General features: G+C 35.9%; 1 protein-coding gene across 1 annotated transcript; it reads left to right on the forward strand.

Annotated features, from left to right (window-relative positions):
- Nucleotides 1-29238: 29238 nt before the first annotated feature.
- On the forward strand, nucleotides 29239-163615 carry PRR32 (proline rich 32). The gene is given in 7 exon segments (XM_066357876.1): nucleotides 29239-29469; nucleotides 29614-29732; nucleotides 162763-162857; nucleotides 162860-163079; nucleotides 163224-163351; nucleotides 163354-163521; nucleotides 163524-163615. Coding segments are annotated over 7 exon segments (1053 nt in total).
- The last annotated feature ends 124743 nt before the right edge of the window (nucleotides 163616-288358 follow it).

Consider the following 288358-nt stretch of genomic DNA (forward strand, 5'->3'; position numbering starts at 1 on the left):
TTACTATTTTTTTTCCTTTTGCTGACTTTGAGTTGCCTTTTTTCTTGATTTTCTGATTCTTTCATATGTAATGTTTGGTTGTTTATCTGAAATCTCTCCTGTTTTTTTTATATAAGCTTGTAATGATTTAAATTTCCCTCTAATTACTGTTTTTACTGAATCCCAGAAGTTTTGATATGCTGTATTATCATACTTATTTCTGTCTATATATCATTTGGTCTTATTTATTTCTTCTTTGACCCAGTCATTTTTTAAACTTCTAAGAACAGATCTTAACCAAAAGTCTGAAAAGAAATAACCCAGTAATTATTTTAGATGTTGTTCAATTTTCACATTTTTGTGGATGTCTTGATTTCATTTGTGCAGTTAAATTCTTATTGCAAAGCCTTATGATTAGAGAATATGCTTTGTATAATTTCATTTGTTTTAAATTTGTTGAGGTTATTTTTATGAATCAACATGTGAGTTATCCTTCAGTATGTTTCATACACACTGGGAAAAAATGCATAATTCAATGTTTTGGAATAAAATGTACTGTATAAGTTTATTATGTCCATTTAGCATAGTGTGTCATTAAAAGCCTATGCTTAATACTTTTTGTTTGAACAATCTATCTAAAGCTGTCAATATTGTGTTGAATCACCTAGTATAATTGTGTGTTTGTTTCTATTTTTAGATCAGTTACTAGATGTCTTATATATCTTGGTGCCACCTGATTTGGTGAATATATATTACAAAGTGTGATGTCTTTTTGATATAGTGTTCCCTCTATTATTCAGAAATGTCCACCTTTGTCACTTCTTAGCTATTTTGTCTTAAAGTCACTATTGTCAAATTTTAGTATGGCTACACATTTTTTTTTTTTTTTTTTTTTTTTTAGGTACTGTACTATTTGCTTGGGGAATCATTTTCTAACCTTTCACTTTAAGTCTACATTTGTTCTTGCATGTTAGATGTATCTTTTTTTGATGCAATCTGCTATCTGTGCCTTTTTATTGATAAATTCAATCCATTTACATTTAGGCTAATTATTGATGCCTGAAGATTTCCCACAGACATTTTATGTTTTGTTTTCTGGCAGTTCTGTGTCTTGTTTGGTTCTTCTCTTTTGTGTTTTTGTCATTTATTATTGTTTTATTAAATATAGTATTCCATATTTCTTTCCCTTATTTCTTCCTTTTTAAGCTGTGTCTTTCAGTGTTGGGTTTATTATGAATAGATGCCATTAGATTATTAAGAAAAAAAATTCATATGTACAAAATTCTTTGTCTTATGAGTGCGAGTACTTTTGCACTCTATCTTCCTTTGCTACTGCATATTTTACCTTCTCCCCTTTTATATTTTTATTGTCACAGATTATCATTGTTTCTATTGTGACCTTTTTGGAGCTTTTACTTATATTATTTATTTGCTTTGTACTTTGTATCTGATCAAATAACACTCCTGAGTATTTCCTACAGTGGAGATTTTCTGGCTATAAATTTCCTCAGTTTCTGTATGTCTGTAATAGATTTAATGTCTCATATTTGAAGGATAATGTTGATGTATACTGTATAGTATTCTTGGCTGTAATTTCTTTCAGTACTTTGAATGTTTGGGTTCACTCTCTTCTGGCTTGTAGAGTTTCTAAGAAGTCCTATGATAATGTAATTGGCCTTCCTTTATATGTTATGCTCTTCTTTTCCTTAGTTGTCTTGAGAATTCTTTCTTTGTCATTGATTTTTGACAACTTGATTACAATGTGCCTTGGAGAAGTACTGTTTGGGTTGAGGTGGCTCAGTATTCTGTTTGCTTCTTGGATTTGAGGCTCTAACTCCTTTCATAGGCTTGGAAAATTCTCATCAACTATTTCTTTGAACAGTCTCCCTATTCCCTTTTCTTCTCTTCTCCTTCTAATATACCCATAATTCCTATATTGTTCTTTCTGATGTAGTCAGACAATTCTCACAGTGCTTTATCTTTTTTTTTTAAATTTCTGAGTCTCTCTCTCTTCTTCTCTGTGTAACATCTTTAGTTGCCTGTCTTTAGTATCACTGAATCCCTTTCCTATATAGCCTGTTCTATTAGTTAAACTTGCTAGCTTGGGAGTGACGTCACGGAAATGGCGCCGTGAGCAGCACGTCCGACAGATCTCCCCAAAATCTCAACAAATTTATCAACTAGAAACAGAAAAATATATCCTCGGAGCATCCCGGAGTTCCACACACACACTGAAAGCGAAAGGACTGTTGCCGAGGAGGGAATACGCCTGTGGTGAGTCAACCCACATGTGCAGCTGCCTGCGCCGTGGTCCGGAGAGTCCTGGCCACCAGCGTGCACTAAGAAGCTGCGCGCGCGCCCCGTGCCGTGGTCCGGGGAGTCCGGGGAGTCCCGGCTGCCGGCGTGCACTAAGAAGCCGCGCTCGCGCCCCGTGCTGCGGTCCAGGGAGTCCCGGCCACCGGTGTGCACTGAGAAGCCGCATGCACGCCCCTGTGCAGCAGTCTGGGAGGGGCGCCAAACCTGTCTTTCCTAGACAGGAGATTCTCTCCATGGGCGGGGCACCTCACCCAGCCATTCAAGCTAACAATCAAGCATTGGGGGAGGGGCGCGCAGGCTGCCTGAAATACTCTCTGGAGCACAGCTGTGGATCCAATCACTGAAATTAGCTTAACCCACGAAATCTGCGCACCCACGGGGCTCTAATTGATAAGATCTCTCTCAGTTCAGCGATCCAAGAAAAGAGGCATAATATTTTTCAGTGCCGTTCACTAAAGGGGCAGGGGCAACTTCTGATTGACAGAGCCTCCATATTCAGGGATATACCTAACAAGAGGGACTTGGCAGATATTAAGATCTATACAGCAAGCAGCGAATAGTGCATCTTCTTCCCAGCCAAAACAGGCTACAAATTGTGTAACGCCTGGGTTGAGTGGTCCAACTGAATGGTAGGCGCTGAACAGTCACCTTGAAAACAATTGACTCCCACCCTCGCCTGATTACGCTGGAGGCTCTGACTGCCAGAGCCTTACCCAGAGCCTTGCGCTGAGTGAGGATAGAGTGGGGATTTCCCAGATCTTTGAGCCTCTTACTCCCCAGACAGAAGCAGTGGCAGCCTCATAGCTGGATCACCAGGCTGCTAATTCAGGAAGCGGAGACTAGGGGAGAGACCCCAGGAAAGCAAACTCTCTCATTGTTGGACTCTGCAAACGCCATCAAGCCTTGACTACCAGCGAGACTAAAGCCAATTATATGACATTGCCATAGAATCCCATCAACTTCAAATCCCTACCTAAGCATGACACAGGGGCAGAACCTGGGGTAGAGATTCACCGACCAGGAAGAGGGAGAGAAAAGAAAAAGGAAGAAGTTAACCTCTCAAAATCAAGAAAAATCCACAGACTTTATAACTTGTTCCACTAATTCTTTGTTGTTGTTGTTTCTTTCTTCTTTCTTATTGCCTTTATTATTATTTGTACTTCCTCCACCTCGGTCCTTTTATTCTCTGCCCATCTTATGCTACCCTTTTCTTGAACTATACTACCCATGAGTGTTACATTTTATTTCTTTTCTTCATCCTTACTATCCTTTAGGGTTACACTCCAAAACCCTTAACTCTCACTCTCTCCCCTTTTGTTTTCTTTTTGTTTTTTTTTCCCTTTCCTTTTTTTCTTCCTTCATTTCTGTATTTTTCTTATTTTTTCCTTTCTACTTGTTTCTTCTTTTCTCCTTTTACTTTTCCTCCCAGTTAATCCTCAATCATGAACAAATTATTTAATTTGGGACTCAAGTTTTTTTATTTTTTGTTTGTTGTTGTTTGTTCTTTTTATTTTCATTTCTGCTTTTGTTCTTGGTTTTCCTTTATTTGTTTGTTTTTGTGGCATTTTGGGTACTTTTTACATTGCTCTTTAACTCACTAGCATTCCTCCCAACCCAAAGTCTCCATTGTATTTAATCTTCGCTCCACTTAATACAACAGATTTTTACTTATTATTATTATTTTTTCTTCTTTAAATATTATTTTTTCTCTCCTTTTTTCTGTTTCCCTCTTATCCCTCTCATTATATCTCTTAGTCGACCATCACTTACAAGCAAATCATTTTATGCTTGTCTAAGATATTCTCCCTTTTTTTTTTTTTTTGCATTTAGTAGATTCCTACTCCCTTTTTTGCCCCTTGAACTCTTCACCCCAAATCAGGCCCTCCGTTATAGGCAGTTTTTGTTCCATTTAGCATAATATAATTCAAAGGTCATCACGATATTTCCCTAAAGAGGTGAGAGGAGGGGAGGAGAAGAAAGAAAAAAGGGGGAAATAATAAATTATTACTTTTTTTGTGTGTGGAGTGTTTTTCCCTTTATTTTTCTTTTCTTTTTTTTCTGCTTTTTATTCTTTCTTAGTTCTAATTAACACTGTCAACAAGACCACCTTCAGATGCCAATAAGAAAAAGAAAATAGAATATTATGGATACAAAAGATAGAGAGGTAACACAAATAGATGTGGAAAAATCTATGGAGAAAAGATTTAACATATTGGAAGCGTTGGAGCCAAATGACAGAGAATTTAAAATAGAAATCTTAAAAATACTCAGAGATATACAAGAAAACTCAGAAAGGCAATTTAGGGAAATCAGAAAAAAACTCAACAATCACAAAGAATATATTACCAAGGAAATTGAAACTATAAAAACAAATCAAACAGAAATGAAAAACTCAATTCACGACCTGAAAAAACGAAATAACAAGATTAACTAATAGAACAGACCAGATAGAAGATAGGATTAGTGAAATAGAAGACAAGCAACTTGAGGCACAACAGAGAGAAGAAGAAAGAGACTCAAAAATAATAAAAAATGAGAAAGCCCTACAGGAATTTTCTGACTCCATCAGAAAAAATAACATAAGAATAATAGGTATATCAGAGGGAGAATAGAAAGAAAATGGAATGGAGAATATACTCAAACAAATAATAGATGAGAACTTCCCAAGCCTGTGGAAAGAACTAAAGCCTCAATTTCAAGAAGCAAACAGAACACAGAGTTTTCTTAACCCCAACAAACCCACTCCAAGGCACATCATAATGAAGATGACACAAACCAATGACAAAGAAAAAATTCTCAAGGCAGCCAGGGAAAAGAAAAATACAACATATAAAGTAAGACCTATTAGATTATCATCAGATTTCTCAGCAGGATCTCTACAAGCTAGAAGAGAGTGGACCCCAATATTCAAAGCCCTGAAAGAGAGAAACTTTCAGCCAAGAATACTATACTCATCAAAGCTATCCTTCAAGTATGAAGGAGATATAAAAACATTCACAAATACAGAAAAGATGAGAGAACTTATCATCAGAAAGCCCCCACTCCAGGAAATACTAAAGGTGGTTTTCCAACCAGATTCAAAGAACAAAAAAAAAGAAAACCACAAGTAACAGCTCCACCAAGAAAACAATAAAACCAAACTTAAACTATGACAACAAAAGAAAAAAAAAGGGGAGAAAAGATGAAGATTAACAGTATCAAAGGACGATGAAGCGCAGAAATACTCATAAGAAAGGGTACTACAATGAATATAGTAGGTACCCTTTTCATTACTTAATGGTAACCACCCTTGAAAAAAACACCACAAAATCACTTGACTTAAAAAAGGTAGCAACAGAAGAAAGATGTATGGAATACAAACAAACAAAAACAAAGGATAGAAAAACAAAAGAGAAGAATCAAACAAGATACAGAACTAACAGAAAGCAATTTATAAAATGGCAATAGGGAACCCACAAGTGTCAATAATTACACTAAATGTAAATGGATTAAATTTACCAATAAAAAGACACAGAGAAGCAGAATGGATTAAAAAAGAAAATCCAACTGTATGCTGCCTACAAGAAACTCATCTAAGCAACAAGGATAAAAACAAATTCAAAGTGAAAGGCTGGAAAACAATACTGCAAGCAAACAACACCCCCCAAAAAAAGCAGGTATAGCTATACTCATATCTGATAATGCTGACTACAATACAGAAAAAGTACTCACAGACAAAAATGGTCATTTCATAATGATTAAGGGGACACTGAATCAAGAAGACATAACAATCCTTAATATATATGCACCAAACCAAGGAGCACCAAAATATATAAGACAGCTACTTATTGAACTTAAAACAAAAACTGACAAAAATACAATCATACTTGGAGAACTCAATACATCGCTGACGGCTCTAGATTGGTCATCCAAACAGAGAATCAATAAAGATATAGTGGCCTTAAACGAAATACTAGAACACCTGGATATGATAGACATCTACAGGACACTTCATCCCAAAGTGACAGACTATACATTTTTCTCTAGTGTACATGGAACATTCTCAAGAATTGACCATATGTTGGGCCACAAAGACAATATCAGCAAATTTAGAAAAATTGAAATTGTACCAAGCATATTCTCTGATCATAAAGCCTTGAAACTAGAATTCAACTGTAAAAAAGGGGGAAAAACCCACAAAAATATGGAAACTAAACAACATACTTCTAAAAAATGAATGGGTCAAAGAAGAAATAAGCGCCGAGATCAAAAGATATATAGAGACAAATGAAAATGAAAATACGACATATCAGAATCTCTGGGATGCAGCAAAAGCAGTAATAAGAGGAAAGTTCATATCACTTCAGGTCTATATGAACAAACAAGAGAACCAAAGTAAACCACTAAACTTCACACCTTAAGGAGATAGAAAAAGAAGAACAAAGACAACCCAAAACCAGCCGAAGAAAGGAGATAATAAAAATCAGAGCAGAAATAAACAAAATAGAGAACAGAAAAACTATAGAAAAAATCAATAAAACAAGGAGCTGCTTCTTTGAAAAGATCAACAAAATCGACAAACCCTTGGCAAGACTCACCAAGGAAAAAAGACACAGGACTCAAATAAATAAATTTCAAAATGAAAGAGGAGAAATCACCACAGACATCATAGATATACAAAGAATTATTGTAGAATACTATGAAAAACTATATGCCACCAAATACAACAATCTAGAAGAAATGGATAAATTCCTAGAACAATACAACCTTCCTAAACTGAGTCATGAAGAAGCAGAAAGACTAAACAGACTAATCAGCAGGGAAGAAATAGAGAAAACTATTAAAAACCTCCACAAAAATTAAAGTCCAGGCCCAGACGGTTATGCTAGTGAATTCTATCAAATATTCAAGGAAGACTTGGTTCCTATTCTACTCAAAGTCTTCCAAAAAGTTGAAGAAGAAGCAATACTTCCAAATACATTTTATGAGGCCAACATAACCCTCATACCAAAACCAGGCAAGGATGGCACAAAGAAAGAAAACTACAGACCAATATCTCTAATGAATACAGATGCTAAAATACTAAACAAAATACTGGCAAATCGAATACAAGATATTAAAAAAATAATACATCATGATCAAGTGGGATTCATCCCAGAATCTCAAGGATGGTTCAACATACGTAAAACGGTTAACGTAATACACCATATCAACAAAACAAAGAACAAAAACCACATGATCTTATCAATACACGCAGAAAAGGCTTTTGATAAAATACAACACAATTTTATGTTTAAGACTCTCAACAAAATGGGTATAGAAGGAAAATATCTCAACATGATAAAGGCCATATATGATAAACCATCAGCCAACATCATACTAAATGGCGTAAAACTGAGGACTTTCCACCTTAAATCAGGAACACGACAGGGTTGTCCACTCTCTCCACTCTTATTTAACGTGGTGCTAGAAGTTCTGGCCAGAGCAATCAGACAAGACAAAGAAATAAAAGGCATCCATATTGGAAAAGAAGAAGTAAAGGTATCACTTTTTGCAGATGATATGATCCTATACATCGAAAACCCAAAAGACTCCACAAAAAGATTACTAGAAACAATAAAACAATACAGTAAGGCTGCAGGATACAAAATTAACATACAGAAGTCAATAGCCTTTCTATATGCCAACAATGAAATATTAGAAAACGAACTCAAAAAAATAATCCCCTTCACGATTGCAACAAAAAAATAAAATACCTAGGAATAAACATAACAAAGAATGTAAAGGACCTATATAATGAAAACTACAAGGCATTGCTAAGAGAAATAGAAAAAGACACAATGAGATGGAAAAATATTCCTTGTTCTTGGATAGGAAGAATAAATATAATTAAAATGGCCATATTACCCAAAGTAATATATAAATTTAATGTAATTCCCATCAAAATTCCTATGACATTTTTTAAAGAAATGGAACAAAAAATCATAAGATTTATATGGATTTATAAAAAACCCCGAATAGCCAAAGCAATTCTAAGGAAAAAGAATGAAGCTGGGGGCATTACAATACCTGACTTTAAACTATATTATAGGGCCACAATAATCAAAACTGTATGGTATTTGCAGAAAAATAGACACTCAGACCAATGGAACAGAATAGAAAGCCCAGAAATAAAACCACATATATATGGTCAAATAATCTTTGATAAAGGGGCCAACAACACACAATGGAGAAAAGAAAGCCTCTTCAACAAATGGTGTTGGGAAAACTGGAAAGCCACATGAAAAAGAATGAAACTCGACTACAGCCTTTCCCCGTGTACTAAAATTAATTCAAAATGGATCAAAGACCTAAATATAAGATCTGAAACAATAAAGTACATAGAAGAAGACATAGGTACTAAACTTATGGACCTGGGTTTTAAAAAACATTTTATGAACTTGACTCCAATGGCAAGAGAAGTGAAGGCAAAGATAAATGAATGGGACTACATCAGAATAAAAAGTTTTTGCTCAGCAAGAGAAACTGATATCAAAATAAACAGACAGCCAACTAAATGGGAACGGATATTTACAAACGACAGCTCAGATAAGGGCCTAATATCCAAAATTTACAGAGAACTCATAAAACTCAACAACAAACAAACAAACAATCCAATAAAAAAATGGGAAGAGGACATGAACAGACACTTCTCCCAGGAAGAAATACAAATGGCCAACAGATATATGAAAAGATGCTCATCTTCATTAGTTATTAGAGAAATGCAAATCAAAACTACAATGAGATACCACCTCACCCCTGTTAGATTAGCTATTATCAACAAGACGGGTTGGAGAGGCTGTGGAGAAAAAGGAACCCTCATACACTGTTGGTGGGAATGTAAAGTAGTACAACCATTATGGAGGAAAGTATGGTGGTTCCTCAAAAAACTGCAAATAGAACGACCTTATGACCCAGCAATCCCTCTACTGGGTATATACCCCAAAACCTCAGAATCCTTGATACGTAAAGACACATGTAGCCCCATGTTCATTGCAGCACTGTTCACAGTGGCCAAGACATGGAAACAACCAAAAAACCCTTCAATAGAAGACTGGATAAAGAAGATGTGGCACATATACACTATGGAATACTACTCAGCCATAAGAAATGATGACATCAGATCATTTACAGCAAAATGGTGGGATCTTGATAACATACGGAGTGAAATAGGTAAATCAGAAAAAAACAAGAACTACATGATTCCATACATTGGTGGAACATAAAAACGAGACTAAGAGACATGGACAAGAGAGTGGTGGTTACCAGGGTTGGGGGAGGGAGGACGCAGGAGGGAGGGAGGGAGAGATTTAGGGGGAGGGGGAGGGGCACAGATAAATCTAGACAGAGGGTGACGGAGGACAATCTGACTCTGGGTGAGGGGTATGCAACGTAATTTAATGACAAGGTAACCTAGACATGTTTTCTTTGAATATATGTACCCTGAATTATTAATGTCATCCCATTAACATTAATAAAAACTTATAAAAAAAAACTTGCTAGCTTGGTTTTCAGTTCATGTATTGGCTTTTTTATCTCTGTTTAGTTCTGTTTTCAAGTTTCAATCTCCCTCTTAAAATACAGATATTGTTCATTAATTTGTTTTTTGATCTTATTAAATTCCTGATCAGCCTGACCAGGTGGTGGCTCAGTGGATAGATCATCAGACTGGGATGAAGAAGGACCCAGGTTCGAGACCCAGAGGTCACCAGCTTGAGCTTAGGCTCATCTGATTTGCGCAAAGCTTACCAGCTGGTACCCAAGGTCGCTGGCTTGAGCAAGGGGTTACTCAGTCTGTTGAAGGCCCATGGTCAAGGCACATATGAGAAAGCAATCAATGAACAACTAAGGTGTCGCAATGAAAAACTGATGATTGATGCTACTCATCTCTCTCCGTTCTTGTCTGTCTGTCCTTATCTATCGCTCTCTCTGACTTTCTCTCTGTATCATTAAAAAAATAAAAAATCCTGATCAGTGTTTTCTCCCATCTCATTGAGTATTTTCTAAACTTCAAATTTGAATTCTCTATTGTTTAACTCAAAAATTTCCATGTGATTAAGATTATTTTTTGGATATTTTTCAACATCCTTCTGAACTACATCTCTTCCATGTGTAGCCATTGTATTTAATTTCTTCTGCATTGATGGTATTTGAGACTTGTATTGTCATGAAATCTAACAAAAAGTAAAATAATTAAAAATAAATATAAAAATACAATAATAATAGATAAACTTTAAAAATAATGAAAAATTATAATAAAAAACAAAAAGACATCAAAGAGGAAGAAATTTAAAAAGTGGAAAAAACAAAACAAAACACCCAAAGAATTAGAACAAAATATATAAAAATTTAAAAAAATGAAATTTAAAAGAACAAAAGAAATTTTAGTTTTGAGAACTCTTTTCTTAGAGTAGGTGGCATTATGCTACAAGTTTTAGCTTGTGAAATTCCTGGGCTGACCTCTGCTGAGATGTTGCTTCAACAATAATGTAGGTGTGACTGCGGTAGAAAAGATGGGTGAGATGTGTTGTGAGCACTTCCAGCATTAGCAATGGCAATCTTTGCCTCCAGGACCTTCTTCCCAAGTCTCTACAGACCAAGTTATCCTCCTGTTCCCCAGGGGAGACAGTGGCTCTGCAACACTAGCTGTGGTGTATTCCTCTGACATTTTTTGTACCCTGCAAGGTGAGGAAGGTTAAATCTGGGGGCCTGGGGGACACATTTTAATTTTTCTCAGTCTCTGTGCTGAGTTCAGGCTGCTGGCAGACCATGGGAACACTGGCTGTGACATCTCTTTCTGTCTAAACTTTGTTTTAGCATCTTCACCTCTGTCCCTCAATCTCTCTGCTCCTCCAGGCAAGAGAAACAGTCATTCCAGGCTTCTCCTCTCTCAGTGGCCCTGGCCGACACCATCTCTGACAGTTGGGGCCTCTTTCCTCTCTGGAGCACATCATGAGTACAACCGTGCATCTGTCTTATCCTGCACCCTCTGTCTCAATCCTTCCCACCTTTAGTCTATTAACTGCATGGATCTTTCATTCAAAACTACGAGCCCAGCTGGAGTTCTTTCACTTTATTATAGCTGTTTAATTTGTTGAAATTTCAAGGGGAGAGATTAAGAGTATCTCTAACACCACTATTGCTCTTATATCATTGTATTTTAAAATTTTTAATTACATTTCACTTTCAATATTATTTTGTACTGGTCTTAGGTATATGCAATAGAGATTAGATCATCATATACTTTAAAGAATGTTCCCCCTGATATTTCTGGTACTCACCTGGCACCATACATATTTATTGCACTGCCATTGACTATATTCCCTATGCAGCCCATTACATCCTCTTAACTATTCTGTAAATAACAGTTTGTACTTCTTAATTTCCTCACCCCTTTCACCTAGTCCACAGGTCGGGAACCTTTTTGGCTTAGAGAGCCATGAACACCACATATTTTAAGATGTAATTCCATGAGAGCCATACAATATGTTTAACACTAAATACAAGTAAATGTGTGTATTTTATGTAAGACCAACACTTTTAAAGTACATTAAGTATCTGAATTCTTTTTAATAACATTATTATGCTGTTGCTAACTAATGATGCATAAAGTACTTCTACCATTAATGCAACTTCTGGTGCTTCATAGTTTTGCTGATGGCTTTGTAGTCTAGTAGATACATGGTGAGGTTAAGCTTCATGCAGGCATTGAGACTTCCATTATTAAACATGATTGCAGGTTGGTCTTAATATTCTTTAGATATGAGAAGGACTGCTCACATGCATACATAGAGCCAAACATTGTCAGTACAGCAATAATCACATGCTGCAGTGTGTGGTATGTGATGGGAAGCACATTCCAAGTTTTGACAATCAGCTAGTCTGTGGGTTGAAGTTTTTTTTTATTTCTCCCCACTTGTGTTTGCTCACCAACTTTGCTTGCTGTCATGCAAGTCTTTCCAAATCTTCATTCAGTGACTTGAACTTATTCACCCACATGTCTTAGGCCTTCAGGTCAGCAGCTTGTAGCTCAAAATCTCTAATGGAGACACCAGGGATGTAACTCAGGTCAGCGCTGTCCACTGCACACTCCTGTGGATGGGTGATGAACTTAAAAAGATGACTGTGCTCACAAAATTCTCCAAAGCATTCTTTGAATGACTGCAGGAGATTATATGTGAAGCCCACTAGCTGCTGGAGATGAAGATGTTGAGCAGGGTCACTTGCTGTGCATGCATTTTTAAACTCTTCCAATTTTTTAAAATGTGTTGTAAATGACTTGTTTCAATGTCGGTGATGAAGAGTTTCAGCTTGTTTTCAAATGCAAACACTGCTTGTTGAAGGGATAACACTGTATTTCCAATGCCTTGCATTTTCACATTGAGCTGGTTCAGATGTTCAGTCATGTCTATGAGATAGTAGAACTTCAGTAGCCTCTCAGTGTTAGCTAATTTAGGATGCTCAACATTTTTCATTTCTAGAAAAGTCTGGATTTTTTTCAGACAAGCCACGAAATGGCTGAGCACCTTCCCTCTTGACAACCAATGCACATTGCTGTGCAGAAGCAGACCAGGATAATTATTCCCAACTTTATCCAGCAGTGCTTTAAACTGATGATCATTTAAAGCTCACGCAACAGGCTTTTGAAGATGGCAACAGAGTAGGCGGATGCACAGACGCCCAGCTCTCAACACCAAACTGGAATACAAATCAATTCAGGAAAAATCAACATGAAAAACCAACACTGAACTGCAAGAAAAGCTCTCAAAAACCAAGGAGCAAAGAGGAAGCCACAATAATCCTGGTAAGGAGTGCCTGAATCTCCTCTGCTTACAGGAACGGAAGGGGGGGGGGTGAGGCTGAGAGCCCAGAGAGGATTTCACAGAGGAAAAAGAGCAGAAACTACTGCTCAAAGCCACTTATCTGGCGACCAGGGAGCAAGGTGGGTTGAAAAGACCAGCTTATCTCCCAAGTGGAAAGGACAAGGAGAGGGACAGACTGTGAGGGGCTAAGGTATGCAAGAAACAAAATAAAAAATCTGACTCATTCGTGCTGGAGGCGGCCATAGCTGGGGGAGGGACTGAACATTTCACAAAACAGCTGAAGTGCTTCCGGATCAGAGATCTCCAGACATCTATCCAGCTCCAATCAGTGCAGCAAGACACAGCTGAAAACAAGAAGTGGGGAGGAGGGGCAGTAACTCAGGTCTCCATGGAGATCTGAGATACACCTCCCCCTACTGAAGCTGAGAAAAAACCCTGCCCCCAGTGAGATTAGTTGGTGGAAGAGACCTTCAGCGTCTCAGGTTACACCCACAGCATTCCTGGTTACAGTTTCAAGGAAGCCCCCTGCTGAGATCAGTTAACAAGACTATCACCTGTTAAGAAAACAAACAAATCAAGACTTCAAAGCTGCCCAAATCCGAAAGTGGATTACAAATAATAGCTGATACCAACCCAAGAAGAACTAGAAATAACACAACTGAAAACTGGAGGCAGACAACACCAAGCCTAGACTCAACCAACTCTACAAATAAAACACCATTATGAGAAAACAAAGGAGTGCAACCCAAATGAAACCACAAGAGACACCTTTGAGAGATGAGCTGAGTGATATGGAAATAATCAAACTTCCAGATGCGGAGTTCAAAATAATGATTGTAAGGATGCTTACAGATCTTAGAACAACAATGGAGGGGCAGTTTGAAAACCTAAATAAAGAAATAGCAAGTATAAAAATGGATATTGAAATATTAAAAAAGAATCAGTCAGAGATGAAAAATACAATATCAGAAATAAAGACCACAATGGAAGGAATTAAAAACAGGATGGATACAGCTGAGGATCGAATCAGCGAGTTGGAGGACAACTGGAATGAAGGAATGAAAGCAGAGAAGAAAAGAGAAAAGAGACTCAAAAAGTCAGAGGAAACACTTAGAGAGCTCTGTGACAACATGAAGAGAAATAACATCCACATCATAGGGGTTCCTGAAGAAGAAGAAAAAGAACAAGGGATAGAGACTTTGTTCAATCATATCATAACTGAAAACTTCCCTAAATTAATGCAAGAGAAACTCTCACAAGTCTAAGAAGCACAGAGAACTCCATTAAAGAGAAACCCAAAGAAACCTACACCAAGACACATCATAATTAAAATACCAAAGCTAAGTGATAAAGAGAAAATATTAAAAGCTGCAAGAGAAAAAAAAGTTATCACCTACAAAGGAGCCCCCATAAGGATGACATCCAACTTCTCAACAGAAACACTTGAGGCCAGAAGGGAATGGCAAGAAATATTCAAAGCAATGCAGAACAAGAAACTACAACCAAGACTACTTTGTCCAGCAAGGCTATATGTTTAAAATCAAAGGAGAAATAAAAAGCTTCCCAGACAAAAAACAACTCAAGGAATTCATTACAACCAAACCAATGCTGCAGGAAATGTTAAGGGACCTGTTGTAAACAGATCAAAGTGGGAAAAAATAGAGCAAAAAAGGAATACAGCTTTAAAGAATAAAATGGCAACAAATAACTACATATCAATAATAAACTTAAATGTAAATGGATTAAATGACCCAATCAAAAGATAAAGGGTAGCTGCGTGGATAAGAAAACAGGACCCGTACATATGCTGTCTAAAAGAGACACACCTTAAAACAAAAGATACACATAAATTGAAGGTAAAAGGATTTTAAAAAAAACATTTCATGCAAATGGAAATGAAAAAAAAAAGCTGGGGAAGCATTACTTATATCAGACAAATTGGACTTTAAAACAAAGGATATAGTAATAGATAAAGAAGGCCACTACATAATGATAAAGGGAGTAATCCAACAGGAAGATATAACTATTATAAATATCTATGCACCTAATATAGGAGCACCTAAATATATAAAGCAGACTTTGATGGATTTAAAGGGTGAGATCAACAGCAATACTATAATAGTAGGGGATTTCAATACCCCACTAACATCACTAGATAGATCCTCAAGAAAGAAAATTAACAAAGAAACAGCAGACTTATTGGAAACACTAGATCAACTCGATTTAATAGATATCTTCAGATCCTTTCACCGTAAAGCAGCAGAATATACATTCTTTTCAAGTGCTCATGGTACAGTCTCTAGGATAGACCACATGTTAGGGCACAAAAGTGCTCTCAACAAATTTAAGAAGACTGAAATCATATCAAGCACTTTCTCCAATCACAACGGCATGAAACTAGAAATGAATCACAGCAGAAAAGCTCAAAAATTCTCAAACACATAGAAACTAATAGCAGGGTGTTAAATAATGAATGGATTAAGAATGAGATCAAAGAAGAAATAAAAAAAATTCCTAGAAATGAATGACAATGAGCATACAACAACTCAAAATTTATGGGACACAGCGAAAGCAGTGCTGAGAAGGAAGTTCATAGCAGTACAGGCACACTTTCAGAAGCTAGAAAAAGCTCAAATAAACAACTTAACGCTGCATCTAAAAGAATTAGAAAAAGAACAGCAAGTAAAGCCCAAATGTAGTAGAAGGAAGGAAATAATAAAGATCAGAGCAGAAATAAATGACATAGAGGCTAAAGAAACAATGCAAAGGATCAATGAAACTAGGAGCTGGTTCTTTGAAAAGGTAAACAAGATTGATGAACCTTTAAGTAGACTCACCAAGAAAAAGAGAGAGAGGACTCAAATAAATAAAATTAGAAATGAGAGAGGAGAAATAACAACTGACACAACAGAAATACAAAATATTGTAAGAAAATACTATGAAGAACTGTATGCCAAAAAACTAGACAACCTAGATGAAATGGACAAATTCCTTGAAACATACAATCTTCCAAAAATCAATCTGGAAGAATCAGAAAACCTAAACAGACTGATTACAACAAAGGAGATCGAAACAGTTATCAAAATCTCCCAACAAAGAAAAGTCCAGGGCCCGATGGCTTCACAACGGAATTCTACCAAATATTCAAAGAAGAACTAACTCCTATCCTTCTCAAACTATTTCAAAAAATTCAAGAGGAAGGAAGACTTCCAAGCTCCTTTTATGAGGCGAGCATAATTCTGATTCCAAAACCAGGCAAAGACAACACAAAGAAAGAAAATTATAGGCCAATAACTCTGATGAATATAGATGCTAAAATCCTCAACAAAATATTAGCAAACCGGATCCAACAATATATGGAAAAAATCATACACCATGATCAAGTGGGATTTATTCTGGGGAGGCAAGGCTGGTACAATATTTGTAAATCAATCAATGTGATTCATCACATAAACAAAAAGAAGGAGAAAAACCATATGATAATTTCAATAAATGCAGAAAAAGCATTTGATAAAATCCAGCACCCATTTATGATCAAAACTCTCATCAAAGTGGGACTACAGGGAACATACCTCAACATGATAAAAGCCATCTATGAGAAACCCACAGCCAACATCATACTCAATGGGAAAAAATTAAAAGCAATACCCTTAAGATCAGGAACGAGGCAGGGGTGCCCCCTTTCACCACTCTTATTTAACATAGTCCTGGAAGTCCTAGCCACAGCAATCAGACAAGAAGAAGAAATAAAAGGCATTCAAGTTGGAAAAGAAGAAGTAAAACTATCATTATTTGCAGATGATATGATATTGTATATAGAAAACCCTAAAGTCTCAGTCAAAAAACTACTGGACCTGATAAATAAATTCAGCAAAGTGGCAGGATATAAAATCAATACTCAGAAATCGGAAGCATTTTTATACACCAACAATGAACAGTCAGAAAGAGAAATTAAGGAAACAATCCCCTTCACAATTACAACCAAAAAAATAAAGTACCTAGGAGTAAACTTAACCAAGGAGACTAAAGACTTGTACTCGGAAAATTACAAAGCATTGATAAAAGAAATCAAGGAAGATACAGACAAGTGGAATCATATACCGTGCTCATGGTTAGGAAGAATAAGCATCATTAAAATGTCTATATTACCCAAAGCAATCTATAAATTCAATGCAATACCAATTAAAATACCAATGACATACTTCAAAGATATAGAACACATATTCCAAAAATTTATATGGAACCAAAAGAGGACACGAATAGCCTCAGCAATCTTAAAAAAGAAGAATAAAGTGGGAGGTATCACACTTTCTGATATCAAGTTATACTACAAGGCCGTTGTACTCAAAACAGCCTGGTACTGGCATAAGAACAGGCATGTAGATCAATGGAACAGAACAGAGAACCCAGAAATAAACCCACAGTTCTATGGACAACTGATATTTGACAAAGGAGGTAAGGAAATACAATGGAGTAAAGACAACCTCTTTAACAAATGGTGTTGGGAAAATTGGACAGCTACCTGCAAAAAAATGAAACTAGATCACCAGCTTACACCACTCACAAAAATAAACTCAAAATGGATAAAAGACTTAAATGTAGGCCGTGAAACCATAAGCATCTTAGAAGAAAACATAGGCAGTAAGCTCTCGGACATCTCTCAGAGCAATATATTTGCTGATTTATCTCCACGGGGAAGTGAGATAAAAGACAGGATAAACAAATGGGACTATATCAAACTAAAAAGCTTTTGCACAGCTAAAGACAACAAGAACAGAATAAAAAGACAAACTACACAATGGGAGAACATATTTGACAATACGTCTGATAAGGGGTTAATAACCAAAATTTATAAAGAACTTGTAAAACTCAACACCAGGAAGACAAACAACCCAATCCAAAAATGGGCAAAAGAGATGAATAGACACTTCTCCAAAGAGGACATACAGATGGCCAATAGGCATATGAAAAAATGCTCAACATCACTAATCATTAGATAAATGCAAATTAAAACCACAATGAGCTATCACCTCACACAAGTCAGAATGGCGCTTATCAACAAAACAACACAGAATAAGTGCTGGCGAGGATGTGGAGAAAAGGGAACCCTCCTGCACTGCTGGTGGGAATGCAGACTGGTGCAGCCACTGTGGAAAACAGTATGGAGATTCCTCAAAAATCTGAAAATCGAACTGCCTTTTGACCCAGCCATCCCACTTTTAGGAATATACCCCAAGGACACCATAGAACAGCTCGAAAAGGAGAAATGCACCCGCATGTTTGTGGCAGCATTGTTCACAATAGTGAAGATCTGGAAACAGCCCAAGTGTCTGTCAGAGGACGAGTGGATTAAAAAGCTTTGGTACATATATACTATGGAATACTACTCAGCCATAAGAAATGATGACATCGGATCATTTACAATAACATGGATGGACCTTGACAACATTATACGGAGTGAAATAAGTAAATCAGAAAAAAAAAAAAAAAAAAAAAAAAAAAAAAAAAAAAAAAAAAAAAAAAAAAACTAAGATGAATCCATACATAGAAGGGACATAAAAATGAGACTCAGAGACATGAACAAGAATGTAATGGCAATGGGGGCGGGAGGTTGGGGGAGGAGGGAGGGGGTGAAGAAGGAAAGAGGGGTTAGGGGAGGGGAGGGGCACAAAGAAAACCAGATAGAAGGTGATAGAAGACAATTTAACTTTGGGGGAGGGGTATACAGCACAATCAAATGTCAAAATAATCTAGAGATATTTTCTCTCAACATATGTTCCCTGATTTATCAATGTCACTGCATTAAATTTAATAAAGAAAAATAAATAAATAAAAAAAATAAAATAAAGCTCACGCAACAATAAAGTTGACCATCGGAATGACCAGCGACATCACCTCACCAAGCTGCTCACCACACATCTGAGCACAAAGTGCCTCCTGATGTAGGATGCAGAGAAAATTTAGGATTAGTCTCTTCATGTTCATGAAGAAGTGCTATGAATCCTCTGTTTTTCCCAACCATGCAAGAAGCACCATCAGTACACACCAAAATAAGTTTATCCATCAGATTTTTTCTTTAGCGAACTCAATGGAAGTCTTGAATAAATCCTCTCTTCTTATTGTCTCTTTTATAAGCAAAACAGCAAGACTTTCCTCACATAGTGTGTCACTGACATCATACCTTGCAATCACGCTGAACTGGAATAAATGGCTTACATTTGTTGACTCATCCAAAGTGAGAGAAAAGAATGGTGCTGCATTTATGTCCTTCACTTGTGTTGCCTCAATTTGATTTGCCATCATCATGGTACGATTGTGAACAGTTCTTGCTGACAGAAGCATGTCTTTTATTAGTTTGATTATCTTGTCTTTATCTGAAAAGTTATCCAAAAGTTTATTGGCAACATCAAGCATGAATGTTTTGGCATACTCCGCATCTGTGTATGGCTTTCTGTTTTTCACAATTGCTAAAGCAGCAGTAAAGCTAGCCGAATTCCAGTCACCTTGTTGGGTCCAAACATGGAGTTGCTGCTGACTAGCTTGCACTCTGCAAAGTAGCTCTTGACATGCTTTCTTTCTGCTGTCCCCCGCTGGATATTTCAATGCAGATGTAGTATGGTGTGTGTCAAAGTGCTGCTTTCTATTTGATCGTTTCATCGATGCAATTTTTTCATTGCTTATTAGAGACACTGCAGAACCTGCTCTCTCCACAAAGGTGAATTTCTCTCTCCACTCCTGCTGAAAAGTGCGATACTCCTTTTTTTTTCTTTTAGCCATCTTCTTTGTCAAAAGGGTTTCTGCAATTAGCTAGCTGACTATTTAATTAAAAGGAGGAAGTTTACTTCTTGGCCTCACAACAAACCGTGTACATAACGCATTATCCAATAAAAATTTGGTGTTGTCCCAGAGGACAGCTGTGATTGGCTCCAGCCACCCACAACCATGAACATGAGTGGTAGGAAATGAATGGATTGTAATACATGAGAATGTTTTATAATTTTAATGTCATTATTTTTTTTCTTAAAGATTTGTCTGTGAGCCAGATGCAGCCATCAAAAGAGCCACATTTGTCTTGTGAGCCATAGGTTCCCAACCCCTGACCTAGTCACTCAATCCCCCTTTCATCTGGCAACAACAAGTCTGTTCTCTGTGTCAATGACTTTGTTTCAATTTTGTTTGTTTATTTATGTTCTTTAAATTTCACATATAAATGAAATAATAGAGAATGTGTCTATTTCTGACAGTTATTTCACTGAGCCTAATATTCTACTTCCATTGTAAATTATTGATAAAAGCTTTTGGGCAATGCATGGATTCACTTCTAGGGACTGCCTAGATGTGGCTTACCTCCAGACTTCTGAGGGAGGGAGAAAGATGGTATTTATCATCTCTAGGTCACCTCTAGACCTAAGGGCTTTAGGGAAAGAATTTTTTCTGAATATATTTATTTAACCCTAGACCTCAAGATGCCTTTGATTCAGACCATTAATGAAAATCAATTTGAGATATCGATACTGAAAACTGATTTCATTTTTTTCATATTCTGATAAATCTTTAATGTGTTCCATATCACTTATCTTAAAAAATAAAAACAAATAAAAAATTAATAACAACACAAAAAATGACCCTTTCTCCTAGTACCATCTATTCCAGCTTTGTTCCCGGGTGACTTTAGAGAAAATTCTATCTTGAGGTATGGAATCTTTGTACCATTAGTACAACGTAAACCTTAGTATAGTGGGCATTAATTGTCTTTAATTATTCTATATCTGAATTTCCATATAGTGCAGAGCATTTAGTGCCATAATAATAAAATACATTATAATAGTGGTTTATTAAAGTACTGCACTCATTCTTAACTTCTGGGAATCACTTGGAAGTCTAACATTGCCTGTAAATTATTCCAACCTTATGATAGAGTTTGAAGGTGCAATGGGACCCTAAATAGGAAGTAAAATATATCTTTCAAATTAATGCCCATTAAGTCCTGGGGATTTATTCCTACTCTCTTCTTCTTGAATTATGATAAAGTTTAAATAGCCAATTTATTTATCATACTCATGGTAAACTATTTTTAAAATTAATAAATTAATATTTCATATTTCAATGTTAAAATAATTACAGTTTTATCTTAATGTATTTCAGCAGATAATGAAAGTAAAGGAATATGAGGCTGATTATTATTAATCCTCAGGTGTCAAAAAACTATTGCCTTGAATGTTATAGATTTTAGAGGAAGATTGATTTTTTTAAATCCAAGGCTAAACTCTATCTCCCTATAGCCTATTACCATATGTCCCAGAAAATTAAGTAATAAGGTTTGCCAAGTACAATGGAGGTGATGAAAGAGGAATGTCAGATATATTACCTAGGTGAGAGAGATAACTTTTAGTAACAATCCAGTATTTCCAACAATTGCCTGTATTGTATGCCACGATATTTTATTTATTTATGCAGATACACACAGTAGATATTAAAACCTTATTAAAAGGAGAAGAAATCCATGTAAATAAACACACTAAATTCAGCAGATTGGAAATTCAGAATAAGGTCTTCCTTTGGAACCTGATTCTTCAGTATGTAACAATTGTCTATAATCTTCCAAAAACCTGATCATTGGCTGTGTCACCTTCCCAATGGCTGAACTATCCTTTGAAAGAAGTAGTATCTATAGTATGTCAATCCAAGTTTGATCCAGCTTCACAGGAAAGCTGCTACAGTCTGGTATCTCTTTTAAAAACACTGTAGACAGTAAATTATTGAGGCAAAATAACCTCTTTTTCAGGCAACTAATGTCTTTGAATAAAGGGGATTGTAAAAGAATCTATTAATAAAAAGTGAACTCAAATTTATCACCTTGCATTACCTTGCAAGTGTTAGACCACACTTTGATTTGATTTCTCTCTCAGTGTGGTGTTTCTAAGAACTGTAAGCCTCTGCCTTAATCCAGAATATCACTATGCCACACTTTTGTTATATCTTACCTTCTATCTATCCAATCTAACTGATTCTTCTCTTTATGGTTAGTGCAATGTCAGCTCAATAAGGAACTAATACCCTTTGTAGTTAATAGCAAAGATAAGATATTCAAGAAACAATTGAGATATCCAATGTCCTGCATTCTCTCTGCCACGACCCCCAAGCTAACTTGATCTTCACTGTATATACCTAAAAACCAATCGCACATTAATTTTTTTTGCTCCTTCTTGTATTGTTATTGTTATAAAGCAGGCGTCCCCAAACTACAGCCCCACAGGCTGCATGTGGCCCCCTGAGGCCACTTATCTGGCCCCCCGCCGCACTTCCGGAAGGGGCACCTCTTTCATTGGTGGTCAGTGAGAGGAGCACTGTATGTGGCGGCCCTCCAATGGTTTGAGGTACAGTGAACTGACTCCCTGTTTAAAAAGTTTGGGGATCCCTGTTATAAAGTATACTAATTCTGTCTTACACTTAGCAAGAAAAGCTGGCCTTAAAGCTCTCAGATAATGACTTAAGTATCCTCAGAATGAGTAAGCTCACAAAAATAAACATGAGGAGATGAAAGTAATAATTATATTGTGAATAAGCATTATATTTTAATCACTCTGTTACAAATATTTTATGTACTACCCTATTTTTCCATGTATAAGACACTCCCATGTGTAAGACACACCTTAATATTGGGGCCCAAAATTTGAAAAATAATATATTACATGAAGTTATTGAACTCAAGTTCATAGAACTTCTCATCCATATGAAAAAGTGAGAAATGCAAATAAAAAAAATCTACAACCACTGTATAAAACACACTCAGTTTTTTAAAAATTTTTATATATTTTTAATTAATTTTAATTTATTGTGTTAACTTGGATTCAAGCATCCCACTAAATATAACACACTCACCCCCAACCCTGTGTCCCTATTTATACTCCTTTTTGCCCCCTCCCCCTAACTCCTTCCTCCCTTTCCTCTGGGATTTGCTGTCCTGTTATCTGTATCTCTGTGTTATGTATAAAAATTCACTAATCCCTTCATCTTCTCTGATCCCAACCCCTCAATGCCATTCTCTCTGACAGCTGTCCCTCTGCTCCCTGTGATCCCACCTCTGCCTCTATTTTATTCCTCAATTTACTTTTTTCTTTAGATTTCACATATAAGTAAGATCATATAATATTTGTCTTTCTCTGCCTGATTTACTTTACTAGCATAATAGTCTCCAGGTCCATCCATGACATCAGAAAAGGTAAGATTTCCTTCTTTCTCATGACAATGTAGTATTCCATTGTGTATATATATCACAGCTTTTTAATCCACTTGTCCACTGAGGGACAAGTGGGCTGTTTCTAGATCTTGGCTATTGTAAACAATGCTGCAGTAAACATGGGGGTGCATATCTTCTTTTGAATCAGTGATTTGGTATTCTTAGGATATATTCCTAATAGTGGGATAGCTGAGTCAAAAGGTAGTTCCATTTTTAATTTTTTGAGGAAGGTCCATACTGTTTTCCACAGTGGCTGCCCAAGTCAGCATTCCCACCTGCAGTGCAGAAGGGTTCTTTTTTCTCCAGACACTTGCCAGCACTTATTGTGTGCTGATTTATTGATGAGTGTCATTCTGACAGGTGTGAAGTGGTAACTCATTGTGGTTTGAATTTGCATTTCTCTGATAATTAGTGATGTTGAACCTTTTTTTCATGCTCCTTTTGGCACAAGTTCTCTTTAGAGAAGTGTCTGATCAGTTCTTTTGCCCATTTTTAATCGCATTGTTTACTTTACTCGTATTGAGTTTTAGAAGTTCTTTATAAACTGTTTATTAACCCCTTGTATGGCCAGGGGCCACTACTGTGGCCATTCACATGCAGGATCTTATTGAATTCGGGCAGATGGTAAAAAAATGGTGGAGTCGGAGGATGGTGGTCCATTCTGTTTATTGTTGTTTCATCAAGACAGGGAAGCCATGGCCCTGGCCAGTTGGCTCAGTGGTAGAGCGTAGGCCTGGCGTGCAGGGGTCCCGGGTTCGATTCCCAGCCAGGGCACACAGGAGAAGTGCCCATCTGCTTCTCCGCCCCTACCCCTCTCCTTCCTCTCTGTCTCTCTCTTCCCCTCCCGCAGCTGAGGCTCCATTGGAGCAGAGATGGCCCGGGCGCTGGGGATGGCTCCTTGGCCTCTGCCCCAGGCGCTAGAGTGGCTCTGGTCACAGCAGAGCGATGCTCCAGAGGGGCAGAGCATCGACCCCTGGTAGGCAGAGCGTCGCCCCCTGGTGGGCGTGCCAGGTGGATCCAGGAAAAGCAGGAAACCTGCTTTTCCCATGAAGGGCAAAGAATCAGGGAGGCCTCTGCAATTCTGATAGCAGAAACCAAGAGAGAGCAAGAGCCCCTGGTCTGCTTCATTTTATAGTGTAGAAAATTAAAGTCTGTAAGCCAATATGCAAATAAGGAAGTCTGATACAAAGCCACTTATCTGGGGAATAAATGGGATCCTCATAAGAGTGCACCACCCCTTATCATGCAACAGTCAAGGGTGTGGGGAAAAACTTAGTTTTGAGAAGACCTTAGTATGAGAAGGGAGGAAAAGGCTTAGTCTTAAAACTAGTCCTTAGGCTAAAATGACTTTGCCAGCTTACAGCCTGTCTCCCACACCAAACATATACATCATATTTACAAACTTATTATACCAACATCCCTTATCAGACATATTGGCGAATATGTTTTTCCATTGTGTGGGTTGTCTTTTTATTTTGTTCATGGTGTCTTTTTCTCTACAAAAAGTTTTTAGTTTGATATAGCCCCATTTGTTTATTTTGTCCTTATTTCACTTGCTTGTGGAGATATATTCAGCAAAAATACTGCTATGAGAGTTGCCTGAGAGTATACTGCCTATGTTTTCTTCCAAGATGTTTATGGTTTTGTAACTTACATTTAAGTCTTTTATCCATTTTGAGTTTATTTTTTCTGAATGATGTAAGTTGGTGGTATTGTTTCATTTTTTGCATGTACCTGTCCAATTTTCCCAACACCATTTATTAAAGAGACTCTTTTTCCATCGTATGCTCTTACCTCCTTTGTCAAATATCAATTGACCATAAAGAAGTGGGTTTATTTCTGGGTTCTCTGTTCTGTTCCATTGAACTGTATGCCTGATCTTATCCCATACCATGCTGTTTTGATTACAATGGCTTTGTAGTATAACTTGATATCAGGAAGTGTGATATATCCCACTTTATTTTTTTTTCAAGATTGCTGAGTCTATTCATGACTTTTTTTAGTTCCATCTAAAATTTTGAAATATTTCTTCTATATCTTTGAAGTATGCCATTGGTATTTTGATAAGAATTGCTTAAATTTATAGATTGTTTTGGGTAATATAGACATTTTAATGATGTTTATTTTTTTTATTCATGAACACAGTATATGCTTTCACTTGTTTGTATCTTCCTTGATTTCTTTTATCAATGTTTATATTTTTCCTAGTACAAGTCTTTGACCTCCAAGGTTAAATTTACTCCTAGGTACTTTATTTCTTTGCTGCAATAGGAAAGAAGATTGTTCCTTTAATTTTCTTTTCAGGCAGTTGATTGTTGGTGTATAAAAGTGTCACTGATTTCTGAATACTGATTTTATATCTTGCCACCTTGCTGAATTCATGTATAAGGGTTAGTTGTTTTTTTACTGAGACTTTAGGGTTTCCTATGTACAATATCATGTCATCAGCAAATAATGATAGTTTTATTATTCTTTTCCAATTTGGATGCCTTTTATTCTTCTCATTGTCTGATTGCTGTGGCTAAGACTTCCAGAACTCTGTTGAATAAGAGTGGTGAAAGGGCGCACCCCTGCCTTGTTCCTGATCTTAAGGGGATTGTTTTAGTTTTTCCTCATTGAGTATGATGTTGGCTGTTGGTTTGTCATAGATGGCCTTTATTACGTTGAGGTATGTTCCTTGTATTCCCACTTTCTTGAGAGTTTTGATCATAAAGGGGTGCTAGATTTTATCAAATGCTTTTTCTGCATCTATTGATATAATGACATGATTTTTATCCTTCCTTTTGTTTATGTGATGAATCACATTGATTGATTTACAAATATTGTACCAACCTTGCCTCAGCAGAATAAATCCCACTTGATCTTGATGTATGATTTTTTTAATATATTGCTGGATTCAATTTGCTAATATTTGTTGATAATTTTAGCATTTAAATTTATCAGGGGTACTGGTGCATAGTTTTCTTTCTTTGTCCTGTCTTTAACTAGTTTTGGAGTGAGGATAATGCTTACCTCATAAAAAAGCTTGGAAGTTCTTCCCTTCTGTTGATTTTTTTTGAAATAGCTTGAAAAAGATAGGTGTTCTTTAGATATTTGGTAAAATTCATTTGTGAAGCCATCCGGTATGGGACTTTGTTGGCTGGGAGTTTTTTGAGAACTGCTTCAATTTCATTTGTTGTAATTGGTCTGTTTAGGTTTTCTGATTCTTCCAGATTGAATTTTGGAAGATTGTATATTTCTCAGAATTTATCCATTTCACCTAGGTTGTCCAATTTTTTGGCATATAGATCTGCATAATATTTTCTTACAATGCTTTGTATTTCTGTGATGTCAGTTGTTACTTCTCCACTTTCATTTCTAATTTTATTTATTTGAGTTCTCTCTCTTTTTGTCTTGATGAATCTGGTTAAAAGTTTGTCAATCTTTTTCACCTTTTCAAAGAACCAGATCTTGGTTTCATTGATTTTTTTTGTATTTTTTTTAGCCTTTATGTCATTTATTTCCACTCTGATCTTTATTATTTCCTTTCTTCTATTTCCTCTGGGCTTTATTTTTTGTTCCTTTTTTAGTTCTTTTAGATGCAGGATTAAGTTGTTTATTTGAGCTTTCTTTTGCTTCTAAAAGTATGCCTGTAATGCTATAAACTTCCCTCTCAGGACAGCTATTGCTGTGTTCCATAAATTTTGAGTTGTTGTATGTTCATTTTCATTTCTTTCAAGGATATTTTTTATTTCTTCCTTGATCTCGTTGTCAACCCATTTATTATTTAATGACATGCTATTTAGTTTCTAAGTGTTTAAATATTTTTCAGGGTTTTTTTTATTGTCATTGATTTCTAACATGTGCTCTATCCTAGAGAATGTATGAGGAACACTTGAAAAGAATGTAAATTCAACTGCTTTGGGATAAAATGTTCTGAAAATGTCAATTAAATCCAGTTGATCTAGTGTGTCATTTAAGGCCGCTGTTTCTTTGTTAATTTTCTTTCTGGAGGATCTATCCATTGACATTAGTGGGATATTAAAATCCCATACTATTATAGTATGGCTATTGATCTCGCCCTTTATGTCCATTAAAATCAGCTTCATATATTCAGATGCTCCTATATTTGGCATATAAATATTTACAATGGTTATGTCATACTGTTTGATTGCATCTTTGCCATTATGTAGTGGCCTTCTCTATCCCTCACTAACACCTTTGTTTTAAAGGCTATTTTGTCAGATATAAGCATAGTTACCCCCACTTTTTTTCTCTTTTACTTTTGCATGAAATACTTTTTTTCATCCTTCACTTTCAGTCCATGTGTATCTTTTGTTCTGAGGTAGATCTCTTGTACACAGCATGTGTACAGGTCCTGTTTTCTTATCCATGCAGCTAATTTATGCCTTTTGATTGGATCATTTAATTCAGTTACATTTATGGTTATTATTGACATATACTTATTTATTGCCATTTTATTCTTTAAATCTATATTCATTTTTTTCTGGATTTATATTATTTTTTTCTTTGCTCTTTTTACAACAGGCTCTTTAACATTTCTTGCAGTACTGGTTTGGTTGTAATGAATTCCTTAAGTCTTTTTTCTTTGTCTGGGAAACATTTTATTTCTCCTTCAATTTTAAATAATAGCATTTCTGGATAAAGTGGTCTTCTTTGTAGGTTCTTCTTTTGCATCACTTTGAATATTTCTTACCGATTGCTTCTGGCCTCAAGTCTTTCTGTTGAGAAGTTGGATGTTATCTTTGTGGGGGCTCTTCTGTAGGTAATTAACTGCTTTTTTCTTGCAGCTTTTAGTATTCATTTTTGGCTCATAACTTTTAAATTTAATTATGATGTGACTTGGTGTAGGTCCTTGGTTTCCTCTTTAATGGGACTCTCTGTGCTTCTTGAATTTGTGTGACTCTTCATCAATTAAGAAAATTTCCATCTATGATTTCTTCAACAGTTTCTGTATCCCTTGCTTATTCCCTTCTCCTTCAGGAACCCCTATGATGCAGATGTTGTTTCTCTTCATGTTGTAACAGAGCTCTCTTAGAGTTTCCTCCATCTTTTTGAGCCTCTTTTCATTTTGCTGCTCTGCTTCCATGCTTTCATTTATCTTGTCCTCTAAATAACTGATTAGATCTTCTGCTTCATCCAGCCTGCTGTTGATTCCTTCTAATGCAGTCTTCATTTCTGATATTGTATTTGTCATTTCTGACTGGTTATTTTTTTATGACTTCAATGTCCTTTTTGATGATTGCTATCTCTGTATTTAGGTCCTTATTGTGTCCTTCCTTTGTTGCTCTAAGATTGTTGAGCATCCTAAAAATCATTATTTGAAACTCTGCATCTGGTAGTTTGATTACTTTCACTTCATTTTGATCTTTTCTGGGGATTTTTGTTGTTGATTCATTTGGGTCACATTTCTTTGTTTACTCATTTTGTTTACATACAGACTCCTCTTTTGGGTGTGTTACTTGTGTAGCTTGTTGTGTCTAAGGTTGGTGTTCCTTGCTAGCAGCTACAAGGTGTTTTGTTTCTAGATTTTCCTAGGTTGGCATCAACTGTTGTTTGTAACCTACATTGGGCTACTTGTCTTCAGCTACTTCTCTTTCTGCAGTTTGTATCTGCATTTTCAATGTCTGGGTATTGTGAGAGGGGAAAACCTATGTAGAGGGATCTGCTTCCTCCTACTTAGAGCTGACAGCAGCTCCATAAAAGCCCCAAGCTCCATAATATTGGCCTCCACTTTTCAGCTGCTCCACCTCCTCTTGCACCTGCCTGGTTTTCCCAGAGTCATTTGTAGAAAGACTGTAGTGTGGGCCCATATTAATCTCACCCAACCAACCCCTCTACAGGTTGAAAACTTGATGTGATATGGCAGCTGAAGTTGGGAACACAATGGTAGTAAGACCCCTTACTTCAGGGTCTCTTGAGCAGTGGTTCAGTATAAGGAATATTGCACCTCCTCCAGAGCCTAATCCCTCAGCCACTGCTGGATACTCAAATTTTATTTCTCCCCAACAAGGTGAGCAGCAGGTTCAGAATCAAGTGGATCTGACAGTCTTTTCTGCAAAAGTTCTTCAGCTGGCGGAACTCTGGTCTCAGGTAGGAAGACTGAGAGAATCCTCTCCTGGGGCTGACTGTGCCCCCAGAAAGTAGCTAAGCTCCCAACAAGATCCAACAATAGGCTCACAGGGACTCACACTTTGAATGCCCTAAGCCTCTGTCCCTTACCCCTTTGGGGTGTAGTCCAGCAGGATAGGATATCCAACACCCAGGTCAGATGACTGTGAAGCTCCACCCTATCCAATGCACATGAGCTGCTATGCCAATGCTAATCACAGAGAGCAGAACTCACCTCAACTTGGGTAGGTGTGAGGAGCCCTTCCTTAGTATACCACTCTAGCATGGGTTGTTATGTCCTGAACCAATGCTCTTTGCAGTTGGCCAGTGGATGTGCAGGTCCTGGACATCTCTTGCAGGAAGCCAGCACAGACCAGTGGGAGACACTGTCTTTGACTGGCCCTCAGCAATCTTCTTTGTCTCCAAGCAATCCAGAGTTTGTGGCTACCTGTACTGGGCTGAGGTACACATGGAAATACCAGTTGCACACCTAGGCTTTTACCAACTCTGAGCCTGTTGGATGGTCTACTTAAAAAGCCAAGTTTTCCTGAGTACTGCTTCCTGAAGCCTCTCTTTGCAGGCTCCTTCTTTTGTTCAAATGCTAAATAAACTTCTACTAGACTCTAGAGCCTGCAGCAATTTAGGGATTAGGAAGGGTGGTGGGTGTATCTTTGCCTCTTGTCCCCAGGTGTAATTCTGTCCAGACTTTTTTCACAGAGCTCAGTAGTGTGTGGCCCCAGGAGTCCTGTATATGTGGCCTCTGAGACCCAGAGGTGTGGTCTGCCTTCTCTCTGAACAGTTTCAACTGAGTCTCCCATGAGGTGGAATCACCAGTCTTAGAGTCCAGAGAGTGTGTGAGTAAAGCTCTGATCTCAACATCAGAAAGCTGAGTCATTGATGCTCCTCCTGATTCCTGGCTTCTCAGAACAACCCATTACCATGATAGGGTAAGAGAGACTCCTAAAAGTAGAGCAGTTGCTATTCCTCAGACTGGTGTCACACAGAGGGGATGCTCTACCCAAGAAAGTTGGGGACTTCAGTATTGGAGAATGACTCAGCACAGGGATTCCAGTGGCCATCCCCTACAGTGTCTCTCCCTGGGTATCTAAATTTATACTCTCCTCATGCAACTCCAGTTCTCTCAGCCCTGCCTCAACCAGAGTCCTGGGTAAGTGGCTCTGAATGAGATTTTCTGTGAGGACCCTTTAAGAGGGAGTTTGTGTCTCAGAAAGCTCATTATCTTTCTCACAAACAGAAACCTGGGTCTTTTCACCGCCAAATGCTGTATTCCCGTTTCTTCTAGGCTCTGGGGCTCTAGACTGGGGTTCCAGGCCTGGGGCTCAGCACCCACACCTCTCAGGGAGACCCTCTCTGCACTGAAAGTCCCTTCAGACTCTCAGCTGTCGCTTGCTCCTGGGAGTGGGGCAGCCCTTTCCATCTCTGCTCTTCCTACCAGTCTTAGTGTGGCATCTTCTGTGATCCTTGGTTATAAACTCTTCTTTCTTTAATTCCAAGTTGGTTTTTCAAGATGATTGTTCTTAAATTAAATTCTAATCCAATTTGGTCCTGGGAGGTGGCAGTTGGAACATCCACCTACTCCATGGCCATCTTGGAGTCTCAAGAGGCACCCAGTTTGTAGACACTAAATTTTTCTCAAAAAATTGTATCTTATACATGGGAAAATATGGTATTTTCCATTTAATGCACATAAAAAAGTTACCATTGAGTTATTATAACCCTTCTTATTTTATTTTATTATTTTATTTTATTTTATTTTATTTTATTTTATTATTTTATTTTATTTTATTTTATTTTATTTTATTTTATTTTATTTTATTTTATTTTATTTTATTTTATTTTATTTTTCTGTATTTTTCTGAAGCCGGAAACAGGGAGAGACAGTCAGACAGACTCCCGCATGCGCCCGACCGGGATCCACCCGGCACGTCCGCCAGGGGGTGATGCTCTGCCCACCAGGGGGCGATGCTCTACCCCTCCGGGGCGTCGCTCTGTTGCGACCAGAGCCACTCTAGCGCTTGGGGCAGAGGCCGAGGAGCCATCCCCAGTGCCCGGGCCATCTTTGCTCCAGTGGAGCCTCGGCTGTGGAAGGGGAAGAGAGAGACAGAGCGGAAGGAGAGGAGGAGGGGTGGAGAAGCAGATGGGCACTTCTCCTGTGTGCCCTGGCCGGGAATCGAACCCGGGACTTCTGTATGCCAGGCTGACGCTCTACCACTGAGCCAATCGGCCAGGGCCACCCTTCTTATTTTAAAGGAGAGTAAACATGTCTAGAAATAAAAATTATTTTCCCAAATCACCAGCCAGAAAATTTTGGTCAAGATTGGAGCAAAAGTAAGTTCAAACCTGTAAAGCTTTCCACTTTACCACCTTGCATATCTCACCACCTACCTTATAGTAGCTTTTCTAATACTTCTAGAAATAAAAAACCACCAACAGATCAAAATCACATGGACAACAAATTGAGATCAGATGTGAAAAATAGTTTTAACCCTCTGTCTGTGGTGACTATCTGTCCAGATAGAAATAATTTTTAATTTAAACAGTATTTTATACATTACCTATTACATAGTTAGAATATTTTATCAATCAAGCTGTATACTTCCCAGATTATCTCCTAATCTAGAGATATTATAAAAAGCTAAGATCACATCTGCTCAGTTTTCTTAATTTAAAAATGTAATTACTCCTGTACCCCTTATCTTACCTTAAAACAAAATGGTAAATCATAGGACTCATTTTTTTTTTCTTTTTTTAAATTTTTATTTATTTATTTATTTTTACAGGGACAGAGAGAGAGTCAGAGAGAGGGATAGATAGGGACAGACAGACAGGAACGGAGAGAGATGAGAAGCATCAATCATCAGTTTTTCGTTGGGACTCCTTAGTTGTTCATTGATTGCTTTCTCATATGTGCCTTGACCGTGGGCCTTCAGCAGACCGAGCAGTAACCCCTTGCTCGAGCCAGCGACCTTGGGTCCAAGCTGGTGAGCTTTTTTTGGCTCAAGCCAGATGAGCCCGCGCTCAAGCTGGCAACCTCGGGGTCTCGAACCTGGGTCCTTCCACATCCCAGTCTGACGCTCTATTCACTGCGCCACCACCTGGTCAGGCATAGGACTCATTTTTAAAAATGAGAAAAAACAGTGTATATCAAGAGTTTCTTGTTATGATTAAAATTTTATTATTTATGATGCTAGTTAAGAAAAACACATTTTTTTTTGTGGTTGGATTAGGGCAATGTTAAAGAGAAGAGATCAGTAAGTAGTGCTTTGAGGTGCTTACATTTTTATTCTGTTAGAACATTTGTGATAGATTTTAATTTGGTTTAATATTGAGTCAGTCTCCATTAGAATATGTGTCAATTTGTTAAACAAGACTACTTATCTTAAAATGTGAAAACTATTTCTTTGTGAAAACTATTTCTCTTGCCAATAAGGATGTTCATCCAACTTACCACTTAGGGGTTTTTGCTTTTTGAGTAGCATATTCTTCCAATTTGCAATGAGGCCTAAGATTCTGTCATTATGAAATAACTCTACTGAAGAATTGTTATTGTAATGCAATATTATTGGAGTAATTAATACATGAACCCACTGCTTATATGAATAATCTTTATACACTTTATAGAATTAATTTCTAATCAACTAATTCCCAGATCTTATGTTCTATTATAGGTGGGGAGGACAGGGAAGGTTTACAGGATTAGAAGATTCTGATGGGAGTTTAAAGCAGGTGAAGTTTATAGATCTGGGAAAGGTGCTTAATTAAGAAGGCCAGGATTGAGGGTAGGGTTGGGTAAGAAGACAAATACTGAAAAATAAGATAGGGTGACAAAAAATACCCACCTACATCCTAGTTATTAAAGTAGAACCTTGGGAATAGTTATCACAGGATCCAACTGTGCCTCAGAAGGAAGAAGAGCTGCCTTGTAGCTGGAAATAATTCCATCTAAGTTGCTTCTATAACTCCAGGAAATGAAAACACATAATAGTAAGTCTGAATAAAAATGTATGTCTGAAAATGAAGATGAAAAACAGCTATGCTCTTTTTCACAACAATCATTAGACTTTACAGACAGATGGGAACTGCGATGGAATGATGGTCAATCAAATATACTATTAGCTCTGGCAGATTGTAAATATTGTCTGACTTCTGAAACTTGCATGAAAATCAACCTGATAGAAATGTTACAGACATTAAATAAATGATAATGTATATTTGGAAAAAGTATTTAACTTTATTCTCCTCCAAATTTTTCCTTATTTTCCTTAGATTACTTCCAGTAAGTCTGTTTTCTTTAAGCTGTGAAAAAAAATGAATCCTTTAAAAGGGAAATACATAAAATATGATTTTAGAGTAAAATAAATATTTTCTCTTTATCCAGCTACCGGTTGCAAAGTTCAGATGTAATGCTGATAGCAAACTTATCTTTTAATTCATTTTAAGTTTTAACAGGACTGTATTTTATTTATTTGCTTTGAAAAAGATAAATATCTATGGTAAGAAAAATGCAAGTGAATCACTTATGTTGTGTAATTAGTTTAAGTGACTATCTTTTTCAAGCTTGTTTGAAGAAGAGTCTTTCAGATTGCATCCCAACACCACCATTCCCAATCTCCCACCTATTACTGGCACACATGTTTTCATGTAAGGCCATGACAACTTTGAAATGCTTTAAAATACTTTCTGCATCTGGCAGCTAATAAGTGTGAATTAGATTCAGAAAAGTGTTGTGTTACTGAAGATTAGTATCACTGAATGTAGTGTTTGGTCGGTTAAAACTGCAGGTGTCTGAGTAAGTAGTTGCAGCATGATATTTTTTAAGCCAAAGAGAATGAGTTGTCTTTAATTATACTTATGAGTAACTTTGATTTATTTTTTATGTATTATAGAAAAGAATACCTTCTTACTTCATGTTCTGTGGCATGGTGACATATGACACTATAGGGTACTTTTTCTAGAAGCTGTTGTATTATATATGGAAGTGTAAGATGAAAAAAGAATTACTCTGTGCCATAAATTAAATATGGAATATTTGAATGCATAGGATGGTGCTTTTGAAAAATTGTGATACCATTTTACTCCATATGCCATGTGATTCCAAATTCTAAAACAGATAGTGATTTGTGAGCAATGTGCTTCCTTTGCCCAAACAGGTACCTCTTTATTTGTGTAGGCTTTTTCTGACCATGTTCTTGCGAATGAAATGTTCCAAGTACATCTTTGTCTCCTGATTTGCTGTGCTAAATCAGCACTCTCTGGGCACAGAGATTTCTTGAGTATTTCTTCAAAATATTACACACTGGAGGAAACACTTTCACAAAGGCTGATTCAGCAAGTGGAGCAAGAGAAGAAGTGAGAGATTTATAAGATCCTTGTAATGCTGGAAAGAGAAGATGATTATACAATTTAGCTTATGTGGGCTGAGAGTCCAGAGACTGAACCTCAGTCTCTTCATTATGTTTAAAATTACCATTTACTCTGCTTCTCAAAGCACAGATATTCCATCACTGTTGCATTTACATGATACTTTACACATTTCAAAACATTTGTTTATTTGTTATTTTATTTTTTTTCTTCTTTACATAATGCTTGGGTATGCAAGTTAGGTATAGTTAACCAAATCTGACAAACAAAGAAAATAATGCAGGGTGAGATTAAATAATTTGTGTAAGATCACATATTTAAGTGATTGGCAGAGTTGAGACTAAAAGACTATAGTATAGGTTGCTTGATATCCATACTATAAATTTTTAAATGTATATGTTGGCTACATGATTACATATATAAATTCCATGTAGAGATAAAAGTAGAAGTAGAGGTAAAATAGTGATGGAAATACAAAGATGGATAGATAGATTACAGAGATAGATAGATCGATGATAGATAATAGATAGAAGATAGATAGATAGATAGATAGATAGATAGATAGATAGATGATAGATAGATAGATAGATAGATAGATAGATAGATAGATAGATAGATAGATAGATAGACAGACACTATATGGTAAGGATTGTGCAAGGTTCTTTAGTTACTTTGATAATTAAGTCAGCCTCTTTCCTTAAGGCAGAGTGAAAAATAACAGATTAAATCTTATGCCTTTTGTTGACTAATATGTGAGGAAAAGTCTGATTTAAATATTTAAATGTAGCCATTAGTTGCTGCTGTGATACCAACTTATTTCTAGAGCTACTTGAAAGGTTTCATTATCTATTCTAATTTTTAGTAGTGGATTTTTTTTACTAAAAATAAAGAGCTATGTTTCAAGAGTTACTGAGCACTTGGGTATACGAAATCAGATTCTCTTTTAACATTTCTCACATATAGCACAGTCAAGAATGGTAAGTCATATGAGAATCCAATTAATTCAACTTTACCACCAACAAGTAAATAATCTTCCATTCCAAACTTTTTTCTTAATTTCACAAGTGAAATTTTAATCTTTTTATATTGAGTTTTCTTAAAGCATAGCATATGCCTGTAACAAACTAAGAAAACTAGTATGTTATTCACAAAATCTAACTGGAGAAAACTGAAATCTATTCTTTCAATCACTAAAAGGTTTTTGAGTACCAATGATGAGTCAGGAACTCTACTATGGCTCAGGGCCCTGCCCTCCTGGGAGAAGACAGACATTGGTAATTGCACAAACATTGTAACTATCCCAAGTGCTGTGATAAAAGTTAATATATGCTATTTGAATTTATATTAGGTATATTTGACATAGTCATGGTAGTCAGGGAAAATTTCCTTGAAGAGATATCTGTTAGAACAAGAGCTGAGGAATAAGAGCTAAATAGATAGAAAATTTGGGGTAGATATTTCAGGCAGAATGCAAAGCATGTATGATGATGACACAGGAGGACACTTTCCAGACTGGATTAATAGCCCTTAGCCTGGGTTGAGAAACCGATGGAATAGCAATTCAGTAAAAAAAAATATATATATATATATGTATATATATATATATATGTATATGTATATATATATATGTATATATGTATATATATACACACATATATATATATATATATATATATATATATATATATTTGAGTAAAGATCAGAGGAATTTATGTAGATGCTCCCAATCTTCTTTTTAGGGTCTCGAACCAAGAGATCTCAGCATTCCAATCTTCTTTTTAACAATGTTCATCTTATAACAACCTCTTTCTCTAAGGGCTATATATCCAATTACCCCTTTTAATAATTTATCCCATTGGCCCAAGAATCATCTTTAATTCAATTGCATATGTGGGAACATAAAATGTGGGTTTACCCATGTAATCTTAATCTATTTAGCCACTGGGCACCATCTTTGTGTACTGGTATGTGAAAGGTATTTTTTCTTTAATTAAGACAGAAGATGGTATATATTTTTTGGGAAATAGCAAAATGTTTTATTTTATTTTAGAAAAAACTGTACATTCCATCTAGAAAGCAACAAAAGATAGTTATCATACAACAAAACTAGACCTACACTAAATGTCACAGACTTTTATGTCATCAACACAGTTTATTTATTTTTTTCACAGAGACAGAGAGAGGGCTAGACAGGGACAGACAGACAGGAACGGAGAGAGATGAGAAGCATCAATCATTAGTTTTTTGTTGCGACACCTTAGTTGTTCATTGATTGCTTTCTCATATGTGCCTTGACTGGGGTGCTACAGCAGACTGAGTAACTCCTTGCTCAAGCCAGCGACATTGGGTTTAAGCTGGTGAGCCTTGCTCAAACCAGATGAGCCCGCACTCAAGCTGGTGACCTCGGGGTCTTGAACCTGAGTCCTCTGCATTCCAGTCTGACACTCTATCCACTACAACACCGTCTGATCAGGATCATCAAAGCAATTTAAAAGATCAGTTTGATGTTTGACAGAGTTAATAGATATTGCTATGTTTTGTGATGACATGCTGAGGTGGCAGTTTACTCCTCTTTGAGCCTATGCAGCAGTCTCAGTAGATGAGTAAAATCAAATGAAAAAAAATGATAAGATACTAACAATGAAAGCTTCACTGAGGATCTAAAAAAAAAAAAATAAGTGGATAACAGTCTCTACTAATGCATAACAATGTATTGAAAAGACTGATATAAGAAAGCCTTGACTTCCCCTATCAGTACAGCTAGCCTTTCCAGATGGCCTTGCCTGTTTTCTTTAATTCAAATGCTACAGCCTTCACAGATCATTTACACTTTAGTTATTAAGCCTTACTTATTATTTATCACTTGAGTATCTTCTTTCCCCAGGGAGATTGTAAAGTCCTTGAGGATAGAACATATGCCTTCCTTCTATTCTCTTTGTTGTCTCAGGTATTTTTCTTAATTCTATCTGTACACAAGAAAGTTGGTGAATACTATCATGTGCTAGTTGAAGAAATATAAATCGTATTGAAGACTACCCAACTGAATTGGCCAAAGTTAAATATCTAATAAATGGTTAAAGCCTATATTTGTACTTGGTCTGCCTGACATGTTAGTTCCGAAGTCAAACAAATCCAGACTGGAGTTCTTGGCTCCATTATGTATTTAGTTGTATAAATGTGGGGAAAACAGAACTCATTAATTTGGTGTACATTGTAAACAAGGCACTATACGAAATTCCTATTCTCATTTTCATTATCTTTTAACTACATTCTTATGCATTCAGTAGAAATTGTTTCCCACTTATTTTTAAATCCTCATTGTTACTTTCACTGTTAGTCTCTTTCAATTTTATTCATTTGATTTAATCACATAACTTCTCCTTACTATTCTATCATAGCTATGAGATTTCTTATTTGTACTTTTTTTCTGAAGATGTCGTGGTCACTTAGAATAGTGCTATTATTATTTCTGTATCTCAGAAGAGTATATCAAGATACAGAAAAGTTAAGTAATCTGCCCAGGGTCACACTGTTAGGGAACAGCATAACTGAGATACAAACCCAGTGGGTTTTACTCCACACTCATCAATGTGGGAGATGATGCCTCCTTAATTGATTACAACATTAAATGAACACATGTCAAATTAGAAACTCCTGGCCCCTGAAATTGTATAAAAATTTTACTTTCTGCATATGTATATTTTTCCATGAAATTTTCTGTCATCAAATTCTCAAAGTTGCTTATGACTCCAAAAAATGTAAAAGAATACCTATTAGAATGGAGTGTAGAGGAGAATGAAGACATATAGTCGTGTAGCACATGTTCCCTGTGTTGCAAGAGCTTGTGATTCACCTGCAAAACTAAAATAGTCAAAGAGGTAAATACAGTATTTTATGTAAGATATGTTCACTTCTAAACAAGTGGTTTAGAAGAGGGAGAGATAATTCTGGCTGAGGCAATAAGAAAATACATTACAGAAAAAAGTGGATTTGAGTTCTGGCTTAAAATATGGGTAAGATTTTGAGAGATAATACATGCCTTGAGGGATGCAGAGGTAGGAAACAAGGTATGAGCAAAGAAAATGTCACCCTCTGATGTTGATACAGTTTGTGAAACATCCATAATTTCTCCTTACATTATCAGCATAGCTGTGAACGCTCCTGTTTACACTGGTATTGTGTTGATGTCCTGGTGACTTTGGAAGGTTTGGAAGAAAGTCTTGCAGAGCACCTTTTTAAACTAGTGGTGTTCACAACCTTGCATTCAAGCATCCCAAAGCCAAATTGAAATTAAATCCATTTGACCCTTAAAAATTACATTTGTAATAAGGGGAACTAAAGACCGTAACATGAATATAGCACAGTGAAACAGAAATCAAATTAAGAGGCTGTCCTGAAGACTTTTAAGTTGAGTAGGACCTTTTATGCATTGGATGTTGTTAAATCATTCAGTTCATTTCACAGTGACTTCCTTTTAACACAGTCTAGGATAAAACGTACTTCATTGCTCCTGTGCATAATTAACATCCTTCTGTAGTCTTCATCAGATAAGTCATCTCTGAATATAAAACAATTGTATTTTTCTTGAATTTTATCATTAAATGAATCCTCATATCATATATGGGGAAAAATCAGAGAGGAGTGTCTGAAAAAACTACTGTAAATGTTGTACTTTAACGAACTTAATCTTACCACACACCATTCATTCATTCATTCATTTATTCATGCATACATCCCTTCCTCCATCCATTACACAAATAAGTAGCTTTTTGATCTTTTCCTCCAGTTGCCCCAGTACCTATTGCTATTAGGCACTGTGCTAGGCACTGGGTATATGAAGATGGAAAAGGTAGTTTCCATTGTTAAGTTGTTCACAATGAAGTGGAAAAAGCTGGCATATAAGCAAATTACAGTGTAATTTACAGTGTAATAGATGGGCTTTAAAAGTAGGGTTTTCATTTGTAAAGGGTACAAGTGTTGTAATTTAAAAAAAAATTATTAAGAAGAAAAATCACCTGACCAGGCAGTGACACAGTGAATAGAGCATCGGACTGGGAAGCAGAAGACCCAGGTTAAAGACCCCGAGGTCACCAGCTTGAGCTCAGGCTCATCTGGCTTGACCAAAAAACTTACCAGTTTGGACCCAAGGTTGCTGGCTGGAACAAGGAGTTACTCAGTCTACTGAAGGCCCATGGTCAAGGCACATATGAGAAAGCAATCAATGAACAACTAAGGTGCCGCAACAAAAAAACTGATGATTGACACTTCTCATCTCTCTCTGTTCCTGTCTGTCTGTCCCTATCTATCCCTCTCCCTGACTCTCTCACTGTCTCTGAAAAGAAAAGAAGAAGAAAAATCATGCAATAAAATAAATCCAGACAGTAAAAGGAAAAACAATAAAAAATGGCACTACCACCCCAAACATTTAGTTCCCTTACACAAAGGCAAACATCATTCACAGTTTCTTATATTTCTTTCTAAATTTTTACATATATGCATATGCACACACATTATGTCCATTCATCTGCATCTTGCTTTTTTCACTTAGAATATCTTGGTGATTCTTCCATGTCTGTACCTACTCTTCACTCACTTTAATAACTAAGTGGCCTTTCATTGTGTGAATATAAGCCACATTTACTAAACAAGTCTCTTCTCATGCACATTTTGTTGGTTTTCAGGTGGTTACTATTACAAAACAAAGAAGAGTGTAATATGCCTCACCAGTGGTGTTGCAGTGGATAGAGTGTTGACCTGGAATACTGAGGTCCCAGGTTCAAACTCGAAGGTCACTGGTTTGAGTATGGTTCATCTGGCTTGAGCACAGCCTCACCAGTTTGAGTGCTGGATCACTGGCTCAGGCATGAAATCATAGATATGATCCCATGGGCTCTGGTTTAAGCCCAAAGGTTGCTGGCTTCATCCAAAGGTCACTGGCTTGAGCAAGGGATCATTGGCTCGGCCGAGCTTCACTCTCCTCCCATCAAAGCACATATGAGCTAACAATCAATGAACAACTAAGGTGCCAGAACTAGGAGTTGATGCTTCTCATCTATCTGCCTTCCTGTTTGTCTGTATGTCTCATTCATCTCATTCTGTCTCTCTCTCTCTCTCATATATATATATATATATATATATATATATATATATATATATATATATATCACTGATCTTTTAATATATATATATCACTGATCTTTTATATATATATATATATATATATATCACTGATCTTTTAATATATATATATCACTGATCTTTTATATATATATATATATATATATATATATATATATATATATATATATATATATATATATATATAAAAGAATAGTGTAGGCCTGACCTGTGGTGGTGCAGTGGATAAAGTGTCGACCTGGAAATGCTGAGGTCGCCAGTTCAAAACCCTGGGCTTGCCTGGTCAAGGCACATATGGGAGTTGATGCTTCTTGCTCTTCCCCCTTCTCTCTCTCTCTCCCCTCTCTATAATGAATAAATAAAATCTTAACAAAATATAAAAAATTTAAAAAAAAAGAATAGTGTAATACAAAGCTTTGTGCAATACATTCCTAGTGGTGGAAGTGTATCACAATCTATATAATTATTTGTACAAACGTTTCCCAATTGCCTTTCAAAAATATGGTTTGTTTCCATTTTATTGTACTATTAGGGAAGTCTAGAAGTGGTAGCAGCTAATTCTTCTGGAAGACAAAAACAGATTTTTCAAAGGAGGGGAATTTGAGTAGGGTATTAGGAATGAGTTCAGCAGGGGGAAAATATGCACATGAACATTCTAGGTACAGAGAATGAAATTGACACTTGAAAGAACATAATGTTTATGTTCAGAGAAAGTGGACAAGTTCCCTATAAAGTTTCACTGTTCTAAAATACCCTGAACTCCACCTATTCTTCCCTCCTTTCTTCTCCAAAAGCCCTGATAAGCACTGATCTTTTTACTATTTCCAGTTTTTGTTTTCCAGAAGGTCATATAGTAAGCAGTTAGAATCAAATGGTACATAGCCTTTTAAAATTGTCATCTTTCACTTAGCAATATGCATTTAAATTTCTTCCATTTTTTTTGGATAGCTCATTTCTAACTAATGTTAAATATACTGTTCACAAAAATTAGGGGATCAGGGAAATTGCAGATACTACAGTACTTTTAGTCTTTGGTATAGTGCATTTTCACCAATGAAATAAAAGTTGGTTTTGCATTATACTGAGTGAAATAAGTAAATCAGAAAAAACTAAGAACTATATGATTCCATACATAGGTGGGACATAAAAATGAGACTCAGGGACATGGACAAGAGTGTGGTGGTTACTGGGGGTGGGGAGGGGAGGGGAAGGGAGAGGGAGAGGAGGGGCACAAAGAAAACCAGATAGAAGGTGATGGAAGACTATATGACTTTGGGTGATGGTTATGCAACATAATCAAATGTAAAAATGATCTGGAGATGTTTTCTCTGAACCTATGTACCCTGATTGATCAATGTCGCCCTGTTAAAATTAATAAAAAAAAAGTTGGTTTTGCATCTCACTTGTATAATTGAACATTCTTTGACTTGTTGTTAGTTTTTCTGATGTTCTTGTTTAATAAAAAACCCCAATGTTTCTTTTTTTTATTGCTTCATATTCGCTTTGAAATATCCCCTAATTTTTGTGAGCAGTATAGTATTCCTTTTTATGGACATACTGCAGATTATTTATTCATTCACCTAGTAAGACATCTTAGTTCATTCTCTGTTTCATCCACTATAATTAAAACTCTTATAAACTCTGTGTGGAGTTTTGTTGTGTGGACATACGTTTTCAACTTCTTTTGGTTAATATCATGAAACATGATTGTTAGGCCCTATGGTAAAAGTATGCATCAGTTTGTTAGAAACTTTCTAACTGTCTTCCAGAAGTGGCTGTATCATTTCATTTTCCCACCAGCAATAAGTGGGAGTTCTTATTGCTCTCTACCTTTACCAGCAATTGGTATTTTAGTTTTGTAGTGGTATCTCACAGTTGCTTTAATTTGCATTTCCCTGATAATATAAAATATGGAACATTTTTTCATATAATTGTTCGTCATTTTTAAATCTGGTTTCGTGAGTTATCTGTTAAAGTCTTTGCCAATTCTAAAATTGGATTGTTAGATTTCTTACTTTAACAGTTTTTTCTATATTTTGGATAACAGTATCATATGAGTCTTTTGCAAATACATATTTTCTTCTAGTCCATGGCTTGTCTTCTATTTTTACTATGATTGTCCTTTCCAAATTATCAGTTATTTTTTTAATGCATTGTGCTTTTGGTATTATATTTTAAAAGTCATTACCAAACCCAAGGTCATCTATATTTTCTATTACATTATCTTCTGGATTTTTATAGCTCTTTATTTTACAACAAAGTTAATAATTTATTTTTCATTAATTCTTATAAAAGACATAAGGTTCGTCATTAGATTCATTCTGCTCTCTCTTTCTTTCCCCTGCATGTAGCTGTAGAGTTGTGCCAGCACCTTTATTGAAATTTTTTCTTTATATTTTAATATTTCTTCTGCTATTTCCTTTTAAATTTTTTTAGTTTTCTATAAACACAATTATACTTTGAGGCAATAATGTTATTTGGTATCTTTTTTTAACTTTGTTATTTTTTTAATCTTATTTAAAAAAATTAAATTTAACAGGGTGACATTGATTAGTAAGAGTACATAATTTTCAGTAAACATTTCTATATCATTTGAACTGTTCATTATGTTGTATGCCCATCACCCAAAGTCAAATCATTTTTCATCACCTTATATTTACTCTTTTTATACCTTCCCTCCACCACTTCCCAAATCCCCCTCTTCTATGTCCCCTTGCCCTTTGTAACCACTTCACTTTTATCTATGTCCATGAGACTCACTTTTATGTCCCACCTATGTGTGAAATCATACAGTTCTTAGCTTATTCTGATTTACTTATTTCACTCAGTATAATGTTATCAAGGTCCACCCATGTTGTTGTAAATGATCCGATGTCATCATTTCTTATGGCTGAGTGGTATTCCATAGAATATATGTACCACATCTTCTTTATCCAATCTTCTATTGAAGGGCTCTTGGTTGTTTCCATGTCTTGGCCACTGTGAATAATGCTGCGATGAACATGGGAATGCATGTGTCTTTAGGAACCAATGTTTTCTAGTTTTTAGGTTAGATAACAAGTACAGGGATTCCTGGGCCATATCATAGATTTATTCCTAATTTTTTTTGAGGAACCACCATACTTTCTTCCATAACAGTGGTACTAGTTTGCATTTCCATGAGCAGTGAATGAGGGTTCCTTTTTCTCCACAGTGTTTCCAACACTTGTTATTACCTGTTTTGTTGATAATAGCCAATTAAAATTTGGTGATATCTCATTGCAGCCTTGATTTGCAATTTTCTAATAGCTAGTGAAGATGAGCATCTTTTCATATATCTGTTGGCCATATGTACTTTGTCTTGGGAGAAGTGCCTGTTCATATCCTCTTCTCAGTTTTTTATTGGACTGTTTGCTTGTTTGTTGCTGAGTTTTGTAAGTTCTTTGTATTAACCCCTTATCGGAGCTGTTTGAAAATATCATCTCGCATTTAGTTAGCTGTGTGTTTGTTTTGATGTCAGTTTTCTTTGCTGTGAAGAAGCTTTATAGGTTGATATAGTCTCACTTATTGTTGACTTTACTTCCCTTGCTTTTGGGGTTAAATTCATAAATTGTTCTTATGAACAAGGTCCATGAGTTTAGTACATATGCTTATGCTTTCTTTTGTGTAATTAATAGTTTCAAATCTTATATTTAGGTCTTTGATCAATTTTGAATTAATTTTTGTGCAGAGGGACAAACTTTAGTCAAGTTTCATTTTTTTTTCAAGTAGTTTTCCCATTTTTTCAGCACCATTTATTGAAGACGCTTTCTTTTCTCCATTGTGTTTTGGGGTCTTTTGTCAAGGATGACATATATATATATATATATATATATATATATATATATATATATATATATATATATATATATATATATATATATATATATATATATGGCTTTATTTCTGGGTTATCAATTCTGTTCCATTCATCTGTATACCTCTTTGTCTGCCAATACTCTGCTGGTTTGATTATTGTGTCTCAACAGTATAGTATTATTTGAAATCAAGTAGTGTGATATCTCTAGTTTCATTCTTTTTTCTCAGGATTGCTTTGGCTGTTTGGGGGTTTTTATGGTTCCATACAAAGCTGGTAATTTTTTGTTCTATTTCTTTAAAAAAAGACTTTGGGATTTTGATGGGAATTGCATAAAATTTGTATATTGCTTTGGGTAATATGGCCATTTTAACTATGTTGATAATTCCAATCAATAAACATGAAATATTTTTCAATTTTATTATTTATTTTTCCAATAAGTTCTGTAGTTTACAGTATATATGGGAGGACTTCCACATCATTTGTTAAGTTTATTCTAGGTATATTATTTATTTTTTTGTTGTTGCAATTGTAAAAATAATTGGTTTTTTTAGTTCATTTTCTGAAGTTGCAACAATTGGTATATAGAAAAGCAGTAGACTTTTGTATATTCATTTTGTATCCTGCGACTTTACTGTATTGTTTTATTGTTTCTCACAGTTTTTTGCTGCAATCTTTGGAGTTTTCTATATACAGGACCATGTCATCTGCAAAAGATGATACCTTTACTTCTTCTTTCCCAATATGGATGCCTTTTATTTTTTTCTCTGGCTAAAAATTTCAGAACTATGTTCAATAAGAGTGGATAAAGCAGGCAGCCTTGTATTGTTCATGATTTTAATGGAAAAGCCTTCATTTTTTTAACATTTAGTATGATATTAGCTGATAGTTTGTCATATGTGGCCTTTATTACGATAAGGTACTTTTAATCTGATTTTATTGAGTCTTTTATACATAAATGGATGTTGAATCTTATTAAAGGTCTTTTCTATATCCATTAATAAGATCATTTGTTTTTTGTTCTTTGTTTTGTTCATGTGGTATATTTCATTGATTGATTTCCCTATGTTATACCATTTTTGTGCTCCTGGCATTCCCACTTGACTGTGATGTATTATTTTTAATGTGTAATTGTATTTGATTTACTAGTATTTTGTTTAAGATAATTGCATCTGTATTCATTAAAGACAGTGGTGTGTAGTTTTTTTGTGTGTGTGTGTTGTCCTTGCCAGGCTTTGCTATGAGGGTTATTTATGTTAGCCTCATAAAATGTGTTGTGAAGTATTGCTTCTTTTTATATTTTTGGGAAGACTTTGAGAAGGATACCAAATTATCTTTGAATGTTTGGTAGAATTTTCTAGGGTGTCCATCTGGTCCTGGACTTTTGTTTTTGGGGAAGTTTTTAATAGTTGTTTTAATTTCCTCCCTGTTTATAGATTTATTTTTGTTTTCCAATTCTTCCTGACTCAGTCTAGGAAAATTGCATAGTTCTAGCAATTTATCCATTTCCTCTACCTTGTTGAATTTGGAGGCATTTGTTTTTCATAATATTATACTATTGTCCCTTCTATATCTATGATGTCTGTGGTAATTACTCCTCTTTCATTTCTGATTTTGATTATATAAGTCCTTATTCTTTTTTTCTTAGTGCATCTAGCAAGTGGTATTTCAATTTTATTGATCTTTTCAAAGAACTAGCACTTTGTTGTATTAATTATTTCTATAGTCATTTTGTCCTCTATTTCATTTACTTCTTCTCTAATTATTACTGTTTCCTTTCTTCTGCTAACTTTGAGTTGCTTTAGTTCTTCTTTTTGTAGTTCCTTAAGATGTGCTTTTAGGTTGTTTACTTGGGATCTCTCTTGTTTCATGATATAAGCCTGTAATGCTATAAATTTCCCTCCTCTTACTACTTTCACTGCATCCCAGAAATTCTGATATGTTGTTTTGTTATTGTCATTTGCCTGTGTATATCTTTTGATCTCTGCTTTTATTTCTCCTTTAAGTCAGTCATTTTTTAGAAGTATGTTGTTTAATTTCCACATTTTTGTAGATTTTTAACTGTCGTTTTACAATTGAATTTTAATTCAAAACCTTATGTTTAGAAAATATTCTAGGTATAATTTCAATCTTCCTGAATTAGTTGATGCCAGTTTTGTGGTCCAACATATGGTCTATCTTTGGGAATGTTCCATGCATACTGGAGAAGAATGTATAATCTAACATTTTGAGGTAAAATGTCTCGTAAGTGTCTATAATGTCCATTCTGTCCAGTGTGTAGTTTAAGGCCAATATTTCTTTACTGATTTTCTGTTTGCATGATCTATATAAAGCCCTAAATGGTGTGTTGACATCCTAGAATGATTGTGTTTTTGTTTGCTTCTATGTTTAGATCAGTTAATAGATGTGTCTGGATTCTTTCACTTAGCATAATAATTTAAAAGTTTATTCATATTGTAGTTTGTATTTTTGGTACTTCCTTAGTTTTTCTTGCCAAATACTACTTGATTGTATGAATATTCTATCTTTTAAATTATTCATCAGTTGATGGAAATTTGGGTTGTTTCTACATTTTGGACTTCTTTGAATAACATTGTTATAAATCATTATTGTACACATTTTTGTGTGTATATATGTCTTCAGTTCTCTCAGATGTAGAGTTAAGTTATGTGACAATACTATATTTAACTTTTTGAGGAACTGTTAAACTGTTTTCCAAATCATCTGTGCCATAGGTTTTCTAAAAAGCTTTTTAAGTTAGAAAAGTACCTTTCCATTTCTTGTTTGCTAATTTTAACACACAAATATACAGTGTACAGAAATGTGTTGCAGAATTGGGCACCTGAAACCTGAATAATCATGTTAAGTAGTGCCACCTTAATAAATTCAATTTAAAAAATAAATGAATAGTTTGACCAGGTGGTGGCACAGTGAATAGAGCATCAGACTGGGATGCAGAGGACCCAGGTTTGAGATCCCAAGGTCACCATCTTGAGTGCAGGTTTATCTGGTTTGAGCAAAGCTCACAAGCTTGAACCTAAGGTCGCTGCTGGCTTGAGCAAGGGGTTACTTGGTCTGCTGTAGCCCTACAGTCAAGGCACATATGAGAAAGCAATCAATGAACAACTAAAGTGCCACCAAGAAAAATTGATGCTTCTCATCTCTGTCCTTTCCTGTCTGTCTGTCCCTATCTGTCCCTCTCTCTAACTCTCTCTGTCTCTGTAAATAAAAAATAATAAATAAATAAAAATAAATGAATAAAATAAAATATGAATGGATGTTAAATTTCACAAAGTTTTCCTGCATTTATTAAGTTAATCATATGTTCTTCAATTTGTAAATGTAGTAAATTACATTAGTGAATTTTTAAAATGTTGACTCAAACTATTATTCTCACAAAATAAATGCAACTAGGCTTAATGATTTGACTTATTTATACATGTCTGAAATTAATGCATTAATAACTTTTGAAATTTTTGCATTATGTTAATGAATAAAGACTTTATTTTTGGAGTAGTTCCTCCTTCTCTAAAGTTGAGAATATCCAATTTTTTGAATGTTTGATTAAACATACTCATAAAACTCCCTGGATTCAGTGATTTTTCTGTATTAAGATTTTCAAATACTGAGTTCATTCCATTAATATTTGTATAAGAAAATAAGATGTTTCATTTTTTCTTGCATCACTTTCAGTAATTTTACTTTTTTCTATTTCACTCATGTTTTTAAAATTATTAGGATAATGTTGTTCATGATATTCTCTAATTATCTTTTTATATCTGTTGCATTCATAGTTACACTTTTTTATTTTCTAATGATATAAAGCTAGTTATAAATTTTAGTTTTTAACATGTATCCAGGTAAAACTATATCTTGGACTGTAGGTATTTTTGAAATTGAAGAAGTGGGTTACAGGAGGTCTAATATGACCTTGTTTTCTTCTAATTCCAAAAATAAATCATGGATGTGTTACAAAAAGAAGTGATATGAAAATACATGATTTGAAAAGTTAGCCTCTTATTCTCTTAACAGTGTAATCACTGTTAACACTTTGGAATACATTCTTTCCAAATATTATGTTTTTTTTATAAAAATGATAGCATATTAAATTCACTCTTTGAATACCTTAATTTTTAATTAATATATGATAAGCATATTTTTTATGCTTCAAATACTGAAATTTAACAGTATTTGTGATAGGTTATGTTTTATAAGATCAAGATATTTTATTTCCACCATAACTATTATGTCTTGAATAGCAGCTTGTAGTCACCTCTTTCTTAGATCTCCTCTAATATTTTCTTATAATTTAATCCTCTTACAATCTAACACTTGATTGTATGCTATCTTTTATTTTATTTATAACATTGATGTCTTACTTTTTCATATGAACCAGTCTTACTTTCTTAATAAGACTAAGGTTTCATTCTTGTATCCCACCATCACAATAACAGCTCAGTAGATGCTCACCTATTTGCTACCTTTTAAATCTAGGATTCTTGAATACAGCAAGTAATAGCATAAAATTATATGCATATTAAGTTCTCCTTAACTAGCCAGAAAATGTTTTTTTTTCTCTGTTCTTGAAGAAAGAAATTCTGTTGTGCTCACATTCTGCACAACCACGAGCATGTTGTCCAGTCTCCATAAATGTTAAACAAGAACAGCTGAGATATGTTAAGAAATACCCTGTAGTTCATTTCATCTGCAGAAGTCAATAGTTATTCTAACCAAGGCTTTATCTGGCCTAAAGTTGATTTTTATAAAGGGATTTATTTGTTCATCTGTCCCCTCATTTTAGGAAAAAAAAATTGTTCACAAGCAAGAGTGGTACCAGGGGCAGAAATTGTTCAATATTCCTAAAAATTTTATTTGTTCATTATTAAATAGAATTATTCTTATGCCAAATTAAGAAAAGAACAACTTTTCAATAGTTGATGAGTTTTCTCAGTACATTATCATTTACTTGTGTTAGCCAACATTATATACATGTTGGTAACTACTACTTGCATCTTTTGACGTCCTTTGGAAGCTGGAAACACTTTCCCTTCTGTACTTCAGAAAATAGCTTCAGGCATGAAGTATCTTGTTGTAAAGTTTTCTCTGTGTGACTTCCCTGTATATGCTACACTAAACTTTAAGTGTTTTATTAATGCCCTTGTGATTTCCTTTTCTTGCAAAGCACTGTGTAATAGAATTTCTCTGCTACTGGTGAAAGGCAAATACATTCTGCCTGAAGAATTAGATTCTGAATGTGTAATTTTCTTAACAGGAATGCTCAATGCATCTATGGTTCCTTCTCCAGTGATGTACACAGGCTTCTAACAAGATTGGGTCCAGTTAGTTCTTGCTGAAGTATAGAGATAATGTCATAAGAAAAGGATTTAAAATTTGGCATAGACAGTAGCTTCCATGGTCAGCTGTGTGTTCTTATATTTCTAGAGAAATGGTTTGAAATTCCTCAAAGAGAACATTGTTTAGAATAAATGTCTATACACAATAAGTCTTAAATTCTTTTGACCTAGCTAAATCATTAACATAGTAAGATTACAAACTGAGTCTTAATATCTGATACCCTCCAGGTCAGTGCATTTCCATCAAGCATTTTCAATCTTATTCTATAATTATAATGCATATTAAAAGAAGAACATACACTGTTCTACACAGCACCTGCTCCCTTTAAATTTTAGAACCACATCAAATGAGCCAGCAAGACTTGCACTGGTAGTCTTCTTGTGGGGAAATGTGGAGAGAAAAATGCACCCATTGCTGACATAAATGGGATATAAATCCTTTTAGTTTGACAATACATAAAACATATTAAAAATCTAGAATATAAAAAAGTGTTCAACATGACTAATTATAAGGGAAATACAAATTAGAAAACACAATGAAACATCACCTCACACCTGCCAGAATGGCTATCATTAATAAATCAATGAACAACAAACAAGTGTTGGTGAGAATACAGAGAAAAGGAAACACTCGTGCACTGTTGGTAAGAATGCAGACTGATGCAGCCACTATGGAAAGCAGTATGGAGTTACCTCAAAAATTAAAAATAGAACTACTTTATGACCTAGAATTTCCATTTCTGAATATTTATTCAAAGACATCCTTACAGTAATTTAAAATATATATGCACCCTTATGTTCATTGCAGTGTTATTTACAATAGCCAAATATTATATATAAGCAACCTAAGTTCCTAACAATAGATGAGTATATTAAAAAGTGGTTATATATACATATATAAAATAGATTATTGGCCATAAAAAAGAATAAAATCTTAGTATTTGTGACAACATGGATTGACCTAAAGGGTATTATATTAGTTAAAATAATTCAGACAGAGAAGGAGAAATAACACATTGTTTCCTTTATATAAAAAAATCTAAAGAACAAAATAAACAACCAAACAAAATCATAAATACAGAGAACAGTCTGATGATTGCCAGAGGAGAGGGGAGTTGGGGGACTGGGTGAATAAGGTGAAGGGATTATGTACAAATTGGTAGTAACAAAATCGTCATGGGGATGTAAAGTTTAGCATAGGGAATATAGTCAAAGATATTGTAATAAATATGTATGATGCCATTAAGGTACTGGAATCACCAGAGGGAACACTTTGTTAAGTATGTTTTTCTAAGTAGTATGTTATACACCTGAAACTAATATAAAATAATACTCAATGTCAACTGCTACTGAAGAATCAAAAAATTAAGAATAAAAAAATATAATTTGTACTATAAAAATAGCTGGCAAAAGTTAATTCATTCAATTTTTTATGTTTTCTAAGATTTATATTTATTCTTTTCAAAAACATAAACTCTGGCATAATGCTTACTCTATCAAATGGGAGAGTTAAGTTAATGTTGACTTTTGGTTAAGCATGGCATATTAAATCTATTAAAAGAATGAAAATGAAATAAAAATTATAAGATTGAAACTATGGAAGGTAAAAAATAAAAGAGAGATGAAAATGACATGGGAGAGTAGTAATAGAACTTAGAAAGCTAAAAGTTAAGTTTCTGAGAAGAATAAAGAAACAAGATAGAGAATAACAATGAAACAAATACATTTTTTGTGGTGAGAAATTACAACTGCCATGTAGCTCTGAAAGTCTAGGTGTGGGCAGGTTTAAAAAATAAAACAAAACAAATTAAACAAACAAGAAGAGAGAGAGAGAAAAACAACAACAAAAGAAATGTCTGACAAGACTCTCTGACATGTAAAGAACACTTACTTCTCCAGATCCATTCCTTATTCTTACATAAAATAGTAGGGAAACCTACCATTTTAAGTCAGGGATTCTGGACCTACGGATCATTTGGATAGCTAAGAATAAAGATGTTATAGATGAAAGTGGGATAATATCTGGAAATCTACATCTTGAGTGATGGAATGCACTCAGCCCTTTCTCTATACTTCATGAGTACTGGCAAACAAGAGTAAAATTCCAGGAAAAGGATTAGTGGAGGGATGTTTGCTTGTGCTTGTTGATTGGGTCTGGAAAGAAAATACAAATGCAGAGATAACAATCAACTTTTCAGTACCTTACTTCTAAATAAGAAAAACTTCTAAAATGAAAACTTCTAAATGAAAAAGAAATAAAAATTAAAAAAGAGGGAAACTGAGATAGTACAGGGGGCCAAATAGTAGTTGTCACTGTCATCATCATAATGCACAGAACAGTAACAACAAAACTCAATAGAATGATTGGAAGAAAATGTTGATGAAACTGCATAGAAATTAGATAAAACCTCAGATCTTGGAAACAATAGAAAGAAAAGAAAACAAAACAATTCAGGAGGTCCTACTTCATTATAAGAGAGTTTCCATAAAGCCTAAAAAGTAATCACAAGGGTGGAAATTTTAATAAAATGATAAAATTTATTTTCCTATAAGTGAAGGACATGAATTGCCACAATAAAGGTGCCAACCAAACAAAATGAATGAAAGAAAACTTACACCAAAGTACATTACTGTGAAATTTCAGAGAACTAAAGCAATAAGAAGATCCTGAAAGCTTCCCTAGAGAAAACAAAACAAACAAACAGAAAAACAAATAAAGAAAGAGGCATACAAAAGATTTGAAATAATACATTTTTTCAACAGAAACAGTGGGAGATAAATAAAATTAGAGTAATATTTTCAAAATCCAAAAGAAAAATCATTTTAACCTAAAATTATATCCAGTTAAAGCATCAAACAAATGCAAATGTGATGCCTAAGATGATCTTAAGTTGATGGTTAAGAGAATTCTTCATATGCCAAACTAAGAAGTCAAGAGATAATATTCAAAACTAAAAAGTAAGAAATGTAAGTATAAGCATGTTAATTAGAAATAAGATAAGTACCAAAAATATATCTAAAAGTATTGAAGGAATTAGTCTGGGTTGCTTCTTGAAGTTAGAGATGAAGTGTAGTAGACTACTGTTTTTCTTTATTGACTTTTAAAATTGTAGTCGTGTGTTATTTATAAAAAAGTAAAAACTACATAGAAAGGTAATATGATGACTTCAAAGGGGATTTATTTTTTAGCTTCAACATCAATGTATCCCAGTCTTAAGGTAACTATAAGATTGATATAAAGAAGCTCGGCACCTTTTATTAATATAAACCTTTTGAGAATAATTCAGCATGGTTTTTTTTAGCACTTTACTATCTAAAGGGAGACTTTTAAGCTAGTTAAATATCAGTGATATAGAAAGCTCCTAAATAATTTTGAGTTGCAAAAGTTTAAGTACTGGATTTTAGCTTCACAAATGTCCCTTTGAGAAATCTTCCTATTGTGTCTCCCACAAAAACTCTTACTTTTAGTTGGCCCAAGTAGATAGGTGAAAACTCTATCAATGAACATTTCTTACTACTATTCCTATGAAAGACACTATTCCATTAAAATATTAAAACTGGCTCTGATTAAAACCTTACACAAAGAGTGGAGCTGGGATCTCTAATGTTATATTTTTTGTAGTCTTCATGTAAAGCCTATGGGAAGAGATACTATAAAAAAACAGCCTGGAGCTAGGAAACTCTGGCATCCTTTTGAGATGAATGTAACACTCCCATAGCCATTGTAACAATACTGTTTTTGTAATGTTTTAGCAGAAAATGTACTTGACAAAACATACGCTATGGCATCACACCAAACCCTGGATTAAATCACAGTGTAGTCACTAAAAAAGACTGTGTTGTTGGATAAATTACTTAACCTAAATTTTAGTTTCATCTGTATAATGGAGGAAGGAATAGTATCTACATTACAGAGTTACTGAAAGGATTAAATAATATAATACAGTAAAGGTACTCAATATGCTACATTACATATTAAAGTTTCTTCAGTGTTGATTATTAGTTCCTTCTTATAATTACTCCAGCTTAAAATTTATTCTTATTAGTTATCAACTTACTATGGTTTATTTAGCTTCTAGTCAAGAGAGGGATGCTATTTCCTAAATACATATTTCTTCCCTTTAAAAGGTTTGGGACATGGAAACAACCAAAAAGCCCATCAATAGATGACTGGATAAAGAAGATGTGGCACATATACACTATGGAATACTACTCAGCCATAAGAAATGATGACATCGGATCATTTACAGCAAAATGGTGGGATCTTGATAACATTATACGAAGTGAAATAAGTAAATCAGAAAAAAACAGGAACTGCATTATTCCATACGTAGGTGGGACATAAAAGTGAAACTAAGAGACATTGATAAGAGTGTGGTGGTTACGGGAGGAGGGGGGAAAGGGAGAGGAAAAGGGGGAGGGGGAGGGGCACAAAGAAAACTAGATAGAAGGTGACAGAGGACAATCTGACTTTGGGTGATGGGTATGCAACATAATTGAACGACAAGATAACCTGGACTTGTTATCTTTGAATATATGTATCCTGATTTATTGATGTCGCCCCATTAAAAAAATAAAATTATTTAAAATAATAAAAAAAAGATTTGGGAAATGCTGCTAATACTATTTTGTATTTAAAGAGCCCCTTTTCAATAGAAGATATTGGAGGACAATACAGTGACTAACATTCTCAAGTTTTTAACATTACCAAAGACCATATAGGTGAATACTTTAAAACAGGGGTCTCAAACTCGCGGCCCACGGGCCGCATGCGGCCCGCCGAACAATTTTGTGCGGCCCACAGACTAATCAAAATATTTGAACTTCGTGGATTAGTCTGTGGAGACCCCTGCTTTAAAACATATAACAACAGTTGTTCAGCACATATTGTCATGCATCCATTATTAACAAGAACCCAAAATGTGAGTTTTAGGAAGTACTGCCTTTGGCTGTAGCTCTTGGATCTAAATTTGGTCTAGTTTTAAAGTAGGTCTTAGTAGCTGAAATCCTTCAAGTGAGGGTCACTCCATCAAGTCCCTCTTACTCTACAAATGTAAAATATTTTTAAATAATTGTGTCAAGAGTTGGTACGCTTTTTAAAAATATTTTTGAAAACAGTATAGATGAAATATACTAGCCATGCATTTATAAAATCTTCCTCTCATTCAATTACAATGTTACATTCTTTCCCATTATAGCCAGTGACACTTGGATGTTTTCTTCTACTTTATGACCTTCTCTGATGCTTTTAATCTTTCTTTCTCCTTTCTCTTGTACTTGAAATTTTTAGTTGGAAATATCTCTTATGATGCAATTCATTATCTATTTATTGGGCACATACATGGTATCTGGTCCTGTTGGTAGTGAAACAACAACAGGTGTTAGATCAGGGGAGTCAGACTGATCTTTGGTCCAGCAACCACAGTACTTGAGTTTTGGCTAAGAATTTAGAGGCAAGTCTCAAAATATAAAAGAAAGTTTATTTAGAAAGTCACAGAGGTAGAAGAAATGGGTTCAGGAAACAAGTTATAGAAGCAAAAAAAGGGCCCTCAGTTTACAAGAAGGAGAGAGACAAAGAAAATGTACCCGGGGAGAGGGGGTAAAGGAAAAGATTGGGGAAAGTCGTGGGTGTGCTGTATAGAGAAAACCAAACTGGGTCCTCCATCTTGAGGGTATTTATCTGGAGGTCTCACGGGGAGAACCCCAAAGAAAATTCATCAGCTATTCAGGTGTCTTCTTTCAGGGTTGTGCTCTTTAATGATTAGTTGCACCAGGGCAGAGAGTCATTAGTCACTTGCCTGCTTTTGCTGCTTTTCTGGGCCTAAAGGTGAAATACAATTTAGCTCTAGATTTATTTGATGTGGGTCAGAACTTTATTGTCCTGGGGGTTTAATGCTTAAGGGCTCTTCTTTGGTCCCCTTAATTTTTCTCCTTTTAAGGGGTCTAACTCACATGACTAGCAATATGTATGTCAGGGGAGCAAATATCAGAGGAGGTTCCAAATCGCATGACCAGTGATAGGCCATGGAAGGAAATGTTACCCTGTTGGAGAGGTCCTTGTTTTCCCAGTTTTTCCCATTGCTAGGCAGCTAGGTCTTTCTGCCTTATTGATCTTCTGTATATGGCACATTTTCCTTGCTCTGCTCATGTCTGTCTAACTGCCTAACACAGACCCATATTAAATGACAAAAAAAAGAGTTGTCCTTAAAGGACCTACACACACACACAGACACACACACACAGAGAGAGAGAGAGAGAGAGAGAGAGAGAGAGAGAAATGACTTAGAAACACTGCTACTGGTTGGATCCTAGAAAAAGTTTGTCTATAAGTATGCACAAAAATGCCTGACCAGGTGATGTGCAGTGGATAGAGCATCGGACTGGGATGCGGAGGACCCAGGTTCGAGACCTGAGGTCGCCAGCTTGAGCACAGGCTCATCTGGTTTGAGCAAAGCTCACCAGCTTGGACCCAAGTTCGCTGGCTCAAGCAAGGGTTTACTGGTCTGCTAAAGGCCCACGGTCAAGGCACATGTGGGAGAGCAATTGATGAACAGTTATGGTATCACAATGAAAAACTAATGATTGATGCTTCTCACCTCTCTCCGTTCCTGTCTGTCTGTCCCTATCTATTCCTCTCTCTCTCTCTCTCTCTCTGTCAATGTAAAAAAAAAAAAAAGTATGCACAAAAGTATATAAGATCATGATAATAATAGTAGTTTATAGTATGTGATCAATACATTTTAGCTGTTATTCCTTTGTGGTATAATTATATTCTTTAGTTACTATTATCTATTTTTTAGATTTAATGTGGTTTTCTTTTTTTTAGATTACTCTTTTCATCACTCTTTAAATTTGTTAAGATTATAAACTCCAAAGGAATTTACTCCAATGTAACTCTGCACAACCGTACATATAGTGGTCTTCTGATACTAAGTCCTCAAACAATGCTACTGTGGCTTACTCTGAAGAAATTTTTAAATATATCTCCCTGCCTATGGTATATTTATATCCTGGGACTCTTCTTTTGCTATTTTTTTCTCCATCTTAATCTTGTTAGAGTTAGAAGAGTAAGTGACCATATATATGGAACATATGAGGGTCTCAAAAAGGTGTCTCTTTCTCATATACTGTTTCTTTGACTTTCCTAACATTTTTTTGTTCACATAGAAATATTATACCCATTATTTAAATTATCACAAAATAGGTTCTCATTACATGAATAAAAAAAATTGAAGTTCAGAAATTTAAATGGCTTTTTCAAGACCATTCAGTTAGTAAATTATAATATTAATGAGAAGCTATAGGAACTTACCACTTCTTTATATCAATTAACTAAAGGTTTCATTACATTTTGTTTCACTTAAAATTACAGAAGCAATTGATGACATTGACTGAGGACTTACTGCACATTAAATTTTATTATAAACGACTTGGATTTCTGTTTTCTGTAAAATTTACAGCTAGCTTTTCAGGGATGCTAAATATGAACCAGAAACTTGAGTATAAATGTGTATGAATTCATATATAAAGGCAGAATAAGGCCGCCCTACTGCACTCTTCCTGATATTAATGTTAATATCAAGTAGAGTCGGATTTAACAATGAGCACACTGGGCACATGACCTGGCCTCAACTTATGAAGAGCCCTGCAAAACTCCAACTTTACACTTTTTCTAATGTAAGGGGCCTAACATTTTCTTCTGCACCCGGGGCCTCAACTGACCTTAATCTGCCTCTGATGTCAAGACTAGGGTAGTTAGATTACTACTACATTGAGACTTTCTTCTTGGTGACTGAGATGAGCTTTTTTTTCCCTATACTTTTTTTCTGAATATGATGTCATTTTTTAACACCTCCTCCTAATTTATTTCTTTATTTCATTTTTCAGGCCAATATTATTTGGTCTACTGCATTAAATTTCTCATATTTTCTCCAAAAGAAAAAAAAGGTAAGGAAGGGAAACAGAAAAGGGGTAAAGGACTAGGTCTCAAGGATTAAAATCTTTATACTCCATTTTTTATTTCAAATTCAGAAGGGCAGTAGAAAAGACTTAGCTTGGTTTTTCCATTAAGGATAAAACACAGCAGAAAGACAACTCCTCAAAATATCTCTAATTTAGGGTAAATTCACACTAAACTAATTTGAGTCCTGGAAAAGTCAGAAGATTTCATTTTCTCATCAGGCCTCCAGTTTTCTCTGGGACAGTAGAATAATTCATATTAACGTTGATAGTTTCATTCTTTCAATCTGTTCAACAGAAAAAAATACTGTCCAGCTATCTCTTTTATAGAGATGTGTAAAAATTGATCAGCAGTTCTCTTAGTTGACCCTACACAAGCCACTGAGATAGTATTCATTTTATAGAGCTTAAAAGTAACGGGGACTTTAAAAAGAATCAAATCAAACACTTCATAAGAGATATTTCTTGACAGCAGAATATCAGTGAAGACAGCAAGGTAACAGCCTCTTGGCCTGTATATTAGCACCACCCAAAGTTATCTAAAGAAGAGTGTCTCAATGAAATTAGGTTCTTTAGGAAGGTGACATAATTTGAAAATTCTAGAAGTGGAGGAAAAAAGGGTGGGCTAGTAGTAATTAGAGAAAAGAATTTATCCTGTTTGATGGTTAAGTGGCAGGCTTTCTTTTAGCTCAGCATATATAAGAAAGTCTTTTTGATCATAATAGGATCTCAAAATATCTCATGTTAAAGTTGTGCCTTTGCCCTGAAGCACTTATTTTACGTTAAGTAGTTCAAAGATTAGCTATAGCTTATTAGACATTATTTTGGTAAGGGAAGCAGGTCAATGGACTTTCATTTAAAATATTTCATTGAACAATTGTCCAAGGATCCCAATGAACTGAGCTGTATAATTATATTAGTAGAAGTTCACAGAAACATAAAAGACACCAAGAAATTAGAATTTGTAACATTTAGGGTAACCATAAACAAAAAAAGTGAAACTGCCCTTTATATCACAGAATTAGAGAACTAACCACAGCCTAGTTATTTTTCTTTTTATTCAGTGAGAAGAGGGGAGGCAGAGAGACAGACTACCATATGCACCACAACCGGGATCCACCTGTCAAACTCACTAGGGGGTGATGATCAGCCCATCTGGGTCAGTGCTCTATTGCTCAGCAACTGAACTCTTAGCACCTAAGGTGGAGGCTATGGAGCTATCCTTAGCATCCAGGGCCATCTTGCTTCAATAGAGCCATGGCTGCAGAAAAGGAAAAGAAAGAGAGAAAAGTGAGAGGGGAGGGGTGAAGGACCAGATGAGCACTTCTCCTGTGTGCCCTGGCTGGGAATCAAACCTGGGACATCCATACACCGGGCCAATGCTCTACCACTGAGGCAACTGACCAGGGCCACACTCTAATTTCTATAGTATGAAAGTAAAAGCGACAAAAAAGAAAATCCACATACCATCTACCTCATCATTAGATTCTTACTAAGATCTTGACTTTCTTTCTTAGTGCCTTTCTAAATGCCTTCTGATCTATCCTCAACACCATTTTGTATACTCAAAGAGGAACTGTAACTCAGAGTTCAATAGTTATATTTAATGTTTTTAAGAAGCTGAGACTTCTTTATCAATAATAATTATCATGGAAAAATGGAAACCAGCCATGCACTGAAGGAAACTGAGTGACAGTATAAATAAGGAGACATATTTTGGCCTTTGAACTGCTTTGAATCAGTGTTTTATTACTTCTCTCTTTCTCTTTCTCTCTCTTCCTCTTTCCCTCTGTTTTGGCCTCAGTCTCACCTTCTGTAAAACAAAAAGAATTAATTAGATGTTCTTTAAGGCCTCTCCCAGATATAAAGTTCTGTGATACAATGTCTTCTTTAAAAAATAAATAGCAGAGGGCAGGCTGTTGTACAAGCAAGATTCAGGAAAAGTGACAAATCTTAAAAATAAAACAAACACCAAAAAGTGTATACATCGATAAGAAACCACAATAAGAGTGACGGCAGAGAAATGGTGCCATGAGGATAGCTCCCAATACCTCCTAAAATTTCAACAAGTTCTACAACCAGTGACAGAAAAATCTATCCTTGGAGCATGCGGATGTCCCACGCACTAAACACGAAGGTATGATCAAGCAAAAAATTGACTAAATATATAATCAACCCTGTAGGAAATAAGAAGGAGAATGGAACACTGCCTTTCTCACTAACCTGAGCAAGGACTGCTTTCACTTGGAACTGAGAGGCAGTGGGGGCAGAGAGCATGGAGGGCACTGGGCTGGGGCACAAATGTCCAAGCTGAGGAAAGAGTGTGCCCTCGGCCACTCACCTCACACGAGCTAACACCCGTGCTGGACCCTGGCAAAGGCTGGTGAGCGGTGGCCTCCATTACCCCCGATATCCTGGTCAGTGAGTGCAGATAGTGTGCAAGAAGTTCCACCTAGCACCCAGGGAGTGGGCACCCGTGTTCCGGACAGAGGGGCAGGGTCAGAGGCCTCTGCGTGGGCTGGGACCAGAGTCTTGGTGTGGTCCCTGCACCCCCAACAGCATGCAGGGAGTGCGCAAAATCGAACTTCCCCATGCCTAAACTTCTCCAGGTGGGTGGGGCACCTCACTCAGCCATTCAGTCTAACATCCCCAGGAAGAAAAAATATGGAAGTGCTAAGGGGAGGGGTGTGCAAGCACCTTGCAGTCTGTCTCTGGAGCAGATCTGCAGATCCAATCACTGAAATTACCTTAACCCACAGTCTGCTCACCTCCCAACTGACTTACGCAGCTCTAATTGACAAGGTCTCTCTCAGATCAGCAATATGAGACTAGAGACATGATATTTTTTAGTGCCTCTTGCTATGCACATAGGGGTGGGGGCAAATTCCTGCCAGCCGATACAGGGTGAAAAACACATTCCTATGGAACAAACCTCAGAGAACACTGCAGAAGTTAGGACAGGCAGTAGGCTTTTTAACAAAGAAGAAGCCTGCACAAAAGAGTCCCACGGAATGCTAAGGCAAATTTAACTAGATATACCTGGGGAACTGAACAGAAGTCAACACGCCCCTCCATACCTACCTAAGCTGGTGGCTCTGATTGGCAGAGCTTTCATATTCAGGGCTGTGCACTAAAAAGAGGGACTTGGCAGCTTTTAAGACCTCCTGTTCTGCAAGCAGCGACTAGGGCATCTTCTTCCCAGCCAAAACAGGTTACAAAGTGCAAAAAGCCTTGGAAGAGTGGTCCCACAGAGTGATGAGGCATACTAGACATACCGGGAGGCTCATAGAAAGGCACCTTGAGAGCAATTTGTTCCCAGCCATGCCTGATTACGCTGGCAGCTCTGACTGACAGTGCCTTACCCAGAGCCCTGTGCTGAGTGGGGATAGAGGTGGGATTTGCCAGCTCTTTGAGCATCTTACTCTCCAGGCAGAGGCAGCAGCTGCCTCATAGCTGGATCATTAGGCTGCTAATTCAGGAGGGAGAAACGAGAAAAGAGGCACCGGGAAAACAAACTTTCCCATTGTTGGAGCCTGCAAGTGCTAACAAGCCCTGACTACCAACAAGACTGAAGCCTAATATTTGACATCACTATAGAGACTCATCAACTGCAAATCTCTACCTAAGCATGCCACAGGGGCAGGGCCTGGGATGCAGAGCCACCAACTAGGAAGAGGGAGAGGAAAGAAAAAGGAAGAAAATAACCTCTCAAAATAAAAAAAATCCAGACTTTATAACTTTTTTCACTTTTTTTTGTATCTTTCATCTTCTTGTCTTTATTTTTTTTTCTGCCACCTTGGTCCTTTTATTCTCTGCCTGTCTTATTCTTTTCTCTTCATCTTAAACTACATTACCCATAAGTGTTACATTTCCCATTTTTTTCTTTATTATTTATTTATTTATTTATTTATTTTTTTGTATTTTTCTGAAGCTGGAAACGGGGAGAGACAGTCAGACAGACTCCCGCATGCGCCCGACCAGGATCCACCCGGCACGCCCACCAGGGGCGATGCTCTGCCCACCAGGGGGCGATGCTCTGCCCCTCCGGGGGGTCGCTCTGCCGCGACCAGAGCCACTCGAGCGCCTGGGGCAGAGGCCAAGGAGCCATCTCCAGCGCCCGGGCCATCTTTGCTCCAATGGAGCCTTGGCTGCGGGAGGGGAAGAGAAGAGACAGAGAGGAAGGAGAGTGGGAGAGGTGGAGAAGCAAATGGGCACTTCTCCTATGTGCCCTGGCTGGGAATCGAACCCTGGTCCCCCGCACGCCAGGCCGACACTCTACCGCTGAGCCAACCGGCCAGGGCCCATTTTTTTCTTTTCTTCTTCCTTTCTCTCTATGAGGATTACACTCCAAAATCCTTAACTCTCTCTTCTTTTTTTCTTTTTTCTTTTTTCCCTTTTTCTTTTTTCTCCCTCTCAATTAGGTTCTTCTTTTCTCCTTTACTTTCCCTCTCATTTGATTCTCACTCATGAACAAATTATTTTATTTGGGACTCATTTTTTTTTTTTACAGAGACAGAGAGAGAGTCAGAGAGAGGGATAGACAGGAACAGACAGGAATGGAGAGAGATGAGAAGCGTCAATCATCAGTTTTTTGTTGTGACACTTTAGTTGTTCATTGACTGCTTTCTCATATGTGCCCTGACCACGGGCCTTCAGCAGACTGAGCAACCCCTAGCTCAAGCCAGTGACCTTGGGCTCAAGCTGGTGAGCTTTCCTCAAACCAGATGAGCCCACACTCAAGCTGGTGACCTCGGGGTCTCGAACCTGGGTCTTCCATATCCCAGTTCAATGCTCTATCTACTGCGCCACTGCCTGGTCAGGCAGGACTCAGATTTTTTCTTGGTGACATTTTGTGTGCTTTTTACTTCACTTTTTAACTCATTAGCGTTCCCCCCAACCATGGCATACCATTCTATCTAGTTTTTATGCCACTTAACACAATAATATTTTTTCTTGTTTCCCTCTTATACCTTTCATTATATCTGTCAGTCAACCATCGTTTACAAGCAAATCATTTAATTCTTGATCCAATTTTTTTTTCATTTTGTGGATCCCTACCTTCTTTTTTGCCACATTATCACTTCTCCCCAACTCAGGCCCTCCATTAAAGGTAGTTTTTGTTCCATTTAGCACAATATAATTCATAGTTTTTTATGGCATTTTCTGAAAGAAGAAGAGAAAAAAGAAAAAAAAAAGAAATAGTATTTTTTTTTATTTTTTACTTTTTATTAATTCTCATTAGTGTTATTAACAAAACCACCCGCAGATGCCATAAAAAAAAAGGAAATCAAATATCATGGATACAAAAGTCAGAGATATAGCACAGATAGATGAGGTAAATCTGTGGAGAAAAAAATTTAATAGATTGGAAAACTTGGAGTTAAAAGACAGAGAATTTAAAATAGAAATCCTAAAAATACTCAGAGATATACAAGAAAACAAAGAAAGGCAATTTAGGGAGCTCAAAAAACAATTCAATGAACTCAAAGAATATATTAGCAAGAAAACTGAAACTATGAAAACAAATCAAACAGAGATGAAAAACTCAATTCACGAACTGAAAAACAAGGTAACAAGCTTAGCTAATAAAACAGGCAAGTAGAAGATAGGATTAGTGACATAGAAGTCAAGCAACTTGAGGCAAAACAGAGAGAAGAGTGAGACTCAAAAATTAAAAAAAAATGAGAAAGCCCTACAGGAATTGTCTGACTCCATCAAAAAGACTAACATAAGAATAATAGGTATATCAGCCTGACCTCTAGTGATAATGCATCAACCTGAAACATTGAGGTTGCAGGTTCAAAACCCTGGGCTTGACTGGTCAAGGCACATATGGAAGTTGATGCTTTCTGCTCCTATCCATTTTCTCTCTCTATCTCTATATCTATCTCCTCTCTAAAATGAATAAGTAAATAAAAAAAATTTTTAAAGGAATAATAGGTATATCAGAAAGAGAAGAGAGAGAAAATGGAATGGAGAACATATTCAAACAAATAATAGACGAGAACTTCCCAAACTTGTGGAAAGAACTAAAGCCTCAAATTCAAGAAGCAAACAAAACACTGAGTTTTCTTAACCCCAACAAACCTACTCCAAGGCACATCATAATGAAATTGGCACAAACCAACAACAAAGAAAAAATTCTCAAGGCAGCCAGGAAAAGAATACAACATATACAGGAAGGCCTATTAGATTATCATCAGATTTCTCAGAAGAAAGTCTACAAGCTAGAAGAGAGTGGACCCCAATATTTAAAGTTCTGAAGGAGAGGAACTTCCAGCCAAGAATACGATACCGATCAAAGCTATCCTTCAAATGCAAAGGAGAAATAAAAACACTCACAGATATGGAAAAGATGAGGAAATATATCATCAGAAAACACCCACTTCAGGAAATACTACAGGGGGTTTACAACCAGATACAAAGAACAAAACAAAACAAAACCACAAGTAAAAGCTCCACCAAAAACACAATAAAATCAAATTTAAACTGTGACAACAAAAACAAAAAAAAGGAGGAGAGGATGGAGATTAACAGTAGCAAAGGATGATGGAGTGCAGAAGCACTCATAAGATAGTGTACTACAATGAGCATGGTAGGTACCTTTTTCATTACTTAATGGTAACCACCCATGAAAAAACCACCACAGAAACACATGACATAAAAAAGATAGTAACAGAGGAAAGAAGTATAAATTATAACCAAACAAAAACAAACTATAGAAAAATAAAAGAGAAGAATCAAACAAGATACAAAACTAACAGAAAGCAATTTATAAAATGGCAATAGGGAACCCTCAAGTGTCAATAATTACACTAAATGTAAATGGATTAAACTCACCAATAAAAAGACACAGAGTAGCAGAATGGATTAAAAAAATCCAAATGTATGCTGCCTACAAGAAACACATCTAAGCAACAAGGATAAAAACAAATTCAAAGTGAAAGGCTGGGAAACAATGCTCCAAGGAAATAACATAAAAAAAAACAGGTGTAGCAATACTCATATCTAATAATGCTGACTACAAGATAGCAAAAGTAATCAGAGACAAAAATGGTCATTTCATAATGATTAAGGGGACACTGAATCAAGAAGACATAACAATTCTTAATATATATGCTCCAAACCAAGGAGCAGCAAAATATGTAAGATATCTACTGATTGACCTAAAAACAAAAACTGACAAAAATACAGTCATCCTTGGAGACCTCAATACACTGCTGACGGCTCTAGATCATTCATCCAAACAAAAAACCAATAAAGAAATATTGGCCTTAAATGAAACACTAGAGCAATTAGATATGGCAGACATCTACAGGACATTTCATCCCAAAGTGACAGAGAATACATTTTTCTCTAGTGTATATGGAACATTCTCATGAATTGATCATATGCTGGGCCATAAAAATAACATCAGCAAGTTCAGAAAAATTGAAATTGTAGCAAGCATATTTTCTGATCATAAAGCATTAAAACTAGAATTCAACTGAAAATAAAAAGAAGTAAAAAAAAAAACCCATAAAATGTGGAAACTAAACAACATACTTTTAAAAAATGAGTGGGTCAAGGAAGAAATAAGCACAGAGATCAGAAGATACATACAGACAAATGAAAATGACAATACAACATATCAGAATTTCTGGGATTCAACAAAAGCAGTAGTAAGAGGGAAGTTCATATCACTTCAGGCCTATATGAACAAACAAGAGAGAGCCCAAGTATACCACTTAACTTCATACCTTAAGGAACTAGAAAAAGAAGAACAAAGACAACCCAAAACCAGCTGAAGAAAGGAAATAATAAAAATCAGAGCAGAATTAAATGAAATAGAAAACAGAAAAACTGTAGAAAAAATTAATAAAAGAAGGAGCTGGTTCTTTGAAAAGATCAACAAAATTGACAAACCTTTGGCAAGAATCACCAATGAAAAAAGAGAAAGGACTAATATAAACAAAATCCAAAATGAAAGAGAAGAAATCACCATAGATATCATAGATATACAAAGATTTATTGTAGAATACTATGAAAAACTATATGCCACCAAATTCAAAAATCTAGAAGAAATAGATAAATTCCTAGAACAATTAACCTTCCTAGACTGAGTCATGAAGAAGCAGAAAACCTAAACAGACCAATTAGCAGGAAGGAAATAGAAAAGACTATTAAAAGCCTCCACAAAAATAAAAGTTTAGGCCCAGACAGTTATACTAGTGAATTCTATCAAACATTCAAAAAAGACTTGGTTCCTATTCTACTCAAAGTCTTCCAAAAAATTGAAGAAGAAGCAATACTTCCAAACACATTTTATGAGGCCAACATAACCCTCATACTGAAACCTGGCAAGGACAGCACAGAGAAAGAAAACTAAAGACTAATATCTCTAATGAATACAGATGCTAAAATACTGAACAAAATACTAGCAAATCTAATACAACAACATATTATAAAAAATAATACATCATGATCAAGTGGGATTAACCCAGAATCTCCAGGATGGTTCAACATACATAAAACGGTTAATGTAATACACCATATAAACAAAACAAAGAACAAAAACCACATGATCTTATCAATAGATGCAGAAAAGGTGTTTGTTAAAATACAATACAACTTTATGTTTAAATCACTCAACTAAATGGGTATAGAAGAAAAATATCTCAACATGATAAAGGCCATTTATGATAAACCACAGCTAACATCATATTAAATGGCATAAAACTGAAGACTTTTCCCCTTAAATCAGGAACAAGACGAGGTTGTCCACTCTCTCCACTCTTATTTAACGTGGTGCTAGAAGTTCTAGCCCAAGAAATCATACAAGATAAGGAAATAAAAGCATCCACATTGTAAAAAAGAAGCAAAGGTTTCACTTTTTGCAAATGATATGCTCCTATACATCGAAAATCCCAAAGACTTCACAAAAAGATTACTAGAAACAATAAACCAATACAGAAAGGTCGCAGGATACAAAATTAATATACAAAAGTCCATAGCTTTTCTATATGCCAACAACAAGACATTAGGAAATGAACTCAAAAAAATAATCCCCTTCCTGATTGCATCAAAAAAAAAATACCTAGAAATAAACATAACAAAGAATGCAAAGGACCTATATAATGAAAACTATAAAGCATTGTTAAGGGAAATCAAAAAGATACAATGAAATGGAAAATATTCCTTGTTCTCGGATAGGAAGAATAATCAAAATGACCATATTACCCAAAGCAATATACAAATTTAATGCAATTCCCATCAAAATTGCAATGACATTTTTTAAAGAAATGGAACAAAAAATTATCAGATTTATATAGAACTATAAAAAACCTCGAATAGCCAAAGCAATCCTCAGAAAAAAGAACGAAGCTTGGGGTATTATAATACCTGACTTCAAATTATATTATAAAGCCACGACAATGAAAACAGCACGGTATTGGCAGAAAACTGGACACTCAGACCAATGGAACAGAGTAGGAAGTCCAGAAACAAAACTACATATATATGGTCAAATAATTTTTGATAAAGGGGTCAACAACACACAATGGAGGAAAGAAAGCCTCTTCAACAAATGGTGCTGGGAAAACTGGAAAGCCACATGCAAAATAGTGAAACTCGACTACAGTTTGTCCCCTTGTACTAAAATTAATTCAAAATGGATCAAAGACTTAAATATAAGACCTGAATCAATAAAGTACATAGCAGAAGACATAGGTTCTAAACTCATGGACCTTGGTTTTAAAGAGCATTTTATGAATTTGACTCCAAAGGGAAGGGAAATGAAGGCAAAAATAAATGAATAGGACTACATCAGACTAAAAAGTTTTTGCTCAGCAAGAGAAACTGACAATGAAATAAACACACAGCCAACTAAATGGGAAATGATATTTTCAAACAAAAGCTCAGATAAGGGCCTAATATCCAAAATATACGAAGAACTCATAAAACTCAACAACAAACAAACAATTCAATAAAAAAATGGGAAGAGGACATGAACAGACACTTCTTCCAGGAAGAAATACAAATGGCCAACAGATATATGAAAAGATGCTTATCTTCATTAGTTATCAGATAAATGCAAATCAAAACTACAATGAGATACCACCTCACATCTGTTAGATTAGCTATTATCAATAAGGCAGTTAATAGCAAGTGTTGGAAAGGCTGTGGAGAAAAAGGAACCCTCATCCACTGTTGGTGGGAATGTAAAGTAATACAATCATTGTGGAAGAAAGTATGGTTGTTCCTCAAAAAACTGAAAATGGAGCTACTATATGAACCAGAAATCCCTCTACTGGGTATATAACCCCGAAACTCAGAGATATTGATATGTAAAGACACATGTAGCCCCATGTTCATTGCAGCATTGTTCACAGTGGCCAAGACATGGAAAAAACCAAAAAGCCCTTCAATAGATGACTGGATAATGAAGTTGTGGTACATATATACTATGGAATGCTACTCAGCCATAAGAAATGATGACATCGGATCATTTACAACAACATGGATGAATTTTGATAACATTATACAGAGTGAAATAAGTAAATCAGAAAAAAAACTAAGAACTGCATGATTTTATACATGCATGGGACATAAAAACTAGACTAAGAGACATAGACAAGAGTGTGGTGGTTATGGAGGGGGGAGGGAAGGAGAGGGGGAGGGACACATAGAAAACTAGATAGAAGGTGACAGAGGAAAATCTGACTTTGGGTGATGGGCATGCAACATAATTGAATGACAAGATAACCTGGACATGTTTTCTTTGAACATATGTACCCTGATTTATTAATGTCACCCCATTAAAATTAATAAAAATTTATATAAAAAGAAAGCACAATTAAATGACATTTCATGGTGAAATTAGATAATCAAAAGCAATAGAATAAGTACTATGATGCTACTAATATTTTAAAAGTAACCTTCTATTGCTATACACACTAAGAGGCACTACAGATTGCTGTATTGTTGCCAGTTGATAACTGGGAATCATAATTAATGGGAAGAGTTAGAGCAGTTGAGCAAAGCAAGATGAGGATTCAAAGGCCATACACACAAAAAGGAAAAGAATATGTATTTAAATAGAAGAAATAGTTGGGTACTTAAGAGTTTCTGGCTTACTAAGTCTGGGTGTTTGCTGAGCTTGGCACTATGGTCTTGAACAGAAGAGAATTTTTTTAATTTAGAAAATTAAATTTAACAGGGTGACATTGATCAACAAGAGTACATAGGTTTCAGTTGAATGTTTCTGCAATATTTAAACTGTTGATTATGTTGTGTACCCATCACCCAAAGTCAAATCATTTTGCTTCGTTATATATTTGTCCCTCTTTATTCCGTTTCCCCCAATCCTTCCACATATTTCCCTCCCCCTTCTAACCACTTCACCATTATCTTTGTCCATGAGTCTCAGTTTTATATCCCACCTATGTGTGAAATCATATAGTTATTAGCTTTTTCTGATTTACTTATTTCACTCAATATAATGTAGTCAAGGTCCATCCATATTGTCATAAATGATACTATGTTATCATTTCTTATGGTTGAATAGTATTTTGTTCTATATGTGCACCATATCTTCTTTATCCAATCCTCTATCGAGGGGCACTTTGGTTGTTTCCATGACTTGGCCACAGTAAATAACGCTGTGTTGAACATGGGGATGCATGTGTCTTCACATATTAATGTTTTTGCGTTTTAGGGTCAGATACCCAGTAGAAGAATTACTGGGTCACATGGTAATTCTATTCTTAATTTTTTGAGGAACCACCATACTTTCTTCTATAATGGTTGTACTAATTCGCATTCCCACCAGCAGTGAATGAGGGTTCCTTTTTCTCCACAGCCTCTGAACACTTGTTGTTCCCTGTCTGTTGATAATAACCAATCTAATAGGTATGAAATGTTGTTATCTCATTGTAGTTTTGATACACATTTTGTGAACAGCTAGTGAAGATCAGCATTTTTTCATATATCTGTTGGTTATTTGTATGTCCTCTTAGGAGAAGTGTATGTTCAGGTCCTCTCCCCATTTTTTAATTGGAATGTTTACTTTTTTGATGCTGAGCTTTGTAAGTTCCTTATATATTTTGGATGCTAACCCTTTAATGGAGCAGTTATTTGCAAACATCATCTTCTGTTTAATTGGCTATTTCTTTTGTTGTCCGTTTTTTTTTGCTGTGCAGAAACTTTTTAGTTTGATGTAGTCCAATTCATTTATTTTTGCCTTTACTTCCCTTGCCTTGGGGGTCAAATTCATAAATTGTTCTCTATGGCCAAAGTCTATGAGTTTATTTCCTATTTTTTTGTATTTCATTGTTTCAAATTTTATATTTAGGTCATTGATCCATTTTTTATTAACTTTTATGCAGGGGAACAAACTGCAGTCAAATTTCATTCTTTTGCATATATCTTTCCAATTTTTCCATCACCATATATTGAAAAGGTTTTTTTTTCCATTGTGTGCTTTTGGTTCCTTTATCAAAGATCATCTGTATAAACATATACGTGGTTTTATTTCTGGACTCTTGATTCTGTTCCATTGATCTGTATCTCTGTTTTTCTTCAAATACCATGCTGGTTTGATTATATCCTGGCTCTGTAGCATAATTTGAAGTAAAATAATATGATACCTCTAGCTTCATTCTTTTTCTTCAGAATTGCTTTGGCTTTTCAGGGATTTATATAGTTTCATACAAACCTGGTGATTTTTTTTCCTATTTCTTCAAAAAATAACTTTGGGATTTTGATGGGTATTACATTAAATTTGTATACTGCTTTGGGTAATATGGCCATTTTAACTATGTTGATTCTTTCAATCCATGAACATGAAATATTTTTTTCCATTTAATTGTGTCTTTTTCAATTTCTTTCAATAATGTTTTGTAGTTTTCAGTATATAGGCCTTTCACATCTTTTGTTAAACTTATTTCTAGGTATTTGTTATTGTTGCAATTATAAAATAAATTATTTTTTTCATCATTCTTTTAAGTTTCATCATTGTTGTATAGGAACACAATAGACTTTGGTATATTGATTTTGTATCCTGCGACTTTTCTATATTGTTTTTTATTTGTTTCTAATAGAATTCTGGTGAAATCTTTGTGGTTTTCTATATACAGGATAATATCATGTGCAAAAAGTGACATCTTTACTTTATCTTTCCCAATATGGATGCTTTTATTTATTTTTCTTGCCTGATTGATCTGGTCTCAACCTTCCAGAATTATGTTGAATAACAGTGGAAAGAGTTGGCAGCATTTTCTTGTTTCTGATTTTAGAGGAAATGCCTCCATTTTTTCACCATTTAGTATGATATCAGCTGATATTTTGTCATATATGGTCTTCATTATCTTGAGGTACTTTCATTCTATTCCAATTTTATTGAGTGTTTTAAACATAAAGGGATGTTGTATCTTATTTAATTCCTTCTCTGCATCTATTCATAGGATCATATCATTACTCTCTTTGCTTTGTTGATGTGGTGTATTACTTGATCAACTTCCATATGTTGGACCATCCTTTTGCCCCTGGAAAGAATCCCAGTTGATTTTGATGTATTATTTTTTAATGTGTTGTTGTATTTGATTTGCTACTATTTTCTTTAGGATTTTTATATATGCAATCATTAGAAATATTGGTCTATAGTTTTTCTTTGTTTTTTTTTTTTTTTTTGTTGTTGTTGTTTTGTTTTATTTTCTGTGTTGTCCTTGCCAGGTTTTGGTATAAGGGCTATATTGGCCTCATAAAATTTCTTCTCATAAAATTTCTTCTTCTATTTTTTGGAAGACTTTGAAAAGGATAGGTACAAAATTATATTTGAATGTTTGGTAGAATTCACTACTGTGGTCATCTGGTCTTGGATGTTTATTCTGGAAGAGGTTTTTAATAGTTGGCAGAAAAGACTTTTAAGGCAAACATTTTAAAAATATATACTCAGATGTCCCAGGTTTGATTCCCAGTCAGGGCACACAGGAGAAGTACCCATCTGTTTCTCCACCCCTGCCCATCTTGCTTCTCTCTCTTTCTTTTTCTTTCTTTCCCTTCTCCAACCATGGCTCAATCAGATCGAGTTTGCCCTGGGTGCTGAAAATGTGTGACAGCCTGGCCTCTGCCTCAGGAGCTAAGAAGGACTTCGGATGCTGAGTAGTTGAGCAAATTCCTAGTTCTTAAGAACATCACCCCCCAGTTAGCTTGTCAGGTGGATCTCGGTTGTGGTGCCTGTGGGAGTCTGTCTCTCTGCCTCCGCTCCTGTCACTGAATAAAAATAAATAAATAAATAAATAAATACTCACTGCATGCACTAACTGGTTCAGTTAAGGCAGGTCTCTTACTAAGTCAAGTAGAGTGTAAAAACAAAAATTAAAAATAAAAAGAACAACATGGGCCTGCCCTTTGTTTTTCCATGATGGGATATATTAATTTGTTTTAGCTTTTAGCTGTAAAACAATTGAGTCATATAGTATCAGGAAGTAGAGCTAGATTACATACAAATTGTGTGTTGAAAGAAGCCAGGTCAGCATGATGATTGTCATGATTTAAGTTTTGGGCCACAAGTTCTTTGAATCTAGAGGTTATATCTTATTTGTCTTTTCATCACCCCATAGTCTTTTACAGAGCATCTATTATAGCTTTGTAAACTGCAGGCACTAAAGACCTCATATTAATCAATAAAGAAGCACTTATATTTTTAGGATTCAAAACAAGTAACAAATTTGGCTATTGCATACTTTGCTGAGTTTTAGTGACTATATAAGAATGGTTTATAATTACTATGTTAAGAGTCCAAAAGCATGTTGCCATACTTAAGAACCTTTGGAAGGTTTGTTGACTATTTTAAATACTCTCAAATAAATTCAGTTTATAAAATTAATTTGCTTAGAATATATTTGTTCTACATAGGTAGTAAAGAAAAGGTACACATAACCTATGTGTGAGTTAGTAATAACTGAAATGAAAGATATTTGGATTTTTGAGATTTTATAAATATCTTGTACCAAGTCTTTCATGTTGAAGGAAGGTTTATCATGACTGGTAAAGACAACCTCATGTGTACAGCCTTTCAACTCCCACATCACCACATAAGAATAGCTTTGGGCCTGGAACGCTTCCTCACCAAGAGACAGAGTCTTCACAGCATCTGCTGGGTTTATCACGTTCTTTGGAAATATTCTTCCCTGATTAATACTCAGTAATTATTATGTGGTGGGAAGATGGTGGTTTGTTGAATTGTACACTTGAAAACTGTTTTGGGAGACAAAGTCATCCCAATAAATTAAATAATATTAAAAGTAAACTCAATGATTATTATTATTATTTTTTTACTTAAGCAAGTACTTCAGAGGCTTTAAGGCATACTCCCATGTGGACAAGTCCTGCCTGGGGTGAGGATGATGGAGACGCAAAGACCCGACTCCGGGGACCAGGTTCAGTGATGCAGATCTACTTTATTCAGGAAATAAACTAGCTTATATACATGGGTTCACCCAATAGTATGTTACAGTGTGTCCTTCATAGCCAATGGCTGAAAAGATCAGGGAGCTGTGTGGTTGGTGCTGAGTCACTTCCTTATAGTGGGCGAGCTTCCTTCTTGGGTGTGCCTTGGAGGGGTTCAGTTGCTAGAGTGTTCTCACAGCATTGCATCAACCATAGTTGTTAAGAATGCACTCTGTGCTCCACCCACACTCCCAGTTTCCAGTATTCAAGACTCTATGGGGAGAGAGAGAGGAGTCCTTCAGCTGAGGCATGAGAGTGGTATGAATATCCCAATTGCTTTGCTGCCCAGGGCCATGTGCTAGCCATGAGAGGCTGGCATCCACTATTGGAGCTGATCTTGCTCTTTCTCTTTTCTAGATAAGTAAAAATTTTCTCCTTCCAGTGCTTGACTGTGATATGTTTTCCTTGGTGACTCTGATACCAAGATGTACCAAGATGGTAAGCAGAAGTGTTTGGACTTCTATATCTGGTGGTTGGTATTGGGATGATTTTTCCTAATCCTTCATGTAGTTGAGGTCCTTTTCTGGCATTGGTTACCAATGCATGGTGTTCTTATCAACAATTTTAGTGATAATGAGATAATACTGATACAAATTATAATGGTAATCATAAGGATTTCAAAAGTCAAATACTACTGTATAAAAACTTCTTCCAAAAAAATATCAGTTTCTTAAGGATACATGTAAATGTGAACTAAAAACTGTATTGTTAAAATTTTAGTTAAAATGTGTAATAATTGATTATAAAAAATGAGAATAACTATATCTACAGTGCAGAAAGAAAGTATGAAATTGACAGTCTTAATGCTTGAAATTTTAAACTTGGACAGCCAGCCATGAGGCATAATTTTTTACCTCTCTTCTTAAATGATGGTGAAGTCCTTTCCATATCAAATTGGCTGCCTTGCATATTTCCTTCAGGTTCAATATTAATGCTCTCAGAAAGACCCACTGTTTAGACAGACCCATGGAGTCACTGGATTGGAGCCAATTTACCCTTGCCAAAACTAAGCACCTAGTTATAATTTCAGAACATGTATTAAATATTTCATTCTCTAGAAAAATATCAGAAGGACTTGTTATTTTAATATCCAAATGTATAACATGATCATATTCTATTTCCTTTTTATTAATTTACAGATGCATTAGAAAGTTATTAGTTAAGAAAGTTAGAGTTTTATGCAATATTCTCCTTATCCATTCCTTTTCCATTGACACATGAATCCTTTTGGATTGTAAATTAATAAAACTACCAACAATTAATGTAATAAATTTAACTTTTGTTGAAAACTTATATGGAAATGCTTATTTGTGACATTAATGAAGAAAAATTACAAAAATGCTTACAATAATAACATAATTATTTAGGACCTATGGTAAGATGAAAAAGAATGGAATTTTTGGAGGGCTTTAATATTATTTCAGCAACTTTAAAGGTATTTTTCAAATATCTTCAATGGCTATCCCCACATTTCTATAAATGACTGTTAATTTCATATCTCTTTATGCAGAGCATTGATGGGGATTGGTAAGATTAGAAGAGATGTGGATGTAGGGATAAATAGTATTATAGGCAGAAGGGCATTCTATTATGACTAAATTAAATATATCAATATAATATGCATTTATAAAAATCACACATTTTTCCATGGATCTCATAGACAATCTTCATATGAAATAGTGTCAATCCCTGGCTGGATAGCTTGGTTGGTTAGATCATCATCCTTATACACAAAGATTTCCAGTTGGATCCCGGTCAAGGCACATAAAGGAACAGATTGATGTTTCTGTCTCCCTCTCCCTTCCTCTTTTTCTAAAATTAATAAATAAATATATTTTAATAAGCTAGTGTCTGAGACTGCTACTGCTCATTTTAGGGTGATTCTACGGAAGCTAGCTTGCATACAGTCACATGACCCATCTGAACAGGATTTGATGGGGGATAATAAAACAACTCATAGGCAAATATTCATTTCAAAGCCACCTGAATTGGCAGCACATTTTGTCTCACAAATATAAAGATATACTTCCAATTAACACAACAAAGTCCTGATATCCATTAGAAAGTACTTTTGAAATATTTAGATTTTGAGGACTTGGTTCTGATCATTTGAAAGGCAAGGGAATAGTGTCACATTAATTTCCACCTAGATAGGGGGTTTGTTTTTTCTGCTCATTTGAAATCAGATCCAAAAGCAATACATAGTTTAAATTCTCTCTTGATATAGACCAGAATGGTTAGTAAGTCTGTAAACAAATAGGTTCTTCTATAGAAGGGCTATGATTCATGGGTTTTTTATTACCAGGTTAAAATCTTTTCACTTTTAGTTTCTATGAAACTGCTTCTTAGACTGGAGCTAACAAGAAGCAATTACAAACAGTGGCAGTTATGACACTATCTTAAAATAAAAATTAGCATAAATGCAGCTTCAGCTGTGATTCAAACATACAGAAGAACAGTCAACCTTTATAATCATTTAACCATTCCTCTCTTAGTTTACCTTGGAAAATCAAACTTCTGTGAAAAATTATGTTTCACATTTCCCTTAAAAATCATATTTTATATGAGCATGCAATCAACTTTGTTGCTGTTAGCAGTATAGCTGGCAGTAAAGTTAGACAACCAAATGCAAAAGGTGATCATAGAAGCTTAGCTGATCATACCTCAAAATTTTAGTCTCAAAATGTATTCTCAAAATAGTTATGCATAGGGCTACATACAATGAAAGTTTCATGTTTACATGATGTTTACTTATTAAAAATAGATATCCTGTACAAAATTCATCCGTAGATACTTACCATAGAGATGGTTCTAGTTGTGCTGCCAGATAAATAAATATACAAATTCTCCTCTTCTATTTAGAAAGACCTTGATGGGGAAAATAAATATCATGTGAGATTTGTATCCCCAGCTGGATACACTCAAAATATATGATGTAGCATAGCTATATCTACACTGTGTTAGTAAATTGATATATTTTTACTAAGTTATAAATTTAAGTTAAATTCTTCCAACTGTTTTTACAAATCTTATCATTGAAAATTTTGAGGGGGGAAGTAAGATACTGAACTGGTCATTTCAGTACATGAAAATAATTAGTGTAGATGGTCAGAATGCTAAGATAATATAGAATTCAACAATTATTGACATCAAAATAGCTTAAAATCTTGGGTGTTATAATTACCTCTTTGGCAATATCATGCACATTCCTAATACATAAAACTAGATGCACCAATAGGCTAAGAGATCTCAGTTTTGTATTCTACTGCTTTTTAAATCTAGATGCTAGCCAATAGAATATGTCATGCTAACTCAGAGTTAGAAATTAGACCTGTTCTTAGTCCATGGTATCATATTTTACTAGCAAAATGTTTTTATGTGCTTTTTCTCATCCTACTTTAAATATTATAACATTATATTTCTCACAGGGCGGCACCTGCAGCCCTTTCCTTGATATACATGATTCCATTCTTAATTCCATTTTATGACAGCTTAGATCTGAAAAGAAATCTATTGTTCCCCTGTCAGACTTAGAAAAGACTTATGTGTCCAAGTGTATACTTACTGGTCTATACCAAAGAGATGTTTGTGTCTACAGGAAACCAATACATTGAATGACTAAGTCTGTTCCATAAATTCAGAAATATTTAATAAAATTATCCAATTTAATAGTTTAGGGTTACAATAGTGAAAATTAGTTTTTTTTCTGAAATAAGTTTCACAAAATGTTTTATAGATATAGTATACATGAAAGCAAAATATTATACTTTTATTTCATATTTTTTTAGTTAACATAACATTCACCTTCTTTTAAACAAACTAATTTTAAAGTAGTTTTAAGTTTACAACAAAATTGAAAGTTACAAAAATTTTTATATACTCTTTACCCCCATATGTACAGAGTTTTTATTTTTATTTTTTTACTAGTAACATTACTTACTGAAATAAACATTTTTTAATAAGGGTGACACATCCTAATCACTCAATGTTCATAGTTTACTTTAAAGTTCACTCTTGGCATTTTACTTCCTATGGGATTGGACAAAAGTATGATATGTATCCATCATTAATGTGTCATAAAGAACATTTCACTGCTCCAAAAATCCTCTGTGCTCTGCCTATTCTTCCCCTAGCCCCAAACCATGACAATAATTAATATTTTATTATTTCCATAGTTTTACTTTATTTATAATGTGATTTTGTTGAAATTAGAGAGTATATAGCCTTTTAAAATTAGCTTTCTTTACCACTTACTTATAATGCAGTTAAAGTTTCTCCATGCTTTTGTGACTTGATAGTTTATTTCTTTTTAGTGTTGAATAATATTTGTCTAGATTTACCACATTTATTTATTCATTCACTTACTGAAGGACATTCTTGTTGTTTCCAAACTTTAGATAATATAAATAAAGCTACCATAAACATTTGCGTGCAGGTTTTTGTGTGAACATAAGTTTTCAACTCCTTTGGGTAAATACCAAGGTGCATGACTGATGAATCTCGTGGTAAGTGTATGTTCAGTAACCACCAAACTGCTCCATCTCACTTATCCAGAGTCCCTATTGGTTTTCACAGCCAGAAGTTATAGGGACATCTCTTCCCAGCACTAGAAGATTGGGATAGATGACCTGGTGTGGGGTTGGGAACCCCTTATTCTTCAAGAGAAATTGCTGCAGTGGAGACATCCTTCCCAAATCTTTTTAGTAGTTTTATTTATACAGTCAATTTTAACAAGGTGACATTGGTCAACTAGAGCACGCAAATTTAGAGGAAACATTTCCAGATCATTTTGACATGTGATAATATTGTATATCTATCACGCAAAGTCAATTCGTCCTCCGTCACCCTTCATTTGGTTTTCTTTATGCCCCTCCCCTCCCACCACCCCCTTCGTCTTCTTTTTTCCCCTTCCCCTGGTGACCACTACACACTCTTATCTATGTCCATGAGTCTCAGTTTTGTTCCCATCTTATATATGGAATCATACAGTTCTTAGTTTTTTTCTGATTTACTTATTTCACTCATCCCTCCCAATTTTTTTTTTCTTTTTTTTTTTCTTCATTTTTCTGAAGCTGGAAACAGGGAGAGACAGTCAGACAGACTCCCGCATGCGCCCGACCGGGATCCACCCGGCACGCCCACCAGGGGCAACGCTCTGCCCACCAGGGGGTGATGCTCTGCCCATCCTGGGCGTCACCATGTTGCGACCAGAGCACTCTAGCGCCTGAGGCAGAGGCCACAGAGCCATCCCCAGCGCCCGGGCCATCTTTGCTCCAATGGAGCCTTGGCTGTGGGAGGGGAAGAGAGAGACAGAGAGGAAAGTGCGGCGGAGGGGTGGAGAAGCAAATGGGCGCTTCTCCTGTGTGCCCTGGCCAGGAATCAAACCCGGGTCCTCCGCACGCTAGGCCGACGCTCTATCGCTGAGCCAACCGGCCAGGGCTTCCTCCCAATTTTTAACTGCCATATGTGTGTGGGGGACCAGCCAGCTTGTATATCAGTTCCTCTTATTTGTTTTGAAGTGGCTTCTTCTTTATATCCTTACTTATAGGCATTATGTTCAGTTAGATTTCAGGTGTTTCTGAATGATGGCTGTTCTATAGTTTACTTGTAATTTTAATGTGATTGTGGTAGGATGTGAGAACCATGTTTACCTATGCTGCCATCTTGACTGGAATCTTAATAGCCTTGTGTGCATGTCCGTGTGTGTGTACCAAGTTCTAGTTGCTTTATTATCTCATTTAATTAATTAAATAACTCTAGAAGCCAGGTATTGATGTACCAACTTGAACTATGAACTTGAACTATGTTGTGTACTTGAAATTAATATGAGCATAATAATACTGTATGCTAACTATACTTAAAAAATAAAATGAAAAACCTTAAGACTTAGTCTAAAATCATACAGCCAGTCAATAGAAAATCCAGGATGCAAAGTAAAATATATCTAGCTTCTACATTATCTTTTTAAAGTAGGTGTAGAATGAGATTTAGAGTTGAGGTTTAAGGATGAATAGGAGTTAATTAAATAGTCAAGGAATAAGTAACTGGACACAGAAATCAATAGCAGTAAAGGCACATGAGATGAACTGAATGGCATAATTCAGAGAGTGAGTAGGCCCTTATTGTTATAATATTAAAAGAGAAAAGAAAAAAAACATCAAACTATCTTTCAAAGATGTTGTCCAACTTTATTTACTCAGCAATGTAGGAGATTTTCTGTTACTCCACATACTTTTCAGCTTTTGGTGTTGTCAGTGTTCTGGATTTTGACCATTCTAATATAGTTGTGTAGTGATATTTGTTTTTTTTTAATTTGCACTTCCCTGGTGACATATGTTTACTTGCCATTTGAATATCCTGTTTGGTGAGGTGTAAAACTCTTCGAACCATTTTGTAGTCAGGTTTTTTATTTTCTTATTGTTAAACTTTAAGGTTTTTTTTTTTTTTGGAGTTTTTTTATCTTTGGATAAAAGTCCTATATCAGATTTGTCTTTTGCAAATATTTTCTCCCAATCTTTGGCTTCTATTTGAGTTATATTGTCTTTCAGAGAACAAAAATTTTTAATTGTAATGAAGTCATGCTTACCAGTTATTTATTTAATTCTTTGTGACAGAGATAGAGAGACAGATAGGGACAGACAGACAGGAAGGAAGAGATGAGAATCATCAATTCCTTATTGAGGCACCTTAGTTGTTCATTGATTGCTTTCTTTTATCTGCCTTTATGGGGGGGGGGCTACAGCAGGACAAGTGATCCCTTGCTCAAGCCAGTGACCTTGGACTCACTAGCAACCATGGGGTCAGGTCTATAATCCCACACTCAAGCTAACAAACCTGCATTCAAGCTGGTGAGCCTGTGCTCAAGCCAGTGACCTCAGGGTGTTGAAACTGGGTCCTCTGCATCCCAATCTGATGCTCCATCCAATGTACCACCACCTGGTCAGGCCCAGTTATTTTTTTGATGGATTGCTTCTTTGATGTTATATCTAAAGAGGCATCACCATGACCAAGGTCATCTATTAGGTTTTCTCCAGTGTTATCTTCAAGCAGTTTTATAGATTTGTGTTTTACATCCAGGTCTATGATTCATTTTGAGTTAAGTTTTTTGAAGATTATAAGATCTGCATTTGGATTGATTTTTTTGCAAGTAGCTGTTCACTTGTTTCAGAACTGTTTGTTATGGAATGTTATGGTAACATTCACCTTTTTGGGGGGTAATTTAGATGTAACTTCAGTGTTAGCAGCTGAAATTGGCACTGCATTTTGTTACTTTAGATAAAAACTGCATTCTTAGTTTCTTTTTATTATAAATAAATAAATAATACAATTAATACAAGATCCTCAGAGCTACTTACATAATTATTGCCTTTAAAAACAGAAAAAGTACCATATAATATGTAACACAGCTTGAAACAAAATCATAAAACAATTTTCAGACTACTCCACAGAAAAACAAAATAGCATACATTTTGTGCAACTTGTTTTCTTTAAGAGTTTATAATAACTAAACTAGCACCAATCAAATCAAGGAACTCACTCTAGTTACTGAAAGAGTCAATATATCTAGTTTGAATTAGCAAAAGGAAATGAGGTGTTCTTCAGTTATATTGATATTGTTTTAAAATATTAATTTCTTTATTTTGTTTAATTTATGGAAAAACAATTTCAGTACATAAATAAGAATCTAAAAACTCTGAGCATGCATATATACCACTTACTATTTTAATCAAATAACACATATGACCAACTTAATCTGATATATATTTAATAGCATGCATGAATTGTTTGCTGCAAGTTACATTATAATTAGTTAGCATATATAATTCTAATTAACTGATATTATTTTTACATATGTATATATATATCTTACACTTGTCTTTTTATCAGTTCCCTTTCTATCCCTTCCCTTTTGTTTTTCTTTCTCTGACACATATACATACACATACAAACAAAAACACATGCACTCAAACACACATACATTTTTTGTCTCACTTTTAGATCTCCCATTTTTCAAGCAATTGCATCAACATATGAATTTCATAGACAGTGAGTTAAAGACAGTAAAGAGAAATGGCAGGGATTTATATTAAAACAGATTACATAGTTAGAAAGCTGTAGAAGATATAAGAAACAGGAATCAGAGTGAGGTACATTTGGGTAGACAGTTAATGTTGAAAGGTCTTGATACATAGGTAGACAATGAAATGTGGCAGCCAGAAGTGGGGCTTCAAATTGAAGTCTATAACAAAATCCCTAATTAATGCACAGAAGTAATTGGAGGGAGATAGGGCAACATGGGTAGTCTAAAGTCTGGAGAGGGCCTATGTTCTTACTCAGTCGATAAGAGATCAAAAGAAAAAGTTGAAGGGATTCAGCAAAGGAAAATACTCATAAGCACAGACAGCAGTATGGGAATTAGGAAAAGGAGGTGGGGAGAGGTAAAAGAGGGTAAATGGTGATGGAAGGAGACTTGACTTGGAGTACTGAACACACAATACAATATACTGATGATGAATTTTAGAACTGTATACCTGAAACCTGGTTGATTTTATTAACCAATGTCACCCCAATAAATTCAATATTTTTTTTAAATAAAGGGCTTCAGTTCCAGGTAATATTGGCATCACGACTTCAGAAGTAATAGTTGAAAACTTCATCAGAACTTATGCCTTATACCAGAAGCAAACCAGGGTGATTCTTCTAAATATAAATCAGGACATTTCTTGCTTGATACTTTAGTGGTTTTTTACCAGACTTAGAATGAAATCTAAACTCTCTGCATGGTTTAAAAGGCTTTATTTGGCTTACCTTGGCTTGCTCCACCCTTCCACATCTTTTTGATATTTTTTGGAACATGCCAAACTCACTTTCATCTCTGGGGTTTTGTACTTTCTATGCTCTTAGCCTATGTCCACAGCTCATTTCTTTTTGTTTGTTTGGTTTTTTAACAAGGAAAGCAACAGTTTATTGGCCATGTAGAACTATGCTCATGGATGCTGGAGCTAACAACTCATTCATGAGAATTAGTGCTCCGATTACCTCTCCTCAAATGTCACCACCTCAGAGCTGTCTTCTCTGAGAACCCAATCTAAAAGAGCAACTCATCACACTCAGACCACTTATCATTTTTTATTTTTCTTTCAACATGACATAGTTGAATATATTTCATATTTTTTTGCCCCCATTATGATATTAGTTACATAAAGGCAGAACTTTCTATTATATAACTGTTGTATCACTAGCACCAGAGTTAAAATTACTGCTACAATACTAACAAAATTTAAGCTTCAGAGAGCTCATTTACATAAGTCCATTTGAAAGCCCTGTATTTAATTTTATATTTATAATTTCTGTAGTCTTTTTTGCAAAGTAGGCCTATCAATATTGTGTAAGCTTCCTATTTGGCTAAACCTCTGCTTAGTATACATTTTGTCTATAAAGTCATGGTGCACTTTTGACTGGTCACAGGAAAGCAACACAAGACGATAGAAATGTGAAATCTGCACCAAATAAAAGGAAAACCCTCTCAGTTTCTGTGAGATGATGTGGCAGCATGTGCGCATGTGCAGATGATGACATAACACTGTGTATACAGCGGAGCAGCCCATGGCCATGTCAGTAGAGATGTGGACGGTACAGAGGAAAATTCAGTGTGTTCTGTGGCTCCGTAAATTCGAATCCGTGACCAAAGTGCAACGTGAATATTGGCGCATTTATAATGAACCGCCACCACATAGGAATAACATTACTCGATGGGATAAGCAGTTGAAGGAAACCAGCAATTTGGTGGAGAAACCCCGTTCTGGTAAGCCATCAGTCAGTGACAAGTCTGTAGAGGCTATACGGAATAGCTACCTAAGGAGCCCTAAAAAATTTGTGTGCAGCCCTGGCTGGTTTGCTCAGTGGTACAGTATCAGCCTGGCGTGCAGGAGTCCCGGGTTTGATTTCCGGCCAGGGCACACAGGAGAAGCGCCCATCTGCTTCTCCACCCTTTCCCCTCTCCTTCCTCTCTGTCTCTCTCTTCCCCTCCCTCAGCCAAGGCTCCATTGGAGCAAAGTTGGCCCGTGCACTGAGGATAGCTCCATGGCCTCTGCCTCAGGTGCTAGAATGGCTCTGGTCACAACAGAGCGACGCCTTGGATGGGCAGAGCATCGCCCCCTGGTGAGCGTGCCGGGTTGATCCCGGTCGGGCGCATGCGGGAGTCTGTCTGACTGCCTCCCCGTTTCTGGCTTCAGAAAAAAAAAATCTGTGCATGAACCCCCATCGAACTGCACTAAATAGGTATGAAACTGGGAGTGTTTTCCTTTTATTTGGTGCAGATTTCACATTTCTTTCGTCTTTTGTTGCTTTCCTGTGACCGGTCAAAAGTGCACCATGACTTTACAGACACACTCTATATTGCCCAGCACTTCATAAGCCCTCAATTTAAAATATATATATATATATATATATATATATATATATATATATATATATTTGAATAAAAATATTTAAATAAAGGAATACCTTAAATAACTTAAAATAAAACATTTGTTCTTTCTTTCACAACAAGTTTTAATAAGGGTTGGGCTTGGTTAAAAGATATAAAGACATTGGGTTTTCATTCAAGATATATTAGTAGAGTTTTTCTGAAGGATATAAAAAAGATACTATAAAAAGATGCAATAGGTTCTAAAGGTAAACTTTGCTTCCTTTATAATGTTTTTCTAGTGTTGGGATACTAAATTAGTCCAGACTCATATATTATTATTTACACATTTAATAAATAGTACTTCAGTTATAATTTCCTTCTTTGTGACACAGCTTACTTTGTCTTATATTTTCTATGATATGTTCTATCATTTTAGTATCCATACTTTAAGGATATCACTGAGGCATGATTTTTTCCTCACTACACTGGGTTATTTCTTTCTTTTCCCTATAATCTTTCACAGTCCTCAGGATTTTAAGAAAGTTTATGGATTAAACTCATATTCTTCCATAAAGTAGCTCTAGACCAATAGAAAAATAGATGTACACTGTATGCACAACTAATAAATACTGTTAAATATGTATGCACGCACATATAAAATATACATAATATATTTGTGTGAGGAAAGATTTTACAAGAAAGCATTAGAATTTATTTTCAGTTGTTAATAGTAGGTTTTCCATAGGATAATCCAGCTCTTCCTGAGTCATTAATAAGCAATTCATAAAAATGAGCTGTTAATAAAAGAAAGAGCTTAGTTAAATAATACATTATACTTTAAATAATGATAAAAATTAGTTACAATGGAAATTATCTATGAATTGATCACTCTCAATTTATAGAAGTCCATCTGCCTTGGTTTTTAATCTACTCAAATTGGTTTTTGGCCAGTAGCACTGCCTGAGGCAAATTTATATCAACCTGACAAAAAGCAATAGTCTTGCTTCAGAGGTTCTCATTGCTTAAAGCTACAATACTTTTTTAAAAACTCCAAGGTGTTATAATGAAAAATATACCAATTGCTTAACTTGTCAAGTGAAAGCAGTTATTGCCAAACATTATTTCCCTTAAATAGCTAAATTCTCATTGCTGTTGTGTGATTGAATTTATAGAGAAAGTATAATTAAAGTGTTAATTTTACTTCTGGGAGGAAAACTTCTTCAAAGGATCTCTGAAACCCGCTGAATCTGTTCACTTTCTGAGGAAATGTACATATTTTTTATTCACAGTTACAGAGAAACATGTGAAAATACATTTAACATGCAGATTTTTTATGGTGATTTGAGAAGAGGGTGAAAGACTATCCAGAAATGATAATTTGACGTTAGTAAAGAATGGAGATTGAAATTGTAGTTAAAGATAACTTTTTAGTGATTTATTTCTTATTTTATCCTTCCCTTGCCCCTCCTTTTTCTTCAATAATTACAGAATGCAATTAGTAGTATAAAGATTATAGAAATATTTAGGCACTGTAGGTTAACATCACAATAATTTAGGACAATTTCAAGCTTCTTACTACTATGTCAAATTAAGAAATTCTCTGTTAACAAAAAAGTTCATAAAGCAAAATTATCCTATTTTCCCCCAATTTCAACACACACACACACACACACACACACACACACACATAGAGTCAGACTCAGGACATATCTTATGGTAAAAGAATGTTTTTTATCTTCTATGAAAAGAAATAAAAATAACTTCTTCAAAAACTAAAATTCAAGAATCAGTTTTGCTCTGCTGTGTTTGTGCAAACAAGTTGTTTTTTTATGGAAAGCTTTTTATTTTAATTAAATAACAGGCTGGACCCACTGCAAATAATTGTGTTGTTAATCTCACTATACTACTTTGAACTGAACGTGGAAAAAAAAAAACAACTGGTCAGTGTTAATCAATCGCCTTGAGGAACAGAAAGCTCTTTTGACAGAGCTGGATAATGGATGAAGCATAAAATGAGATAATTGGGAGATGATTGTCCTGCAGGGTGCTAAATTAATAATTACAATTTAAAAGTTCTCTTATGTCCTAATATTATCTTTTGTAGAAACACACACTCTGTCTTTACTTGACTGCATCAATGTATGTTTTTACAAACTGATAATGTTCTGTTTTCCTGCAACCTTAATAGAAGTTAAAAAAAAAGTATTTAAATAATGCTATGTGGTTACTTACACTTTTTCTTCATGTGAATAGTATTGCATAGTCATTCAAAGATAGCACTTTGTTCAGAAAATTGAAGCCTTTCGTGTATGCATGACCTCAGAGTGGATCTGGAAAAAATGATTTGAATACTTTTTTGTCCCAAAATTTTAAATATTCCTTTCTTCAGGATAATGTCTTACAAATCCAAAATTATCAAGTGAAGTCTATACCTTAAAATGTTAGAAAAATCATGGGCAGAAAAATAATTTTGCACAGATGCTTTATAGCAAGTCATGATGCGACATCTACAACTATTTTCTTTCAAGAGACTCAAAGCATTTTGTTGAGATCGTTTTGTGCTCTTTCATATGGTCATGGCATCAGCCCTTAACACGTAACAATAAGGGAGCAACTAATGTATTGTATTATGATATTTATTTATAGTTTATAAAAACATTTTTTACAACAATCTTTTGAAGTAGATAAAGCTACTTTTCTCACCTCCATTGCCGATGTACAGTTGAGACAATTGAGGCTTGGTAAGTAAGTAGCAAAAACAGAATTTGAATTAAGTCTTCTGAATCTAGAACTAATGTTTATTATCTTATACAACAGTAATAATTAATACTATAAAGAGACAAAGAAGGAAGAGAGGGGTTAAACCATAATACTGGTGCCCATTCTGCTTTGCATATCAGTCATAGGTGTATTTATTAGCCTTATTTCTTTCACAAGTTTTATAGTGCTAATGATGCATATAATGATGCCCAGCAGAGTGCTGGGGCTGTAGAGATTATATAGAATGTTCATTTTAATTTAAATATCCAAATCTGCATCTTGCTGCCAAGACATATCCTCCTATTTGTCAATAAGCCTTTAACAGTTCTTTCAAAGTGGGTTTTTCATGGCCAAATATTTATTGGAGGAAAAAAAGAAATATTCTAAGAATCAATGCTCAGACAGAAATAGGAACCCTCAGAAATTTCATAACACATCAGTGCTGAAAAATTTGTTTCAAAAAATTTGTTTTAAAGATTAAATGTTATTTAAATTTTATTGCTTATTTTTGTATATCGAGGATTTTTTAACTTTTTTATTTAGAAATTTAATTTAATGGGATGACATTGATTAATAAGAGCACATAGGTTTCAGGTAAACATTTCAATAGCATTTAAAGGGTTGATTTCATTGAATGCCCATTACCCAAAGTCAAAACATTTCCTTCCCTTCCAAACCCTCCCACGTTAACCAATTCATTTTCATCCATGTCCGTGAGTATATATTTTATGTCCCAACTATGAGTGAGATCATATAATTCTTAAATTTTTCTGATTTATTTATTTCACTCAGTGTAATGTTCTCAAGGTCCATCCATATTGTCATAAAAAGCAAAATGTCATCATTTCTTTTGGCTGAGTAGTATTCTATTGTATATATGCACCACATCTTCTTTATCTGATCCTGTATTGAGCGACACTTTGGTTGTTTCCATGTCTTGGTCATCATGCATAATGCTGTAATGAACATGGTGGTGCATATGTCTTTGCATACCAGTGTTGTCAAGTTTTGCAGGTAGATACTCAGTAGAGGGATAGATATGTCATATGGGAGCTTTATTCTTAATTTTTTGAGGAACTGCCATATTAACTTTAATAATGGCTGTACCAGTTTACATTCCCACCAGCAGTGAATTAGGGTTCCTTTTACTTTGCAGCCTCTCCAACATTTGTTATTACCTGTCTTGTTGATAATAGCCAATCAAATTGGTATGAGGTGGTATCTTATTATTGTTTTGATTTGCATTTCTTTAATTGCTAGCAAAGATGAGCATCTTTTCATATATCTATTTATTGTTTGTATGTCTTCAGGAGAGAAGTGCTCATTTATTTTTCTCTTCCCATTTTAAATTTGATTGCTTATTGCTAGGCTTTGTGAATTCTTTATATATTTTGGATATTAATTCCTTGTCAAAGCTGTTTTTTTGTGAATATCAACTCCCATTTGGTTGGCTATTTTTTTGTTTTGTTGTTGGTTTCTTTTGCTGTACAGAAGCTTTTTAGTATAATATAGTCCAATTAATTTATTTTTGCCTCTACTTCCTCAAATTCATAAAATATTCTCAATGGCCAAGGTCCATAAATTTAGTATCTCTGTTTTTGTCTATGTAATTTGTTTTTTTTTGATCTTACATTTAAATCTTTAATCCATTTTGAATTAATTTTGTGAAGAGGGACAAACTAGTCAAGTTTTATTCTTCTGCATGTGGCTTACCAATTTTCCCTACACCATTTTATGAAGACATTTTCTTTTCTCCATTGTGGGCTTTGGCTCTTTTGTCAAGAATTATTTCTCCATATATATGTGGTTTTACCTCTGGGATCTTGATTCTGTTCCATTGGTCTGTATGTCTGGGTTATTTTTATTTTCCAATGCCATGCTGTTTTGATTATTGTGACTCTGTAGTATAATTTGAAGACAGGTAATGTGATACCCTCAGCTTCATTCTCTTTTCTTAGGATTGTTTTGGCCATTCAGGGTCTTTTACAGTTCCATACAAATCTGTGGAGTTTTGGTTCTATTTCTTTAAACAGTGACCTTGGGATTTTAATAAGAATTGCATGTAATCTGTATATTTTTGGCCAATTTGACCATTTTGGATATGTTGATTTTTTTTTTTTTTGATTCATGAACATGGAATATTTTCTCATTTCATCGTGTCTTTTAATTTTTTTCAATAATGTTTAGTTTTAAGTATATAGGTCCTTCACATCCTTTGTTAAAATCATTCTTAGGTCATATCTCCCCATGTATGAAACACTCCCATGTATAAGATGGACCTTAATTTTGGGACCTGAAATTTAAAAAAAAAATGTATTATATAAAGTTATTGAACTCAAGTTTTATTCATCATAAAATTCATACAACCCCTCATCAATGTCAAACCTTCCATCCATTAGCTTGTTCTCATCTGTGTCTGATAATGAATCACTGTCTTCATATATTGCCTTGTTCTCAGTTCCATCAAAGGCATTTGAAATGTCATATTTCTTTTTTTCAATTTTTTTTTATAAATTTTTATTAATGTTAATGGGATGACATTAATAATTCAGGGTACATATATTCAAAGAAAACATGTCTAGGTTATCTTGTCATTAAATTATGTTGCATACCCCTCGCCCAGAGTCAGATTGTCCTCCATCACCCTCTATCTAGTTTTCTCTGTGCCTCTCCCCCTCCCCCTAAATCTCTCCCTCCCTCCCTCCTGCGTCCTCCCTCCCCCCACCCCTGGTAACCACCACACTCTTGTCCATGTCTCTTAGTCTCGTTTTTATGTTCCACCAATGTATGGAATCATGTAGTTCTTGTTTTTTTCTGATTTACTTATTTCACTCCGTATAATGTTATCAAGATCCCACCATTTTGCTATAAATGTTCTAATGACATCATTTCTTATGGCTGAGTAGTATTCCATAGTGTATATGTGCCACATCTTCTTTATCCAATCTTCTATTGAAGGGCTTTTTGGTTGTTTCCATGTCTTGGCCACTGTGAACAGTGCTGCTATGAACATGGGGCTACATGTGTCTTTACGTATCAATGATTCTGAGGTTTTCGGGTATATACCCAGTAGAGGGATTGCTGGGTCATAAGGTAGTTCTATTTGCAGTTTTATGAGGAACCACCATACTTTCCTCCATAGTGGTTGTACTACTTTACATTCCCACCAACAGTGTATGAGGGTTCCTTTTTCTCCACAGCCTCTCCAACATTTGTTATTACCCGTCTTGTTGATAATAGCTAATCTAACAGGGGTGAGGTGGTATCTCATTGTAGTTTTGATTTGCATTTCTCTAATAACTAATGAAGCTGAGCATCTTTTCATATATCTGTTGGCCATTTGTATTTCTTCCTGGGAGAAGTGTCTGTTCATGTCCTCTTCCCATTTTTTTATTGGATTGTTTGTTTGTTTGTTGTTGAGTTTTATGAGTTCTTTGTAAATTTTGGATATTAGGCCCTTATCTGAGCTGTCGTTTGAAAATATCATTTCCCATTTAGTTGGCTGTCTGTTTATTTTGATATCAGTTTCTCTTGCTGAGCAAAAACTTTTAATTCTGATGTAGTCCCATTCATTTATCTTTGCCTTCACTTCTTTTGCCATTGGAGTCAAGTTCATAAAATGTTCTTTAAAACCCAGATCCATGAGTTTAGTACCTATGTCTTCTTCTATGTACTTTATTGTTTCAGATCTTATATTTAGGTCTTTGATCCATTTTGAATTAATTTTAGTACACGGGGACAGGCTATAGTCGAGTTTAATTCTTTTGCATGTGACTTTCCAGTTTTCCCAACACCATTTGTTGAAGAGGCTTTCTTTTCTCCATTTTGTGTTGTTGGCCCCTTTATCAAAGATTATTTGACCATATATATGTGGTTTTATTTCTGGGCTTTCTATTCTGTTCCATTGGTCTGAGTGTCTATTTTTCTGCCAATACCATGCAGTTTTGATTATTGTGGCCCTATAATATAGTTTAAAGTCAGGTATTGTAATGCCCCCAGCTTCATTCTTTTTCCTTAGGATTGCTTTGGCTATTCGGGGTTTTTTATAGTTCCATATAAATCTGATGATTTTTTGTTCCATTTCTTTAAAAAATGTCATAGGAATTTTGATGGGAATTGGAAATGTCATATTTCTTAAATGACTTGACAACTATCTCAATCTTGATATTATCTCAGGATCTTTTCACCCAGGTACAAACTTCTACAGTTGGTTTCTTCATTCTTCCTGCTGGTGTCAAATTGTCCCCAGAAGACTTCATCCATTGGTTCCATTTGTCTCTCATGGCAGCTTTAAGGGTTTGTTAATGCTGACATCATGTGGTTGGAGCTGAGATGTCAAGCCTCCAGGTATGATGGCAAGTTCTGTTTCTTGCTCTGCAGAAATCTTCTTTGTGTTTTTTTGTTATGTGTGCCCTGAATTGATCAAGAACCAATATGATAGGTTTGTGTAAGAGCCCACCTGGTCTCCTTCTCCAAACTTTCTCAAACCAGATCTTCATCTCATCCTGATCCTTCCAACCCTTTCATGAATGTGGACAATTACTCCTCAAGGAATGTCTTCTTTTGGCATTGTTTTCCATTTGAAAATCAGCATAGGAAGCAGCTTGGGCTCCATCAGCAGAACAAGCTAGAACAACTGTATAATGGCTCTTTTCATGTCCAGTTGTCTTCATAGTTACAATTTTCACCCACTTCTTATTAATAGTTCTGTTACTTGGAACATCAAATTAAATGGGACTTTAGGGACTTTATCCATATTTGCAATCTATCCCAACTCAAACTGATGAGTCTTCCGACATTGAATGACAAAACAATGAAATTCAAGGACCGTCTGCTCATAGCTTTCAGGCTTTTGGGCAAGTCTGGTGCGTGTATGAATGCTTAGTCCATTCCTTTTCATGAACCTGAAACACCAATTGTGTTCTCCTTTGAAATCAGTAACTTCTTTTTCATCAGCAATTCTTTTTGCCTCACGTTTAACCATATTTTGGACACAGGAATTCCAATTGCCCTTTGCTCTTCAATTTATATCTTCAATTTCCTCTCTAAATCAGGACATTTTTATGACTTGCTTCTCATGGCCTTCTTCTGCTGTGGCATTTTCAGTAGCATTTCTTTGTCCTGTAGCCAGTCTCAAATTTCTCAGTAGGAGGAAGACCAAACTTATGTTCAGCAGCACAATTTCTATTCACTTTTGCAAACTGGATCACTTTTAACTTGAATTCAGCACTGTATGAAAATCTTTCCTGAGATATTTCTGGGCAGAATGTGGCAAAACATAACCTACTGTAATATACCAGTAACCAAGTTCGAAACAATGAACATGAAGACAACAAGTGCAAAAAAAAAGCGGGAAATGCAAATAATAAGTCAGCAACAATGAGCGTGAAAACAAGTGTCAAAAATCAGGAAATGCAATTAAAACGATCTACCACCACTGTATAAGATGCACTCAGTTTGTAGACTCCAAATTAAAAAAAAACTGTGTCTTATACATGGGTAAATAAGTTTTGCTCTTTTGTTGTTGTTGCAGTTGTGAAAGGATATGTTTTTTTTTCCTATTTTTTATGTCTTTATTCAATTTTTAAAGAGGAGTGAGAGAGAGGGAGGAAGAGAGAGAGAGAGAAAAGAGAGGAGCAGGAAGCATCAATTCCCAAATGTGTCTTGACCAGGTAAGCCCAGGGTTTTGAACCAAAGACCTCCATGTTCCAGGTCATCTCTTCATCCCATTGCGTCACCACAGATCACGTAGCTTGTTATTTTTTAATTAATTTTCTGAAATTTAATTACTTGCATACAAAAAAAGAAGATTTTTTACATTGATTTTGTACCCTGCAAGTTTACTGCATTTGTCTAATATTCCTAATAATTTTTCAGTGGTGTCTTTGAGATTTTCTATATATAGGACCATGCCATCTTCAAAAGTAATACATATACTACATCTTTCCCAATATGAATACCTCTTACTTCTTTCTCTTATCTATCTGATTGCTCTAGTTAAGACTTCCAGTACTGCCTGACAGGGCACTAGTTCAGCAGATAAAGTGTCTAACTGTGACATGGAGGACCCAGGTTCAAAACCCCGAGGTTGCCAGCTTAAACATGGGCTCATCTGGCTTGAGCACAGGCTCACCAGCTTGAGCATGGGGTCACTGCCTTGAGCGTGGATTACAGACATGAACCCATGGTCACAAGCTTGAGCCCAAGGTCACTGGCTTGAGCAAAGGGTCACTCACTCTGCTGTAGCCCCCCAGTCAAGGCACATATGAGAAAGAAATCTATGAACACCTAAGGTGCTACAACGAAGAACTGATGCTTCTCATCTCTCTCCTTTCCTGTCTGTCTGTCCCTATATCTGCCCCTCTCTCTAACTCTGTTTTTTTTTTTTTAATTACTTCCAGTGCTATGGACTCTGGCCAGTTGCTCACTGGAGAGAACAGTAACCTGGCTTGTGGATGTCCTGGGTTCAGTCCTGGTCAGTGCACACGTGAGAAGCAACCATCTGCTTCTCTTCCTCTCTCTCTCCTACTACTCTTCCTATTTTCCTCTTACAGTTAGTGACTTGATTTGTTAGAGCATTGGTCCTGATTTCTGATAGCTTGCTTGGTCCCAGCATTGGCCTCGGGTGCTGAAGATAGCTTAGTTGGCTCCAGCATCAGCCGAAGACAAACAATGGTTGCCTGGTGAATTCCAGTCGGGGCGATTGTGGGAGTCTGTGTCTATCTCCCCTCCTCTGACTTAATAAAAAAAATCCTTCCAGTATTATGTTGAATGGTCAGCTTTTTCTTGTTCCTGACATGAGAGGAAAAGCCTTTTGTTTTTCAGCATTTAGTATGATATTGGGTGACTGTCTGTTGTGTAGGGCCTTTGTTATGTTGAAGTACTTTCATTTATATCCATTTTATTGAGTGTTTTAAACATAAATGTATGTTGTATTTTATCAAATGCTTTTTCTGCAGCTACTGATAGGGACCATATGATTTTTGTCTATTGTTTGTTATGTCTTACACTAAGCAATTTGTATATGCTAAAACATCCTTGTGTTCCTGTAAAGAATCCCATTTGATCATGAAATATTATTTTTAATATATTATTGTATTGTTTGTTAATATTTTGTTTAAAATAATTGCATCTGTATTTATTAAAGATAATCGTCTATAGTTTTCTTTTTCTGTGTCATACTAGCCAGGTTTTGGAATCGGGACTACATTGGCCAAATCACATATATTAAGCAGTATGTTCTCTTGTATGATGTTTTGGAAGACATTAAGAAGGATAGGTACCAAATCTTGTTTGAATGTTTGGTAGGATTCATTAATGTAGTCATCTGGTCCTGGACTTTATTTTGGGAGAATTTGTGTGTGTGTGTGTGTGTGTGTGTGTGTGTGTGTGTGTGTGTGACAGAGAAAGAGAGAGGGACAGATAGGGACAAACAGACAGGAAGGGAGAGAGATGAGAAGCATCAATTCTTTGTTGCACAACTTAGTTATTCATTGATTGTTTTCTCATATGTGCCTTGACCGGGGGCCTTCAGCAGACCAAGTGATCCCTTGCTCAAGCCAGGGTCCTTGTGCTCAAACCACCAGATGAGCCCGTGCTCAAGCTGTCAATCATGGCATTTTGAACCTGGGTCCTCTGCATCCCAGTCAGACGGTCTATCCACTGTGCCACCAGCTGGTCAGACTATTTTGGGACAAGTTTTTGATAACTGTTTTTATTTCCTCCCTGCTTTGGGTCTATTAGCTTTATTACTTCTTCATGATTCAGTCTAGAAATATTGTATAGTTCTAGGAATTTATTCATTTCCTCTAGGTTGTTGAATCTTTTGGCATGTAATCTTTTATGGTATTTTACTAGGATCCTTTTTATATCTTTGATATCTGTGATAATTTCTCATCTTTCATTTCTGATTTTGTTCATATGAGTTCTTGCTCTTTTTTTTTAGTGGTCTGACGGAGGTTTTTCAATTTTACTGATCTTTTCAAAGAATCAGATTTTTGTTGTATTAATTTTTCCTATATTTTTTGTTCTTTAATTTGGTTCTACTTTAATTTTTATTATTTTTTTTTCTTTTGCTGATTTTGAGTTGCTTGTTCATCTTTTTCTAGTTCTTTAAGATGTAATATTAGGTTGTTTATTTTGGATCTCTCTTGTCTCTTGATGTAAGCCTGTAATGATATAAACTTCCTTTATATTACAGTTTTTGCTGCATCCCAGAAGTTTTGGTATTTTGTGTTGATATTCTTGTTTGCCTGTATATGGCTTGGATCTCTGTTTTTATATATTCTTTGACCCAGTCATTTTTTTAGAACCATGTTGTTTAATATCCACATTTTTGTGTATTTATTTACTTTCTTTTTGCAGTTGAATTGCAATTTCAAAGCCTTAAGGTGAAAGAATATGCTTGGTATAATTACAATCTTCTTGAATTTGTTGAGGTTACTTTTGTGGACCAACATATGGTCTATCCTTGAAAATGTTTCATGCACACTGGAAAAGAATATATATTCTGATATTCTGTGATGAAATGTCCTGTAAATGTCTTATGATCATTTGGTCCAGTGTGTCATTTAAGGTTGATATTTTTTTATTGGTTTTCTGTTTGGATGATCTATTTAAAGCCATCAATGGTGTCTTGAGTTCTCTAATTATTATTGTGGTTTTGTCTGTTTTTATTTTTAGATTTGTTAATACATGTCTTATATACTTTGGTGCTCCCTGATTTGGTGCATACTATTAAGAAGTGTTATGTCTTTTATATAGTTATCATTTTATCATTATGAAATGTCCACATTTGTTTCTTGTTACTATTTATATCTTGAAGTCAGTATTGTCAGATATTAGTATGTCTATATCTGCTTTTCTTTTTGCACTATTTTCTTGAGAGAATCATTTCCCAACCTTTCACTTTGAGTCTACTTTTGTCCTTGTAGCTTAGACATTTCTCCTGAAGGCAGCATATGGTTGGGTTTTGCTTTTTATCCAATCTGCTACTCTGTGCCTCTTTATTGGTGAGTTCAGTCCATTTACATTTATGGTAAATGTTGGTGCATAGGAGTTTTCTACAGTCATTTTATGTTTTTTTATTTGGTAGCTCTGTGTCTCTTTTGCTTCTTTTCCTATATGTCTCAGTTCATTGTTTTTGTTTGGTGTTATTCTATATTTCTTTCTTCTTTACCCTTTCTTAATTTTTTAAAAATTATTTTTATTTTAAGTGAGAGGAGGGGGATAGTGAGACAGACATCCACATGAGCTCCGACTGGGATCCACCTGGCTACCCCTGTCTTGCACCAATGCTCAAATCAACTGAGCTAATTTGAGTACCTTAGACAGATACACTTGGACTAAGCAAGCTATCCTCAGTGCTCTTGGCCAACACTCAAACTAATCAAGCCTCTATCTGTGAGTGGGGAGGAGGAAAAGAAAGGGGAGAAGGAGGGAGAGGGAAGCAGATATTCACTTTTTCTGTGTCCCCTGACTGGGAATCAAACCTGGAATATCCCTATGCTAGGCTGATGCTATGGGGACAACTAGCCAGAATGTTTTTTTGTTTTTTAAAACTATGTGCTTCAGTATTGATTATTCTGTGGGAAGTTACTTGTAGGTTAGTAAAAAAAAAAAACATATATACAAGAGTCCTTTGCCTTTTGAGTGCTTCTGTACTCACTTTACTAATGCAGATTTTTATTCTCTTTCTTTTTATGTTTTTGTTGTCACAGGTTACCCTTATTTATATTTTAACCTGTTGGAGCTTTTATGTGTAGTTTTGTTTTATTCTCTGTATCTGGTAGAATAACAGCCTTGAATACTTCCTGAAGTGGGAGTTTTCTGGTAATAAATTCTCTCAGCTGCTGTATGTCTGGAAAAGTTTTTATTTCTCCTTAATATTTGAAGGATCACTTTAATGTATATAGCATTCTTGGCTGGTATTTCTTTCTTTGAGTACTTGGAATGTCTGGGTCTACCCTCTTTTAGCCTATGGAGTTCACACTGAGAAATCTGAGGACAACCTGATGGATCTTCCTTTTTGTTGCCTACTTCTTTTCTTTAGCTGCCTTATAGATTCTTTATTTGCTATTGATTTTTGGCAGTTTTAATACAATGTGCCTTGGAGAAGGTCTGTTTTGGTTGATGTAACTAAGCATTCTGTTTGCTTCCTGAATTCAAGGATCTAACTTTATACATAGACTATGGAAGTTCTCATCAGTTAACTATTTGAATAGGTTTTCCCTCTTTTCTTCTGATGTACCTTTTATTCTATATTGCTCTTTCTGATGGAGTCAGACAATTCTCATTTTTAAAGAAGTGTTTCAGTTTCTCTCTTCTTTCCTCTATATCATCTAGAGTTGCCTGTCTTTGATGTCACTGATTAGCCCCTCTATCTGGCATGTTCTATTAGCTAAAGTAGTTAGCTCATTCTTAAATGAATGTATTGAGTGTTCCATCTCTGTTACTCATTTTTTTTCTGAGTTCCTTAAATTGCTTATCACTGTGTTGCAGCATCTTATTGAATATATTCAGAACTTAAAGGTTGAATTCCCTATTATTTGACTCCAAGGTATCCATGTGATTGTGATTGCTTTCTGGAGACTTTCATTTTCTTTCTGAACTGCATTTCTTTCTTTGGTGATGATGGTTTTGTTTTCTTCTTTTCTTCTGTTTTGATGGCATTTGACGGTGTCATTGCTAAGAAATCAAACAAAAACAACACCAAAAAAATAAAAATTAAAAATAAATTAAAATAAGAATAAATTGAAAATGAAATAGAAAAGAAAAAATAAAAACAGTATTCAAAAATAAAGCAATAACAACAAAAAGAAATAACATAAAAAGAATCCAAACAAATAGAAAACGGAGAAATTTTTCTATTATTTTCAGAAGATGGTACTGGACTAAAAATTTTAGCTCATTGAAATCCCCAGTACAACCTACACTGGGAAGCTGCTGTAGGAATGATGGAGGTAGGGCTGTAGTCACCATGATGAGTGAGACATGCTGTGAAACTTATGGCTGTTGCTTTGGCAATCTCAGGTCTCTGGGTGCTTTTCCCTGCATTCCAAAAGACCATGGGAACAGACACTGAACACCTCTGTTCTTCAGAGGAGAGAGTGGCCCTATAGAACCAGTGGTGGCGTATTGTCTTTGCTACTTTCCTTACCTCTGAGGGGAGGGAGGCAGGATCTGGGAGGCTGAGGGACCCCACTTTTAAAATCTCTTTGTCCAAAGTGTGGGTTCCCAGCAGACCATGGGAACATAGGCAGCAACCTCTCCCTCTGTTACTGTTTGAGTTCAGTGTATTTCCAGATACCCCCCAATCTCTTCACTTTTTCCAGCAGAAGATAACCCAGAAAGTCTGGGTCTCCCCTTTCTCCAGAGTCCCACTGTGTGCTGCTTATTCTGTGCCCTCTGTTTTTCCCCTTACCATTTTTAGTTGATTCAATACATAGATCTTTCAGGCAAGCCTGTGAGCCCAACTGGGGTTATTTCATTAAGTTATAGTTGTTCAATTTGTTGAAATTTCAAGGGGAGAGGTTAAGGGTATCTCTTACGCTGCTATTACTCTGAAACAATCTCTCAAATTTTATTACTTTTAAGGTAAACATGTGGAATTTAAAAAAAAAAAAGTTAATGAATCCAGGCAGAGTTTTAAGACACTTATTTAATATTAAGGTTGATACTTAGCACATACTCTAATACTGTTCTTTTTACTAATAAATAAAATAAGGTCCAACTTGACTAGGTAGTGCAGTGGATAGAGTGTCAGTTTGAGATGCAGAAGACCCAGATTCAAAACCTGATATCACTGGCTTGAGCACAGGCTTATCCAGCTAGAGCATATGCTCACCAGCTTGAGCAGGAGGTCACTGGCTTGAGCATGGGATCATAGATATGACCCCATGGTCACTGGCTTGAGCCCAACGTCACTAGCTTCAACAAAGTGTTACTCACTCTGCTGTAGCCCCCCAGTCAAGGCACATATGAGAAATCAATCAATGAATAAGGCACCACTACAAATAATTGATGCTTCTTAACTCTCTACCTTTCTGCCTGTCTGTCCCTGTCTGTCCCTATCTGTCTTTCTATCTCTATCACACACACAAAAAGAAAGAAAATAAGGTCCAGAGGACCTGTGACTTGGCAAAGTTTCCACAGTTAGTAGTAAGAGTTACAAATAAAATTCTATTTTCTTGTGTATCAACTAAATCACTTTCCATCAGAACTCCTAAATTTTTCACCACTTCCCTGTAAAAATATAGCTTTAAATAAAATATACATTAATTTTTACTACTGTCATAACTATAGTTGCATAAAAATGACTACCTAAAATGATTTCTAAATCTTATGTTTAATAATATGAATTCATGGAGAGAGAGATGTCAGCAGAGTAGGCGGATGCACAGATGACCAGCTCTCACCACCAAACTGGAATACAAACCAATTTAAGAAAAATCAGCATGAAAAACCAACTCTGAACTGGAAGAACAGCTCTCAAAAACCAAGGAGCAAAGAAGAAGCCACAACAATCCTGATAGGGAGCGCCTGAATCTCCTCTGCTTACAGGAATGGGGGGGGGTGAGGCTGAGAGCCCAGATGGGATCTCATACAGGGAAAAGAGCAGAAATTACTGCTCACAGCCACTTGCCTGGTGACCAGGGAGCGAGGTGTGTTGAAAAGACCAGCTTATCTCCCAAGTAGAAAGGACAGGGAGAGAGACAGACCGTGAGGGCCTAAGGAATGCAGGAGATGAACAAAAAAAGTTGACTCATCCATGCTGGAGGCGGCCATAGCTGGGGGAGGGACTGAACCTTTCACAAAACAGAGCTGAAGTGCTTCCGGAACAGAGATCTCCGGACATCTATCCAGCTCCAATCAGCGCAACAAGATAGAGCTGAAAAAAAGAAGTGGGGAGGAGGGGCAGTAACTCAGGTCTCCATGGAGATCTGAGATACACCTCCCCCTACTGAAGCTGAGAAAACACTCTGCCCCCAGTGAGATAAGCTGGCTAAAGAGGACTTCAGAGTCTCAGGTTATACCCATCGCATTCCTGGATACAGTTTCAAGGAAGCCCCCTGCTGAGATCAGTAAACAAGACTATCACTGTTAAGAAAACAAACAAATCAAGACTTCAAAGCTGCCCAAATCCGAAAGTGGATTACAGATAATAGCTGATAGCTGATACCAACCAGAGAAGACATAGAAATAACACAACTGAAAACTGGAGGCAGACAACACCAAGCCTAGACTCAACCAACTCTACAAATAAAACACCCAAATACAGATGATGAGAAGACAAAGAAGTGCAATCCAAATGGAACCACAAGTGACACCTTCAGGAGATGAACTGAGTGATATGGAAATAATCAAACCTCCAGATACAGAGTTCAAAATAATGATTGTAAGAATGTTTAGGGATCTTAGAACAACAATGGATGGTCACTATGAACACCTAAATAAAGAAATAGCAAGTATAAAAAAGAATCAGTCAGAGATGAAAAATACAATATCAGAAATAAAGACCACAATGGAAGGAATTAAAAACAGGATAGATAGAGCAGAGGATTGAATCAGTGAGTTAGAGGACAACTGGAATGAAGGCATGAAAGCAGAAAAGAAAAAAGAAAAGAGACTCAAAAAGTCAGAGGAAATTCTTAGAGAGCTCTGTGACAACATGAAGAGAAATAACATCCACATCATAGGGGTTCCTGAAGAAGAAGAAAAGGAACAAGGGATAGAGACTTTGTTCAATCATATCATAACTGAAAACTTCCCTAAATTAATGCAAGAGAAACTCTCACAAGTCCAAGAAGCACAGAGGACTCCATTAAAGAGAAACCCAAAGAAACCTACACCAAGACACATCATAATTAAAATACCAAAGCTAAGCAATAAAGAGAAAATATTAAAAGCTGCAAGAAAAAAAAAAGTTATCACCTACAAAGGAGCCCCCATAAGGATGACATCCAACTTCTCAACAGAAACACTTGAGGCCAGAAGGGAATGGCAAGAAATATTCAAAGCAATTCAGAACAAGAAACTACAACCAAGACTACCTTATCCAGCAAAGCTATCATTTAAAATCGAAGGAGAAATAAAAAGCTTCCCAGACGAAAAACAACTCAAGGAATTAATTAAAGCCAAACCAATGCTGCAGGAAATGTTAAGGAGCCTGTGGTAAACAGATCAAACTGAAAAAAGAATATAGCAAAAAAGGAATACACCTTTAAAGAAGAAAATGGCAATAAACAACTACATATCAATAATAACCTTAAATGTAAATGGATTAAATGATCCAATCAAAAGACATACGGTAGCTGCATGGATAAGAAAACAGGACCCATACATATGTTGTCTACAAGAGACACGCCTTAGAACAAAAGACAGACATAGATTGAAGGTAAAAGGATGGAAAAAAAACATTTCATGCAAATGGAAATGAAAAAAAAGCTGGGGTAGCAATACTTATATCGGACAAATTGGACTTTAAAACAAAGGATATAGTAAGAGATAAAGAAGGCCACTACATAATGATAAAGGGAGTAATCCAACAGGAAGATATAACTATTATAAATATCTATGCACCTAATATAGGAGCACCCAAATATATAAAGCAGACTTTGATGGATTTAAAGGGTGAGATCAACAGCAATACTATAATAATAGGGGATTTCAATACCCAAATAACTAGATAGATCCTCAAGAAAGAAAATTAACAAAGAAACAGCAGACTTATTGGAAACACTAGATCAACTCGATTTAATAGATATCTTCAGATCCTTTCACCCTAAAGCAGCAGAATATACATTCTTTTCAAGTGCTCATGGTACATTCTCTAGGATAGACCACATGTTAGGGCACAAAAGTGCTCTCAACAAATTTAAGAAGACTGAAATCATATCAAGCACTTTCTCCAATCACAACGGCATGAAACTAGAAATGAATCACAACAGAAAAGCTCAAACATTCTCAAACACATGGAAACTAAATAGCAGGTTGTTAAATAATGAATGGATTAAGAATGAGATCAAAGAAGAAATAAAAAAATTCCTAGAAACGAATGACAATGAGCATACAACAACTCAAAATTTATCGGACACAGTGAAAGCAGTGCTGAGAGGGAAGTTCATAGCAGTACAGGCACACTTTCAGAAGCTAGGAAAAGCTCAAATAAACAACTTAACGCTGCATCTAAAAGAATTAGAAAAAGAACAGCAAGTAAAGCCCAAATGTAGTAGAAGGAAAGAAATAATAAAGATCAGAGCAGAAATAAATGACATAGAGGCTAAAGAAAAAATACAGAGGATCAATGAAACTAGGAGCTGGTTCTTTGAAAAGGTAAACAAGACTGATGAACCTTTAACTAGACTCACCAAGAAAAAGAGAGAGAGGACTCAAATAAATAAAATTAGAAATGAGAGAGGAGAAATAACAACTGACACAACAGAAATACAAAATATTGTAAGAAAATACTATGAGGAACTGTATGCCAAAAAACTAGACAACCTAGATGAAATGGAAAAATTTCTTGGAACATACAATCTTCCAAAAATCAATCTGGAAGAATCAGAAAACCTAAATAGACCGATTACAACAAATGAGATTGAAACAGTTATCAAAAAACTCCCAACAAAGAAAAGTCCAGGGCCTGATGACTTCACAACGGAATTCTACCAAATATTCAAAGAAGAACTAACTCCTATCCTTCTCAAACTATTTCAAAAAATTCAAGAGGAAGGAAGACTTCCAAGCTCCTTTTATGAGGCGAGCATAATTCTCATAATTCTGATTCCAAAACCAGGCAAAGACAACACAAAGAAAGAAAATTATAGACCAATATCTCTGATGAATATAGATGCTAAAATCCCAAACAAAATATTAGCAAACCGGATCCAACAATATACGGAAAAAATCATACACCATGATCAAGTGGGATTTATTCTGGGGAGGCAAGGCTGGTACAATATTTGTAAATCAATCAATGTGATTCATCACATAAACAAAAAGAAAGAGAAAAACCATATGATAATTTCAATAGATGCAAAAAAAGCATTTGATAAAATCGAGCACCCATTCATGATTAAAACTCTCAGCAATGCAGGAATATAGGGAACATACCTCAACATGATAAAAGCCATCTATGAGAAACCCACAGTCAACATCATACTCAATGGGAAAAAATTAAAAGCAATCCCCTTAAGATCAGGAACAAGGCAGGGGTGCCCCCTTTCACCACATTTATTTAACATGGTCCTGGAAATCCTAGCAACAGCAATCAGACAAGAAGAAAAAATAAAAGGCATTCAAGTTGGAAAAGAAGAAGTAAAACTATCATTATTTGCAGATAATATGATATTGTATATAGAAAACCCTAAAGTGTCAGTCAAGAAGCTACTAGACCTGATAAATGAATTCAGCAAAGTGGCAGGATATAAAATCAATACTCAGAAATCAGAGGCATTTTTATACACCAACAATGAACAGTCAGAAAGAGAAATTAAGGAAACAATCCCCTTCACAATTACAACCAAAAAAATAAAGTACCTAGGAATAAACTTAACCAAGGAGACTAAAGACTTGTACTCAGAAAATTACAAAGCATTGATAAAAGAAATCAAGGAAGATACAAACAAGTTGAAGCATATACCGTGCTCATGGTTAGAAAGAATAAACATCATTAAAATGTCTATATTACCCAAAGCAATCTATAAATTCAATCCAATATCAATTAAAATACCAATGACATACTTCAAAGATATAGACCACATATTCCAAAAATTTATATGAAACCAAAAGAGAACAGGAATAGCCTCAGCAATCTTAAAAAAGAAGAATAAAGTGGGAGGTTTCACACTTCCTGATATCAAGTTATACTACAAGGCCATTGTACTCAAAACAGCCTAGTACTGGCATAAGAACAGGCATATAGATCAATGGAAAAGAACAGAGAACCCAGAAATAAACCCACAGTTCTATGGACAACTGATATTTGACAAAGGAGGCAAGGAAATACAATGGAGTAAAGACAGCCTCTTTAACAAATGGTGTTGGGAAAATTGGACAGCTACCTTAAAAAAATGAAACTAGTCCACCAATTTACACCACTCACAAAAATAAACTCAAAATGGATAAAAAAATTAAATGTAGGCCGTGAAACCACAAGCATCTTAGAAGAAAACATAGGCAGTAAGCTCTCGGACATCTCTCGGAGCAATATATTTGCTGATTTATCTCCACGGGGAAGTGAAATAAAAGACAGGATAAACAAATGGGACTATATCAAACTAAAAAGCTTTTGCACAGCTAAAGACAACAAGAACAGAATAAAAAGACAAACTACACAATGGGAGAACATATTTGACAATACGTCTGATAAGGGGTTAATAACCAAAATTCATAAAGAACTTGTAAATCTCAAACCAGGAAGACAAACAATCCAATCCAAAAATGGGCAAAAGAGATGAATAGACACTTTTCCAAGGAGGACATACAGATGGCCAATAGGCATATGAAAAAATGCTCAACATCACTAATCATCAGGGAAATGCAAATTAAAACCATAATGAGATATCACCTCACACCAGTCACAATGGCACTCATCAACAAAACAACACAGAATAAGTGCTGGCGAGGATGTGGAGAAAAGGGAACCCTCCTGCACTGCTGGTGGGAATGCAGACTGGAGCAGCCACTGTGGAAAACAGTATGGAGATTCCTCAAAAATCTGAAAATCGAACTGCCTTTTGACCCAGCTATCCCACTTTTAGGAATATAACTCAAGGACACCATAAAACGGCTCCAAAAGGAGAAATGCACCCCCATGTTTGTGGCAGCATTCTTCACAATAGCGAAGATCTGGAAACAGCCCAAGTGTCCGTCAGAGGACGAGTGGATTAAAAAGCTTTGGTACATATATACTATGGAATACTACTCAGCCATAAGAAATGATGACACCTCATCATTTACAATAACATGAATGGACCTGGATAACATTATACGGAGTGAAGTAAGTAAATCAGAAAAAAAACTAAGAACTATATGAATCCATATATAGAAGGGACATAAAAGTGAGACTCAGAGACATGAACAAGAATGTGATGGCAACAGGGGTGGGGGTGGGGGAGGGCGGATGGTGTGAAGAAGGAGAGAGGGGTTGGGGGAGGGGAGGGGCACAAAGAAAACCAGATAGAAGAAAGTGACGGAAGACAATTTACCTTTGGGGGAGGGGTATATAGCACAATCAAGTATCAAAATAATCTAGAGATGTTTTCTCTCAACATATGTACTTTGATTTATCAATGTCACTGCATTAAATTTAATAAATAAGTTTTAAAAAAATAATATGAATTCAGTGTTTTTCTTTTGTAAAATAGCATTATTGCTATCACCAATTGCATTATTTCCTAATTCTGTATCGTTTTTTGTTTATTTTTTAATATCAAAACTTTATGGTTTTATTTACCATATTTTTTATTATCAAAACACATCAATATTAGCTATTCCTCAATAATTATATAAATAGAAACCTTGTGTACAAAAAAACCTATAAACTAAACAATGAAGACTGTTACCTTTTTTTTAAGATGAAATGTTCAACTTTAAAGGAAGATCACACCTTCTGATTGTGTAGAACACTTTTATAGTTTTTTTAATTTTTAAAATTTTTATTTATTGATTTAAGCCAGGGAGATAGTGAGAGAGTGACAGGAATATCAATCTGTTCTTGTTTGGACCCTGAATGGGAATTGAACCAGCAACCTCTCTGCTTCAGGACAATGCTTTAATCAACAGGGCTGTTTAATAAGACCTGAAACAATAAAGTACATAGAAGAAGACATAGGTACTAAACTCATGGACCTGGGCTTTAAAGAACATTTTATGAATTTGACTCCACAGGCAAGAGAAGTGAAAGCAAAAATTAATGAATGGGACTACATCAGACTAAGAAGATTTTGCTCAGCAAGAGAAACTGATAACAAGATAAACAGACAGCCACCTAATTGGGAAATGATATTTTTAAACACCTGCTCAGATAAGGGCCTAATATCCAAAATATACAAAGAACTCATAAAATTCAACAACAAAAAAACAAACAATCCAATAAAAAAATGGGAAGAGGATATGAACAGACACTTCTCCCAGGAAGAAATACAAATGCCCAACAGATATATGAAAAGATGCTCATCTTCTTTAGTTATTAGAGAAATGCAAATCAAAACTGCAATGAGATACCACCTCACACCTCTTAGATTAGCTATTATTAACAAGACAGGTAATAGCAAATGTTGGAGAGGTTGTGGAGAAAAAGGAACCCTTATTCACTGTTGGTGGGAATGTAAAGTAGTACAACCATTATGGAAGAAAGTATGGTGGTTCCTCAAAAAACTGCAAATAGAACTACCTTATGACCCAGCAATCCCTCTACTGGGTATATACCCCAAAAACTCAGAAACATTGACTCATAAAGACACATGCAGCCCCATGTTCATTGCAGCATTTTTCACAGTGGCCAGGACATGGAAATGGAAACAACCAAAAATCCCGTCAATAGATGACTGGATAAAGAAGATGTGGCACATATACACTATGGAATACTATTCAGCCATAAGAAATGATGACATCGGGCCCTGGCCGTTTGGCTCAGGGGTAGAGCGTCACCCTGGCGTGCGGGGGACCCGAGTTCGATTTTCGGCCAGGGCACATAGGAGAAGCGCCCATTTGCTTCTCCACCTCCCCCTCCTTCCTCTCTGTCTCTCTCTTCCCCTCCCGCAGCCAAGGCTCCATTGGAGCAAAGATGGCCCGGGTGCTGGGGATGGCTCCTTGGCCTCTGCCCCAGGCGCTAGAGTGGCTCTGGTCGCGGCAGAGCGACGCCCCGGAGGGGCAGAGCATCGCCCCCTGGTGGACAGAGAGTCACCCCTGGTGGGCGTGCTGGGTGGATCCCGGTCGGGTGCATGCGGGATTCTGTCTGACTGTCTCTCCCCATTTCCAGCTTCAGAAAAATACAAAAAAAAAAAAAAAAAAAAAAGAAATGATGACATCGGATCATTTATAGCAAAATGGTGGGATCTTGACAACATTATACTGAGTGAAATAAGTAAATCAGAAAAAAACAGGAACTGCATTATTCCATACGTAGATGGGACATAAAAGTGAGACCAAGAGACATTGATAAGAGTGTGGTGGTTATGGGGGGAGAGGGGAGAGGGAGAGGGAAGGGGGAGGGGCACAAAGAGAACTAGATAGAGGGTGACAGAGGACAATCTGACTTTGGGTGATGGGTATGCAACATAATTGAACGACAAGAGAACCTGGACATGTTATCTTTGAATATATGTATCTTGATTTACTGATGTCACCCCATTAAAAATAAATAAATAAATATAATTAAAAAAAAAAACAAAACAGGGCTGTTTAACCAGGGCATTTTAATTTTTTTTTAGAGAAGCATCACTGTATCCTATAAATCAAAGATAATTTACCTTACCGTGTATCTCATAAAAATGTACCTGATCAGGCAGTGTCTCAGTTGATAGAGTGTTGATCTGTCATGTGAAGGACTCAGGTTCAAAACCCTGAGGTCATCGCTTGAGCATGGGCTCATCTGGCTTGAGCAAGGCTCACCAGCTTTAGCCCAAGGTCACTGGCTTGAGCAAGGGGTCACTCGGTCTGCTGTAGCCCCTGGTCAAGACACATATGAGAAATCAATGACAACTAAGTCGCCGCAATAAAGAATTGATGCTTCTCATCTATTTCCCTTCCTGCCTGTCTGTCCCTATCTGTCCCTCTCTCTGTCTCTGTCTCTGTCACAAAAAAACCCCCAAAAATATTTTATGTGGTAAATACAAAGAACAAAAAAAAATGCTGCTTACACATTACATTTGTTCATAAGTTACAAAACATAAACTTTACAGTTTTAGATGCTTACTATTTGATATGATGTATCTAATATTACAAATGTTCCTTCAAGTTCATGTTTCTATTCCCCTTTTATGTAATTTTCTCATTTTTATTGTAAGATTTTTTCTAACCAATCTCAGTGTTTTTTATTTCTCTCCTAATTATGAATTCTGCTCTCAAATTTATCTAAAGCCCAGTTTTCAAGATACTAATTTTAACTGTTCCTCAATACGTAATATTGAATGCCTCTACAATCTGCCCCCATTTGTCCTACCTCAGTTTTTCTCCTACTTGATCATTATAAAGCACAGTGCATTTCCAACACTCTCCGGGGGAGGGTGACCTTATCCACAAATAGGGAGCATTGGCTTCCTGGATATTCCTAAAGCAGTGGGGACCTCAGGCTATTTCAGGTAGCTAACAGAAAACTTTAAATACCATATTGCACTCATATGTAGTATCTAATGAATAAAATGATCTAACCAGTAAAATAGAGATAGATTTATAAATGACAGCAGACTAACAGCTTGGGGGAGGAGGGGCAGGGGTAAAGTAAAAAAGGACAAAATAAAAAAGAAACTTATGGACAAGAACAATAGTGTAGTAATTGCCAGAACAGGGGGAGATGGAGGAGGGTACAGGGGCAGAAATAATGATGGGTGAATACTTGACTTGAGAGGCTAAATACAATATGCTATATAGAGACATGTTGTACAATGGACACGTAAAACTTGTATAATTATGCTAACTAGTATCACCTAAATAAATTCCATTTAAAAAAGAGTATTGGAAGGAAAAGTTTGAGGAGAATATTTTCTCAACATGGAGGTAAAGATGCATTACATTCAAAGAGTTTCAAGTACCTAGGGTTTGTAAGGGCAGAATCTTTCTCTCCTTCAGTATTTGTATAGTTAAATTGGTTGTTGAAATGGTGCTGTCTCTTTTGAACATCTCACAAATTCTAGGATATTGTTATTCATTTAATTAATACATGTTAAAAGCTTATACTCTACCAGGTAATACATAAAACAGAATTTTAAAAATTATTGTTTATACAATAAATGCAGGTTTTGATGGGGTAATAAGAAGTTGAAGCTAAAGTGCAAAAAAAAAATAAGACTGTTTATATTATCAAATGTCCTACTTTGGCTAAATTATATTCTTATTTAAATAGTTCTTTTCTCAAATTCTTGGCACTTATTGCTATAGTTATGTGCACTTGTCATACAATTATTTTGTTCCTCCAGGTAGATTGCAAGGTCTTTGAAGGCAAGGACTATGCTTGTTATAAATGTTCTGAAACTTCTAATTACTCTTTTCGATGGATTTGAAATGTCTAAGAATTCATTAAAAATGAGAGTTTAGTATTTGGTTGCACATGCTTCCAAATGCATCTCAACATAAAGGTAGAAAGAGTGTTTCTTCCTGAGACTCTTGTGTTCAGTTTTCTCAAGTGACTACTGTGGAAGCTAAAAAAGAAAAGAAACCAAAAACAACAATATAAGAAAACTTTTTCACCCACATTCTAAATTCTTCTCGCTGGGTTAATATTACAAATAACAGAGACAGATTAACAAGAATAAATAAAATTTTAATATATGCTTAAGGAAAATTCTGATAAGCATGAAAATTCCGAAGACAGAAAGGTAAAGTTGAATATACATATACCATTTTGGACAAAGGAGGAAGAGGGTGGTTGGGGACCGGTGATGGGATTTCAAAAGAAGTAGGCAATTTACAGGTAGTTGAGGAAAAGCAGCACATACATGGCACATAAATTGTTGCTAGGCAACCCAGAATCAGTGAAACATAGGGGTTGTATAATTAACACTCTCCTATTTGGGACCTTCTTATCTATCATACTTAATTCAAATTAGACTAACACTAACATTCTAAAATTTTCTTACTGCAGTAAGCCTTTCTGTGTAAAATTCTTAGGCAAGAAAGGGGAAGGGTTAAAGGTTCTTTCTGAGTCTTTTGTTTCTTAACAAGCAGCTTAAAATCAATATTTCAAAAGGCAGCTTTAGGGTTTTGGTGCCCTTCACTATGATGCACCTTCTGGACACTACTTTTCAACTGAATAGGATTATATACAACTGTCCCTCAACATGTAGTTTATAGCTATTTGAATTCATGCTTTCCAGATCAGCCTTCTCCTTGTTCTCTAACTCCTACTAAGATGGAAAGTACTATGAACAGTTTACTCTCCCTTCATTTTTTTCTCATTACAAGTTTTATATAGATATTTGTGGTTTGTTTTGTGTTTAATGAGGGTGTTTACAAATCCATCATGGTTATATGTGCTTTATCACAAATTATATACTTATAATTAGAATATTTCAATTTTCGACTAAAGGAAACCTCAAGATGCCCTGTTTTCTGTTATACACCTCACTTAGCTGGCCCTAAGAGCAATGGCGTTGGAAGGTGGTAACAAAGTTTTTATCCCTGCAAGTCAGAAGATTTAGCTGAAGAAAAAAAAAGTCTTTACTGTAAAATCACTGGTAATAATTGCAATGCACCTTACTAAGAAAGAACATATCTTCTATCCTTTTAAGGAAATAAAATATTTTTCACCTAGTTTTAATTTAACAACTTCCTGTTACAGCTATGGCACTTTAAATGACAAATTCTGCCCTTCAGTTTTCATATAGGATAGAGGGATTTAGCACTTAGGACATTTGTAACTCAACCAAATATTAGTGATAAATATTTTATATTTCAGATAATATACTTATTGAACTCATGGATGTTCATATAAACTGTGCCATTTTTCATTTGTGTATGGATTTTATTTTCAATTGAAAATTCTGAAACCTCTCTTCTTCCTTTTCTCTCCTGTCTTTTCCCCTCACTCTGGCAGCTTTTTAGTGAAGGTGCACATCTGTTGCCATAAACACACAAATTAGCACATCAATATTTCTGATGAAAAAAAAATCAGTGCAATAAGAGACTTTTGAAAGCAAGCCAGTTTGTCAGTAAATTATAAGCTTCATTACCATAAAACTCTAACAAATAGAACCCACAACTCATTAACTGAAAGCACAATATGACTGCTGCAATATTCATCTCCCCAAAGAGTGCTTATTCATAGCAAAAAAAAAAAAAGATAAAAGTTTTGTTTAGAGCTGCCACTAATGACAGCATTAACTTTATTTATTAAAGAATGTCTAAGTATTTTGCAAAATGTACATTTTACTTCCTCCCCCTCTTTTTTTTCCTTATTAAGCAGAGTGGCAGGTTATACAGTATAAGAGTTATATGATACCTAACTTCACTCCACTTTAACATCATTCTAATTATGCTCTACTAAGGATGGAGAACATTTTTTTGAGTGTGGATGAAAAAAGGGCCACATGCTGAACCTTACAAACTCAGGGAAAACCTGTATGGTGGCCTTACAAACTCAAAGACCTAAAGTCACCACCACACAGGATGGTCTGAACGTAAAACTTTCTAACTAAAACCAGTTTATAATGCATAGTTAGGTTCTAGGGTGGTATTTTTTTCTAACAAAGTTCAATCCTTACCTTAAAGTAGCCTGTCTGTTGTCTTTTGCATCTACCACAACTTACTTCATAACAAGTAGGTAATCTTCTTTACCTGCCTACTCAGGGCAGGTGTATGTCCGGGTGCCATGGCCATGTATATTCTCACTGAATTCAGGCAGATAGAAAAGGAACTGTGGAGCTGGAGGATGGTGAGCCATTCCAATTTATTGGAGGCTCACAAAGACAGGCAAGCCAAAAGAAGAGAAAGAAAAAAAAATGCAAAGGGGAAGAAAAAACCTGGTTTTCGCTGTGGAGTGCAACGGATGGGGAAACCAACTGCACCTCTCAGTGACGGGCGTGATCTCATCCCATCCCCCCTGAGAGAAAGCACTCATACCCTTACAGTAGTGCTGTCACGTGCTCCTGCACTAATTGATCAAAGTGCTTGCAGCTGGTAAACCTATGTGCAAGCCTAACAGCTATTTTCCCCACAGAGGCATCCCAGCAGAGTGGGAACCAACAAACATACTCAGAGTTGTTGTTATCATGTTAATTATTAACTATCTTATTCCTGCCTATGTAAAAGAAATTTAAGTACATACATTTTTACTTCTATGCAGTCCCAGAGACCCCCGGCCCCACACTGCTTTGCTTTCTCCCGCCTCCTCAAACTATCACCAATCAATTTCATGTAACCCTTTAAGTATTTCCCTATTGATTCTGATGTATAAAATAAGTGCTGAAACCAGATTTTCTAAAGTATTTTCTCAATTTGTTGAGACTTTGCTTCCTGGCAAGAAAAAGTAGGATAATGAACAGATGAAACAAGATTGGGAAACAAATGTTGCTAATTGTTGAGGATAGGTGACAAGTATTGAGAGTTCTCTATACTATTCTCTTTACCTATACGAATGCCTAAAACTTTTTATAATATACATTTGAATCAGTGAAAATGTATTTTAAAACATATTAAGTCAAGAGAACTAACTTTCCTTTTGTCTGTTTTCTATTATGTAAGAAAAACAGAAAAAAGTTGAGGGGAGAAACAGCATTGTGGAAGGAAAAGACATTTGTATATCCTGTCACAGGAGTTGAATCCTGAAGGCTCCAGCCATTAGCTCTATGACCTTGTGCAAATCTTTGAGCTTATTTCTGAATTTGTAAAATGGGCATTATTATTCATACATCACAGAGTTGTTATGAGGATTAAGTAGAATAAATTTTGTGAGTGTGGACCAAGTACACAAGGGTTTCATAAATGCTGTCTTTACTTTGAAGTAAGATTGCTAGAACTGGCAAAATTAAAAAAATAATAAAATGAAATATTCGGTGTAATTATAATTTTAGACAAAATAATAATTTTTAATATAACTATGTACTCTGAAATATTCAAAGCAGAAATAGGCCAATTTACCTGAAAATCAAAAATAACTGGGTGTCCTGTATTTGAACTGGTAACCGTACTGGAAAGAAATACTTTAGTAAGTAAAATGGAATACAAACCCTTGTCGTTAACAAGCATAATGTACTTCTTTTTTTTTTTTTTCTTTTTTTTTTTTTAATAATTTTATTTTTTTTAATGGGGTGACATCAATAAATCAGGATATATATATTCAAACATAACAAGTCCAGGTTATCTTGTCGTTCAATTATGTTGCATACCCACCACCCAAAGTCAGATTGTCCTCTGTCACCTTCTATCTTGTTTTCTTTGTGCCCCTCCCCACCCCCTATCCCTCTCCCATTCCCCCCTCCCCCCCGTAACCACCACACTCTTATCAATGTCTCTTAGTTTCACTATTATGTCCCACCAACGTATGGAATAATACAGTTCCTGTTTTTTTCTGATTTACATGATACAAAGCGAAATAAGTAAAGCATAATGTACTTCTAATAAGAATTTTAGCTGTACTATTAGGGTTAGCTCTTAATTGAAGATTGGCATTGAAAGAACAAAGGAGAGTATGAAATATTTTTAGTAAAGTGATAATAGTTCCAGGAATATAAGCAATTTCAAATCTCCAAGGGCTAAATATTGCTTGAGATTATCCATAAATTAAGGATAGAAGGAAAAGGAAGAAGCATTTAGAAACCTGGGGTTCCAAAGAAGTTACAACATAAGAAGTTTCTGACTCAGGGGAAAGAAGACCAATGCATTCACATTAAATTCATTCTCTCTTACTTGTCTATGTCTCTGGCTGTCTGTCTCTCACAAACATACACATAGTTTTAATTTCTCTGTTTCTTCTATTATTCATTTGTTCATCATTTCTTTAATATGATATTTGATTTTTTAAATTCATTGTACTAGAAATGTCTATTGCTATTCCTATTGTCTTGAAATTTTAGCAATGATTGCAAATTATTTTCTTTAATTTTTTATCTTTCTCTTATAGTTGACATTTGATATTATATTAGTTCAAGGTGGTTAGACATAGTGGTTAGACATTTATGTAACTTACAGAATGATCCTCCCCAGTAAGTTTAGTATCTATCTGACACTATATGTTGTTATTATAATATTATTGACTATATTTTCTTCATATTCTATAACTATTTCATAAATATTAATTTTTAATTTTTAATTAATTCACCTTGTTACAGCAGAATGGAATACCAGAAGCCAAACAATACACAAAGAGGTAGAGAGCCAGTTTATTATGCTGGCAGGTTCAAAGAAGTTAATTCTCCAAAGTCTGAGCCCTGGCTGGCAGGCTTTGGGGCCTTTTATAGCCTTGGCTGATGGGAGAAGTAAGTAAGGTTACAAAGTGATACTGGAATTAGCAAGTAGAGTGGAACAATTACAGATGAAGCATTTTGCTTTGTAATCATGGAGTCATAGCCATATCATTCCCCCCTTTGATGCCCTATCTCTAAACTCTATAAGGCATCATCATTATATGTGGGGTCCATGGAATGCTGGTCTGAATGCCTATGCCCAAGGGGAAGATATTCCTACTGATTGTGTTATGATGGCAAAGATATGGTTTTAATAGAGACAGTCAATATTTCTAGCATTGTAGTGTCAGCACTTATCCTGAAAGTAATAGATAGGCAAGGAAAAGCAAGAGTCTTTCTACTAGAGTCCAGTCTCTTGGGGCTGTTTCTGCTAGCCCAATTCCTGCAAGCAGAGCAAGAAATCTGATGATGGCAAAGTGGGCAGGAGGGCAGGCAGTCATTCATTTCAACTCTGTGTTCTCTTGGCTATTTTTTTTTAATGATACCTGTCATAACTTTGAAGGATCCCTCTGGGTAGTCCAGATCTCTGGCAGGTCCTTGATGTTGGCTCTCTTGAGTCAGGTATAGTGAATCCATGGTGCCATATCTGAAAATTTAATGGAAGTCAGAGTAGCCTAAAAAACTATATGAGAACCTGTTCAAACAGTTTGGAGAGGTTCTTTTTTCCAATCCTTAACCCGTACTAAGTACTCAGGTTGATAGAGGTAGGTCCAGTTTCCTAGTGGAATTGGGGTCCTTTCTAAAATATTTTGTGCTATTTCATGGAATATTTTTCCTAGGATCTGGAGTTGGGTCGAGAAGCCTAATTCTGTTACCTGTCAGGGGTCTCCATTTAGCTTATTAATGATAGATGGGGTCTTCCATATAAAATCTTAAAGGGGAGTATCCTGTGGGTCCAGGAGTGCATTGTACCAGTAACAAGGTGAGGGGTAGCATGTCTACCCATGGGAGGCTTGTCTCCTGGCAGAACTAAGCTAGGGTAGTCTCTAAGGTTTGATTCATGTGTTCAACTTTTCCTGAGCTCTGAGGCTGATATGCAGCATGTAGCTTCCAGATGATTTTTAATACTTTTGTTATTGCCTTAACAATGTTTGACATGAAGGCAGGCCTATGCCCAAGCTGATGGAGTGGTGGAGTCCATATTGTGGTATTATTTCTCTCAGGAAGACTTTTACTGCTTCTTGCGCATTTTCAGTGCTGGTGAGAAACACCTCGACCCATTTTGAGTGGGTATATACTAAGACAAGTAAGTACTTACAACCCCAGCATGGTTTTATTTGGGTAAAGTTAATTTCTATGTCTTTGAACGAGGTTGTTCCCGTGAACTGAATTCCTGGGACTGGCCTAAAGTTTTGTGCTGTATTGTTCTTTGCAAAAATTGTACAGCAGGCACTGATTCAGGCACATAGCATTGGAAATCTGGCTGCATAATAGTATCGGAAAAGCGCCTGTTCTAAAGTAGTCTTACCCCAGTGGGTTAGCTCATGATACTATTTTGTTATGTAGTAGGCCAATTCCTTGGGGATAAAGAGTCATTGATCTGGAAACTGCCACAATCCTTGAGCAGTTTTTGTGTACCCTTCATTTTTGCCTATTAATCCTCCTCTGATGTGTAATTTGGTTCTTTCGGAAGATCTGACACAAGTAGAATGTTGGCAGTCTGTCCTGGACCAGAGGTTATACCAGGCTATTAGGTGGCTCTTTTTGCTGCTTGGTCAGTGAACAGTTTTCCAAGCTTATTGGGTCAGTTCCTTTTTGATGTCTTTTACAGTGAATGACTGCTACTCTTTTGGGTTTCCAGACTGCTTCCAGTAGTTGAAAAATTTCTTCATTGTTTTTTATTTCTTTACATTCGGCCATGAGTAGTCCTCTTTCCTTATAAATTTCCCCATGCATATATAGGATTGTGAAGGCATATTTTGAGTCAGTGAAGATGTTGATCTTCTTCCCCTGTGAATATTGTAGTCCTTGGATTAGCACCCATAGTTCTGCTCTTTGAGTGAACCATCCCTGTGGTAATGCATACACCTCAATGACCTGATTCTGGGTGGTCACTGCATGTGGGACTTTCACATGAATGTTCTGGCCTAAGGTGAGTTTGTCAGCGTCTCTAATTAACATCACCAAGGTAGCTAGTGCCCGGAGGCAAGGGGGCCACCCAATGGCCATTGGGTCAGGCTACTTAGATAGGCCACCAATCTCTGCCATGGTCTGACAGTCTGGATGAAGACCCCTAGTGCAACATGATCCTTTTCACAGATGAAAAGATTGAATTCGAGATTCACATTTGGCAGTCCTAGTTCTGAAGCACTAGTGAGTAACCTCTTTATTTCCCAATATGATTTTTCCTGCCTTTCACCCCAGTCCAGTGGTTTCTCTTTTGGCCTGCTGAATGCTTCATATAGGGATTTCATCTTTCCTGAGAACTCAGGGATCCAGATGCGGCAGAACCCTGCTTCTCTGCGGAACTCTTGGGGCTTCCTTTTGTTGTTGGGTCTAGGGATTGAGCAGATGGTTTGCTTCCTCTTGGGTCCTTTGGTGATGATGAACTCAAGATATCGGACCCGTGGCTAATATATTTGGACCTTTTTCCATGACATCTTGTATCCTGTGTCAGTTAACAACTAGTAGGATTTTCATTCTTCTCCAGCAACCTTGTCAGGAGTCGCTGGCTTGGAGGAGATTATCTATATAGTTTAGAAGGACAGAATTTACCTTTTCCCCATGATGGTTAAGGGTTGATAATATAAGACAGACTGTCACAATTGGCATTTGCCAACTGTATTTAGTTTCTGGGTTCCTCGGGTCTCTTGTAGAGGCATCTGGTAGGCAGATGTCTGCTGGGTTGACCGCAGGTATTGTTCAATAGGATCCAGGTCTGGCTTATCAAGCTCAGGCTCATGCAGTGGGGAGACTGATAGTGGTGGACTCTCCAGCAAGGTAGCTGGTGCCTGCAAGGTGGTTGGGCCATGGGGTGGAGATAGGGGATCTTCTTCTTGGTAAATGGGTTTTTTTACCTGGATCCCCCTGGGGACTGAGTTTGGCCCACAAGGATTCTACTCTGTCCCTTTTTATTAACGCAGAATTGAACCCACGGGAGTAGAGTCTGTGCTATTTGTAACCAAGAATCTATGTAAGGGAACTGATATCAGTGACCAGGATTTCCCATCACTACTGAGTAGACTTCCCTGACTATTGACAAATCCAGGGTCCCTTTAGAGGGCCACCTGACTTGAAAGGTGGGCCACTCAAGTTCACTGAGGTTGCGGTGTTTTCCAGGGGTCAGCTTCATGCTATAGTAGTTGGAAAACCCCTTTTTAAAATTCCTAATCATGCAGCCCAAGATGGAGGGTTTGAACTGGCTAGAACATATTTCTAGTCTAAATATGTCCTTCTGATAATGCCTCCCTGAGTCCAATTGGGTCCAGTTACTGTCCGGGCATGGGGGCCTTCAGGAAGGAAGTCCTACGAAAAATGTCAGGTTGACCTTTTATAGCCTTGGCTGATGGAAGAAGCAAGCAAGGTTACAAAAGTGATACTGGAATTAGCAAACAGAGAAGAACAGTTACAGGTGAAGCATTTTGCTTTGTCATCATGGATTGACAACCATATCAATCTTTTTCAGCCAGACCCCCCAAAAGCTTAGCCTTAGTAATATAAAATTGAGAGACTGCAGTCCTCAGTAAACAATGTCCAAAACAAACATGGATTCAAGATTTTTCTTATCCAATAAAGTAGTATGATCTCAAGTAAAACTAATGCAAATATTTCTTCTTTCCCTGTGTAGTGTTACTGTTTCTCAAGGGGCATAGTTTAATAATTCAGTCCTTATGTACATCAAATGAAATCCATATATGTCTGAATTTTAAGTTGGAATTTTAAAAGAGCAAATCAACACACGGCTATCTTATTTTTCCCCCCAACTCTTTAATTTACCCTTGCTCCCATTTGCTTTAGGATTTACATATCTCTGACATACTTTTCTTTTTTTTATTATAATTTTATTTTTTTAATGGGGCGACATCAATAAATCAGGACACATATATTCAAAGATCAACAAGTTCAGGTTATCTTGTCTTTCAATTATGTTGCATACCCATCACCCAAAGTCAGATTGTCCTCTGTCACCGCTATCTAGTTCTCTTTGTGCCCCTCCCCCTCCCCCTTTCCCTCTCCCTTTCCCCCCTCCCCCCATAACCACCACACTCTTATCAAAGTCTCTTAGTTTCACTTTTATGTCCCACCTACGTATGGAATAATGCAGTTCCTGTTTTTTTCTGATTTACTTATTTCACTTCATATAATGTTATCAAGATCCCATCATTTTGCTGTAAATGATCCGATGTCATCATTTCTTATGGCTGAGTAGTATTCCATAGTGTATATGTGCCACATCTTCTTTATCCAGTCATCTATTGATGGGCTTTTTGGTTGTTTCCATGTCCTGGCCACTGTGAACAATGCTGCAATGAACATGGGGCTGCATGTGTCTTTACGAGTCAATGTTTCTGAGTTTTTGGGATATATACCCAGTAGAGGGATGCTGGGTCATAAGGTAGTTCTATTTTCAGTTTTTTGAGGAACTACCATACTTTCTTCCATAATGGTTGTACTACTTTACATTCCCACCAACAGTGTATGAGGGTTCCTTTTTCTCCACAGCCTCTCCAACATTTGCTATTACCTGTCTTGTTAATAATAGCTAATCTAAGAGGTGTGAGGTGATATCTCATTGCAGTTTTGATTTGCATTTCTCTAATAACTAAAGAAGATGAGCATCTTTTCATATATCTGTTGGCCATTTGTACTTCCTCCTGGGAGAAGTGTCTGTTCATGTCCTCTTCCCATTTTTTTATTGGATTGTTTGTTTGTTTGTTGTTGAGTTTTATGAGTTCTTTGTATATTTTGGATATTAGGCCCTTATCTGAGCTGTTGTTTGAAAATATCATTTAGTTGGCTTTCTGTTTATTTTGTTATCAGTTTCTCTTGCTGAGCAAAAACTTCTTAGTCTGATGTAGTCCCATTCATTAATTTTTGCCTTCACTTCTCTTACCTGTGGAGTCAAATTCATAAAATGCTCTTTAAAACCCAGGTCCATGAGTTGAGTACCTATGTCTTCTTCTATGTACTTAATTGTTTCAGGTCTTATGTTTAGATCTTTGACCCATTTTGAGTTAATTTTAGTACCAGGGGACAAACTGTAGTCCAGTTTCATTCTTTTGCATGTGGCTTTCCAGTTTTCCCAGCACCATTTATTGAAGAGGCTTTCTTTTCTCCATTGTGTGTTGTTGGCCCCTTTATCAAAAATTATTTGACTATATATATGTGGTTTTATTTCTGGACTTTCTATTCTGTTCCATTGGTCTGAGTGTCTATTTTTCTGCCAATACCATGCTGTTTTGATTGTCGTGGCCCTATAATATAGTTTGAAGTCAGGTATTGTAATGACCCCAGCTTCATTCTTTTTCTTTAGGATTGCTTTGGCTATTCGGGGTTTTTTATAGATTCATATAAATCTGATAATTTTTTGCTCTATTTCTTTAAAAAATGTTATTGGAATTTTGATGGGAATTGCATTAAATTTTTATATTGCTTTGGGTAATATAGCCATCTTGATTATATTTATTCTTCCTAACCAAGAACAAGGAATATTCTTCCATCTCATTATATCTTTCTCGATTTCTCTTAACAATGGTTTATAGATTTCATTATATAAGTCCTTTACATTCTTTGTTATGTTTATTCCTAAGTATTTTATTTTTTTTGTTGCAATTGTGAAGGGGATTATTCTTTTGAGTTCGTTCTCAGTTGTTTCATTCTTGGCATATAGAAAGGCTATTGACTTCTGTATGTTAATTTTGTATCCTGTGACCTTACTGTATTGGCTTATTGTTTTTAGTAGTCTTTTTGTGGATTCTTTGGGGTTTTCGATGTATAGGATCATATCATCTGCAAAAAGTGATACCTTTACTTCTTCTTTTCCGATATGGATATCTTTTATTTCTTTGTCTTGTCTGATTGCTCTGGCTAGAACCTCTAGTTCCACATTAAATAAGAGTGGAGAGAGTGGACAACCCTGTCTTATTCCTGATTTAAGGGGGAAAGCCTTCATTTTCGTGCCATTTAATATGATGTTAGCTGATGGTTTATCATATATGGCCTTTATCATGTTGAGATATTTTCCTTCTATACTCATTTTGTTGAGAGTCTTAAACATAAAATTGTGTTGTATTTTATTGAAAGACTTTTCTGCATCTATTGATAAGATCATGTGGTTTTTGTTGTTTGTTTTGTTGATATGGTGTATTACATTAACCGTTTTACGTATGTTGAACCATCCTTGAGATTCTGGGTTGAATCCCACTTGATCATGATGTATTTTTTTTTAATATGTTGTTGTATTCGATTTGCTAGTATTTTGTTTAGTATTTTAGCATCTGTATTCATTAGAGATATTGGTCTGTAGTTTTCTTTTTTTGTGCCATTCTTGCCTGGTTTTGGTATGAGAGTTATGTTGGCCTCATTAATTGTGCTTGGAAGTATTGCTTCTTCTTCAATTTTTTGGAAGACTTTCAGTAGAATAGGAACCATGTCTTCTTTGAATGTTTGATAAAATTTGCTGGTATAGCCGTCAGGGCCTAGACTTTTATTTTTGGGGAGGTTTTTAATGGTTTTTTCTATTTCTTCTCTACTAATAGGTCTGTTTAGGCTTTCTGCTTCTTCTTGACTCAGTCTAGGAAGGTTGTATTGTTCTAGGAATTTATCCATTTCTTCTAGATCGTTGAATTCAGTGGCTTAAAGTTTTTCATAGTATTCTACAATAATTCTTTGTATATCTACGGTGTCCGTGGTGATTTCTCCTCCTTCATTTTGGATTTTGTTTATATGAGTTCTTTCTCTTTTTTCCTTGGTAAGTCTTGCCAAGCGTTTGTCAATTTTGTTGATCTTTTCAAAGAACCAGCTCTTTGTTCTATTAATTTTTTCTATAGTTTTACTGTTCTCTATTTCATTTATTTCTGCTCTGATTTTTATTATCTCCTTTCTTCGGCTGGTTTTGGGTTGTCTTTGTTCTTCTTTTTCTAGTTCCTTAAGGTGTGAAGTTAAGTGGTTCACTTGGGCTCTCTCTTGTTTGTTCATATATGTCTGAAGTGATATGAACTTCCCTCTTATCACTGCTTTTGCTGCAGCCCATAGATTCTGATATGTCGTATTGTCATTTTCATTAGTCTGTATATATCTTTTGATCTCTGCACTTATTTCTTCTTTGACCCATTCATTTTTTAAAAGTATGTTGTTTAGTTTCCACATTTTTGTGGGATTTTTTTCCTCCTTTTTGCAGTTGAATTCTAGTTTCAAGGCTTTATGATCAGAAAATATGCTTGGTACAAATTCAATTTTTCTGAATTTGCTGATGTTGTTTTTGTGGCCCAACATATGGTCATTTCTTGATAATGATCCATGTACACTGGAGAAAAATGTATACTCAGTCATTTTGGAATGAAATGTCCTGTCGATGTCTATCATATCGAGGTGCTCTAGTGTTTTGTTTAGGGCCACTTTAGCTTTGTTGATTCTCTGTTTGGATGACCGATCTAGAGCCATCAGCAGTGTATTGAGGTCTCCAGGTATGATTGTATTTTTGTCAGTTTTTGTTTTAAGGTCAATAAGTAGCTGTCTTATATATTTTGGTGCTCCTTGGTTTGGTGCATATATATTAAAAATTGTTATGTCTTCTTGATTCAGTGTCCCCTTAGCCATTATGAAATGGCCATTTTTGTCTCTGAGTACTTTTGTTGTCTTGTAGTCAGCATTATCAGATATGAGTATTGCTACACCTGCTTTTTTTTGGATGTTATTTGCTTGGAGTATTGTTTTCCAGCCTTTCACTTTGAATTTATTTTTATCCTTGTTACTTAGATGAGTTTCCTGTAGGTAGCATACATTTGATTTTCTTTTTTAATCCATTCTGCTACTCTGTGTCTTTTTATTGGTGAGTTTAATCCGTTTACATTTAGTGTAATTATTGACACTTGTGAGTTCCCTATTGCCATTTTGTATCTTGCTTTCTGTTAGTTTTGTGTCTTGTTTGATCCTTCTCTTTCGTTTTTCTCTCTTTTGTTTTTATTTGGTTGTATTCCATACATCTTTCCTCTGTTGCTATCTTTTTTATCTCATGTGCTTCTGTGGTGGTTTTTTCAATGGTGGTTACCTTGAAGTAATGAAAAGGGTTCCTACCCTGTTCATTGTAGCACACTATTTTGTGAGTACTTTTGCACTCCATCGTCCTTTGCTACTGTTAATCTCCATCTTCTCCCCCCCTTTCTTTTTATTGTTGTCACAGTTTAAATTTGGTTTTATTGTGTTCTTCTTGGAGCTTTTACTTGTGGCTTTATTTATTTTTTTGTTCTTTGTATCTGATTGGAGAACCCCCTTTAGTAATTCCTGGAGTGGGGGTTTTCTGATGATAAATTCCCTCATCTTTTCTGTATCTGTGAATGTTTTTATTTCTCCTGCACATTTGAAGGATAGCTTTGATGTGTATAGTATTCGTGGCTGAAAGTTCCTCTCTTTCAGGACTTTAAATATTGGGGTCCACTCTCTTCTAGCTTGTAGAGTTTCTGCTGAGAAATCTGATGATAATCCAATGGGCCTTCCTTTATATGTTGTATTCTTCTTTTCCCTGGCTGCCTTGAGAATTTTTTCTTTGCCATTGGTTTGTGCCAATTTCATTATGATCACACGGCTATCTTAAATCAAGAAATTCATGTTCATGAGCGGATATAGAAATAAAAAAACAATTATAAATTGAATTGTTATTATTAAGTACTGCTGTGTATAATTTGAGCTTGCCTCAAATTAAACTCCAGACACAAGCTTTCTCTTCGCTGTACTCTTTTTTTTGTTTCATATTATAATAGATGATTCTTCTTATATTCTGCTTTTATTGTTTTTTGGGGGGGAGCAAAGCATATATATAAATTCTATTTTTCTTTTGTTGTTATACTTCAGAAGTACGTAATGGGATGTTTAACAAAAAATGCACGATGTGTGACCAAAAACTGACTTAGAAATAACAAATAATGCTTTATTTCTTCTCTTGTATACTCAGATAATATCTAGTACAAAGAATTCCATTCTTTAAACCAAACCCAGACTAGAGTGAGACAGATGAGGTGTGTAGAGTACAAATTCAAGGACATACTCATTCTTAGTGAAAGTTTTACATTTTTGTGACCATAAGAGCAAATACTTTTTTAAAGTTTTCAATCAAATTACATCACATCACCCTCATCCAGGTTCTGTTTTTGAGTGTCAACATGTCTATAATAGCACATGTATATTTAAAAATACACTATCTGGGGGAAAGAAAAAGATTTCTTATAAAATTTTTAAGTAGAGTGCTTCAAAGAACTTTGGTTGAATAAGGCAGTTTTTCTCTAGCAGTTGCACAGTCATTCCTAAACATCTGATCAACTTTGCCATCTGCTTTCATCTTCTTCATATAAGACTATTTCCTGATTGCTACCTCCTTGTACAGATCATGCTTTAAGGCATGATAGGGAAAATGCTAGCTTTCTTGATGGCATTATATAAAGTCTTTATATAATAAAATAAAATTATAGTAATAGTACAATTCTGTTATGATTTTAGAAATAGTTTGAGGCTGTCAAAAGAATGTGTGTACCTCTTGTGTAGGAAAATCACAGAAGTAAAGCACCAGTTCCATAACATTGCATCAAGACCACATAACCATTAGCATGGCTTGCCTCTACTTATGGTTAGCTTGATCTCCAGGCTGAGGTAGTGTTGTCCAGGTTTCTCTACTACATAAGCACTCTTTTCCCCTTTTGCACAGTACTCTAGAAAGAAAGTCACTGTGTTCACTCACATTTAATGAGTGGAGAGTTATGTTACTCCTCCCTTTGGGTAGAGTAGCTTTATAAAATATTTGAAATTCTTATGCAAGAAGAGTTGTCTTTAGTCCCTTTTTTAATTTATTTATTCAATATTGTATTTATATTATCATAAAATTATGTATATTTAATTTACATGTTGGGTCTTACTCCAGTATCACTTTAATTAATGTGTTGTTCAAACTTTCCAAATTTTGCCATTGTTATCTCTTTCAGTTGACTACTATGTCTCTTTGGTATATTGCCATCATTACGGGGTTTTTTTAATTTTCTTTTCAACACTTCCTTTCTTTCTGGAAGTATAAGGTGCTCCAGTTTCAAATTTTGTATTTCCTGTCCCAGCTTTGACTCACCTGTTTCTCAAAGGGCCCTGGTTCCCTTACTGGATAATGGTATTAATTTTTTTTGATACTATGTTTCTGCATTGCTACTGGGATGTTGTTGCTTCTTTGCCTTCATGGCTGACAAAGCAAGGGAATATATATGTGTATATTAATCAATGTGTATACATATATCTAAAAATATTTCTGTATGTAGTCATCTATATCTATGGCTAAACAAGAGATTGTACTGATGTCTCTTACTTTAATTCATTACTGTATGCATCATTCTGGCTTTCTCCCTTTGTTTAACTGTAAATTTCTACAATAATAATGACAATTCCGGCTTCTGTCATTCCCCATCTGTTTACTTAATTGTTCAATCAAATAGCTAATGCAAACCACCAATGGAAAAAAAACTTTATTAACTGGAGAATAGTGTTTCCGTGAAACTCTTTCTGCCTGTAGTCTAAGACTGCACTTATTTCTAAAATTAATTAGGTCTGCAACTTATTCCCCCACATCCTTCAGTAAGGTTGTTTTATGTATGTTTAATAGACTTAGCTAGTTTTGTCACATTCTGTATTTCATTTTGGGATTTTCCTGACCTCCTCACAGATGTTTTTAAGTTTGTATCCATTAAGATCAATTCGTTGTACTCTGAAGTTTGGTGGGTTTCAATAGAATAGTGTCAGGAATCCACACTTACAGGATTATATCCAATAAGTTTTCTTTTTTAAATTTTTTTATTTATTCATTTTAGAGAGGAGAAAGAAAGAGAGAGAGAGAGAGAGAGAGAGAGAGAGAGAGAGAGAGAAAGGGGATAGGAGCAGGAAATATCAACTCCCATATGTGCCTTGACCAGACAAGTGCAGACTTTTGAACCGGTGATCTCAGTGGCTCAGGTCGATGCTTTATCCACTGCGACACCACAGGTCAGGCCTCCAAAAAGTTTTCTATCTTCGGATGCCCTCTGGGTCCTCCTTCAATAGTGGAAAGAAAGGTCATTGAGCTAAAATCTGCCCAGCTTACATGCCTCTGCTGTGAGGAAACAGGGACACTGGAAGGTAGGCTTCCCCCTCGCTCCTCTAAGGGAGGGTTCAGTCTCTTCCAGCCCTGCTCCAGCCACCTATGACCTAACCTTGCCCAGAAGGCTGGGGTTTGGCACTGAAGGCTGAAGGTGCCCAGGGCCGTCGGCCCCATCTACGACACTGTGGACGAGCCTGGGGTGTTTCTTATGAGAAGCAGGTAAACTGATCTCATTTGCACAAGGGCCACTTAACTTGTTTTGCCTGAATAGTCAGGTTTTTTATTCTTCCCTCAAAGATCTCTGTTGTGGGTGTTGATAGTCCTATTTTCTGCTGCTTTGCTTAATATATGGTGTTTCCTTTAGCCCTCTTACCTCAATGCCCCACTCATATTTCAGGCTGGGACCTACTCCTAATTTAGAGCTCTCTTTCCTCCTTTTGCCAACTTGTATTATGAATTTACCTTTGCCACCCAGCTTAGTGTATCCCAAGATTCTCTTTACCATGCCACAGTCACAGAGCTCCAGGGAAAAGCAACCTGGTCTCAACTCACCAGGCAGAGGAGAACAGAAGCTCCATGTCCATGCATGCTGCAGATGGCTTTTTCCAGTCTACCTGAATCATTGCCAGCTAGAAGCAGCGGTCATTGGGACTTGGACATGAGCTGCAAAGTATAGAATGGTGACAACAATTCCAGTGCCATGCAGACTTTTCCTGTGGGGAACTTTCCTGGACTCCTGCTCCCTGTGACAGCTCCTAACAGACTGAACTGTGGTTGGGTTGCATTTTTCAGGGATTTGGCATGGTGATGGGGCCAACTTGGACTTGGTGAACATGTTAAGGACACTACTCTTTTATGGATTCTTGCTGTATTTGCCAAGAGTTTGCTTAAAGGCTTTTAATCACTGTAAAAAAATAGAGGACTGGATGAAGAAGATGGGGCACATATACACCATGGCATACTATTCAGCTAGGAGAAATGATGACATCGGATCACTTACAGCGGAATGGTGGAGTCTTGGTAGCATTGTGCGGGGTGAAATAAGCGAATCAGAAAAAAAAACAGGAACTGCAGGATTCCATACATTGGTGGGACATAAAAGCGAGACTAAGAGGCATTGACAGGAGTGTGGTGGTTATGGGGGGTGGGGGAGGGAAGGAGGGAGAGGGGGAGGGGGAGGGGTACAGACAGAACTGGATGGAGGGTGGCGGAGGACGATCTCTCTTCGGGTGGTGGGTTTGCAACAGAACTAAATGACAAGATAACCTGGAAATGTTTTCTTTGAACATATGTACCCTGATTTATTGATGTCACCCCATTAAAATAAAAATTTATTTATAAAAAAGAAAAAAAATAAAAATAAAAAAAATAAAAAAAATTTTTTCTATCTTCAACAATTCTCTGTGTTTCACAGATTTAAAATTCCACATCTCCCTGCAATCCTCTGGTAATCATTGATTTTTACTGCCCCTAGTTTTTCTTCTTGCAAAATCTCATATAATTAGATTCATATAGTATGTAACCTTTTTCAGACTGGTTTCTTTACCTTATAAACATGCATTTATAGTTTCTTTATGTCTTTTCTATGGCTTACTAGTTCATTTCTTTTATTGCCTCAAAATATTCCATGTATGGATGGACCAAGTTTATTCATTCAGTTATTGAAGGACACCTTGGTTACTTCCAGTTTTGGTAATTATAAACAAAGCTTTATAAATATTGACTTGCTGGTTTTTGTGTGGACATAAGTTTTCAAGTCAGTTGGGTAAATAACTAAGAATATGACTGCTGTATCATATGCTAAGACTATGCTCAGTTTTATAAAAAACTGTAAATTGTCTTCAAAATGATTGTACTATTTGTATTCTCACCAATAATGAATGAGATCTTCCATTATTTTACATTCTTGATGGCAAATATAAATTTTGTATCATGTCAAACATCTTTTTAGTAGATATTTTTTTCCTGATTTTTTAAATTCATATTTTCTATCACACAGAATTTATTTCTTGAGGATTGGGGCCATCTAGGTGTGTCACATGTGTCATTTCTTCTTGTACCTCAATGCTCTAATGTGTCTTCACAATATCCATAGATGTTGATAGCAGTTCCTCTCAAATCTGCAATAAGGAAGACTACATTTTTATTTTAGAAGTTGTATGGATGCCACATAATAGTTACATTTTAGTAGTTTTTTTATATTTATTTATTTTAGAGAGGAGAGGGAGAGACAGAGAGAGGAGAGACAGAGAGAGAGAAAGGGGGAGGAGCTGGAAGCATCAACTCCCATATGTGCCTTGACCAGGCAAGCCCAGGGTTTCGAACCGGCAACCTCAGCATTTCCAGGTCAACGCTTTATCCACTGCGCCACCACAGGTCAGGCCCATTTTAGTAGTTTTTGATTGATAAAGTATATAAATTCCAAGATCTATTCACTAACACTTTCAAGTGAATTAGTATTATCTTACTCACATCATGTGTATGTGTTTAAAAAGTTATACACATCCTTGTAAAGCATGGCATTTATTCAGTGTGCACCTAATGGCTAGGAAGCATACAGTTTCTCAGACTCTACAATAACACCTTGTCTCCCATCAGAAATAGTGAACCTGGGTTTGAAACCTACAAGCTAAGAAATCTTGCTGTGGAAACCCCATATTTGCAACAAACTAGCTCCCTTTCCACACAGTTTCATTAATAGGAGGCAACTTACACTGGTCTTGCTTCCTATTTGTAATCATACCCATATTCATGTAATATCAGCTTCACAAGAACAGGGACTTCATCAGACTTTTCCATCATCCCAGTGTTAGGACAAATTGCTGACTCATAAACTTTCTTCAATAATATTTGATAGATATTAGTAAATCTGTAAAAAGGCCATGCCTAAGTATGTCTCCAAACAAGGAATTCTCTTTACATTAACTCTTCAAATCTGGCAACTCTGTAAACACTAACGAATTACCATGAAAAATCTTTCTTCTGATAACATAAGCATGTCTATGTCAACAAGGGAATACATATTACCCAAGGTAATAGAATATTCCATTTCAGGTGTACCTATCTTTCTGACTATTTGTTTTCTGAGTTTGGATAGGGTGAGTGCAGATAAGTAGAGATCAAATACAGAGAGTGCCTATATTTGGAAGTATAGTGCAATGATGGCAAGAGTGCTTATTTTACTATCAAACTTAAGAAATAATAGGGAAAATATAGAACATCATTTTCTTTAAAACAAGTACTCTTCCAAAAGCTATATTATGAATCAGAGAACTTTCTCCCTAAATGATGTAGCAAATATGTTGAATAATTATTCTTTGCCAGCCACAGTGCTAAGGATTTTAAATGCATTATTTCATTTAATTCTTATAACAACCCTATAAGTTCAACAATATTATTACACTTATTTTACAGATGAAGTAACAAGTTCATGGGAGACCAATTACATATTGAAGGCCACACAGGTAATTCATGAACCATTACTCTTTACCACGGTGTTCAAACACATGCTGAATAAAAATTTTAATAACTTCCTACTTCGGTACATTAAAACATTTCTACTCTTAGTTTTAGCTCACCAAAATATTGATTACAACTGCCATTTCTCTGATTTATTTATGTGTGTCCTTGTGTTTTACTTGCCTCTTTAAAGGAAAAATCAATAAGTAGCATTAAAAATAACTTTACAAAAAATTATTTTATTTAAAGTCACATCTAGAATTCATAATTAGTCAAACTAAACTCTGTAAACTCCATAATATCAAGTGGAATTCCATTATAAACAAAATATTAGTAGGTCAGTAATTGGGAAAAAGTAGGTGGTTGTAAATTAATTTTTTAATAATATTTGTCATCAATTTTGACTTTCTGTTTTTGTTAGGTCACCCTTTTTAATTCAGTGACTTTTTTAGAGTTATTTTAAGTTCCAGAGTAAACCAAAACATAATAACAACAGAATAAACATTTGAGGAGTTTAGCCTGTAACCTTCAACCAGACCTTTATTTTTTTGTCTCCTCCATAATTTTCAGAATAATTAGGCATTTGACATTTTCTCATTGAGTAGGGCCTGCTTTCCTTTGTGCTTCTTCTTATTATCCTCTCTTTTTCTTCTAAGTCCTACTTGAATTTACAAAAACCAAAGATTGTGTTTTTGTATGTGTATTTATAGGTGCATATTTTGAACAAACAGGTTGAAACAAGGCAAAAAATTTTACACTGAATATTATTTTCAATCTCAGTAGTTCATTTCTTTGTTTTGTTCTTATACTTAAGTATGAGTTATTAAGAGGTCAGTGGTGCCTGACCAGGCGGTGGCACAGTGGATAGAGCATCGGACTGGGATGTGGAGAATCCAGGTTCAAAACCCCAAGGTCACCAGCTTGAGTGTGGGCTCATTGGGTTTGAGCAAGGCTCACCAGCTTGAGCCCAAGGTATCTGGCTCGAGCAAGGGGTCACTCGGTCTACTGTAGCTCCCTGATCAAGATACATATGAGAAAATAATCAATGAACAACGAAGAATTAATGCTTCTCATCTCTCATCTCTCTCCTTTCCTGTCTGTCTCCTCTCTGACTCTCTTTCTCTGCCACACACACAAAAAAAATTGGTCAGTGGCATGATTTGCCAAATAAATTTCGATATGTGTGTGTGGAGGTGAGAAACTTTTGAGACTGTGGTAAAAAGTTTGTATTAAGCAAAAATACCAGTACATTTTTGTTCCCTTACTTGCAAGCATGGAGGGTCTTTATCAACACAATTTGTAAATCTGAAGAATTTCAGTACAACCCAAGTAGTGATATACCTCACATAATTTCACATTTCCTAAAAAGGTTTTAGGATGTTTAGTATTTAGTTCAATAGCAATTTTAGCATAATCTCCTCTAGCAAGTTTTACTTTATAGACATTAGAAGTTTGTTTTTGTTTGTTTTTTTGTTTTGTTTTGTTTTTTTTGCATTAGTACTTTTGGGTTCCAAAACCAAACAACCAGTGGGGAAGTATTTTTTTTTTATTTCAGAAAGTCAGAGAGAGGAATAGACATGGACAGACAGACAGGAATGGAAAGAGATGAGAAGCATCAATTATCAGTTTTTCATTGCAACACCTTAGTTGTTCATTGATTGCTTTCTCATATGTGCCTTGACCGTGGGCCTTCAGAAGACTGAGTGACCCCTTGCTCGAGTCATAGACCTTGGGTCCAGGCTGGTGAGCTTTTTGCTCAAACTAGATGAGCCTGTGCTCAAGCTGGCGACCTCGGGGTCTCGAACCTGGGTCCTTCTGCATCCCAGTCGGACACTATCTACTGCGCCACTGCCTGGTCAGGCAGTGGTGAAGTATTTAACTTAAGATCTGTGCCTTTTAAATATTTGACAGATGTATGGAATTCATTTTGCTTATCTTAATGCACATATTACACTCAAAAGGATGACACACAGGGGCATGTTTACTTAATTCATTTTCTTTGCATCTTTACATTTTAAAGAATCTATAGCAGCAGTTTTCTTTTCATTGAAATTTCTTCACTGTGTTGGTGACATATTCCACAGTGTTGTCAGGTAATTGACAATAAATAAATTTATACTGAAACCACATTATAGTTGCTAAAATATTTGTTAATTTGGTACAGTATTTTTTTATTTAAAAAAAAAGTTGAGTCGGTTGGCTCAGGGGTAGAGCGTCGGCCTGGCATGCAAGGGGTCCCGGGTTCAATTCCCAGCCAGAGCACACAGGAGAAGCGCCCATCTGCTTCTCCTCCCCTCCCCCTCTCCTTCCTCTCTGTCTCTTTCTTCCCCTACCACAGCGAGGCTCCATTGGAGCAAAGATGGCCCAGGTGCTGGGGATGGCTCCTTGGCCTCTGCCCCAGGCACTAGAGTGGCTCTGGTCGCAACAGAGCGACGCCCAGGAGGGGCAGAGCATCGGCCCCTGGTGGGCAAAGCGTCGCCCCCTGGTGGGCGTGCCGGGTGGATCCCGGTCGGGCGCATGCAGGAGTCTGCCTGACTGTCTCTCCCTGTTTCCAGCTTCGGAAAAATACAAAAAAAAAAAAAAAAAGTTGAGTAACATCAACTGTGAAATCACCTAAGTTATAGGAAAAAAAAACTTTTCAGATGTATCACATCTTAGTTTAGGTTTAGAAGGTAGTGGAATTGAAAGTGTAGCTTCTTTTAAGAAACAATAAGATGAGTGATACAATGAATACTGAGAACTGTATATTGGTGATTCTAAATATCTTCCCTGTGAATGATCCAAAGCATAAGACTCAACAAATTTAATTAGGTTTTGCTATGTAAAGTTGTGATTTGTTGAAATATTGTAATCCTCTTACTAAATATAATTTGAAATTTAATTTGGTGACAAGCAGTAAATATTGAAAAGCAATCTGAGCTTTTATCAAATCCATCTGGTATGCACCTTTATGGATTTTTTTTTATATTTGTATAATTAAAATTTCTTTCCCCTGCTGTATTCTCCAGTGCAGTATAGCCACGTTAAAATTTCCTTGGAAATACAAGGTGGAGAAGGCAGAAAATCAAAATTGACGTTATTTTAATGTAATAGAAACCAAACAATTGTGAAATGGAATACACAGTAAACACATAGAAATGGTATTCTTACAACTGGTAGCCAAAGACCCTTAAGAAACTCTTTCAGCTTGACCTGTTGTGGCTCAGTGAATAAAGCATCACCTTGGAACACTGAGGTCACTGGTTCAAAACCCTGGACTTGCCTGGTCAAGGCACATATGGGAGCTGATGCTTCCTGCTCCTCCCTCTTTCTCTCTCTCTCTCTCTCTCCCCCTCTCTAAAATGAACAAATAAAGTATTTAAAAATAAAAAAACAACTCTTTCAGGAATCTCCACATCAGAGTGAAAAGGAACCAAATATAGTAATAAAGGTAATTTTTTTCTCCAGTATAATAATAAAGTCAGATGAATTTAGCAAAAACAAATCTATGGCTTTCATTTACTGTTGTTTTAATAAAAGGGATCATCCTGAGGAGAATTTAGAGCAAATTGCAAGCCATTTTCAGCACCGAATTAAAAAAAAAGACATTGTTCCTTCTTTAAAGCAGTTGGAAAGCTCTCAGTAGTCATACAGAGCTCTGGGTACAAGCAATCCAGCAACTGAACATTCCATATGTAATGTAAGCTGAAGCTCCCAGAGAGTACTTCAGTTTCAGCACATGACCTTCAGTCCAAAATAATCTGCCAGTTAAAAACACATAAAGCAGAACCCACCCCTCAAAATGAAAAGAAAGCAAACAAACAAAAATTCCCTTAGGAGTATAAAACTGAGGGGGCTAAACAGAGTAAAAACAAAGGGAAAAACTGGTTTTGAAGCCAGCCTTTGGCAGCAATTTTCTATATGGTTTCATCCAAAGGATAGACATAGAAAAGGGTTTATGACAGTTATCTGAGTTAATTCTGCTCGAAAAAAAACAGTTCAGTATTAATTTCTAAAACCCTCCAGCAAATGTTTCAGCTTGTTTTAGGCCTGGATACTTCAAATCTTTGAGATAATATTTTTTTGTTTTAAAATAATGTTGTTCGGTAAAATTATTTTTTATTTTTAAGAAATTAAGCAATATAGAAAGACACAAGTAGAAATATGTAAACCCTCAGAGATTTTCTCTGTAATCAATTTTAGAAATAGACTTTAGAGTACTTTTTTCTTATTCAAATCCTCCAAAGTAAAACCAGTTCTACCTCTTCCAAGAAACCTTCTGACATTAGGCTGCTGACCATCTTTAGTTTTGATTAAGTTTTAAGAAAACTAATTGTACATATTCTACAATTAGAAATTAATTTGATGATTTATTTTTTCTAATAGAAATCTTCAAGCTTATTACAAAATTTATTATGAGAATCATAGGACATAGACTACTCAAAACAATTTTGGGGAAAAAAAACACTTGAAGGACTCACATTTCTGCATTCAAGACTTAATATAATGTCACAGTATTCAATAGAGTGAGGATTTAGCAAAACAATTTCATAAATCAGTGGTACAGGTATTAGCAAAATTATCTATGTTTTCTATACTAATAAAACAAGATAATCTACAAATATAAACTTAAGTCAGAACATATTTTTATCTCATTGATAGTAGCTTGCAGAATATTGATAATATATGAGACATTTTAGAAGTCAGTAATTATTGACTTTTCTTATACTACACTTTTCTATCCTAAGAATTTATAGAGGAGGCAAACAGAAATATAAATATTTTAAACAGGTTTGAGATTTCCTTAAGATTTTGGAGCAATTTCATTAATAGATTCCCCTTTTTAAACTATGGTGAATGAAACATAAGTTCTAAAAATTTTGGTCTAGGACCACTTTCTACATTTAAAAATTTCAGGACTCCAAAGAATTTTATTACTTTGTTTTAGTTTGGTTTGATTTGGGTGGGTTATATCTATCAATATTTTCTATATTAGAAATTAAAACTGAGAAATTTTTAAAGCACAGAAATATATAAGCAAGTATTCGATTAATCATTAAAGTGATAACATTACATATCATGTACTCTATGGAAAAATTTATCGTACACTAATGAGAAATGAGAGTGAAAAAAGCAAATAGTATCTTCATATAATAGTAAAAATATTTTGACCTTGCAGTCTTACCAAAAGGATCTTGGAGACCTCAGCTTTTCCAACACTGCACTTTCAGAATTAGTATTCTAGATGAATTGAAATCAACACCACTATTCAAAAATAACTTGATTACTTGTAGGTTTTTCAAACAGAAAGGAACTGGAAGCATCAATTATTGTCAAATAATTTTATGTTCTAGTGCACCAGTATCAAATCAATGCATTAGATCTAAAAACTATCCACTAGAACAGTGGTAGTCAACCTGGTCCCTACCACCCACTAGTGAGTGTTCCAGCTTTCATGGTGTGTGGTAACGGAGCAACCAAAGTATAAATAAAAATATAGATTTAACTATAATGAGTTGTTTTATAAAGATTTATTCTGCCAAACTTAGTGAAAATCCTACATAAAGTACTTGGTAAGTAATTATTATTATATGCTTAACTTGCTGTAACTCTGCTTTACAAGTTTTATAAAGTAAAGTTACTTCCCTACTTTATAAATCACCATTACTGTGGAACCGGTGGGTAGTTAGAAAATTTTACTACTAACAGAGATACAAAAGTGGGCAGTAGGTATAAAAGGTTGACTACCCCTGCACTAGAAGAATGGATTGGTCTCCAAAAGGCTAATCTTCAAGATCATATGATTATCTAGTCAGTGTTTCCCTCTTGTAATCTGTAAAGCACTCCATCAGAATCAAGAAGTATTTAAACCGCAGATAATTAGGCCCCACTATAGATCAATTAAATCAGAATCACGGAAATGAAGCCCAGGAATCTGCTATTTTAGTAAAATCCCCAAATAAACTTGTTTTTCAATAAAATTTTGGAACCACAGACATAAATAAGTCACATGAAATAGAACAATAGCATATACTCTGATTTGATCATATACAGAATAACCCAGTGCCTCTGGAAGAGCTGATGATGACTTTGGTTCAGATATTATCATAAGGCTGTTGAGACTTTGATACCTCAATGAGTTTTTTGCCATTATCCTCTAGTAATCTTCTAAGAAGTACTTTCTCATTTCCTGGCCCTCCACACTCTAATCTTTTCTTCTGATGAACTGTTCTCTAAATAAACACACAAACCAATTTATTACTCTAAGAATTAGAAGTACAAGATCTGAAATACTTGAAAAATAAAGGCAAATAAATAGATGACTTCACAGCACTTGTAATTATCCAGAACTTTTGAACAAACACTTTTGTCAGCAGCATAGGCATACAGCATAATGCAGACAAGAATTAAGAATGATCTCTCTGGATGAGCTTTATTATTATTTTAATTTTGAGTATCATCAGCAAATTTTCCTGCCTGCTGAATTACAGTCAGTCTATAAAAGTGTTACATTTTCCCCAGCAAGCTATTTATTTGATCACTTGAAAGTAGTGTATGTGGGAAGTGGGGTGCCTGGAGTAGGAATTTATTTTCTCTAAAGTAACAAATCGTTCAGAGAAATCAATCAAATCTTCACTATCTGAAACCAAGCAACTTTTCTATCTAATTTTTCATTCTAATCATTAAAGGGATATTCAGTGATTCCTGCTGTGAAACACAAGATTCTGAAGCTCAATTAAATATACTGTATAACCAAATACAATAATGCAGATTCCTTATTCTAACACAGTTATTGCATTAAATACAATAGGTAAGATTTATGTAGCACCAATTGAAAAGTTTCAAGTATTTTGTATCATGTTTTTTTTTAAATATTGTAGTTAATCTTCCCCATCTTAATGATGCAAAAATGAAAAAGGGCCTTACATATATGCAAAATAGGTGACCACCTATGTAAAGCTAGTAGCTGCAGCCACCATCACAGCTACTTGCCCCTGAAGTTTCACATTTGATTTGGACAGATGGTAATGAAATATCAGAGCTAAGAACTGGTGGGCCATTACCTTTAATCCTATCTTGTACCTGGCAGGCAAGAAATATACACAGTGGGAAAACACTTCCCTTTCCATTCATGGTTCCCAAAGCCACTGACTCATCTGAGTATTCCTAGAATCAAAGGTTTCTACCTCACCAACCTTATTCACCTCTGTTCCCCATCTCCTTCTCTCTGCACAAACTGCATAAACTGGCTTCTCCTTCAGCACTCTGCCATCTTGGCTGCCTCTCCTCTGCAATGCTGATGGTAGGAACTGAGTGAGCCCCTAGTCTGCCTTATTTTATACTGTAGAAATTAAAGTGTTTAAGCCAATATGCAAATGAGAAAGTCTCTGATACAAAGCCACTTATCTGAAACGTAAATGGGATTCCTCATAAGAATGCACTACCCCACATCATGCAACAGTGAAGGGTATGGGGAAAACTTAGTGTTGAAAAGATCTTAATACTAAAAGGGTAAGAAAGGCTTCATCTTAAAACTAAGCCTTAGACTATAAGGACCTTGCCAACTTACAGCCTGTCTCCCACACCCAATGCAAACTAAAAGCGAGCAAACATATACATCATATTTACAAATTTATTTGACCTACAACCTACATACTGTTATTTAAATGTGCCTAACAGTATTCTTGCCCTTGAAATATCACCCAGTTATATTAGCTTAACATATGTAAAATAATTTACAGGTTGCAAAGCACTTTCACACAATTAACATCTTAATTTTCTCAACAACCTTGAAATACTTGAAACTTATCATCACCCCCTTTGATATATAAGTTGAGTCAACTATGTATAAGGAAATGGATTATATATATACATATATAATTTTTTGACAGAGACAGAGAGAGTCAGAGAGAGGGACAAATAGACAGGAAAGGAGAGAGATGAGAAGCATCAATTCTTCATTGCAACATCTTAGTTGTTCATTGATTGCTTTCTCATATGTGCATTGACTGGCAGGCTACAGCAGAGTGAGTGACCCCTTGCTCAAGCCAGTGACTTTGGGCTTCAAGCCAGTGACTCCAAGCTCAAGCTGGCAACCTCGGGGTTTCAAACCTGGGTCCTCCGTGTCCCAGTTTAATGCTCTATCCACTGTGCCACTGCCTAATCAGGTAGAAATGGATTATATTTTTAACTACCTAGTTTGTAACAGTCTCTTTTTATATATGATTAAACATAACTCTCCCTACAGTTCCACATTACTAATGAGGAGAGTGAAGTTCAGAGAAGTTAAGAAACCTGCCCAAATTCACAAAGCCAGTAAGTAGTAAAGCTGAGAATTGAGCGTAAGATCTGTGTTCCTCTAATTCCAGAACCAATGCTCTTAACTTGGCACTTGTGATTTTTAATAAAGTTTGTTAAAATGTTTTCAACATGAATTCACAGTGTCTTAATTATATAGAAGAAGAAACTAAAACATAAAAGTTTTGTTATTTAAACCAAGTTTTTAGAAAATTAAGTATGTCTTTGATTCCTTCTGACATTATATATATATATATAATATTGGGCAAATAAGTTTGTAAAATTTATGTTTTTTGAGTTTGCTCACTTTTATTGTTAAAAATGGCCACTGTCCACTTGAATGGCACTGCTCAGGTGAAACTGCTAATTACCTTCCTGCTTGGGAAGGACCATTGTTATGTTAATGTGTGCTGGAGGAGAAGTTTTGTGCCAAAAAGTTTTAAGGAGAGAAAGAGAGAAGAACAAGCCATTTTTGCAGAGTGGGAAGTCAAGATGGCAGGGTGCTGAAGGAGAAGCCAGTTTGTGCAGAGAGGAGAAGGGAGAAAGGTGTGCAGATGGGGAACAAGAGGTGACAGACTGGTGGGGGCCTTTATTCTAGAAAAAAACTGGAAGATTCTCCTGGTTGTGGAACCGAAGAATGTGTGAGTGGCCTTGGGAGCTATAAATGAAAGGGAAGTGTTTTCCCTTAGTGTGTGTTTTACTCACCAGCTTGTGTGAGGCTAGAATAAAGGAATGGCCCACCAGATTTTGGCTCCATTGTTTCTTTATTGTCTGCCTGAATCTAATGAAAACCTGCAAATGAATGGCGGCCACACAGACACAACTACTGGCCATACACATACACACACACACATATTATATATATATATATATATATATATATATATATATATATATATATATATATATATATATATATATATATATATTCATACATAAACATATGACACCATTATAAAATTATGGTATAATGGGCTACTGTAAACTAACTTTTTCATTATCTCTCTTCATTTTACTTGTTAGTCTATGTTCATATCTTAATTCATAATATGTACCAATATGAACATAAAATACATTAGTTTTATTTGATTTTTAAAACTAATATGTTTCCCTAGTATAGGGAAAGCAGAAATATTAACTTCTGATGTTAGATTGACTGTGTCTGTATACTGTCTGCCATTTACTACTAGCAGTGGGACCTCAGAAAAAAACTACTAACTTCTCCAACTCTATCACCATTATTTATATAATAAGTATAATAATATTAACTGATTAGCCAGTTTTCTGAGAAAATTAAATAACAGAAAATATACTAGAAAATCATTTTAAAGAGTAATTAATAGCTTACTTGGACAACTCAATCCTCCACATCATTTTACCCAACATGTGCATGTTAAGATGTTAATTGTGTGAAAGTGCTTTGCAACCGTAAATTATTTTACCCAACAAACACACACAATTAAATCTACCAATATGTTCTCTCAGTTGTTCCAATATTGGAAGCTAGATGACCTAAACATTATTATAGGCTCAGTCCCATCTTAGTGCCATGGGAATATGAGAAACCCTGTATCTGCAGCTCAAGAGCTCAACATCAATTTAATCTTAATATGGGTACTACTGAGCACATATTAAAATTAGTTCACTAGTAAAGGTTCCTTAGTGCTGTTCTATGGCTATATACTATTTTCTCTGTGACCAACCTTGGTTGCTTCATGACAAGATTTTAGTCCTCACCATCTTGCTGGAATACAGTCATCCTTTGCCATATTGCAATTCACTTTTTGTGGTCTCACTGTATCGCAGATTTTAAAATTTTATATATCTAGTTTTGTGTCACAGATTTTTTGCTATATCACGATTTTTCAGTATATAGGTATTTTTATATACATATTTTAATTATTTTTGCAATAAAATAAGCATCTTCTAGAGTGTAGAAAGTGTTTAAGAGCATAAGAAGTATTTATCAGAGTGTGGGAAAAGTTAGTAACAGTGTGGGAAAGGCTTATAAAAGTGCGGGTGGGTTTATAAAGCCTTAAAATATACATAAATAATAAAATACATATAATGTCACTACTTCACTTATTTTTGCCCATTTCTGGGGGTTCTAGAACCTAATCCCTGTGATAGATGAGGAACAAATGTACCAACAAATCTTTACTCACTTGCTGCATCACTGCATGGGCAGGTTTTCAGGGACGCATTGAAACTTAGATAATTTCTTCATTCCAGAAATATCTTAGGATGAATGTCAATGAGTCCATGCATTAAATAAATTAAATTTGAATCTGGTACACATGTTTTTATCTGAGCCACATATGTGACTCACCTGAAACTATAGTCAGGAAGTTACATAATTATCTGGAAGAAATATGAGTTCTGATTTTAGATTGGCTGTGTCTGAATATTGTCAAGGTTTGCTATCAAAGAGGGGCACAAAGAAAACCAGATAAAAGGTGATGGAAGACAATTTGACTTTCGGTGAGGGGTATGCAACATAATTAAATGTCAAAATAACCTGGAGATGTTTTCTCTGAATATATGTACCCTGATTGATCTATGTCACCACATTAAGATTAATAAAAAAAAAAAAAGTTGTGTCTTTGCCTTGAAACACATATTTTACTCTAAGTGTTTCAAAGATTAGCTGTAGCTTATTAGAAATTCTTTGGGTAAGGGAGCCAGGTCTCTGGACTTTCATTTGAAAATATTTCATTGAACAATTTTCCAAGGATCGCACTGCACAACTTGAGCTGTGTAATTATATTACTAGCATTTTATAAAAACATGAAAGACACTGTGAAAATTAGAATTAGTAATATTTAGAGTAACAATAAACAAAAGAGGTTGAAAATGTCCTTTACATCACAGAATTACAGAACTAACCACAACTTAATTTTTTTCCTTTTTATTCAGTGAGAGGAAAGGAAGCAGAGAGACAGACTCCCACATAAGCCCTGACCGGAATCCACCCGGCAAGCCCACTAGGGAGCAATTATCTTCCTATCTGGAGCATTGCTCCATTTTTCAGCAACCAAGCCCTTCTTAGCACCTAAGGTGGAGGCCATGAAGCCATGCTCAGCATCTGGGGCCAACTCGATCCAATCAAGCCATGGCTGTGGGAGGGGAAGTGAGAGACAGAGAGAAGTGAGAGGAGGAGGGGTGTAAAAGTAGATGGGCAATTCCCCTGTGTGCCCTGAGCAGGAATCAAACCTGGAACTTCTACACACTGGGCCAATGCTCTACCACTGAGCCAACCAGATAGGGCCAGTGTATTATAAATATTAGAAAACAAAGTATACTAGATGTCTGACACAGAGTGAGTGGTAAGAAATCTTTGTGGGTTTTTTTCCCTTCTTTCTTTCATCTCATTTGGCTTCTCCCACTGTTACTTTATTTTCAGTTCTGACCCTCAGGAAATAAATAAATATCAGAATGACATGTTTAAAAGTAACTTCTAATTAATACAAGGGGAAATGATCAGTTTTGGAGTAATTGCAATAAATTTATTGGTTTAAAACATAAATTTTTGAAAAGAACTTGAGAAAAGCAATAATAGTTTATTGAACTTTATGCATATAGCTCAAATAGTGAGGCATATATTGTCATTTGCTTTTCCATACTGGTGGTGAAATAACCACAGCCACCTGTTCATTTTCATCATCATAATTTACCAAATAAAGTTTGCAAAGCATCTGTGGCAGAGAAGACAGGAATACTGCCTATAGTTGTGCAAATGAATAATGCTGTCTGGCCCATTCTGGTATGATATCATGGTTTCATTATTCTCATGCTTTTTATTCTTTTAATATTTAATTTTTTATATTTAAATTTTCTTTTTTTCCATAATGGTTGTACTACTTTACATTCCCACCAACAGTGTATGAGGGTTCCTTTTTCTCCACAGCCTCTCCAACATTTGCTATTATCTGTCTTGCTAATAATATCTAATCGAACAGGTGTGAGGTGGTATCTCATTGCAGTTTTGATTTGCATTTCTCTAATAGCTAAAGAAGATGAGCATCTTTTCATATATCTGTTGGCCATTTGTATTTCTTCCTGGGAGAAGTGTCTGTTCATATCCTCTTCCCATTTTTTTATTGGATTGTTTGTTTGTTTGTTGCTGAGTTTTATGAGTTCTTTGTATATTTTGGATATTAGGCCCTTATCTGAGCTGTTGTTTGAAAATATCATTTCCCATTTAGTTGGCTTTCTGTTTATTTTGTTATCAGTTTCTCTTGCTGAACAAAAACTTCTTAGTCTGATGTAGTCCCATTCATTAATTTTTGCCTTCACTTCTCTTGCCTGTGGAGTCAAATTCATAAAATGCTCTTTAAAACCCAGGTCCATGAGTTGAGTACCTATGTCTTCTTCTATGTACTTAATTGTTTCAGGTCTTATGTTTAGATCTTTGATCCATTTTGAGTTAGTTTTTGTACAGGGGAACAAACTGTAGTCCAGTTTCATTCTTTTGCATGTGGCTTTCCAGTTTTCCCAGCACCATTTATTAAAGAGGCTTTCTTTTCTCCATTGTGGAAGAAAGTATGGTGGTTCCTCAAAAAACTGAAAATAGAACTACCTTATGACCCAGCAATCCCTCTACTCGGTATATACCCCAAAAACTCAGAAACATTGACTCGTAAAGACACATGCAGCCCCATGTTCATTGCAGCATTGTTCACAGTGGCCAGGACATGGAAACAACCAAAAAACCCGTCAATAGATGACTGGATAAAGAAGATGTGGCACATATACACTATGGAATACTACTCAGCCATAAGAAATGATGACATCGGAACATTTACAGCAAAATGGTGGGATCTTGATAACATGATACGAAGCGAAATAAGTAAATCAGAAAAAAACAGGAACTGCATTATTCCATATGTAGGTGGGACATAAAAGTGAAACTAAGAGACATTGATAAGAGTGTGGTGGTTACAGGGGGGAGGGGGGAATGGGAGAGGGAAAGGGGGAGGGGGAGGTGCACAAAGAGAACTAGATAGAAGGTGACAGAGGACAATCTGACTTTGGGTGATGGGTCTGCAACATAATTGAACGACAAGATAACCTGGACTTGTTATCTTTGAATATATGTATCCTGATTTATTGATGTCACCCCATTAAAAAAATAAAATTATTATAAAAATAAATAAATAAATTTTCTTTTTTAATTTTGTATTAAATCTATTGGGGTCATATTGGTCAAATTATATAAATTTCAGGTGTATAATTCTAGAATACATCAATGTATATTGTATTGCATTTTTACCACCTCAAATGGTAAAGTTTCCTTCCATCACTATTAATCCTCCCTTTATTCTCTTCTACTTCCCCCAGTACTGTTGTAATCCTTGTACTATTGTCTGTGAGTTTGTTTTCTCTTTGTTTAATCCCTTCACCTTTTTCATGCAGCCCTCCAACCTCCACTTCCTCTGAAAGCTGTCTTCCTATTCTTTGGATATATGAGACAGTTTTTACTTTGTTAGATTATTTTGTTCATTAGATTCTACATATAAGTGAAATCATATGATAGTTGTCTTTCTCTGAAAGGCTTATTCCACTTAGTGTAATAATCTCTAGGTCCATTCATGCTGTTGCAAATGATAAGAATTTCTTTTTTTATGGCTGAGATGTATTCCATTGTGTTGCAAAAGATAAGAATTTCTTCTTTTTATGGTTGAAACATATTCCATTGTGTAAACATACCATATCTTTTTTATCCACTCATTTTCTGATGGGCTATTCATTCAAATTCATGTTTTGAGTTTCTTTGGATATATTCCAAGAAGTGGAACTGTTGAGTCATAATGCAGTTCCATTTTTAATTTTTTGAGGTAACTCTATAATGTTTTCCAAAGTGGCTGCACCAATCTGCATTCCCACCAACAGTGCACAAGGGTCCCCTTTCCTCTCCATTCTCTCCAGCTTTTTTGTTGATTTATTGATAGCTGTTCTAACAGGTGTGAGGTGATACCTCATTATTGTTTTAATTTGCACTTCTATGATGATTAGAAACAACGAGCATCTTTTCCTATGCCCTCTGACCATTCTTTTTTTTTTATTCAGTGAGAGGAGGGGTGGCAGAGATAGACTCCCAAATATGCCCTGACTGGAACCACCTGGCAAACCCACTAGGGGTTGATGCTCTGCCCATCTAGGGCATTATTCTGTTTTCTCACCAACCAAACTCTTCTTACAGCCTGAGACAGAGGCCATGGGGCCATCCTCAGTGCTTTGGGACAACTCGCTCCAATCAAGCTATGGATGCAAGAGGGGAAAAGAGAAAGATAGAGAAGCAAGGGTGGGAGGAAGGAGAAGCAGATGGGCACTTTACGTATGTACCCTGACAGGGCATCAAACCCGGGACATCCACATGCCAAGCTGATGCTCTACCACTGACCCAACCAGCCAAGGCAACCTAAAACATTCTATAAATTCAATTTAATTCCTATCAAGATTTCAGTGGCATATTTCATAGAACTATAACAACTCTTCCAGAAATTTATAGAAAACCAAAAAGACCCTGAATATTAACAGCAATCTTGAGAAAGAAGGACAAAATTGGAGTGATCACACCACCTGATATCAAACTATATTTCATAGCCATAGTAATCAAAACAACATGGTACTAGTATAAAAACAGACATATAGATCTATAGAACAGGATAGGAATTCTAGAAATAAATCCACACATTTATATTCAATTCATATTTGATAAAAGGGGCAGAAAGAACACTCAATGGGCTAAAAATAGTTTATTAAATAAATGGTGTTGAGAAAATGAAAAAGAAACATGCAAAAAAATTAAACTGGATCACCTTCTTACACCCCACACAAGAATAAATTTAAAATGGATTAAATGTTAGACTCAAAACAATAAAAATTTTTAAAAAAATCAAAGGCTGTAAAATCTCAGACATTTTTCATAGCAATATTTTTTATGTTATATCACTTTGGGCAAAAGAAAATATAAAGAAATGACTTATTTCACTTAGCATAACAATGACAAAAGTGAACTGAGGAATGGAATAAAGACAAAGGCAGGGGCACAGGGATCAGAGGGACAGCTGTCAGGGAAGAGAGATGAGGGAAGAGGATCAGATAAGGTGAAAGGATTAGTGAAATTATAAATATATAACACATAGATACAGATAACAGGACAGCAAATCCCAGAGGGAAGGGAGAAGGGAGTTACAGGGAGAAGAAAGTGGATGTAATGGGGAATACCAGAGTGAGGGGGTGTATTTTATATTGATAGGGACACTTGAATCCATGTTAAAACAAAGAAATAAAATTAATAAAAATAAAAAAAAACAAATGAGACAAAATCAAACTAAAATGTTTTTGCATAACAAAGGAAACGGTCAACAAAATGATGACAACTCACTTAATGGGAGAATACATTTCTTAACAGATCTGAAAAGGGCTTAATGTCCATTTATAGAACTTATAAAACTCACCACCAGGCAAAAGACCTGAGTAAACCTTTCTCCAAAAAAGATAATTATATCCATGCCTTTTATTGCACTAAATTAAATAGCAACAGGCTTCTGAAAATATCTGGTCTATCTTCTACTGTTGTAAGGTACCAAAAAGCTGCAAAGTAATATTAATATTCTGGGAGAAAGCCCTGGCCAGTTGGCTCAGTGGTAGAGTGTCGGCCTGGCATGCAGGAGTCCTGGGTTCGATTCCCGGCCAGGGCACACAGGAGAAGCGCCTATCTGCTTCTCCACCCCTCCCCCTCTCCTTCCTCTCTGTTTCTCTCTTCCCCTCCCGCAGCCAAGGCTCCACTGGAGCAAAGTTTGCCTGGGCGCTGAGGATGGCTCTGTGGCCTCTGCCTCAGGCACTAGAATGGCTCTGATTGTGGCAGAGTGACACCCCAAGATAGGTGGAGCATCGCCTCCTGGTGGGCATGCCGGGTGGATCCCAGTCGGGCGCATGCAGGAGTCTGTCTGACTGCTTCCTCGTTTCCAGCTTCGGAAAAATACAAATATATATATATGTGTGTATATATATATATATGTGTATATATATATATATATGTGTGTGTGTGTGTGTGTGTGTGTGTGTGTGTGTGTGTGTATGTATATATATATGTGTGTATATATATATTCTGGGAGAAAAGGTCAGGCTTTCCTGTCCTTTCTTTGGAAAATGGAGGAAAAAGAATACAGAAGTCTCCTGACTTACAAGAACAACTAGGGTCATTTGGTTTTAAGTTCTCTGAAAGGATTAAGGTTATCTGAAAAACTCCCTTCCTCTTTCAATGAGGGACAAAATTGACGTACCACCCTACCCTGATCTTGGCTCTCCTCCCTTCCTGGAATCCTGAGATTAATGTGTACCTCTATGTCAGGGCTCGGGAGCCTATGGCTCGCGAGCCAGATGTGGCTCTTTTGATGACTGCATCTGGCTCACAGAAAAATATTTAATAAAAATAAATAATAACGTTAAAAATATAAAGCATTATTATGCATTACAATCCATTCATTTCCTACCACTCATGTTCATGGTTGCAGGTGGCGGGAGCCAATCACAGCTGTCCTCCGGGACAACACCAAATTTTTATTGGATAATGCTTAACATACACAGGTCGTTGTATGGCTCTCATGAAATTACATTTTAAAATATGTGGCATTCATGGCTCTCTCAGCCAAAAAGGTTCCCGACCCCGGCTCTAGGCAAGGGAGGAGAGATAGATAGTAAAAGGACTTGTGAATGTCTTTGATTGTATTACTGTTGGGCAGATAAAATATATTATGCTCACTTTGTTAAAGATGGCACTGTCCACATGGAAGCCTGTTGCCCAGGTGATATTAATGTGTGTTGGGGGTGGGCTTTGGGCAGGTAGGATTCTTGTAGCCTGGGGCTTGGTTTTAGGACTAAGCCTTTCCCACCCTTTTTGATGTGGGGTGATACAATCCCATTATGCCTCAGATAAGTGATTTGTATTAGAGACTTCCCTATTTGTATATTGGATTAAAGGTTTTGATTTTTATACTATAAAGTGGGGCAGACTGGGAGCTTACTCTCTCGGTTTCTGAGATTAGCACTAGAGGAGAGAGTAGAAAAGGAGAGCAGAGAAAGGCCACGTAGAGGAGACCAGGAGAAGCAGCCAAGATGGTGGAGTACTGAGCGAGAAGCCAGTTTATGCAGTTTGTGCAGAGAGAAGGAAGGAGATGGGGAACAGAGGTGAATAAGGTTGGTGAGCTAGAAACCTTTTTTTTTTTTATTTTTATTTTTTTCTGAAGCTGGAAACGGGGAGAGACAGTCAGACAGACTCCCGCATGTGCCCGACTGGGACCCACCCGGCACACCCACCAGGGGGCGACGCTCTTCCCACCAGGGGGCGATACTCTGCCCCTCTGGGGAGTTGCTCTGTTGCGACCAGAGCCACTCTAGTGCCTGGGGCAGAGGCTGAGGAGCCATCCCCAGCGCCCGGGCCATCTTTGCTCCAATGGAGCCTCGCTGCGGGAGGGGAAGAGAGAGACAGGGAGGAAGGAGAGGGGGAGGGTTGGAGAAGCAGATGGGCGCTTCTCCTGTGTGCCCTGGCCGGGAATCGAACCGGGACTTCTGCACGCCAGGCCGACGCTCTACCACTGAGCTAACTGGCCAGGGCTACTAGAAACCTTTGATTCTAGGAAACTCGGATAAGTCAATAGCTTTGTGAGCACTGAATGAGTGGGTTTTGGAGCCCAGTGTGTGTTTTTACTTGCCCGCTGGGGGTGCAAGCTAGGATTAAAGATGATGGCCCACCAGTTTTTGCCTCCGTTGTTTCATTACCATCTGTCCAAATCCGATGGGAACCTGCATGTGAATGGCCATGATGGTGGCCCCTGGCTTTACAATTACCTTGAAGGTTAACGTTTCTTGTAAATCCCCTAGACAAATGTTGTAATCTTTTAATGATTGTGTCATGCTGTCATGCCCCCCAACCTGTATGTGGTCAAAGGGTATATAACCAGCCCCTGAAATATACTCGGTTCACACGATTTGGGCCTGCTATGCCCCGTGTCAGCCATATGCAGCCGGCATATTTAACAATTTTTCTCCTTCAATTAAACTCTTCAAAATTCGTCTGGACTGGGTGTCTCTACGTGGACTCAATGAAGTGAGGTACAGTTCCTTTCAGAATCTGGTGTGCGGTACTTTATAACACTACAAGTACCTTTTAGGCATCCTTAGCTTTCAGAGCTTTCCATAGGCATAGCTACATTAATTTTGTATATAAGTTAATGGATGAGATTTTTTGATAACTGTTTCTTCAGAGATCAGCTTGACAATCTCCTCATCACATCTTTATTAGTCTGTTGGAAAAAGAAAAATTCCTTATATCTCTATCTTCTGATTTTTTTTTCAAAATAAAGAAGGAAGGATGTATATTTTAAATCATCTACAGCATCTGTGTTTATTTCAGTATGTATCTTTTTTGTAAAATTAAATTTATTGGATGACAGTGGTTAATATGGTTATATTGGTTTGAAGTGTATAATTCTATGATGCATCATCTGTATATTGCATTGCATGGCCACCACCCCAAATCAAATCTTGAAAAGATGTGTTTTAAATGATACCTTGCCTGCATTTACACATCTGCAAAATTTCTTTGAAATAAAAATATGATTTTAGGTGTACAATCACATTTTTCATGACCTCATAATTATTGTAGAAAAGTAAACATATCCTTTTTGGTCCTCATTTAGCATGTCAATAAAGTACTAGAAACCTTTTGAGAAATATGTGAGTAATATCTGGAGCTGTATCATAAAATAAGAGGTGATGGGTAATAAAAGCCATTTATAGCTAAGCTGCTTTCACAACTAAGTTTCTTGTTTACAAATCCTTGACTTCTATTACCAATTTTTTTCTCCAAAAAGCAGTATTTCAAACAAACAAACAGGCATGCAATCGATTACTTCATTTTTATAGTTCAGTGAATAACTGAGATAGCTTACCATTTCTTTGTCAAAAAGATTTTGAAAGATTCTAGTTTTACATTTAACTTTTAATATGAGTGTCTTTAAATATTCCTCAATGAGTAGAACTTTCCTATATCTGGCTGATCTTGCTTTATGTACAGGGTCCAATTGGCTCTTTATATCTTTATTTCTATCATATATGAGCCTTAGTTTAGATTAAAAGTATAAATTACAAAATTTAAAAATTTACCTTTATTCCTTTCTAAAAACCCATTCTTTTTTTAAAAAGATTTTATTTATTTATTTGAAAGAAGAGAGAGCAAGAAAGAGAGAAGGGAGACACAAGGGGGGAGGAGCAGGAAGCATCAATTCCCATATGTGCCTTGACCGAGTAAACCCAAGGTTTTGAACCAGCAACCTCAGCATTCCAGGTCGACGCTTTATCCACTGCGCCACCACAGGTCAGGCTAAAAACCCATTCTTGACATAGGATGCCATCTTCTCTTCTCCCTTCATATCCATTTTTCAAAACACAACACAAGCCTCAGCTCCACATGAAATATTTCATGACTACTTTAGTCTGCAATTATAGTTCCTTCTTCTGGTTTTCAATTGTGGTCTTAATTTATATCATGCAGCTAAGGTTTTGAATATATTCTTTTCATGCTATTTTTTATTATTCTTTAATTCTAGATGTTATTCTGTCTCACTAGAAATTTAAATATATCCTATTTAATATTTTTGGCACAATCTGCACTAAAAGAAATAGTGAGTGCATGTATAAGGCATTTAATAAACATTCACTGCAGAAAGCAAACAAGTTATAAGGTAAAATCTGAGCTTTTATTCATAAGTATATGATGCCTATTATGATTTTCAAAAGTTCTTGGATACTATTGACTTTGTCATTGTATGGTCAGTAGCCATGGCCACCATCGCAGCCGCCTGGCCCATGCAGGTTAGCATTTGATTTAGACAGACAGTAATGAAACAATAGAGCCAAAAATGATGGGCCATTAGCTTTAATCCTAGCTCACACTTGGTGGGGAGAAATACACACAGTGGAGAAACACTTCCCTTTCACTCAGGGCTCCTAAAGCCACTGTCTTATCAGAGTCTCTTAGAATCAAAAGTTTCTAGCTCACCAGCCTTATTCACCTCTTTTCCCATCTCCTTCTCTCTGCACAAACTGGCTTCTCCTTCAGCACTCAGCCATCTTGGCTGCCTCTCCTGTGCAATGCTGATGGCAGGATCTGAGCAAGCGAGTGCCCCCCTACCCCCGGTCTGCCTTATTTTATAGTGTAGAAATTAAAGCCTTTAAGCCGATACACAAACAAGAAAGTCTGTGATACAAAGTCACTTATCTGAGGCATAAATGGGATTCCTCATGAGAGTGCACCACCCCACATCATGCAACAGTCAAGGGTGTGGGGAAAAGCTTAGATTTGAGAAGATCTTAGTGTTAGAAGGATGTTGAAAACATCTTAGTATTAAAAAGGTGAGAAAGGCTTAGTTTTAAGACTATGGGGACCTTGCCAGCCTAAAGCCTGTCTCCCACACCCAATGTAAACTATAAGCGAGCAAACATATACATCATATTTACAAACTGATTTGACTAATAGTCATCATTTCCAGCTTTTGGTGCCTATATTGTACTTCACTCTCATCTAATCAAAATGATATTTTACTTGTCTACCAATGGTCATTGTTGCCAATTAAATGCCAACAGGAATCTCCAGTATGAGGTAAGGTAAAGAAGAAAATTTTATTCAATTTAAAACCACTTAATTGTGATACAGCATGGCTGTGAAAACAATACGGCTAGATAGCTCTGTCCTTCTCACTGATCTCCTGTGCTTTCCTCTGTTCTAATCTGTTTCCTTCTGTCAGTCAGGTCTGCCCTGTGATGGTCTGCTCTGGTCTGCTCCAGTGAGACATCTTTAGTATTTTAGCTCCATCCAGGGAAATGTAATTTTTCATGGAAAGGGAAAATACATTCCCAGAGCCAGAAGTGAACTGACTTATATATATAGATAGAAATCCCCACCCTTGGTCCCTAATTGCAAATGAGGTCTCCAAATTCTCACAGTTTGATTAATCCAAAAGGTACTGTCCTGGTTAGTTAAAATGGAGACACACTAATTAGTCAGAAGAAGTTAATGAGGATACACTTATGCATCAATAAGCAGAACCAGTCTTATTGTTTGAAATAGTGTGGGCAAAAATGACTGTGTTAGACTTGCTCATAGTTTTACTGGCTGCAAACCCTTTGTGCGAGAATATGTCACAACACTATTGTAAGGATGTAAATACTTCCCCTCAGAGGGAATAAAGGAGATCCTGCCCCTTCAGTGAAAGGTGTGGTTGGTTTTCTTTTTTCCCTCCATGATCCTTTTTTTTTCAAATGAGGGAAATCTTGCAAGTAGATTTCTTTTTTTTTAACAGAGACAGAGAGAGAGTCAGAGAGAGAGGGATAGACAGGGACAGACAGACAGGAACGGAGAGATGAGAAGCATCAATCATTAGTTTTTCGTAGCACATTGCGACACCTTAGTTGTTCATTGATTGCTCTCTCAAATGTACCTTGACCGCGGGCCTTCAGCAGACCGAGTAACCCCCTGCTTGAGCCAGTGACCTTGGGTCCAAGCTGGTGAGCTTTTGCTCAAACCAGATGAGCCCCGTGCTCAAACTGGCAACCTTGGGGTCTCGAACCTTTCTGCATCCCAGTCTGATGCTCTATCCACTGCGCCACCACCTTGTCAGGCCCTCCATGATCCTTTTGACCTCCACTGTGAAAAGTAGGTTGCTGCTTTTAACTTGGTTTCTTTTTTGGCTGCCTGTCTTGATGAGTGCCAATAAATTAGAATGGTCCACCATCCTCCTGCTCCACTTTTTCTTTACGGTCTGTCTGAATTCAGTGAGAACCTGCATGGTCATGGCAGTGGCCACTGGCCTTACAAATAGGATTCCAAAAACTCCTTCATGAAAGTTAGCTCAGATGGTAGGGACACAGTGCAGTAAGACAGTTCAGTGCAAAAACAGGTAAAATGCCTCTCCATAAAGGATAGTTTGCATGAGAAGCCCCTGTGTAGAAATGGATGATAGAATTTTTTTATTTATTTTTGAGTTCAGTTAACCAACAGAATACCTTTTTTTGTGACAAAGAGAAAAAGAAAGTGACAGACAAATAAATAGAAAAGGAGAGTGATGAGAAGCATCAATTCTTCGTGGAGGTGCCTTAGTTGTACACTGATTGCTTTCTCATATGTGCCTTGACTGAGGGACTACAGAGTGAGTGACCCCTTTGCTCATGCCAGTGACCTTGAGCTTCAAACCAGCAACCATTGGTCTCAAGTCAGTGATGATGGGTTCATGTTTATGATCCCACATTGTTGGTAATATAAGTTTGTAAAATATGATTTTCATCTTTGCTCAGTTATAGTTTGCCCTGGGGGCTGGGCAGCACTAGGTGTATGTCTCTGTGAAATTGCAAATTTCTTTCCTGCTTGGGAAGGGCTATTGTTTTGCTAATGTTTGCTGGAGGAGAGATTTTCATGCCAGAAAATTTTGAAGAGAAAGAAAAGAAGGAAAAAAGGCAGAAAGAAGCCATATTTTGCAGGGAGAGCAGAGAGAATGCAGAGTGCTGGAGAAGAATCTAGTTTTTGCAGAGAGGAGGAGGTGTGCAGATGGGGAACCAGAACTGAGGGGCTTTGCACATTCCATTAAGATTGGTAGTGCCTTTGTTTCTCCGATAAACCAGAGAACATTCTCCTGGTTGTGGAACTGGTGGCTTTGGGAGCCCTGTGTGTTTGCTTGCCAGCCGATACTAGACGTTAATAAAGGAATGGTCCACCATTTTTTTTCCTCCACTGTTTCTTTACTGTTTGCCCCAATTCAATGATAACCTTCATGTGCATGGCCACAATTGTGGCAACTGCTGGCCCTACACATGCTCAAGCCAGCAACCCCGCACTCCAGCTGATGATGAGCACTTGCTCAAGCCAGATGAGTTCACACTCAAGCCAGCAACCTCAGAGTTTCAAACCTGGGTCCTCCACATCCCAGTCCAGTGCTCTATCCACTGCACCACCACCTAGTCAGGCTCAACAGAATCTCATTTTAGTAGATATATTCTTTTTCAGAATTCACACACTAAACAGAAATTTTTAGGTAAAAACAGCCAATAATTGCAATAATTTAGTAGACATAAAAGAGTTTCTTAAGGCTTCTTTGCCAGTATTCAGAAAAAGAAATTCAAGCTCTCAAGTATAAGCTATATAAATATTACTTACCAATGATTAGCAGGCATTCATCCAATATGTATTTTTTCCTCTGATATGGCAAAAGTTAAAAGGATCTTAACACTCTAACACAATTATATTGCTAATAAATTCTCTTTTACATTGGACAAGGAAATAATAAATTCAATGTAAAGCCAGTACCCACAGCCACCATCACAGCCACCTGGTCCATGCAAGTTTGCATTTGATTCGGACAGACAGTAATGAAACAACAGAGCCAAGAACTAGTGGGCCATTAGCTTTAATCCTAGCTTGTACCCGGCGGGCAAGAAATACACACAGTGGGAAAACACTTCCCTTTCCATTTAGGGCTCCCAAAGCCACTGACTTATCCAAGTTTCCTAGAATCAAAGTTTTCTACCTCACCAGCCTTATTCACCTGTTCCCCATCTCCTTCTCTCTGCACAAACTCTGCACAAACTGGCTTCTCCTTCAGCACTCTGCCATCTTGGCTGCTTCTCCTGTCTTCCACATGGCCTTTCTCTGCTCTCCATTCTCTGCTTTCTCCTCTAATGCTAATCTCAGGAACCAAGAGAGAGCAAACGCCCAGTTTGCCCCATTTTATATGGTAGAAATCTAAACCTTTTATTCGATATACAAACAAGGAAGTCTCTGATACAAAGTCACATAGGTTGGGAAAGGCTTAGTCTTAAAACTAAGCCTTAGGGTATAACAACCCTGCCTGCTTACAGCCTGTCTCCCACACCCAATGCAAACTATAAGCAAGCAAACCTATATATCATATTTACAAACTTATTTGATCAACACTGAAGAAAAATTGAAACTGAAGCTGGGGAATCACAAGATTTCTCAATAGTGAACTGTATGGCAAGGGGCCGCCTCTGTCGTGGCCACGCAGTTTCTCATCGGATTTGGGCAGATGGTAAAAAAACAGTGGAGCCAAAAATGGTGGGCCATTCCATTTATAAAAGTCTCCTACTAACAGATGAGCAAACAGACAAGGAAGACAATTTTCCTCTCATTCCAAGCTCCCAGAGACCTGACACATTCTCTGATTCCACAACCCAGAAAATCTCTGGTTTCTCCTGGAGTCAAAGGCCCCCACCAGCCTCAGCAGAGCTCCTGAAGCCCCTCAGCTTCAGTTCCACATCTTCACTCCTTCTCCTCTTCCTGCAAAACCCAGGCTGTGGAAAAAAATTCTTCTCCAGTAAACATTAGCAATACAATGAACCCTCCCAAGCAGGAAGCTAATCATCAATTTGCTAACTGCAGCCCTAAAGACAACCACCACAGCTTTTCACAGACTACATACACATGGTGCTGTCCAAGCTAATGCAAAATATACATGAGGAAACCTAAAAAGCACATTTTTACATACATATTTGCCCAACATGAACCATGCTATGCAAGGAAACAGATTCCTCTGGAAACGTTACTTTCATCTTTCAATTAGATTAAAAATAAAACAAAAAGAAATGAAACAAAACTCTATAGTGTATAAACAGGGAATAGATACCCTGGCAGAAAGATGGGGACTTTGAAACTGAAAAGATAATTTCTATCATGAGTTCTGTTGCTTTGCATCACTGACAATTCCTTTGCTTTAGTTTCTTGACCTTATCCATTGCACACATACATGAATGAACACACTGACACACATTCCACACATCTATAAATTAAAACACATAGTGTTTGATTATCTTATTTTTCCTTAAGAAAGAAAGAAATTAGTGTCACCTTGACACACGGGCACTTGAAATTACGAGCAATTTGAGAGACAAGCAGTCACTCGTGGGATTTTTTGCTTTAAGTCATGAGCAGATATTTTAATCACGAGCTTCCACCACCCTCCACTAGATAGCCTGCTGAACGTTCTGAAGGGGAAGAAGAAACAAACTTCCATGGAAAGATTTTTATTGAAACGGCCTCTAAGTGAAACAAAGGTAAGTGTGGCAAAAAAGCCAAAAGTCAGTGAAGAAAATGATGATTGTTGGACTAATGAGTTTGTAAAATCTGTATTTTCTGAGTTTGATCACTTTTATTGTTCAAAATGGCACTGGGCAGTTGTCTGTGAAATTACTAATTACCTTGCCACTTGGGAAGGGCCATTGTTATGCTAATGTATCCTACCTAGCATCATTGCCTGACCTTGAAAGTAAATACACTTAATAAACCAGTTTATTTCTTTACGTTCTTTCTTATTATGTGTGTATGTGTATCTGTTATTTATAATGTATATTTTCTTATTCAAGAGCATATAAAACAAAAAATTCATGTGGTTTTTTTTGGGCCAGAATGGGTTAATTGCATTCCTATTAATTTAAAAGGGGAAATTTGATTTGACATATGAGCAATTTATTCACAAGCTCAACCATGAAACAAACTAAACTCGTGTGTCAAGGTACCACTGTACATATATACACACTGATGAAATATAAAAGAATATTCTGATATTGGAAATAAAGTTATTTTAAGTTCTTTAAGGTCTTGTCTACAAAGCACAGATCTCAGGTAAATTTAAGGAAGTGTGCTAAATTTATGACTTTATCCTAGTGCAAGATTAGTAATCTTAGATGAGAAAATTACTTTTGAAATTTCAGAGCAATTAGTCTGTTGACAAATGGCAGAAAATAAAACCCGGGAAGTATTCTTGCTTAAAGTGAAAGAGGGGGATGAAATTTAGGCTGGAAAAACAGAAAGTGCATTATGCAAAAAAGTTACAAGGCAAAATATGTGCTAATATTTGTAAATTGGATACCTATTAGGCCTTTTATTCCTTCCTCCCAATTGCATAGAAGTATCCAGAGCTCTGTTACAAGAAATATTTTATATATATTTGAGATACAAATATATATATTTGTATCTCTATAGAAATACATATTGTGAGGTCAGTTGGCAATGGGAGAAGGTCACATGAGGAACCAGGCCTGGGAACATTGTCTGGAACAGTACACACCCATGCCCTCCAAAACTCCAAAAGAAAATTTCTAGGAGCACTTTGAAAAAGAATGACTGTCTGTCAACTAATGAAATTTCGCCATGTCATATCAACCCGACCACCCTACAGGAGCTATGAACTACCACTGGGTGGGGGAGGCGGCACGACTTTTGTGGCCCATTTTGTGGACCAGAGAACCTCGTCTGGGATGTGCTCTACTAAATAAAGGTTTTTCTATTCCATACTTGGTGAATAAGTCCTTCCTTCTTCCTAGGTGGGGAAAATACCTTACACATATATACTGAAATATGATTATATATGTAAAATAATGCACACACAGCTGATAAACTAGAAGGTGGGATGAAAGAAAGAACTGCAAATCAAGGGGGTAAAAAATAAAAGCCAATATGATGGATTTTTGCAGTGATATTTTGTTTTATCATCACATGGGACACTGAAATTAAAAAGATGTTTAATCTCCCAAATCTCTGTTCCCCAACACATATAAGAATATGTATCACTTTCTTTAAAGAACGTCATAGGAATTTTGATGGGAATTGCATTAAATTTATATATTGCTTTGGACAAGAGTGTGGTGGTTACCAGGGGTGGGGGGAGGGGGGCACGGGAGGGAAGGAGGAGAGGGGAAGGGGGAGGGGGAAGGGCACAAAGAAAACTAGATAGAGGGTGACGGAGGACAATCTGATTTTGGGTGATGGGTACGCAACATAATTGAATGACAAGATAATCTGGACATGTTTTCTTTGAATATATGTACCCTGACTTATTGATGTCACCCCATTAACATTAATAAAAATGTATCTATAAAAAAAGAATATGTATCCCCCAAAATAGAAGATTATTTTCTTTATTAATTTTAATGGGATGACATTGATAAATCAGGGTACATATGTTCAGAGAAAACATCTCCAGAATATTTTGACATTTGATTATGCTGCATATCCCTCACCCAAAGTCAAATTGTCTTTCATCATCTTCTATCTGGTATTCATTGTGCCCCTCCCCTCCTCCCACCCCCTCCCTCTCTTGCCCCCCTCCCCAGTTACTATCATATTCTTATTTTTATTTATTTATTTATTTTAGAGAAGAGAGAGAGAGAGAATGGGGGGAGGAGCAGGAAGCTTCAACTCCCATATGTGCCTTGACCAGGCAATCCCAGGGTTTTGAACTGGCAACCTCAGCATTCCAGGTCGATGCTTTATCCACTGCACCACCACAGGTCAGGCACCATCACATTCTTATCCATGTCTCTGAGTCTCATTTTTATGTTCCATCTATGTATGGAATCATATAGTTCTTAATTTTTTCTGATTTACTTATTTCACTCAGTATAATGTTATCAAGGTCCATCCATGTTATTGTAAATGATCCGATGTCATCATTTCTTATGGCTGAGTAGTATTCCATAGTATATAGGTACCAAAGCTTTTTAATCCACTCGTCCACTGACGAACACTTGAGCTGTTTCCAGATCTTTGCTATTGTGAACAATGCAGCCATAAACATGAGGGTGAATTTCTCCTTCTGGAACAGTTCTATGGTGTTCTTAGAGTATATTTTTAAAAGTGGGATAGCTGGGTCAAAAGGCACTTCGATTTTCAATTTTTTGAGGAATCTGCATACTGTTTTACACAGTGGCTGCACCAGTCTGCATTCCCACCAGCAGTGCAGGAGGGTTCCCTTTTCCCCACATCCTCACCAGCACTTATTCTGTGTTGTTTTGTTGATGAGCACCATTCTGACTGGTGTGAGGTGATATCTCATAGTGGTTTTAATTTGCATTTCTCTAATGATTAATGATATTAAGCGTTTTTTCATATGCCTATTGGCAATCTGTATGTCCTCTTTGGAGAACTGTCTATTCATTTCTTTTGCCCATTTTTGATTAGATTGTTTTTCTTCCTGCTGTTCAGATTTACAAGTTCTGTATAAATTTTGTTTATTAATCCCTTATCAGACATATTGTCGAATATGTTCTCCCATTGAGTAGTTTGTCTTCTTATTCTGTTCCTATTGTCTTTACCTGCTCAAAAGCTTTTTAGTTTGATATAGTCCAATTTATCCTGTCTTTTATTTCACTTGCCTCTGGAGATAAATCGGTAAATATATTGCTCCGAGAGACGTCGGAGAGCTTACTGCCTATGTTTTCTTCTAAGAGGCTTATGGTTTCATGGTTTACATTTAAGTCTTTTATCCATTTTAAGTTTATTTTTGTAAATAATTTAAGTTGGTGGTCTAGCTTCATTTTTTTGCAGGTAGATGTACCATTTTCCCAACACCATTTTTTTAAAGAGGCTGTCTTAACTCCATTGTATGCTCTTACTTCCTTTGTCAAATATCAGTTGTCCATAAAGCTGTAGGTTTATTTCTGGGTTCTCTGTTCTGTTCCATTGATCTATATGCCTGTTCTCATGCCAGTACCAAGCTGTTTTGAGTACAATGGCCTTGTAGTATATCTTGGTATCAGGAAGTGTGATACTTCCTTCTTTATTTTTCCTTTTCAGAATTTCTGAGGCTATCCGTGATAATTTTAGTCCCATATAAATTTTTGGAAAATGTGTTCTATATCTTTGAAGTATATCATTGGTATTTTAATTGGTATTGCATTGAATTTATAAATTGCTTTGGGCAATATAGACATTTTAATGATGGTTATTCTTCCAAACCATGGGCACAGTACATGCTTCCACTTGTTTGTATCTTCCTTGATTTCTTTTATCAATGTTTTATAATTTTCCAAGTACAAGTCTTTAGCTTCCTTTGTTAAATGTACTCCTAGGTACTTTATTTTTTTGTGTCAATAGTGAAGGGGATTGTTTCCTTAATTTCTCTTTCTGACAGTTCACTGTTCGTGTATAAAAATGCTTCTGCTTTCTGAGTATTAATTTTATATCCTGCCACCTTGCTGAATTCATTTATCAAGTCTAGTAGTGTTTTGACTGAGACTTTAGGGTTTTCTATATACAATATCATATCATCTGCAAATAATGGTAGTTTTACTTCTTCTTTTCCAACTTGAATGCCTTTTATTTCTTCTTCTTGTCTGATTGCTGTAGCTAGGACTTCCAGGACTATGTTGAATAAGAGTGGTGAATGGGGACACCCCTGCCTTGTTCCTGATCTTAAGGGGATTGCTTTTAATTTGGGCCATTGAGTATGATGTTGGTTGTGGGGTTGTCATAGATGGCCTTTTTTATGTTGAGGTATGTTCCCTGTATTCCCACTTTGCTGAGAGTTTTGATCATGAATGGGTGCTGGATTTTATCAAATGCTTTTTCTGCATCTATTGAAATATCATGTGGTTTTTCTCCTTCCTTTTGTTTATGTGATGAATCACATTGATTGATTTGTGAATGTGGTACCAGCCTTGTCTCCCCAGAATAAATCCCACTTGATCTACGTGCATGATTTTTTTCATATATTGCTGGATCCAGTTTGCTAATATTTTGTTGGGGATTTTAGCATCTATAATCATCAGGGATATAGGCCTATAATTTTCTTTCTTTGTGTTTTCTTTGCCTGGTTTTGGAATCAGAATTATGCTCGCTTCATAAAAGGAGCTTGGAAGTCTTTCTTCCTCTTGAATTTTTTGATATAGCTTGAGAAAGATAGGAGTTAGTTTGTCTTTGAATATTTGGTAGAATTCACTTTTGAAGCCATCAGGCCTAGGACTTTTTTTGTTGGGAGTTTTTGATAACTGTTTCAATCTCATTTGTTGTAATTGTTCTGTTTAGGTTTTCTGATTCTTCCAGATTGATTTTTGGAAGATTGTATGTTTCAAGGAATTTGTCCATTTTATCTAGGTTGTCTAGTTTTTTGGCATACACTTTTTCATATTATTTTCTAACAATATTTTGTATTTCTGTTGTGTCAGTTGTTATTTCTCCTCTCTCATTTCTAATTTTATTTATTTGAGTCCTCTCTCATTTTTTCTTTGTGAATCTAGTTAAAAGATCATTGATCTTGTTTACCTTTTCATAGAACCAGCTCCTGGTTTCATTGATTCTCTGTATTTTTTCTTTAGCCTCTATGTCATTTATTTCTGTCTGATCTTTCTTATTTTCTTCCTTGTACTACCTCTGGGCTTTACTTGCTGTTCTTTTGTAGTTCTTCTAGATGCAAAGTTAAGTTGCTTATTTGAGCATTTTCTAGCTTCTTAAAGTCTGCCTGTAGTGCTACGAACTTCCCTCTCAGTACTGCTTTTGCTGTGTCTCATAAATTTTGAGTTGTTGGATGCTCATTGTCATTCATTTCTAGGAATTTTTTAATTTCTTTTTTGATGTCATTGTTATTCCATTTGTTATTTAACAACCTGCTATTTAGTTTCCATGTGTTTGAGAATTTTTGAGTTTTTCTGTTTTGGTTGATTTCTATTTTCATGCCATTGTCATCAGAGAAAATGCTTCATATGATTTCAATCTTCTTAAAGTTGTTGAGACCACTTTTGTGCCCTAACATGTGGTCTATCCTAGAGAATGTACCATGAGCACTTGAAAAGAATTTATATTCTACTGCTTTAGGGTGAAAGGTTCTGAAGATATCTATTAAATCCAGTTGATCTAGTGTGTCCTTTAAGTCTACTGCTTCTTTGTTAATTTTCTTTCTTGAGGATCTATCTAGTAATGCTAGTGGGGTATTGAAATCCCCTACTATTATAGTATGGTTGTTTATCTCGCCCTTTATATCCATCAAAGTCTAGCCTGACCAGGCAGTGGCACAGTGGATAAAGCATTGGACTAGAATGCAGAGGACCCGGGTTCGAGACCCCAAGGTCGCCAGCTTGAGCGCGGGCTCATCTGGTTTGAGGAAAAAGCCCACCAGCTTGAACCCAAGGTTGCTGGCTCCAGCAAGGGGTTACTCGGTCTGCTGAAGGCCTGCGGTCAAGGCACGTATGAGAGAGCAATCAATGAACAACTAAGGTGTTGCAATGCGCAATGAAAAACTAATGATTGATGCTTCTCATCTCTCTCCATTCCTGTCTGTCTGTCCCTGTCTATCCCTCTCTCTGAGTCTCTTTCTCTGTAAAAAATAAATAAATAAATAAATAAAAGTCTGCTTTATATATTTAGGTGCTCCTATATTAGGTGCCTAGATATTTATAATGGTTATATCTTCCTGTTGGATGGCTCCCTTTATCATTATGTAGTGGCCTTCTTTATCCCTTACTACAGCCTTTGTTTCAAAGTCCATTTTGTTTGATACGAGTATTGCTAACCCAGCTTTTTTTTTATTTCCACTTGCATGAAATATTTTTTCCATCCTTTTACCTTCAATCTATGTGTATCTTGTCTTTTAAGGTGTGTGCCTTGTAGACAACATATGTATGGGTCCTGTTTTCTTATCTATGCAACTACCCTATGTCTTTTGATTGGATCATTTAATCCATTTACATTTACGGTTATTATTGATATGTAGTTGTTTATTGCTATTTTCTTCTTTAAAGCTGTATTCTTCTTTTGCTATATTCTTTTCCCACTTTGATCTGTTTACAACAGGCCCCTTAACGTTTCCTGCAGCACTGGTTTGGTTGTAATGAATTTCTTCAGTTTTTTTGTTTTGTTTTCTTTTTGTCTGGGAAGCTTTTTATTTCTCCTTCAATTTTAAATGATAGCCTTGCTGGATAAAGTATCCTTGGTTATAGGTTCTTGTTCTGCATTACTTTGAATATTTCTTGCCATTCCCTTCTGGCATCAAGTGTTTCTGTTGAGAAATTGGATGTTATCCTTATGGGAGTTCCTTTGTAGGTGATAGCCTTTTACTCTAGCAGCTTTTAACTTTTTCTCTTTATCACTTAGCTTTGGTATTTTAATTATGATGTGTCTTGGTGTAGGTTTCTTTGGGTTTCTCTTTAATGGAGTCCTCTGTGCTTCCTGAACTTGTGAGAGTTTTTCCTGCATTAATTTATGAAAGTTTTCACCTATGATATGATTGAATAAAGTCTCTATCTCTTGTTCTTTCTCTTCTTCTTCTGGAACCCCTATGATGCAGATGTTATTTCTCTTCATGTTGTCACAGAGCTCTCTTAGAGTGTTCTAAGACTTTTTGAATCTCTTTTCTTTTTTCTGCTTTACTTCCATGCCTTCATTCAGCTTGTCCTCCAACTCACTGATTTGATCCTTAGCTTCATCCATCCTGTTTTTAATTCCTTCAATTGTGGTCTTCATTTCTGATATTGTATTTTTTATCTCTGACTGATTCTTTTTTAATATTTCAATATCCTTTTTTATACTTGCTATTTCTTTATTTTGGTGTTTGTAATGACCATCCATTGTTGTTCTAAGATCCCTAAGCATCCTTACAATCATTATTTTGAACTCATATCTGGAAATTTGGTTATTTCCATATCACTCAGTTCATCTCCTGAAGGTTTCTCTTGTGGTTTCATTTGGACTGCACTTCTCTGTCTTTTGATTTTGTCTGTATGTTTGGGTGTATTGTTTGTAGAGCTGGTTGAGTCTAGGCTTGGTGTTGTCTGCCTTCAATTTTCAGTTGTGTTATTTCTAGATCTTCTTGGGTTGGCATCCAAAATAGAAGTTTAAATGAAAAAATTAGACATGAAACCTTTGCAATGTTTTATTTTTAAACTCAATAAAAAAAACATTACAATTACTTTCCTGAGTTTAACTTCTGGAAAAAAAAAACCTCTTATTAAAGAACCGTACCTCCATGATTCTTCAAAAATCTTGATATGATTTTTCTTTCCAACTGGCCTGATACTAGGTTTAGGGACTGATTATGTTTATTATTCTTATACTACTGAGTGAAAAGGAATCCTACATTTAGCTCCAAAGAAGTGTCACAGATTTACTTCCTTCTCCAATTTTTTCAATCACCTCAGAAGGTTTTCCTGATCAAATTTCTCTATGGCTCATAATGGAAATATGTAAGTAGCAAACTGAATACAACTGAATTTTTCTCCTGTGTAAGAAGGATGAGGATGAGGATGAGAAAAAAGAGTGGGTTGTAGGAGGTGTGGTTGTGGATCCCAGAGAAATACTTGAAGGATATAAAATCAGGTACTAAGCTTAGTGGTTTTAAATGTGGCAATATTTAAAATGTAATTTTAAAACCAACTTGCAAATCTTTACTCTAAAGAGTGGAGTTTAAACATGAGAAAATTAATACTCTTGGATATCGTATAGATTGAATAAAAGAAATTTTTAACAAAATTCCATGTGAATGTTGAATTATGCTTCATAAAGAGAAACACACTGGAGTCTTTAACATAACTAAACTTCATTTGACTTCTTTGTATAGAAAAATAATGGTTTCCTTCAGAAGACTTTCCAGAATATGTTTGCAACAATCTGAATACTAGCTTTGTGGGTCATTGATCCTACTGGGTTTGAAAAAGCTGGTATTTTCTATGGCATGCCTGCACACTGTAGCCTTTAAGGAAATTATTTGGGTCTACTAGATTTCCTTGCTGCCTTGAGATGGTGGGGAAATAAAAATGGTTGGAGTCACAGGTCAGGTATGAAGAGTAACCACAGCCTGGTGATAGAAATGTAGCCTGATAAGGGGCAAGTGGGTTGAAGAAGTGTTTGTTGACTATACATGGGAGGTAATGAGGCTCTTTACTTTTCTCTGGTGTATGTTATTGAGTTCAATCACATATTTCAGATATTTCCTGGTTGTAGCATTTCCATTTGTATTAACTTACTTATTCTTATTTTTTGCAAGCCTTAAAGAACATGCCCCTTCACCATTAGCAGTAGCTGTAGATGAAAACGGAAACCAGAAACTACAACCCAGCATGCCCCTCCAGTGTCCGAGTACCACAATAATGTGAAGTCTTGGGGCCAACTTCATATGCCTTTGAGACCTCCTTTCACTGTGCCGCCCTACCTGGAAAAAGAGCAACTAAAAAGCCTCTGGGTGAGAAGAAGGTTCGGCATACCTGTAGAGAGTTTGTGCTCTCTCAAACACCCACAGGGGCCACTACCTGCTGTTGCAAAAGAATCCCTAGCACCACAGAAGAAAATAGTTTTAAGGGCCTGGCAAGCCACAGGCAGATTCTCTTAATGGGTCCCTAAAATTCTCTGGCCTCCCTTCCGCAATGTTGGTAGGGGAACAATGGGACAAAATTGAGCCCAAGACAAAAATGTCAATAATGAAAAGTTCCCTGTGGTTTCACCACAAAGTCAAGGGTTAATTCTACCTACGGGCCTACAAATAAGAGGTCCTCTACCTATCCTAAGTATCAAATCAGGGATAATGATGGAGCTGCTTTCAGGAAATATAAGAATGGTTGGTAATTAAAGGCTTGCTCATATTTCCCACTGGAAAAATGATAGCATCTCATGGAGAATTGGCCAAGGCCCATCACCATGCCTCCTAATATTGCAGGTTTACATTCCTGTGTTAATGCTCCTTGCTTCATAAACTCTGAACCTCCATGTCCCGATCCATTTCTCACTATGCCTATGCCTTTTGGTCCTCCCAGATATACTGTCCTCCACTGCCTCCCTTTTCCCCCAATTTTCTTTCCAGAAACATTCCACCTTCCACATCCTCAAACAGAGAGAACAACTGATAGCAAACAAAAAGGAAAAGGAGAATAAAAATATCTAGGGGAAAGAAGTGAAAGTTATTATTTTGTGCTTTTATATTTGAAACACCCTACCATCATACTCTTTCACAGTAATATGTCTTATATATATGAATATTCAATAAAGAACATAAAGTTTCCTTTTCTTTTCACTGCTGCAGACTGGAGATTATTATGCTAAGTGATATAAGCCAAGCAGAGAAAGAAAAATATCATATGATAACACATATATGTGGAATCTAATGGACAAAATAAATGAAGGAATGGAATAGAGGTAGAGATGGGGATACAGAGATCAGAGGGACAGCAGTCAGAGGGAAGGGGGATGTGGGGATGGGATCAGAGAAGGAGAAGGGATTAGTGTAATTATATATACATAACAGAGAGACACAGTGATATAGATAACAGGACAGCAAATCTCAGAGGGAAGGGGGAGGGATTTAGGGGGAGGGGAACAAAAGAGGTATAAAAAGGGACACAGGAGTGAGTGGGGGTGAGGGAGTTAAATTTAGTGAGACAGTTGAATTCATGTAAACACAATAAATTAAAAATTAATAAAATATTTTAAAGGTAAAAATAAATACATAAATAAATAAATAAATAAAAACAAAAAATAGATCATAAAGTTGAAACTATTGTGAATCATTTTTTAAAACTGCCACTCTGGGTGCATAAACCTTGGATTTTGTATTATAATTGAAGGAAATTAAATCAGTAATGTACCAAAGTTTTTTAGGTAGTTTAATTGTATCTCCATCACTGGTTTACAGCTATAGGACCCCTAGTAGAGGAACCATTAGGTTCTTTCTAAACATGAACAAGTCTAGGGAGGGGAATTCTTATCTATGTAAGATTATGGGTGCTGCTTAGAGTAGAATAAGTGAATTAAGATATGGTCCATAAAGGTAGACCAAAGTCCAGATAATAGAGAAAAAATGCACCTACAAAAAAGTAGCTTGATGAGACTGAGATGAGAATAACAGAGCCAACATTTCACTGTTAGAGGCAGAACCAAGCAGAAAAGTCACGAAAAGAAAGAGGCAGGAGAGATGGGAGATTACTAGACCATTGCTTGAAACATGAACTATTGTTTGCCTCTAAAAATTTCACAATTGCTAAGTAATTGGTATATATAAGGCTGGATTAAAAAATTCAGGAACAAGTTCAGACAGGGATGATCCCTTCATCCATTCTCCGAGCAAAAGCTCAAAACTTTTAAATGGGCCCTGGCCGGTTGGCTCAGCGGTAGAGCATCGGCCTGGTGTGCGGGGGACCCGGTTCGATTCCCGGCCAGGGCACATAGGAGAAGCGCCCATTTGCTTCTCCACCCCCCCTCCTTCCTCTCTGTCTCTCTCTTCCCCTCCTGCAGCCGAGGCTTCATTGGAGCAAAGATGGCCCGGGCGCTGGGGATGGCTCCTTAGCCTTTGCCCCAGGCGCTAGAGTGGCTCTGGTCGCGGCACAGTGACGCCCCGGAGGGGCAGAGCATCGCCCCCTGGTGGGCAGAGCGTCGCCCCTGGTGGGTGTGCTGGGTGGATCCCGGTCGGGTGCATGCGGGAGTCTGTCTGACTGTCTCTCCCCATTTCCAGCTTCAGAAAAATACAAAAAAAAACAAAAAACAAAAAACTTTTAAATGCAAGTGGAAATATTTTACTCATTATTTTCTCCAATATTACTGCTTGTACTTTTCATACTGTTTTATGGCACTCCATTAAACTGACGGTTCTGAGATGGCATCAAAATGCTCAGATGGGAGCTTTTTGAACCACTGTACAATGTAATTCACATGATTGTCTGTGGTTCCAATAAGTTTGCACATATGATGTATATGTTTGCTCGCTTATAGTTTGCATTGGGTGGGGGGACAGGCTGTAAGCAGGCAGGGTCCTTATAGCTTAAGGCTTAGTTTTAAGACTAAGCCTTTCCCACCCCTTTAATCCTAAAATCTTAACACTAAACTTTTCTCTACACCCTTGATACACTCTCATGAGGAATCCCATTATGCCTCAGATATGTGACTTTGTATCAGAGACTTCCTTGTTTGTATATTAGATTAAAAGTTTTGATTTCTACACTATACATGGGGCAGAGGAGCCCATGCAGGAGAGCAGAGAAAGGCCACATGGAAGAGAGGTGAAGCAGCCAAATGGCAGTGTGCTGAAGGAGAAGCCAGTTTGTACAGAGAGAAGGAGATGGGGAACAGAGATGAATAAGGCCAATGAGATACAAACCTTTGATTCTAGGAAACTCAGATAAGTCAGTGGCTTTGGGAGCCCTGAATGGAAAGGGAAGTGTTTTCCCACTGTGTGTATTTTTTGCCTGCCGGGTGCAAGCTAGGATTAAAGCTAATGGCCCACCAGTTCTTGGCTCTGTTGTTTCATTACCATCTGTCCGAATCAGATGTGAATTTGCAAGGGCCAGGGGTTGTGACGTTGGCCATGGCTTCTGGCCATACATTGTCCTAAAACACAGTGCCACTATATATGAAAAGCATTAGATTAGAAATGTCTTTAGAGGAGAATTCTTCAAATGTGCATTTTTTGTGCTGAACTTATGATATAGGTGGTGTAAGCAAGTCAGTTAAAGGCTGACAAAACCTGCAGATCCAAAAGGCACCAAGCCTATAAGCAACACCATTAATAACCTTCAAATGCCAATAAGGTTTTTTGTTTGTTTGTTTGTTTTTCTTTTTTTGTTTCCCTGGTTAAAAAAAAATACCTGAAGTCAAGAAGTTCTTTTTCTACATTTGTTTTATAATAGGTTGTTTAAAATGTATAGGTGGTAGTGCAAGGCTTGGAAGGAGATTGCTAAAATTCCCCTCACTCTGTGTATGCTCCAAAACTGGCACAATTCCATGAATTCACTGTGGTGGGTTGAGCAGAAGTATTCAGCAAATTATATGACAGCTGCTCACTACGAGGTAGCTCAGTCCCAGAGTACCAAACGCTTATTGAATTCTCAGCCCTAATGAACAGAGAAGTTGAACATGTTTATAGTCATCAAAAATATCTTTTGAGCCAGATTTTTAAAAATATTTTGACAAGGAATCCAGTTGTTTCAATGGCAGTGGTGCATCACTGACGAGTTACCAATAGTTGTGGTAAATGGCAGCAGAACAAGGATACTTTTTTTTTTTTCCTCAAAGGAAGTGCCCTGAAAGACTTTCCTCACAATTACAGTAATCCATGGCAAATACACTGTAACAAGAAAGTGCCATCAACACAATCTTCTCCTATTCAACCCTCTGTTCTCTTTCTTAACACCCTGTATGTGTTTATTTTCTGTGTCACTTCTGAACACTAAACACCTATAAAAAGCAACAAAGAATAACTATTAGCAAATTGAAGAATTGAAGTTCTATTTATACCTCTATGGTGTAGGATAAATAATTATCTTTTATTTATGTAGAGCTGTGTATCTATATAGCAAGTATCAGTGCAAGCAAAGGTTAAATAACCCAGGGATTCTACTATTAAATGTAAGTGAAATGCAATCATTTTGTTTATTCATGGCTGCTATATATAAATACTATACTGTTTTGTTCCCACCTGTCCTCCATTACAGCAAAATACCCACTTTTAAACAGAATATTGGCCTCAAAATTGTTTTCTTAAAATTATTCTGGTGCAATATAGATTAGTATTAATCCTACACCACGACATCATATTTGTTTTGGAAAGTGGTTATAACACAATACATTCAACACTTCTGAACATGTATGTTTTTCCTTTCTTTTCTGTGGCTGAAATAGTTCATAGCAAAAGGGAAAGGTAAACATCCACAAAGTAGCCCTTTCTTTTAATGGTAATTGGAATGGGTTAAGGGTTTACTGTTCTAAGTTTTAATCATTGTCCCAAGAAGATTCATATTGTACTGTTTATTGCTTATAGTTCTCATTATATTCTTTTTCATAAGAATGTAACATAATAATATTAATGTCCTATATTTTCTCTGGAAGACAATAATAAACTGTACAACTTTTACCTTTTTCATGTCTCAAAGTAGGATTCATTAGCCACTTCTATTTTCCACTTTTACAACTTCTAGAGCCTGGTGGAAGAAGTCCACATGCAGCCAATCAAACTACAGTAAATTAAAAAGGTTAAAGTTCAAAATGATGAAATTGTTAAAGATTACAGCCTTTCATTAACCAAAATGACATTAAAATTATACCTCACTCTTTTAAAAATTATTATAGCAAAAATACTAAGCAAGACCAAATAACTTATTTCCTCTAAAGTCATAAGGTTAACAGAATATTGTTATCTTCATCAACCATGGAACAAGAGGTTTATTGTGTCACTGTCACTAAATAACTAGGCAGTATATATATACATATATATATATATATATATATATATATATATATATATATATATATATAATGAGAGAAATATATCTTTCCATAACTATTATATTGTATTGTAACAATGATTTTAGATTATCACATGTTATTAAGAGATGTTGATTTTTAAAGGATTTAAATTTGGAACTATATAAAATGAGTCGATTTCAAGATCAATGGGTGAAAGTCAGAAATAAAAAGGAGTACTAGGCAAATTTAAAAAAAAGAATGGTATAGTTAATTAAGTAACTCCGTAGCTATCACAGATCCTTGTATATCTTATATATAATAAATTGGGATGAGTGATATTCTCACAGAAAGAGCAAGTGAAAGACTAAATTAAGTAAAATAATCCATCTATTTCTCTGTGGTAATATATATATATATTCTTTATAATAAAGGAAATGCATAGCATTTATCAAATCAGGTCAAATCAAGTCTAAATTTGAGCAGTCAGAGAAATTGTGCTTTATCATGCAATCCTTTTAAATGCTTGAGAAGGTATTACTTTTGCTAAAGGCTGGTAAAATGTATATGGTTTTTAATCTGCCTTTGAGGACTTTACTGCCACTTAGAAAGGTTTTCTCAATATCTCAATTTCTCAGACACTAGCTATAATATATATACATATATAAATTTTGGAGAAAGAAAGACAGACAGATAGAAAAGGAGAGAAAAAGGACAGAAATGAGTAGTAGTTGCTTTACTTTAGTTGTTCATTCATTGCTTCTCATATGTGCCTTTACCAGGGGGCTCAAGCCAAAACAGTAACCCCTTGCTCATACCATCAATCCTTGGGCTTAAGCCAAAGACCTTGGGATCATATTGATGACTCTGCACTCAGGCCAGTGACTTCGGGGTTTTGAACCAGGAACCTAGAGTTCTGGATTGATGCTTTAGCCACTGCACCACCACTGGTTAGGCAATAATATTTGTTCTCATTAAGTGACTCCACCATTGTTTTTTGAGAATGGATCAGTATCTTATATTACTTTATGAAGGTAAAATGTATTTTTTTCAACTCTGAAAATTTCTTTCCCCAAGGAAAATAAAATTACAAGAAGCACACAAATCTATCAACCTTAACATGAAGAACTTTGTCACCTGACCAGGTGTTGGCACAGTTGATAGAATGTCAGACTGGGAAGTGGGGGAACCAGGTTCAAAACCCCGAGGTTGCCAACTTGAGTGCAGGTTTATCTGGTTTGAGCAACGCTCATTAGCCTGAGCTCAAGGTCACTGGCTAGAGCAGGAGGTCACTCAGTCTGCTGTAGTCATCCGATGAAGGCACATACGAGAAAGCAATCCATGAGAAACTAAGATGTCACAATGTAGAATTGATGCTTCTCATATATCTCCCTTCCAGTCTCTAATTGTAAATGCTTTGAACTCAGAGGCAAAGTAACAAGGGAGTACGAAGATTGATGTTTGGGGTTTGTGTGTGTGAAAAAGAGAAAAGCAGACAGACAAAGACAGGATTAAAAAAACGGAGGGGCAGGGCCACTGTCAGTTTAGAAGAGAGACGTGCTTTACAACAGGAAGCAGCTGCAAGTTAGAAGTACTTTGCGGAAAGTAACAAACTTGGATAATGAGAGAACATAATCCAGAGACTATAGAAGGGGCAGTTGGAAGAGAAAGAAGTGTTGTGGGTTAGGTGTTTTATGACAGAAGGGGCTCTGTGTAGTAGCTATACATTTGAAAAAGCAGGAATGAAGTGATTAGAGAAACATTATCCAGTCTTCCCCAAAATGAATCTATCTCTACTGCTTTACTCCTTCCTATAAATATCATCTCTCCTTAGATAGCAACCAATCTTATATTCTCTCTGTGCAGCTGGAAGCCCCTTCTGATTTAGGTTTCATCATTCCCTCAAACTGCCCTTGATAAGCAGACACATCATCATCCAGGTTAACTTTATTAGTGAAGTGGGTATGCAATGAAATAAGCTTACAAAGGAACATTTTCTCTTAAACTTCTCAAATATACAAGAAGCTGAACATTTTTTTTCTTTTTTAATTTAAACTTCAATCTTTTTCCCCTAGTGAGGTACACTGAACATTTTTTAAATTTTGTATTTTTACTCCTCCCACTAAATCATCATTTTCTGAGGTGGAGCTGCTGGCTTTATTAATCACACTTCATCTAGAAACCAGGTTATCTATTATTTTTCCTAGCGGACATATTTACACCTCTTTCAGGTATAAAATTGCTAAGTATTGTTAATTGATGTCATTGATGTTTAATACTATTAATAGTATATTTTACAATAAATGTATTTAAGGTAGTGTTTAACCCATTTTATGCTTCATGTTCTATTATTGGAATGGTAGTGATGTGGGTAGTAATATTTATATCCTTCTGCTTAAGGTCATTGCCAAGGTCTGATTTTCACACACGTCTGCCTTCTGAGGGTACATGTCCTCATGGGATGCACAGAGTTAGTCACTGCTGCAGATACTGGTGTGCTGAGAGCTTGTCAGAAAGTGACGTAAATTTTTGAAAAAATGTTTAAGAACTGAATTTCAAAAATTTCAGCCTCTAGCAAAAATGGGTTAATGCCTCAAATAAGAGGTTGATTAGCCATAAATAGAATAACTTCCTAAAAATCACATTTTAGTAGTAAGACATATCTGGTGAAAACTAGTCAAATACAAATAATAATTTAGAAATTAAAAACCTACTAGTCTTATGAATATATCAGTAAAATCATGGACAATTCAAAATTTAAGAGAATGACATGACTTTTAAAAAACATCTCTCAGAGTTTATATAAACTTTATTACTTCAGTGCTAGGTGTTTTCACAAACCAATTGTAATCTATATAAATCCCATATTGTAGAAATTTATGATTTGTTAATGTTTTTAACTTTCCTGTTAAATGAATCTATGTGCATATCACTTCAAAACAGAACCAAAGCTCATTTATCCTTTATGCATTTGCTATGAAGTGAAGTTATATAAGGAAAATGTTGATTCCAATACCTAAATGTCATCCTCTTTGTTCAACTTGACGTTGCTCTCAAGAGCAATCAACCTTTAATTGGAATACTGGTAAGTCGTCCTTCAATTGTTGGTCTTTGGTTCATCTAACCAAAACAAAAAGCAAATATAAGCATATACGGTATGGAATCCATGGGCTTGAAGATTAAAGTTATTCAATGTTCATATATTGACCATATACTATAAAAATAATTGTACATTGTGTGTTTTTGAAAATAAAAGCTGAATAAATATCTGTGAAAAAGACTGATGACTCAGAGAATATTAGTTTCCTTTCAGTTATATAAGAAATATACTCTTTGTTGTAAAATGAAGTCTCGTATGCTTTTGAGTCTGTATTTATAATTTCTATTTCTTTTATTGGTCTGATAGGAGATGAGGAAGCTGAAACTTGAGATAGTTAGTGGTTTGACTAAGCACAAAATATGACCGAATTAGAATCCTCTAGTGACACCATATTTCAAAATGTGTTTCAAATGTATTAAAGATTAAAATGGAAAAAATAACAGAAAAACCTACACAAAATACTGAAGAAAAACATAAGTGGAATAGATGAATATGTATGCAATCTCGATCTTTCTTCTCATGACAGTAAATTCAAAAATCATAAAAGAACACACTAAAACATTAAAATAATCTATGTGTCAAAATTGTCATACACATAATTCAAAAGCAAATGAACTTGGAAAAATTTAGAGTATATCTAGACAAAAGTTTAAATATTAATACATAAAATATTTATGAGCAAATACAAAAAGTGCATATATTTGTAAAAATATAAATAAATGACATTAACAGGTAATATACAAAAGAAGAAATTACATGGCTAATAAAAATAATTAATTTATATGTGTGAATTAAAATAAAAATATAATTTTTTATCTGTTAAATTGATAATGTTTCTTTTACATAATTGTATCCATTGAGAGAGATTTGGGGCATATTGGTGCTCTCATACACTACCTATGGGAGTATAAATAGCAAAACATCTATTGGGAATATTTTGCAATATTTAAAAATTTCTTAAAATTATAATGTACTTTGAGCCTGACCAGGTGGCGCAGTGGATAGAGCATTGGACTGGGATGCAGAAGGACCCAGGTTCGAGACCCTGAGGTCGCCAGCTTGAGCACAGGCTCATCTGATTTGAGCAAAGCTCACCAGCTTGGACCCAAGGTCCCTGGCTCTAGCAAGGGGTTACTCAGTCTGCTGAAGGCCCATGGTCAAGGCACATATGAGAAGGCAATCAATGAACAACTAAGGTGTCTCAATGAAAAACTAATGATTGATGCTTCTCATCTCTCCATTCCTGCCTGTCTATCCCTCTCTGTGTCTCTGTATAAAAAAAAGTAAAGAGGACATTTCAAAATATTTTTAAAAAATTATAATGTACTTTGATCCAAGAATCCTACTTGTTGAAGTTTAGCTTAATGAAGTAATCATGGATATGGATAAATCTTTAGTTGCAATTAGGTTCATCTTAGCATTATAATAGTAAAAAATAAGAAGTAAACTAAATGTTAAAAAATGTCACCATCAGAAAATTAACAGTTATAATTTTAAAAATAAACATTTGTATGCATTTTCATTTAAAAAGAGTTTTAAAAGTATGTGACATTGATCTATATCTCTGTTTTATGTTAATATCATGTTGTTTTGATTACTGTGGCTTGTAGTATAGTGTGATATCTGGTAGCTTGATTCCTCCAGGTATGTTCTCCTTTCTCAAGTTTATTGTGGCTATTGGGGTCTTTTGTTCTGGATAAATTTTTGAAATATTTGTTCTAGTTCTACCAATACATCATTGGTATCTTGATAGAAATTGCACAAAAACTATAGATTTCTTTGGGTAATATGAACATTTTAATGATGTTAATTATTTTTATCCAGGAACACAGTACAGGCTTTCCATGTATTGGTTTGGGGAATAAGTTCATAGCGTTTTTACCGAAGACTTTTATTTAAACAAAAAACAATAATTATATCAATAAGTTAATCAATTATATATTCGCCATTGTTGTTTACAACCTCTTCCCACCTCTCAACCAATTTGTTGATGCCATTCCACCAAAAATCGCCTGGTCTGGTGTCAAAGAAGTTGTTGAGCCAGTTTTTTAGGACCTCTTTGTTATCGAAGGTAACGCCCTTCATATGGTTTGACAGGGAGTGGAAAAGATGGTAATCGGTCGGTGCAAGGTCTGGAGAATACGGTGGATGCTGAAGGACCTCCCATTCGAGCTCTTGGAGTGCGGCTTTGAAGAATTGTGCAACATGGGGCCTGGCGTTGTCGTGAAGGAGTATGGTTTGACCATGTCTATCAGGTCTTTTCAGTCGAATAGCCTCATTCACATGGTGTAGCTGGGCAATGTAGAGCTCCTTGTTGACCGTGGCATTCTTTTCGAGCATTTCCCAGTTCTTTATCGAATTCAGAAGGCCTTCTACTGCGGCACGTGTCATCGATGTCAAAGTTGCCATTTTTGAACTTTGCAAACCATTTTCGTGCTATAGACTCGCCTATGACACCTTCTCCATACACGTCGCAAATGTCCCGGGCTGCTTCGGCAGCTTTTTGACCTCGATGAAAAGCAAAAAGCAGGTGTCAAAAATGTTGATTTTTGCCTCCTGGGTATTCCATTTCTAAGCCTCAAAACTAATAAAAAATTAAATAACTCAAAAATACAATTAACATAGTTTTGTAGAGCAGAAAGAGTTTTATCGAATGAATACTTACCCTTTGCCAAATGGCAAACAAATCATTGTAAAATAAAGGAAAATATAAAAACGCTATGAACTTATTCCCCAACCCAATATTTGTATCTTCTTCAATTTCTTTCTTTAGTGTCATAATTTTCCCAGTACAGGTTTTTATATTCTTGGTAAATTTATTCTTAGGTATTTTATGTTTTCTGATACAATTATAGATTAGTGAGTAAAAAAAGTGTGGTATATTTATATAATGGAATACTATTCAGCTGAGAAGAAAAAAAGAAATCTCACGTCTTGTGACACCATGATTGACCTGGAAAGTATTATGTTAAGTGGAATAAGCCAATCAGAGAAAAACAAATAGCATATGATTTCATTTATATATGGAAACTAATAAGCTATATAAACTAACAAACAAAATAGAAACAGACTTACAGATACAGAGAACAGACTGACAACTGTCAAAAGGGACAAGGGTTGGTGAGTTTGTGACACTGGTAAACATAATCATACTGATTTCAGGTGCCCAATTCTACAACACATTAGAAGCTTATGTGAGATGACATCAGAGTAATGGCGGGGTAGGAAGCGATACCGATAAATCTCTCCCAAAACTCAACAAGATCTTCAACCAGAAACAGAAAAACCTATACTTGGAGCCTCCAGATGCTTCGCAATACACCTGAAGGTATGGTCGAGTAAAAAATTGGCTAAATATATAACCAAACCCCGAAGGAATTAGGGAGTAAGAAATGCTCCGCATTCCTCACTAACCTAAATAGGGCGGCTTTCTCTGGTAACTGTGAATATAGAAACTGAGGCGGGCAAAGGGGGTGAATAGATCCAGGCCATGGCACAAATGGCCGAACCAGGCTGTGGCACGGAGAACCAAGCAGAGGAAAAACTGATCCTGTGGCAACCCGGGCAATACAAGCTAACACTCGCGCCAAACCCAAACGAAGAAAGACAAGCGGGGCAGCCATTTTACCCAATCTCCTGGTTGGCGAACGCACAGTTAGTGGGCGAGAGATTTCTTCCTAAGCCCTGGGAGTGGGTGCCCGTGTTACCCCACAGAGAGGCAGAGTCAGAGGCCTTTCTGTGGGCCGAAAGCAGAATCTCTGGGCAGCACCAGCGCCCTGGGAAAGCCGTGCACGGGAGGGAGCGAGAACTAATTCCAACAATGGAAATTTTCCGTGCTGGTGGGGGTTTCACTCAGAGGGAAACGCGGCCAGCCTCATGTCCTGGTCTGCGAGCGCAGATAGTGAGTGAGAGATTCCTCCGAGTGCCTCGGCAGTGCGCGCCCGTGTTATCGCACAGAGGGGCAGAGTCAGGGGCCTTTGTGTGGGCCAAAGCAGAATCTTGGGCTGCCCCAGCGCCTTGCAAAAGCCACACACGGGGACGGAGCGAGAGCCAATTCCAATGCTGCAACTTTTCCATGCGGTTGGGGGTTTCACTCAGAACGTGAGACTGCTGGCCGGATATCCTGGTCTGCGCACGCAGATAGTGAGTGAGAGTTTCCTCCAAGCACCCCGGAAGTGGGCGCCTGCCTGTGTTACTGGACAGAGTGGCAGAGCCAGAGGTCTTTGAGTGGGTGGAAAGCCCGCCTGATTATGCTAGAAGCTCTGACTGACTGAGCCTTACCCAGAGCCCTGTGCTGAGTGGAAATAGAGTGGGGAGTTGCCAGCTCTTTGAGCCTCTTACTATCCAGGCAGAGGCAGCAGCAACCCCATAGCTGGATTATCAGGCTACTAATTGAGGAAGGAAAGACTAGGAGAAAGGCTCCAGGAACACGGACTCTCTCACTGTCAGAGCCTATAAATGCTAATGAGCCTCAACTGCCAACGAGACTAAAGCACAATACATGACATTGCCATAGAGACTTATCAACTGCAAACCTCTACCTGAGCGTGCCAAAGGGGCAGAACCTGGGGTACAGAGTCACTGACCAGGAAGAGGGAGAGAAAAGAAAAAGCAAGAAGATAACCTCTCAAAATCAAGAATAATCTGCAGACATTATAACCTATCCCATTTTACTATATTTGTTCATTTGTTTCTCTTATCTTCATTCTTGATACTTTTTTTCCTCCTCCAATTTGGCCGATTAACTCTCTGCTGGTCTTACTCTCTCCTCTCCTTGAACTACACTACCCATAAGTGTTACATCTCCCATTATCTTTTCTCTCCTCTTCCTTTCTCTCTATGAGGGTTGCACTCCAAAACCCTTAACTCTCTCTCTCTCTCTCTCTCCTTTCTTTTTTCTTCTTTTAGTGGTTCCCTCTTTTTTTCTCTCTCTCTCTCTTTCTTTTCTCCCTCTATATTAGTTTCTTCCTTTCTCCTTTACATCTCCTCTCATTCAAACCTCAATAACAAACAAATTATCTTATCTGGGTCTCAAACTTATGTTTGTGGAATTTGGGGGGATTTTTATTTCACCTTTATAACTCACTTAGCAGTGCTCCCATCCCTGGCTCTCCATTTTATCTAGTTCTTGTTCCACTAAATACAATAGTAATTTTTTAATTTGTCCCCCCATTTTTCTGTTTTCCTCTTATTACTCTCATCATAACTCTTAGACAACCAACACCTAAAAGCAAATCATTTTATTCTTGACCCAAATTTTTTCCTTATTTGCTTTTTGTGGGTCCATACCCCCTTTTTTTTCTTTTTTTTTTTTTTTGCCCCTTTATTACTTTTCCTCAATTCAGGCCCTCCATCACAGGCATTGTTTTTTATAATTGACAGTTCACCACAAGATTTTGTCAAGAAAGAGGGGAGAGGAGAGGAGAGGAAAAAAGGAAGGGGGGAATAATTTCCTTTTTTAAAAATTTTTATTTTATTTTATTTTTCTTTATTTCATTATTAATTTTTTTTAAAAAAAAAACTCTTCGATTTTTTCTTTTTTTATTTATTTTTTAACTTTTTATTCTTTATTAAATCTAATTAATACTATCAACAAAACCACCCTCAGATGCCATTAAGGAAGAGTAAATCGAATATCATGGATACAAAAGAAAGAGAGGTAACACAGCTAGATGAGGAAAAATCTATGGAGAAAAAATTCAATATATTGGAAACCTTGGAGCTAAATGACAGAGAATTCAAGATAGAAATCCTAAAAATCCTCCAAGATATACAAGAAAACACAGAAAGGCAATTTACGGAGCTCAGAAAACAACTCAATGAACACAAAGAATATATGTCCAAGGAAATTGAATGTATAAAAACAAATCAAACAGAGATGAAAAATTGAATTCACGAGCTGAAAAATGAAGTAACAAGTTAGCTAATAGAACAGGTCAGATAGAAGAGAGGATTAGTGAAATAGAAGACAAGCAACTTGAGGCACAACAGAGAGAAGAAGAAAGAGACTCAAAAATTAAAAAAATGAGATAGCCCTACAAGAATTGTCTGACTCCATCAAAAAGAATAACATAAGAATAATAGGTATATCAGAGGGAGAAGAGAGAGAAAATGGAATGGAGAACATACTCAAACAAATAATAGATGAGAACTTCCCAAGCCTCTGGAAAGAACTAAAGCCTCAAGTTCAAGAAGCAAACAGAACTCCGAGTTTTCTTAACCCCAACAAACCTACTCCAAGGCATATCATAATGAAATTGACACAAACCAACAGCAAAGAAAAAATTCTCAAGGCAGCCAGGGAAAAGAAGAATACAACATATAAAGGAAGGCCCATTAGATAATCATCAGATTTCTCAGCAGAAACTCTACAAGCTAGAAGAGAGTGGACCCCAATATTTAAAGTCCTGAAAGAGAGGAACTTTTAGCCACGAATACTATACCCATCAAAGCTATCCTTCAAATATGAAGAAGAAATAAAAACATTCACAGATACAGAAAAGATGAGGGAATTTATCATCAGAAAACCCCCCTCCAGCAATTACTAAAGGGTGTTCTCCAATCAGATACAAAGAACAAAAAAAAACAGAGCCACAAGTAAAAGCTCCAAGAAGAACACAATAAAACCAAATTAAAACTGTGACAACAACAAAAAGCAAGAGGGGGATAAGATGGAGATTAACAGTAGCAAAGGACGATGGAGTGCAAAAGTACTCACAAAATACTTTGCTACAATGAACAAGGTAGGGACCCTTTTCATTACTCAAAGGTAACTACCATTGTAAAAACCACCACAGAAGCACATGAGATAAAAAAGATAGCAACAGAGGAAAGATATATGGAATACAACCAAATAAAAACAAGATAGAAAAAAGAAAGAGAAGGATCAAACAAGTCACAAAACTAACAGAAAGCAAGATATAAAATGGCAATACGGAACTCACAAGTATCAATAATTACACTAAATGTAAACGGATTAAACTCACCAATAAAAAGGCACAGAGTAGCAGAATGGATTAAAAAAGAAAATCCAAATGTATGCTGCCTAGAGGAAACTCATCTAAGTAACAAGGACAAAAACAAATTCAAATTGAAAGGCTGGAAAACAATACTCCAAGCAAATAACATCCAAAAAAAAGCAGGTGTAACAATACTTATATCGGATAATGCTGACTATAAGACAGGAAAAGTACTCAGAGACAAAAATGGCCACTTCATAATGGCTAAGGGGACACTGAATCAAGAAGACATAACAATTCTTAATATATATTCACCAAACCAAGGAGCACCAAAATATATAAGACTGCTACTTATAGATCTTAAAACAAAAACTGACAAAAATACAATCATACTTGGAGACCTCAATACACCGCTGATGGCTCTAGATCGGTCATCAAAACAGAGAATCAACAAAGACATAGTGGCCTTAAACAAAACACTAGAGCACCTGGATATGATAGACATCTACAGGACATTTCATCCCAAAGTGACTGAGTATACATTTTTCTCCAGTGTACATGGATCATTCTCAAGATTTGACCATATGTTGGGCCACAAAAACAACATCAGCAAATTCAGAAAAATTGAAGTTGTACCAAGCATATTTTCTGATCATAAAGCCTTGAAACTAGAATTCAACTGCAAAAAAGAGGAAAAAAATCCCACAAAAATGTGGAATCTAAACAACATACTTTTAAAAAATGAATGGGTCAAAGAAGAAATAAGTGCAGAGATCAAAAGATATATACAGACTAATGAAAATGACAATACGACATATCAGAATCTATGGGCTGCAGCAAAAGCAGTGATAAGAGGGAAGTTCATATCACTTCAGGCATATATGAACAAACAAGAGAGAGCCCAAGTGAACCACTTAACTTCCCACCTTAAGGAACTAGAAAAAGAAGAACAAAGACAACCCAAAACCAGCCGAAGAAAGGAGATAATAAAAATCAGAGCAGAAATAAATGAATTAGAGAACAGAAAAACTATAAAAAAAATTAATAGAACAAGGAGCTGGTTCTTTGAAAAGATCAACAAAATTGACAAACCCTTGGCAAGACTTACCAAGGAAAAAAGAGAAAGAACTCATATAAACAAAATCCAAAATGAAAGAGGAGAAATCACCACAGACACCGTATATATACAAAGAATTATTGTAGAATACTATGAAAAACTTTATGCCACTAAATTCAACAACCTAGAAGAAATGGATAAATTCCTAGAGAAATAAAACCTTCCTAGACTGAGTCAAGAAGAAGCAGAAAGCCTAAACAGACCTATCAGTAGAGAAGAAATAGAAAAAAAACATTAAAAACCTGCCCAAAAATAAAAGTCCAGGCCCTGACGGCTATACCAGCGAATTTTATCAAACATTCAAAGAAGACTTAGTTCCTATTCTACTCAAAGTCTTCCAAAAAATTGAAGAAGAAGCAATACTTCCAAACACATTTTATGAGGCCAACATAACCCTCATACCAAAACCAGGCAAGGATGGCACAAAAAAAGAAAACTACAGACCAATATCTCTAATGAATACAGATGCTAAAATACTAAACAAAATACTAGGAAATCGAATACAACAACATATTAAAAAAATAATACATCATGATCAAGTGGCATTCATCCCAGAATCTCAAGGATGGTTCAACATACGTAAAACGGTTAACGTAATACACCATATCAACAAAACAAAGAAAAAAAAACCACATGATCTTATCAATAGACGCAGAAAAGGCTTTCGATAAAATACAACACAATTTTATGTTTAAGACTCTCAACAAAATGGGTATAGAAGGAAAATATCTCAACATGATAAAGGCCATATATGATAAACCATCAGCTAACATCATATTAAATGACACTAAACTGAAGGCTTTCCCCCTTAAATCAGGAACAAGACAGGGTTGTCCACTCTCTCCACTCTTATTTAATGTGGTACTAGAGGTTCTAACCAGAGCAATCAGACAAGACAAAGAAATAAAAGGCATCCATATCGGAAAAGAAGAAGTAAAGGTATCACTTTTTGCAGATGATATGATCCTATACATCAAAAACCCCAAAGAATCCACAAAAAGACTACTAGAAACAATAAGCCAATACAGTAAGGTCGCAGGATACAAAATTAACATACAGAAGTCAATAGCCTTTCTATATGCCAACAATGAAACAACTGAGAAGGAACTCAAAAGAATAATCCCCTTCACGATTGGAACAAAAAAAAAATTAAATACTTAGGAATAAACATAACAAAGAATGTAAAGGACTTATATAATGAAAACTATAAACCATTGTTAAGGGAAATCAAAAAAGATATAATGAGATGGAAGAATATACCTTGTTCTTTGCTAGGAAGAATAAATATAATCAAGATGGCTATATTACCCAAAGCAATATACAAATTTAATGCAATTCCCATCAAAATTCCAATGACATTTTTTAAAGAAATAGAGCAAAAAATCATCAGATTTATATGGAACTATAAAAAACCCCAAATAGCCAAAGCAATCCTAAAGAAAAAGAATGAAGCTGGGGGCATTACAATACCTGAATTCAAACTGTTTTATAGGGCCACGACATTCAAAACAGCATGGTATTGGCAGAAAAATAGACACTCGGACCAATGGAACAGAACAGAAAGTCCAGAAATAAAACCACATATATATAATCAAATAATTTTTGATAAAGGGGCCAACAACACACAATGGAGAAAAGAAAGCCTCTTCAATAAATGGTGCTGGGAAAACTGGAAAGCCACATGGAAAAGAAGGAAACTGGACTACAGTCTCTCCCCCTGTACAAAAATTAACTCAAAATGGATCAAAGATCTAAACATAAGACCTGAAACAGTTAAGTACATAGAAGAAGACATAGGTTGTAAACTCATGGACCTGGGTTTTAAAGAGCATTTTATGAATTTGACTCCACAGGCAAGAGAAGTGAAGGCAAAAATTAATGAATGGGACTACATCAGACTAAGAAGTTTTTGCTCAGCAAGAGAAACTGATAACAAAATAAACAGAAAGCCAACTAAGTGGGAAATGATGTTTTCAAACAACAGCTCAGATAAGGGCCTAATATCCAAAATATACAAAGAACTCATAAAACTCAACAACAAACAAACAACCTATCCAATAAAAAAATGGGAAGAGGATATGAACAGACACTTCTCCCAGGAAGAAATCCAAATGGCCAACAGATATATGAAAAGATGCTCATCTTCTTTAGCTATTAGAGAAATGCAAATCAAAACGGCAATGAGATATCACCTCACACCTGTTCGATTAGCTATTATTAGCAAGACAGGTAATAGCAAATGTTGGAGAGGCTGTGGAGAAAAAGGAACCCTCATACACTGTTGGTGGGAATGTAAAGTAGTACAACCATTATGGAAGAAAGTATGGTGGTTCCTCAAAAAACTGAAAATAGAACTACCTTATGACCCAGCAATTTCTCTACTGGGTATATACCCCAAAAACTCAGAAACATTGATATGTAAAGACACATGCAGCCCCATGTTTATTGCAGCATTGTTCACAGTGGCCAGGACATGGAAACAACCAAAAATCCCGTCAATAGATGACTGGATAAAGAAGATGTGGCACATATACACTATGGAATACTACTCAGCCATAAGAAATGATGACATCGGAACATTTACAGCAAAATGGTGGGATCTTGATAACATGATACGAAGCGCAATAAGTAAATCAGAAAAAAACAGGAACTGCATTATTCCATACGTAGTTGGGACATAAAAGTGAAACTAAGAGACATTGATAAGAGTGTGGTGGTTCCGGGGGGGAGGGGGGGATGAGAGAGGGAAAGGGTGAGGGGGAGGGGCATAAAGAAAACAAGATAGAAGGTGACAGAGGCCAATCTGACTTTGGGTGATTGGTATGCAACATAATTGAACGACAAGATAACCTGGACTTGTTAACTTTGAATATATGTATCCTGATTTATTGATGTCACCCCATTAAAAAAATAAAATTATTAAAAAAAAAAAGCTTATGTAATTTTATTAACCAATGTCAACCTAATAAATTCAATAAAAAAGACATGATAATATGATTTAATTTTCTTATTCTTTGATTATCTATGTTTCAGATTCTTATAATACACATCTTTAGTAATAAAAATTAAGAGTTGTGAAACGAAGAGGATCATACATAATTTCTAAGGTCTCTTTCAGCTCTACACTTCAATGAAACAATTATAACAATATAAAAAATAGAAAATGGTATGCTGCAGATATTTTGTAACCATAATTTTAAACAAATGAGTACCCAGAGAGTTAAAGTGAATAAAAATTAAGATTGATGGGAGTTGTTTTGGAGGTTATTGTCATGGAGTTTAAGTAAGACAAACCCAGAAGCACTGGGTATTTGCAAAATTTTGTTTCTTAAACTTTGGTGAAATGAAACTCTACATTAGTGGTATTAGCCAAGACTTAATATTTGGCTGTACACTTGTTTTCACAAGACATTAAATGTCAAAGGATTAGTTAGCTGACCAATGTCACCCTATTAAAATTAATCATTTAAATAAAAATTTTTAAAAATGTCAGAGAATTAGGGATGACCAAGAGAGGCTAGGAATCAGGAAGCTAAGAAAAATATAGAATCTGGCTAATACTGTAACTTTAGGCAGACCAAGGAGTCAAATCCAGATATGTCATCTGTAGCAGTATGATCTGATAGGTATAAGTTTAATTTAGACATCTTTTCATATATCCATGCTTTTTAACTTCAATGTTCTTGATTTCCCATTGAACTACAATGGTTTTGGTTTTAATTCTAGTGGAGTTAATTAGCACATATAGCCAGAAAAATGTCAGAGACATATAGATGAATCATGTTTCTGACCTAGACAGAAACAAAAGTGTTATAATTATCACAATTTTTGACTCAGTAATTTCCTATTTTACAGTGTTTCCTGTTGAATGAAAGCAATTTAATAATAAGAGGTTAAGATAAACATGAATGACTTAAAGCATTTTAACTCAATGAGAGAAGGGGAGGCAGAGAAACGACTCCTACATGCTCTCTGACTGGGATCCACCCTGCAAAGGTTGATGCCCTGCCCATCTGAGGAATTGCTCCATTGCTCAGCAACTGAACACTTTCTAGTGCAGGTGGAGATCATGGAGCCATCCTCAGGGCCTAGGGCCAACTCACTTCAATAGAGCCACGGCTGCAGGATGGGAAGAGTGAGAGAGAGAGAGAGAGAGAGAGAGAGAGAGAGAGAGAAACAAGTAGGAGAAGAGTGGAGAAGCAGATGAACACCTTTCCTGTGTGCCCTGATTGGGATTTGAAACTGGGATGTCCACACACCAGCCCGACACACTATCACTGAGTCAACTGGACAAGGCTGACTTAAGCATTTTAAAATTGTATATACCCCAACTGAGATTCCAGAGTACTGAGCATTAATTGTTTCCTTATAAATTATTATGAAACTTATTTTTTAAAGCGACTATTAAGAGTGGGCCAACCACAAATATGGCTGTATAGTATGTACCCTGAACCAGGGTATCTAGCCAAAGGGGTTTAAGTGGAGATTAAACTTCAGTTTGTACAGCAGGTCCTTGAATAACATCATTTCCTTCAAAGTCATTTTATTGTAACATGGATGAGATGTAATAAGAAATTAATTCTTGTTTACATTAATTAGCTTATGATAAAATTGATTTCTTTTTACATCGTTTCACTTAAAGACACAGAACCCATTTACCTCTCTGAGTACCTACTGTGCATACTCTCCTTGCTACTCAATGCACCTGAGGAGAGGCAACTTTTTAAAATTTGTCCTCCTGGAATAAGTGACTTTTTCTAATTTGTCTGTAGAAGTTGTAGATACTAGTTATGGTTCATGTTAATGATGGGTCCAAACCCTTTCAAATCTGATAAGAATGGAACATTGTAAAAAGCACAACTCTATTTTAAGTAAACCACAATTTCATTGTTGATAGATTTTTTTTAAAAAAATTAATAATAGCCTGACCAGGCGGTGGCACAGTGGATAGAGTGTAGGACTGAGATACGGAGGACCCAGGTTGGAGACCCCAAGGTCGCCAGCTTGAGTGCAGGCTCATCTGGTTTGAGCAAGGCTCACCAGCTTGGACCCAAGGTCGCTTGCTCGAGCAGAGCAAGGGGTTACTCGGTCTGCTGAAGGCCCACAATCAAGGCACATATGAGAAAGCAATCAATGAACAACTAAGGTGTTGCAAAGAAAAACTAATGATTGATGCTTCTCATCTCTTTGTTTCTGTTTGTCTGTCCCTATATATCCCTCTCTCTGACTCTCTCTCTCTGTCTCTGTAAAAAAAAAAAATAATAATAATCATTCGAGATGCCCAACAAATGACCAAAGAGCAGAGGGCCCTCGACTGCAAATTATCTGTAAAAAGCTGCCATTAGACATGAAAAATGGTTCCATATACAAAAGCAAATAAAAATTGACAAAAATAGTATTTTTTTAATTTTTACTTATTCATTTTAGTGAGATAGGAAGGAAATGAGAAAGAGAAATAGACAGAGAGACAGACAGAGACCTGAGTTGCTCTTGTATGGGCCCTGATCATGGATTGAACTAGCAGCCTCTGCACTTTTGGACAGTGCTCCAACCAACAGAGCTATCTGTCTAGGGCAAAGAGCAGTTGCTTTAATGGTATTTGTACAAAATAAAAATCCCATGGAGTATCTCCTTTTCATCTGTATGAAGTATACTTTAGTGGGAATAATGTAGAAATATAGCTAGAATTCTAAAACTTAAACATGAGGTAAGTTGCCCTGTCCGGTTGGCTCAGCGGTAGAGCGTTGGCCTAGCGTGTGGAGGACCCGGGTTCGATTCCTGGCCAGGGCACACAGGAGAAGCGCCCATTTGCTTCTCCACCCCTCTGCTGCACTTTCTTCTCTGTCTCTCTCTTCCCCTCCCACAGCCAAGGCTCTATTGGAGCAAATATGGCCCGGGCACTGGGGATGGCTCTGTGGCCTCTGCCTCAGGCGCTAGAGTGGCTCTGGTCGCAACATGGCGACACCCAGGATGGGCAGAGCATCGCCCCCTGGTGGGCAGAGCGTCGCCCCATGGTGAGCGTGCTGGGTGGATCCCGGTAGGGCGCATGCGGGAGTCTGTCTGACTGTCTCTCCCTGTTTCCAGCTTCAGAAAAATGAAAAAAAAAATTAAAAAATTAAAAAAAATAAAGCATGAGGTAAGCATCTCAAATAAATTTTGAAAAATCACTGCTATGACTGAGACTATCAAAATAATAAAAATAATAACAATGAAAGTCACAACTATCCAATATAATATGCCTTCAGATATAACCTAAATATAATTTATGAAACCTATTGTTTAAAGCATATGTGGTACATATATACAATGGAATACAATTTAGTCATAAAAATGATGACGTATTGCCATTTATGACTTCACAGATGGACTTTGAGAGCTTTATACCAAGTGAAATAAATAGAAAAACTAAGAACTATATGATTTGAAACATCGGTAGGATGTAAAACGGAAACACATGGACATAGGTAAAAGTGAACTGGTCATGGGGGGCAGAGGGTGAGGGTTGGGAGAAATGGGACAAAAATATAATGACAAAAAATGATTTCACTTTGGGTTATGGGCATACAACATAATCAACAGTTCAAATATTATGGAGATGTTTACCTGAAACCTATGTATTCTCATTAATTAATGTCATTCTATTAAATTGAATTTCTAAATAAAAAATGAAAAAAAGCATATGTCAAATATTCAGGTGCAAATATATTAATGAGTCACTTTTCACAAACAAAATAATTTTACTACTGAATACATTTAATATGCTATATTTTTTTCTGTATTTATTTTCTCTAGTTTTTTTAAAGGTGAGGTAGCCCTGAAGTCCTTAAATAAAAATTCACCATGCCAGTCAACTGTATTCACATTTCTAGTGAATGTCTCTTGGGTTTAGCTGTAGGCAGAAAATGATGTATAATTAGCAGTTTTATGTGGCATTAACAAACAATCTTGTTAGTACATTACTTTTTAATATTTGCATCAGTCTTCTGAAAACAGATTAAGAGCAACCGTAATTTCCATATTCAAGATTCATTAACTACAAAGCTCAGAAAATGTTTGCTTTAATAAAAAGAATGCGAAAATACATGCCAAACCTGTATACTACCTTTTTTTTCCTCTTTTTTTGTGACAGAGAGACAGAGACAGAGAGACAGAAACAGGGACAGATAGGGACAGACAGACAGGAAAGGAGAGAGATGAGAAACATCAGTTCTTCATTGCAGCGCCTTAGTTGTCCATTCATTGCTTTCTCATATGTGCCTTGACAAGGGGAGGGGGATTACAACAGAGTGAGTGACCCCTTGATTAAGCTAGCAACCTTAGGCTTAAGTCAGCGACCATGAGGTCATGTCTGTGATTCCAAACTCAAACCAGTGACCTTGCACTCAAGGTAGTGAGCCCACGCTCAAGCCTGTGACCTCAGGATTAAAAAACCTGGGGACTCTGTAACTCAATCCGACATTCTATCCATTGTGCCACCACCTGATTAGACTTTACTCAATTTCTTTTCTTTCCACGTGTGTTTTCAGTCTATTCAGACCTCTGACATCAAAGATTTTGGAAAATTTTGTCTTAAATGAAATAGGAATTTTAGTTTGGCCTATTATGCTCACTAATAAAACAGATCCAAAGTTAATATTTTGTCTTGTAACTAAATCACTTAAAAAATACTATTCAGAGCCTGACCTGTGGTGGCACAGTGGATAAAGCATCGACCTGGAAATGCTGAGGTCGCCGGTTCGAAACCCCGGGCTTGCCTGGTCAAGGCACATATGGGAGTTGATGCTTCCAGCTCCTCCCCCTTTCTCTCTCTCTCCTCTCTAAAAATTAATAAATAAAATTTAAAAAAATACTATTCAGAAAAAAAAATACTATTCATCTTGACAAGGTGGTGGCACAGTGGATACAGCATCAGACTGGGATGAAAATTCAAAACCCCAAAGTCGCCAGCTTGATTGTGGGTTCATCTGGTTTGAGCAAGGCTCACCAATTTGAGCCCAAGAGGCTGGCTTGAGCAAGGTGTCACTCAGTCTGCAGTAGCCCCCGGTCAAGGAACATATGAGAAAGCAATCAATGAATAACTAAGGTGTTGCAATGAGAAACTGATGCTTCTCATCTTTATCCCTTCACGTCTGTCTGTCCCTATCTGTCTCTCTCTCTGTCTCTGTCACACAAAAGAAATACAATTCATAATTTCTTATATTTTCAATGAAAGAGTGTTATGGGTAAAAACTTTTAAAGTAAAATTTGGTTAATTTAGAAGCCCTAGCTTTGAGGAACTCATGGTAAAAGGTAATGATTACAATTATGGGGATTAGCTGCTTAAATAGTATTAAATATTGTATTTATAGAATTTCTCAATGTTTCTAAAACAATGTTACTTGAGTTGCATTTTATATACCCACTTGCTGCATGTTACAATCATTTTCAGTCTGTTTTATGTACATTAGAGGAATCTGGTTTTACTCATGGATGCACTTAAAAAAGGGCTGTGAAAAGAGGAAGAATAGCACAAAGTGAAGAAGGAAAGGTAAGCACATCCAAACTATGCAGAGACCTGTGGCCATTTAGAACTTGGAGCTTATCCTAAGGGCATTACCAAGGCAGAGATGGAGGAGCAACCCTGCTTACTTCACTGTTTAGAACAAAGCACTGGATTTCTCTGTGTGTGTGAAGTCATGTGATGGTATCAACTCTCTTTCAGGTTTCTGTGTACAACCTACAGTAAATCTACTGTACAGTTCTGCACAAGAGGCTACTCCTTGTACCTAGATATTATTCCACCACTAAGTGGAAAGTATTCAATTATTTTTATTTGAAATGTAATGTCATATACATATATTTCTGGAATTAGATAGAGCAGTATAATTATTTGTGCTCTTACAAGCATTAAGACATTTTTTTAAAACCTCAATTATTTACCTTCTGAAATAAGACCCTAAAAACACAAGACATTGTTTCTTTAAGTTGTTACTATTTACTGAAGATCAGAGAGACTCTCTGGATGTAGAATCAAACATATTTAGTGTCTAGGCAGAACATTCACTCAGTCTTAACTTTTGTTTAACTCATTGCAAAAAGAAACACTTTGGTCTTATTTAATTTCAAGATGCTAGAAACTTAAATTTTTCTTTGTTCTACTTTATGTATTTGATTCTTTAAAATTAGACATAGAGGTTACCTAACATTTCTCTCATTAAATTCCATTTTGTTGATTTAAATTCTTTGTAATGGTCTAAGCAATTTTAACCCTTTGAGTAGTACGAATGTTCATGTACGTCCTCATGCCTCCTGACCATCCAGAGTACGATTGTACGTGTGTAAGGCAACATTAAAAAAAGCAAATGTATGTGCTTGTTTCCATAAATTGGTTATCAAACAAATATGATTTTAAGTTAATAAAACTGTAAATAAAACTAGTTTTATATTACGTGTTTTAAAAAAACTTACTCCTGGGGGTCAGTGAGCATGAGAAAAACCTCACTACTCAAAGGGTTAAAAAGGTATACTTGAAGAGAGTAACATGTTCTTTTATCCACATGTCAAGTTATGGCATCCAGTTTTTAAAAATTTTTCATGACAATCCTTAATAACAAGAATTCAGTGTCTTCAAGCATTCCATTAGAAAGCATCTTTAATTAATCACTATTTTGAGTATCTGCACATTTAATGAGCTATGAATGCATTCAACTGCGCAATAAGCTATTCTATTTCTCCCAGAAGCATGTACTGAAAGATTTTGTTCAAAGACTTTTAGTAATCAATGCATACTATGAACATGGAAGTTTCCTGTTAAATAGATCTCATTTGAATTTCCACTCAGGATAATGATTAATATCATGTAGAGCAGGGGAAGTCAACCTTTTTATACCTACTGCCCACTTTTGTATCTCTGTTAGTAGAAAAATTTTCTAACTGCCCATCGGTTCCACAGTAATGGTGATTATAAAGTAGGAAAATAACTTTACTTTATAAAATTTATAAAGCAGAGTTACAGCAAGTTATAGCATATAATAATAATTACTTACCAAGTACTTTATGTCAGAGTTTTGCTAAGTTTGGCAGAATAAATCTTTATAAATCAACTTACTATAGTTAAATCTATCATTTCATTTATACTTTGGTTGCTCCACTACCATGCACCATGAAAGCTGGAACTCCCACTAGTGGGCAGTAGGGACCAGGTTGACTACCACTGATCTAGAGGGAAAGCAAAATATTAATTTTTATATAATTATTTTCTTAAGTTCATAGATTCCTGAACATTATAGGGAAGAGGAATGGAGAAAATACAATATTAATTGATAAGGTTTTATTTAAGCAGAAAACGGGCATACATATAACATATTAGACACTAAGAAATAAACTGGTCAAAATATCTTATTTGGTATTCCAGTAATTTAATGTTTACACATATCCTTCAGGCTTCCTAACTCGCATGCCAGGGCTCTATCACATCAAGAGGTTTTCAAGAGGAGAAACAATGAGAGATTCTTTGGGCACCAATGGAAACACTATCACTTAACCACTATCAAACCAAATGCTAAAGAAGATAGACATTTGAAGAGAAAACAATTGCTTTGAAATTTGAAGTTTACAACCAGTGGTATTATTACATAAAGAAAGCAATGATAATGCTGTATCTAGAAGTATAGCTGACATTTACATCATTAAATTGTGGATTTATTTTTAAATTGAATTTATTAGAGTGATACTCTTTAACATAGTCATACGGATTCAGATTCCCAACCTCACAACACATCTAGTTGCCAAACAAGGATAAGTTGACACTGCTATGCAGATTCAAGTGTGACTTTTTATCTTATTTTATTTATTTTTAATTCATTTATTTTCAATTACCATTGACCTACAATATTTTATTCATTTCAGGTTTACAATATAATGATAAATTGATTTCCATGAAGACAATATAGGGGGGTAGATAAATGGTGATGGATGAATAATTTTTAAATTTTAAAATGTGCTTATGTTTGAGGAAGGTGTAGGTTTTAAAATGTCACACATGATAATCACTTTGTAAGGAATATAAATGTCTAATCGTTATGTTGTACTTCTAAAACTAATATAGTTTTGCAGGCCAATAGTAATTGGAAAATAAATTAAAAATTAAAAATTACACTTGAATCTGCATAACAGTAAGTCAAATTATACTTGCGTATGGGTCAGTGGTGTCACAATGGATAGAGTGTCAGACTGGAATAACAAATTATACTTGCGTTTAGGCAATTACAATAGTATATAAACAAATTAGATTCAGAAGAGTATGCTTCTTCTTCTGTTCTTCTCTATGTATTTAGGGAATACCTAAAGAAAATCCTAATTAGAGTAAGAGAGAGTGAGAGAGCACAAGGTCAAAGATGAAGTTCACCTTCTTTGACCTTCTTTCACCTCAGGTTCTTTTAAAGTCTTCTGTTGTTTTTACTAAATATTTAAAAACATAATGCCCTCTCTTCTGTCAGTGCTTCTCCTGTCAATGCTTCTTTAAATACTCCTATTTGAAACTCTGTCAATGATTGAAGGTAAATGATAATATGACCATCCTCTGCATGAAACATGGGGAGAAGTTGAAATGACATATTTCTACTTTAACTTAAAGACATATTTGATAACAAATGAAACAAATATTTTTATCAGGGTGACACTTGTTAACAAAATTATACAAGTATCAGGTTCACAGTTCTACAACACATCACCTGTACACTGTACTGTGTGTTTACCAACCAAGTCACATTTCAAGTAATTTTCTCTACGGAAACAGAAAGATTCCCAAACTAAATATGCTTTCATTGAATGAGTATCCACTGGCCCAAATTAGCTTATGGTATTTATTTCTTCTGCCTTTGTTTCCCCATTTCTTGCTATTGAAACTTTTCTGGTATTTCTTTGAGCAACATATTCATTATTTATGATTACCTAGGACTACTGTTTCCTGAAAGTATAAAAATTTTGTTGCAATTTTCTATAAATGCTAACAGTATATTATTCATTGTTCTCAGAGCACATGACCATTGCTACCGAGGAATTGTGAGTTTTCTATTTTTTATCAGTTGCTGAACAACTCACCCCAGAATTCCTGAGAAACTTATATCTTTGATATTTTACAACCTTCATCCACCTGAGTCTTGAAATGACCAGAATTTAGTTTTCAGTCATAAATAACAAAATACTAAGCAAAGATCCAATAGCTTAAGAAAAGGAAGATTTTTGCCTGACCAGGTGGTGGTGCAGTGGATAGAGAGTTGGACTGGGATGCTGAGGACCCAGGATCAAGACCCCGAGGTCACCAGCTTGAGCGCGGGCTCACCTGGTATGAGCAAGGCTCACCAGCTTGAGCCCAAGGTCACTGGCTTGAATAAGGGGTTATTAAGTCTGCTGTAGCCCCTCAGTCAAGACACATATGAGAAAGTAATCAATGAACAACGAAGGTGCTGCAATGAAGAATTGATGTTGCTCATTTCTTTCTGCTCCTCTCTCTCACTCTTTCTTTCTCTGTCACCAAAAAAAAGAAAAAAAGAGGGGGAAGATTTTGAAGAGGTAGATGCATATTGTAAATGAAAATCATAGCAGTTAGAATTATGAGTGTTATTTACAAAAATACATATTTTGTCATATTATTATGAAGGACTTACATGTACTAAAATAGGATAAACTATGAAATTGCTGATTTATTCATTTTAATAGACAAAATGGCAATTTCACAAGAACAAACCTAATATTTTTTGTTTTATATTTTATATTATAAGTTGAGATATAATTTATATACCATAAAATTCACCCTTAAATTCACCCTTTTCACCTGTTTTATTCAGTGGTTTTTAATTCATAATGTTATGCAACTATCACCACTATCTAATTTGAGAACAGTTACATTGTCTCCCAAAAGAAAGCTCATACCCATTAGCACTCACTCTTCACTTTCATTCATTCTTGTATTTATTTAGGAAGAGTTCTTGAGCACAGGAGAGGGGGTAAGAGGCAAAAATAACTAGCATACATGGAACCATTTGCTAAATGATATGAAAAAATCAAACATAGTGCTAAGTTAACAGGATGGTAAAAATATTTCAATATATACAGATGTGGGCAAAAGTAGGCTTACAGTTGAGTATGCAAAACACAGAGTATTCTTGTATTATTATTTATTAGTTTTTGAATTACAATTTTTGTTACAACTGTAAAGTTACTTTTTGCCCACTCCTGTATGTAATCAGGCATTGGAAATGACCTGTTTGAATAGGACATTGAAATATTGATAAACTTTCACCAGGTGGAGAGAGAAGAATTTTTTAAAATATATATTTTAAAGATTTTATTTATTCATTTAAGAGGAAGAAGAGAGAGAGAGAGAGAGAGAGAGAGAGAGAAAGGAGGAGCAGGAAGCATCAACTCCCATATGTGCCTAGACCCAGCGAGCCCAGGGCTTCAAACCAGTGACCTCAGCATTTCCAGGTTGACATTTTATCCACTGCGCTACCACAGGTCAGGCGAGATAAGGATTTCCTAAAGTAAAAAGTACATGGTATCATATAGTTTTGAGCTCAAATTACAATTTCAACATTTACTGTGTAACTTTGTATAACTGTACTTAATCTCTCAGAGCCTGGGAATATGACTACATTCAGAAGTTGTTATAAAAATCGTAGATGCCTGACTAGGCAGTGGTGCAGTGCATAGAGTGTTGGACTGGGACATAGAGGACCCAGGCTTGAAACCGCAAGGTCACCAGCTTGAGTGCAGGCTCATTCGGCTTGAACATGGGCTCACCAGCTTGAGTGTAGGATTGCTGGCTTGAGTGTGGGATCATAGACATGATCCCATGGACTCTGACTTGAGCCCAAAGGTCACTGGCTTGAAGCCAAGATCACTGGCTTGAACCCAAGGTCGCTGGCTTGAACAAGGGCTCACTCCCTCCACTGTTGCCTTCCTCCTCAGGTCAAGGCACATGTGAGAAAGCAATCAATGAACAAGTAATGAGCCGCCACAACAAAGAATTGATGCTTCTCACCTTTCTCCCTTCTTGTCTGTATTTCCTTATCTATTCCTCTCTCTGACTCTGTTTCTCTTTTTAAAAAAAAATGTAGAAAGTTTACATGAAGTGCTTAGTGCTATTTCTGGTACATATATTTATACCTATAATGGTAGTTAAAAAGAAGTGTTGTACCTATAATGGTAGCTAACAACAATTTTAGATATTGATTTTACTGGGAGAAAAACATGACCCAAACTGTTAAACATAAAAATAAGATAAACATCACCACCTAACTCACATAACTATGGCTTCCTCTGTCTAGCTCTAGATTTTAGTCTAGTAAATGTTCAACAAGTGGATCTGGGTTTGGAAGGAGGGAGAAAGTCTTGATGTATAGTATTTGGTTTTTGGTTATTTCTTTGGAATACTCCTACCATATCATATTTAAAGTTAGTGTTTTAAAACTGGCTCATACATTTCTTACAATTTAAGAAAATCAGCTACTTTTTAAACTGTTCTTGCAGACCACTGTTCATAGTACACAAAACAGTAAGAGCTTTATTGTCAATTAATAGGAAAACTGGTTTTTAAAATATATTATAACAAACTCCTTGATGAATTATTATATGCATAGATATTTAACAGAGGTTTAAAAATATTTCAAGAAAATTATCAGTATTACCAGATGAACTGGGAGCACATTATTTTTCTCATAAAAATGATGAAATATAACATTATTGCTTTTTAAAAATTTTCTCTCCACTGTGTCTTCACACGAGATCACATTCAGATAATGAAAGATTACAGCAGTGTCAAGGCCAGTCTTATTAACCTGAGTAATAGATATCAGCTCTGGATGGATCATCCAGATGATTATCTTGAATAGTTCATTCAAATTATGTTTAGTCTCACACAATATATGTTGTAAAATATATATCTACTGTGGGTCTTAATGAATCAAAATAAAATAATAAGACTGAGATTTGGAAAAAATTGAGTAATCTAAGATCTCACAACCAAGTTAGTGGCAGAGCTGATATTGAAATTCAGACATTCTTTGCTTAAAGTTCTTTCTCATACACCAAGAATTGACATATTAAGTTTCGAATACCCCTGTGAAATATGTAAACACAAAGCCATAGATGTGGCCTATTCAATAAAATAACACTTCAATAAAATATTTTTACCTAATTTTTCTACTCTTTAAAAAAAATTTGCTCTATATTCTTGGGTTTTTCTTTATTGTATTCAAATTCATGTTTTCATAAACACCATGATAAAACTGTTCATTTATCTATTTGGAGATTGGACTATGCTTGAGAAATGGAACATTCTCAGTCACTCTTGAGACATTCATTGGATTACTTGTGAATGGACTTCTTTCTGTTTTCTGCATTTAGTTTGTCTAGAAACTGTAAAACTGGGTGGCTTCCACAAGTGTAGTTCTTAATTCTTTAATACAACTAGTTTCTTTTTTTTTAATAAATTTTTATTAATTTTAATGGGATGACATTAATAAATCAGGGTACATATATTCAAAGAAAACATGTCTAGGTTATCTTGTCATTAAATTATGATGCATACCCTTTGCCCAGAGTCAGATTGTCCTCCGTCAGCCTCTATCTAGTTCTCTGTGCCCCTCCCCCTCCCCCTAACTCTCTCCCTCCCTCCCTCCTCCGTCCTCCCTCCCTCCACCCCTGGTAACCACCACACTCTTGTCCATGTCTCTTAGTCTCGTTTTTATGTTCCACCAATGTATGGAATCATGTAGTTCTTGTTTTTTTCTGATTTACTTATTTCACTCCATATAATGTTATCAAGATCCCACCATTTTGTTGTAAATGATCTGATGTCATCATTTCTTATGGCTGAGTAGTATTCCATAGTGTATATGTGCCACATCTTCTTTATCCAGTCTTCTATTGAAGGGCTTTTTGGTTGTTTCCATGTCTTGGCCACTGTGAACAGTGCTGAAATGAACATGAGGCTACATGTGTCTTTACGTATCAATGTTTCTGATGTTTTGGGGTATATACCCAGTAGAGGGATTGCTGGGTCATAAGGTAGTTCTATTTTCAGTTTTTTGAGGAACCACCATACTTTCCTCCATAACGGTTGTACTACTTTACAGTCCCACCAAGAGTGGATGAGAGTTCCCTTTTCTCCGCAGCCTCTCTAACATTTGCTATTACCTGTCTTGTTGATAATAGCTAATCTAACAGGGGTGACGTGGTATCTCATTGTAGTTTTGATTTGTATTTCTCTAATAACTAATGAAGCTGAGCATCTTTTCATATATCTGTTGGCCATTTGTATTTCTTCATGGGAGAAGTGTCTGTTCATGTCCTCTTCCCATTTTTTTATTGGATTGTTTGTTATTGAGTTTTATGAGTTCTTTGTAAATTTTGGATATTAGGCCCTTATCTGAGCTGTTGTTTGAAAATAACATTTCCCATTTAGTTGGCTGTCTGTTTATTTTGATATCAGTTTCTATTGCTGAGCAAAAACTTTTTATTCTGATGTAGTCCCATTCATTTATCTTTGCCTTCACTTCTCTTGCCATTGGAGTCAAGTTCATAAAATGTTCTTTAAAACCCAGGTCCATGTGTTTAGTACCTATGTCTTCTTCTATGTACTTTATTGTTTCAGGTCTTATATTTAGGTCTTTGATCCATTTTGAATTAAGTTTAGTACACAGGGACAGGCTGTAGTCGAGTTTCATTCTTTTCATTGTGGCTTTCCAGTTTTGCCAATACCATTTGTTGAAGAGGCTTTCTTTTCTCCATTGTGTGTTGTTGGCCCCTTTATCAAAGATTATTTGACCATATATATGTGGTTTTATTTCTGGGCTTTCTATTCTGTTCCATTGGTCTGAGAAAGAATTATTGTAGAATATTATAAAAAACTATATGCCACCAAATACAACAATCTAGAAGAAATGGATAAATTCCTAGAACAATACAACTTTCCTAGACTGAGTCATGAAGAAGCAGAAAGCCTAAACAGACCAATCAGCAGGGAGGAAATAGAAAAAACTATTAAAAACCTCCCCAAAAGTAAAAGTCCAGGCCCAGACGGTTATACTAGTGAATTCTATCAAACATTCAAAGAAGACTTGGTTCCTATTCTACTCAAAGTCTTCCAAAAAATTGAAGAAGAAGCAATACTTCCAAACACATTTTATGAGGACAATATAACCCTCATACCAAAACCTGGCAAGGATGGCACAAAGAAAGAAAACTACAGACCAATATCTCTAATTAATAGAGATGCTAAAATACTAAACAAAATACTGGCAAATCGAATACAACAACATATTAAAAAAATAATACATCATGATCAAGTGGGATTCATCCCAGAATCTCAAGGATGGTTCAACATACATAAAACGATTAACGTAATACACCATATCGACAAAACAAAGAACAAAAACCACATCATCTTATCAATAGATGCAGAAAAAGCTTTTGATAAAATACAACACAATTTTATGTTTAAGACTCTCAACAAACTGGGTATAGAAGGAAAATATCTCAACATGATAAAGGCCACATATGATAAACCATCAGCCAACATCATATTAAATGACATAAAACTGAGGACTTTCCCCCTTAAATCAGGAACAAGACAGGGTTGTCCACTCTCTCCACTCTTATTTAACATGGTGCTAGAAGTTCTGGCCAGAGCAATCAGACAAAACAAAGAAATAAAAGGCATCCATATCAGAAAAGAAGAAGTAAAGGTATCACTTTTTGCTGATGATATGATCCTATACATCGAAAACCCGAAGGACTCCACAAAAAGATTACTAGAAACAATAAACCAATATAGTAAGGTCGCAGGATACAAAATTAACATACAAAAGTTTATAGCCTTTCTATATGCCAACAATGAAATATTAGAAAACGAACTCAAAAAAAATAATCCCCTTCACGATTGCAACAAAAAAAAAGTAGAATAAAATACCTAGGAATAAACATAACAAAGAATGTAAAGGACCTATATAACAAAAACTACAAGGCATTAAGAGAAATAGAAAAAGACACAATGAGATGGAAAAATATTCCTTGTTCTTGGATAGGAATAATAAATATAATTAAAATGGCCATATTACCCAAAGCAATATATAAATTTAATGCAATTCCCATCAAAATTCCTATGACTTTTTTTTAAAGAAATGGAACAAAAAATCATCAGATTTATATGGAACTATAAAAAACCCCGAATAGCCAAAGCAATCCTAATGAAAAAGAATGAAGCTGGGAGCATTACAATACCTTACTTTAAACTATATTATAGGGCCACGGTAATCAAAACAGCATGGTATTGGCAGAATACAACTAGTTTCATAAAAAAAAGATATTTACAGAAATGCCCAAGTCCAGACTAAAGGCCAGTTTATTTTAAATGACAATATGCATCATTTCTTTCTTTATTTTATGCTGTAAAAAATTTTTTCACCTTTAAATAAAAGGTAAGTAAATAAATTTTCTATAATCCCTGTTTCTTCAGTCTCAGAGACTTTCAACAGTAGGTGGGGTTTTTTTTTTATTTTATCTTTCCATGATTTTTAAATTTTTTTATTAATTTTAATTTATTACATTAACATGGATTCAAGTGTCCCACTCAATATAACACCCTCACCCCTACTCTCATGTCCCTCATTACACCCTCTTTGTCCACCTCCCCCTAACTTCCTCCTCCCCTTCCCTCTGGGATTTCTTGTCCTGTTATCTTTATCTATGCGTTTTGTATATATGATTTCACTAATCTCTTCACCTTCTGATCCTAACTTTCCATGAATTTTGTTCTGTCTCATTTTCTCTTTGATCTTAAACTACACACAAAGACACACATAATTTTTGTATATGCAATTTGAGCTGAAGATTTTTATGTAAATTTTTAATATGCAGCTTAATTATATTATCTTTTCTCTCTAAATGCATAAAAGTTTGGGCTACCAGAGGTCTCTTTTCACCCTAGTTTTGTATACTATAGGATAACTAAACCATTCTGACACCTTTTCCCAGAATGGTTACAAAAGCTTACAAAGACAGAATAAAAACAAGGGGAGAGGAGTATAAAAATAGGAACAAATGAGAAAAATGCTTACCACCCAGCAGTGCTAAGTACTTGCTATGATTGAGCACAAATGTTTATGAGTTTTCTAACCAAGACAGTCATAGACTATAATCCAGGGTTGATATTCAACTACTGGGCACAAGGATAACCATAGAGGACGTTTGTAAGTGATCTCTTCTCTGATTGGTTGAGGGCCCATACCAGACCAGACCAGTTATTAAATATTTTGACAACCACTTCTTATATCAACACATTGTTCAACACATATAATGGTATTATATGTCCTAAGGACAGTTAATAAAGTCTGCTGCATAAAAAGCATACTTAGGATAAAATAACAACAAAAACAACAATAATACTAACAACCCCAATAAAACAATTGCTATCAGTTAGGTTACTACTCTCATCTGCTCCATGTTACTACTCTCATCTGCTCCATGCTGATCTAAGCACTTTACCTGTATTAACTCTTAATTCTTACAAAACCTTTATGAGAAAGATGTTATTTTACAGATGAAGAAACTAAATCAAGAAGAGATTAAACTTAACCAATGGCATATAACTAGTGAGTCTTATAGCTGGATTCTGACACAGTCAGTTTAGCTCCAGAGTCAATTTACTTAACATCTATAATGTAGTGAAGTCATGATTACTTAAGTAGTCATATTAACAATTTCATAACAATAGTTTTTTGTAAATAATCTCAGTTTAAGCTAATGACATTATGCCAAAGTACGTTTCACAAATAATGTACAAAGAAGATGTTATGTGTGGTATTTTGTGGACTTTGAATACTGATGTTGGTGTTCCTAATTCAGTATTAGATAGAGACTGTGTGCAGGAAGGACCACTGCACTGTCCCACTGTTGTTTAAATAAGTTTGTAAATATGTTATATATGTCTGCTTGCTTATAAGTTTGCATTGTGTGTGGGGAACAGGCTATAAGTGGCTGGGTGGTTATAGCCTGAGGCCTCGTTTTAAGACTAAGCTTTTCTCCACACCCTTGATTGATTGCATGATGTGGGATGGTGCACCTCATGAAGAATCCCATTGTGCCTCAGATAAGCGACTTTGTATCAGAGACTTCTTTATTTGTATATTGTATTAAAGGTTTTGATTTCTACACTATAAAATGGGGGCAAACCAGGAGCTTGCTCTCTCTCAGTTGCTGAGATTAGTATTAGAGAGGAGAGCAGAGTAAGGCCACATGGAGGAGGCCAGGAGAAGCAGCCAAGATGGCAGAGTGTTGAAGAAGAAGCCAGTTTGTACAGAGTTTGTGCAGAGAGGAGATGGGGAACAGAGGTGAATGAGACTGGTGAAGTTAGAAACCTTTGATTCTAGGAAACTCGGATAAGTCAGTGGCTTTGTGAGCACTGAATGAGTGGGTTTTGGAGTCCAGTGTATATTTTTACTTTCTCACCGGGTGCAAGCTAGGATTAAAGGTAATGGCCCACCAGTTCGTGGCTCTGTTGTTTCATTACCGTCTGTCTGAATCCAATGGGAACCTGCATGGGCCAGGCGGTTGTGATGGTGGCCATGGATACTGGCTTTACACCCACCCAACAAGCTTATTATCTTTTTAAAGAAATTTATGCTAGTTTTTTTTTTTTTAAAAAAGACAGCAAAGGGGGGGGGAGAAAGAGATGGAAATATCAACTTGCAGTTGCTTCACTTCAGTTGTTTACTTTTATAAGTTTAATTTGTATGTGTCTTACTGAATTATGAATATAGTTATTGTGGCCTGTGGTCTGTTCTATCCAAGAAGTTACTTGAGGTGGTCCAAAATATTGTGAACTCAAGTGAAGCAACTGCAAGTTGATACTTCCATCTCTTTCTCTCCCCCCCCCCTTTGCTGTCTTAAAAAAAAAAAAACTAGCATAAATTTCTTTAAAAAGATAATAATCTTGTTGGGTGGTATAAAGCCAGTATCCATGGTTTTGGTTACTTCCTTGGCTTTATAATGGTTAAATGTTCAAGTTTTGGACTCATATTGATCTGGTTTCAAGTCCTGACTCCACAAATTAGTAGCTGTATGTCCTTGGGCAAATTGCTGAACTTCAATTTCATTTTTTGTAAATTGGAATAATAAAGATAATTGAGTAAGATATTGTATTTAAAATTTCTTAACACAGATAATTGGTGCTTAGGAGGAACTAAAAGTTATATATAACCTACACATTTTTCTTGAACTTGTATTTCTCAATGTTGTTTTTATCAGTTGAATCATGTCTACAGATGAAACTCTAGTTCATTCATTTTCACAATATTAAATAGCATAGGATTCTACAGTATAACTGTATCAATTTATTTCTATTTTTAGTACTTTTATTCTACAGTAAAAATACTGCATTGTAAATTCTTGTGCATGGGCAACAAATTATTTCTTAATTGGTCTTTAAGCATTAAATTACTATTTTAGCTCCTTAAAATTTGTAGTATAACACATCCAATAAATATTTCTCAATATTAAAGTGTAGACTTGATAAACTAATATTTATAGATAGATGTTTTCAAAAGCACAGCAAAGTTTGGTCAGATAAAATGGTACGTTAGTGAATAATTTTCATTTATAAAAAGGGTTAGGAAAGCAGTTTTCAAAATTATATGAGAAAAATCTGTTTAATAAAAAACATTTGATTGAAATCTTGCATTTTGAAAAAAAATTAAGATTATACTCATGAAATGAGTATTTGATACAAATGTCCTTAAATACCCTATAGTGAGACTCCCACCATGTATATATAAATTGTAGAGTTTCCTCTTAACCATAGCTTTCTGTTTTCTTTTGTCTTCACACAAACATCTTTTGAGTAAAGCATGTGTTACAAATGGGTCAGTGTCTATTACAGTTGCAATGGAGATAAAGTTTTTAATAGCCAATTTTTTTCTCTCAGGAGTAATTTATACTATAATATTCACTGTATGCTTCAGCTCCTCTATTGGTTGCAAAAATAATCCCACTGATCTTCTAGTCATAGCTGGCCCTTCTCTCTCCTGGCCCAAATTTTCCACATGTACCTCATTAATTCCACTTGTTAGAAAATACTGGCCTCATTGAATAAAAGCTTTTTTAGCTTGAGAAAAATTTTGTGTTGCTGAATCAACATCTGCCATGATTTATCCACTTGCTTTCCTTCATGAAGCTCTCCACAATTTTTATCCTTGTTTGTTTGCTTTTCTTTTTTTCTACAAAAATCAAATTTGCCACAGTTAGGCATATCTTTCTTTGTTTGAGAAATCCTGGAAATAAAACTTAAGGGGGGAAAGCCCTTAAATCACTAATAACCTCTCTGTGGCTTTTTATTTTTTATCCTTTTTTCTATTTTCTTAAAAATAATTAAAGTAAAAGAAATGAAGCTGTCTGAAGAAAATAATTGCATGTTAATTATGGAATACCAGTAGGAATTATAGCATCACACTTTTCACTGTCATAGTTTTTAAAAGTTTGGCCCTGCCCAGGAAACTTCATTGGTTAGAGTGTTGTCTCAATGTGCCAAGGTTGCAGGTTCAATACCCTGTCACAGTACATTCAAGAATCAACCAATGAATACATAAATAAGTGGGAAAAAGTCAATGTTTCTTTCTTAAATCAATAAAAAAATTAAAAATTTAGTACAATTTTAGTGTGCTTTGCAAAGATTAATTTATAAACTTGTATTTGTTCGAGTGATTATGATTCTTAACAATTCTAAAAATGTCAAGTCATACCATAAAGTCCCTATTTAAAAGGTCTAGAGTGTATTCATTTATTTTCAATTTTTGTTGCAGTCTATATTTTACACACCAGCAAAAATAATTTCTCATTTCTTATAATCTTAACCCATCTACAATATATGTAAATGCATATACTGATAAAAACTCATTTTAACAATTATTTTTGATAATTTGCTCAAGGACCTATGTTGGGCAAATGAGTATGTAAAATCTGTATTTTCTGAGTTTGCTCACTTTTATTGTTAAAAATAGCTGCTGCCCACATGAATGGTGTTGCCCAGGTGAGGTTGTTGATTGCCTTCCTTCTTGGGAAGGTCCATTGTTATGCTAATGTTGCTGGAGGAAGGGTTTTTTGCACCAAAATGTTTTAAGAAGGAGGAAGAAGGAGGAAGCCAAGATGGAGGGGAAGGAGAGAGAAGCCAGTTTTGCAGAGTAAGAAGCCATGTTGACAGATGGGGAACCAGAGGTGACTTAGACTGGTGGGTGGTCTTTGATTCTAGGAAAACCCGGATGTGTCAGTAGCTTTGTGAGCACTGAATAAATGGGTTTTGGAGTCCTGTGAGTTTTTACTTGCCTGCTGGGTATGAGGCTAGAATAAAGGAATGGCCCACCAGTTTTTGGCTCTATTGTTTCTTTACAATTTGTCCAAATCTAATGGGAACATGCACCTGCATGTGAATGTCCATGATGGTGGTGGCCCTGGCCTTACAACCGACATGCTCAGAGGTGGACATAAAGAATTGTCAGTCAGGCCTGACCTCTGGTGGCACAGTGGGTAAAGCGTCAACCTGGAAATGCTGAGGTTGCCGGTTCAAAGCCCTGGGCTTGCCTGGTCAAGGCACATATGGGAGTTGATGCTTCCAGCTCCTCCCCCCTTATCTCTCTCTGTCTCTCTCTCCTCTCTAAAAATGAATAAATAAAAAAAATTAATTTGCCCTTTAAAAAAAAAAAAAGAATTGTCAGTCAGCCTGGCCAGGTGGTGGCACAGTGGACAGAACATCAGACTGGGACACAGAGGATCCAGGTTCGAAACCTAGAGGTCACTAGATTGAATGCAGGCTCATCTGGTTTGAGCAAAACTCACCAGCTTGAGCCCAACATCACGGGCTTGAGCAAGGAGTCACTCGGTCTGCTATAGCCCCCTGGTCAAGGCACATATGAGAAAGCAATCAATGGACAACTAAGGTGCTGCAACAAAGAATTGATGCTTCTTGTCTCTCCCTTCCTGTCTGTCTGTCCTTATCTGTCCCTCTCTCTGTCTCTGTCACACACAGAAAAAGAATTGTCAGTCAACTTCAGGGAAGACAGACAGATATATATATATATATATATATATATATATATATATATATATATATATATATATATATATATATATATCAGGCACTCTGCTTTTTTTTCTCAATACTGATACTCAACTCTGAATGTATGGTAGAATCAACCATGTAGCTCTTTAAAAAATACCGATGCGGACAACTTGGTTATGTTACTTATTAACTAGTTTCCTTTGGTTCCTGTATATTTATATTCTATGTTCTTTATTCTCTGTTGTTGTTGTTTTTTTTTTTTTTACTTTTCTTGTGAGATATAACATGAGGAAGTGCATAAAACATAATGGCTCAGTGTAGTGACTGATAATGAAGTAAACACCTATATAAAATCCACGCAAACCTATGAATAAAACATTAACAGCAACCCAAAAGCTGTTAATGTAGCCCTCCTCAGATTGCTTTAACTGTAGCAAATCAACCATTTAACCTTGAGCCCTCCATGACTTAGATTGGGTAATTTTAGTTAAAAGCCCTGAGTGAATATCTCTTGGATGCAAGCACCAAGAAGCTGTGTGAGTGAGTGACCTTTGTGCAAACACAAAAGATGCATGTGAACAGCTTTAGAAAATTAGCCTTGAGGTTCTAGATTGCCCCTTTGTTTATGCTTGTTAATTAGCAAAAGAAAAAGAAGTACTGACTCAAATTAACCCTTTCTCTATGTCAGCAAAATGGTCATTAATCATTCTTTCCACTTATCACTTGGCCTCCTCCCCTTGTAATCCTGTTACCTCTGTTTAGCTTCTGATCAGGAAAAGCTAAGGGAGAAGGAAATTCAGGAGGTGTTCTTTGCCTCCCTTGGCAAGCCTCCCCCTCTCTTCCTCTTGACATAAGTTTGTGTCTTGAGTAGGTTTTTTCCAAACGACACTGGTAGTTCCCAGAAGGCTGGCATACTACATTTAACTATCCCACACTCTGAAGAAATAACAGTATTATGTCTTTTATGATAAGCAGTTATTCGTTTTACTCTATGATGCCATGAGTATATATCAATCGTTAACGATAAGGTCTAATTTTGTCTGTGAACATTAAAAAATAGTATTAGAATCTACATATTATTTTGTGCCTTCTAGTTTTGAAATTAGAGACTCAAAGTATCAGAGAGTCATTCCATTGTTGGCTTTGAAGATACAGACTTCCATGAATTCTACGGAAGAAAACAAATTCTGCCATCAACGTTTGGAGTCTGTAAGTGAGTCCTTCCCTAGTTGAGCCTCCACATTAGAATGCAGTACAGGTAACACCTCGATTCCAATTTGGTGAGACCCTTAAATGGGGCACCCATCTAAGCCATGCACAGAATTGTAAAACAGAAACTATGAGATAATAAATAGATTTTGTTCTAAAGCAACTATATTTGTGATCATCTGTTATGTGCCAACACACAACTAATACAATAGAGTCTGATCTTTTTAAGGTCTTAGCTTTCTTTCAAGTACTTTGAGACCACTTACAATGCCGTTCAACTCTCCTGATACTGTTCCTTTCAAATCTGCAAAGGTCCCTATGGAAAAACAACACTTAGTGCTTTACTTACGTTTACACCTCTAGGTTCTCCTATTCTGTCTATTTTCTCAGTAACTTCTCGCTATCTTTTCTACTCTAATATGTATTTAAGAAAGATACATATTTCAGCCTCAATGGATTGGTTGGTAACTTTATGATTTCACACATATGTGGAATATAAAAATGAGATTCATAGACATAGATAAAAATAAAGCAGTTACCAGGGAGAGGGGTTTATGAAAGAAAGGTGGGGGAAGGGAGTAGAGAAGGGCAAATATATGGTGTCAAAAAATGATTTGACTTTTAATGATGGGCACACAACACAATCAGCAGTTCAAATGTCACAAAAATATTTACCTGAAACCTATATAATTTTTTTTAACAGAGACAGAGAGAGAGAGTCAGAGAGAGGGATAGACATGGACAGACAGACAGGAACAAAGAGATGAGAAGCATCAATCAGTTTTTCATTGCGCATTGCAACACTTTAGTTGTTCATTGATTGCTTTCTCATACATGCTTTGACCGCAGGCCTTCAGCAGACTGAGTAACCCCTTGCTTGAGCCAACGACCTTGGGCTCAAGCTGGTGAGCTTTGCTCAAACCAGATGAACCCTCGCTCAAGATGGCAACCTCAGAGTCTCGAACCTGGGTCTTCCATATCCCAGTCCGACACTCTATCCACTGCGCCACCGCCCGGTCAGGCTGAAATCTATATAATCTTATTGAACAATGTCATCTCATTAAATTTAACTTTCTAAACAAAATTAAAAAAATAAAAAAGAAAATGAAGACTGGTTCCTATGTATCTTCTGAATCAGGGTCTCTGGTTTTACAATTAACTCTTAAATATTCAACAGGATTTCATACATTAATTTTTTTTTCTTATGTTGTTCGGAGTCAGTTTTTGTTGCTTATAAACATGAATCCTGACTCATTCCAGATGTGATAAGTTAATTGTGAAGTTAGCTGTGTTCAATGAGTAACTACGAAGAAAAAACACAAATATATTTAGAAAATATTAAAGGAATTATACAAAGACTATACGGATAGTAACTAATTTGGATGGTGGAACCATAGGTGATTGCTTTATTCTTTCAGTTGTTGCAAATATTTTAATAATGAGCATGTATTTCTTTTATAATATAAAACTTTATTTAAACTACACAGACAACTGGAAAGTCTTAGTTGTAGCCTTGCATAAACATCAGTGATTCTTCATGTTATTTAGACGTTATATGTGCATAATTGAGTGGTTGTATTTTTTTGATAATATATTAAAATACTTGGTTGAAATTCAGGCCTCAAACACCAATATAGTGCTTTTAAAAAATAAACTTTGAGCTTTTGTTATTGGAGCATGCCTTTTTTTTTTTTATTCTTTAGCTTCTCATCCTCCTTTCTACTTATCTCATTATTAAAAGCTATATTTAGAAGACTCATTTACACTAAGCAATGTGTTTCTTAAATTGTTAACCACACTAACTTTGAATTGCATTTTAAGTAGAGATGAAGCTAACAGTGAAAAATTATGACTAAAATTTCAATAATAAATTAATTGTTGTTTATGATAAATAGCACTGCTCATGTAATTTACATAACCTTGGCCCTCAAATTCATTACATTTAATTTGTTCCAAGAAAGAGAGAAGTTGTATATGATTGAATTCCTGGGAAGTCATGCAAGTATAAATTTTCTTTGTCTAAAACTATTGATGAAGCTACATAGTATACCAAAATGGGCTGAATCACTGTTATTTCCTATCATTTTTCTGGAAGTGTTTCTGTAATCAGCATATTTTAAAATTTGTCAATTTATGCAAAAAAAATGAAAAATTAGTTAGGGGGATGGTTAATTGAGAGTTCAGGATATGTAATTTCTAATTATTTTAGTAGTTTCTGCATTAGGATATTTATCTTCCACGTTTATGATTTCAAACACAAATTATTGCTTATTTAGTTAAGAATATGTATTTCAGCTGGAACAGGAATATTTTGCAATAAATCTAAATCCAGAGAGCATATTTTTCCTCTCATTTTCATTGCAACAGCTGTGTTTTTTCTACCCATTCATTTTCTATATTTTTGTGCTTTATCCAACAAATCGTATTTTTAATCTTTCTATAGCAACCAGAAACTTTAAAAATATGTATCATTTTCAGATTTGCTATCAGTATAATGTATTATATAGTGGAGCTCCAAAAAGCAAACAAACTATAAGAAAAGTTTCACATGGAGTCACACACTATGGAGAAAGATGCTCTACATTGAGAAAAACGTTGAGAATGGATGAATCCCATTTATTAGAATAATACATGATTAGACAGTAGTTATAAGCACAAATATATTATGAGAGATCTTATGAAGGGGTAGTATTGTTAGGCATTATTAGAAAATCTTTCAAGTAAACTAGTAGACATAATCACTACTTCTCTAAGTGTAAGCCTTTATAGAGAGGATACATACACTATTAAATACACAACTGAATTTTAAAGTAAGCAAGTATTTTTCTATTTTTGTTGTTATATGGAAGTTAGCAAAGTACTAATTTTACTTTACCTTTAGTAGTTAATCTCTCACATACGTGGCTTTGAAAGAGAAATTGTATATGTATGCCTGTCTTGTTCATCACTGTATGTCCAGTACTGAGCAGAGTTTTTTTATATGTAGTAGGAGATAAAGATCTGTTCATTCAATGAAAAGTTTCTTGGTTCCATGTGTTTCTACTTCTTGGATCCTGGGACAAATATTGAAAAGTAGCCATTATTTTTGACATTTTCTTGCAGTATAAATGATATCATGACTGTAATGCTAGTTGTGGGCTCTGTGGACAATTAAATATAAAAATAGGCACTTATGCTGTACAATGGGATTCTGGCTAATGGTTTTGGTTACATTTGTAAAGTTCTTTGATTAAAATTAACTGACAAGTAGCTGTAGACTGGAATTTGTCAAATCTAGGTTAATTTTCATATATAAATTCAATTTATTTCATTGGATCATGGAACTGGATCAAAGAAAGAGAGATAAAAGAAAAAAAATAGCCTGTTTTTCTCAAACATAATGATTATGAATATGACATTTGCTTCTAGAAAACACAAAGGGTTGTAATAAATTTGGATACCTGGCAGAAAAGATCTATAGAGCACTTTTTTTTATTTTCAGCAAGCTTGTAGACTACAAAAATAACAGTTCCCATGGCCTACTAACATATATTAGCATAACATTTGCACTCAAATGAGCCTAAGGCAGTGGTTCCCTCTGAAAATAATTTGGAAAATCAAGAAAACTTCTTGGCTCTGTTCAGAATTGGAGGGGATAAGAAGGGGAAGCTGACCTGCTATTACTGAAATTCAACCTGCCTGATATCTTGCAACAATAATTTGACTTAGGGCTAGAAAACATCACTTAATGAGATAAGAGCAGAGAATAGATGAAATTTAACTATTGTGTATGTCACAGCTCTGTATGTAAATAAGGAAATAAAATACAATATTATCTAAAAGTTAATTCAACCTCTTCAGAATAAGTAATAAATTACAAATTATTTAAGAAAAGTAATACTCAAATTTCATGTTATTCTCATAGTGCCAAACAAGATGTTGCCATATTAGCCAAATTTGTATTTAATAGAAGTCCTAAAAGTATTATTTTAAAAGGATAGATTACATTTTTTATCACCTTTAATTAGTTTTCTGTTGTTTGGAGACAATTTAATCTCCTTGATCCCCTTTAGGCAACAGGAAAACAGAATGATTTCAAAGTAGATTAAAATTAGAATTCTTTGCTCTCTTGATTTAGCACAATACTTCACAAAATTGCATTTGGAATTACCCCCAACAATGGACTTCTGTGTGTAAATTAATAGAGGGAATAAAGCTAAAAATTTAAACCAAACTTAAGTTAAAGTCTGGATAGAACATTGGACTGGGATGTGGAGGACCCAGGTTCGAGACCCCGAGGTTACCAGCTTGAGTGTGGGCTCATCTGGTTTGAGCAAAGCACACCAGCTTGGACCCAAGGTCGCTGACTCGAGCAAGGGGTTACTCGGTCTGCTGAACGCCCCCTGTTGGGGCACATATGAGAAAGCAATCAATGAACAACTAAGGTGTTGCAACGAAAAACTGATAATTGATGCTTTTCATCTCTCTCTGTTCCTGTCTGTCTGTACCTATCTATCCCTCTCTCTGACTCTCTCTTTCTCTGCCTCTGTAAAAAAAAGAAAAAAATGTGAATTGAACAGAGAAAAAACCCAGGAAACATAAACACCATTTTACAAATTCCTTCATTTATTCATTAAGTATTTACAAAGTACCTACTGTGAGCCAGATGTTGGGAATATAATGGTAACAAGGTGTATTGAATAAAAGTTTGCTGACCTCAAAGAATTTTCACATTTTATACATGTAAATAAATAAATGCACCAATACTATAGCTTCATATAGTGGCAAGTGTAATAAAGGAACTAAAAAAAGGTGAGTATGATAGTGACTGGCAGTCATTTTTCTCTGGTTGTGGTTGTGTCTATTTTACATTGAGTGGTTAAGGAAGGATTTTCTGAGGTGATGATATTTTACCATGATCTTAACAGTATAGAACCACTGTGAGGGAAAATTGTTTTCTGGCATAAAAAACAGACAATGCATCAGTACTGAGGTGATATAATTGTCAGCTTAGTTGTTAGAAGAAAATAAAGATTATTGTTGGAGTTTCTGCCCCAAGAAGAAGAGAATGGTCTCAGATGTTTTGAAGAGGTAAGCAGGGTCAAATCATGTAGCTCCTGTAGACCACTGTAAGCAGTTGTAGAGATCAAAACAATAAAGACTCCTGAAATCAGATAATCCCAAGGTGGAGAAAATATTGACTGGAGACCATCCCAAAGCTTATATTATCATTCTAATGAAAACTGACCCACAAATAGGAGAGGCAGAAGGGGGCAAACATTATAACATTTCTGGATTGAATCATGTTAGAAACAAACAATATTCTTTCCCAATCAGGAGGGGGAGACAGAATTTGGTGCCACAGATTAAAAAACAAAACAAAACTGGAAACCTACAAAATCTAAAGAACTGACCATGTGCATAACTGATTTGGAATTCACCTACATCACCTTCACTAGGACACATACTTTTAGCATCTTTCGCAGCAGTACCCATGCTGTCTTCTTTCTTCTTTTCTACCTGAATAAAACTTACTTTGTTCTCATTCCAATTTGTCCTTAAAAGGTTTTGTGGGCCAGACAAAAATCCGGAAGTCACCTAAGACACAAAAGGTCTCAGACAGTACCGTGCTGAACTAGGGCCAGCACCCAGTGGGGAAGTATTTCAGTAATACTGTAAAAAATATAGTAAGTGAATTCTGGGAAAAATCTGCAGTATTCTCAACTTTTCCATGAACTGTCTCATATTTAGTTGTTACAGAAGTGGGTGTGGGGATTAGAACTACAAGCATTTAGTTGATAGAGGTCAGAGACATTATTAAACATCATACAGTGCACAGAGACAGGTTAAGGTCAGTTGAGGCACTGGGTGCAGAAGAAAATATTGGGTTCCTTGTCATTAGAAAAAAGTGTAAACTTGGGGTTTTGAGGGGCCCTTCAGAAGTTGAGGCACAGGGTATGTGACTTGTGCACCTACCGTTAAATCTGACTCTGACAATGCATAAACAAGACCTCCCCACAAGAAAAAGAAATATAGAGCCCAAAATGTCAATAGTACTGAGAATGAGAAACCCTGACCAACCTCCACTATTTTGCTGGGATTTAATCCTGACTCCCCTCTGAAGACTGCCTCTCCATCAGTTCTCTCAAGAGGCAGCTACTCCTGGCCCACCACATCACTGTGCTGTGCAACAGGTGCAATTAAATGCAGAGATTAAATAAATGCAGAGATGCAATTAATCATGGGTGGATTTTAGGAGGAATTTATTATGATATATATCAATAAAAATAACACTGGGGAACAAAATTTTTGTTGCATCCACAAAAACGTTGTTTGTACCAAACTCAAGTGTGCTGATCTCAAATCTGACATTAGTTTTTCTCTGTAAGCTACAGTTTTTTTGCAATTCAAGATTTTAGGTTTTCATCTTATTGTAAAATTTTCAACATTTAGTTTAACATACTGAAGTGGAATGTTTTCTTGGGCATCATCTTTGTGAAAATATAATAATTTATATCAGGGGTCTCCAAACTATGACCCGCAGGCCACATGTGGCCCCAAGGCCATTTATCCAGCCCCCGCCACACTTCCGGAAAGGGCACCTCTTTCATTTGTGGTCAATGAGAGTACTGTATGTGGTAGCACCTCAAAGTGCGGCATTGCTCACCTACAGTACTACTTCCAGTGACGCGGGATGCACACATCACGGCTCCGGAAGCACATCATATCACTTGTTACGGCTAGAAGTGACAAATATGAAATCGTAGATTGACCATCTCATTAGCCAAAAACAGGCCCATAGTTCCCATTGAAATACTGGTCAGTTTGTTGATTTAAATTTACTTGTTCTTCATTTTAAATATTGTATTTGTTCCCGTTTTGTTTTTTTTACTTTAAAATAAGATATGTGCAGTGTGCATAGGTATTTGTTCATAGTTTTTTTTTTTTTTTATAGTCCGCCCCTCCAAAAGTCTGAGAGACAGTGAACTGGCCCCTTGTGTAAAATGTTTGGGGACCCCTGATTTATATAATGCAGTAAATACACTAAAGATATGATTGCATCAGAATTTGTCTACAATTTTGAAATAGAACATATTAAAACACTTATTTTAATCATAAATTTGCACAAAACTTATTAAAGTCTATTCAGAAAAAATTTGCATTTGTAGCTCTTGCGTTTGTGTACTTGTTAAGGACAATCTCATTTGATGCTCCAGCAGTAGTCTGTTCATCACTAAAAACTCCAAGATTTTCGGGAAACTTATTAAGGTGACTATTCAGGAAGTGAATCTTAAAGTTCATGTTACATCCAATGTCACAGAAAGCCAACAGCATTCTTTGAACCAGAAGTTCATAGTTTTCTGCTTTTTTGTTGCCAAGGAAGTTCTTTGTAACTGCCACAAAAGACTGCCATGCTGCTTTCTCCTCCTTACTCATCTTCCTGGTAAATTCTTCATTATGTCTGAGGGTTCAAATTTGAGGCCCATTGAATACACCTACTCTTATCTTCTTGAAAGACAAGGCAGGAAAAGCAGAAATAATATGTTGAAAGCATTCACTTTCTCTATTCAAGGCCTGAACAAACTGCTTCATTAAGCCAAGTTTGATGTGAAGTGGGGGAAATATGATCCCGTCTCAATTAACAACAGGTTCATTCACAATATTTTGCATCCCTACTTCCAGAGCTTCATGTTTTGGCCACTCCTTCTGTGTCCAGTGTTTCTCCCAAGCTCAGCTGTCCCAAAACACAGAAAGCAAGGATATTTTGTGAAACCTCTCTCTTGTCCTAGCAGGAAATTTACCATTTTAAGATCTACGCAAATGATCCAGTTATGCTCCTCATACTTCAGAAAGTCAAGGACAACTTTTATCTCATTCTTACTAAGTCATTCAATTTGGGTTGGCTAAACTGCTGAGGGGTAATGATTGCTTGGCATCAGAAGAAGACCCTTCTGATTTTACAACCATTTCCTCATGCATCTTATCAAAATACACTTGATCACCATGTTCACTTTCTTTGTCCCTAGAAGAAATAAAACCATTGAAAACTGGAACCAGGAGTGTCTCAGAGTGTGGGGTAGGTCATATTGCTAAGGATATTAAGATATTAGAATATTAGAATTTGAGATCATATGCCGTTTTTTCTTGCCAATGCCTTTTGTATGGATCAGACAGAAATAACAGTCACTGCTGTAGTTCTTAGGTTCATGCCAAACCATGGGAATAGCAAAAGGCATTCTTTTGTATTTTTCTTTTGTAACAGCCACATATATAACAGAAGGTGTCAGGACTATTCTTACATTTACGCCCACTCGAAGAAGCCATGATTCAATCTTAAAGCAAAACAAGAGGGTGTTTTTATCAGATAATATTTTTTTTACATTTAAAAGCAACTACAATTATGTAACAGTGATGTTTGTAAAACATTAATTGCCTGTGGTTATGTTCAATCCAGGAGTCGTTGCCTTTAACTCCAATTTAAAAACCAATGCATGTCATTAACTGTAACAAAAAATATTAAAATTGCATAAAAACTAGAGCATGCACCAAAATACGGATTTCAGATTTGGAATCAGTGATGCAGAGATATATAGAAAGAGTTATAAAACCTCATGCAACTGAAAATGAAAAAAAAATTTTCCCCAGTGTAATCAAGGCAAAAGCAAAAGGGGTTTGAACTTATGTAACCTAAAGTAAAGAAAAAGAGTCAACCCAACAATAAGCTACAGAATATCACCAGATAGTAAAACATCAGCCTGGGCTCTAGAATAATAGCTAGCTAAAATAATAGACTAAGAAAAAGAATTATGAGTATGTACAAATCTCACCAAACCATGAAGGAACTCATCACCAGACCTAGAATCCTCAGTTGAAGCTCCAAAGTTAGTTAGCCACCTGCCATGGGTATCAACTAGGAAAAGTTCTCTAGAGCTTTAGCAAAGGTCTGAGACCTTACCTATTTTATGGAAAATTTTTGGCTGGAGCCTATTACAGGAGGATACTTACGGCTTAGCTTCTAGGTACAAACAAAGGTCACCACATTCCATAATAGTTAACTAGGCTAGCAGTCAAGTGATAACATCCTTCCCCCTTCAGGGGAAACTACAACAGGATGTCTTATTCCACCCTGAGTAAGTGAGTCATTCCTGTAACCATTTTTTTTGTGACCCTTATTGTTCACGTGCAGTTGCGTTCAAATTCATATTTTATTTTATAATCACTGATATTATTGAGATTGGACTTGAGGTAAATGTCATATTTACTCTTCATTGCCACGTTCAGATCATTCTTCTCTCCTCATTCTTAAAATAAGTCAGTTTTTGAATCTCATGTCCTCGTCAGGTATCCAAATGACTTGCTACTGTCCCTCCACCTATTTTTTATGTATTATCTTAAAAGGTTTAGCTTCTGACTTACTGAAATACTCTCTAATACAACTCCTGTTCTTGGCAATTTCAATACAGGTGAAGGGAAGTAGAGTTTGCTACCCCAAAATATGCTGCTTTGGGGCCTTGATTATTTAAGATTGGTTAATTTTAAAGAACAGCTGACCTGAGAGAAACTCTAAAAACCAAGTAGAAGTTACCCATCATAATGCATATTTATATTTGTAAGGGATGCTCTCATTTTGCTTTCATTTGAGTTCTTTTCTTCTCCATTCATTTTCCTTGTCCTATCACACTTTCCGCAATATGTTGCATTTTTGCTGCTGCTACTGCTGTTCACTAGGAACAGCATTAAAGCTTATGGTTCAGTTTGAAAATCCAAGTTGAGAATTGCGGGGTCATTTTAAAGATTCTTTTGAATATAAAATTATATTATTCTTTTATACTTTGAAAATAGAAGACTAAAAAACTGTGAAACTATGGGAAAAAAAGACCTTGCACCCTATTTAATTCTTCCTAACTAGCTGCAATATGTCAGACACTAGTCTAGGTACTCTGCAGTACCTTGGCTGAATTGATCAGAGTGTTTAACTGTAAATAAATATCTAAATAATGAGTTTTCCAACTAAGAAATAACTGAGAGAAGGTTATAGGATCACTTTCTCTAGAAATCATTAAAATTATAATAGTCATCTGTCTAAACTAGTTTAGAGATTGTTTCACCTGAAGGCAAGGGGTAAGACCAAACTCTCAAGACATTCTACAGGCTCAAATCCTTCATCTTCCAATAAATAAACATTGACCTGAATGTTTGATCTTTGTAGGTTAGAGCAGAGCAAGAAACAATATTTCCATGTCAATTTAGAGAAAAGATTTGTCTTGATAGGTTTACTCTCCTTTTATTTAATTTTTCCCTCCAGGTACTTTATTATTCCCCTTACTGAATTTGTTTATATAGCAAGGCCATAATATTGAGCTCCTTTCCTTGAAAATTTTTAAAAGGGACACTGTGATGGCCGTAAGTTCAATTAGGTTTAAATCAATTTTGTAGTTGTTGGCACATGCCAGAGTTCAACAAACATTCCCCCTTCTAAATTACTTATTTGATTTTATTTAAGCCAGGAGACAGAATACAAAATAAATAAGAAATAGTAAATTATGTTCTAAAAAAGCAAGCAGACTTGGTAAGGTTTCAAGTCATTTTACCATAAACATTTTAAGAAATTAGCATTTAATAGAAATTTCATACCATTTTTCTTAGACTATGGCAGAAATAATATTAATTTTATATGTGTATATACTAAGAATAACATTGATTATATTTATAACCTATCATATGATTTTAATCTTTGTAAAATATCATGATTTATTTTTATATTCAAAATAATTTATGCTAAATTACAATTTACAATAGCTAAATTACTAATTTACTGATGTAAGGTGTTTTTGGTTTTTTTAGCTTTAGTCTTTACACTACTCTTAATTTCAAATTAAATTTTTTAAGAAAAAAGGAAAATATGTATGTTCAATTATCTAAACCTAAATGGTAAGTGTACAGCCTCCAACTCTGATTTCTCTTCTAGCTTTGACACTGATCTATCATTTATGCTATCTTTCCACCCAGATTCATAAATTTCATTTGTTCAGATTTTTTCTTTTGTCTTGATTCAAATTTGGGAGATTGAATATTTCTAGGAATTTATCCATTTCTTCCAGATTGTTCAATTTGTTGGCATAGAGGTGTCTATAATATTTTCTTATAATCCTTTATATTTCTCTTGTGCCAGTTGTTGCTTCTCTTTTATTTCTGATTTTATTTATTTGGGTCCTCTTTGTTTATTTTTTTCTTGATAACCTCAAAGATTTATTAATCTTGTTCATCTTTTCAAAGAACCAGCTCTTAATTTTATTTATATTTGTATTGTATTTTTAGACTCTATTTCTTTCATTTTTGCTCTGGTTTCTATTATTAACTTTCTTCTACTCACTTTTGGTTTTGTTTTGTTTATCTTCTTCTGGTTCCTTTAAGGGTTAATTTACACTGATTATTTGATATTTTTCTTGTTTCTTGAGGTAAGCCAGTAATGCTATAAATTTCTCTCTTTGGAATTCTTTCTTTGAGCCCCTTAGATTTTAGAATGTTGTATTCACAATTTCCATTGTTTCAAGGTATTTTTTTTTATTTCTTCTATGACCTCATTGTCAACTTAACAATTTTTAGTAACATATTATTGAGCCTTCATGTATTTGTGTGTTTTCAGGTTTTTTCTTGTGATTGAGTTATAGTTTCACATAATTTTGGACAGAGAATACACATGAAATCTTTTCAATCTTCTTTTTGTTTGTTCGTTTGTATGTTTTATAGAGACAGAGAGAGAGAGTCAGAGAGAGGGGGAGACAGGGACAGACAGACAGGAACAGAGAGATGAGAAGCATCAATCATTAGTTTTTCATTGTGCATTGCAACACCTTAATTGTTCATTGATTGCTTTTTCATACGTGCCTTGACTGCAGGCTTTCAGCAGACCGAGTAACCCCTTGTTCGAGCCAGCGACCTTGGGCTCAAACTGGTGAGCTTTTGCTCAAACCAGATGAGCCTTCAATCAAGCTGGAGACCTTGGGGTTTCGAACCAGGGTCTTCCACATCCCAGTCCGATGCTCTATCCACTGTGCCACCACCCAGTCAGGTTCAATCTTCTTAAAGTTATTGATATTGTTTTGATTTCTAACTTATTGTTTTGATTTCTAACTTGTGATCTATTCAACAATATGTTCCATTTGAACTTGAAAAGAATATATTGGATATTCTGATGTTTTTGTGATGAAGACTCTTAAAATATCAATTAAAACCATATAGTTTAGTGTGTCATTTAAGGATGCTGTTTCCTTGTTCAGTGTCTGTCTAAAAGATCTATTTATTAATGGTAGTGGAGTGTTAAAATCCTGTAATATACTACAATACTGTCAATATCTACCTTTTTCCCATCAAATTTTGCTTTATAAGTACAGGGGCTCCTATGTTGGGTGCATAAATGTTTGCAAGTGTTATATTCTCTTGTTTTAGTGCTTCCTTTATCATTCTCTTGTGTCCTTTTTTGTCTTTTATTATAGCTTTTGTTTAAAAGTCTATTTTGTCTGCTACATGTATTGCTACCTCAGTTCTTTTTTCATTACTATTTGCATAAAATACCTTTTCCCAAAACTACTTTTAGTCTCTGTGCTTTTTGCTCTGACAATGTCTCTTATAGACAACATATATTTGGATCTTGTTTTCTTATCTATTCAGATACCTTTTGTGTTTTCTTAGATCATTTAAGCTATTTTTATTTGAAATGATTATTGACAGGTACATATTTATTCCCATTTTATTCTTTATATATTCCCTCTTCTTCTTCTTTCTTTGTCTTCTTTCATCTTTTCCTCCTTCTTTCTGTTCTTCTGAAGACTCTTTAACAGTTTTTGTAATACTGATTTGGAGATAATAAATTCCTTTTGTTATTTTGTTTTTTGTTTGTTTTTAGAATCTCTTCATTTCTCCTTCAATATTAAATAATAATCTAGTTAAATAAAGTAGTTTTGGCTATAGCTTGTTGTATTTTATTACAGTGAATATTTTGAGCCAATCTTTTTTGGCTTGAAATATTTTTGTTGAGAAATCAGCATATTGTCTAATGGAAGCTTTTTTATAGGTAACTAAGATTTTTCTCTTGCTGTTTTTCATATTCTTTCTTTATCTTTAACTTTGGCCAATTTAATTATGATGTGCCTTGATGTTGACCTCTTCGGATTATCTTGTTTGAGACTTTCAATGCTTCATGGACTTGTGTCTTTTTTTCTTCCTCAGGTTAGTAAATTTTAGTCATTATTTTTTCAAATAGGTTTTAACTCTCTTGTTCTCCCACTGTTCCTTCTGATGCAGATGTTGTTATGTTTCATATCGTCCCAAAGTCCTTTAAAATATACTCATTTTTATTTTATTATTATTATTATTATTATTATTATTGCTCTGATTGGGTGTATTATACTACCTTGACTTTCAAATCACTGATTCATCTAACCTATTTATTATTCCTTCTAGTGTATTCTTCATTTTAAATATAATATTCTTTATTTCTGAGAGGTTCTTTTTTATGGTTTCTGTGTCCTTTTATTTGTATACTATCTTTTTGTTTAAGTTCTTACTTTGTCTAGCCTTTCTTGAACCTCTTTATAAATAAATAATCATTGCTTTGAACTGTATATCCGATAGATTGCTTACTTCCATTTAATTAATTAATTAATTTATTATTATTATTATTATTTTTAGATTTTTTCTGTTCTTTTATTAAGGGCATGTTTCTTTGTCTCTCCATTTTGGCTGGCTTTGTGTGTTTGTTTTATGTATTAAGTAGATTTCTTTTGTTTACCAGTCTTAGTAGAGAGGCCTTATGTCTTTCTTGTGGAATCTATTGGCACAGTCTCCTAGACCACCTAGGAGACTGGGTACTTCAAGAATGTCCTTTGTGGCCCTGGCCGGTTGGCTCAGTGGTAGAGCATCGGCCTGGTGTGCAGAAGTCCTGGGTTCGATTCCTGGTCAGGGCACACAGGAGAAGTGCCCATCTGCTTCTCCACCCTTCCCCCTCTTCTTCCTCTCTGTCTCTCTCTTCCCCTCCCGCAGCCGAGGCTCCACTGGAGCAAAGATGGCCCGGGAGCTGGGATGGCTCCTCGGCCTCTGCCCCAGGTGCTAGAGTGGCTCTGGTCGCAACAGAGCGATGCCCCTTGGTGGGCAGAGCATCGCCCCCTGGTGGGCATGCCGGGTGGATCCCGGTCGGGCACATGCGGGAATCTGTCTGACTGTCTCTCCCCGTTTCCGGCTTCAGAAAAATACAGAAAGAAAAAAAGAATGTCCTTTGTGCCTGGCCAGGAGGTGGTGCAGTGGGTAGAGCGTTGAACTGGGATGCGGAGAACCCAGGTTCGAAACCCCGAGGTCGCCAGCTTGAGTGCAGGCTCATCTGGCTTGAGCAAAAGCTCACCAGTTTGGACCCAAGGTTGCTGGCTCGAGCAAGGGTTTACTCAGTCTGCTGAAGGTCCATGGTCAAGGCACATATGAGAAAGCAATCAATGAACAACTAAGGTGTCAAAACGAAAAACTAATGATTGATGCTTCTCATCTCTCTCCTTTCCTGTCTGTCTGTCCCTATCTATCCTTCTCACTCTATCTCTGTCCCTGTATATATATAAAAAGAATGTGCTTTGTATGGGTTATGTGACCCCTACTATTGTAATTTAGTTTTTATTGCTATTTACCCATTCATGGGAGGTGTCAAACCTTAGATTGGCTCAATGTAAGAATCAACTTCAAGCATAGTGTACAAGCTGCTGTGCAGATGTTAAGCACATGAAGTAGAATTTGCCTCAGTAGGGTTTGCTGCCTGGTGAGATCTCCCTTTTGATGTGTCATTTGTGGAAGTAATTGGATCATGTTTTGATTTCTAAAGCTTGCCATTATATATGTTGGTTCTGTGGCCTTTTGGCCGGGAGTCTGGTTCAGATCAATGTCACATGCTGCCTGTGACTGGCCCTGGGGGACCTGTTTTAAGTTACAAAGTGATTCACAGTTTGTGACTGGCTTTGCTGTGTTTGTTTGTGTTTAGGAAGGGCCAAGGTATATGTGAAGATTTTCTTCCATCAGCCTTGAGCCAGTGTGCACGTCAGCAAAAGGCCCAACATACATCCTGATTCTCCTTTTATCTCCCTTCACTTGCCAGTTACCTGTTAGGCTCAGTCACTGAAAAAGCCTGTGGCATAAGCAAGTTGTATGAGGTAGATTTTCAGTGAGTTACAAGATAGGGGCAAGTGGTGTTCAATAGATTCATATAGATTCAAATTTGGTGCCTGTGCTTAGTCTGAGGCCACTCAGCAAGTTTCAGCATACACAAAGTTTAGCTGTCAGCTACATGGTTCATTCAGACCTTTGTGACATGTCAGAGTCTAAGGGATTTATCATAGTGAGGCCAACAGTGTTTTCAGGCCCCAAAACACCAAGATTTGGTTCAGTGAATAAACCAAACTTATTTTTAGCTGTCTTTGTATGTTTGTTTTAGGTGTTAAGTAGATTCATTGTGTCTACCAGTCTTAGCAGAGTTGCCTTATCTCTTTCTTGTGTAATCCATTAAACTAGTCAGCTTTTCAAGGGAAAAATGGCTCCCACCTAGAGCTACACAATTCATTCTGTTTCAAATTCTGCTAAATTTTATGGAGAATCTAAGCTTGGCAGGATGAGCTGTCATGAGTCAGAAAAGTGAGACTTATAAATTTCACATGAGGATGAATCTCAATTCAGACTAGCAGGGAGGTGGGGGGAATGGCCTTGCCCCAGATTTACACAACTCAGCCACTCCCATTTTCTGAATCTTCCCAGACCACTACAACCCAGGCCCAGACACTTGACTCCTCTATAAAGAGTGAGCTCTGCAGGAATTTTGACAGGGTATTTGCAAGTTGGGGCTATTGCAGGAAGAAGGAGAGTGCTCTTCCCAAAGAAAATAGTATCTGCACTGTGGGAGACAAACTCGGCACAGAGATCCTATCACAATATAAGCAACCAAACCAAACAATCTGTAATCTGCTCTACATTCCTTCTGCCAGAGACCAGGGTGAGAGGGTACAAATTAGATTCAGTGTATTGACCCTTTAAAAGGACACTTGAGTTTCTAATCAACTCCTTGAATTTCTCTGGCAGACAGAATCTCTTTTGACTTTCACAGCCTGATATTATGTGCACACCTCTTCCTGGCTCTGGTGCTCTGAGCTGGGGAGCCCAGTGGAGGGTTGATACTCCAACAACTCAGGGGAACCTTTGCAACTGGTATATCTCTCTGGATTCTCAGACACTGCTTGTGGAAAACAGGTTAGCCCTTTTTGCATCTCTGCTCTTTTTATCAGTCTCAATGTAGCTTCTTCCTTTAATCCTTGGTTACAAGACTTCTGTTCAGCTAGCCTTCAGTTGGTTATTCAGGTTGATTGTTTTATATTTAGTTGTAATTGCAGTTTAGTGTAATTGCAGTGAGTGTAACTTCCACCTTCTTCACCTCATTTTTTCATTGGCTTCTTATTAAAAGGAATAGTCTAATTAGAGCACGTCTGACTATACATTAATAAAATATTTGTTCAATTTAATAATATTTTTGAGTAACTATAAAATTACATGTTCAGTGCTAGATAACAACCACAGAAAGAGTATTAACAAGTTAAAACTTAAGAGAAGGAAGCCAAGTTCAAAGATTACCACTAGCACTTTCATAATCATCATACAATCTATCACATATTGAGCTTCTACTAATTACATTTTTCATTTATTTCAACATGTATTTACCACCACATTATAAAGTAGTTTTTATAGTTCATATTTTACAGAAGAGGATACTGAGACTTAGAGACATCAATAGAAGTTTGAGGTAAAATATACATGAAAATTATCTCTGAATCCATGTCACAATTTGACATAATATGGTTTCTGGTGTTTAGAAAACATTTTCTAAGTATTAAGAATTTTTATCATGCTTACATTATTAGTATTATTATGGTTATTATATAAGAATTACAATTTTTAAAAAGCTTTTTAACAATTAATAATATACATCCAGATTTTTGTAAAAGATGCTTTGCTAGAATATTGACTTCTTATGTTTTCCATATTTATCTATTATTAAGGAGACCTATTAAAAATTAAAATAAAAGTTGAAATATCTGATAGCTACATAGGACATAAAAACTGGTTAAAAAGTAGTATATATGTTAGTCCACCACTTAGCTGGGAAAGTGTTAAACAGGATTATCAAATTTAGTCGATTCTAATATTATTACATCATTTGAAATAAGAAGATACTTTGATGCCTTGTAGCCAACATTTATACTTCGCAAGGTGAACAGATAAAGGCTGATCTAATTAGTATGCCAGTTCATAAAATACTGAGGGTTTATTTTCAAATTCATTGTTTGGTTCTTTTGTTGTTGTTTTCTTTGTGACAGAGACACAGAGAGAGACAGATAGGTACAGACAGACAGGAAGGGAAAGAGATGAGAAAAATCAATTTTTTATTGCTGCACCATACTTTTTCATTAATTGCTTTCTCATACGTGCCTTGACTGGGGGGCTTCGGCAGACGAAATGACCCCTTGGTCAAGCTAGTGACCTTGAGCTCAAGCTGCTGAGCCTTGCTCAAACCAGATGAGCCTGAACTTTAGCCAGCGACTTTGAGGTTTCAAGCCTGGGTTCTTCGCATCCTAGTCTGATGCTCTAACCACTGTGCCACCACCTGTTCAGACCATGTTCATTGTTAATAAGAACAAAATCACATTAAAACTATAACACAAAGTATACAGTAATCTGATGTCTATGAAAATTTTAGGAACACTCCATATTGCATTAAGTACAATAACATGAAAAGTTATAAAAAATGTTTAATTAAAAGAGAAAGTTATATACCTAAATAAAACAGTATACATAGGGGGGAAAGAGACTGAAATAATCCAATATTTGAAAAAGGTTTTATCATTTTGAAATTATCAATATAATTATTTTAGTTTGGAGAACTAAAATGCATTTTATTTTTTAAATTGTTACTATATATTTCTTCATTGTTAACATATTTTTGAGTTTTATGCCATCTTATTAAGGGGAATTTAGAATTTTGAGAAAGATATTTAATCCTTTTCATTTCTAAGAGAGAACTAACCAGGTTTTAGAAGCTACTTGTTCATTAATAATAAATTATCTTCCATCAAGTTAAAGAATAAGAAAGCATTGGCCAGTGACAATAGTTCATTGAGTAATTCAAAACTGTTGCCTTCCAGTTGGGCTGATGTGATTAATTAACCCATCAGCAAGCTCAGCTGTCTGATGAACAGTAGCTATGTAGCACTGAATTTCAAGGAGAACTGGAACTTTTTGAGGATCTTGAACTAAAATTTCTTCTCAGATAAGTGGCCTAATTTAATTCTAATGAACTGAAAATCAAAGCTTTCTAGACTCTTAATTTCTTTAAGTACATTTCCGTTACTTTTAATATTTTTCCTCTTAAGTATTACAAGTGTGTATGATCATATACTTGAAATACTTAGAGCTTCAAGTTTTCCAGAATAAAATTGTTTGCTTTATTTCAAATCAAATTTATTGATGAGTTTCACTTGTATTTTATCTTTTATTTGAAGTTTACTGTATGAAAAACAATAAAATTTTTTTTAAAAGTGTATGACAGCCTGACCAGGCAGTTGCACAGTGGATAGAGCATCAGACTGGGATGCTGAGGACCCAGGATTGAAACTCCAAGGCTGCTGGCTTGAGCATTGGCTCGTCTGGTTTGAGCACTGGCTCACCAACTTGAGCATGAAATTGTGGTCTTGAGTGTGGGATCAAAACATGACTTCCATGGTCATTGGATTGAGCCCAAAGGTCACTGGATTGAACTCCAAGGTTGCTGGCTTAAGCAAGGGGTGACTTGCTCTGTTGGAGTCCCCTGGTCAAGGCACATATGAGAAAGCAATAAATGAATACTTAAAGTGCTACAGTAAACAATTGATGTTTCTCATTGCTCTCCCTTCATGTCTCTCTGCCCCTGTCTGTCTTTCTGTCACTAAAAAAATGGTGTGAAACATTAGGCTATATACTTGTCATTAAATATATATTAGTCTGAGGACTAATGCATAAGAACCATCTGGTGACTTATTGGCAATAGAAATATATTAAAACACTCTTCCACTATCAATGCTGAGATTTTTACTCATTCTGACTGATGTAGAACCATGGATATTGATTTGAAAATTATCTCAGGGGATTAAAATGCATAGCTAGACTTGTAAGCTTAAGGAATCTTTTTTTTTAATTTAATTTTTTAATTTTTATTTTTTTACATTCAATATTATTTTATATTACTTTCAGGTGTACAGTATAGTGGTTAGACAATTCTGTGATTAATGAAGTGGTCCCCTCAGTAATTCAAATACCCACCTGGCCCTATCCATAGTTATTACAGCATTATTGATTACATACCCTACCAGGGGTCCCCAAACTTTTTACACAGGGAGCCAGTTCACTGTCCCTCAGACCATTGGAGGGCCGCCACATACAGTGCTCCTCTCACTGACCACCAATGAAAGAGATGTTCTTTCAGAAGTGCGGCGGGGGGCCGGATAAATGGCCTCAGGGGAACGCATAAATGGTTTCAGGGGACCACATGCGGCCCACAGGCCGAAGTTTGGGGATGCCTGCTTAAATTTATTTATTAAATTTAATGCAGTGACATTGATAAATCAGGGTACATATGTTGAGAGAAAACATCTCTAGATTATTTTGATATTTGATTGTGCTGTATACCCCTCCCCCAAAGCTAAATTGTCTTCTGTCACCTTCTATCTGGTTTTCTTTGTGCCCCTCCCCTCCCCCAACCCCTCTCTCCTTCTTCACCCCATCCCGCCTCACCCCACCCCCTACCCCTGTTCCCATCACATTCTTGTTCATGTCACTGAGTCTCATTTTTATGTCCCTTCTATGTATGGATTCATATAGTTCTTAGTTTTTTTTTCTGATTTACTTACTTCACTCCGTATAATGTTATCAAGGTCCATCCATGTTATTGTAAATGATCTGATGTCATCATTTCTTATGGCTGAGTAGTATTCCACAGTATATATGTACCAAAGCTTTTTAATCCACTCATCCTCTGACGGACACTTGGGCTGTTTCCAGATCTTCACTATTGTGAACAATGCTGCCACAAACATGGGGGTGCATTTCTCCTTTTGGAGCCGTTCTATGGTGTCCTTGGGGTATATTCCAAAAAGTGGGATAGCTGGGTCAAAAGGCAGTTCGATTTTCAGTTTTTTGAGGAATCTCCATACTGTTTTCCACAGTGGCTACACCAGTCTGCATTCCCACCTGCAGTGCAGGAGGGTTCCCTTTTCTCCACATCTTTGCCAGCACTTATCCTGTGTTGTTTTGTTGATGAGCATCATTCTGACTGGTGTGAGGTGATATCTCATTGTGGTTTTAATTTGCATTTCTCTAATAATTAATGATGTTGAGCATTTTTTCATATACCTATTGGCCATCTGTATGTCCTCTTTGGAGAACTGTCTATTCATCTCTTTTGCCCATTTTTGGATTGGATTGTATGTCTTCCTGGTGTTGAGATTTACAAGTTCTTTATAAATTTTGGTTATTAACCCCTTATCAGACATATTGTCAAATATGTTCCCCCATTGTGTAGTTTGTCTTTTTATTCTGTTCTTGTTGTCTTTAGCTGTGCAAAAGCTTTTTAGTTTGATATAGTCCCATTTGTTTATCCTGTCTTTAATTTCACTTCCCCGTGGAGATAAATCAGCAAATATATTGCTCCGAGAGATGTCCGAGAGCTTACTGCCTATGTTTTCTTCTAAGATGCTTATGGTTTCACGGCCTATATTTACGTCTTTTATCTATTTTGAGTTTATTTTTGTGAGTGGTGTAAGCTGGTGATCTAGTTTCATTTTTTTGCATGTAGCTGTCCAATTTTCCCAACACCATTTGTTAAAGAGGCTGTCTTTACACTATTGTATTTCCTTACCTCCTTTGTCAAATATCAGTTGTCCATAGAACTGTGGGTTTGTTTCTGGGTTCTCTGTTCTGTTCCATTGTTCTATAAGCCTGTTCTTATGCCAGTACCAGGCTGTTTTGAGTACAATGGCCTTGTAATATAACTTGATATCAGGAAGTGTGATACCTCCCACTGTATTTTTCTTTTTTAAGATTGCTGAGGCTATTCCTGTTCTCTTTTGGTTCCATATAAATTTTTGGAATATGTGTTCTATATCTTTGAAGTATGTCATTGGTATTTTAATTGGTATTGCATTGAATTTATAGATTGCTTTGGGTAATATAGATATTTTAATGATGTTTATTCTTCCTAACCATGAGCACGGTATATGCTTCCACTTGTTTGTATCTTCCTTGATTTCTTTTATCAATGCTTTGTAATTTTCCGAGTACAAGTCTTTAGTCTCCTTGGTTAAGTTTATTCCTAGGTACTTTATTTTTTTGGTTGTAACTGTGAAGAGGATTGGTTCCTTAATTTCTCTTTCTGACTGTTCATTGTTGGTGTATAATAATGCCTCTGATTTCTGAGTATTGATTTTATATCCTGCCACTTTGATGAATTCATTTATCAGATCCAGTAGCTTTTTGACTGAGACTTTAGAGTTTTCTATATACAATATCATATCATCTGCAAATAATGATAGTTTTACTTCTTCTTTTCAAACTTGAATGCCTTTTATTTCTTCTTCTTGTCTGATTGCTGTTGCTAGGACTTCCAGGACCATGTTAAATAAGTGTGGTGAAAGGGGGCACCCCTGCCTTTTTCCTGATCTTAAGGGTATTGCTTTTAATTTTGGCCATTGAGTATGATGTTGGCTGTGGGTTTGTCATACATGCCTTTTATCATGATGAGGTATGTTCCCTGTATTCCCACTTTGCTGAGAGTTTTGATCATGAATGGGTACTGGATTTTATCAAATGCTTTTTCTGCATCTATTGAAATCATCCTGTGGTTTTTCTTTTCCTTTTTGTTTATGTGATAAATCACATTGATTGATTTATGAATATTGTACCAGCCTTGCCTCCCCAGAATAAATCCCACTTGATCATGGTGTCTGATTTTTTCCATATATTGTTGGATCCGGTTTGCTAATATTTTGTTGAGGATTTTAGCATCTATATTCATCAGAGATATTGGTCTATAATTTTCTTTCTTTGTGTTGTCTTTGCCTGGTTTTGGAATCAGAATTATGAGAATTATGCACACCTCATAAAAGGAGCTTGGAAGTCTTCCTTCCTCTTAAATTTTTTGAAATAGTTTGAGAAGAATAGGAGTTAGTTGTTCTTTGAATATTTGGTAGAATTCCGTTGTAAAGCCATCAGGCCCCAGACTTTTCTTTGTTGGGAGTTTTTTGATAACTGTTTCAATCTCATTTGTTGTAATCGGTCTGTTTAGGTTTTCTGATTCTTCCAGATTGATTTTTGGAAGATTGTATGCTTCAAGGAATTTGTCCATTTCATCTAGGTTGTCTAGTTTTTTGGTATACAATTCTTCATAGTATTTTATTACAATATTTTGTATTTCTGTTTTGTCAGTTGTTATTTCTCCTCTCTCATTTCTAATTTTATTTATTTGAGTCCTCTCTCTCTTTTTCTTGGTGAGTCTAGTTAAAAGTTCATCAATCTTGTTTACCTTTTCAAAGAACCAGCTCCTAGTTTCATTGATCCTCTGTATTTTTTCTTTAGCCTCTATGTCATTTATTTCTGCTCTGATCTTTATTATTTCCTTCCTTCTACTACATTTGAGCTTTACTTGCTGTTCTTTTTCTAATTCTTTTAGATGCAGGGTTAAGTTGTTTATTTGAGCTTTTTCTAGCTTCTGAAAGTGTGCCTGTACTGCTATGAACTTCCCTCTCAGCACTGCTTTCACTGTGTCCCATAAATTTTGAGTTGTTGTATGCTCATTTTCATTTGTTTCTATGAATTTTTTTATTTCTTCTTTGATCTCATTTTTAATTCACTCATTATTTAACAACCTGCTATGTAGTTTCCATGTGTTTGAGAATTTTTGAGTTTTTCTGTTGTGATTCATTTCTAGTTTCATTCCATTGTGATCGGAGAAAGTGCTTGATATGATTTCAGTCTTCTTAAATTTGTTGAGAGCACTTTTGTGCCCTAACATATGGTCTATCCTAGAGAATGTACCATGAGCACTTGAAAAGAATGTATATTCTGCTGCTTTAGAGTGAAAGGTTCTGAAATATCTATTAAATTGAGTTGATCTAGTGTTTCCAATAAATCTGCTGTTTCTTTGCTAATTTTCTTTCTTGAGGATTGATCTAGTGATGTTAGTGGGGTATTGAAATCCCCTACTATTATAGTATTGCTGTTGATCTCGCTCTTTAAATCCATCAAAGTCTGCTTTATATATTTGGGTGCTCCTATATTAGGTGCATAGATATTTATAATAGTTATATCTTCCTGTTGGATTACTCCCTTTATCATAATGTAGTGGCCTTCTTTATCTCTTACTATATCCTTTGTTTTAAAGTCCAATTTGTCTGATATAAGTATTGCTACCCCAACTTTTTTTTCATTTCTGTTTGCATGAAATGTTTTTTTTTCCATCCTTTTACCTTCAATCTATGTGTGTCTTTTGTTCTAAGATGTGTCTCTTGTAGACAACATATGTATGGGTCTTGTTTTCTTATCCACGCCGCTACCCTATGTCTTTTGATTAGATCATTTAATCCATTTACATTTAAGGTTATTATTGATATGTAGTTGTTTAATGCCATTTTCTTCTTTAAAGGTGTATTCCTTTTTTGCTATATTCTTTTCCCAGATTGATCTGTTTACAGCAGGCCCCTTAACATTTCCTGCAGCATTGGTTTGGCTGTAATGAATTCCTTGAGTTGTTTTTTGTCTGGGAAGCTTTTTATTTCTCCTTCAATTTTAAACGATTGCCTTGCTGGATAAAGTAGTCTTGGTTGTAGGTTCTTGTTCTGCATTACTTTGAATATTTCTTGCCATTTCCTTCTGGCCTCAAGTGTTTCTGTTGAGAAGTCGGATGTCATCCTTATGGGAGCTCCTTTGTAGGTGATAGCCTTTTTTTCTCTTGCAGCTTTTAATATTTTCTCTTTATCGCTTAGCTTTGGTATTTTAATTATAATGTGTCTTGGTGTAGGTTTCTTTGGGTTCCTCTTTAATGGAGTCCTCTGTACTTCTTGAACTTGTGAGAGTTTCTCCTGCATAAATTTAGGGAAGTTTTCAGCTATGATATGATTGAACAAAGTCTCTATCCCTTGTTCCTTTACTTCTTCTTCAGGAACCCCTATGATGCGGATGTTATTTCTCTTCATGTTGTCACAGAGCTCTCTAATAGTTTCCTCTGACTTTTTGAGTCTCTTTTCTCTTTTCTTTTCTGCTTTCATGCCTTCATTCCAGTTGTTCTCTAACTCGCTGATTCGATCCTCTGCTCTATATATCCTGTTTTAAATTCCTTCCATTGTGGTCTTTATATCTGATATTTTATTTGTCATCTCCGACTGATTCTTTTTTATACTTGCTATTTCTTTATTTAGGTGTTCATAATGACCATCCGTTGTTGTTCTAAGATTCCTAAGCATCCTTACAATCATTATTTTGAACTCCGTATCTGGAAGTTTGATTATTTCCATATCACTCAGTTCATCTCTTGAAGGTGTCTCTTGTGGTTTCATTTGTATTGCACTTCTTTGTCTTCTCATCATCTGTATTTGGGTGTTTTACTTGTAGAGTTGGTTGAGTCTAGGGTTGGTGTTGTGTGCCTCCAGTTTTCAGTTGTGTTATTTCTATGTCTTCTCTGGTTGGTATCAGCTGTTATTTGTAATCCACTTTTGGATTTGGGCAGCTTTGAAGTTTTGATTTGTTTGTTTTCTTAACAGGTGATAGTCTTGTTTACTGATCTCAGCAGGGGGCTTCCTTGAAACTGTATCCAGGAATGCGATGGGTGTAACCTGAGACTCTGAAGGCCTCGTTAGACAGCTAATCTCACTGGGGGCAGGGTGTTTTCTCAGCTTCAGTAGGGGGAGGTGTATCTCAGATCTCCATGGAGACCTGAGTTACTGCCCCTCCTTCCCAGTTCTTGTTTTCAGCTGTGTCTTGTTGCGCTGATTGGAGCTGTATAGATATCTGGAGATCTCTGATCTGGAAGCACTTCAGCTCTGTTTTGTGAAAGTTTCAATCTCTCCCCCAGCTATGGCTGCCTCCAGCACGGATGAGTCAGCTTTTTTAGTTCGTTTCATGCATTCCTTAGGCCCTCACAGTCTGTCCCTCTCCCTGTCCTTTCCACTTGGTAGATAAGCTAGTCTTTTCAACACACCTCGCTCCCTGGTCGCCAGGCAAGTGGCTGTGAGCAGTAATTTCTGCTCTTTTCCCTGTGTGAGATCCCCTCTGGGCTCTCAGCCTCACACCCCCCTCCGTTCCTGTAAGCAGAGGAGATTCAGGCACTCCCTACCAGGATTGTTGTGGCTTCTTCTTTGCTCCTTGGTTTTTGAGAGCTGTTCTTGCAGTTCAGAGTTGATTTTTCATGCTGATTTTCCCTAAATTGATTTGTATTCCAGATTGGTGGTGAGAGCTGAGCATCTGTGCTTCCGCCTAATTGCTGCCATCTTTCCCCCCCCCAATCTTAAGGAATCTTAATGATGAATTAAGTCGATTTGAGCAATGGCATATTTTGATTAAAAATATATTTTTATGTATTTGTGTTCTACTTCTTTTAAAAATTAACAAAGCACTTTTTACTAAAACTTCCATAATATATCCTATTCACAGTTTTGATCTGATTTATCAATTATAATTTAAACATTAACATTGCAATGATTCTAAGGAAGATACTAAATCAACATGTTGCTTTATATATTCATAAAGTAAACATATCTTTAAAGAATCTCATGTTACTTGTTAAAACTTATTTTAAACACAAGAACAAAAATAAATTCCACATTGAATGAAGCAAATGATTTTTTCTAATAGAATATTTTTCTTCCAGTGCATCTAAGAGTCATTTGATAGTAGAACGTGGCTGCTGTTATCAATAGGATCAACCACATTGAAAGAGCACATCCAATAGGGAACATAACTCCTCTTAGCAATATATTTCTACATTAAATAGCTTTACGTCTGTGGCAGAAAGTGTAGGTCAGCTAAATCTCATTCCCCAAACTTTTATGCTCTATTTACTTATAAACTATATGAGATAAAAGGTAAATATTTCTTAATACCAGTCTGACTTGTACCTAAATGTCAAGATTTCTGGCTAAATAAACATGTAGATGGACTGTGATATAAATAGGGTGCCTAAAACTATGACAACTATTTTGCATCCTTTTGGGAAAGAGCAACAGGATCACAAAAATACCAGCCTTTCCGTATTGAGTCAATGAATCAGCTACTGAAACAAATGATATGAAATGTCTTGATATTTGAGTGAACTTCCATATGACATGGTGTTATTTGGATATATTCTTTTTTTTTTTTTTTTGTTATACAAATATAAGGTATTTTTATTTGCAAAATGTACTAACACATTTATCTAAATATTTTTTTTTGAATTTTAAATTTATTTTATTTTATTTTATTATTTTTTTTTAAATAAATTTTTATTAATGGTAATGGGATGACATTAATAAATCAGGGTACATATATTCAAAGAAAACATGTCTAGGTTATTTTGTCATTAAATTATGTTGCATACCCCTCGCCCAAAGTCAGATTGTCCTTCGCCACCCTCTATCTAGTTCTCTGTGCCCCTCCCCCTGCCCCTAACTCTCCCCCTGTCCTCCCTCCCCCCACACCTGGTAACCACCACACTCTTGTCCATGTCTCTTAGTCTCATTTTTATGTTCCACCAATGTATGGAATCATGTAGTTCTTGTTTTTTTCTGATTTACTTATTTCACTCCTTATAATGTTATCAAGATCCCACCATTTTGCTGTAAATGATCTGATGTCATTGTTTCTTATGGCTGAGTAGTATTCCATAGTGTATATGTGCCACATCTTCTTTATCCAGTCTTCTATTGAAGGGCTTTTTGGTTGTTTCCATGTCTTGGCCACTGTGAACAGTGCTGCAATGAACATGGGGCTACATGTGTCTTCACGTATCAATGTTTCTGAGGTTTTGGGGTATATACCCAGTAGAGGGATTGCTGGGTCATAAGGTAGTTCTATTTGCAGTTTTTTGAGGAACCACCATACTTTCCTCCATAATGGTTGTACTACTTTACAGTCCCACCAACAGTGAATGAGGGTTCCTTTTTCTCCACAGCCTCTCCAACATTTGCTATTACCCGTCTTGTTGATCACAGCTAATCTAACAGGGGTGAGGTGGTATCTCATTGTAGTTTTGATTTGCATTTCCCTAATAACTAATGAAGCTGAGCATTTTTTCATATATCTGTTGGCCATTTGTATCTCTTCCTGGGAGAAGTGTCTATTCATGTCTTCTTCCCATTTTTTTATTGGATTGTTTGTTTGTTTGTTGTTGAGTTTTATGAGTTCTTTGTAAATTTTGGAAATTAGGCCCTTATCTGAGCTGTTGTTTGAAAATATCATTTCCCATTTAGTTGGCTGTCTGTTTATTTTTATATCAGTTTCTCTTGCTGAGCAAAAACTTTTTATTCTGATGTAGTCCCATTCATTTATCTTTGCCTTCACTTCTCTTGCCATTGGAGTCAAGTTCATAAAATGTTCTTTAAAACCCAGGTCCATGAGTTTAGTACCTATGTCTTCTTCTATGTACTTTATTGTTTCAGGTCTTATATTTAGGAATTTGATCCATTTTGAATTAATTTTAGTACACGGGGACAGGCTGTAGTCCAGTTTCATTCTTTTGCATGTGGCTTTCCAGTTTTCCCAACACCATTTGTTGAAGAGGCTTTCTTTTCTCCATTGTGTGTTGTTGGCCCCTTTATCAAAGATTATTTGACCATATATATGTGGTTTTATTTCTGGGCTTTCTATTCTGTTCCATTGGTCTGAGTGTCTATTTTTCTGCCAATACCATGCTGTTTTGATTATTGTGGCCCTATAATATAGTTTAAAGTCAGGTATTGTAATGCCCCCAGCTTCATTCTTTTTCTTTAGGATTGTTTTGGCTATTCGGGGTTTTTTATAGTTCCATATAAATCTGATGATTTTTTGTTCCATTTCTTTAAAAAATCTCATAGGAATTTTGATGGGAATTGCATTAAATTTGTATATTGCTTTGGGTAATATGGCCATTTTGATTATATTTATTCTTCCTATCCAAGAACAAGGAATATTTTTCCATCTCATTGTATCTTTTTCGATTTCCCTTAACAATGCTTTGTAATTTTCATTATATAGGTCCTTTACATTCTTTGTTATGTTTATTCCTAGGTATTTTATTTTTTTTGTTGCAATCGTGAAGGGGATTATTTTTTTGAGTTCGTTTTCTAATATTTCATTGTTGGCATAGAGAAAGGCTATGGACTTCTGTATGTTAATTTTGTATCCTGCGACCTTACTGTATTGGTTTATTGTTTCTAATAATCTTTTAGTGGAGTCCGTCGGGTTTTCGATGTATAGGATCATATCATCAGCAAAAAGTGATACCTTTACTTCTTCTTTTCCAATATGGATGCCTTTTATTTCTTTGTCTTGTCTGATTGCTCTGGCCAGAACTTCTAGCACCACGTTAAATAAGAGTGGAGAGAGTGGACAACCCTGTCTTGTTCCTGATTTAAGGGGGAAAGCCTTCAGTTTAGTGCCATTTAATATGATGTTAGCTGATGGTTTATCATATATGGCCTTTATCATGTTGAGATATTTTCCTTCTATACCCATTTTGTTGAGAGTCTTAAACATAAAATTGTGTTGTATTTTATCAAAAGCCTTTTCTGCATCTATTGATAAGATCATGTGGTTTTTGTTCTTTGTTTTGTTGATATGGTGTATTACGTTAACCGTTTTGCGTATGTTGACCCATCCTTGAGATTCTGGGATGAATCCCACTTGATCATGATGTATTATTTTTTTAATATGTTGTTGTATTCGGTTTGCCAGTATTTTGTTTAGAATTTTAGCATCTGTATTCATTAGAGATATTGGTCTGTAGTTTTCTTTCTTTGTGCCATCCTTGCCAGGTTTTGGTATGAGGGTTATGTTGGCCTCATAAAATGTGTTCGGAAGTATTGCTTCTTCTTCAATTTTTTGGAAGACTTTGAGTAGAATAGGAACTAAGTCTTCCTTGAATGTTTGATAGAATTCACTAGTATAACCGTCTGGGCCTGGACTTTTATTTTTGGGGAGGTTTTTAATAGGTTTTTCTATTTCCTCCCTGCTGATTGGTCTGTTTAGGCTTTCTGCTTCTTCATGACTCAGTCTAGGAAGGTTGTATTGTTCTAGGAATTTATCCATTTCTTCTAGATTGTTGTATTTGGTGGCATATAATTTTTCATAGTATTCTACAATAATTCTTTGTATATCTATGATGTCTGTGGTGATCTCTCCTCTTTCATTTTGGATTTTATTTATTTGAGTCCTGTGCCTTTTTTCCTTGGTGAGTCTTGCCAAGGGTTTGTCAATTTTGTTGACCTTTTCAAAGAACCAGCTCCTTGTTTTATTGATTTTTTTCTATAGTTTTTCTGTTCTCTATTTCATTTATTTCTGCTCTGATTTTTATTATCTCCTTTCTTCGGCTGGTTTTGGGTTGTCTTTGTTCTTCTTTTTCTAGTTCCTTAAGGTGTGAAGTTAAGTGGTTTATTTCGGCTCTCTCTTGTTTGTTCATATAGGCCTGAAGTGATATGAACTTTCCTCTTATTACTGCTTTTGCTGCATCCCAGAGATTCTGATATGTCGTATTTTCATTTTCATTTGTCTGTATGTATCTTTTGATCTCTGCGCTTATTTCTTCTTTGACCCATTCATTTTTTAGAAGTATGTTGTTTAGTTTCCACATTTTTGTGGGTTTTTCCTTCTCTTTTTTGCAGTTGAATTCTAGTTTCAAGGCTTTATGATCAGAAAATATGCTTGGTACAATTTCAATTTTTCTAAATTTGCTGATATTGTCTTTGTGGCCCAACATATGGTCAATTCTTGAGAATGTTCCATGTACACTAGAGAAAAATATATACTCTGTCGCTTTGGGATGAAGTGTCCTGTAGATGTCTATCATATCCAGGTGTTCTAGTATTTCGTTCAAGTCCACTATATCTTTATTGATTCTCTGTTTGGATGACTGATCTAGAGCCGTCAGCGGAGTATTGAGGTCTCCAAGTATGATTGTATTTTTGTTAGTTTTTGTTTTAAGGTCAATAAGTAGCTGTCTTATATATTTTGGTGCTCCTTGGTTTGGTGCATATATATTAAGGATTGTTATGTCTTCTTGATTCAGTGTCCCCTTAATCATTATGAAGTGACCATTTTTGTCTCTGAGTACTTTTTCTGTCTTGTAGTCAGCATTATCAGATATGAGTATTGCTACACCTGCTTTTTTTTGGGGTGTTGTTTGCTTGGAGTATTGTTTTCCAGCCTTTCACTTTGAATTTGTTTTTATCCTTGTTGCTTAGATGTGTTTCTTGTAGGCAGCATATAGTTGGATTTTCTTTTTTAATCCATTCTGCTACTCTGTGTCTTTTTATTGGTAAGTTTAATCCATTTACATTTAGTGTAATTATTGACACTTGTGGGTTCCCTACTGCCATTTTATAAATTGCTTTCTGTTAGTTTTGTATCGAGTTTGATTCTTCTCTTTTGTTTTTCTATCTTTTGTTTCTGTTTGTTTGTGTTCCATACTTCTTTCCTCTGTTGCTACCTTTTTTACGTCATGTGTTTTTGTGGTGGTTTTTTCTAGGGTGGTTACCATTAAGTAATGAAAAGGGTACCTACCATATTCATTGTAGTACCCTATCTTATAAGTATTTCTGCACTTCATCGTCCTTTGCTACTGTTAATCTCCATTCTCTCCCCCCCCTTTTTTTTTTCCTTTGTTGTCACAGTTTAAGTTTGGTTTTATTGTGTTCTTGGTGGAGCTGTTACTTGTGGTGTTGTTTTCTTTTGTTCTTTGAATCTGGTTGGAAAACCCCCTTTAGTATTTCCTGGAGTGGGGGCTTTCTCGTGATAAATTCTCTCATCTTTTCTGTATTTGTGAATGTTTTTATATCTCCTTCATACTTGAAGGATAGCTTTGATGTGTATAGTATTCTTGGCTGAAAGTTCCTCTCTTTCAGGGCTTTAAATATTGGGGTCCACTCTCTTCTAGCTTGTAGAGTTTCTGCTGAGAAATCTGATGATAATCTAATAGGCCTTCCTTTATATGTTGTACTCTTCTTTTCCCTGGCTGCCTTGAGAATTTTTTCTTTGTCATTGGTTTGTGTCATCTTTATTATGATGTGCCTTGGAGTGGGTTTGTTGGGGTTAAGAAAACTCGGTGTTCTGTTTGCTTCTTGAATTTGAGGCTTTAGTTTTTTCCACAGGCTTGGGAAGTTCTCGTCTATTATTTGTTTGAGTATATTCTCCATTCCATTTTCTTTCTCTTCTCCCTCTGATATACCTATTATTCTTATGTTATTCTTTCTGATGGAGTCAGATAATTCCTGTAGGGCTTTCTCGTTTTTTATTATTTTTGAGTCTCTTTCTTCTCTCTGTTGTGCCTCAAGTTGTTTGTCTTCTATTTCACTAATCCTATTTTCAATCTGGGTTGTTCTGCTAGCTAAGCTTTTTACCTCGTTTTTCAGTTCGTGAATTGAGTTTTTCATTTTTGTTTGATTTGTTTTTATAGTTTCAATTTCCTTGGTAATATATTCTTTGTGTTCATTGAGTTGTTTTCTGTTCTCCCTATATTGCCTTTCCGTGTTTTCTTGTATATCTCTGAGTATTTTTAAGATTTCTATTTTAAATTCTCTGTCATTTAGCTCCAAGGCTTCCAATATGTTAAGTCTTTTCTCCATAGATTTTTCCACATCTATTTGTGTTACCTCTCTTTCTTTTGTATCCATAATATTCGATTTCCTCTTTCTTATTGGCATCTGAGGGTGGTCTTGTTGATAGCACTAATTAGAATTAATAAAGAGTAAAAAGTAAAAAACAAAAAAACAAAAAAACAAAAAAAAACAAACAAAAAACAAACAAAAAAAAAACAACAACAACAACAACAACAAAAAAAACCAAAGGGTAAAACACCCCACAAAAAAAAGCAGTAATAATTTATTATTTCCCCCTTTTTTTTTTCTTTGTTCTCCTTCCCTCCTCTCCCCTCCTCAGGGAAATATCGTGCCTATAATGGAGGGCCTGGTTTGCGGTGAAGAGTTCAAGGGGTAAAAAATAAAAAAATAAATAAAAAAAATAAAAAAATAAAAAATAATAAAATAAAAAAAAAGAAGAAAATCTTAGACAAGCATAAGTTGATCTGCCTGCGGGTGACGGTCAACCAAGAGATATAATGAGAGGGACAAGAGGGAACCAGAAAAAAGGACAAAAAAAGGAATAATCAAGAAGAAAAAATAAAAATAATAAGTAAAAATACGTTGTATTAAGTGGAGCAAAGACCAAATACAATGGAGACCTTGGGTTGGGAGGACCCAAAATGCCACAAAAACAAACCAACCAGAAAAAAACAAAAACAAAACCGAAAAAGAAAAACAAAGCCAAAAAAAACCTTGAGTCCCAAATTAACTAATTTGTTCGTGATTGAGGATTAAATGGGAGGAAAGTAAAACGAGAAAAGAAAAAACGAATAGAAAGGAAAAAATAAGAAAAAGAGAAAAACGAAGGAAGAAATAAATAAGGAAGAGAAAAAGACAAAATAAGGCAAAAAAAAAACAAAAGAGGAGAGAGTGAGAATTAAGTGTCCTGGAGTATAACCCCAAAGGAGGGTGAGGATGAAGAAGAGAAATAAAATGTAACACTTATGGGTAGTGTAGTTCAAGAAAAGGGAAGCATAAGATGGGCAGAGAATAGAAGGACTTAGGTGGAGGAAATAAAGGCAATAAGATAGAAGGAACAAACAACAACAACAACAAAAAAAAAACAAAAAAAAAAACAAAAACAACAATAAAAACCCCAACAAACAGTGGAACAAGCTGCAAAGTCTGTGGATTTTTCCTGATTTTGAGATGTCAACCTCTTTCTCCTTCTCCTCTCTCCCTCTTCCCGGTTGGCGACTCTGCACCCCAGGCCCTGCCCCTGCGCCACACCCAGGCAGGGACTTGCAGTTGATGGTGTTCTATGGCAATGTCACACAATTGGCTTTAGTCTTGTTGGTAGTCAAGGCCTGCTGGCGTCTGCAGGGTCTAACGACGAGAGAGTTCGCCTTCGTGGATTCTCTCTCCCAGTCCCCCCCTCCCGAACCAGCAGCCTGGCGATCCAGCCACAAGGCTGCCACTGCTTCTGCCTGGGGAGTAAGAGACTCAAAGAGCTGGGAAATCCCCACTCTATCCCCACTCAGTGCAAGGCTCTGGGAAAGGCTCTGACAGTCAGGGCTTCCAGTGTAATCAGGCGGGGGTGGGAGTCAATTGTTGTCAAGGTGATTGTTCAGTGCCTAGCATTCCGTTGGACCTCTCAACCCAGGCTTTCCACTCTTTGTAGCCTGTTTTGGCCGGTAAGAAGAGGCACTAGTCTCTGCTTGCGACTAGTGTGGTATAGATCTTATTATCTGCCAAGTCCTTCTTGTTAGTGTTTATCCCTGAATATGGAGGCTCTATCAATCAGAAGTTGCCCCCGCCCCTTTAGCGAGAGGCACCAAAAAATATCACGCCTCTTGTCTTGGGTCGGTGAACTGAGAGAGATCTTATCAATTAGAACCGAGGGTGCGCAGATTTCACGGGTTAAGTTAATTTTAGTAATTGGGTCGCAGCTGTGCTCCCGAAGGTATTTCAGGCTGCCTGCGCGCGCCCCTCCCCCAACGCTTGATTGTTAGCTTGAATGGCTGGGTGAGGTGCCCCGCCCGCCCGCGGAGAGAATCTCCCAAGTAGGGAATACCGTCCTGGGGCCTCTCCCGCTCCCCGTTCGCGGGCCGCTGGGAACGTTAGCGGTGCTCGGTCTGCAATGCTCGGTCTGCAACCAGACCGGGAGCGCGCCAGCGGCTGCTTGCCGCTCGCCCTGCAACCGACCCGGGCGCTGCTCGCGGCGGCTGGCGGCGGCGGCGGCGGCCGGCGGCGGCTTCCGAGTGCGGGATGACTTACCACAGGCGCACTTTCTCGCGGCTTGAATGAACGTCCCTGCGGTAGCTTCCTCCACACCCTCGTCTCTCAGATTCGAGTGATAATAGTCCTTTTGCTTTCAGTTTGCTCCGAAGATAAATTTTCCTGTTTCTAGTTGATAAATTTGTTGTGATTTTGGGGAGATCTGTCGGACGCGCTGCTCACGGCGCCATTTCCGTGAAGTCACTCCTGGATATATTCTTGAAACTAAAATTTTCCTGGTTGTTTTGCTCAGTGATAGAACATTGGTCGGGCATGTGGAGGTCTTATGTTCGATTCCTGGTCAAGGCACACAGGAAAAGTGTCCAACTGCTTTTCCATCTCTTCCCCTTCCTTTCTCTCTTCTCTCTCTTCCCCCCCTTCAGCCATGGCTCAAATGGTTTGAGCAAAGTTAGCCCTAAGCCCTGGGGATGGTTTTAAGTCCTCACCTCAGGTGTTAAAAATAGCGCAGTTGCTAAGCAATGGAACAATGGTCTAAGTTGGGCACAGCATTGCCTCTAGGGGCCTTCCCAGGTGGATTCCAGTGGGGCACATGTGGGAGTCTGTCTTTCTGCCCCCCGCCTCTCACTTAATAATAAGAAAAAAAAGAAACTAAAATTTTTCTACCTACAATAATGTCCAAATATCACTAAATTATCCCATTCAGCAGGCTTCTTGATTATCTATTTCCCCAAAAAGTAAAATACATAGTCAATACTACAACCTTTAAATATTTAGAGTGTTGCTCTTTATGAACACTCTTGCATTAATAATTGCTAACCATTCATGTAAGGAAACAATATTTTCATAATATTTGAAATGATGTTAATATATGCAGCTCATTGCCTATTGTCTAGGTCTTTTTATTAACTTATCTATGTAATGAGATTCCTATTATTAAACATAGAAGCCTATTTTTTATAATGCTTATTTTTCCTGGGACATTCTAGTGATTTCAAAGTTGTCCAATGTGTGTTTGTTTTTAATCATCAGCCAGATAAGTGATAAAGTCATTTATTTTTCTTGCAAATGCCTAGCTTATTGACTACTTGGCATTGGTCAACCAGAAAGTGATGAGAAAACAGTTCTTATTTTACTTACATTAATAATCTAAATTAATAAGAATTAAAAGAAGGAAACATCAAAATTTGTCTTAATAAGGTACAATAAATAGCCACAGACAATAATATCTTTCTTTTCTTAAATTACTTGTGTTCTAACTTATTAACTCTCCCTCTTTTTCTTTCTTTTGTTTAGTTCTCAAAACAAGTAACTATTTATTAGAGAAATGCAAATCAAAACTGCAATGAGATACCACCTCACACCTGTTAGATTAGCTATTATTAACAAGACAGGTAATAGCAAATATTGGAGAAGCTGTGGAGAAAAAGGAACCCTCATTCACTGTTGGTGGGAATGTAAAGTAGTACAACGATTATAGAAGAAAGTATGGTAGTTCTTCAAAAAACTGAAAATAGAACTACCTTATGACCCAACAATCCCTCTACTGGGTATATACCCCAAGAACTCAGAAACATTGATACGTAAAGACACATGCAGCCCCATGTTCATTGCAGCATTGTTCACAGTGGCCAGGACATGGAAACAACCAAAAAGCCCGTCAATAGATGACTGGATAAAGAAGATGTGGCACATATACACTATGGAATACTACTCAGCCATAAGAAATGATGACACCGGATCATTTACTGCAAAATGGTGAGATCTTGATAACATGATACGAAGCGAAATAAGTAAATTAGAAAAAAACAGGAACTGCATTATTCCATACGTAGGTGGGATATAAAAGTGAGACTAAGAGACATTGATAAGAGTGTGGTGGTTATGGGGGGAGGGGGGAGAGGGAGAGGGAAAGGGGGAGGGGAGGGGCACAAAGAAAACTAGATAGAAGGTGGCAGACGACAGTCTGACTTTGAGTGATGGGTATGCAACATAATTGAATGACAAGATAACCTGGACATGTTATCTTTGAATATATGTATCCTGATTTATTGATGTCGTCCCATTAAAAAAAATAAAATTATTAAAAAAAAACAAAAAAATCAAGTAACTATTTAGTTATCACCATTTATATTCTTCAAGCTAGTTACTGGAGCTGCAACTAATAGATGCTAATGTACAGAATTGAATAAAAATAAAAAGGATAAGAATAACTTCTTTCTTTTATTGGTTTATCTAAAAATCGATTTGCAGATTTGCACGATTATATTTTATTCAACAGTTTCTTTTAATATGGAATTTCTTTTCTATGTAATATTTTGTAATATGATAGGTTCAGGCTCGCTACCAATCATGAACCTACGACAATAAAAATAAATATGAATCCACTGTGTACTCGTATGCAACTTTATTACAAGCATCCTCTTAACATCGCACCAACAACATAACATGAGTAACATCCTCTCTGCCTCCAAACACTTTCCAGTTGCTATGGTAATGTTTAAACATGCCTTAAAAATAAGATACAAGACAAAAACAGATATGAAGTGCATGAAAAATACAACTCACCATTGTTATAAATATTGTAAATTAAAGGTTATTTATTATAATGTTTATATAGAATGAGAGATAGTAGCCTATCTCTCAACAACCATAATGCTAAATCAGTGGGAATCCTGAGCTTGTTTCTCTGCAATGAGACGGTTCCATCCAGGGGTAATGGGAGATGATGACACCCAAAGTGTGTTGCTTATGTCCAGTCTATTCTATAATTTTGTTTTGGTTGCTGTCACTGCAGAAAATCACGCTTTGCACAAATAGGATGTCAGAAATGGCAACAGGGTTTTTAGTGCTTTTGTGGTGATCTTGGGGTATTCTGCCATGACTTTAATCCAGAACACCGGCAGAGTTGTAGTATGGAACATATTTTTAAGGCCGCTGTCACTTGCAATCTCCAGTAGTTGATCCTCTTCTTGCATAGACACGCTGGATTCACCTGGTTTGTTGACAAATGGATCGCATATCCATTGCTTGGCAATTCATGGGTCTTTTGTGCTTGGGAAATAGCGTTCAAACTTTTTTAAAAGCAAATACAGTTGATCATGCACCAGCTGGGACAATAAAGGCTTGGGCCCAGTCTCTTCCAAAATTCTCGCAAATGTTTGAAACATGTCAAATATACCCTTGTTCACGTGTCGTCCCCACAAATCCAGTTTGGCTTTAAATGCAGCTACTTTATCTGCCAACTTGAAGGCAGTTGTCATTTTCCCCTGAAGTGATCTATTGAGTTCATTGAAGAGATGAACTATGTTGCACAAGTAAGCGAGTTTTGCGACCATTCCTTGTCAATGAAATATGCTGCTAGCATTTACTGTTTTTCTGAGAGAAATCTCTGTAGCGGCTCTCATAATTGAAACACTCTGGCCAGGGACCTCCCTTGGGATAACCATCTTATTTCTGTGTATAAGAGAAGATGTCTGTGCTCCGCGTTCATTTCCTCACAAAGCTGCTGGAACAGGCGCAAGTGAAGGGCGTGTGCTTTGATGTGGTTAGTAACTTTAACAACATCATTCAATACGCTGTTAAGTTCTGGTGGTATATTTCAGCTAGCCAGCATTTCCCTGTGAATGACACAATGCGTATACTCGCATTCAGGTGCAACCTCCTTAATCCGAGTAGTTAAATCAGACATCCTTCCGATCATGGCAGCGGCTTTATCTGTGCATATGCTGACACAAAAAGACCATTTCAGTTTTCCTGATATAGAGTCATCCAGCGATTTAAATAGTTCTGCGGCTGTGGTTTTGGTTGGCAATGATAGTGCCTATAACATATCCTTGTGCACATCCTCTTGATAAAAATAACGCACGTAAACAAGTAGCATTACCTTGTTGTCAATATCTGTAGATTCATCAGCCTGGAGAGCGTACCACGGTGATTTATTAATCCTTTCCAACAATTGTGATTCAATGTCCTCTGCTATTTCCTCAATGCGCCGTTTGATGGTGGTAGCTGAAAGAGGCATCTGTGCTATCTTTTTAACCGCAGCCTCTCCTAGAAGTTCATGAAAAATGTCTTTAGTGGCTCGAAGGATCAATTCTTCACCAATGGTGAATGGCTTCTTAGCCTTGGCAATACGATTAGCCACCAAGTATGATGCTTTCAGTGCACTCGTATTTATTGATGTAGTGGCCACCAGTAATTGTTTCTGTCCTTCTTGTTTATGCTTTTTCTTTTGAAATACTCAGAAGGCTTGTCTTTTAAAGTAGGGTGCTTGGTCTCCAAGTGGTGAAGCAGTTTTGAAGGCTTCATTGCCTCTTTACTTAGCCGGTTGCCACATATTATGCAGAGCAGCCTTGGTGCACAAGAATCACCAGTTGTGAAAAATCCATACTTCAAGTAGGACTCCTGGTATTGTCTGTTAAATAAAGCCTTCTTTTTCTTCAAGGTCATGGATTCTTCTTCTGTCTCCTCACTGGCCCTTTTCCACTTCACAAAAAAACTTTCAATAGAATTTTGTTTTTCACTCATTTTGCTAGTTTATGAGTTTAATTTTAGTGGCAACATATCACGTGACCAAGACAAGCATCAGGAGTGAGTCTTAGATGGATGTAACAGAGGGAATCTGGTCATTTTTAAAAAATAAAATATCGTTCAGACTTAAATATAAATAAAATGGAAATAATGTAAGTTATTTATTCTTTCTCTGTGGACCGGTACAAAATGGCCCACAGACCGGTAGCAGTCTGTGGTCCACGGCCCAGGGGTTGGGGACCACTGCTCTATACCACACAGTAAATAGAAAAGCCTGGTTTTAGAGTCTACTTAGAGTCAGTCTGTGTTGTTTTCACAGATCACTGGAGGTTTTCTTTTTCACTTATTTTCAGAGTTTACTTTTTAATATCTAGTCTATTCAAAGTTCAAATTTATTTGGTCTAAATTAGCATTTAAGAACCACAGACATTTATACTTAATAAGTTATCAAAAATAAATATTTACTTAAATAAAGTGATACGGGGAACAGACTACAGCTCTCAGAGGGAAAGGGAGTTGGGGGCTTGGTGAAAATGATGGAACTATTTGGCAAAGAAAACAAAAATGACAACAGTGTTGTGATTAGGAGAGAAAAAGAGATGGGGAAAGTAGAAGAGGGTAAATGGGGAATAAATAGTGATAAAAGGGGACTTGATTTGGAGTGGTGAATACATGGTACAGTGTATAAATGATGTATTATGGGAGAGTAAAAAAGTAAAATAAAAACTAAACTACAATTAAAAGGATTTCTTGTGACTAATTATATATGTGAGCACACATTTCTTATCATACTTTGCTTAGAAACTACATAATTTAGGAAGCACTTCTAGTATAATGTGTATATACTTTTCATTATTTTTTCTTGGTAAAAATCAATTATTTTTTATGGTTTGGAGCCAGCTTGCCATAAGTATCAGGATAACGCTGACCTTTTAACATGAGTTTGGGAGTCTTTCCTTATCTTTTTAATTATTTTGTAAGAGTTTAATATGGATTGGTATTTCTTTCCCCTTTAAATGTTTAATATAATTCACCAGTGAAGCTATCTAATCTTGGACTTTTGTTTTTTGGGAGGTTTTTGATTATTGATTCAATCTCAAATATTTTATTTTAAATTTACTGACCAATTACTGAAATTTATGTTAGAAACAGGTTTATCAGAAAGGATTTTAAATCACGTTTGGTTTGAATAAATCAGGTTGTTACTTAGTATGTCTTTGCTTCTTTTCACTCCTTCCACCATCCTAGGAAAACACATTCAAAATAAATAATAGCTAGCCTGATTTGTGGTGGCACAGAGGATAGAATGTCAAGCTGGAATGCTGAGGTCCTAGGTTCGAAACCCTGAGGTTGCTGGCTTGAGCATGGCTCAACCAATTTGAGTGAAGGCTCACTGGCTTGAGCGTGGGTTCATCAATATAATCCAATTGTCGCTGGCTTGAGCTCAGAGGTCACTGGATTGAGCTCAAGGATGCTGAACTGAGCAAGGAGTCATTGCCTCAGCTGAAATCCCCCAGGTCAAGGCATGTATATGGAGCAATCAATGAACAAGTAAAGTGCCACAACTAACAAGTTGATGCTTCTCACCTCTCTCCATTTCTGTCTTTCTCTCTCTCCTTCTCTCCCTCTCTCTCTCTTTATCTCCCTCTCTCTCTCTCACACACACACACATACACACATACACAAAGAAAAAATAAATAATAATAACTATAAAACAGTAACTTTGAAATTTCAAAGTGAAATAATTTGCAAATAGAAGCTATCTCATTCCAATCAGAATCCAGTTGTCTTAAAATAATCAACAGATATATGTTGAATAAGCAAAATACATTTAATAAGTCCACAATATATTGTCTTTTTTAATATGCATAAAAATAGCAGGATATTTATTTAAATGCACTTTCCAAATGGCTATAGTCAGATAGGATATATTTAAATCTGTGTGTTTTGACATCCTTTTATTATGTGAATTACATTAATCATTTAAAAAAATGATGGCCAGACTTTCAGAGAGGCAACTATTAAAAATGTATTCTCATATCAAATTTATGATGAATACTTGCCCCTGTTATTAAAGAAAATAAATTAACCACTACAGGAGAATTAAGATGATAATACATTGTACTTATCATTTTATGCAGATTTCTATCAGTAATATCCCTTCCTTGTTTTAAATATGAATTCAATTTATACAGTTATATTTTAAATTTTTTAAAAAGTAAGGAAATATTTTTGATAATATTAAAAGCAGGGGCATCATTTTTGTTGAATTTTTAAATTTATTTTTAACATTAAAATTGGAGAAACTATGTGTCTATGACTACTGATTCTATAATTTGACCTACTAGTAGGTCAAGAACCTTTTAGCTCAATGTAACTGTCAGAAATTTGATTTACTAAACTTTCTATGTTTTCTTTTCAATTACATTTGTTGGACTGACACTGTTCAATAGGGTCATATAAGTTTCAAGTGCACAATTTTATAATATGTGAAGTATATATATTGCACTATGTGCTCACCACCCAAAGTCAAATGTCAAACTGTCTTCCATCACCAGAACTATGTGTGTGGTTTTTTGTTTGTTTGTTTTGTATTTTTCCAAAGTTAAAAGTGGGGAGACAGTCAGATAGACTACTGTATGCACTTGACTGGGCTCCACCCAGCATGATGCCCACCAGGGAGCGTTGTTCTGTTGTGACTGGAGCCATTTTAGAGCCTGAGGCAGAGGCCGTGGAGCCGTCCTCAGTGCACAGGCCAACTTTGATCCAGTGGAGCCTTAGCTGCAGGAGGGGAGGAGAGAGATAGCAAGAAAGAAGAGGAAGGGTGGAGAAGCAGATGGGTGCTTCTCCTGTGTGTCCTGACTGTGAATCAAACCCAGAACTTCCACATGCTGGACTGAAGCTCTGTTGCTGAGCCAACTGGCCAGGGCCAGAACTATTTGTTTCTTAAAGTGATCATTTTGTAATTGAATATTTAAGTAAATTCAGCAAAAAATGGTCAAAATATTTGGCATTTCACTGATGTAAAGTGTCATATAAACAGACTCTCAATTGAGGTGTGTGTGTGTGTGTGTGTGTGTGTGTGTGTTTATATGTTCAAGAAGAATAAAAGCTAAAAAAGTGGACAGAGATTATTTAAAAGTAACCATGACCTAATGATCAGAATGAACCCCAAACTATGACATGGTGAGAGCAAATAAGAAGATAAAAGCTAATCACATAATAAAGTCCTAAATTTTATTTTGTCATGACCATGTTCAGTGTGCATAATCATAACTTGGGCAATTAGTATTAAGACATTTTTTCCTAATGTAATACTGCAATAAAGCAAGATATTGGATTGACAGTTGTAATAAAATTATTTAAGTTTTCATGAGAAGTTCATTGATCATTTGTTATTTTTGTTTCTTTGCTCATCACTTATCCACTTACCATCTTAAGTGGCCCAATGACCTTTTTCTGATTTATAAATATGCAGCAAAAGATAAATGAACTAACATTTAGTGCTGGCTGACCTTTCCTAGATTTTTGAAACCTTAAACTCTAATTTGTTTTTCTACTACATGTGTATAAATCAAAATAAAGCAGGTCATGTAGTGAAGAGTTAACTTTGCCTTTGACATATATTGATGTCTTCATTGAAGAAAAGTCTACACAAGGGCCAATTCTTTCCTGTTGAGTAATTGTACAATGATTTCCAGGAAACTGCTGGAAGTCAGAGTTAGGTGATTTTAACCCTTAATTAGAAAAGATATTTTTCTTCAAAATGAAAGCCAGTGCAATTATCTTTTTCTTGTATACCGCTTAAAGCTTAGTGAGAACTTCAAGTGAGAGAAGGCAAATTTGTTTATCTATGGAAATCATTTGAAGCCAAATAAGCATTATGATTTCATTATAACTTATATTCTCCTTTATTTTGCTAACATTTTATTTAATATATATTGTTTTAAAGTAGGTTCTTGCATTTTGGACTATTTTCCGAAAATGGACTATGATATACATGAAGGCAGAGTGCTTGCTCTATATTTCCTTTGCTACTGTTTCCTGGAGCTTCCTTATAAGAAAATCAGAATACTACAGTGAGTGATGGGATTCAAATAATTTAACAACTGGTTCTCTGCCCTAAAGACTGTTTTAAGTATAAAAAACCTATATACCAAAAGGTAGTTTATTATTTTATGCATTTAATACTCAAGTAAGAATAATAAAAGAGGTATGCAAAACTATATTATGTTGTAAGAGTTTAAAATTTAATTAAAAATATAAAATAATACTTGACAAAAAAACACCAAAAAAAAAACAAAACACCCTGTTATTTAAGATATTTCCATATTGCATCTTGATTGGCATGCTCACCTGCAATTTTTTTCACCTATGGATGGAATAAACATTACTGAAGAGTGCTTAGAATACATTGTTGGCCAGATGAAAGTTAAAAATGAGTAAAGATTGTAAATCTGTGATTTTCCATTAGGTGGCTGCCCAGGTGCCTACCTTAGAGAGATCCCTGGTTACAAATGCCATTTTAACAACTGGTTAACCAAACTCAACAAAAAATTATGTATCGTTTCTGCCAAACTGGTGAAAACCAGCTGAATCCTGCCACTGTTATGACAATTATACATTTTCAATAATTGCTGGTAATATATATATATATATATATATATATATATATATATATATATATATAAATATTTATAATATATATATAATATATTATATATATATGTGTGTGTGTGTGTGTGTGTTTCTGAAGTGAGAAGCAGGGAGGTGGAGAGACAGATTCTAGCATGCCCCCAACTGGGAGACTGAGATCTATCTGGAAATCCCACTATGGGGCGAAGCTCTGCCTATCTGGGCCATTGCTCCCTTACAACAGGAGCCATTCTAGAGCCTGAGGTCGAGGCCATGGAGCCATTCTCAGTGCTGGGCCAACTTTGCTCAGTGGAGTCTTGGCTCTGAGAGGGGAAGTAAGAGATAGAGAGAAAGGAGAGAGGAAAGGGTGGGGAAGCTGATGGATGTGTCTCCTGTGTGCCCTGGATAGGAATCAAACCCAGGACATCCACATGCCAAGTCAACACACTACCACTGAGCTAACTGGCCAGGGCAGTTGATGGTGTATTTTAATAGTTAACAGTCCTATAAAATTATCTGTGTTTCTCTTGTCATTACACCAAAGGAGTAAAAGAAAAGTTAGGTAATTTATTTGATTATGGACTTGTAGAATACAAAATTGTTCTCTCTTTAACAATTCAATTACCCAGCTGCACTATTTGGTCAGTGAATCTAGAGAGAACATAGGAATGACTATCAAGAAAATAGCCACATCATTATCTTTGAAAGGGTAGTTTTATAGCTAAAGGACAATTCTTTATTGGAGCTTGGTCTATTTTGTAGTGAACACAAAGTAGGGACTGATGGGTGAAATTTATTTTGATAAATAAGAATCTTTAATTTAAATAAGTTTTTGTAAATATATATATATATTTTTGTATTTTTCTGAAGCTGGAAACGGGGAGAGACAGACAGACTCCCACATGCGCCCGACCGGGATCCACCCGGCACGCCCACCAGGAGTGACGCTCTGCCCACCAGGGGGTGATGCTCTGCCCCTCCGGGGCGTCACTCTGCCGTGACCAGAGCCACTCTAGCGCCTGGGGCAGAGGCCAAGGAGCCATCCCCAGCGGCCGGGCCATCCTTGCTCCAATGGAGCCTTGGTTGTGGGAGGGGAAGAGAGAGACAGAGAGGAAGGAGGGGGTGGGGGTGGAGAAGCAAATGGGTGCTTCTCCTATGTGCCCTGGCCGGGAATCAAACCCAGGTCCCCCACACGCCAGGTCGACGCTCTACCGCTGAGCCAACCAGCCAAGGCACTTGTAAATATTTTTAAATTTCCCAACCATTTAGTGAACACTTTATGATTGCTTTAGTAGCATCTATTATCCTTTTTTAATTGTCTGGGGATTTATGTGGTTCTTAGGAAGCTGACTCTATGCACATATCCAAGAAGAGATTATGAAGTAGCGTATGTCCATCAGTGCATTTCTTCTCTCTGAATACATTGATCTAAGTTGATTTGGTCTGAGTACTCAATGCCTCTTTACCTGAAACTCTGAAATAGCTTACAAGGTCCTATTGAAGCTCCGGTTTTGTCAATTATGACCTCATCACCTATTACACTCTTCCTTGCTCACTTCACTCCAGTCACATTGGTCTCCTTGCTATCTAGAATAAGTAAATCACACCTCTGCTTTAAGGATTTTTGCATGGTTTGTTTCCTCTGCTCTCCCCACAGATAATGTAACACTGACAGCCTTATTACTTTAAGGTTTTGTTAAAATTTACCATCTCAATAAAGCCTACCTTGAGACATTGTTCAAAAAAATCAAACTGCCTCAAAACTCCCAACCATTATCTGTTTTGTGTTATTTAGATATAGTAAAAGTGCTTTATTTATCCCTCACAGTGCTAAACCTAATGTTGAACAAATCACAAGATATTGAACAAATGCTGGTTGGTTTATTATTTAAATATAAGAAACTCTGGTAAAATATATAAAATATTTAACAATTCAAGCTAAGAGAATAAATGTAAATAAAAATATATCAGAAAATTAGTTTCATATGGGTATAAATGTGACTGACAAAAGTATACACACAATATAGAATAGATATTGGTTATATATAATGGTTAAGCAGGTGGGATATTAGGCCTTCAGTCTCTGCTCAATCAAAAAAGTAAAGGGTAGAGGGGGAGTACATTATTAATACATAATTTAGAAATTTGAAAAAAAGTGTTCATACTGTAAGTATTAGATATATAATCAACTGTTGCATTTTGAAGAGACTAGTAATTTTCTCAAGATCACTTTTACAGTTATAAAATCAGAGTATATTTTGTTTACATTTAGGTACAATATATTCCTAGATTCCCTTTTAGATATAGTTGTATGGCTAAAAGTATAAAATAAGAGCTTTGTTTATAATGCATTAAATTTAATAGTACCCTTTCTCTTCCTGAATCATTTACAGTACATTTTGTTTTTGTTTTTGTTTTTTACATCTTAGCAGAGTGATACTGACACCAGGAAGTAAAAACAGAAGAAAGCTTCTGTCAAGATGTTTTCTGATCATTTGGAGACAAAGAATCTATTCTCTCAAATAAATGGTACCTTTCTATGTACAATAGACTCTGTAAAGTAGTGGTTAAGTGAATGATTTACCAATGCATAACAGTAAATGGAAATGTGTCTTCTTTTTAAAATAATGATAATTTTTGTCTGTCTTAAATTATATTCATTACTTATTCTCACATATACATGAAAAAGTGTGTATGTGATTTTTTACTTTGTTAAATTGTTAAGGTACCTTACTAAAGAGACAATTTTTCCATGGCAAAAAAAAAATGTACTGTATCTTGGTATCATATAATGGCATAAATAACTGTTTGAAATGATTCTCAGTAACAAAATATAATGTCCCTTGGATGTGAATTTGCACAACATTGTCAAAACTATGTCCTAATTTATTTTTGATTTCATCATTTGCCAATAGCTTAAAAAATTAGGCTGGTATTTTGTACAAAAAATCTATCTTATAAAATTATTGGAATATTTCATTTAGAGATAAAATGTACTTTCAGTCTTGGGTGTGTTTTTCAAGAATAGGGACATTTGCTTTTTTGACAATTTGCAGCTATAGCATTTATACTCATTACAAAGTGGGTAGAAATTATTGATTTGCAAAAAGGGCAAAAGAACATAAAACTTTAAATGGCAACCCTTACCAACTTTTATTATTATTGTTGTTGTTGTTATTATTATTAATTAAGGAGGTACAGCAGGCTGGGACGGGACCATCAATGACAGAATATCTCTCAGTTTTCACTTAACCTGATTAAACCAGAACACAATTTGTTCTCACCCACTTCCAGTAAACTTACTTAAGTTAATACAACAGACGTTTTGTCACCCAGTTAGTCACATGATTGTTTTTCACTCTGGTGAGCATATTTTGGAAACAATATAATGAGACAATCTACATCAAACATACTTGGTCCCCTTTGACCAATATTTCTTTGCTGATGTCATTTATACTTCATTGTTAATTAAATGAAAATAAACAGCAACTGCTTTCCCAGTATTGTTCATTCAGAATAAATCTGTGTAATGTGGTGTATAAATTTCTGTTGAAATGCTCAAATTTAAGTGATGAACTTTAAGTCTGTGCTAATTGTTTAAATGAGGGCACAGATATTATAAAGACCCAAGCTCATTATATGAAGCCCTAGTGTAACTAGAATTTGTCCTTAATAAAACCTTCTTTCCACTTCTATGATATGAACATTTTGATTAATCCTTGAGTTTATGAAGCAACATATTTCTGTTGAAAATGTAAATGATCTAATGTGACTGGCATTATCTATATAACTAGTGACTGGAAATGTTTATCTCCAGTATGTGGTAAGTGATATTCAATGTCTAGCCTTACGTTTAACTATTTAAGTAAAGAGAAACGCCAGTCCCAAGTGTTTCCAGTTCTTTTTTTATAAACAGACAACTAATTTTAAAATAATGATAAAAATGTAAGCAGGTGTTCTTAGCAGAGTAATAACTTTTCAGGAAGTTTATAATTTTAGGATCAATTCTCTGCTTAACACTTAGTTCTATTATAAAATTACTTAAAATATTTTTTGAATTTTTTTGGTATCTATGATATTTTACATTTTAAATAACTCTATTCTACTGCATCCTCTCAATCTCTGCCTCTTCTGGAAAGGGCCTAACTTCATGGGTAAACATTGAAAAATATGGATAAAAGGAAGAGGTTGGGAGTCCTTTTGGAAAAGATAAACAGGCTGAATTAGGTAAAACCATTAGATGCAGAAATTTAATAACTCTGCTTCCTGACCTTTGCATTTAATAGACCAACACACGCTTTAAAATATAATTGATAAGGGATAGTGTTCCTAATGTGGTGGTAGTTTCTAAGTAAGGCAATTAAAAACACAAAAAACAAACCAACTATACTTTTGCGGTGGCTGGGCTAAAGATGTAACGATCTCCATTGCCTTTCTCAAAACCATCTAAAATAAGTATATCTAAGGAAAATTGTTTTTACTATTCAAGTCGCTCCTTTCCAGTAATTCAGCATGACAAGTTTCTCTTAGAATTTCTAGAAATAGCACTAACTGTATCTTATCACAGCTCTTAATAAAATAAATAATATTTTATTACTAATATTGTAGGAAGGATAGAGTCTTAGAACATCTTTCTTATATTTTAAACCCAACACATTATTAATATCTAAATTCTGCTCCTACATCAAAACATATTCCATGATCAAATAGTTTTCTTGAGTTAAGAAACCTGGAAGTCAACTGGGACACCTTTTCCATGTTCAGTTTTTAATATTTAACTGGTCACTAAGTTTAACCTGTTTTATCTTCTTGTATGCCTTGAATCTATAAAATCCAGCACCTTTCTTAATGCCCTCGCCATTTCTTTCTGTCTTGGACTATATTATAGATAGTTAAGTATAGGATGCTAAGTTAAAATTGAATTTTAGATAAGCAATAAGTCAATTTTAGTATAAGTACATCAAAAATATTGCATGGGGCACACTTAGAATAAAAAAGTCATTTTTTTTAAATTCAGTTTAAGTGGGTATCTTATATTTTCACTTGCTTAATCTGGCAACCCCTTGATTAAGTGAAAAAGAGTCTTTGTCTCTAGACAGTATGCGTTCCAATCTCCCTTTAACTCCAAAACCTATGATTACCTTCTTAAAACATAAATTATATTATAGCAATGCCTTACTGAAAAACAAAAACAAAAAACCTCTTTTCAATTCCTCGTTTCCTATAAAATTACTTCTAAATACCATAGTTTGTCTTCTAAGGCCATACACAATGAGTATTTAACATATCCTGGGATCTATATCATCTACCACAGGTCCCTAGGCAACATGTATTTTATAACACACAGGATTTCTCATGATTTCTTGAATTCATGTACAGTTTGTACATGTAATTTTCTTTCATAATTTGTATATAATTTAAGAAGAAATTAAGTATTAGTTATTTTTCCATAATAATTCCTTTGAATTTCAGTTTTTGTTTTTAATTTCAAGTCTTTCAGACAGCTCTTTCAGTAAATGTTTCTAATAGCTCTTTGTTTTGACAATTGCCACACTGTACTGCAGTGATCTGTTTCATATTTGTTTGCCCTTAACTTACCCATGAGCTATCACAAACAACTAAGGATCATCTTTTATTAATCTCTACATCTTTAATACCTAGCTAAATGGCTGACATATCCTAGATATTCAACAAATGCTTGATGAACACATAAATACCTTCTATCTCTGAATTCTTTGACATCTGAAATAGAAACTTACTTTCTACTTAACTTCTTCTATTATTACTATGTAGTGTGCATAAGTTCTCTTTGAAAATCTGGTCTTATGCACCAAAAATGATCCCAAATAACATTTATTAAAGGCCTCAATTCCCAGGTGTTCATCAATGAATTTTACATATGCAGTGAAAGTCAGAAATCCATTGAATTTTTTCTAAATAAAAACAGAACCCTTTTCTTAAGGTTCTTTGCAAATGGTGTGTTTCCATAAACATCTAGAATTGAGTTAATACAAATACACTCTTGTAATTCAGAAAAAAAAATGTAGAGGAACTCAGAGGTCTAAAGAAATATTTAGCCAGGTTCTGGTGCTTTTTCTGGAATTTCTCCAGAAACAGAAATGTTTGGTTAGTCATTAAGATCTTATTTCTCTTCTTCAGAAAATATTAAAGAGAAAAAAAGCTAGGAGTTAGAAGCAAATGTGTCAAAACATAAAAGTTCCACCAGACCAAATCTAGTCACATTTGAAAGCTATAAATTACAAGCCTAGACCTAAGTGTAAAACATAGAACAAAGACCTTTAGTGAGGCTCTTGGAAAATGAAACAACCTACCATACTTAGTTGTTAATGACCATGGGAGAAGCAACTGGTTATTTAGAGCTTGAACTCCCCAGAAATTGTCAACCTCCAAAAAAGTCTATATATTTAATGATTGATATATGTATTTTTATATATTTTCTATTAACTAAAATTATGTCTATAATTTTACACTTTTACCAGTAATTTTGGAAAGACAAAAGGTGTCACAGTCTTTCTTGTTTCAGCAAAATAAATAAATAAATAAATAACCTGTTCTCAATTATAGACACAAAGAAAAGATAATAGAAAATAACACTCCATGAATATAATCACTTTGGGAATTGAAGGATGAGTGTGCTGATGTGGCTGTTACCTTTCTCTTTTATCTTTTTAATAACTATTGAGATCACTACATTCAGTGTCTCAATTTTCCAGACTTCTCATTCAGGATTAAGCAAATTAAATAATCAACTTTTTTCTCTTGATTGATTTAATAATCCATGAATGCCATGAAAGATTTACACTGCAGTTGCCACCAGATATTTGCATTCATGTACAGCATCCACTATAATTTTACACAACACATTGACCTAAGCATTATTAATGAGGAACATCACATTGAATATACTATTTAATGTCATTTATCTTCATATACTGCAATGTAGTATTAATAAATTACTTATGCATTTCATCTATATGTTCAGACTTTATTGTGACTGTATGCTTATGATATGCATTTATTCAAAAATATGGGAACAAAAGACGTTTCCTAAGACTATAGTTCATCAAATATAGCTTCAATAAATTTGTTTACACTAAGAGGTTTGTGACACACTTTTTTGTATTTCTCACACCTTTGAGGTTATTTCATAATATGTACTTTCAATTCTTTTTACCTGTTTTACTATTCAAAAGTTTTAAAATCAGAACAAAAAACACTATTTATCTTTGATAGAGATATGAGATATTTCATCATGATACAGGCCAACATTGTAATAAATTGTTTGACAGACGAATGTTCTCCCTCTATCTCTGATCTGTCTTCATCCACATAAACACACACACACACACACACACACACAAACACAGTTTGTTTCCAAATTTTGTTATCCATCCCCCAGTTGTACACATTAATTAAAGATTTTATGAATGAAATAAAATAAGAAGATTGCATGGAATAATGTTTTTCACACAATATACATATAATACATAGGACACCTTGATTGTGATGTATTAGTGTGAAGGGGAAAATATCACCACTAATAAAAACTGACTTTCAAGATATCATTTTATCTTGAATTATGTCTGACAAATTGACCATACTGAGTGGTAAGGAGACACTACTACTCTCTAAAACATCTGTCCTCACTTTGACTCAGCATGATATGTATGTTTTGGCATGAACTCAGTGAAATATTTGAAGTTTTTCCAGTAAACTTCATTTTTAAAAAAATATAGTTGGCATTTAATATTATTTTATATTAGTTAAACAAGTGTATAACATAAAGGTTAAATATATATTATATATATATATATATATATATATATATATATATATATATATATATATATATATATATATATATATATATAAAACTGATACGTCTAGTGTCCACTTGGTACCATATATAGTTATTTCAATATTATTGACTATATTTCTTATGCTGTACTTTCTATCCCCAGTATTACATTGTAACTACCCATCTGTACTTTTCAATCCCTTCATGTTTTCACCTGTCCCTCTACTCTTCTGCCCACCTGGCAACAATTAGTCTGTTCTCTGTACCTATGAGTCTGTTTCTGTTTACTTTGGTAATTTTTATTGTTTAACAGACTCTACATATAAGTAAAATCAGATGATATTTGCCTTTTTCTGTCTGACTTATTTCACTAAGCATAATACTTTCTGAGTCCATCCATGTTGTCTCAGACAGTAAGATTTCATTCTTTTTTATAACCAAGTAATATTCTATTGTATGTATATACCTCACTTTTTTTTTTTTTACAGAGACAGAGAGAGAGTCATAGAGAGGGATAGATAGGGACAGACAGACAGGAACGGAGAAAGATGAGAAGCATCAATCATGAGTTTTTCATTGTGACACCTTAGTTGTTCATTGATTGCTTTCTCATATGTGCCTTGACTGTGGGCCTTCAGCAGACTGAGTAACTCCTTGCTTGAGCCAGCAACCTTGGGTCCAAGCTAGTGAGTTTTGCTCAAACCATATGAGTCCACGCTCAAGCTGGCGACCTTGGGATCTTGAACCTGGGTCCTCCACATCCCAGTCTGATGCTCTATCCACTGTGCCACTGCCTGGTCAAGCTGTACTTCACTTTTTTATCCATTCATTTATTGATGGACACTTGGATTGCTATCATATCTTGACTATTGTAAATAACACTGAAATGAACATAAAGATACTTATATCTTTTGGAATTAGTGGTTTTGATATCTTAAGATAAATACCTAGTGAAATTCCTGTGTCATAAAGTAGTTCTACATTTAATGCAGTTAACTTTTAATTTTATTTGTAGAACATTCTAATTAAAAGTACATTTACTGAGAACTAGGATGGTATATGGCTACAAATAATTGTAAGACATAACTTTTGCTTTTTAGCAATTTCTCTTCTTTTAATAAATACAGAGGCTAAATTATTCAATTTCATTTGATATGAAGGTTTTTATTATTTTAATCTCTAAAAATTCATGTTAAAAGTTCTCTAACTAGGTTGACCAGGCAATGGTGCAGTGGACTGAGTGTCAGACTGGGACATGGAGGACCCAGGTTTGAAACCCCTAGGTTGTTAGCTTAAGCACGGGCTCATTTGGTTTGAGAAATGCTCACCAGCCTGAGCCCAAGGTCACTGGCTTGAGCAATGTGTCACTCAGTCTGCTGTAGAACGCCCAGTCAAGGCACATATGAGAAAGCAATCAATGAGCAACTAAGGTGCTGCGAGAAAGAACTGATGCTTGTCATCTCTCTCCTTTTTGTCTGTCTGTCCCTATCTGTCCCTCTCTTGACTCTCTCTGTCTCTATCAGAAAAAAAAAAGATTATCTAAGTAGCTTGACCAGGTGGTGGTGCAGTGGATAGAACGTCGACCTGGGACACAGAGGACCTAGTTTCAAAATCACAAGGTCGCTTGGAAACACTCTTGAATATGATGACTTATATTCTTCATAGATACGTGCAGAGATCTTTTCCAGGAATGCTTTTGAAAGATGATAATTCTAAATCTATGCTGGATTATTTTCCAATAAAAGGCAGAAAGAGTAAATACTTGTTTAAATAAGATAGAATAAATTATTCATTTCTTTGTAGAACTATCATAATAATGTCTTTGTTCAAGCTCTGAACAGGTGTATGCCTTGGACAGAGTTCCTATAAAAGTACATAAAATTTGAAGCCTGTAAGCAGCAAGCCGTGTATAATCAACAAATGTTCAGAAATTTTGAGTTAATAACAGTTAAATATGGTACACTCATGTGTCACATGTCAATAAGGAACATATAGATGGATTCTGGAGGAATAACTCAGGAATTTCATCCATGACTTTAAAGAATTTGCCTAGATGATGAGGTTATGAACATCAGTAAGGCTGTAGCTGGGATGATGAACAAATTTAACCTGGGTGTGGATGAGGATGACAATGAGGAGCTCCTAGAGGTGATTTCTGAGGAACTGTCTAATGAGGAATTTTTAGAACTGGAATGAAAACACATAACTAAAGAAGTAAGGGAAAAGGAAATTACTGGAGAAGGAAAGGAAGAACTCCTGAAAAGAAAATTTACAGTGAAATGTTTAGCAAAAGCTTTTGCAGATCTCAACAAAATCTTTAAGCATTTTAAAACATGGCCTCCCAATGGTGAAATGCTTTCATTAATATAGAGAAAAGTTCATGGCACATTATCTGCTTACAAATATACCTATGGTGAGAAAAAAACAAACAAACAAACAAACAAACTAAGTAAACCACCTTGGACAGTCTTCTGAAGAGTGACACTTCAAGAAAAGCCTCAGGGAGGTTATTTAGCACGCATTTCAGAAGAAGGTATTGTTAACATAGCTTCATGCATGTTATTGCTTCTGAAAATCTCCCAGTGGGACATGTAGAGGTCGAAAACAATGATATTGATCATTGTGACCCTGTGTAAGCTTAGGATAAAATGTGTGTTTGTGTCTTCATTTTTACAAAATTTTAAAAAGCTAAAAAAAACTTTTTAAATAGAAAAACTTATGGAATAAAGATATAAGGGAAGAAAATATTTTTGTACAATTGTACAATGTATTTGTGTTTTAAGCTAAGTAGTATACAAGAGTTAAAATTTTGCATAATTTGAAAGTTTATAGGCTAAAATAATTTTAGTAAGCTAAGATTAATTTATTATTAATAAAAATATTTTATCTCAGTATAGTGTAACCTAAGTATACAATGTTTATAAATTTTACAATAGAGTATGGTAATGTCTTAGGCCTTCATATTTGCTCACCACTCATTGACTTACTCAGAGCAACCTTTAGTCTTTAAGCTCCATTCACAATAAGTGCCTTAAACAGACATACCATTTTTTTAGACATACCATTTTTATTGTTCATACTATAGTTTATTGTAATTTTTTTGTTTATATATACAAATATTTACCACTGTGTTACAGTATCATGCCTTGCATGCTTGTAGCCTAGAAACAGGCTATAATATGAAGTCCAGTTGTGTGGTAGGCTAGGCCATCTAGGTTTGTGTAAATGCACTATATGACGTCCACACAACAAAACTGTTAAATAACGCATTTCTCTGAATGTATCCTCATCTTTCAGGGATGAATGACTGCAGGAGGTGCAGCTTCTGATTTGGTATCCAAGTTCTTGTTATATACTTATCCAAAGAGTCCCTGAGTCTACTTCCAGTGAATGTTTTACATTTTCACTAGAGCCTAAAAGGGATAACTGATCTTTCATGAGAAAATTATTTATCCATGAGTTAGAAGTTTTCACTTAGTAATTTATCATAAATAACTTTAAATGCTGCATTTTTAAAATAATTTTATCCAATGTAGCCTATATTTGAATCAGTCAGGAAAAAAAACATCCAACTTCCAATTCCCTGGCTCATTTTTCACTTTCATGTGGCAGGTATAATTTTAAAAAAGAATGCCACAATTCATTGTTGATACTGTTTAGACAAAGATAAAAATAAAAATGAAGAATTTAGAAAGTGTGTTATGGACATTGTGATTCTCCAAATCAAAACAAAGTCTGTAAACAAGTAGGAGTAAGTAAGTGACCATAACTAGCAGATCTATGAAGAAATTCAATCTCCTGTTGTAAAATAATTGCTGGTTTCAGATTAAAGCAACGCTTCTGATGGAACAGTGTACTTTATATCCTCCAGCAGAATCCTTTTTTATTGCTCTAAAAACCAATGTTGAATTTCCTGAATAATTACATAAATAAACCATGCACTTTATTCATTTGTGTACCCCTATTTAATGATATATTGTGCAAGAAACTTTTAGAAATATGATTTACGACAGTTTATATTACCACAGGAGGGTGTTTACTTGAAATATATACTTGAAAAGTATTATATCAAATGATGTTATTTGATATATATTTAGAAATAATCTGATTTTTCAAGAAAATAAAAACTAAAAAATCTAGTTGTAATTAAATCATTCTGAAAGTATTCTTAATTGAATTCTGAAGTTTAAATGATATAACAGACTAATGAACTTAAACATATAAATTATAATTATTTAATTCTGTTACAATGCTAAGTATCAAAACAGTGCTGTGGTGGACTGGAGCTACCTTCAAAAGGATATAAAGCAAATTCATATCTTTAAAGTCTTAATTTATTAACATGAATGAAAAAATTTTAAGCAAATTTTAAATGACGTCGATCATATATATAACTTAATACTTTGTGTATTATTCATTTTAACTTGATCTAAGGTTAAAAAAAGGAAATGAAATAATAATTAAAATTAAAGTCACATTCTCATGACTGCTGCCTAATTGCACAAACACAACTTTAGAAATAAATCTTTCTGAACCATCAGGAACTAATTCAGAAAGGTAATACCTCAATGTTGCAAACATATTTAAATTTAGTCCTTAACACATTACATAGAGAAGAAATTCAGTGTGATAAGAAACTACCTAGAATCATATGCACCAAATTATATGATCAAAACATTAACAAATCTAAGCTAGCTAGTAGCCATTTCAATTCAGTTCAATACTACTTATTTATAGTTTCATTTGACAACCAGATGCTTGTACTTAGCACCATATTCTATGTTCCTCTAGGTCCCTTATTTTGTTGCTGACAACGTTATTTAACATTTAAATTCTTCAACTTTTTAAAACCTATTTGACTTAATTAAAATTCAGATCTCTACTGACACTGACATTTTTTTCTAGCTACATATTGCAAAGGCAACTGCTACTTCTCCTAAGACAAACAGGAAGAATTAGTGTTTTCTTTATTTCCACTGATATTTCTAGACCTTCATGCCTCTGTTCACTTCAAGCTCTTAAAATATTATTCCTGCCCTCCTATTGTCTTGAAAGTTCTCACCGAAATAAGGAAGATAATGGTAATAAATGGATGCATCTTGGTTCATAGCCCCCCTAACGCCTCCCAATACTTGGCATTGTTGACTCTCCTCCCCTTGGACTATTTTTATACCTTGGTTTTCATGACAGTGCACCCATGTTTTCTTTGCTTTTTGTTTGTTCTTATTTGTCTCAGCTATGGATTCCTCCAAACTCCTTGTTGGGCAGATAAAATATATTATGCTCACTTTGTTAAAGATGGCACTGCCCACATGGAAACCCATCGTCCAAGTGATATTAATGTGTGTTGTGGGCGGGCTGTGGGCAGGCAGAATCCTTGTAGCCTGGGGCTTGGTTTTAGGACTAAGCCTTTCCCACCTTTTTTGATGTGGGGTGGTACAATCCCATCATGCCCCAGATAAGTGACTTTGTATTAGAGACTTCCGTATTTTGTATATTGGATTAAAGGTTTTGATTTCTGCACTATAAAGTGGGGCAGACCGGGAGCTTGCTCTCTCAGTTCCTGAGATTAGCGTTAGAGAAGAGAGCAGAGAAAAGCCATGTGCAGGAGGCCTGAAGAAGCAGTCAAGATGGTGGAGCGCTGAGTGAGAAGCCAGTTTGTGCCGAGTTTGTGAAGAGAGAAGGAAGGAGATGGGGAACAGAGGTGAATAAGGCTGGTGAAGTATAAACCTTTGATTCTAGGCAACTCAGATAAGTCAGTAGCTTTGTGAGCACTGAATGAGTGGGTTTTGGAGCCCAGTTTGTGTTTTTACTTTCCCACCAGGTGCAAGCTAGGATTAAAGATGATGGCCCACCAGTTCTTGGCTCTGTTGTTTCATTACGACTCTCCGAACCCAGTGCAAATCTGCATGGGTCAGGCGGCTGTGATGATGACCCTGGCTACTGGCTTTACACTCCTTCTCCCTAAAAGTGTCTTGTTCTCTAATATTCTACCCTCCCTTTTTTTCTTAATGAGTTGTTTCACTCCCAGCACTATCACACTGATGAATCATAAATGTACTATAGCTCTGTGTTTCAAACTGACTGATAAACCTTCCATGTGGATATTCCAGAGAACCTCAAACTCAACCCAGTGCAACCTAAACTACGGTATTTAAGTCCTTTTTATGCATCTTACTCCTGATGGGCATCTCTCATTTGATGGTTTCTCTATCCTCCCAATAACTTTGGTTTAATATTAGGAACCCAACAAACTATTTTTTTGAAGGTAGCTCTAAGATGGGTAATAAAAAAATGCATGATGGAAGACAAACATATCCCTTGTCATTAAGTAATAATTATTATAACTGCTATAGCTCATTACGTTTGTCATCATAGCTCTTACAAAATTTTTAGTAATTATTTGCTTAGACATCTTTCCTTATGTCTTACCTTCAGCTCTGCAAAGCAGTAACTGAACATTTTTTTTGTAATCCAATAATCAAAATAATCAACTGATCAGATTTCTCATCTATTAAATGCAAATTAAATGTACCTCCTTTTCTTATGAAGATTCCTGAAAGTGATAGAAAGTCACTTTTTGAAACTATAATGTATTTCACATAAATAAAACATCATATTTGATTCATTTATCAAAATAAATTTTGTGAGAACTGACTATGTACAAGTTAGTAATCTAAGGAGATTGTAAGGCCAGGAGCCACCATTGTGGCCATTCACATGCAGGTTCCCGTTGGATTCGGGCAAACGGTAAAGAAATGGTGGAGTCAGAGGATGGTGGGCCATTTTGTTTATTGGTGTCTCACCAAGGCAGGCAAGCCACAAGAGAAGACAGGTTTTCTGCTTTTCCCATAAAAGGCAAGGGATCAGGGAGGGCCCTGCAATGGTGTTAGCAGGAGCCGAGAGAGAGCAAGCTCCTGGTGTGCCCTACTTTATAGTATTGAAATCAAAACCTTTTAATCCAATATACAAACAAGGAAGTCTCTGATACAAAGTCACTTATCTGAGGCACAATGAGATTCCTCATAGGAGTGAACCACCCACATCATGCAATAGTCAAGGGTGTGGGAAAAACTTAGTTTTAAAACTAAGCCTCAGGCTATAACAACCCTGCCTGCTTACAGCCTGAACCCCAAACAGACTGCAAACTAAAAGTGAGCAAACATATATATCAATTTACAAACTTATTTGACCAACAGAGATCAAATAGTTTTTATAGTTGGAGTACCTCATTTCTAATCCAGTTTCTATCACTCAATAGCTGATTTATATTGAGAAAGTTGCTTAACTTCTACCTTCTTTAGTTTTCACTTTGTAAAATGGGTCTGGTAATTATGATTATCTCATAAGATCAATATGAGAATCAAATACACACAAATGTATATTAATTACTACCTAGAGTTTTTGTAATCCTCACTCATAAAACTTGATTTTTACCTGAAGACAGCAAACCTACCAAACTTAAAACTCTTTACCATTCTTTAGTTAAGATATGGGCTATGTAAAAAGAGAGAGAAAGAGAGAGAGAGAAAAGATCAATTTTAAGAGCAAGATCCCTATTGATGCAAAAAGACAAATCTGTTTTGTTTGAGAAAAGGCTATGCTGAATGAGTTTCTTATAAGAGGAGATCAGCTATTGTCAGTGCTCAGAGAATGACTATTTCATAGTAACTGAACTGAACATAAGGAGAGAAGAAAAAAAACAAATTGCTACTGGGTTAATTTATATTTAGCACATTACAAAATCTGGTCCTAAAGGCCAGACAGCCAGTTTCTTTCTCCTTCAGGTGACTTTGATTATCTTTGATCTGATCCAGTAGATGCTGATTTTGCAGTTTGCCTCTCTAAGGAAACTCTATTTACCTTGTCTCTAAGGTTTTGAATAGTACTGCACTGTAGTTCCTAAATATATAAATAACATTCAATTAAACTCCTTACCAAAAGCATGAATTTCTCCAGTAAAAGAAGAGTCATTTTAATGCAGTGGCTATGCAGCTTTAATTCCATATTTCATAATGATTCTAGTACTTTATATTTATTTTTATCTTTCTCCTTTTTCCCACTCAATCTAAGGTCATAATAAGGCTGGAAGGACAAAGATAAACTATGATGAGATCAGACAAGAGGAACTGAGATTGCTGTAATTGCTTTTCTTTTCAAGCTTCACACAAAATGTTTACTGTGTTTTCAAATATTTAAATATAAATAGTTTGTTCAAACACTTTAATCTGTTTTGTATCAGCTGTCATTAAATGACTCCTTTAGTAAAACACAAGAAAAACAAATAAAAAATCCAAAACATTACACTTGTTCTCAAGTTGTTTATGTTTCCTTTTATAGTGAAAAAATTTTTCTCTTTTTAAAATCTTTTTTAATATTTAGGTTTTTACATGCTAAGAAGATTCACACAACACTTTAGTACTGGACACAAGTGGTTTTAATTACTAAGCACACTTACTGTAAATTAGAGCTGTAATAATTGGCAAATGCTAATTTAAACCTGGACTTGCTTCTGAGCAAGTTGCATATAATAATCACTAAACAGCAGATTGTCCTCAGAAGGGCAATATACTGTACCCTAACCACAAGTGCATTTCCTTTTCTCTCTCTCTCTTTCTTTCTTGAGTGCAAAATGTGATTCCCAAAAGATATTATTGAGCTATAACACCTTATTCATTTTCAAGCTCTTGGCACTTTAAAGTGCTGAATTTTAGATTACTTTTTTATATTCTGCCTGTGCCTAGTTTCTTTACTGTATGTAAAGTTATTAGAGCTGTCTGCTCCAATTTCTTCTCTACTTAGGAAGATATGACAAAAAGATGAGAGTTTACCTTTAATCTCGAAAGACTAAACTCAACACAGAAATGAAACAGTAGAATACACAAAGACAATACAAATACTTTCCCCAAGGTAGTTTACATTTATTGAGTGGTCACTAAAAAAGCACTAAACTGGAAGTATGTAACAACATAATAGTCTTGAGGCTCAATTTCCTCTCTAGATAGTTCATGCTGTATTTTATTGTGCTATGTAATCGAAATGCCACTTGCCGTGTAATGATTTGCTTTATTTGGGGTGGAGCATAAAGACATTTGTTCTACAAACTGCATTAAAAAAAACGCAAGAAAATTAAAACACTTATTAAGGCATGACTGGCACTTAGATTCAGCAATACATTTTCAAAAAGTACCCTCAAAGTCTTTCTCAAAATCAAAAGGGAATGTTGTGCTATTATTACTTTTTTATATTTTAAAGGTTTAAAATAGAAATGAGCTCAGGAGTCTAATGAAATGAACTGAACACTTTCTAATTTCTGATAGGTATGTGGATTTTCAATGATTTGTGTTTGTTGCTTTTATAATTCTCAAGATTTACATGTATTTATAGGAACATCCAACTTCTGCAATTTCTAGTGCTGAAAGAATCTGAAGTAACATAGATTTGGGATCACAAATTCTTACTTGGTGTTGAGTCCTTCATTATGCAGTTGTGTTTTCTCTTAAGTCTATTATTTCATTAATTTCTTTCCCATTCTTCTCTAACTAATACTCTGTCCATTTATCTAAAGTAGAAACTGGAGTCAGGTTTGACTCTAGCATTTATTTTCCATACATCTAGTTAGTTAACAAGATCTGTCAAAATACTACTGTATTTTTTTCCATTGACTCTGAGCAAGAGTTGGCTTTCATTATTTTCCACCTTGATTATTAAAAATCTATCTCACTGACATTCCTGGCCTTCTATCATTCCTTTTTAGTTTTTACTGCAATTGCCAGAGTGTCATTTCAAAAATGTAGATTGGATAATCTTATTCCATAATCAAGGTAAGCAAGTCTGAGCTTGCAAGCCAAATCTGACATAAACTCTTAATGGCTGTCTATAACCTGAAATATAATGTATAAATTTACTAACATAACATAAAAATATGTTGCATTTGAATTTTTATTTAAATTCACAGACAATGACCATCCTGTGTCCTAAACACTCTTACATTTTAACATCCCAACCATATGTATGGTTCAGCCATATTAAATTTTTAATTATGGTGGGTACACACACACACACACACACAAACACACAAAAAACACACAAATCCACACATATGTTCCAAACAGTCTTCCTATTTACTTGATGCTCTGGAATGATGATATTCCTACAGTACTTTACAAATGCCTTTGATAGTATTTTTGGTGTTATATTCTTATTATTAGATTAAAATTTATTTTTTTCTTTCTTAACATTATACTCAGATGTGAACTTTACAGAGATGGAAACTGCAATTTAATCACTGTAATCTCAGGGTTTAGCATACTGTCTGACCTGATGCTGGTAGATACTAGGAAACCAATAAGTACTTGACAGAGCCTGACCAGGAGGTGGTGCAGTGGACAGAGTGTTGGATTAGGATGTGGAGGACCCAGGTTCGAAACTGCAAGGTCACTGGCTTGAGTGCAGGCTCATCCAAGTTGAGTGTGGGCTCACCCAGCTTGAGGGAGGGGTTGCGGACTTAAGTGTGGGATCATAGACATAAAACCATGGTTGCCGGTTTGAGCCCAAATGTTGCTGGCTTAAAGTCCATGATCGCTGGCTTGATCAAGGGGTCACTTGCTCTGCTGTAGTTCCCCAGTAAAGGTTCACATAATAAGGCAATCAGTGAAAAACTGAGGTGTAACAACAAAAAAATGATGCTTCTCACCTCTATCTCTTCTTGTCTGTCTGGCCCTATCTGTCCTATCTGTCTCTCTCTGTCTCTGTCACACACACACACACGCACACACACACACACACACACACACACACACAAATACTTGATAGATAAATAATGAAAGAAAGAAGGAAGGAAAGAAGGACTAGTGAATCAAGAAAATTAAGAAAAAAGAGTAAATCTGACCAAACGCAGCACAGACAGTACAATATTCAATGTAATCACAATTCATACTCATAATTAGAAGCTACTTAAAATTGTTCTTTGCCACAAAAGTTGTAAATTGAAATTTAATAAGCTGCCTCTTAATATGGCAAAAAATAAGGTTTTTGCCACATTCAACAGATGAAGTGTTCCAACTTTATAAATAGTAATTATTATGATGATAACAATAAAAACAAAAAGTAAATTCATCAAGAGCTTTCACTGTTCCAGGTACTGTTTAATGTATACTGCACATATTTCTTATTTAATTCTCATAACAATTCTATTAGTCAGCCAGTCTAATTCTAATTTTATAGTTTTAAAATAAACTTACAGAGGTACCTGCACTTTACCATACACCAATAGAACTCTGGTATAAATACTGGTGAATTATAGCTGAAAGAGATGCAAGCTACATGTTTTCTGAGAAGTCACTGGCACCTATAGTAAACATTTTCCCAGCTTAACATAAAATTTCACACTGAAATCATTTTTACATGATATTCAACTTCCAACAAAAAAAGAAAAAAATATAAGAAATGAAGAGGCAAGATAAAAACTGAGCTTAAAGAGACAAAGAAGGATAAGAAATAGATTCAGATATGACAGATATGTTGAAGTTATCAGAATGGAATTTAAAATGACTATGATTACTATGTTAAAAGCTTTATTTGAAAAAGAAGCCAATTGAGAAGAACAGATGTATAATGTAAGAGGAGAAGCAGAATATAAAGAAACCTTAGAAAACAACACGAGAAATAAAAATGCCCTCGATTGGCTCACTGGTAAACTCAATGCAGCCAAGAAAAGAATTAATGATATTGAGGATAGATCTATGAAAACTATTCAAATTAAAATGCAAAAAGTAAAAGGAATAAAATAAAATTTAAAAACCCAGAATATTTCAAATTAGAAGGCAGTTCAGAAACACATAATATGGTGTATTACGTTAATTATTTTACATATGTTGAAACATCCTTGTGATTCAGGGATGAATCCCACTTGATCATGGTGAATTATTTTTTTTTAATGTGCTGTTGTATTCAATTGGCTAGTATTTTGTTTAGGATTTTTGCATATGTATTTATTAGTGATATTGGTCTGTAGTTTTCTTTTTTTGTGTTATCTTTACCAGGTTTTGGTATGAGGGTTATGTTGGCCTCATAAAATGTTTTTGGAAGTATTGCTTCTTGGAGTCAGATACACTACTGTTATGCCACAAGGTCCTAAATATTACTTCTTCTTTAATTTTTTGGAAGACTTTGGGTAGAATAGGAACCAAATCTTTGAATGTTTGATAGAATTCACTAGAGTAGCTGTCTGGCCCTGGACTTTTATTTTTGGGGAGGTTTTTGATAGTTTTTTCTATTTCCTCCCTGCTAATTGGTCTGTTTAGGCTTTCTGCTTCTTCATAACTCAGTCTAGGAAGGTTGTATTGTTCTAGGAATTTATCCATTTCATATAGATTGTTAAATTTGGTGGCATATAGTTTTTTATAGTATTCCACAATAATTCTTTGTATATCTATAATATCTGTGGTAATTTCTCTTCTTTCATTTTGGATTTTGTTTATATGAGTCCTTTCTCTTTTTTTCCTTAGTAAATCTTGCCAAAAGTTTGTCAATTTTGTTGACTTTTTCAAAGAAACAGCTCCTTGTTTTATTGATTTTTTTCTATAGTTTTTCTGTTCTCTATTTCATTTATTTCTGCTCTGACTTTTATATTTCCTATCTTCTTCTGCTTTTGGGTTGCCTTTGTTCTTCTTTTTCTAGGTCCTGAAGATGTGATGTTAAGTTTTTTATTTGGGCTCTCTCTTGTTTGGTCATATAAGCTTGTAGTGATATGAACTTCCCTCTTATTATTGTTTTTGTTGCATCCTAGAGATTCTGATATGTCATGTTATCATTTTCATTAGTCTGTATATATCTTTTGATAACTTTTATTTCTTTTTTGACCCACTCATTTTGTAGAAGTATATTGTGTAATTTTTACATTTTTATGGGTTTGTTTACTTCATTTTTGCAGTTGAATTCTAGTTTTAAAGCTTTATATTCAGAGAATATGATTGGTATAATTTCAATCTTCTTGAATTTTTTGATGTTAGTTTTGTGCCCCAACATATGTTCAATTCTTGAGAATGTTCCATGTACACTGGAGAAAAATGTATACTCTGAAGTTTTGGGATGAAATGTTTTATAGATGTCTATCATATCCAAGTGTTCTAGTGTTCTGTTTAAGGCTGATGTTGTTTTACTGATTTCTGTTTGGATGAATTATCTAGAGCCGTCAGCAGTGTATTGAGGTCTTCAAGTATGATTGTATTCTTGCTGGTTTTATTTTTAGCTAAGTTAGTAGATGTCTTATATACTTTGGTGTTCCTTGGTTTGGTGCATATATATTAAGAAGTGTTATATCTTCTTGATTCAATGTCCCCTTTATCATTATAAAATGACCATCTTTGTCTCTGATTACCTTTGCTACCTTGTAGTCAGCATTGTTCTATATGAGTATGATTACCCCTGCTTTTCTTTGAATATTATTTGCTTGGAGAATCATTTTCCAACCTTTCACTTTGAATCTATTTTTATCCTTGTAGCTTAGATGTGTTTTTTGAAGGCAGCATACAGTTAGATTTTCTTTTTTAATCCACTGTGCTACTCTGTGTCTTTTTTTAGTGAGTTCATTTTACTTACATTTAATATAATTATTGACACTTGAGGGTTTCCTGCTGCCGTCTTATATATTGCTTTTTGATAGCTCTGTTTCTTTTTTAGTTCTTATCTTTTATTTTTCTGTCATTTGTTTTTGTTTGGTTTTATTCCATACTTCTTTTCTCTGTTATTTATTTTTTTATGCCATGTGTTTCAGTAGTGGTATTTTCAGGGTTGGTTACCTTTAAGTAATTAAAAGACTTTCATATTTGTTGTAGTACATTATCTCATGAGTGCTTCTGCACTGCATCCTCCTTTGCTACTGCTAGTCCTTGTCCTCTCCCCTTTTTTGTTTTTTTTTTTTTTTTACACAGATTATTCTTGTTTTTATTGTGATCTTGTTGGAGCTTTTACTTGTGGTTTTATTTTGCTTTGTTCTTTGTATGTGGTCAGATAACTCCTGTTAGTATTTTCTCAAGTGGGGGTTTTCTGGTGAAAAATTTCTTCATCCTCTTTACATCTGTGAATATTTTTATTTTCCCTTCAAATTTGAAAGATAGCTTTGATGGATATAGTATTCTTGGCTGGAAGTACCTCTCTTTCAGTACTTTAAATATGAGGATCCAATCTCTTCTGGCTTGTTGAGTTTCTGATAAGAAATCTGATGATAGCCTAATGGGCCTTCCTTTATATGTTGTAGTCTTCTTTTCTCTGGATGCCTTGAGGATTTTCTCTTTGTCATTGATTTGTGAGAATTTCATTAAAATGTGCCTTGGTGTAGGTCTGTTTTGGTTAAGGTAATTCGGTGTTTTGTTTGCTTTTTGGAATCGAGGCTCTAATTCTTTCCACAGGATTGGGAAGTTTTCATCAATTATTTTTTGAATATGTTATCCATTCATTTTTCTCTCTTCTCTTTCTGATATACCCATTATTCTTGTTTTTCTCTTTCTGATGGACACATATAAGGCTTTCTCTCTCTTTTTTTAAATTTGTGAGTCTCTCTCCTTTTCTTTCTGTAGTGTCTCTAATTGCCTGTCTTCTATGTCACTAATTCTCTCCTTTATATGCCCTGTTCTATTATCTAAGCTTGTTACCTCATTTTTCAGTTTCATTTATTGAGTTTTTCACCTATGTTTTGGTCCTTTTTGTAATTTCAATTTCCTTGGTGAAGTATTATTTTTGTATATTAAATTGTTTTTTGAGCTCTCTAAATTGCTTTTCAGAGCTTTCTTGTATTTCACTGAGTATTTTTAGGACTTCAATTTTGAATTATCTTTTATTTAACTCCAAGGTTATTAAGTAATTAAAATTTTTTTCTGGAGATTTTTTATCATCTGTCTGAGCTACATCTCTGTCTTTTATATCTGATATTTGATTTATTTTTCCTCAATGGCACTTGAGAGTATTACTGTTAATAACATTAATAAGAGAAATTTTTTAAAAAATTAAATAAAAATTGAAAAAATACAGTGAAATAATAAAAATTGTATAATAATAAGTTAAACAAAAACTACAGAGAACAATGAGCAAGAATTGAGGAAAAATAACCAGAGAGAAAAATTAAGTAAAAAACAAGCAAACTGCCACAAAGAAAAATATGAGTCCAAAGCATAATAATTTGATGATAAATAATGATCAGATGAGAGAAAAAGAAGAGAAAAAAATAGAAAAATAAATGGGAAGAGAGAAGAAAGAGAAAAAATGAACAAAAAACAACAAAAAAGAAATAAAGGTTTCTGAAATGAAAGCTTCACAAAAAACAAAATAAAAAGTGTAAGAACTATGGATAATGAAATTCAAAAGGAAAAAAAAGAAAAAAAGGAAAAATGATCAAAATGACAAAAAGCATTACAAAAATGTATTTTTTTTTCTGTTTCTGAGATGTAAATTCTTCCTTTTTTTTGGCAGGTGGCACTGTACTACAAGTTTTGCCTCTGTGGGGCTCTTGGGTAGATATTTGCTAGTGTGTTGCTGTGGCAATGACATAGGCTGGGACTCAGTCCCACTGGTAGACAGGGCTAGTTAAGCCTTTGCATTTTTATGGCTCTAGCAATGGCAGTCTCAGTTCTCCAGGTTCTTCTCCCCACCTCCCTCCCACCAGAGCTACCAGCCTGGGGACTTAGCTGTGAGGTTCACCTCAGCCACTGCTTGCAGAGCAAGAGGATCTATGTGTAGCCAGGCCCTTTCTCCAGTACTGCTCAAAGCACAGTTCTGGACAAGGCAGTGGCAATAAGAGCCAGCAGTGAGGGCAAGCAGGGCTAGGAGCAGATCGCAGATCAAGCACATTTCTGTTACAAACAGGCAAAATTCTATGGGCTGGCGAGTAGGTCTAGCATGCCGCACCATGCCACAGGTCTAATCTCCGCAGACTTCTCCCTCATGCACTATTTAGTAGCCCAGAGTAAGCCGCATGTGTGGCCAGCTCCCTTGACTCCAGCAATGCACAAAGAGACCTGCACTTGCCCACTCAGGTGCCGAGCACCTGTGATATCAGTCAGTACTGAGAATGCAGTCAGGCCCTTGTATCAGCCCATGGAGGCGCCCAGTGTGGGCAGTCTCAAGGTAAGGATTTTCTCTTGTGCATGCACTCAGCACTGGTGATCATGGAGTCAGGAATGCCCAAAGACACTGGTAACAACCCATGCAGGTGCCTAGTGCTGATAATCTTGGGTTAAGCACTCTGGCCCATGCACCCAGCACCAGTGATGCTAGGTGAAGATGCTTGTGCAGAGCTGGTGATTGTGGAACTGGGAATACACAAAGATGCTGACATGAGCCCACATGGGCACCCAGCACTGGTAATTTTAGTTGGAGCCTAAGGCCTGTGCACTTGCTCTGTGGCCATGGTCTTAGGCAGAGTTGGTGTGTTCTTTCTTTTGTTAGAGCACCTACCCTAACTCAGCTCCTTTCCCTCTATCTCAGTCTCTCCACTTCGCCCAGAATGAAACAAAAGTGTCCCTTCCTCAGATCAGTAAGGAAAGCAAAATACCCTGTTCTCCATCTTTTTTCCTTCAGAGTGGATTATATATATTCAGCCACCTTTTCACCTAGTTATACCTTTGTCCGGTGTGTGCATATTTCAGGTGCTCCTGAGATTTTCCCTCAGTGTTTGGTTATTGAATTTCCTGAAATTTTAAGAGGAGAGATCTGGAGTGTCCCTCATAGCACCATTTCTCTGACATCACTACCAAAATATATATTTTAAAACCCTGTCTAACTTGATAACAACAAGCATCTCTCCTCTCAAAAAAGGGCAGATTTTGAATAAATATTTTTCCAAAAGTGACATGGCAATGTACAAGAAGCACATGAAACAGTATTCATGATAATTCAGTCTTCTAAAACAAAAATGCTATGAGCCGGGTAGTTCAAAAACAGCGGAAAAGTGTTTCATACAGTCCTTGAAGTTGGGAAATCAAGGTCAGGGCACTGGCAGATTCAGTGTCTGGTATGGACATGTGTTCTGGATCATAGATAGTTGTCCTTTTGCTATGTCACACATATTTAAAAGTGAAAGGGAACTTTCTGGGTTTTTTTTTTGTAAGGGCAATAGTTCCATTCATGAAGGCTGTACTCTCATGATTTAATCACATCCCTTAAGTCTTCACTGTCAAATACCATCACATTGGGTATTAGGTATTCAACATATGAATTTTGAAGGGACACAGATATTTAGTTTATGACAATATTGAAACTCATTAGTCATTAGGTAAATGCAAATTAAAAGCATAACGAGATACCACTTTACACTTACTGAGATAGTTATACGCTAAAAAACCAAACATAAAAAAAGTGTTTGTGAGGATGTGGCAAAATTAGAACCCTTATGGATTTCTGGTAGAAATGTAAAATGATGGATCCACTATAGAAAATATTTTGGCAATTTCTAGTAAAGCTAAATACGGAATTAGCATGTGAGAGCAATCCATTTTAGAGTGTATATTTAACATAATTGAAATAAAAAATAAAAGAAATCCTTGTCCACCAATGCTCATATCAGCCCTATTCACAGTAGCTTAAAGGTGAAAATTATCATATTGTCCAACAACAGATGAATAAATAATCAAATTGTGATATAGTGACATGATTAAATAGTGTTCAACAATGAAAAGCAATAAATTCTGGAACATGTTACATCATGGGTTAACCTTGAAAATATGATAAATTAAATGAGCCAAATGTGAAAGGACAAACAATTCTTATTTAGTTATATTAAATACATAATATAAGCAAATTCATATTGAAAAAGGTATATTAGAGTTTACTAGGGGCTGATGTAAGGAGGAAACTGGGGAGAAGTTATTGGTTATGGCTCGAGTATCTGTTTGAAGACCTCTAGAAATAAATAGATTGTGCTGATGGTTGTACAATATTGTGAATTTAATTAATGTCACTAAATTGTACACTAAAAAAGTTAAACTGGCAAACTTTGTTATATATATTTTACAACAATAAAAAAATTAAAAAGTTAAAAAAGGATTATAACATCAGAATAAAAAGAGAGCACCACCACTGATGAAAATTATATAAGAAGGATAATAAAAGAATACTATGAGCAATTGTACAAACACATATTTTATAACTTAGATCACACATACCAATTTTGGGAATTACACAAAGTACTGACATTCAAACAAAAAGTGCAGGCAACATAATTTCTTTATATCTATAAAAAATGGAATCAATGATTAATAATCTGTCAAAAACAAAAATAGTCACTCCTATATGGGTTTGCTGTTGAGTTCTACCATTTAAGAAATAAATAAAATCTGTAAAAAATGTTTGAATTTATTCTTTGAAGCTAGCATCATCTAATACCAAAACCTGATAAAGCTATTACAAGAAAAAATAACTCTATTAACCAATGTTTTTCATAAAGATAGATGCAAAAATTCTCAAAAAATATAGTAAATTGAATTCAACAATATATGAAATAAGATTTATTTCAGTAATTCAAAGCTTGTTTAAAAGTAAAAGATCAATATAATCTACTATGTTAAAAATGAAAGAATATTAATCATGTGATTACAACAATTGATGTAGAACAAGCAATTGACAAAAATGCAACATCTATTCATGATAAAAACAAACACAGAAACAAAAAAAACCTCTCAGAAAATTAAGACTAAAAGGGAACATTCTTAATCTGATAAGTGGAAAATGCATTGAAGTAACACATTTACTAGTTGGACTAAATACTTTCTCCTTAAGATTGGAAACAGGGCAACAATGTTCTCTCTGATCACTTGTATTCAACATTATATTTGAAATCTTAACTAGTGTAATAACAAAATAAATTAAAATTATACAGTCTTTAAAAAGATAAAGCAATATTTATTCACATTGATAAATTTTTATATAGAATATCCCAAATAATCAACCAAAATTTTGGGGGGAACTAATAAGTGAGTATAGCAAGTTGCCAGGATTCTAAAGCCAATCTCTTTCTTAGATACCTGTAATGATCTACTGGAATTTAAAATTTAAAAGAACATTTTAGAACAACAACAGAAGAAACTTATGTATAAATTTAACAAAATATGTCCAGGAAGTCTATGTGGAAAATTATGTTAAGTTTGATAAAAAATATCAGACAATCAAAAGAAAGAGAAGTATTTCATATTAGAAGGCTTGATATTGTGCCATTTTTTACAACCTGATCTGTATACGTAATGCCACCAAACTCCTTTGTCAGTGTTGACAAATTGATTCTAACATTTATATGAAAAGGCAAAAGATCCAGAACAGCCAATGCAATATTCAAGTAAAACAAAACAAGAATATTTATTAGTTTACTTCATGGCAGGTTATAAAAATACAGTCATCCAGACAGTGTGGTATTTGGTCAAAGCGTAGAAACATAAATAAATGGAACAGAATAGTTATTCCCAAAAATAGACTCAAACAAATATAGTCAAGTGATCTTTGACAAAGGAGCAAGGAAAAAATCAGTGAAGAAATAAGTCTTTTTCAACAAAGAGTGCTGGAACAATTAGAGATGCTTAAGCATAAACAGGAACTATAAATTTACCTTACAGCTTTTTACAAATATTAAATCAAAATAGATCATAGAGATAAATATAAAATGCAACACTATAAAACTTAAGCATAGAGAAAAGTCAACATGATCTTAGATTTGGTGATGATTTTTCATATAAAACATAAAAGCATTATACATGAAAATATTGATGTCAAACTTTTTAAGATTAAAAATGTATGCTTTGTGAAATATTGTTTAAAAAATGAAAATGTAAGGCACAGGCTGGAAAAAATATTGGAAAACTCACGTCTAATATGAAAGACTTGTACCCAACATACACAAAGAACCGTTAAAACTCAACAATAAGAAAACAAATACCACATTTAAAAAGTCAGTAAAAGATCTGAATAGGCCCTGGCCGGTTGGCTCAGCGGTAGAGCGTCGGCCTAGCGTGCGGAGGACCCGGGTTTGATTCCCGGCCAGGGCACATAGGAGAAGCGCCCATTTGCTTCTCCACCCCTCCGCCGCGCTTTCCTCTCTGTCTCTCTCTTCCCCTCCCGCAGCCAAGGCTCCATTGGAGCAAAGATGGCCCGGGCGCTGGGCATGGCTCTGTGGCCTCTGCCTCAGGCGCTAGAGTGGCTCCGGTCACAATATGGCAACGCCCAGGATGGGCAGAGCATCGCCCCCTGGGGGGCAGAGCACCGCCCCTGGTGGGCGTGCCGGGTGGATCCCGGTCGGGCGCATGTGGGAGTCTGTCTGACTGTCTCTCCCTGTTTCCAGCTTCAGAAAAATGAAAATAAAATAAAATAAAATAAAAATTAAAAAAAAAAAGATCTGAATACTTGAGATGACGTCAGAGTAATGGCGGGGTAGGAAGCGATACCGATAAATCTCCCCCAAAACTCAACAAGATCTTCAACCAGAAACAGAAATACCTATACTTGGAGCTTCCAGATGCTTCGCAATACACCCAAAGGTATGGTCGAGTGAAAAATTGGCTAAATATATAACCAAACCCCAAAGGAAATAGGGAGTAAGAAATGCTTTGCCTTCCTCACTAACCTAAACAGGGCGGCTTTCTCTGGTAACTGTGAATATAGAAACTGAGGCAGGCAAAGGGGGTGAATACATCCAGGCCGCGACACAAACGGCCGAACCAGGCTGTGGTACGGAGATCCAAGCCGAGGAAAATCTGATCCTGTGGCAACCCGGGCAATACAAGCTAACACTCGCGCCAAACCCAAACAAAGAAAAACAAGCGGCGCGGCCATTTTACCCGGTCTCCTGGTTGGTGCGCAGTTAGTGGGCGAGAATTTCTTCCTATGCCCCGAGAGTGGGTGCCCGTGTTGCCCCACAGAGAGGCAGGGTCAGAGGCCTTTCTGTGGGCCGAGGGCAGAGTCTCTGGGCAGCCCCAGCGCCCTGGGAAAGCCACGCACGGGAGGGAGTGAGAACTAATTCCAATGGTGGAGATTTTCCTTGCTGGAGGGTGTTTCACTCAGAGGGAAACGTGGCCGGCCTCATATCCTGGTTTGCGCGCGCAGATAAGGAGTGAGCGATTTCTCCGAGTGCCTCGGCAGTGCGCGCCCATGTTATCGCACAGAGGGGCAGAGTCAGGGGCCTTTGTGTGGGCCAAAGCAGAATCTCGGGCCGCCCCAGCGCCTTGCAAAAGCCACGCACGGGGACGGAGCGAGACTCAATTCCAACGCTGCAACTTTTCCCTGCGGTTGGGGGTTTCACTCAGAGCATGAGACTGCTGGCCAGATATCCTGGTCACAGACAGTGAGTGAGAGTTTCCTCCAAGTGCCCCGGAAGTGGGCGCCTGCTTGTGTTACCGGACAGAGTGGCAGAGCCAGAGGTCTTTGAGTGGGTGGAAAGCCCGCCTGATTATGCTAGCAGCTCTGACTGACTGAGCCTTACCCAGAGCCCTGTGCTGAGTGAAAATAGAGTTGGGAGTTGCCAGCTCTTTGAGCCTCTTACTGTCCAGGCAGAGGCAGCAGCAACTCCATAGCTGGATTATCAGGCTACTAATTGAGGAAGGAAAGACTAGGAGAAAGGCTCCAGGAACACGGACTCACTCACTGTCGGAGCCTATAAATGCTAATGAGCTTAGACTGCCAACGAGACTAAAGCACAATACATGACATTGCCATAGAGACTTATCAACTGCAAACCTCCACCTGAGCGTGCCAAAGGGGCAAAACCCGGGGTACAGAGTCACCGACCAGGAAGAGGGAGAGAAAAGAAAAAGCAAGAAGATAACCTCTCAAAATCAAGAATAATCTGCAGACTTTATAACCTATCCCATTTTATTATATTTGTTTGTTTGTTTCTCTTATCTTCATTCTTGATAATTTTTTTCCTCCTCCAATTTGGCCGATTAACTCTCTGCCGGTCTTACTCTCTCCTCTCCTTGAACTACACTACCCATAAGTGTTACATCTCCCATTATCTTTTCTCTTCTCTTCCTTTCTCTCTATGAGGGTTGCACTCCAAAACCCTTAAATCTCTCTCTCTCTCTCCTTTCTTTTTTCTTCTTTTAGTGGTTCCCTCTTTTTTTCTCTCTCTCTCTTTCTTTTCTCCCTCTATATTAGTTTCTTCCTTTCTCCTTTACATCTCCTCTCATTCAAACCTCAATAACAAACAAATTATCTTATCTGGGACTCAAACTTATGTTTGTGGCATTTTGGGGGTTTTTTACTTCACCTTTTTAACTCACTAGCAGTGCTCCCATCCCTGGCTCTCCATATTATCTAGTTCTTGTTCCAATAAATACAATAGTAATTTTTTAATTTGTCCCCCCATTTTTCCGTTTTCCTCTTAATCCTCTCATCATAACTCTTAGACAACCAACACCTAAAAGCAAATCATTTTATTCTTGACCCACATTTTTTTCTTATTTGCTTTTTGTGGGTCCATATGCTCTTTTTTTTTCTTTTTTCTTTTTTCTTTTATTTGCCCCTTTATTACTTTTCCCCAATTCAGGCCCTCCATCACAGGCATTGTTTGTTATAACTCACAGTCCACCACAAGATCTTCTCAAGAAAGAGGGGAGAGGAGAGGAGAGGAAAAAAGGAGGGGGGGAATAATTTCCTTTTTTTTTTTAAATTTTTATTTTACTTTATTTTTCTTTATTTCATTATTAATTTTTTTAAAAAAAACAACTCTTTTCGATTTTTTATTTTTTTTATTATTTTTTTAAACTTTTTATTCTTTATTAAATCTCATTAATACTATCAACAAAACCACCCTCAGATGCCATTAAGGAAGAGAAAATCAAATATCATGGATACAAAAGAAAGAGAGGTAACACAGCTAGATGAGGAAAAATCTATGGAGAAAAAATTTAATATATTGGAAACCTTGGAGCTAAATGACAGAGAATTCAAGATAGAAATCCTAAAAATCCTCTGAGATATACAAGAAAACACAGAAAGGCAATTTAGGGAGCTCAGAAAACAACTCAATGAACACAAAGAATATATGTCCAAGGAAATTGAAACTATAAAAACAAATCAAAAAGAGATGAAAAACTCAATTCACGATCTGAAAAACGTAGAAACAAGCTTAGCTAATAGAACAGGTCAGATAGAAGAGAGAATTAGTGAAATAGAAGACAAGCAACTTGAGACACAACAGAGAGAAGAAGAAAGAGACTCAAAAATTAAAAAAAATGAGATAGCCCTACAAGAATTATCTGACTCCATCAAAAAGAATAACATAAGAATAATAGGTATATCAGAGGGAGAAGAGAGAGAAAATGGAATGGAGAACATACTCAAACAAATAATAGATGAGAACTTCCCCAAGCCTCTGGAAAGAACTAAAGCCTCAAGTTCAAGAAGCAAACAGAACTCTGAGTTTTCTTAACCCCAACAAACCTACTCCAAGGCATATCATAATGAAATTGTCACAAACCAACAGCAAAGAAAAAATTCTCAAGGCAGCCAGGGAAAAGAAGAATACAACATATAAAGGAAGGCCCATTAGATTATCATCAGATTTCTCAGCAGAAACTCTACAAGCTAGAAGAGAGTGGACCCCAATATTTAAAGTCCTGAAAGAGAGGAACTTTCAGCCACGAATACTATACCCATCAAAGCTATCCTTCAAATATGAAGGAGAAATAAAAACATTCACAGATACAGAAAAGATGAGGGAATTTATCATCAGAAAACCCCCACTCCAGGAATTACTAAAGGGGGTTCTCCAATCAGATACAAAGAACAAAAAAAAACAGAGCCACAAGTAAAAGCTCCAAGAAGAACACAATAAAACCAAATTGAAACTGTGACAACAACAAAAAGAAAGGGGGGGAGAGAATGGAGATTAGGAGGAGCAAAGGGCGATGGAGTGCAAAAGTACTCAAAAAATAGTGCACTACAATGAACAGGGTAGGAACTCTTTTCATTAATTAATGGTAACCACCATTGAAAAAAACTCCACAGAAGCACATGATTTTAAAAAGATAGCAACAGAGGAAAGATGTATGGAACACAACCAAATAAAAAAAAAAGATAGAAAAACAAAAGAGAAGGATCAAACAAGACACAAAACTAACAGAAAGCAAGATATAAAATGGCAATAGGGAACTCACAAATATCAATAATTATACTAAATGTAAACGGATTAAACTCACCAATAAAAAGGCACAGAGTAGCAGAATGGATTAAAAAAGAAAATCCAACTGTATGCTGCCTACAGGAAACTCATCTAAGTAACGAGGATAAAAACAAATTCAAAGGAAAGGCTGGAAAACAATACTCCAAGCAAATAACATCCAAAAAAAAAAAAAGCAGGTGTAGCAATACTCATATCGGATAATGCTGACTACAAGACAGGAAAAGTACTCAGAGACAAAAATGGACATTTCATAATGGCTAAGGGGACACTGAATCAAGAAGACATAACAATTCTTAATATATATGCACCAAACCAAGGAGCACCAAAATATATAAGACAGCTACTTATTGATCTTAAAACAAAAACTGACAAAAATACAATCATACTTGGAGACCTCAATACACCGCTGACGGCTCTAGATCGGTCATCCAAACAGAGAATCAACAAAGACATAGTGGCCTTAAACAAAACACTAGAGCACCTGGATATGATAGACATCTACAGGACACTTCATCCCAAAGTGACTGAGTATATATTTTTCTTCAGTGTACATGGATCATTCTCAAGAATTGACCATATGTTGGGCCACAAAAACAACATCAGCAAATTCAGAAAAATTGAAGTTGTACCAAGCATATTTTCTGATCATAAAGCCTTGAAACTAGAATTCAACTGCAAAAAAGAGGAAAAAAATCCCACAAAAATGTGGAAACTAAACAACATACTTTTAAAAAGTGAATGGGTCAAAGAAGAAATAAGTGCAGAGATCAAAAGATATATACAGACTAATGAAAATGACAATACGACATATCAGAATCTATGGGATGCAGCAAAAGCAGTGATAAGAGGGAAGTTCATATCACTTCAGGCATATATGAACAAACAAGAGAGAGCCCAAGTGAACCACTTAACTTCCCACCTTAAGGAACTAAAAAAAGAAGAACAAAGACAACCCAAAACCAGCCGAAGAAAGGAGATAATAAAAATCAGAGCAGAAATAAATGAATTAGAGAACAGAAAATCTATAGAAAAAATTAATAGAACAGGGAGCTGGTTCTTTGAAAAGATCAACAAAATTGACAAACCCTTGGCAAGTCTTACCAAGGAAAAAAGAGAAAGAACTTATATAAACAAAATCCAAAATGAAAGAGGAGAAATCACCACGGACACCGTAGATATACAAAGAATTATTGTAGAATACTATGAAAAACTTTATGCCACTAAATTCAACAACCTAGAAGAAATGGATAAATTCCTAGAGAAATACAACCTTCCTAGACTGAGTCAAGAAGAAGCAGAAAGCCTAAACAGACCTATCAGTAGAGAAGAAATAGAAAAAAAACATTAAAAACCTGCCCAAAAATAAAAGTCCAGGCCCTGACGGCTATACCAGCGAATTTTATCAAACATTCAAAGAAGACTTGGTTCCTATTCTACTCAAAGTCTTCCAAAAAATTGAAGAAGAAGCAATACTTCCAAACACATTTTACAAAGCCAACATAACCCTCATACCAAAACCAGGCAAGGATGGCACAAAAAAAGAAAACTACAGACCAATATCTCTAATGAATACAGATGCTAAAATACTAAACAAAATACTAGCAAATCGAATACAACAACATATTAAAAAAATAATACATCATGATCAAGTGGGATTCATCCCAGAATCTCAAGGATGGTTCAACATACGTAAAACGGTTAATGTAATACACCATATCAACAAAATAAAGAACAAAAACCACATGATCTTATCAATAGACGCAGAAAAGGCTTTCGATAAAATACAACACAATTTTATGTTTAAGACTCTCAACAAAATGGGTATAGAAGGAAAATATCTCAACATGATAAAGGCCATATATGATAAACCATCAGCTAACATCATATTAAATGGCACTAAACTGAAGGCTTTCCCCCTTAAATCAGGAACAAGACAGGGTTGTCCACTCTCTCCACTCTTATTTAATGTGGTACTAGAGGTTCTAGCCAGAGCAATCAGACAAGACAAAGAAATAAAAGGCATCCATATCGGAAAAGAAGAAGTAAAGGTATCACTTTTTGCAGATGATATGATACTATACATCGAAAACCCCAAAAATTCTACAAAAAGACTACTAGAAACAATAAGCCAATACAGTAAGGTCGCAGGATACAAAATTAACATACAGAAGTCAATAGCCTTTCTATATGCCAACAATGAAACAACTGAGAAGGAACTCAAAAGAATAATCCCCTTCACGATTGCAACAAAAAAATTTAAATACTTAGGAATAAACATAACAAAGAATGTAAAGGACTTATATAATGAAAACTATAAACTATTGTTAAGGGAAATCGAAAAAGATATAATGAGATGGAAGAATATACCTTGTTCTTGGCTAGGAAGAATAAATATAATCAAGATGGCTATATTACCCAAAGCAATATACAAATTTAATGCAATTCCCATCAAACTTCCAATGACATTTTTTAAAGAAATAGAGCAATAAATCATCAGATATATATGGAACTATAAAAAACCCTGAATAGCCAAAGCAATCCTAAAGAAAAAGAATGAAGCTGGGGGCATTTCAATACCTGACTTCAAACTCTATTATAGGGCCACGACAATCAAAACAGCATGGTATTGGCAGAAAAATAGACACTCAGACCTATGGAACAGAATAGAAAGTCCAGAAATAAAACCACATATATATAGTCAAATAATTTTTGATAAAGGGGCCAACAACACACAATGGAGAAAAGAAAGCCTCTTCAATAAATGGTGCTGGGAAAACTGGAAAGCCACATGCAAAATAATGAAACTGGACTACAGTCTCTTCCCCTGTACAAAAATTAACTCAAAATGGATCAAAGATCTAAACATAAGACCTGAAACAATTAAGTACATAGAAGAAGACATAGGTACTCAACTCAGGGACCTGGGTTTTAAAGAGCATTTTATGAATTTGACTCCAATGGCAAGAGAAGTGAAGGCAAAAATTAATGAATGGGACTACATCAGACTAAGAAGTTTTTGCTCAGCAAGAGAAACTGATAACAAAATAAACAGAAAGCCAACTAAATGGGAAATGATTTTTTCAAACAACAGCTCAGATAAGGGCCTAATATCCAAAATATACAAAGAACTCATAAAACTCAACAACAAACAAACAAACAATCCAATAAAAAAATGGGAAGAGGATATGAATAGACACTTCTCCCAGGAAGAAATACAAATGGCCAACAGATATATGAAAAGATGCTCATCTTCTTTAGCTATTAGAGAAATACAAATCAAAACGACAATGAGATACCACCTCACACCTGTTCGATTAGATGTTATTAGCAAGTCAGGTAATAGCAAAAGTTGGAGAGGCTGTGGAGTAAAAGGAACCCTCATACACTGTTGGTGGGAATGTAAAGTAGTACAACCATTATGGAAGAAAGTATGGTGGTTCCTCAAAAAACTGAAAATAGAACTACCTTATGACCCAGCAATCCCTCTACTGGGTATATATCCCAAAAACTCAGAAACATTGATACGTAAAGACACATGCAGCCCCATGTTTATTGCAGCATTGTTCACAGTGGCCAGGACATGGAATCAACCAAAAAGCCCATCAATAGATGACTGGATAAAGAAGATGTGGCACATATACACTATGGAATACTACTCAGCCATAAGAAATGATGACATCGGAACATTTACAGCAAAATGGTGGGATCTTGATAACATGATACGAAGCGAAATAAGTAAATCAGAAAAAAACAGGAACTGTATTATTCCATACATAGGTGGGACATAATAGTGAAACTAAGAGACATTGATAAGAGTGTGGTGGTTACGGGGGGGAGGGGGGAATGGGAGAGGGATAGGGGGTGGGGAGGGGCACAAAGAAAAGAAGATAGAAGGTGACTGAGGACAATCTGACTTTGGGTGGTGGGTATGCAACATAATTGAACGACAAGATAACCTGGACTTGTTATCTTTGAATATATGTATGCTGATTTATTAATGTCACCCCATTAAAAAAATAAAATTATTTAAAAAAAATCTGAATACTTTACCATAGAAGAGATATCAGATGGCAAATAAGCATGGCAAATATGCTTAGTATCAATTGTCATTATAAAATTTCAAATTAAAACAATAATGAGATATCAATACACACATATTAAAGAAGCTAAAATTTAAACTACTGACAATATAAACTGCTGACAAGGATGTGGAACAAGAAAAATATGTCATTTTTTGCTTTTGGTAATGTAAAACACTACAGCCGCTTTGTTAGATACTTTGGCGATTTTTAGATAGCTAAACATAGTCTTAACACACGTTCCAGTAATCACACTCTTGGATACTTACACATCTGATTTTAATCTGATGTCCAAAATGAAACCTTGCATGAAAATGTTTATAGCAGTTTTATCCATAAGAGCCAAAACTCATAACAACTCAAATGTCCTTCAATAGGTAAACAAATTTAAAAAACCTGCCTACATCTATACATTGGAATATTATTCAGTGATAAATAGAAATAAGTTACTAAGCCATGAAAATATTAAATCAAATGGACCTTGGTAAGTAAAAAAAGAAATCTTAAAAAAGCTACATATTCAAAAAAAAAAAGCTACATAATATATGACTCTAATGATATGCTAATCTGGAAAAGACAAAACTTTCGAGATGGTAAATATATCTAATCATTGTACTCTAGTAAATAATATTGTTCTCCACATGATAAAAGTTAACAATTCTAAAACCAGTGTACATGTATACTGGAATTGAAAAATTATGTAAATGGATAGAGGATGATAAGAGCCGTGTTTCTCACTATTATTGTAGTGTGAGTTTTATGACAAGCAAGTGGAGGAGACTAGTATGATTCATATGGTAGTGAATTTCAGTGGGAGATGTCAGTATGAATACATTTAACTTAATAGAGATACAGATTATGTAAACCATACACACACAGGTCAGTATACATGCAAATATTTTCTTGCTATGTAAGGTAAGAGTGCCTAAAAATAATAATGTTTGGCAGCAACAAGCATACCTAGCACACAGATTTTGGTTTCTTGGAACTCTGACTGATTCTAGGACTGGAGCATTGTTGGCCAGCTGTGTTAGGCTTGCTTGCTGGTTTACTGGTTGCAAGCCCTTTGCGTAATTGGTACGCGAGCATGTGGCTGTGGCACGTGTGTATGGCTTACATATGGCTATAGGTGCTTGCACTTAGGGGGATTATGGATTATCTGCCTGCCACTGTGAGGGGCCATTTTTGCTCTTCGTTTGCCTGAGAATAGGTTTTCCCCTGCCTGTGTGCTTGTCTGCTGTTGTGAGACTGTATTTAAATGGAATGGCCCAACACTTTCCAGCTCCACAGTTTTTCTACTGTCTTTCAGAATCTAATGTGGACCTGGTGCCTTTGGCCACCAGTCTTAAACCTGGCATAGTGTGCAGGATTCAGAGCAGATAGGTATGGAGCCGCCAATACCCTTGAAGGTTGGAATAGAGGAACGGCTGTTCCCAGTGGCTCTCCTGTTGGGGACCATGGGCTGGGTGTTTTTTAAATCCTGAGAGAAGGAACCAAGAGCTCTGTGTGAGAACCTGAGTGATGTTGAAAGCTCTAGGGTGAGCTTCAGACCGAGCAACAATATTGGCATGAACTGGGGTGGTCTCTGGAGAAGGAGCTACGGGTTCGTGAGTTGCAGTTTTCCCTGAAAGGTGAACCTTGGCAGCAACACTTGTTGAAGAAACAACTGCAGGTTCAGGAGCTTAAGAGTCAGCTTCAGGCTGAGCTGTCAGCTGTAGGAGCTGAAGCAGGCATGGAAGAGGGAGCTGCATTCCTGCTAATGGAGTGGCTCTGAGTTGGCAGGAGCAGGTGTTTCTGACTCTTCTGAGAAGAAAGTTGGAGCTGCAACTGCGGTCCGCAGACTCAGAGCTCAGACAGTTGTCATCAAGAAGGTAAAGGCCCAGCAGTCAAGAATTCCTCAGGGACAGGAACAACCCCCCACCCCAGGTAGTGGAACACTCTGTGATCTGCCCTGACACCCAGGCAGAGCTGATGGAGTTGGGCGTGAAATTCAGGCAGAAACCCACTAAGCTTCTGGCAGCCTGCTTGGTGCAGCTGTGGCACACAGGGGTGGCATAATGCTCTCCAGAACAAAGAAGGACCATAAGGCTATGAAGACTGCTGCCCATGCTGCCCCCTACCCCCAACTAGCAAGGGAAATGGGCCTGTAAAAGTTACCTAAACACAGATGTGGGTAGATTTGATTGTGACCAGGGCAGATAGGAAGAAATTAAATGGCAAGCCTAATAAAGACTTGTGGGAGCTTTGGTGGCAGCTTGATTCAGAACAGAGGTTCTAGCCACTGAAAAAGTGGAGGAAGCAATTGGCCCTGGCATCTGCCAGGAAAATGGAAGGCATTCAGGTTACAGAATTCCCAAGACCTGTTGTCCCAGTTTGAATAGGGGGAAGGGCGAGGGACCTGTCCAACAAAGATGAACGGGAACCAGAGACCCCCTGTAAAATTGACAATCAACTGGTCCCCTTCTAATGTGCTGCAAGTTTTGGCATTAGGAAGTAATAGGTGCTTTATTTATAGCAGCAACAGCTAACTATTAGGGCAATACAGGCCTTAAATGTGTTTGACCCTGCCAGGCCCTATGAGCTTTGTTGAAGGGTTTGGATGGGGCTTGTGGCAATGGACAGCAGACTTATGACAAGGTGCTGAGTTCTGTTAATCTAGAGCTATGTGTTTAGTTGCCTATAATGACCTTTATCTTTGTTATTTGCACAGATAGCTGGGCTGTCTGTAATGGACTGACTCTTGGACTGAGACTGGAGGGGGGCACCAGCTTCCTTGATGAATGGACAAGTTGCTCATGGACAGTATTATGAAAGACCCCGATGAGGGGGCACAGTGCCTGTGGAGGCCCTCCTGTACTGGCTCTCATCCAGTTGCAGAGATTTATCAAGGCCATTTTCTTCAATGGACACAGCCCTGGACTATACAGGCCCTCCCACCTACCATGAGGTAGGGAGTTAGAAGTGGGCCTCCAGTTGACACCCTGGGCAAAGAGCTCAGGGAGACAATGTGAAAGGCACCTTTGTAATTATTTTAATTATTGTACAACTGTTTGTTTCATGTCATGTAAATTGTGAAGCAAGCAATCCTAAAGGGGTGGAATGTGGGGCAGCTGTGTTAGCCTTGCTCACTGGTTTACCGGCTGCAAGTCTTTGCCTGATTGGTACGCAAGTGTGTGGCTGCACCATGTGTGTGGCCTATATTAGGCTATCGGTGTTTGTGCTCAGGGGGATTATAGATTGCAGATTGCCTGCCTGCCACTGTGAGGGGCCATTTCTGCTGTTTGTTTGCCTGAGAAGAGGTTTCTCCCTGGCTGTGTTCTTGTCCGCCATTGTGTGACTCTATTAAACAAAATGATTTCCAGCTCCACAGTTTCTCTACCATCTGCCCGAATCCTGTGGAAGTGCCTGTCCTTGGCCACTGGCATTATAGGCATAAAATATACTTGATTAACATAGAGCATCTTTTAGTGCCAGAGGGTTGAAAAATATAAAGGTCCTAATAACAGGACAAAAAGGTGTGTGTGTGTGTGTGTGTGTGTGTGTGTGTGTGTGTGGCAAAAGATTTCAGAAGCCAACTGAAAGAGCTCCCAATGTCAAAAGCTGGAATAAATTTATCAATTAAATAAGTAAATATTATTGAATTTTAACCCAATGTATAAAAGAAAGGCTATAAGTACATAGTGACATGAATAACTGAATAAATAAATGACTGAAGGAGCATTATCAAATCTCCTGCATAGAAGATTTCAAGTAATTTATGTAGTTTACACTTAAGGAGATAATATCTATTTTTTTCACACCTGTTTACTGAGCATAATGACTTCCTTATATAGATTACAAAATGGAATGGAAGAATAAGAGTTAATTCACAATAGAAAAACCTGATAAAATCTATCTCAGCCAGCTGATCAAGATCAGTATCAAGTGTAGTAAGTCAAATTGATAGTATGTCCTTCAATATAATGTGATGAATATGACACTGTACTTCAGTGATTTTCTTTCCCAAAACCTGTAACCCTAGTGTAATTGTAAGAAAAACAACAGTCAAATGCAAATTATGTGACATTTGATAAAGTACCTGACCAGTAGTCCTCAAAACTGTTAAAGTCATAACTACACAGATAGGTTGAAAAATTGTCACAGAGAATAAAAGCCTCAGGAGAAATCAATACTAAATGGGGTAGTTATGTCTCCTGGAAAAGAAAATGGATAGTAGAGGAAAATAAATAAAATCTGATTGAAGTATTAACTTTAGTGAATGATAATGTATCAATATTGGTTCATTAATTCTGAAAAATGTACCACAATAATGGTAAGATATGAATAATAAAAGAATATTGGTTTGAAATATATGGAACTCTTTTTTTTAAGTGAGATGAGGGAAGATAGAGAGATATACTCCTGTGTGCGCCCCGACCAGGATCCACTCACAACCCCTGATGGCTCAAATCAACCAAGTAATTTTTAACGCATGCCACGCTGGAACAACTGTGCTATCCTCAGTGCTCAGGGCTAAGCTAGAACCAATGCAGTCATTGGCTGCAGGAGGGGAAGAAGGAGAGAAGCAGATGGTCGCTTCTCTTGTGTGGCCTGACCAAGAATGAAACCCAGGACATCCATATGCTAAGCTGAGACTCTATCCAATGAGCAAACTGG

Source organism: Saccopteryx leptura, chromosome X (assembly GCF_036850995.1).
Source record: "Saccopteryx leptura isolate mSacLep1 chromosome X, mSacLep1_pri_phased_curated, whole genome shotgun sequence".
Classification (NCBI taxonomy): domain Eukaryota; kingdom Metazoa; phylum Chordata; class Mammalia; order Chiroptera; family Emballonuridae; genus Saccopteryx; species Saccopteryx leptura.